The sequence below is a fragment of the Thamnophis sirtalis genome, unplaced genomic scaffold (genome assembly GCF_051295495.1).
Source record: "Thamnophis sirtalis isolate CommonGarterSnake01/CBP01778 unplaced genomic scaffold, rThaSir2_p1.2 scaffold_3, whole genome shotgun sequence".
NCBI classification, from domain to species: domain Eukaryota; kingdom Metazoa; phylum Chordata; class Lepidosauria; order Squamata; family Natricidae; genus Thamnophis; species Thamnophis sirtalis.
The window spans coordinates 70900228-71188585 of NW_028261383.1; the positions used below are offsets into that span (position 1 = coordinate 70900228).

The 288358-nt window shown below is 37.7% G+C and overlaps 2 protein-coding genes and 1 pseudogene across 4 annotated transcripts; 2 read left to right on the top strand and 1 right to left on the bottom strand.

The window, feature by feature from the left end:
• Window positions 1–25055: 25055 nt before the first annotated feature.
• Window positions 25056–25155, top strand: LOC148048001 (U6 spliceosomal RNA; annotated as a pseudogene).
• A 32982-nt stretch (window positions 25156–58137) lies between these two features.
• On the bottom strand, window positions 58138–181508 carry SYN2 (synapsin II). Of its 3 annotated transcripts, XM_087709110.1 has the most exons (13): window positions 180960–181497; window positions 120743–120800; window positions 117885–117976; window positions 116446–116602; window positions 112908–112997; window positions 90838–90900; window positions 89879–90021; window positions 87372–87446; window positions 85753–85855; window positions 81867–82016; window positions 71680–71740; window positions 66246–66486; window positions 58138–59020 (listed from the first exon to the last, which is right to left on the bottom strand). In XM_087709110.1, the coding sequence occupies exons 1-13, from the start codon at window positions 181337–181339 to the stop codon at window positions 58885–58887; spliced, it is 1749 nt and encodes a 582-aa protein (XP_087565236.1). In that variant the 5' UTR covers window positions 181340–181497; the 3' UTR covers window positions 58138–58884. The 3 variants fall into 3 exon arrangements, with proteins under 3 accessions (XP_087565236.1, XP_087565237.1, XP_087565238.1); XM_087709111.1 differs by lacking the exon at window positions 112908–112997 and having other exon boundaries at window positions 180960–181504; XM_087709112.1 differs by lacking the exons at window positions 112908–112997; window positions 116446–116602; window positions 117885–117976 and having other exon boundaries at window positions 180960–181508.
• TIMP4 (TIMP metallopeptidase inhibitor 4) lies at window positions 92085–104156 on the top strand. The gene is made up of 5 exons (XM_014063917.2): window positions 92085–92214; window positions 97599–97687; window positions 100953–101070; window positions 101556–101680; window positions 103677–104156. The coding sequence occupies exons 1-5, from the start codon at window positions 92085–92087 to the stop codon at window positions 103833–103835; spliced, it is 621 nt and encodes a 206-aa protein (XP_013919392.2). The 3' UTR covers window positions 103836–104156.
• Window positions 181509–288358: the final 106850 nt, after the last annotated feature.

The window sequence follows — 288358 nt, forward strand, 5'->3', positions numbered from 1 at the left end:
GTTCTGCCAATTCTTCAGTTGTTTTTAAATTTCCCTGTCCGTCAATTATGTTGCTGTATCTTAGCATTTTATTCATATCTATAAAATTTGGATGGATAGTCCTTTCTGTTGGTGATAACCAATTCAGGATTTTCACATAGTGGATTTTTTTTTATTTTGAGCCAGTTTTGCAATAACGCTCTTCTAATTAAATGTTTTTGAAAGTATTTGTGTGTTTATTTTTATTATCCCATAGGAATGTATGCCAACCTGCTTGCAAATCATGGCCTTCTAAGGTCAAAATTCTTTTATTCTTTAGCTCTATCCAATCTTTCATCCATGTTATTGTTACTACTAATGTGTATAATTCCCAATTTGGTAATGCTAAACCTCCCCTCTCTTGCTATCTGGCATTGACTTTAGTTTAATCCTCGCTTTTCGTCCTTGCCAAATGAAACTAGCAGTCATTTTGGTTAATTCTTGAAAGAAAGTTTTACCCAGATTAATAGGTGCGGCTTGCAATAAGAATAAGATTCTTGGTAAAATATTCATTTTGACTGTGGCTATACATCCCATTAGTGATAGCTGTATATTTTTCCAGCTTTCTAAATCTTTATTTATTTGTGTCACTCGTTTATTATAATCATCATCCTTAATTGTGGAACATTTTGCAGACACCCATCCCCAAGTATTTCACTTTCTTAGTTATTTGCATTCTAGTTGCTAATTCCAGTTCCTCTTCTTGCTTTTTTGTCATATTCTTGGTTATCATTTTGGTTTTGCTTTTATTGATTTTTAATCCTGCCACTTCACCATATTCTTCTATTTTTTTAATTAATTTCAGACTGGATTCTAATGGATCTTCTAGAACAAATACTAAGTCATCGGCATAAGCTTGGGCCTTATATTCTTCGTTTTTTTGTCTCAAACATTTTATTCCCTGGTCCTTCCTAATTTCATTTAATAAAATTTCCAGGGTTAATCTAAACAGCAAAGGAGAGAGAGGGCATCCCTGTCTGACTCCCTTTTTTATTTCGATCTTCTCTGTTAGTTCTCCGTTCATCAGAACTTGGCTGTCTGACTGTTATAAAGTTTTTCTATCATTTTTGTAAATTTTCCTCCGAATTTCATCCTGTCTAATAGTGTTATTATAAATTACGTTGTCGAATGCTTTTTGTGCATCAAGGAAAACCAGTACCATTTGTTTTTCTGGATGCGCCTGGTAATATTCTATTATGACTAGGATGACTCTCGTATTATTTTTAATATGTGTGTGAGGTCAAAATCCATTTTGGTCTGGGTGTATTCGTTCATTTAAAACCTGCTTAATTCTTCCTGCCATAATTGCTGCAAATATTTTATAATCGGACTCATACTCTTATCAGTCCAACCTACCACACAACCTATCTGTTATTGAGGAAACTAAGGGGAGTGGCCATTGTGCATTCTGCTTTGAGCAGTTGAATGAAAGATGAAATATAAAAATAATATGATCCAAATGAATGGAATATAGTACTTAAGGAATTTGCTTCCCAAGCATGATGAATAGTTTAAGCTCTCTTCACTAACTGGCAGGAATACAAGTAAAATAACTGTGCGAAGTTTGGAAATGTCTATGAGATGTCCTCTGACCTGGACGAAAAAGGTCCTTTATTTGAATATATTTTTCTTAATTAAACTTAAGAGATTGTTAAAATCCAAATGTTCTCATAAAGCTAAAATGGATGAATTGAGATTAGCTCTTTTCCTCTGAAACTTTAAGATTAGCAAATCGAATCTTGGTAAAATTGTAGTTGTTGTGTTGCAGTGGTAACTGACTCCATTGTTTTTACTTAGCTCATGCTTCCTTACGGTAGTTTAATGGCACTTGTTGCAAATTAATGAAAAAGATTGCACATTTATAGTGCAATCTTATAAATGTGGAAGTAAGCTTGTTTGAGTCATATGGCTAAGTATTGGCCATTGTTTCCTGGTTGACCGTCAGTATTTTTTTAAAAAAATCTCTCATTTATAAGCAAATTAAGAAAAAACTGATTTTTAAAAACTAAGTAATGGCTTTTAAAAAATAGTTTCAGTATTATAAATATATCTGAGCTAAATAAACATAGTAATATTTTAAGGCAAATGAATATGATCCACATAAAACAACCTTATATCAATAGGAAATAAATTTAATTTCTCATTTACTCTCATAATTATTGAGAGTAAATAAATATTAAACTATTCAAATAAATTATGATAAGCAGATAATTAATAATTTAAAGACCATAAAAGTAATAAGCAGGTAAATATGGACACCTTTGCAATCTTTCTTGCATTTACTAAAGATTTTCACTTGATGTAATAAATAAATGCACTTGGTGTATATATCTGATGGAATTGTAAGTAGCTCATGTGAAATCTGATGAAGAAAGACCCATTAATTTCAATGTTATTTTCTTCCGATGCTGTACCCATGTACCTTGGAATAAAGGTAAAGATTCCCCTCGCACATATGTGTGAGTCATTCCTGACTCTAGGGGGCAGTGCTCATCTCTGTTACAAAGGTGAAGAGCCAGCTGTCCAAAGACGTCTCCGTGGTCATGTGGCTGGCATGACTAAATGCCAAAGGTGCATGGAACGCTGTTACCTTCCCACCAAGGTGGTTCCTAGTTTTCTACTTGCATTTTTACATGCTTTCAAACTGCTAGATTGGCAGAAGCTGAGGCAAGTAACGGGAGCTCACTCCGTTACATGAGGCTAGAGATTTGAACCGCGAAACTGCCGACCTTTTCTGATCAACAAGCTCAGCATCTTAGCCACTGAGCCACTGTGTCCCCACGTATCTTGGAATAGGCAGTGTATACATTTGCCATGCATAGGGTTGCACAGAAATCCAGTTGCTCTTTAGAAATCAACTTTACATAGCATAATGTAACAAGGTTATGCTAAGCAGCAACTATCTTCCTTTATATGCAGTTACTTAGAACAGTAGTCCCCAACCTTTTGGGTACCAGGGACCGGTACGGTGGAGAAAGGTTTTTTCTGTGGACCAGAAGGACCATGGCTTTGCATGCTGCCTGCTTCCCTCAAATGTGGCTTTGCTTCTTTGCTTCATTCATGGACCAGGGATTGAGGACCACTGACATAGAAGGCATGTTTTTATCATTTACCTAGTTATTTAGTTGAATGAACAGAACATAGAGGAACATACAGTGGAACCTCCGGTCATGACTGTAATCCATTCCAGGACTTTGGTCGCAACACGATTTGGTTGTGACTGGAAGCGAGACTGTGCATGTGTGATGCCCCCAAAAATGGTGTGGAATTTAGCAATACCACTTAGCTTTATATACTGCTTCATAGTGCATTTACAGCCCTCTTTAAGTGGTTTACAGAGTCAGCTTATTGCCCCCAACAATCTGGGTCCTCATTTTACCTACCTCGGAAGGATGGAAGGCTGAGTCAACCTTGAGCCGGTGAGATTTGAAGTGCTGAACTGCAACTAGCAGTCAGCTGAAGTAGCCTGCAATACTGCACTCTAACCACTGCACCACCTTAGTAAAATTGCCATGGCAGGGAGAGTCGCAGCTGTGTTTGATCGTCACCTGAGAATGTGTTCATGACCAGAGTGAAACATTTAGCGGATTTTTTGGTTGGCACCCAATTTTGTTGTGGTTGGAAGTGTTTGTGACCCAAAGGTTTCACTGTACATTTTAAAAGTTATATTTAATTTGCTATTTTCAGCAACTCACACTTACATTGTTGCTGCTCCTTTACTCGTAGGTTGCAATGGATTTAATCTAAACTGGCAAATACTATATTTTATAGGTCTTGTTTTAGTCCTTTGCACTTTGATTTGTATTTCACATAGTTTCTATAACTAGTTTGCAGCTAAAAATTATGCTCCTCAGAATCAACTTACTTATGAAAGTGTGTTTCTTCTTTTAACTCTAATGCTTTATGAAAGTTTGTCTCAAGAATATTGAAAAAAAACCTTGATCAATTGATAATTTTTTTTGCCACCAATTTCAATATTCTCAAGATATTCTACATACACGTGTATCCAAGCTCAAAATCTCTAGAAGAATCAAAACATTTTCCCATCCCTTGTTTTTCTCTTGACAAAGATTACAAATTAGGATGGCTGCAGTAATCTCAGTATCAAATCCAGTTAAGAATTACATTGATATGAATTGAGATAATCATTCCATTCAGAAACTTGAAGTCTCTAGAAAGTTTATTTAAGGGATTTGTATTTTATAAACAATGACTTTATGACCTAAGATTAAAAATACAGAATAAAACAATGTTGCTTACTGATTGTTTCATTCAGCTTCTGCTTGAATTTGCAGGGGTGCTGAAAATTTTTTATAACCAATATCCACATTTAAGATCTTCCTATCATCTTACAGTCTACAGGTCCTGTGCCTGATCTGTTTTTCTCCCGTATATCTTGTAGAGAGGAGAGGAAAGAATTACAAGAGAGTAAGAAGGCAAATAATCGGGAATATACCAGATTGTTTGCATAATGTTCTTGCAGCTGTCAACACCAGCACATTTCTTTTATGTGATTTTCCCATTGTGTGCCTGCTTACTCTCTTGTAATCTCTTCCTCTCAATCTGCATTCTGTGAGGGGGAATATGTAGAAAATGGATTAGGCAGGAAAGATTGCCTATAGAAATTACATGGATTCTCCACCCCCAACCCCTCTGAGAGAACAGAAAGATTGGATGGGGAAGGATTACAAGAGAGTAAGTAGGCACACAATAGGGAATACACATTAAAAGCAATGCACTGATGCCAGCTGCCGCAAACATGCTTTGCAAACATTCCCCGTGCATTAGTTACTGTTTCGGTTACTGACATAGTTGCCAGTCCCTGTAACATGAAAAACACGCTATAATAAACTAAGACTAAATCATAATTGCATTTAAATTCTCAATATGATTTCAAGTCATATGCCAATGTCTTACCATACTGCTGAGAAAAGGTATCAACGTTTCAAGTCTTTACAGCAGGTCAACAGTGTCAGAGCCATCTAAATCTTGGACGTCATGCAGGGAATCCATCTAGCTAAAATTGTATCATAGAAAGGGCCCCAAGCATGCCCATTCTGTTGGATCTTATGAGAAGGGCAATTGGAGGTAAGCAGTCTGGCAAATATCCTTACCCTATGTCATGAAGGGCTTTACAGATCATAACCATTTCCTTGAACTGCACCCAAGGAACCTAATGTAGCTTGCAGATGGCACGAGTAGTTATGGACCCCCACCACAGTACATCCATGCAACATCAGTATTTTACGAACTCTACTGGCTCCCTACAGGCATGTAGTGCAATTCACAATGCTGGTTATCACTTTTAAAGTTCCACAAACGATGCATTTTTGATGCTCCTGTACATCCCCCCCCGCCATTTCTGTACATTTTGGAAACATACTACATGCACACACACACACCCTTTTTAAATTTGAGATTATTGATGCCCAACTGCATTCAGATAAACTTAGCCAATGTGGAAATCAGTACGTTGATTTTCATCAGCCCACAATATAATAGGTTACTAGAGAATTATAAGCAGGCAAATCAGGGAGTGGTAAGCATGAGATAACAGCAAAGACAACTGATTCTGCATGTTCAGGCTTTACAGCTCTAGCTCAAAGAAAGTCCATAGCCACAGGGCTGGGAGCCCCTCCTTTCTTTGCACAGTTAGCTTTCTTATCAAGAAAGCTAACTGTGTGCACTGCAACTGGTAATGCACTGTCCAAAATGGGAGTGCGCGGCAGAAATTGCCTGGTTAACTTACATCATATATTAAGCTATGAAACTATTTCTTTATAAAGGAATAAGTAATAATAATAAAAGAAAGGACTGGATCCAGTTTTGACATGCTGTGAAGAAACCATCTCACCCAAGCCAGATGGGCTCTGTTTTGCATGAATTACATCCTTGGACTAAGGCCAGCCTATCAAGCACCCTATATGAAAAGCTAAACTCTCCTAGATATGCTAGCATTCATAGCTAACGGAAATGGCCTTTTAAAAGAAATCCATAAATTGTCATAAAGTCATATTGGAGTTTTGGAAGACTATAATCCACTTCCACAGTAATGAAATAAAGAAACTAGAATTATGGAATTATTATACCTTGAATAAAAATAAATCTGATGGTGGCTTTTGGATGGACTAGAGTGCAATGCATACATTACATTTGAGTGTTTTAAAGAAACATGCAGCTATTTTACAAGACTTTTCCTAAATCTTTCAGAAAATCCTGGGGGCTGGGTACAGAACATTATCAGAAAATTAGAGAAGAGCAAATGTTCTTATATTACAAGAGAGAGAAAAGGACGACCTGGGTAATTAACGTAACCACTCTACACTGCCCTTGAATAGTTTATTAAGCAATCTGAATATTTAGAAAATAATATTGTTTGACACAAATCCACATACGTTTGTGCTATATTTATAAGTTTGGCACTGTATCATGCCAGATCAACCTGATCACTTTTTTTCCCTTTTGGATAGAGTGACCTCAACAAAATGGCAAGCCTTAATTTCAAGAAAGCATTTGACAAAATTTCCCATGAAGTTCTAGAAAAGAAGTTAATGAAATAGGGACTACACTATGCTACCATTTGATGTTTGAGAAAACTTGAGTATACCATAAACAGCCAAGAAAACAGGCAAATGGATCATTAAATAAATCAACTCAGACTTCTCACTTGAGGAACAATTGACCAAGCTCATGTTACCCTCTTTTTTAGACTTGTTATGTAAAGACTTACAGTAACTCTTTGGAGATGACGTGAATGCTGGGAAAGATACAAGGAAAGTGAAGATATGACCAGCAAGAAGGTTACAATTACAGTGACATGGGAGCACTGTTTGAAAACCCAAAGTTTAAGGGCAGATTGTCTTGAAGAAAATATATTTATGTGGTTATTGAGCGTTAACACAAACTTAATAGCACTTAAACATCAATCAATGTTATCATTAGATGAAAACAAAGCTATTATAACCAATGAATGATTGTCAATGGACGAGAAACTTATTTTCTGGGACCATTTGGAAAATAAATAAATAAACACTTTGAAATCTTGGCAAAGAGTAGACTAGGATCTAAATATATTAAACTAGGTTCCTTGATTCTAGTATTTAAAACTGCTAAGCATATTTGCTTATTAATATGTGATTATTTGATCCCAAATCACATAAGAAATTGATATAACTTAAATCTGAAATTGATGAAAGATGTTCTTTTGGAATGCTTTGCTAAACTTTAAATCTATGTTTTTAGTAAGTATTTTAAAGATTTGAGATATTTTATTCTAAGTTTCAAAATTTGATAAAAAACCTATTACTTCAGGCCTATTGCATCCCTCAAAGAATATTTAAAAAGGTATGGACATTAGGTTTTATATACATGTATATTAGTGATATATGATTTGGTCTTAAACTGACATAGCTTTATTTCAGTTTAAAGTTAACATTATTTTGATATAATTGAGATGAAAATTTATATTTAAGGATTTCAATGTGATATTGAATTATATTCCTAAATATAGTCATTCTTCTGATTTTAAGGAATAGACCCATAATATGTTTGTTATCTATTTTTGAAATGTATGCTGTGATAATGAGATGATGTCCATTATATTGTTTTATGTCCACTTTTAATTATAAGTTCAGTGACTGAATTAATTTCATGTAGATATCTATACTTGAATCTTTTTGTTTGTTTCTTTGTTTGTTTGTTTGAGAAAGTTGGAAATGTTAAATTCAATTTACCACTATAATACATTTAAGGTTTTTTAAAACTGTGTTTTCGTTAATCAATACAGGTTTTTTTCTTTTAAATTTTACTATTTTGTTATTATATTTGTAAAAGGCCTTAAATTGCATACTTTAAGGTTGTCTTCTAGATCTTGGCCTATTCAACAAACCAATGATTTGGATGAAGGGTTTTGTTTATTTATTTGTGTCAGATGAATCACAATTAAAATAAGGCATACTATATAAAATTTGAAATATAAAATACCAGATTAAAATATGTACAGACTAAACAGATCTTGCTCAGAAATTGCATTCTGTCACACTTCCTCAAGTGTACACCAATCAGGATACATGGATGAAGAGCTAAAAAAATAGAGCTATCAATTTTACAGATGACAGAAAGAACAAAACAATATACATCAAAAGGAAAGCAATGGTGCCATCAGCCACATCACATTATGCAAATTGCTTGGGGGTAATTTCCATTGTCTGCCAACTTATTTTCTTGTAATCCTTTCTTCTCCAATCTCTCTGCTTTGTGACTAGGAGCAAGAAAAAACTGGATGAGGCACAGGAGAGATTGCCTATATAGATTGCTTGTTTTTCTCCTTTTCCTTTCTCACAAAGGACAGAATTTGCTTAAGTTAACAAATGGTGGTGGTGGGGAACAAGCATAGGCAATCTCTTCTGTGCCTAGCCTGTTTTTTCTTCCTCCATCTGCAAAATGGAGAGATCGGAGAGGAAGGGATTACAAGAGAGAAAGCAAGCAAAAGGGAACACACCATTTTATAGCACACTCATGGCTCCCAGACCTGGGTACGCTTCTGGCTACTTGTGCCACTGTATCCTTTTCAGTGTGTATTTCACATTGTCTGCTTGCATACTCTCTTGTAATCCCTTCCTCTCCAAGAACGTAAATACAAATATTAATTCTCTTCTTACTAGTTATCCCAGTGCTGGAGATAGGCTTGCAAAATGGCAGGAGACTGGGGGGAAAGAAATCATAGTTGCTGTCTGTGATGACTCCCCCAGATGCTCCCCCATATGTCTCTTTGGATATCAGTTTGGAAGAGGATGAATCAGTCCCAGAGGCATCAGAGGGGGAGTTGGTCAATGGCTCTGAGGCAGAGGCTGCGAGTCCAAGTGAGGGAGAGTAGTTGATTGGAGAGAAATTGGACGAGCAGCTGGCTGAGAGTGATTTGGCTGAAGCACAGCTACAGCAGGAGAACCCTGAGGCTTCAGGTGGGGAAAGGGTCATTGGTGAGGAAGAAGAACTGCCTTCTGCACCCAATCTGAGAACACATAGGGCAGAGGAAAAGCAGGGGCAGCGAAGCTCAGCCTGACTACTTGTGAGGAGGCAGCCTCAGCCCTCTTGATGGGCTGCACCAGAAGCTTCCTATTTAGGACAGGAAACAGATGGAGAAGATACTGGGAAGAATATGTTCATTTCCTAGCTGCACGTTTTCTGGTTATTGTGATCCCTGCCTTGCTTTGGATTGACACTGTGCCTTGACTTTGGATTGTGCCTTGTGAACTCTGGACTTTTCTTGCTTCATAAACCCTCTTGTGTTGTGGATTTAATTTTGCCAAGATAAACAAAATTTATCTTGTTTGGGAAACTTTCAAGTGCCTTGTGGACACATTGGCCATTGCTCTGTAGACTGCTTTTGGCTAAACTTAATTGGGACAGTTCTGGGTTTTTGGTGAAGGGGATTGCTGAGGAATATTAATAAACTCTATAAACCACTATTATGTGTGTGAGTAAGTGGGACAGCACACTGTCACATGATTTACCATTTAGCAATCACTTTGCTTAATGATAGCTGCTGATTCCTGTTAAGGTTACTGAAAGAGAAATACCTGTAATGTAGATGCAAATAAAGCAAGCACTGTCTGAAACTATTAAAATTGTTTCAAGATAATTTATCACTGCTATTTATTCCACATTAGTCATTCCCTACTTAGGACTGTCTGTCCAGTCCTGGGCACTGTATTTTAGGTAGAACAGTGACAAACCAGGGCATGTTTAGAAGAGTGAACAACTAAAGCAATCTGAAGTCTGGAAGGAAAAATTATGAGAAACAATTGGAGGAAGAGAAAATATGTTTAACCTGGAATAAAAACCACGGTAAATCTATGATAGCACATGCCATAAGGGAGACAAGTGGCATTGTTTAAAGTTGTTCTCAAGGACAGAACAAGAATCAGTGAGTTTAAATACTGTAGATTTATGGAATCAATTTTCAGTTATAGATCGAGAAAATTTTCTGAATGATAAAAGATGTTCAAGCATGGAAGAGGAAGATAGTGGACTCTTTTTAACAAATGGATGGCAAACTAGTAATTGACTTCTGGACTTGGCAGGGTTTCGACTATATAATTTTATTACTCTAAATTGGTAAATCTGAATAGGACTGCTGAAGTTAGTTGCTGTGGGAAGATAAATTTAATGCACAACAACATTTCTACACTGTATTATATTCATCATAGTTGAACAAATAGTATCTTTTATAAGTAGATAGTTTACTGATATTGAGCAAAAGTTCATGATGATTCTGGGTATCTAAAAATATTTCTGAATTTGGATTAGTTTCATGTAGAAAATGAAAGTAAAAGACTGTCTTTTTCCTTCTTAAATACCCCACTTCCATTTTCTAATTAATCACTTTGATTTCCCACTGTGTCTTCCTATAAATTTTCTTCTTAGAGCCTGAAAATTTAATAGGCATAAATCACTGAGCATTCTCTGTGTTTTGGAAAGAATAGGAAATTATCTAGCCAAAATTCTAGCACCCAGAGAACAGTCTTACATTCTAGTAGGCGAACAGTAAATCAAATAAAATCATTCCGGCTGTGGAATACGTGCTGTTCTTAAAGGGAGGTGGTTTACTTTAGGCATTGAAAAGGGTTGTTGCTTTTATTCCCTGTATTGACACTGTGAGGGTATCTTCTCAATTTCTTTCTGTTCTTGGGAGTAGATTTGTTAGTGTACTTTTCACACATCAGAAATTGGCACAGGATAAAGACAGAGTCTATTTTGTTGCATATGAAAGGACATAAATGAGGCAGATAAACTCTTTATTTCTTGATAAAGCAATGTTTCAGAAAAGGAAATAAGTCACTTTGACATCTCATGCAACAGGTCTACCTTTGCCAAGCAGGCGATTTGAACAATCTGCTTCTTCCCTTTTTTCTGTTTTCTTTAAGGAGACAAAGGCATTATATGGACTGCCGTTCACAGCTGAATTGATGGCATATGAGCAACATTATTAGCAAATGATGTGAACTATTTTTTTCCAGAGAAAATATTGCAGTAATTTGCAGGAAGTAACCTTTTTGTTCCAAAACATCTGTTGTCACCGAACACCATTATACCTACAACAATTCTAATTATCTTTGGTAACTTTCATGCATTTGGCATAGCTCCATTATTGTTCATTTAATGGCTTTTAAAATGCATTAGGATATTGGTCCATGATGTGTTTGCACCCTCTGCCTTTGACCTTGGTGTTCAGATTAGTGATATTATATGCATTCTGTATTTATGGAGCTGTGGTTTATGAGTGTTATTGATAACAGAATAATATGAGTTTTGCTTTAATCCACCCATTATTTTTTTTACTTATGGATGCATTTACGGTACCTCTGAAAATTCCAATTTCTGTTACCAGAAACAATTACTTTTCTATAAAATGGGATGATGGTGTCGAGAATAGATTTGGCATAATCAACCAACATATCTGAGACATCATGCTCCCCAATGGATTTTTCAAAGAAATTTCTAATAACTCTGACTGCATTGAGAATGTTATATTATATTATGGAAGTAAAACACACATGAGAACAAATGTTTAATAAATAGTTCATCTCAGAGCAAGGAGTAAGACAAGGATATGAAATGTTTCCTAGGTTACTTAATGTATTTATGGATAGATTTATCAATAATGCTTTGGGGATGATAAAGCGGATGCTTGTATGAAGATAATACTGTATTGTTGACTGAGACTTCAAACGATCTGCAGTAAATGCTAGATAGATTGTATAATTCAATAAAAAGTATTTCCTGAAAATTCATGCCTTAAAACCCAAGATAATTGTTTTTCACAATGGAAATGGAGTGAATCATTACGAAGGTGCAAAACTAAAGCAAGTGTTGACTATCTTGGTAGATTTGTGTTTTTAAGCTTTACTTTATGGTAAAATAGATGGAGAAATGCTGGTGCATAGCTAGTACTGCATATGGTCTATATTTAGGAATGCGTTTTTATTAAAAGAAGCCAATACAGTTGTATATAAAAGCATGCTCCTACCCATTTTGCTATATGCAGTGATAGATACTTTTTTTGGGGGGGGGGAGTCTTAAATGAATGCATTGGGAATGGTATGGTAGGAAGAGTGTGTTATAAAATACAGTAAGAGGAGGTGAGAATTGATGGGTAATGAATTAATGTGTAATAAACAGTTTATTTTAATGTACTAAAATACATTTTATATGTTTATTACTAAATATCATTAAAAGCATAGAGTATGATCTGATTTATCCACTCATTTTTTTGTTTTTTTTGATATTGAAACAATGAGGTGTCTCAAGACGATCTATAAATATGCTGTGAAGTTTCCAGAAGATACCCTAATTAATTTCAGAGCCTCGAGACAAAGTTCAAAAGAAATCAAGTCATTTATTAGGACCAACATTTTGGCATTGCCTGCCGGAGAGCCAGATCTGATTTCCGTTTAATGGTGGCTGAACTTTACTCTGTGTCTCCCCTCCCCTCAGTCTGTGTCATAAATCACATCCACCAATGAAGTGCTGCAGCAGCTTGTAAAATTTCGCGCCTCACACGCCTGCTGTAGAAATCTGAGATCCGACCCTGGTCGAAGGTATGCATGGAATACCCCCCCCCCCTTTCTCTTCCAATGTCAACTTGATAATGGGCATGGAAATGCTTTACAAGTTGACATATGTATTAATTGTACAAATGATTTTTAAAAATTCAATACTATATCTCATTGCATCCTTGTTCATTAGACTTTTTCCTTTACAGCAGGGCTGTCAAATTCACAGCCTGCGGGCCAGATGTGTCATGTGCTGGCTATGCCACACCCGGTTTAGCGAAGGGGGAAAAGGTCCTGATACATCACATGACGCTGCTGTGATGACATGACTTTGACACCCCTGATCTAGAGAATCACACAGAATCTATGATATTGATATTTTTTTGAATTTCTCTGAATCACAAACAGTAAAGTAGGTGATTCAGGTGTGAAGAATCAGGTTCACATGTAAGTTCCAATTCAGAAGATTTATTGCTCAAGCCTAAATATAAGAAGCTGGTCAACAAAAGTTCAGTACTAAATTGGCAGTACTAAATTCAGTACTAAATTCAGGGTCAACTGAATTCAAGATGGGTCATTCAAGATGACACACTCTCCCCCCCCCCCCCATTGTGTTTGCTCTTCTCTTACAGTAGAACAGGCTTTTGTTCACCTGATCCCAGCACAGAAGCACATTAAAACTGAAATATGCCCAGGACTGGAGGAACAAAGTAAAAAAAAAAAGTTCTTCTGCAGTGCTATAATAAATGGTGAACTATGATATATAGCATGTTTAATACTGTACAGTATATAATATAGTATATAATGTTACATAATATATCAATATATCTGTATAAACAGTCACAGGTTGATGCTTCAGGCCCATTAGTGTTGAAAATAAAGTAACCAAGCTCAGTTCTTTTGAGGACTTCATGTCTCCCACTATTTCCTTGAAAAACACTTAAAGTCTTAAAGAATCATCCTTTCGTTCACAGAATGGATGCAAAGAGCCTGAGACCTCACCAACACTATTAGCACTAGAGATATCCAACACACTTTAATGTCTATGGACATTCTCAATTGTGAGGTAAAATTACAGTTTCTTCTTGAATGAGAAGCAAAATGTTTTCAAAAGGAAAAAACTAAGTCCACTTTCCTTTTGGAAAAGCACCTTTGGTTCATGCTTCAATGAAAATTGACAATGTGTAATTGTGTATTGTTAACAGAATTTTTAAAACTGAAAAAAAAATCAAAGGAAAATAACAAATATTTGAATGTTTAAGTATATGCTGATTATCTTGGCCCTGTACACAGATGGAGTCTTCCAAATATGTATTATAGACAAAATAACATTTGGTTTCTGCTCCTGGAGGCAAGCCTCTCTGATTAGATAACCATGAACACAGTCTTGCTAAAAATGTATAAACAAAGACGATTGAAATGAATAATGTGATCAGTATATCACTGTCACTGAGAAACAGGAATTCCAAATCCATTTAAGCATTTCCTATGAGAACAAGCCCAGTCTTCCCTACCATAAGAATGGTTTGAAGGGGTGTGTTTTTATGCTTAAAGGAGCCCTGGACTGGTATTGTTTCAGGACCCCTGGGAAAGAAATTTATAGAATCTCATCTCTGGAAAATGCTTTGCATGGAGTGATTAGTTCCTTCACAATCAAGAAAATCACTTCAAAATGTGAAATCCTGATGACTTACAAAATATATAAATAATGGAAATAATTATTTGTTATCCATACTTGATGCAAATGCAGTAAGATTGTGAGTACTGGCAGAATTCCAGTAGTATTAGCTAAACTTTAATTTGCTTGGGGAAAAAACAGTCTCATTTTGGTCAAGCTGAGCTCTGGAGTAGCTGATGAATGTAGCCATATAATTTCCTTAGTAGCAATAGGGAGACGGCTTTCCATTGTCTTCACTCAGCACTATGTTCTACAACATCCCCATCCAGTTTATGGCCCTTTGATTTAAGAACTGGCTAAATCTCACCTTGTTCAATTTGTAGAGAACAGCCAGGGTCAGCTGGATGATCTTTTGACTGAGCTATATGCTTCATAATAAACACAGTTCCCTAGCTAAATAAGCAGTGTTTCATATATATTTGTTTTCGTAGATTTTCACAGATAGGAGGTATGCAGGTTTTGGTCTATTCGGGTCTTTTCCCTACTCTCAATCTTACACGGGAAAAGACCCCAATACACCAAAACCTGCATAGATAGATGATAGATGATAGATAGATAGATAGATAGATAGATAGATAGATAGATAGATAGATAGAGAGAGAGAGAGAGAGAGAGAGAGAGAGAGAGAGAGAGAGAGAGAGAGAGAGAGAGAGAGAAGATAGATAGAGATATATAGATTAGAGATAGATAGATTGATGGATGGATGGATGGATGGATGGATGGATAGATAGAAGATAGATAGATAGATAGATAGATAGATAGATAGATAGATAGATAGATAGACATAGAGATAGATAGATAGATATAGATAGATATAGATAGATATAGATAGATATAGATAGATATAGATAGATATAGATATAGATATAGATATAGATATAGATATAGATATAGATATAGATATAGATATAGATATAGATATAGATATAGATATAGATATAGATATAGATATAGATATAGATATAGATATAGATAGATATATAAGTATTAAAACACCCTTGGATTCTATTCTATTCATGGCTAATTGTTTTAGCTTTAATGTTCTTTTCACTATTATAAACTATTATAACTTATTTCATTCTTTCATTTTTAATTTCCTATGTTGCCCTTCAGGCCAGGATTTCCCAGGTCACCTTACAATACTTTAATGCAATGTGATTAATTTATTTATTTAGTCCAGCTCTGAACTCAAATGGATTTCATGAAGTTTACAGGAAGTTTTGGCTTTTACCTGACACAGATCTGCTGAGCTTCAATTTGCTGACTACCACATGTGCATGTTTTGTGCTTTTCTAAGATAAACCTTAGGCATGCAATGGCTCAGTGGCTAAGAAGCTGAGTTTGTTGATTAGGCAGTTTTAATCCCTAGCGCCACGTAAGTGAGTGAGCTCCTGTTGCTTGTCCCAGCTTCTGCCACTGACTGACAGCACTGAATGTTCGGCTTTGAAACGGAGATGAGCACCTCCCCCCTAGAGTAGGAAATGACTAGCACATATGTGCGAGGGGAACCTTTACCTTTACCTAAGATAAACCTTAGAAAGGATTTCTACAGTTTATTTATCTCTACATGATGTGACACCAGTTTTCTGATCATAATACACATGTTTTTTTAAGTAGAATAGAAAACCCATTTCATTATATGAGACTTTTTGCTTGATGAACTGTCAAAAGGCAACTTGAAGACACAGCTCCCATTAGCCCAAATCTCAAATATTGCAACCAGTGGACAAAGCTTCTCTGGCAGTTCAGATAAAGGATGGTGTGTTTGCGTTTCAAAAGGAATATGCTTTGACGAAGTATTTCCAGATGGTACATTAGCTTGTTACACAATCTGGGTGGAACAAGCCACCCATTTCACAATATGGAAGAATAGAATTATCTACTTCAAACAAACACCCCAATCACTTGCTGAAACTTCTACAAGAAATATATTACATGGAGAAATATGGCCTTTTCGTGGACTGTTTGTCAATCGCTGAATTAAAAAAAGTATTATAATACTAAGTTAGCCCTTCATTCCATGAAAGGTTTACTTTCATTCCCAGTGTTATTTCAAGGTTTTAAACCATACTATGGGATAGCCAAAAGTTATAATGACGGCTGCTAGCTTTGATAGTATTTTCAAAATCTGCTAGATTTGGGAGATGTTCCCTTCCTGTTTTAAAAAATTGTTGCTAAAACAGTTACTCTACTTCTAATTTCTCTGTGGGCCTACAAGAGTTATCTAGATAGTCATTGTTTAATACCAAATTAGATGGACTTTTGGTCCAGTCGGGCAAACATAACTTTTTATGGTTTTTATCTCAAATGAATTATGATATGTGTATGAGTAGAGTGCTGACATTTTCTTGCATCATCCTTAATCTTAGCAATAATGATGAAACAGAGACACCCTTCCTTTCATTTCTTCATACAATATATCAAGTTTATGACACATGTCTCTTATATGTTTTAAAGGGTTTCTTTTATGATCACCTGGCAGAAAAAAGTGACGGATAGGATTTAACAGATTTGTTAAACATCATATTTTTTATTTTATTTCATTTATTTTTATTTACGTGATCATTGGTGTGCATATTCTCATTATGTGATGCAACAGAGTTTTGACTGAATAACACCACAGTTATCTAGGTAGTAAACTGAGTTCAATGAGTTTCATTATAGAATAATGAAAAGGCTGATACAGTTGCAAAGTATTGCAAATTCTCAATGCAGCTAAGATATTAGAATCTGTGGATTCCCTACCTCTCTCCTTCCCTCCTTCCCTCCCTCCTTCCCTTCCTTCTTTCCTGATGTTATTCTAAACAAGGCATAATGGACTGATCGTGCGAGAGAGGAGAGAAGATTGTCTAACAGTGAAAAGAGCAAATGCTGCTTTTTGGAATAATAGGAAGCTATGGCTGCAGTCCTGGATGATCCTTTTGACATGTTAGATGTTGCTTTATGAATTTTCTGAATCTCATTAAAAATATAGACTACTACTTTAAAGCAGTTTGTTCCTACCGCTTTCAAAAAGAGACAACTTTATTTGCAAGAAATAGTAATTTGAATTCTAGCCTCTTGATCTGCTGCTGGTAGGACATTTGGAGTACTCCAAAGTGTGTGGCAGGATTGCCCTTCTAAAAGTTTAAATTTGTAAAATGAGAGCAATTATGGGATTATTGCTTCACATGCTGGAATGGAAATACTGTAAGACATTTGAATCAAATCTTATGTTTCAAGAACATCTGATATTTGAAAAGAATACCACAAACTAATTAGAATGAACTGGCTTTTCTCAAAACTCTATGGTGCACATAAGCATAAAGTATTGGGACAGAATTAGCCAACAAAACTTCAAATCTGTAGGCAGAGAGTTCAAATTATATACCACAGTCAGAATAGTATAATAAAAATAACATGGATGAATAAAATATAATCAGCTATACACAAGTTCATGATTCTAGAGAAGTCTTGGGTAAATTTTTGTGGACTGCATTTCTTTAATTCAGGTGCTTGGTTGCTCTAAAATAAATCTTCCTTCAACCTTATGGCCAGCTGGGGCGTGGCCAGATCGATGTCACTCATGTTGGGGGCACCTATGGTGGCCTGAGCGTTCTGCCAGAGAAAACAGATTCCTGAGCTCCGGCTGTGTTGGCCTCCTGCAACTCTCTGCTGGCTAAACCAAGCTTCATTTTTGCTGGCAGAGCCACCATGGGCTGGTCTTTTGCTGTTTCCAGAGCAGTTCCATGGGCCAGATTTAAACAACCCATGGGCCAGATCCTGCCTCTGGGCTTTGACACCCCTGATCTAATGCTACTAGCGGAGACACAAAGGTTCCATTGACAGAATATTAGCTTCAGCTTATTATTTTATGTTCTATTTTTTGGGTGGTTGTCTTGTTTTTATGCTGTCAGCTGCCAAGAGTCAGTTTTAGTTGGGTGATGTCTAAGGCAAATATACTAGATTTTGGGACAGAGAGAAAAATTAGCTGCACAAAGCAGCAAGACTGCAAAGTGATCCATGTTGCCATTAATTGATTGCAAATCCACAAACATCCTACAATTGTCTTAGAAGTCACATTAAAAAAACAAAACCAAAAGCAGCTTCCATGTGACATTTCCCCTCTCATCTTGTAATTCCTTAATCTTGTTGAAGTCACTACTGAACTAGCCTGGGAATTGAATTGCTTATCCCATGACAAAGTCAAGAAAAGAACAAAACATGCTTTCCCCATATTAATTTCCCAAAGAAATACAGTATGTCCCTTGGCCTATATTTTTAAAGCAGAGTCACACTGGATAAATTCCAGCCCTTGAAAATCTATTACCATTAAATCCAAACCCTTTACTGCATTAATTTTCCTTCAGCCAAGCTATTTGGGGAAGTGAGGTAGTTATGTGTCTTCCTTCCCTTCCCCAGTTCCATCCCCCACCTTCCTTCCTAGAATTAGGGATATTATCTAAATAATAAAAATAATGAATATTATTTCATATTTGTGTCATAAAGTATTAATTACATTTTTAGCCTGCCCTTCCAAGGATTTCAAGCTTCCCTTTTTATTTCCCCAAACTGGGAGGCAGATTAAGCCGATAGGAAGTATGGTACAATCAAACGTCAACCTGGAAGGGATTGGAATCAATGGTTTTCTATCTGCTCAGGCCAAGTACAATATGCTATAGTAGGGTTTCTTGAAATGTGGGTTGAGGTTCCCAAGACTCCTAGAGGAGTCTGTGGAATCAAATGATTTGCCACACATTGAAGATATTTTCAAAAAAGTTTAAAATAGTGTCCCTCTTCTCATTATTAGTTTTTATGTATTAAAATATTTTTCTATGAAAAATATTCTACTTATGCTACTATCTAATGAATTTAGTATTGTAATTCATCATAATTGATATAAAATAAATAATACTCTGTATGCATGAATTTTAATCTTTTATATAGTAAATATTGATACATATAACTTATATAAACAAAAGCTCTTTTGGGGTCCCTTATATTTTTTAAAATAATTGGGCAGGGAACAAAAAGTTTAAGAAATACCATGCTACATAGCATATTACTTTCAGACTTTGAGCAGGTCTATAATTAGCTATTCAGGATCTGATGCTATCAAATGAAACAAACAAAATGTTAATGTTATGATATTTATGTAGCTACTTACCAAGCACATCTAAATTATATTAAAGTAATCACAATATCTCTACAATCCGTATGGCATGTCACACATTTTAGCACCCCTAATATTTGGAAATTGAAAGTTGAAAAATTTGGCACACCCCATAATCACAATAAAGGTTAGTTTTCTCCTTTTTCCTTTTAGAATAGTTTGCATTAATCCTGTTTTGATTTTTCTGTCTGAGGATTATAAATGTTGAAGTTGAGGATGTCCAAAATGTATTGAACTGAAGAAGAATAAAAAAAAAAATGATAAAAGTTGCCAGGTATTGGTAAAGTGACCAATAGGGCTATGAGGAATAAAACACAGTGCACACAGGATAAGATTTCCTGAAGAAATCATGCTTAGATTTTAAACTGCCTTGCTTAAGCTTGGCAAGACTAATATGAAGACCAGCAAATATGAAGGAAAAGGAACAGATATTAGTTTGAGTTGAAAAGCAATTGTAGGCAGAAGGGTGAAAGCACCTGGCCATCTCTCCATATAGAGGCCGAAACTGTAAATGCCTCAGTCTGATTTTAATATAACAAATGTATCCTGGGAGTTGAAATCTACACAGGATGCAAAACAATGTTCAACAGTGTGGTAGTGTATATTCCCTGACTAGCAGGTTGACAGGGATTGCTGTACAAATCCAGTTTGCTCAGGGTGTCTGAAGATGGCTAGATTCCCCAAAGGACGTCTCAATAAATAAGCCCACATTCCTCTACAGCACACAGCATTTATTGTGTTCAGTTTTAAACTGAGTTTATTTATTGACATTACCAACACGGTTTAATATGATTTAATAACAGGGTAGAACCCACATCACATTTTTATTGGAGGCAACATATTGTGAAATACACAAAATGTATTTCCTCAACAGTGGAGGTACATATGCAGGTGAGTAAAGTCAGGAACTTGAGACTTTTCCTTTTAGCTTTATTCCCAGAAAGATTTTACACAGGACACCTAGGCAGGAAATTATAAAAACAAAACAAAATAGCAACAACGCTTTTTAAAAAATCCTTTGGCTTCTCCAACAAATGCTTCCTGGAACATTTGGTGTCCTTGGTTCTTAAAGGAGGGACAGGAAAGAAAGCAAAACCATTAAAAATGCAGGGCAATTTACAAATTTAGTACAAGTATTCTTAGCTTCTTAGATAGGTATTTGCCTTCATTTGCTAAATGCTGGCATCCACCTCAGCCACCTGACCTGGCCAGACCATTCTTTCCTCTTCTTTTTTTGTGGAGGCCAAGAATACTTCCAGCCAGAACCTGAATTGCTCCCGTTGTAGCTTTTGGCTCTTGGATTCTCACTTCAGGGTCCTTCAAGGGCAGGACAATCAAGCCCCTTTTTTTCCCCAGCACAGCAGCCCATTTTGAATAGCAGTCCTTGTTTGCAATTTGATCCCCTGGCCTTATAGGTGGCAGAAATTCTCTCCAGCTCCTTACTCTGGGACTTCCCTCTATTCCTTGGATAAAAAGAAAACTCAGCATCTGATACACTTTTCTAACTACTGTAAGTCGGCTGGTTTTCTTTCCTGCTGTCATAAGCATGGTGAGTCAAAGGCAGGGACTGGATGAAGGAGCCAGACTATACCTGCAGTGATTGTGGACAGGACTAGCCCAAGTCAGCTACAAGGTTGTTTTAGGATTTGGGGAGTGTGGATATTGCCCTTGCTTTCCTGCCAATCTTAGAGTATTAACACATCCCCCCCCCCATTTCAAACATTTAAAAAAGTCTGACTGATATGTGCAATTACAAGTCCTCACACAGAGGAAGAATCTATAGCACAGGGGCATTTTATTGTTTTTGAAAAAAAGAGTGAAGATTGATTTGCACTTTCTAAAAATCGCCATGCTGCATATCTCCCATGACTCAAGAGTCCTCAGATATTAGATTTTATTATTGTGCTTAATTGTTTACACTTTCTTTAGAAAATTTCTGATCAATGTCTCTCATGTGGGATTATTACAGGTAGTCACCGATTTATGACCATAATTGAGCCCCAAATTAAGTGCCCCAGTTGTTAAGTGAATCACTGCAGTTGATAAGTCAGTAACCCTGTTGTTAAGTGAATCTGACTTCCCCATTGACTTTACTTGTCAGAAGGTTACAACGGGAAATCCCAGGATAACTGCAACCATCATAAATATAAACCAGTTGCCAAGCATATGAATTTTGATCATATGACCATGGGGATGGTGCAAAGGTTCGTAATTGTGAAAAATGGTCATAAGTCACTTTTTTCACTGCCGTTGTAACTTTGAACAGTCACTAAATGAACTGTTGTAAGTGGAGGACTACTTCTATTATTAAATGGAGATCAATCAAGAAAAAAAAGCCATTTTAGTGTAGTGGTCAAAGGTACCAAGCTAATAACTAAAAGACTGAGAGTTCTAGTCTCATCTTGGCATAAAGCCCACTGGGTGTCTTTGGATGAGTCACACCCTCTAAGCCCTAGGAAGGAAGGAAGGAAGGAAGGAAGGAAGGAAGGAAGGAAGGAAGGAAGGAAGGAAGGAAGGAAGGAAGGAAGGAAGGAAGGAAGGAAGGAAGGAAGGAAGGTCAAACCACTTCTGAAAATCTTACCAAGAAAATTTCAGGACCTTTCCAGGAAGTTGCCAGGAGTTAAGACTCATTTGAAGGCATTCACACATACATACAGTATATACACAAATATATAACTGTAGGTAAAGCTTTTCTAGATATCGAAACAATTGTTCTTGCATACTGAAAGAGTAGGCAAACTTTTAGTTACTCTAAGTTTCTCATTTGTGCAAATATATTAAGGCTGTCAAACTTGAGAATTTTAATAATATTTGATTTCTCTTCATGTAAATCTTTGGCCCCTTTACTAAAAAAAGCATGTGTTTTTAAAGCTTGCATTAATGTTCCTTTTAAGTCTTGTGCATATTTTTTTACCAATTTATTTACTGAACACTTTTATATAATTGCCCATCTCACAAAAAGCAACTGTGGGCAACATACAAGATTACTTCAGGTATACTTCAATGTAGATTAAAAAAAACATTGGCTAAATTATTTAGTTTTTATCAATATCTATTTTGCACATACATATGTTTTCCTGTTAGCTTTCTGAAAACTATTCACAATCTGCTTTACAAATGCTGGACAATCTTATATATTTAACTAGGTTTGATTTATATATTGATTCATATATGATGAATTAGATTGGTACTTAAAGGTGACCTACAGTAAATATATTTATTTCCCATGCCTATAAGTATACATGTACTTAGAACTACATTTCATTGAAAGTAACACATAAGGTCACATGGTTAGCCTTTTAAATATACATGACACCTTCACATACTACCTTATTGATGGACTAGATTTCGAAGGTCTGAATTTTGTGTACAGGTGTTGGGGTTGCAAATATTACTTATTGGCTGGAGAGATGGTCAGAAAGTCTTGTTTAAAAAAAAACAGTTTATTAAGAAGTTACACATGCAACTATAGATACAGATATATATATATATATATATCTATCTCTGGTTAGGAGGAGAATTATGCTGTGAAGCAGGGAAGACTCCAATTATTAGTTTGATTTCAAAGCTGCCAAAGGGGTTGATTTGCTTCATTTCACTGACTGCTTATAAATAGAGGGACAGCAAGATGCATTGCACATTCTGATTGACACCATCCCATTAAATTTAAGAAGCAAACTCACATACTTAAGGTATATGAACGTAGTTTTACATTGAAATAATATTTGGGAACACAGGAAATGTGACTTTCTTGTATTTCCTCCTCAATGACGTGTAAAGCCTCTCTTCTTACTTCCCCTTATGTTGGGAATAATTTCTGCAAGGTCACCAATCATTAGTATCTGGAATTGCCTCCCTGAGATTGAATGAGCTAATTATTCTAATTGTTCTGATTCCCCCACCACTCCCCAGCTTAAATATCTTTGGTTTTAGTTTATAGTTAGTTAATAAAGTGTTCTTTTTCTTTTTTACAGAATATGTTTTATCTAGAAGCTGAGAATTACTTGACTATAACCCAAAGGTGCTTTCCACCCCCAAAAGGCAATTGGATTTTTTCGGGGTTTTTTGTTTCGTTTGTTTGAAACTGTTTCCCTTCTCATCGAAGAAGCTTCTTCAGATAAACAACAGCAGCAAGAGAATCCAGTTGCTTTTTGGAAAAAGACGCCTTTAGAATAACCATGAGGTAAATATGATTGAGAATCACCATGGACATTCACCTGGTTATAACATCCAAGGATGAATGGGGCCAATGGTCACATCTAGGGATACTCAATGGGGTGTGTGTAGTAAAAATGGGGCTGTGACAGCCAAAAAAGGAATGGGGCTTCAATTGCTTTGGTGTGCCCACCATCTTGATTTCTTTGATTCCCTGGTCACATCCAGACTGGAGATGTGGTCTGAATCTTGGAGTCCATTTCTTGTCTCCAGGCACAAAATGTTCTATTTACAACTGCTCTCACAATAGCTTTTGGAGAATGTGCATTCTGAGATTACAACTGTGTACCCCTAGAAACGTTGCCAAATGTACAGAACTTGGCTTCCTTTATCGGCAGCAATCAGTTATAGGTAAGCCTGAACAAAAGTCACTTATCTCATTACGGAATGACAGAATACCTTGTTCCTAGTGTAGACAATAGAAGCCAGTTCTTTTTTTAAAAAAAATTGGCAGATTGGACATGCTGCATGTGGAAAAAAAATGAAGTCAGGTATTTCTTTGTTATGTGGAGAAATTACACAATAGTTTCTTAAGCTTCCATTGATTACAACATACCGGTAATTGGGATAAACATGTTATGAGTTATAGCAACATAAATTTATGTACTTGAGTTGTGAAGGATGCAGTGCCAAATTATACAAGATAAATAACCAATCTATTGAAATATAGATTTCTACCCCATATTTAGTAACATCATTATACTTGAGTAAATTGGGATTTAAATATTAAATAGTATGTTGATATCACCAACTCTTGGCAATACAATTCTGGGCATAGTAAGATCGAAATAGAGAAGTTTGCTTCACTCATATCTTCCTTAGTGTTTCAAAATATATTTTGAGCTAATACCTATTCTTGTTGATTATATTTTTCCTTTCCCAAATAGACTGGCCAATCTATGTTTTGATCATCAGTCACAACAAAAACTTCTGATAGAGGTTCTGTCCAGCCCTAATTGGATTCTTAGATCCTGAAAATACTACTACCTTGTTTGTTCCCTGAAAATAAGGCCTCCCCGGATAATTAGCCCAATCAGACTTTTGAGCGCATGTGCTAAAATAAGCCCTCCCTGAAAATAAGGCAACACAGCAGCAGTCATGAGGTGACCATGCTCGCCACCTCCTGCACCTCAAAAATAGTAAGGCCTCCCCCATATTGTATGTGAAGATGGGTCTCCCCCCCCTTTTTTTCTTTTTTTTCCATCTCCTCCCTTTCCCATTGTTGTTTGTGTAATGAAAAATAAAAAATAAAATTAAAAAAATAATAATAAGGCCTCCCTGAATATAAGGCAAAATGCTTATTTCGTAGGTCAAAAGAAAATAAGATCCTGTCTTATTTTTGGGAAAACATGGCACTATTAACACTACCAATAATAGGGACATTTCTGGTTGTTATCTTCTCAATGGGTCAGAAAATAAATCTACACTTCTTTCACGACTGCTTGCTTCGGCAGCACATATTCTAAAATTGGAATGATACAGAGAAGATTAGCATGGTCCCTGCATATATTTTTTTTAGAGTAAAATGGGAAAGCATTTATATGAAAATCCATAGTTATATCTATAGCTTAATGGATTCTTCCTTCCCCTACAACTTCATGATTTCTTAGGATTAGGAGACTAGGGATTTAAAGTTCATAGAAGATGATCTTGGGGAAGACTCGGAGGGCAAGACAGAAGATAAATGGACACCATTTCTGATTGCAGTAGATGACGGATGGCATAGAAAATGGCTGTGGGAAAAGATGAATGATGATATATTCAATGTGAGATCTCAGTCTTGCACATAAAAGGGCAGGGCTTTAAATACATAGTCACAGCAGCCATCTTTAAAATCCCTTTCAATATGCCTATCTGCAACTTCTTAAACCAAACCTCTATTTTTTTGAGATTTCAATAGTAGTAGTAGTAGTAGTAGCAGCAGCAGCAGCAGCTGTGTGATCCATACAGAAAAGGCAGCTGTTTTAAGACTAGCAGTCAAGAACATCAGGAAGCCTCCCACGTACTTGGAAATTCTTTCCTGCCTATGAATCCAAAGTGCTGCACAACCTCATGGAACATATGTCTTGAGAGTAGTCTTTATGTGCTTTTAACTAAAGTATGTATAAATATATGTGATGGCAGTGTATGTTTGCATGTATGTGCAGTTGAGAGACCGCCTGCTGCCAATTACCTCCAATAGACCGATCAGATCCCACAGATTAGGCCTCCTTCGAATTCCATCCGCCAGCCAATGCCGACTGGCGACTATCCGGAGGAGAGCCTTCTTTGTGGCTGCTCCGACCCTCTGGAACGAACTCCCCATGGTAATTCGAACCCTCACCACCCTCCAGGCCTTCCGCAAAGCCCTTAAAACATGGCTGTTCCGACAGGCCTGGGGCTAAAGAGTTTTTGCCCCCCTTCTTGAATGGTATGGTTGTTGTGTGTTTTTAAATTTTGTATTGTTATGTCTCGTCTTTTTATCCCCCTGTCTGTACCCCCTTCCCTGATTGAATTGTGAGCCGCCCTGAGTCCCCTTCGGGGAAAAGGGCGGCATATAAATGTAATAAATCCAATCCAATCCAGTTGTTCTGGCTCTATTACCAGTAGTTTTAAAAGTTTGTCTCCGATAGATCACTGGAAGATCAGATGTGATTTTCTGCCCAGAAAAAAATATATCCTGTCCATACTTGTTCTATAGCTGACCATCTGGTTCTCACACAATTAAGAACGGCAGCTGAGTAGTCCAATAATGTAAATATCAGGCAGTTACATGAAATTGAGCAAACTATTTATGGGAAATAATAGGTAACTTAATGGTGTTCTATTCAAATAATTTTTAACAGGATATTAAATATGTCCTTTTTAATCAACTAACCTAAAGGGATAACTTAACAAATACACAAAGTTCCAAATAACATTTACAAACAGCAACATTTAGGAGCCTTGTTTAATTGTTGCTTGTTCAGTCTGGCAACCCCATTTTTTTTGCAATATTTTTTAAATATTTTTTTATTTTTTTATTTTCAAAACAAACACAACACATTCTTCTTTACATACTGTAGAAAGCATATCAGTTGGTTACAAAAAGACTTTCGTGCACCTTTCCTTTTTGTCTCTTCCACAGTCAACACACATAATTCATATTAACTCAAGAATTTAGATATTTATACATGTTACCATCATCATACCTCCATTTTCATTTGACTATAATTGTTTAAATGTCCTTCATCATAAAATATACCAAGATTTAATACATGACCAAATACTGGCATTTCATTTACTAAAATATTTTTTGCAATATTTTGATCTTGGTTCTAAAAGACTTTAACATCAGACCACAAAATGTACCGATACTATGTGCAATACCAATGTTGGCATTTGTTTGATAAAAACAGTTGGATAAATGTTGCATTGCAATTGTGTTGCTGATTTAGTTTTCACATATGCCTATCTCAAACAGAAATTGCTCAAGAGATTTTTAACATAAGTTTTAAAATTATGTCTCTTAAATTACATTTTGGTTGGAATAAAACAAATGATGAAGGGTTGTTTCTAACTGCATCTCTGCTGAGCTTCAAAAGGCCCTTATTTCAAGAGGCATTTCTGAATGGAGGAGCAAGGGAGGCATTATTGTTTTGCAACCTTTCCTTCTTCCCTTAAGCCCCTTTGTACCAGTTCACTTCTAGTGACCGTGGAAAGCTGCAACCTTGCAGAGAGCAGCAGAAGCCAATCAGATGCTCCCTCCAGCCAATCAAAAGAAGACTGCAACACCATCAATCACTCAGTGAATGGCAGCTCCTACAATGACAAAAATCCCATGATATGCCCCCCTTCAAGTCTACACAAAAAGGAAAGGTACATTTCTACACCTCACATTATGTGGTTTTTGTGTGTGTATTTGTTTAGGAAAAACATCTGAACTTTTTGGTATAGGAAAGCTGCTTCACTGTTAAAATGCTATTTTCCTAGGTATATGTCTACTTCTTTAAAACATTAATATAGCTACCTATCTGACATCAAACTCTGGGAGGTTCCCAATCTTTACAATTCTCTCTCTCTCTCTTTCTGTCTCTCTCTCTCCTTAATAAATATTGGAATTTAACACCCTTAACCAAGAGTTAAGTCCACCTCTTGCTAATTCTTCATCACATCCTAGCCATACAATTGGGGGTAAAGTGAGGTCTGAAGTGCTTTTCTAGGAGGGTAGCAGTGGTGGGATATGACCGGTATGCCCCAGTACAGGCTTATTGGTGCCTGCTGGGAGCACCAGGTACCGTTCCAGTATGGTGTTCCACAGGGCCCACCTGCCCATCCCCCTGCCCATCCTTCTTACCTATATTTGAGCTGATTGGGGCTTTTGTGCAGGCTCACTGAGCATACGGCGCTTGCACGATGCTCCACTGAACAGCTGGACCATCACAGGTGGTAAGTACACATGTGTGTGCTGTGCGCGTGCAAGTGGTGGACGCCTGGCTCCGTTGCAGTGTACTGGTTGCAACGGGATCCACCACTGGAGGATAGAGGACTGCTGAACTTCATGGAGAAGGGTGTTCCACAAGGCAGGGGCTGCCATGGAAAGAACACACTTCCTATATCCCATTATACGGCACTGGCTGCGTAAGGGAAAGAGGAGCATATCCATTCTATTTGCTTTGGTAGCACGGGTAGATGTCATAAATCCCCACTGACAATGGCAGGACTTCATATATTTTCATGCAGGCACTTTTCCAAAGTGCAACTATGGAAGTTCTGTGCCTGAATAGGTTGGGGAGGCAAGGAAAAAAAGAATTGTCACAATTCTTCTGGACCAGCAGGGTCACATATAGCAAAGCAGAAGTTTTTATAATATTAGATGTATCATGAGTGTATTGAAAGAAAATCAGCCTGGTTGCATTGCTCTATGGTTAAGGTGCAGGCAGTAGGAATGATGTCAGAGAAGGCATACTTCCTGCATCTCATCAGATAATTCTGTTCAATCAATGGGACCAAGAACATCTCGAAATGTTCAGATCACATAGAATGGACAAAACAATGGCAGACAGTCCCTCAGATAACCAAGCTTTGTGCCATGAAGACTTTATAGCTCGAATTCTGCTGGAAGGGTACTGTATAAGCAGTGTAGTGTGTTTGGCAGAAGTGGTTGCATGGGCATCTCTCAGCACGCCCATCACTGCCAGGCTGCTGCATTCTGGACCGACTGCATTCCATTCCTGAATGCATTGCAATAGTTCAAACAACAGGTGATCAAAACATGAGCGATTGCCTTAAAGACTTCCCAGTCTAGGTATGGATGCAATTACCTACCAGATGGGATTGTATGTAGGCTTTGCTGGCCATAGCTGATACCTGCTACTCAAGGAAAAACTACAAGTCCAAGGAGCACAGCCTCATTCAGGTCAAAAGATGAAAGGATCTCCAAATCTGGATGGTCCAAATACCCTCAGCCACTCGGTTTTGTCAGTGTTACATTTGGTCCTGTTCTTCACTATCCAGAATGACAGAGCCTCCATGGACTGGGATAAGATCCTGGCTACATCATTTGGTTGCTCTGGGATGGTGATGTACTATCGTTCTATCCATAGAAGGATACAATGTTAATGAGAGCAGAATCAAATTACTATATGAGATGGTCTCTTTTTGGCAAGCAATTTACTGGACAATGAGCAACAATGGCCAAGCCCAACAGATTTGATTGACTATTTAAATTATATTTGATTCTTGTAAACATTGGAGGCTAGATTATAGGACACAGCAAGTGGCAGATCAGAGTCCAAGCAGGGTTGGATCTTGTGAAATTGGTACTTGGATGAGAGACCACTAGAAAGTGCTAAGAGTCTAGCTAAAGTAGGTACCTAAAAACATCAATGAAGAAGGCAGTGACAATCCATCACATTGTTGCTAACCTGGATGTAGCCATATGGTTATCAGGAGTGAAGGCAAACACATGTGAATCTTTGATAGATTACATTCTGAATTATACCACCCTGCAAGTATAATATTGATATACAGTTACCAATCTAGTTAGGACAATGAGAGAGTGCTGTTGTTGGTAAAATCTCTAGGATTGAATTGGTGACTCAAGGTGAAATCTCTGTCGATAAAAGACACCAGGTTTAAGACATTCGTTCTCTCTTACATGGTAGACTTGATAGGAAACAAAACACTATATTGACAAAGCTCCTGAAGAAAAGCCAGGATATATTGAATGAATAAATATTTTGCAGGACCCATGTGAATTCTAAGCAAAACGATGGTTCTTACTTTTCTTGACAAATGCTGGAAAGCCCTGGTTTTCATCCCACTTATAATTCCATGCTTTTTCTAGCCTTGGCTTCAGGTTTTAAGCATCTTATGCTAGTTTAGTCTGATTTTTGCAATGATATTGTAAGGTCAAAGTGACCTTAAATGTCAAGCTGAAATGAGATCAAATTGTGGTGCAAGAGGAGTTGATCTGAAGGGCAGGTATGCCCCAGATTGCTAGGTTGGCTAAGTTTTTGGCCTGTTGGGTAAGCCAGAAACAGTGGTATCTCTGGGGAAGGGGAGGATGAGAGAAGGCATGTGGGTCATGCAGTGGAATTCACTTTGGTTGGCTGACAGCTGAGCTCTCAGGAAAAATATGCTAACTTGTTTCTTGATTGCTGTTTTTTAAGAACAACAGTGGTTTCTTAACCCAGCATGTTTTGCTAGCATAGTGACAGTGACTTATAGTAGTGTTTCTCAATTGTAGCAACTGGAAGATGTGTGGATTTCAACTCCCAGAATTCCCCAGCAGCTTTTGGGGAGTTGAATACATCTCCAAATTGCTAAGGTTGAGAAACACTGACTCACAGATTTAACTACCGCAGAAATCCCAGGTTTTGTGGTCGCCTTAGAATAAACAGCCTACCTTTCAAAAATGTTAGGCCTGGAGGAGTCGCCTCTTTGGTGAAGTATGGAACCGAGCCCTCCTCAATTGCTGGATAGGGGGAAATAAAGCTCCCACTTGGTAGCTGTTTGGAAATTATAGAAGCTATAATGCAACATATCAGAAGGACACCATGTTTTGGAAGAAACATTCAATTAAGAGAACGATGTTGAAGCTGTTGCATAAGTACCAAAAAACTGAATGCAGTGGTCCCCAAACTTTCTGGCTCTGAGGACTGGCAGTGGTGGTAAGCAGGGGTGGGTTCCTGCCAGTTCTAACCTCTTCTATAGAAGAGGTTCCACAAATCTACAATGCCATTTAGAACCGGTTCCAGCTCCCCCCCGCCCGTCTGCACATCATCAAGATGAAGAGCAAGAGGAGGAATTCTGGGGATTGAAGTTCACAAGTCTTAAAGCTATCAAGTTTGAACACCCCTGGGGTTTTTTTCTAAAGGGTTAGGGGTGCAAGGGTCTTGTAACTGGAAAGCTTTAAGACTTGCATGCTTCAAATGCCAGAGTTTCTGAGCCAACATTTTGGTTGCTAAGCAAGAGCGTTGTTAAGTGAGTTTCACCACATTTTATAAGTTGGCCACATCCACCCAGTCACATGACTGCCAAGACACTCCCACTTGGTCACATGGCCAGCAAGCCATTCCCACAAAGCAGGCCACACTTACAGAAGAGATTCTAAAAAAATTTGAAACCCACCACTGGTGGTAAGGGAGGGGATGGTTTTTCACACATGCATGCTAAATAGAATAGAATAGAATAGAATAGAATAGAATAGTTCCAACAAAGGAGCTTTGCACTCTCATCCATCATTTACATGGTACCACAGACCAAAGATTGGGGACTCATGCCTTAATGGACACCAATTTTCTCTAACCAGAAGTCGTGAATGCTCCAACACTAGACATTTTTAAGAAGAGATTGGATAACCACCTGTCTGAAATGGTATAGGGTTTCCTGCCTGAGCAGAAAGTGGACTAGAAGATGTCCAAGGTCCCTTCCTGATTCTATTCCATTGTATTCTATTCTGTACTGTTCTGTTCTATTTACTAAGCTAATGTGTGTGCAGATTACAACTCCTAGAATCTCCAGTCTGGGTGGGCCATGCTGGTTGGAAATTCTGGAAACTAAAATTCTCACACAAAATGGGATGGAATCCAGTCAAGTAAACGAACCAGGATGTTTAGATCCTGTAGGTTGTTGATGAATCTTCACAGTATAAGATAAAGTAATTCTACATGAAATGTTTAAAAAGCTAAATCAAAGCTCCTTTTGGTGGACTACTGTTAAGATCTGGGGAGGCTCAATTTATTGCGTGTATAACCGATGTATGCTAATGAGAAACAATCAGATTCTTTTTTTCTTCCAACTAAAATTAAGTACATACATAACATGGTATATGGAACAGATTACCTAATTTTGAATGGGCCTGGTGCCCATAAGAATTTCCTTGGAAGGGTTCTGCAGTTGTAAAAACAAAACAAAAAACAGCTCTGGACTGCTGTGTCTCCATGAAGTCTGCATTATTGGAGACTATGATTGATTTATTTGAGGCTCAGCTGTGGATTAAGTTGAAACTGCTGCCAAACTAATTAAATTGGTTCATTTTTAGGTAATGTAACTTTCTTTTTCCTCTCCTTGTCCTGTCTCCAAAGCTTTGGGCCCCATAACGGCAAGACCTTAAAAGAGTGCAGTAGCTTTTTGGCTTTGCAGCTCTTTTTAGGAGCAAGTAGGAATGAAAGAAACTTTGTTGGTTTTCCTCTTCTCTAGATAGTGGATCAGCTGATATGGAAAGCATTGAGTACTGTGTTTTTCTTGTATTTCTTTCCATTCCGTAGAGAGTGGGGATGAGCAGATTTGTATTGCTTCAAGGCTTGCAATAGCTCAGGGTGGGGCCATGATTTTCGCTCTTTGCTCTCAGCTTTTCTGAGCTGGCATAAATGAATATAATCACGGTTGCCTTTAAACTGCTTCTAAGGGTTTGGTGAATCAAAGCAAAGGCAGTTTAGAAAGGCATAATTTTTTATTACCTACTGGTGTGTTTCTGCGCACGCACATACAAGCGTGTGCATACATGTACAACACATTTTCTTTATTGGAGATGTAAAAAAAGAAAAAGAGGGTTCATTGACCTATATGATATGGCCCTGTGAATATTTAACACTTTTTAGAGTGGTATTTTATATTAAAAGATGTTAATGTAAGGGAGATTTATATACCAAAGCTTTGGAGTTTAACTATCTATTAGGAATTAAAGCCTGAGGGATGACTAAAAAAAATGATATTGAGAAATTGGAAAAGTGATATTATTCTAGATGTTAAGGAATGGCTTTTGGAAATATATAACCCATTTTGGAAAAGGCAATATTTCCCACTAACGATGAAGCAATATCTTCTTCGTAGGCAAATATTTTGTGATATTTTAACAGTCATTGTTAATTGATGTTAACAGCAACTTCTAGGGTGAGAGCATAGGGGTTGTTGGTGTGAATGTAGGAGGGGATGTTTGGTATCCTTTGGCATCTCTGGGTGGGAATCAGGGTAGGGCAATTTCTCTTGCATCTCCACTCACCCCCTGCAGACTAGTCCTGAGGTGGGGTAGATTGGATGTGAAAAGGGATGGGGATGAGGAGAGCTCCTTCTGGTACTGTAGGAGCTTCTCACCTAACATTGCTCCCACGGGATGATTGAGTTGCAGTGGATAGTTGACAGATGGTTGAATGAATGATTGAAGGAAAGGCAGGACCTCTGCCTCAAAGGAGAGGGATGCCTTGAGCTCAGTCACTCAATTCCCTGGTTATCTCCTGCTTGGAGTATTGCAACATGGTCTACATGAAGCTACTCCTGAAGAATATTTGGAAGCTACAATTGGTCCAAAATGCAGCGGCATGGACAGTTTTGGAGGGTTGGCACATGTGCCAGCACTGTTACAAAAGCTTTTGTAAACCATACTTTTGTTAAATGATTATAGCAAACAATACACCATTAGCAATTGATAACACAGCAGAAACTATGGTATCATTTCCATTTTCCCCAGATACCTATTGAAACTTGCATATTCATTATGAATAATTGTTGATATGCACAGCTCTTTCAATGTTCCAGATAACACAGCAATACTTGGACCTTATCACCTTTCCTTTGACTTTTTCCATTTTAAAAAGATATTTTTTTTAACAACACGCACACATGCTACACTTCTTAGAAAGAAGCTTATTGCCAGGTAGGTGGCTATTGGGTTGCAGCCTAAATATAGTATAAATGATCACTTTAATGGAAGGACCTAAAACCTGGGAGACAAGGACAAATATTTTAAAATTATTCATTTGGAAGCAAGCCTTCATTCTCACCCACTCTGGATTTTTCCTTTCTAGTTCTTTACATGTACCATGTTCCCCTCTCAAACTGCACCAATAAAGAAGAAAGAATCTCTGGTTGCAATTTTTTCATTCATTTATCAAAATATAAAGTGCAGAAATACAAAGAAAAATTAAAGGGGGGAAAAGGGGAAGAGAAAGGAAAGATGAAAATGTAGGATAAAAGGGAAATGAAAGAGTAACATTGACTTCCAAAGTGTTGTCTTTGTCTATTTATCCCTCTTCCCTTGTCTATCGTGAGCTGCCCGGAGTCCTTTGGGAGTGGGCGGCATACAAGACAAATAAACTAAACTAAACTAAACTTTTTGTTATCTATCTATCTATCTATCTATCTATCTATCTATCTATCTATCTATCTATCTATCTATCTATTTTCTTTCTTTCTTTCTATCTATCTATCTATCTATATCATGATGTATGTATATATGTCTGTGTGTGTGTGTATATACACACACAATAAATATGAGATTTATTACCTGGTCGAGTAACCATGAACTTAGCTGTGGAGAACCAAGGACTCCAGTTTAACCTCAGCTACACATATTGATTAGTTTTATTTTAAAAGGTAAAAGTGTCCCCTTCAGTTGAATCCGATTCCTAGAGCTCTTCTCCGTTTCTTAGCCGGCATTCTCCAAAGACTTTCCCCTGGTCATTTGGCATGACTATGTGCATACAACACTGTTACCTTCCCACAGAAGTGGTACCTGTTTATCTACTCATATTTGCATGCTTTTAAACTGCTAGGTGGGGTGAGTTAATGGAAGGGTCACCTTGTCATGAGGAGCTCGGGTCTCAAACCCATGCTTTCAGTTTTCCATCTGACAAAGCTGAGTGTCTTTAATCGCTGAACCATTGTGCTCCTTAGTTTTATTTTAAGACCACATTATTCCATTTTATGTCAGATTGGCAAAGATATATTCAGAATGAAATTTTCTAGAATTCAGATTATTTCAACATCACATCAGAGAGAAATGACATTTGGAGGATGCATAGTGCGACCTCATTCATATGATTGCTGCTAAAATGTGGAGTGTCATCACTATTATAGTTGAAACATTTCCAGATCATAGGAATGAATCCAGAGAAAAGCCAGATTTGTCTTCCTCACTATGGTCTTATGTCTCCCACAAGTCCTACTTATACTCTGTGATGGGGATGCAGCACTGGGGCTTTAGCTGGTTGAGGGTTTTGCTCGAATTCCGAGCAGCTGCCTTCTGATTAGCCATTGGAGGAAGTAACCTCCTGACAATTAGCAACAAGGAAATTAGCCAATGACGATGGCCCATATTTGAAAGAATAAAGCCATTGCATTTCCTTCTCTTAAGTGAAAGAACCTAGGTATAGTGAATTTTAATTTTCTCACTGTCAACTACAAAAGACCAGGTAAAAGCAAAATTTACTATAAAGTGTAGCTTAAAGAAAAAGCATATGACTCCTTCCCCCAGTTTTAACACATCGAAATGAACAAAATGCACTGCTAGCATAATATCACCAGGTAAGGTATTTGGCAATTCCAGGCAAGTAGCACAAATAGAAAAGTTAAAGAGGATCTTCACCTTGTATGGCTGGTCTATAGTATTCAGTCTGGTATGTCAACAATTAGGCAGGTTGGACTTTAATAGCAATAGCAATAGCAGTAGACTTATATACCGCTTCATAGGCCTTTCAGGCCTCTCTAAGCGGTTTACAGAGAGTCAGCATATTGCCCCCAACAATCTGGGTCCTCATTTTACCCACCTCGGAAGGATGGAAGGCTGAGTCAACCCTGAGCCGGTGAGATTTGAACCGCTGACCTGCTGATCTAGCAGTAGCCTGCAGTGCTGCATTTAACCACTGCGCCACCTTGGCTCTTTAAGAAGCCATACCTGAATAATTATTATACATTGACATGTTTATTTAATCAAAACAACTTAAATACGAAACTTAATATCAAACCTGATATTGCACAGGTAGAAAGATGCAAGGATGCCAACATGCTGTGATAATTTATAGGCCTTGTCTCCCAAATTTTTGTCCAACATTCAGCTTTCTCAGTTAACATGTCTGGTAAGTGAACTTCGTTATCTGGTATGTATGCTACGGATATCCGGTTTACTGTTCTTGCAAAGCAACATTATTGGTAATAGGTAACTGTACCTGCCTTGCAGGATTTTTTGGTCAAGTAACTAACATATACTGGCAATAGCAGGTCGAAATATGTCCCAATCGCTCAGGCAACAGAGATTCTAGTGACAATGCTTGTTTTTCAGTTTCTATTTATATGCTGAAAGTCTTCAGCAGTGTCTCATGTGGCCAACGGCATTGATAACAATCTCTCTGGTATGAAGAAGAGAAAACTTGCTCAGCAGATAGAAAACTTGAAAAGGCCAACTTTACAAGATATCATAAAGTCAAGCCCAATCATATCCATAGGCCTTTTTGGATTGATGGGGTGGGCTAGCTTTTGCTGTGTGAGGGATCTTGGAGTCCTAGTGGACAATATGAGCTAGCAATGTGTCAAAAAAGCCAACACAACCCTAGGTTGCATTAACAGAGAGATAGACTCAAGATTCATGTGAAGTACCAGTTTATAAAGCCTTAGTAAGACCACACTTAGAATACTGCATCCAGTTTTGGTCACCATATTATATAGAGACTCTGGAAAGAGTGCAGAAAAGAGCATTATAGATGATTAGAGGGATGGAGGATAAAACATATGAAGAACGATTTCAGGAATTACATTTGTGTAGTCTAGTGTAACCCCTTTATGGATTATAGCCTTGTCATGGCGAAGGGGCTTGCGTAGCTCAATGAAGCTATGAGCTATGCCGTGCAGGGCCATCCAAGATGGACAGGTCATAGCAGAGAGCTCTGACAAAATGATCCACTGGAGAAGGAAATGGCAACCACTTCAGAATCTTTGCCATGAAAACCCCATGGACAGCATTGTCCACGGGGTCGCGATGGGTCAGACACGACTTCGCAACTAACAACAACAAAAGTCTAGTGAAAAGAAGGACTGGGCTGTCATGACAGGGGTTGCCACAAAGAAGAGGGGGTCAACCTATTTAGTAAAGCTCCAGAGAAGAAGACAAGAAGCAATGGGTGGAAACTAATCAAGGAGAGAAGCAACCTAGAACTAAAGAGACATTTCCTAACAGTGAGAGCAATTAACCATTACAAGTGGAATGGCTTGCCTTCAGAAGTTGTTGATGCTCTATCCCTGGAAGCTTTTAAGAAGAGACTGGGCAGCGACTTGTCTGGAATGGTATAGAGTCTCCTAGTTGAGCATTGGATTGAGCTAGAAGACTTCTAAGATCCCTTCCAACTTTGTTATTCTGTTGTGTTCTGTTCATGAAACTCCAGCCTTGCTCTCAGTCACAAGTGTGTACAAATGCACATGATGGATTTGAAACGTCTTTTGGTGTCAACTCATCTGAAAGGCTTTAAATTGGGAAACCTACAGATTATAAGGTAAAATTATACTATCTCTGCAATGGAAAATGTACAAATCTGTAAAACTAGCTTGCGTGTGTGAAGACCCTCTATCCTCACATTCGGCTGGAGGCTGTGTGGAATAGATATTTTATCTACATTCAAGATCTTATCAAGTTAATTGAATGCATTTCAGATCCCAAACTTATTTTTCCAGGAATGTTTCCTATGGCAGGAAGTTGTCATGATTTTCAGAGATCCTGATAGCTTTCTTTGCTACCAAATTTCGATTGGGCTCTTGCTCTTTGGACAATATAGCCAGAGTCAGACATTATCCTTGTTTCATTGGGAATGGAACCACCCTTCCCTGGTGGCTATACCCACCTTGCATAGTGCATGTATGACAATGTGGGAAGCCACTGGAATCCAGAATCCACTGGAGCTGGATGGCTAATTTAAACAGACAAACCAGGATGGAAATCCTTGCACCATTCTGGAGCATCTGGTTGATCTGGATAACTGGCTCTACTGGAAAAAGGGTGCTTCTAATTATATGCTCTTAACCATTTAGCCAGAGGGAAATAACATTTTCAGTGGTCAAGGTGCTAAAAACAGGTAATGTCATCACTGGTTATATCCTGTTTCTAGTGAGGGAAAGCTATGCTTGGCCTGATATGTCAAATACAAAACACACCTAAGAAACTAACTTTAGTTCAGGAGAGTAGCTGTAGTGCCTTGGTGTAATCTTTTATTAGTTGTCTGTGACAACAGTTTCATTAAATAACAAAGTCACAGGTTTTTCAAACAATCTCTCTGCATTTAAAGGAAAGGGAGAAAAAGAAAAGAAAGAAACACCATGAAACAAGAGGATGTACAATAGAAAGCCTGGATTTATTTTGATTTTGGTTTAGGCTGATGTCATGTTTCAAGGATGCTTGAATGTGATGGAAGCCATTTATAAATTAAATGTGATTTTCTCCATGTTCTGAAGTAGATTCTACTGAATTCACTCGACCTGTCCCAGGAAAAATGTATTTCTGGTTCACTTTTAAAATACATATGTGCTTTATATTTTTCATGTAGTGTACGATTGGACGCTTCTTTAATTTTTTAAAAATGATATTGCACAAACCCACAAGGAAACTAATAGAAAGATTATAGCAATGCAAATCATTCAGTGAGGTTTTCTTAATTCTGCTTTAGTTGTAGTAACTTCAACTAAAGGGCATCATGACTTCAGATCAAACGAATAGGCCTTCAAAAACTGGAAATGTATCCACAGAAATATTTTGCTCATAAGCAAAGCTTATCATCACATAATTTCCACAGCTTTAATAATTAGAGCTGCAGAATACTTTTCTTTTCTCCTGATAGTAAGTTTATCAGGAGAAAATCCTTGTATGCTAGTCAGAGTCACAGATAATGAGTTGGCGGCCATATAAATTATCTTTAAAAAATAAAAAAAACCTACAGGATCACCTAAAACCATTGACCAATTTTCATTAGAGTACTGATAAATAGAGCCTTTCTTACGCAATGTCCAATTATAGAATTATAGATGTGATAATGATTATTTAGTTAGATGTCTTTTTAAAAATAAGCAATTAATAGTGGGTCTCCGATAATATTTAGTTAAGATAACTGGATAGATTTACCTTGTTGCAAGGCATATTTGAACTTTTGGAGACTCTTAGCTGGGCTACAAAACACATATAATAATAATCTTCAAAAAGTGGCCATGTTGCCTTAGGATTCACTTCTGATTGCCTTGTATCATTGGAAAGCTATCAGAGATCTCTACAAACACTCTCTAGAATTTTTTGCACTGACATAAGGAGCGAGAGGAGGATGGGAGAAATTGCAATCTGAAAGTTAAATTGGCATTGCTTACTGCACTTTGCCTCCATCTGAGCTACCCATACACGAGAAGGGGAGATTTCACATCCTGATTGACCAAGAGAATGATCACGGTTAGGGGGAGTTGATTAAAAAAGAAATTTCCCTAAGTAACTAAAAGTATGCAAAGCAAAGAAGAAGCTGCTTAAATTATGGAAGCACAGAACATACTGTACTTCGGCATCTAAACATTTTCATAAATATGATACACTGTGCAAAGCATTGTGCTATCCATTAACTCACCTGTTGCCAGATATATTTATTCTTTTATGCTTAATAATTCTCAGAGCTGCACTGCATAATAGAATTCTTTATTGGCCATGTCTGATTGGACACACAAGGAATTGGCCTTTGCTGCATATGCATTTGTGACAAGATACATTTGTCATAAATCATAAGGTACAACTTAATGATAGTCATAGGGTTCAAGTAAGCAATCAAATCATACTATGAAACAATCAATATAAATGATAAGGATATAAGCAACAAAGGTGCAGTCATACAGTCATAAGTGGGAGGGTGATAGGAATGATGAGAAGTTTAATAGTAATAGTAATACAGACTTAGTAAATAGTTTGACAGTGTTGAGGGGATTATTTGTTTAGCAGAGTGATGGTGTTCAGGAAAAAAAGTTGGATCTTATTTTAGAGGTGAAAAAAGAATGATATCTTTACTTCTAGTTGTTTAATCATCTACCTTTCCCTGGTTGCACCATTTTGGGCTACAAGTTGAAGGGTGTTAATAATTCCAATTCCAATTTCCAAACATTTCAGGTATTGTGAAGCCAATTATGGAGCTTGTGTCAATTTCACCTGGTCCTAAGCGTAATCATTTTCTACTCTAAGAACCAGAGTTATGACACAGACATGGCTTTACCAAAGCTTAAGGTGGGTATTGTCAAGAGCCAGAAATCTGCCCAGCTGAGGAGATCAAAATTCCACCTAGGCTAACATAGAGACATCTACAGAAAGGAAAACAAATGGAGCAGAAGGCACATAGGAAGAGGGCAACTGCATGCTTTAGCAGTCATCTACAAATTATATTTGTAATTGTATGGAACAGAAATATCTATCAAGAAGGAAATGTACAAGTATGTTGTTTGCCCTATATCAATTTTATAATTCAGCATTTATTTTTTTTAGCTAAATACTTTTTACAAAATAAACGTCAGCGAAAGATAAGATTTTTAAGGCTGAATTTTCAAATCTGGGAAACAAGATTGAGGACCGTTTTAAAGCAGCTTTTAGGACTACAGTTTCCAGGTAGACAGATAAATCTGAATCTTACTGAGAATTGCGACTACAGTTCCCAGACCGGCAGATAATCCACAAAGGTTATTTTGAATATTCAAATGATCCACTGTGTGACAAATAATGATTGTTGTAAATGAAGTGAGATTTGCATATCATTATGAGGAATATAGTTGCATTCCGGTAACTTACATTCCTTAGAGAAAGCATAAAATATTAGTACTCACTAGTGCGTCTAATTTTTTGAAACAATGTCCAAGGAATCTCCATATACAAGGTTTATCTATCAATCAAAATGTCTAAGACTCCTTGTGTTTTTAGCACAGAATCATGTTGGGTTTGTCGGAGAGCTTCCTTTTGTATAGATCCAGTTTTGTTTATTTTTTTAATTTAAGCAAGATACCCTTTCAAAATGGCTTCTGGTAATTGCCTATTCTCAAAAAGCTGCTAGGGGGTACAACTAAACACTGCCTTCCCAGACTATCAACCCCTCACTCACCCATCCCCAGTATTTTACTCACTGTTATCCACTGGTGGAATTCAAAAATGTTTACTACCGGTTCTGTGGGCATAGCTTGGTGGGCGTGGTGTGGCTTGGTGGGCGTGGCTTGGTAGGCATGGCAGGGGAAGGATACTGCAAAATCCCCATTCCCTTCCCATTCCTGGGACAAGGATACTGCAAATCTCCATTTCCACCCCACTCCACGGGAAGGATACTGCAAAATTCCCATTCTCTCCCCACCCCACCAACTTGCTTTCCAGTTCTGTTTTCCAGTGCAGGGCAAAAATCCACCCAGTCAGCTGGGCCTCGGGAGGCTGCAAATAGATGGGGCGGGGCCACCCAGAGGTGGTATTTGTGCGTTCTCTGAACTACTCAAAATTTCCACTACTGGTTCTCCAGAACCAGTCAGAACTGGCTGAATATCACCTCTGCTGTTATCCCACTTCAACTTGGCCTTCTTACTGGATGGAAACCAGAGGCATCCTTGGAAGTGGTGATAATAGTACATTTGTGATAGGCTAAGTTTCATATTTTTGACAAATAAATTATGTTAAAATATATTAAATGTCAATGGTCGGATGGAGCAGGGAGCCTGCTGAGCACCAAAGGAAGTATGTGTGGGCAGGTGGGCTCCTTCAGTTGCTTCTTAGCTCTACTCAGGACTGTGTCATGATAATGCGTTTGATGATTTGACGCCTAGCTTTTCTTGTGGATGTCAAATAATAAAACCCTTAACAATATATTGTATTTTAATAATCTTCTATCTGTCAGCTGGGATTTTTAAATTTTTAAGTAACTACAGCCCTGGTGAATAAGTTGAACATTACCTTTAAAGCAGACCACATCCCAGATATGCCTCTGAAATGAAAAGAGGGCATTTTATTTTTCATTGCTAGCACAACCATGGAGGTTTTCTAAGATTCAGTGTGGTCATATCATGATTGAGAGATGCTGACTCCAATGGAATTGGTTGTGAAATAAATTCCCTCAGATTTAAGGTACTGAAGTCCAGCACAGAATTATCACCACATACCATTTCATGCAGAATGAATCAAACCTAGTAAAGTTTCATTTTAATCCTGCACTTTACTAACTGTACTAATATGAATCAGAATCATTCTATATTCTGACCTTCTAAAAATAACTACTCTTTCATGGTATGGGGAAATATTTAATCATTCTGTACTGGTAAAGTACAAGAAATGAAATTGATTTCAGAAATGCTGAATCATGCTGATGCCGTTAGCAAATAGATTATGCAATGCCTTCACTATCACAGGAATAGTTAATGGGAGTCGTACAGTAGACACACCTTTAGTTTCAATAAAGCACCATGACACCTCCAGCTGGTATGAGAACACCTCATTAGAACAGCATCAGAATTGAGAATTTTGAAAATTCTCCATGCCATACAAGGCATATACAAAAAGAGGAGAAAGTCAAAGAACATGAGGCAGACCAGAAGAAGATGGAGAGAATAGAATAGAATAACAGAATTGGAAGGGACCTTGGAGGTCTTCTAGTCCAAACTTGCTTAGGTAGGAAACCCTAGATCACTTCAGACAAATGGTTATCCAATCTCTTCTTAAAAACTTCCAGTATTGGAGCATTTACAACTTCTGGAAGCAAGTTGTTTCACTGCTTAATTGTTGTAACTGTCAGGAAATTTTTCCCAAGTTGCTTCTCTCCATGATTACTTTCCACCCGTTGCTTCTTGTCCTACCCTCAGGTGCTTTGGAGAATAGCTTGGCACCCTCTTCTTTGTTGCAGCCCGTGAGATATTGGACACAAAGACATATTACAACAGCATCAAATAACAATAATTCAGGCCACTTTTTATCTCCCTCAACATCTGAAGTGGTAAAAGAGTAAGTAAAGAAGAAGGCAATGAAGTGAAACCAGCTTGTTAGTGGTTTTATTTTTGTTATGGGGATGAAATTCATTTGTAGAAAGAAGTTTTCACTACTTTGAGATCTTATGTGAGCATCAAAATAATTTCTTCATAGCTGGAGGCAAAAGATATATCAGAACAATGGAATCTAATCCAATGAAGAATGTCAGGGAATTTATATTTAATTCCTACCTGGATCCAGAATTCAATGAGGGAGTGGAATTCTTGCCAGTTCTTTCAGACAGAGAATCTACTTTTTATTTTATTTTTCTTTCAGTCTGCTATTCTTTTATGTTTTTCAAAAATTTCTTTATAAGGGTTAAGTGGATGCTCCGGAATAATATAATTTACTTATTATTTATTTATTTTAAATGTTTCTGTTCCATAGTTTAGTGGGAAAGGTTTCTAAAGCTTTCTTCTTCTTTTTCTTCTTCTCACTTTCTCTTCCCACTCCTACCCCACTTCCTCCAACAAGAACAAATAAAATAATCCTCAGACATACAATTAAAAAAAACACAAGACAAAAAGGAAACAATTCAAGAAAGAAAACAAAAAGGGAAAAATTCAGAGAAGAAAAGTGCACATGACCAAGGCCTAGAAACTTCTAAGGAGAAACACAGGGAATAGTAGATACTTTTAGCTTTCAGAACAGTTGAGTCAAAAAGGATGTGATAAAAAAGAGCTATGTTTCATTTCAAATTGAGGGACATGGAATAATGGATGTAGGATCCAGGCAAGCAGATTTTGATGGAATGTAAATAAGAATATTTGGATAGTAAATGCATTTAGACTTATATACATTACTTTATTACAGCCCTAAGTGGTTTACAGAGTCAGCCTATTGCCCCCAACAATCTGGGTCCTCATTTGATTGAATTTGGAAAGATAGAAGGCTGAGTCAACCTTGAGTCACTCAGAATCGAACTCCTGGAGTGAGCAGTGACTTAGCCTGCAGTGCTGCATTCTAACCACTGTGCCACCATGGCTCTTATCTCTTTGGATGGTGGAAAATACTCAGGAAAGTAATAAAGTGTCATTCACTGGATGTGTTCAAGCAAAGGTCAAATTGCCATCTATTGGAGATATTTAAATTTGAATTCCTGCCCCGAATATGGAGTGGGACTCTATGGTTCCATGAACTTGTTTAAAATACTTTCATTCTGTTTTTCTATTTAAAAATTTATTAAGCTTTAATTTTTAATTTTCTACTGTTTATCTAAGAAAGCAGTATGTAGGACCAAATCAATTCCCTACAAACAGCAGAGCTGTGGCATTATTGTTCTTCGATATCAGAACAATGTGTTCTCAATGAGATCCATGGGGAAATAGGCTCAAGGGTGATAGGGTCATCTCTGAGAATTAATGGATGAAGAGCTGCAGAAGCAAGGAGATTCAGCAGCCAAGAACAAGGAAGTACCCATAGCAGTGAAGTCCCTTCTTCCAGAGGTGGGCTGCTATGGGTTTGCCTGGGTTCGGGAGAACCCATAGCTAACATTATGGCCAGTTCAAAGAACCTCCAAATCCCACCCCTGGCTGGCCATGCCCATCATGACCACTCCCACCCAACAACCAGGCAGAGAACCCGTTGCTGAATTTTTTAAGCCCCCCCCCGCAACTACTCTATAAGCATGCACTCATGGTTAATCACCATGAAAAATGGATCTTGTAGACTCTTCATAGTTTTATATGGAAATAAAACCTTGTCCCCATTTTCTAAAACACATCAAATAGAATTTTCTTTTGGTCTGTCTCTGCTGTATTGCATTGCATTTTGGCTAAATAAAGAACACCGTGATTTATTTTAAAAAAATCCTCTTGCTTATGGAAAACTCTTTACTCCTGCCTACCACTGCCACTATTGCTTGTTTTACTTCATGGTGGTTCTTTCTTTGTGCTGCTGTAAGTGGATGTGACACACTTTCAGAGAGGAGATTGATCATTTGCATAAAAACTGTAAGTTACCTCAGTACTTCTTTTCCTTGAGATATGTAAACAGGGCCACAGAGTTCAGCTCCATCAATATATAGTTGGACTCCCTAAAAGTATATCTTCATATGACAGACTTTATCAAGAAGCAGTCTGTGGTAGTGGTTAAGGCGCCAGACTAGAAACCAGCTGGGTAATCTTGGGCCAGTCACTCTGTCTTAGACCTAGAAAGGAGGCAATGGTGAATGACTTCCAAATCTTGCTAAGAAAGTGTCAGAACACACCAGTGGTGGGTTTCAAAAATTGTTCGAACCTACTCGGTGGGTGTGGCCTCCTTTGTGGAAGTTCCTTGCTGCCCATGTGACCGCATGGGAGTGGCTTGCCACCCCATGTGACCGGATATGAAGATGCCGACGACACTTGTCAGAACCACCTTAAATTACCTCACACACAGCCCTGGCATGCATAAGAATATAATGTAAACTTGTTTTTTAAAAGGCATCTTTGGTTTGCATTAAAACAACTTCAACACATGCAATGTTCTGATTGCACCACAAACGCAGTAGTCATCCTTACCTTTCACAGAGGCACTGAGCTTTATAAATATGAGCATGATAGTGTAGAATAATCATATCCAAGGACCAGTGGTGGGTTTCAAAAATTTTTGGAACCTCTTCTGTAGGTGTTTGCTTTCTGGGTCCACTGGTGGAACCTCTTCTAACCGGTTCGGTAGATTTGAACTGGTTCTACTGAATGGTTCCACCACAAAACCGTGCTCGACTAAACCGCGCCCGACTAAACCGCATCGCTGACATCATCAACAGGGCGACAACAGCACGGAGACAGAAGCACGCTGTAAACCCTAAACCTAAAATTAACCCCTAAACCTAAACCTAACCCCCCTAAACCTAATCCTAAACCTAACCCTAAACCTAACCCTAAACCTAACCCTAACTCTAAACCTAACCCTTAACCTAACCCTAAACCTAAACCTAATGCTAACCCTTAACCTAACCCTAACCCTTAACCTAACCCTAACCCTAACCCTTAACCTAACCCTAACCCTAACCCTAACCCTTACCTTAAGTTGAATCGGCTTGCTTTCAAAGCGCTATTTAAAGCGCCCTTCTTTCTCCACGCTGGCTGTTGTCGCCCTGTTGATGATGTCAGCGATGCAGTTTAATTGTGTGCGGCTTAGTCGAGCGCGGTTTTGACGGGTCACGCTACCGAATAGGTGCGAACTGGTAGGAACCCACCTCTGGAACAAACCCACCCACATCCCACCCACTCCTTTTTACCACTTCTTTCAGATGATTTATCTCTACTATTTTGGCTCGCGCAGAGGCAGTGCTGAAGAACTATATTTCCAAATGTGGTGTAGATGAAACCTAGAAAATATAATTAAAATACTTTGAAATGTCCTTCTTTAATATTTATCTAGCAATCAATTTGGTGAAATCTGGGCAGTACAGATCTCCAGCCAACAATTAGACTATAAATTGGTAAGTGATTTGTCAGTTCAGGAATAAGAATGGCCTCAGCTCTCTTGGGGTTTTTTTTGTAATGAGTTAGATGAGTCAATGTGTTTGTGACCTCAGGCATTACAGTTCTTCTTAAATTGCTTTAATTCCATCCACTTGTATATGCTGCCAGAGTCACTTTAATGAGATTGGCAATTATATATTTTTTTGAATAAATAAACAAACATTTTTCTCTTATTCCTGCCTTAAGTAAAATATATATATGCCAGTTGTCAAGCATCCAAATTTGGTTCATGTGACCAAGAGGATGCTGCAATGGTCATAAGCGTGAAAAATAATCATGTCACTTTTTTCAATGCTGTTGTAACTTTGAACAGTTATTAAACAAATGATTGTAAGTTTAGGACTACCTGTAGTTTAACTCCTCTCTGTAAAGTTACATCATGACCATCTATTCTGTCTCATCGTCAAAACCATAAATCATAATGGTTTTTTCTTTTTTAAGCAAAAAGTCCATAAGAGGTTTCCAATCATCAATAAATGAAGATATTGTCTTTTATCTAATCAAACATATCAACTGAGACATCTAAGCAAATTCCTTTATCTTCACCAAGCATTCCTCAGTTGTAGGCATTGCCAAATCTTTCCATCTGTAATATTTCTGCAGTTATCATATATAAAAAGAGTGTTGCAATGACTCTTTTCTGTTTATCTGTGAGTCCAAAGATGAAAAGTTCTAGTTTCAACTGAATGTTGATCTATGAAGCATTGTATGTATTTGAACCCAAAATATTCTAGCTTTCCACCAAGCATGATAAAATGATCCTCTTGTTCATGTTCCCAACATAAATTTGAAGTACCTTTATACATTCTACGTAATTTTTCTAGTGTCATGTATCAATGACATCCTTTTAACCAATTTCGTTGTATTTAAGTACAATGACAATAAAGATTATACTTACTTTTAAAATTGTAATATAATGTATAATGTGTAATATAAAAATTTCAATCCTTTGACTCACATATTTTCCTATTTTTAGCATGCATTCTTTGACCTATACTTCTTTCAAATTTCAATAAAAGTTTATACATTTTATGAACTATATATTAACAATTTCATTTCAAATTCTTTCTTACATTGTTGAATACCATGACTTTCTGGTTTACTTTAATTTTTTTCAATAACTGTAAATAAAGAAACTATTGAAAACTGTCTCTGTTATCTTGAGTTGTTTTCTTGATTTTATTTTATATTCCTATTGATAATATTCCAGTATCTCACAATATGTTAATCATTTATCTTTGTCTGTTATATCTCATATATAAAATGCTTCTTGTGCTGAGAGCCATAAAGATGGATTCATACATATTGCAAATTCTCAATTTGGAATATTTATCCATTTTATTGTACCATAAGAATCCTTGCCACCTAAATCTCAGGTCATGTTCTTTTAATTCTAAAGGTCTTACTTCACAGTAATAACCATTCTTTCAACTAAACCAAACAACGACTAGAACAATGTTTTTCAGCAAAGTAAAGGGTATTTCATGCGTTGAAGTAGTTGAGATTGACAAACACTGCTTAGACCAAAGTGCCTAAGGATTGATTTTGAAGGATAGCAATAGGTTGTCTATCCTTGATAGTAAGTTAGTTTGTAATATTTCATACTATATTGGACATTTCTCTAATTGAAAATCAGGACGATTCAAACTTGCTTGGATCCTCATTGGCTGGCTAGTCTCAAAATTGTAAACCTAAGATAACTGAAGGGAACGAGTGAAAATACACTAATCAGCAACAGGCACTAATAAAGGAATAGTTATTTAATATTAAGTCAATTTCTAAGGCACCAGTAGATGGCTAATAATTTGCTCATTTAAAATTTACCAGCCACATTTCAGCTGGTGTCAGTAATATGGCTGATTTTCTCTCCATTTTTCTTCCACTAATATGATGTGCTGATTTTGATTCAGGAGTTACAAGTTTTCCTTTATTTTCTCAGATTTCTTAGAGAACAAACTACCACGACTGTATTTTCATTGTAATGTGAGGAAGTGGCTGCAAAACACTTGGTAAATCAGGGTTACCTTTTCTGAGGGCTCCTGCATCAGCAGAAAGGAGCATAGATTATTGAAGCCATCCATTTGGCTCAATCATCCTCTCTCTGTTGTGGAGGCCCCTAATTTATTTGTTTAGCATTTTCCTCAGGATCTATGTTCCAAAAGGCAAGAAGCAAAAACCTTATTGTCATCACATAGCAAAAGAACAGAAGTTATGTAAGTGTGGGAAATTAAGTAAGTTATATAAGCCATCTCTTCTGTGCTACCCAAATATCATAGGCAAGTCAATCAGGCACAGAAGCAATTGAAAATGTGGCCAGGGGCCTTCTATGATCTCTCAGTTACCCATTTGCCAGTTTCAAAGCAGGCAAACACACTGGTATCTGGAGGCAGGCTGAAAGCCTCTGATGAGCAAATATCACGCCTCAGCCTTCTCTGTGGAAACAGACATGCATCGGCTTGTGTGCAACATATATGAACATCCAGCCAAGGGTTATAGACTTCTGGCACTCCCCCTTTGGTGTGGGAGGCTTTGTCACGCAGGATGGATTGCAACACTTCCACCACAAACACAAAACAAAGAGAGCAGTGAAGGCTTTCCCATCCCTCACCCCCAAGGAAGAGGGGGGAGGAGGGAATTTAATATTAATCAAGTGTGAAATTTTGCTGCAGGTCATGAGGTGTGCCTTGAACTCATCAACTACATCTAATGTAGGACTGTGCTGCCTGTTGCTGAAATCAGCTAGGTATTATGTTGCCAAAACTCAGAATACAATTATTCCTTTTTCTTCGTAACAATAATATATTGATTTCTTGAATGTTTTTTTTGCTATTAGCTTAATCAGTCTTGGGAAAGTGTGGTTCGGAGGAAGAGGCTGCAAAAAGCCAGAAGGAAATAATGGCAACAAAAGGAAATGAAAAACATTTATACTAAAGTATTGTAGCATGGTGAGTGATTGAATGAGCAAACAAATCTTTGACTCCTTGGGTTTCTGGAACAGGGTATTTCCCACATTGGTGGAGATTCACGTCCCCCATGCATGCTCCTTGCCCTCCTGCCCCTGTTTTTCAGGTTGATGCAGGAGGCTTTCCAGGCCCAAATTGGGGTGTGGGGGGCTTCGTGCGGTGCCCCCATGTCCCATTTTGACTTTCAGGTTGGTGCAGGAGGCTTTCCAGGTCCAAAAGGGGTGCGAGGAGGGATGCGCACATCCGTGTGAATCCCCAAAATGCAATGAGAGCGCCCCTTGCACATGCACCCTACCCCCCAAGCATGCATGCTTGTGTGCCCCACATGCGCACTCCCTGTGCATGTGCTGCAGAGACCCAAAGACCAGCTGGCTGATGGGAGGCGCGTGGCTGGGGCGACTCTACATGCTACCTGTGGCACGCGTGACATAGGTTTGCCATCAGGGAGCTATAATCATACATCCCAACTTTTCTAAGGCAGTTCTAGTTTTTGGGGAGATACTCAGGAAACCAAGAAATGTTCTAATGCCTTTTCAGTTATAAGTTTATATTTACACTCATATTAATAGTAGCTATCTAAGTGGTCTCCAACAGTTGTTTCTGCCTTAACTTGGGATATCTAAAATTGAACCTAGGATTTCTTGAATGCAGAGCATGTGATGTTCCCTCTTCTAACAATTGTGCTTTTGTCCCCATGTTTCACTATAAAGTACCGAATAACTGTTAGTAAAGTAATTATAACATTCTAACAACATACTTTGCCATATGGACCAATTCTATATGGAATCTTCAACAAGGTAAATATTATAACAGGAAGATAAGCTTTTATCACTAGGCTACTCAATGTGAGCAAACCAGCTTTCTGAACAGAACTAAACTAAAAATGGAAAAGTAGATAACTACAGGTTTCAGGACAAGAGTTGCAGGAGGCCAGTGCATAAATTCATTATACCTGCTATAAGCTCTCTTCATCCTTTCATAACAATGATCACTCAATCCTTATTTGACTTGACCATATCATGCAAAATGCTTGTTTGTTTGATATCTTGTTTGATATTTGGGAGAGATTGATCTCTCTCCCAAATTTAATTCCTCCAACAGCAATCCTGTGAGATCAAGAGTTGATAATTGGATCAAATCCACCTAACTAAGCATCTATAATTGAGAGTGGTCTTGAACGTTGGTTTCCCAAGTGATCTTAACTTTTACCCCCTTTCCTGCCTTCTTGTCCATTCATAACTATGCCAAAGCACCATCAAATGGATCCCATTCACAAGAAAGAGGAACAAAGGTTGTATGTTCCAATCATAGTGTACCTTCTTACATGCATTGCTGTATTTGGTTATTTATTACTTGTAGAGATCTTGCCTTTTAGAACACAAATTGTATCAAGTTATACTGTAATTAATAAGAAATAGTAATATTTAAAACATAGTTCTATCATTTGCAAAAATGAGCTATTGGGAAGAAGAAAAGGAAATTCCAGGAAAGTGAACTATGTGAGTTTGCAAAGCAATTTAGGAGTAGGAGTAGCAATGACAATTTGTTTGTGGGATTTTAAAGCTACCCCTCTGAAAGGTTCTTTTTCTGGGCAGCATGCAACAATAAAATAAATACTGTCCAAAACCAAAATAAGCAAACAACATATAATAAACTCCAAATTGCCTTTGGAAATAATAGCATGCACACTTATTTATCACAGAATAGATACATCTGTCATCATGGTTCTATGGAAATCCCATAAGCTTTGAGCCATCCAAACCTCAGGCAGGGTTGGAGATCTCTTTCTAAAGGGCAGACTCACCATGTGGGTTTTCCAGATGAATAATTCTCAACCATGACAACCTTAAGATGTGAGGGCTTCAATTTTCAGAATTCCCAAGCCAGATCTTAAAGTTGCCAAGCTTGAGAAGCCCAGCCCTGCGGCAGTTCTGCCATCATAATGTTTCTCCTTTGCATCTTCTTGGAGAACAGTTGGCTGGGCAATTCTGGGAGTTGAAGTCTAGGCATTTTAAAGTTGCTGATGTTATTAGTAGGTAATGTTGACGGAATCACCTTCTTTTCTCATTGATCAGCTGGAGGAAAGCACCCTGATCTATGCATTCTCTCCGTATTCTGAGCTCAGTGTTGATAAAGGCAATTAATGACTAATTTCTAAATGATCTGGAAAGGGATTGTGATTGGAAATGGAATGGGAACCCGAGAAGCTTTGCTTTCATGGCTCTGTTTCATCCTTCCTTCTACAGTGATTCTCCACTTAGAGCAATTGATGGCGTTAGTCCTGCTAGGGAAAGAAAAATGAGATTTATTTATAAATTATTTTTACAGATTAATGAAATCAAAGACCAATGCCCAGTGATTTGCAATGGAAACAAAAGACGTGCCATTGCAAAGAATAAAAAACAACAAATAGCTGTTGGTGGCAATAGTTATTTGTAAGATTCTCTTAACCTAGCTTTACAATAAAATAGGATTAACTCATCTGGTCATATTTCTTGTCTGATCTGCCTAGGGAGGCTGACAAAATGGTGCCCAAATGGTGTCATGAAGTTTCTGCTTGATGTTGGAAGCTTTGGGGTAGCAATAGCAATAGCAATAGCAGTAGACTTATATACCGCTTCATAGGCCTTTCAGGCCTCTCTAAGCGGTTTACAGAGAGTCAGCATATTGCCCCCAACAATCTGGATCCTCATTTTACCCACCTCGGAAGGATGGAAGGCTGAGTCAACCCTGAGCCGGTGAGATTTGAACCGCTGACCTGCTGATCTAGCAGTAGCCTGCAGTGCTGCATTTAACCACTGCGCCACCTTGGCTCCTGGGTAGGGAACAACAGGCTGCGACTGAACTCTATCAGGTTTGACCGGCTTTGGTTGTTAGGGTTCCTGATTCTGGGTATTTTCTATCTTTAGTTGTAGGGAGGGTTGCACTATCTCATACAGAACTAGTGTAAAATCTGGGATTGATCCTGGACTCGTGGTTCCTGTTCAAGAAGCAGTGACAGCCATGGGCAGGAGAACCTTTCTTGCACAACTTTGTGTTGGTACCAGTTTCACCCTTTTCTGGATTGTAAGGCTCTTTCCCCCCCCCCCCCAAAAGTGCCACTCACTTCAAAATGTATAAAATTCGTGTGGTCACATGGTCAGTTTAAGAAGTGCTGCAAAAGAGAAGTTGTGGAGAACTTTGTACAGTACTGCTGTATGAGGAGTTTTTACTATTCAGGAACATGCAAAAGCCCAGACTCACTTGTTCCTGTGAAAAGTAGTCCCTGCCTTCTCAATACATCAGTAGATGTGTACAAAGATCTGTTTTTAAAGTTAGCACATAAATATGATGAAAGAGAAATCTGTCATTCACACTGAGAAGCAACCTGCGTCAGATTTACATCAGAGTGTTCCGTAAGCTCTCATCATTACTTCCTAACTGTCCCTGTATTTCACCTATTTAGATTTTTGTGAAGAGTAATACTACTTTCATTCAATAAGAGATGTGCAAAATAGATTTAATAACTAATCTGTCCGTGTTAAGTAACTCGGCACTTTATGTCCTATAATTGATACAGATATTTGTTCAAAGGGAGGTATGCATGATGTAATATCACCGTAAAGCCACACCTTCTGATAGCCATTCTTCTTCTAATCTAAGATATGAGATTATTAACAACAACTATTTGCTTCTCTTTTTCTCCAGCCCTGTTCCTGCTTTTTAAATACCAGAGAAAATGAAGACACGTAGGAAGTATTTTTTTATAGTACTGAAGATGATGGGGAAAACTAAGGTTGGTCAGTGGCATCAGACTAGAGAATATTAGGAATAAAAGGTTTAGGAATAAAAATTAGATCTTTAACTCAGGACCATTTCATGCCTGAAACAGTTTCCTGATCACCTATAACAGTGTTGGCGAACCTTTTAGACACCGAGTGCTGAAACGAGAGCGCACACATGTGCACAGGGGAGCACCAGAAACAGGAAGAGCAGTTCCCTGGCATGCATGTGCACGCTGGGAAGCCGAGCTTTCAGTTTTGGTGTGCGCATGCAGTCACCTGGTCTTCTGGTTTCTGGCACACATGCATGTACAAAGACCACCTGGCTGGCATTCATGTCCGCACTGGAAACTAGAAGCTCAGCTTCCGCACCAGAGAGCTGGTTTTCCAGTTTCTGGTTCTCCCACATGTAAAAAATAGCTGGACAGTGTGCATTTGTGTTCCAGAACATGGAAGAGCAATGGGCGGCAGCTGGCATGCCCAGAGAGATGGCTTTGTGTGCCACTTCCGGCACGCTTGCCATAGGTTCACCATAACTTTCAGATCAAGAAGAACATTAAAATGTTTTAATTAATGTTATGAAAGTTTATAGATGTTCAAGGTCCATTGGATAATTGGGAAAATTCCATAAATAGAAAGCCATTCTAAAAAAAAATCCCGATATTTACAACTCAAGATACTTTTGGAAGTTGAGCAGCATCAGTGTGAGTATGTTGCATGAATACAACCTTAAAGTCCAATATGGCATGGGTCCAGATTACCTGAGGAACCATCTCACCCCAAAGGGAAGGACCCGCTCTACTCACCCCAGCAAAAGGAGCATGCTCAGGATCCTATTGGTCAAGGAATTGTAGCTGTTGGGGTCCAGGAGAAGATTTTTTTTTTCTTCCATGGGTCTCGCCCTTTGGAATATCATGTCCATCAAGGTGAGATCCACACCCACCTTTTGGCCTTCCAAAAGAGCTTGAAACCCTGGTTTTGCCAACTGTCTTGGTCCCTGATGGGGGAATCCCGTTTTGGAGGTGACTAGCAGACTAGGAGACTCTACACCATCTACACATTGTTTTTTAAAAATCCATTTTAATATTAATTCTTATTTTTTATTTTTTATTTCTGATGTTTAATTTTTTAACCCTTTAATTGTTTTATTCTATTATTTATGGAATTGTAAACTGCCCATTTGGTAGAAAGGGATGGGTAGAATACTTAGTTAATTAGTTAGTTAGTTAGTTAGTTAGTTAGTTAGTTAGTTAGTTAATTACTTACTTACTAAACAAACAAACAAACAAATATCTGGACTCATTTCAAGCCTGCTATGGATCAGGATATGAAGCCAAGATGATTTTGTCTCCAGAGCCATGGTGGTTAGAATGCAGTACTGCAGGCTAATTCTGCTGACTGCCGACTGCCAGCAGTTCTACAGTTCGAATCTCATTGACTCAAGGTTGACTCAGCCTTCCATCCTTCTGAGGTTGGTAAAATGAGGGCCCTTGTTGTTGGGGGCAATAAACTGAGGGATGTTAACCACTCTGAAGTGGTATAAAAGTCTAAGTGCTATTGCTACTGCTATTTTACTGACTGTGAATTGGATGTGGATAAGGTGGGCTGATCAAATCTTCTGTGGAAGTTGGCAAGTTTGGAACAAACACCTCAGACTGGACTGCACTGGACTAAACTTGTTAGTAATTAACTATTACTATTATTAGTAACTAAGTATTAAGTACTTAGTAAGTTGTAAGTAAGAACCAAGTAAAGCTAATCAACTAGAATGAGTGCTAGTATGAGAAGCCGAATGCAAGCAGTTCTTCTAGAAAAATGAGTAAACTTTGAGCCATGCTTGTGCATGCATGAATGCATGTTCATATACATACATACTCACTACTGGATCCTTAGCCTATTAGAAGTTGCTATTGTAATTAGCAATTAGAAGTTGCCATTGTAATTAGCAATTAAAAGTTGCTATTGTAATTAGCTTGTCTGTAGTTACAAGTATCATATCAATTCTTTATGAACCCTTAAATGCCATGAAAATGCAAATTCCAGGAAAGGAATACTGCAGTTCTCTAAGGAAATCTCAGACATCTACTGTATATCTACTATTAGACTCTCCACAGTGATCACAACTTTGAGGTTGTTTCCAGAAAAACGCACTGCAGAATTATTGTTCACTTTCCAGGGTCTTGTCCTACGATGTGCTGCAGGATTCCATGTTATCTTCTATGTTGTTTAATATCTTCATGAAAGTGCTGTTGAATCTTCCAGTATGCAAATGAAATCCATATCTACTGCTTCTGGTCATGCAGTATGAAAACAGCCATTAATCTCTTGATTGGTGCTTAAGATCAATGATGTGCCAAGCAAGATGCAGGTGTTACTAATCAGTAGAAAATCCTGCTTGGGAATTAAACTTAGTACCAGAGGGCGATCACACTCCATATAAAACTTCCAATCTTCTGTCTGAAATTAGATGTACTTAGTGGCAGGGAATGTGCATACAGTGTTCAGTGCACTAATTGCAAATGATTCTGGGATTGTGAAATCTGACTTTGGTCAGATATCTTTTGTCTCCATTATGAATAGATTACATTAAACCATGGACACGGTTTAAAATTAAATATTAAAGAATAATATTAAAGAAATATTAAAGAATATTTAGATGCATTGTCTGGTGGAAATATAACAAGCAGAGCTATTAAGCAGTACACCGTTTGTGTATATATTCCATTTGGCTTAGGAAGTCTGCAATGATCCCAAATATTTTATGTTTGCAACTAAAATATTAATTGTAACTTTTAAACTTTGAATAGTTTAAGTTCTAATTAAGCTATAAATGGCTTAAGTACCCTGCCTTAATATGGATTAGTCTATCTGCCAGAAACTCTTCTGAAAAGTGATTTTAATTTCAGCAGCCCAGTAATATCAAACATGGGAGATAATTTTCTTCTGCTTCACACCCATGTTAGAAAGCACATTCTCTTAGCAGTTCTATTTAGTTCCCATCACTAGTTTCACCATCTAAATTAATAGCATGTTCTCAGGCTGCCATGCCAGCTTCTGCAAGTCTACTTGAGCCAATCATTGCTCTCTTCAGTATTACCTCCAGCCAGCCAATGGATGAATGTTCAAATCATTCTTCATGACTTTTCATAGTGTTCACAATGGGAGTGTGTATAGAAAGGAAGCCAGTTTTATATACAGGGAGGAGCAAAACCAACCCTTAGTTTAGTAGGGAAGAATTTGGGAACAAGCCAACATGTTGGGATGCCTTGTCTCATACAGAGCAGGTAAGACTCAAAGAAATAGGATAAGACTTCCTATTTAAAGGAAATCATTCCACCCTAAAGCTCCAGAGCAAGAGTTGTGAAACATTTACTACATTGTTTGCTGTTAATTACAAAACTGATTAACTTGCAGAATAAATCTGTTTGGCTTTTTCTACATGATATTTTGGAGACATTTAAGGGCAGTGCCAGTCTCTGATTGGTAAAAATGGTCTAGACCTAACTTTTCAGTCAGGTTTGTTGTGATCTTATGTCTTCATCATATAGGCTTAAATTGATTTTTTTGCATTTTTATATTACTTTGCATTTTTATGCTAGTTGCCTTGAGTGCTGTGGAGATTATTATACATTTGGGCAATGGAATGTTGTGGAGTGATGGAATGTCCAGTGTCAAAGAGATTGTTTTATTTTTATATATCAGAAAGCACCAAAGATTTCACAGTTCAGCCCTGAATCACATGTTTCTTACGTTGTTATATGCTTACCTGAATAAATAAATGCTTCCACAAAGGGTGCATACTGGAATAGTAATGTCCAAATTAAATTACTGCAACACACTGTGTGAGGGGAACTGCCCTTGAAAATATTAGGGAGCCTGACCTGATGCAGAAATGGAACTGCTAGATTGATGTCAAGAATCTATTGAATATTTTAAAAAAACCCTGTATGAGTGTCAATAAATATCTAATGCAGCTGGCAGCTCAGTGATAATGTTCAAAGACCAAATGGTTGAGATTTTCAATATATGCCAACATTCAGATCTCCTGCATGCTTTCAGCTTTGCACTCAACTATTGGTTCAAAGGCAAGAAGAGAAGGAATTGTAGGGTGCTAGTGCTGAGGTCATTTGGCTGCCAAGTGAACTTTCAGCTATTCATTCAGTATTTGTGGACAGCAACTCATTCTGCATTCTTTGTCTTTTACATTGACTGTATAATATCTTAAGATCCAGGTCAGTTTGTAAATAAATAATGAACATATGAGTAATCATATGCAACTCCTTTTTACCTTGCAATGGAGAAAAAAGAACATGCTGGAGAATGAAGCCATCATTCCCCACCTTCTTCAACCCAGGCAGTGCTTTGGCCTTGGAATTTCAAGACCGTTCTTTGAGCTGATTGCAGACTAAGTGGCTGTGAAGAAAGGCAAGCACATCCTGAATCTAAGGCTAAATGTACTAGAGAAAAGGTTCCCTTCCAAGTTCAAATCCCTACTGTAGTTTGATAAAGCTACAGATGTACCCTTGTTTTAAAACTACTGCAAATTCTACATGGCCACAATACAGTAAATGAAGAATGGATCGTGTTTGGCTCAATGAGGCACAAACATTGTACAAACCACCCATATCTATCTATATGATCTATAACTATACCAATATCTATGTATGTGCATGTAATATCTATGTCTTCAACATCAGATAAAATGAAAATATTTTTTGTCCAGGATAGCAGAGCATAAAGACCAGACACGGTAATGTTCAGGATCAGGTTAACAGGAAAGGAAATGATCTCCCATGAGCAAAGATAAAATTAGGAAATTTGAATATAGCTCTTCAAAATACAGCTTGGCACTGAGTGGACCTGGCATTCTATAAATCATTCCATAAGATACCTCATTCTGTAGACAAGTCAAGATTTATAGGCAAATTTTATCAGAACTGTGTCAATGAAGGATTTAAAATTGTGTTTCTGAGATATTACTCTTCCTTGTTTATTGGTAATGCATTTTGACTGAAAGTTAAATAAATGAGAAAAAAATCTTCACATTTCCCTCTGCCATCATTATCACACTGCAGAGAAGTCAGGAGAAGCAGACTTCCTGTTCGGTAACGAGCTTTCCATTTATTGGGATGTAATATGGAACTATGGTGACATGAGGCCATGCATGACATTTTACAAAGCAAAAGGCACTATTAACAGGCTGCAAATAATTCCACAACAAATATATGAGAAGTAATAGAATAGAATCATATATAGACACACATAGGGCTCTAACATTGGTTCATTCTAGAATTTGCTTTTAAAGCATATTGGAAAACTACATTTAGCAGATGGAAAGCTTTCTAAAGTTTCTAACAAGGTGAAAGACAATTAACACAAATACAGTAATGAAACTATACTCTAAAGGCCTGAAGGCAAGAAACTAAGTCTCAAAAAAGGAGAAGAAAATATCTTGAAAAAACAAACATGCAGCTGAGTACTGGAGAAAACTAGGAAAGGGAAGACTTGCAACTTAACGGTGTGCTGCTTTAAAGACTTCACAACAGAGGGTCCAATGGGATGACTGAGTGCATTTAACGGTAAGGCCACAGAATCACAGTTAAGGACGACTGTAAGCATTCAGCTGTATAGCTTTTCCTCTTGGCTTTTTTTAAAGCGGCTTTTTAAAAAGATACCTGAAGTCTTATCGCATTATAGTCCCTCTTTTAAAAAAGAACATAACATATTGCTTAATACAACAGTTGAAACAGCAAAGAAGGATCATTCGTAAAGAAATAGTGATTGTGAAATGATATTCACAGGAGACTTTCAAACATTTGATGGATATGCAAAAGCAAACTAGCCACGGTTAATCTGAAAACAGGCTGGCAAAAGATTTTCTTAAGTTTCGGATGGTTTCAGCTTTTGTTTCATCCTCATTCACAGATGATCGGAAGAAGGATGACTCCGTGAAGTTGAAGGCATTTGTCAGAGATTGTGATTTGCTGCAAGACAGAGACAAAAACTCACACATGAATATTACATACATCTGAAGCTTTCATACAGATTTTCTTTTCTTATTTGTGACTGATGTAGCCCCTACCTTTCAAAATTCAATTTATATTACATATAATATGAATAGGAAATACAACCGGCAACATCCAGATGGCATTCTTTGAATAGATGAGCACAACTGTGAGAAATGGTTGTCTTTTTTTTTTTAAAGTTTTTATTTTTATTTTTAGAAACAGTTGTCTGATACACATCAAAACTCAGAGGTGTCTCCATTCCTGGTAGACAGCCTTTTCTGTAATATTTCCCACTGGAGATTATACTTTCCCAAAACCATTGTCTTTCTGTAAGGAACTAAAATCTGGTTCTGTTACAGAGCCTAAGATAAATGATTAAGCTTGTATTGTAGTTGCATTAATTGTGTTGTTTGGCTTCAACTTGGCTTTTGTAATTGTTATTTATTGTTTTCTTATGAAGTTTTGATATTGATGTTACTCCCTGTTAGCTTAACCTAGCTGGTTAAAATAGACAGCCATATCAATTTAATTGATAATAAATAAAGACAGGTAAGTTGGAGTGGGCTGAATGGAAGGAAGCAAATAGTTGAATGGTAGAAAATATTTTTTAAACCCTATACGTTTAAAGTATACTTTTTTAAAAAAAAGGAAAATTGTATCTGCTTGTGTTTTTATATTATGCTTTATGACAGATCAATCATTTCCTTTTCCAGAAAACATACCTTTTCCAGAAAACATTAAACTTTTTAAAGAAAAGTCTTGCCCCCTTTCCAGAAAAACAAAATCACCACCACCCGGGCTTTCCAGGGGGAAAAAAACTTACCTCCTTTCCAGAAAATCTTATACCTTTTCCAGAAAATAAACCCTTACTCCTTTTCTGGGGGGGGGGGGTTGGGGGGGAATCTTATACCTTTTCCAGAAAATCAGAGTGAGCAATATTGTAAGTGTGTACAGTCTTTCATTTTCACTGCATTTGGGTTTAATAGTCATTGAGCATGGAGGGGTGGAAAGATAAATGTTCTTTATTTGATTAGGAATTGAATGGCTTAATGATTAGGAATTGAATGGCTTAATGAAATATTTATGCATAGGCTACTAACCTGCATGCACATGTTAAGCCAGAGAAGATGTGGGTGAGAATGCAATCACTGAGTACAGTTAATCCCATTGGCAATTTGGTTATGCTTTTTTTTTCCTTTGTAAGATTTGGAAGTGGGGTGATTGAAATGTGGATTGGAACAAATCTGTAACTTGATATACGAGCCATCCAGGATGCTTTAAAACTAAGCGTATAGAGCTTTCAAATATTAAGGAATAGCCCTTAAGAAGTCCTGAACTTGAAAAAAAATTGTTTAGGACTGGAATAAGCAGTGAATTGGGGGGAAACATTTACATTTGAATAAAAGGAAAGGCAAAATCTCCCCCAAGTTGAGCTCAACTGCAGATGACTACATACGGAGCAATAGAGGATGGCGACAGCAGGGACAAGGACTGAGCCCCGAAAATACCAGCAATTTTCCTTCCATTTGCAAGAGCGGTGCAAGTTAGCCTCGAACTCTGGCCTCCTACATTGGGGCCCTTATATATCTTTGAGAAAGAGACTTTCGAATATACAGCCCGCTAACCTCCACCAGTGGGGCAAAACTATATGGGAGCCGTCTACGAACTCTGGAGCTTTATACTCAATCTTGTTTGCCTACAGCCACCTTATATACTACGTACTCTTGACTTGGTGGCTAAGGACATCTCCCCAGGACATAAGAAGGGAGAGGAGCAGACCATCGCTTCCTCCACTGTTTCCATATTATTATTATATATTATAACGGCGCAATTTTAAATAGAATGTTGAGTGTATGGGAGTTGCTTGGAATTGAGTGAATGGCCCACTTTTAGTAATTGTTACCTTTGTATTTTATATGTTTTAAATTCTTACGTGGGATTTGTTAGAGTGGATAAATGAGAATGCTTGACTCGGAGGACCTGCTGGGGAAGGCGGGAGGAACCGGGGTGGTTGGGGGGACCATGGACATGGGAGTGGGTCGGAGCATAGCGGTCGTGACAGGGAGAGGCAGATACGGCGGGGACCTTAGGGCTGGCCATTACCGGGGAAGGAGGGTTCGCTACATTACAGAGATCCCTCCTTCCGGCCCTAGGAGTCCCACTCCAAGACCAGATGGCGCGAGTAGTCAGGACCCTGGTCTCAGGCTGTTGTCGCTAAATGCCAGGTCTGTTGTTCACAAAGCTCCCCTCGTCCGGGACTTAATTGTTGACGAGAGGGCAGACCTGGCATGTATTACTGAAACCTGGCTGGGCACAGAAGGAGGAGTCCCCCTTGTAGAGATGTGCCCAGAGGGATTTCAGGTGCTTCATCAGCCGAGAGCCCAGGGAAGGGGTGGCGGTGTGGCTATTGTAATCCGGGAGTCTCTGTTACCTCGTAGGGTCCCTGCTCCGGAGCTTGTCGGGTGTGAGTCTCTGCTGATAAAGTTGGACCTCAAGGGTCAAGTGGGTTTGCTGCTAACGTACCTGCCTCCCAACTGCGTTGCAGCATCCCTCCCCTCGCTCCTCGAGTCAGTAGCCGAGCTGGCAGTTGAGTTCCCCAGGCTTATAGTTCTGGGGGATTTCAACTTGCCATCGCTCGGTGAACGCTCTGATGGGGCGCAGGAGTTCATGGCTTCCATGACAGCCATGGGCTTGACCCAAGTAATTCGGGGCCCAACCCATGCAGCGGGTCACATGCTCGACCTCGTATTTCTCTCGGAGCAGTGGATGTGTGATCTTGGTCTGAGGGGTAATGAGATCATACCCCTGTCGTGGTCAGACCATTGCCTACTGAGGCTTGACTTCCGGAGGCCAAACCCCCACCGTAGGGAGGAGGAACCGACCAGGTGGTTCCGCCCCAGGCGACTTATGGACCCTTTGAGGTTCCAGACGGAGCTTGGGGTTATTCCTGATACCCTCGCCCACAGTTCGGCGGAGACTCTGGCTGCCGCCTGGTACTCGGCGGCGTCGGAGTCTCTCGACCGGATTGCGCCACTACGGCCCCTCCGGGTCAGTGGATCCCGGAGAGTTCCCTGGTTTACCGAGGAACTCCGGGAGAAGAAACGCCGGAGGAGATGCCTAGAGCACCAGTGGAGGTCCGATAGGTCCGAGGCAAACCGAGCACTCTTAACTACCTGCACCAAGGACTATGTCCGAGCATTAAGAACTGCAAAAAGATCATATATTTCTTCCTTGGTTGCGTCCGCCGAGTCACGCCCAGCCGCCCTGTTCAGGATAACCCGCTCCCTCCTTAATAGGAGGGATGCGGGAGACCCCTTGCAGGGTAGGGCTGAGGATTATGCTCAATTCTTGGCGGACAAAGTAGCTCGGTTTCGATCGGACTTGGACTCCACCGCAGTAGATCCAGCTGAGACACAGGAGGATCATTTGCCACATCAGTTCTGGGTTGAGTTCCAGGAAGTTGCCTCTGGGGATGTGGACAAGGCCATCCGAGCTGTAAGTGCCTCCACTTGTATTCTGGACCCGTGTCCCTCCTGGCTGGTGGCTAACAGCAGGGAGGTGACACATGGCTGGATCCAGGCGGTTGTCACCGCCTCCCTTCGGGAGGGGCACTTCCCCGCCGCACTCAAAACGGCGGTGGTAAGACCCCTCCTAAAGAAACCATCGTTAGATCCAGCCATCTTAAACAACTTTCGTCCTGTCTCCAACCTTCCCTTTATCGGGAAGGTTGTTGAGAAGGTGGTGGCCTTTCAGCTTCGACGGGCCTTGGAGGAAGCTAGCTATCTTGACCCCTTCCAGTCCGGCTTCAGACCTGGTTACAGCACAGAAACCGCTTTGGTCGCATTGACCGATGATCTCTGGAGGGCCAGAGATGGAGGCTATGCGTCCATCCTGGTTCTCCTTGACCTCTCAGCGGCTTTCGATACCATCGACCATGGTATCCTTCTGCGACGACTGCGGGAGGTGGGAGTGGGAGGCACTGTTTTGCGGTGGTTCTCCTCCTACCTCTCGGACAGGTCGCAGTCGGTGTTAGTAGGGGGGCAGAGATCGTCCCTGAGGCCCCTAACATGTGGAGTACCTCAGGGTTCGGTCCTATCCCCCCTACTATTTAACATATACATGAAACCGCTGGGCGAGATCATTCGGAGGCACGGGATAAAATACCATCAATATGCGGACGATACGCAATTGTATCTGTCCGCCCCGTGCCAACTCAATGAAGCGGTGGACGTGATGAACCGGGGTCTGGAGGCCGTTAAGAACTGGATGAGTGCTAACAAACTGGTGCTCAACCCGGATAAGACCGAGTGGCTGTTGTGTTTCCCCCCCAATAATTTGGCTAATACACCAACGCTTAGGCTGGGGGGTCAAATTTTATACCCCTCAGATAGGGTCCGCAACTTAGGAGTCCTCCTGGATCCACAGCTGACTTTTGACCACCAGTTGTCAGCTGTGACCAGGGGGGCATTTGCCCAGGTTCGCCTGGTCCGCCAGTTGCGGCCCTACCTAGATCGGGGGGCCCTCACAACAGTCACTCGAGCCCTTGTGATCTCTAGACTGGAATACTGCAATGGGCTCTACATGGGGTTGCCCCTGAAGTGCATCCGGCGACTACAGCTAGTCCAAAATGCAGCCGCGCAAGTGATAGTGGGCGCACCTCGGTTCGCCCACGTTACACCTGTCCTCCGCGAGCTGCACTGGCTGCCTGTTGGTCTCCGGGTGCGCTTCAGGATAATGATGACCATCTTTAAAGCACTCCATGGTAGTGGATCTGGGTACTTGAGAGACCGCCTTCTGCCGATTACCTCCCTAAATCGACCAATCAGATCGCACAGACTAGGCCTCCTCCGAATTCCATCTGCCAGTCAATGTCGACTGGCGACCACACGGAGGAGAGCCTTTTCTGTTGCTGCCCCGACCCTATGGAACGAGCTCCCCATGGAGATCCGCACCCTCACCACGATCCAGACCTTCCGCGCAGCCCTCAAGATCTGGCTCTCCCAGCAGGCCTGGGGATAGGCTTCAATTACCCGCCCGAGTGTTTGATTGTTGAATGAAAGTTGTGTTTTATTATTTTTCTTTTGTTCACAAAGTGTTTGTTTTGACCTTGCACTTCCCCTCCCCTGTGGTTGTAAGCCGCCCTGAGTCCCCTCAGGGAAAAGGGCGGCATATAAATCCCAATAAACCTAAACCTAAACCTACGGATTTTTGTGTTGCTTTCTAACCAATGATATGGAAGTGATTCATCATTAAATTCTTCCAAAATATGTTTTTCAACATTCTGCTCTGGTCCATGAGCTTGAAATATTTTTTCTGGTCTCCTATCTAAATAGTAACTAGATTTACCCTTGCTAAGCTTTTTTTGAAATCAGCCAAGGCTTGCTTCTTATACTTCTGAATAAGAGCATCACAAAAGGAGTAAATAAAATATTAGGGCTGTTTGCATTGCACAAATGTATTGCCTTTGAAATTTAAGATATCTGAAACACTGTGATGGAGAAGATGGATTTATTGAAACACACTTATAATTATTGTAATCTTCCTGGTCAGTGTTATTTTTCAATAGACCTCCAAAACTGTGTATGGTGAGGTGTGAGCTGCTGAGTGGAAAAGAGCACAAGAAATGTGCACTTTTTACAAACCTCTAAAAATTAACATATTTAGGCATCTAAGCCATTTTGACTCCAGTCATTAGCAGGGGGAGAAACATTAACCGTGAAGATCTGCTGAATTTTTAAAATAAAAAAAAAACTAGAGATGGAAACCTACATCAGTACAGAAAATATCTCTTGATGTTGTCTTATCTATTTATCTATCTATTTATCTATTTATTTGATTAAATACCACCTGAACACAAATGAAAGGCGTCATACATTATGCTCCCTCTTTCAAATTCCCCTGTGAGGTTGGTTGGGTTGAGCAACAATGACTTGCCTAAAGTCAGCTGGTGAGCTGCTGTGGCTGAAGGTGGATTTGAACTCAAGTTTCCCCACTTCTAATCCAAAACCTTCACCACTACCCCACACTGATCCATTTAGTTTGTTTAAAATTAAATGAGTTTTACATTTCTATTTCTTCTGGGGAAGGTATATGGTGGAAATAATAAAAATGAGTAGTGAACTGAACTTTTCTTTTACATGCATATCTAAATATAATAGATTTAAGGCCATTTATTGATTTATCACATTTGTCTGCCCTGTGTGTGTGTTTTTTAAAAATCTTTACCTTCTTTCACCTTTACAGCAAAAACGAATTATGTAAGCCTTAAGATTAAGTCTGTAAACTATCAGACAAAATTTTGGCAAGTAGAGTATCCTGGCATTTTACCATCCTTTGTTACAGTCATGCATGTTGATAATGAAGGGAGTAGGAAATCTTTCTATCTCTAAATTGTTAAGCAGTATACCTTAGGTATTTGAATATTTGAATTTGAATATGTGAAACAGAAATGAAATGTGGTATATTAACCTTCACAGCAGTTTTCAGTACACCAAGAAGATATATAGAGTAAGTAAATGGCCATCTTCAGCCATACTTTAATATGATGAGTTTGACAAAAATTAAAATCAAAGATACAGTTAGAGTATGTTATATCTAATAAACCAAATACAGAGTATGAAAATGAGCTCCATCGCATAGAAGTGGCCCTAGAAGAAGCCTTAAGCATAAGATGTAATAGGTAGGTAATGATAGAACCAATGTTCTATCTATCTCTAGTTTTAATGGGAAACATCTTTTGACATTTTCTGGGTTTTCCAATCTTTCTTGTCTGAGTGGCTGCAAGGTTAAAAGTTTAAGGAGATAAGGTTTTTTCTCTCTCTCTCTCTCTCTCTCTCTCTCTCTCTCTCTCTCTCTCTCTCTCTCTCTCTCTCTCTCTCTCTCTCTCTCTCTCTCTCTCTCTCTCTCTCTCTCTCTTTCTCACTAGCTGTCTCATAAACAGCCCAACCAAAGATGAATCAACACCTTCTGAAATGTTGGAAAGAGAGGGATGACTCAAACTCAAATCTATAGATACTACATGGAATTTGCTTTTTTCAGCAGATTTGAGAATGTCTGTTGGAAATGTACCCACTCCAGGTGAAACAGAAACAAAACTGTTACAGAAATAAAGGAATCTTGTACTTCTTTATCTGTACTCCAACCTCTCTTGGTAAGAGAAGCATTTACAAAACAAGAGGAGAAAATGACAAGAATGCCTTACTTTAGCTGAGGATGTGACTGAGGCTTCTGGGACGAGTCTTGCGAGGGCTCGGTCTTCATGTCTACTGGAGGCCCAGTACTTGAAGGACCTGAGGCCTGGGCACGGGCACGGGATGGCTGAATCGCAGGGCCAGGTGGACGTGGAGGCAGAGAACTGGAGGGCTTTCCTGAATGCCCCGGAGGGAACCCTTGGGGTGGCTCCTGGCTTTGTGATTGCATTCCTTGGGGTTGCACTGGGCCCCCTAGGTTCAGCACAAGAAAAACTTCATAATGCATCAATAATTTTGTAATAACTCTTAACAACCAACACTTAATATCAGTCTGGTACTAGAAAAGTTCGGTGGGGTTAGAATGCTTTAGCTATCATGATCATGAATTACAACCCTACATAAATATAAATTGCAAATCTTCATAGCCACACTAAAACAGCCTTTGAAAATTCACTGCTTTAGTAATTGGACCTGTTTTTTTAAGGAAATCAACAAAATACAAATAGTCCTCCTTTAGCAACTGCAAGTGGGACCAGCACCTCAATCATCAAACAAAGCAATTCCTAAGTGAAACCACAAATGTACTTATGAACTTATTTCAGTTTTTCTTTTGCTTTATATACCTGGAAAAGCCATAAATGCAAAGATTGGTTTCAAAGTTACTTTTGAATCAGTCTTGTAACTGCAAATGGTCATTAAACAAGAAGTAGCTAAATGAGGATTACTTGCATTAAATATTGCTGGGAGAGGGGCAGCTTAAGGCTCCTTAATAGTGCTGTATGTGATAGCAGAAATCTTTATGGCTGATATCAAGAGTGGCTGGCAGGAAATGTACGCACTCTTAAGCTAATGCCAGACAGACATAGTGAACTATCATTCCCATCACCCCTGGGGAACCTATCACATTGAGAGGAATGATGGGACTTGAAGTCTAAAGCATCTGGAAGGTATCAGGTTGGATAAGGCTGGGCCAGATTAAGCTGCATTAATTATAGTACTTCTCCATTTCAGTTCTCAGGTTCCTGATAGGTAAAACATTTTCCCAGATTGCTCCATTACAGACTGAACACAATGGAAGTTAACAGCCAGAAGGAATCTGTTTGCTTTAAATGTATCACAGCACTGTTGTTTATTAATAATATTGATTCAAATTAGTTGCCTTTTTGTTTTGCCTTAAATGGGAGGGGAGGGTTGATATGTTTTTTTTAAATGTCTCATACATTTGCAGTTGCTTTTCAATAAGCCCTTCTGTGAAAAACAAAACAGGCATCTACTTGAGCCAACCAATAAGCAATTAACATACTCAGACCTTGCAACATCAACCCTAAAGCAGTTCCATATTTTGTAAGCAATAGCTAATCAAAACTGAGTTGTAGATTCAGCTGCAATTGGTGCAGTTTTTTTCCAGTGCAAACCCCACCCTCCTCTTTCTCCTTAGTGTATGGTTGTTCTGCTTCTATAAACAGTGAAGACAATGGATTTCAGTACTGTTAAATATGCATCCGATTTAAGGCAGTCAACTTGGATTGGACCTATGAAGCCTTAGTGGAGATTGAAGAGTCTTTGATGCCTGATCTTAAAATGTATCATTCCAACAAATGCTTTCTTTGGAGAACTTGCTTTCAGAATTGTACCAGAACACAATACTATACCAGCATAGCCATCACAGAGTTTTTTAGCCAAAATATTGTAGCCTTAATCTCTTGAAATGAATTATGTGAGTCCAAAGGGTTTAGAATTGTTTTTTCTTGAAGACTTCCCCCACCACATTAAAAAAATCAAATCTGAAAAGATTCTCCCAAGCATTACACAAAACTTCATAGAGATCTCTAAGTGGTCTCTTCTCCATTTAGTTCAGGGGATAGAGAGAGGTCTGGGCATCCAGAGAGATGTAAGCCAAGAACTTTAATGAAGTGATGGCTAGGCACATTCATGGAAAAAAAATCCATGCATGCTGAAGAACACACACAATACTCTGGATAGGAAAAGGTTATTATTTTTGCATATCACAGACATTAATATATATAACATGTTTTCCCACTTTGTACAAAATGGGCAAATGTCACACAATTTGTGAAATCAACTCAGCTGCTTTATCAGTCTGTTAGAATAATTTTGCATCATTGCTCAAGGATGATACTTTCAAGTTGAAAAATACAACCCCAAATCACTCCTTCAGAATTCTATGCCTTTGTTAATACTAGGGAAACTGTACATGTGTTCTTTTAACTAGGCCTAGGAAAAATTTGGAAGCCTTCAAATTCTTTTTCTTTATCATGTCAAACTGTCCAAAACCCCAATGTCTCTGAAAAAAAGCCATTAGGCCTATTTAGCTAATTAAGAGAATTAATGAGGCAGGAATATGCAGATGAAGCAGAATTGATACCATGCTTTCAACAACGACCATTTAAAAATACAAAGTACAGAAACTCAATTTTTAAAGTAAATTGTTGTGTGAGAATTTGTATTTTTTCTTTCAAATCCTGAATGCATAAATGGGCTTATTTCAGAAACGTTCCAATTATATTTACATTCTTCATAATAACAAAATAGGTTTTTAGATAATTATCCACATGTTAGAAATTTGGAACAATTCATTCTTGGTGCATTTCTTAAAACACCACAGTTAGTTATATAATCTTGTTCATTATTTGCAAAATGTGCAGCAGCAGAAGAATTACATCTATTCCTTCCCTAATTTATTTTCCCCATCCCAATAGACGTACATGTGACCGGAGAACTTGCAAAAAGTTATATGCATAAATGTCTGTTCATAACCTTCACTGGATTTCTGCAAGTCACAGGTAGATGCAGAAGTGATCCTAGCCCATCATGTTATTAACTGCACGTCCCTTGAACAGGATCATTGTGTTTACAGTATCTAAAGATGGTCAGAAGCCTTGCGATTTAATCATAGCCGACTGAGGGATTCTGAATTTCAATTGCATTTTTTTAATGCTAAAAAGCCCATACTTTTCTTGCTTATTCTTTGCTGTATATAAAAGGATTTTTCCCCCTTGGGAAAATCGTGTGCTAGAAACTACACTGAAGACAGATGTAACTTTTTTTTATTGGACATTAAGCTGTACAAAGTATTTCACAAAATATATACTGCAGTCACACTTCAGCATTTGCTCACTTTCTTGCATTAGTTTGGTACAAAAAGATAGCAATAATTATAATAATAATAGCAGCTTTGACAGAAAGAAATTAAAAAAAGGAAAAATAAAGCAAATCACCCCTCCCCCAGACATTGATCCTACATTTAAAAATACCATTTCCCAACTCTCCACAATATTGCACTTGAGCATGCTAGCATGCAGGTAAACATATTGGCTTGCTTCTTTACTGTTGAGCCAGTAAACTAGTGCATGTCCTTCTACGACCATCTGCATCAAATGCACTGACATTTTGCTAAGATGCAAATCTTTTATCTGTGGTCAGTACACATACACACACTTCATACACACAGAGAGAGCCTATAAACAATGCACAAAAGCATCTTTAATTACTCAAACTATCACATGCAGAAGAACATCCATGGCTTGATATTAATGGCATTCAGTTGGCAGGTTCATTTTTTCCCCACTCCAGAATGGAATGCTGTTTTTATTCTCTTGGATTAAGATCTGGAGGTGAGGAAGACAATGAACCTGATGTGAAGGGAATACACTCCCCTATAACCAATCCCTCAGTGTGGTTATCAAAAGATCATTATTAGAAACGAAGGTCACACAAACAGAATATACTTGTTTATAGACTAAAAATGAGTAGGGAACAAGAGCATGCGCAGTAAACATCAAAACTACCATTAAAAACAATGTGTAATTCTCACATCTTGAATTTTTTTTAAAAAATGTTTGCAATTCTAGAGTGTTTGCAAAGGAAAAAAAATCAGACTTCAGCATTATGTCATAAGAAAACATATTTGTTTGTATTAACCTAGGGATTACTATTGACCTTATTATTTGTCTTCAATTGACAACATAATTCATTCCCTCACTTCTACAGAATGCTTAAGAGGTGCATTTGAGTGACTACTATAACAGCTTAACTGCCTGCCTGGATATTGCTTGTAAGGTATGCACACAGCCCCTGGTGTCGTGACAGTCATAAGCAATTATGGCTATAAGAAAGTTTAGCAAAAGAACACCCCTCCCCATCTAGGTCAGGTACCCTTGTTTTATTATTTACATATACTTGAGTCCCATGTACTACATTCTATGGCTAAGCTTTTGACTCTTATGGGCATTCAAGATCCACTAACATTCTTTTCCTACTATACTTAGCTATTTAAGCTTAAAATGCTAGATTGGATCATAGTTGCATTTTAGTGTCTCCTATTCGCTTGGCCATAATCATAATAAATACAGAATGATATAGCAACACATTGAGTTCATGAATGACATTTAAAAAAAACCCTGAAAAGGGTGGATAGCATAATATTTAGAAAGAAAGGTGCTGATTAATTGCAGAAGGCTTTTCTTTTCTTTTTTTTGCTAACTATTTTAGCTAAAGAACCGTAGCTTACCTGAATTATGTAGATAAGGTAATTCTAGTAAACATTTTTTTTAGTTTGGTAGAAAACCAGATGGCTACTTCATAACCAACAAAGAAACTCCCCTTTTGAACTTAAATACATTCAATATCAAATTTGAATCAATATTGCACATATGTGGCCCATTTTTGTAGCACTGAAGCTAGTAGATACAGATTTTTCCCTAAAAACTCTGCACTGAAAATAGAAGATATTTATGCATTCCTGGAAATAATTATTTTATATTTTGTATGTAAACATTACAAATAAAAATACTAGTTTTTCAATTTATGTATATGTCTTAACTCAAAATTAAGCAATCTTTATAAAATTATAAAAAGAAAATGTCTCATTTAATATATTATTACTAAATGAGACTTTTCAAATATTATAATAACTTTTCAATAATCATGCACATAAAAAAATTCCAAATCAAATGTAGCATACATACTCACAGAGTTAAGCAAAAATATTATATCTCAGCCAGGGTTGGTTAGCCTTTTTTTTTAAACCCACAATATAGAATACTTCAAAAATACTGTCTAACCATCCATAATATACAGTCTCACTGACTTAGTAGAGGCACAATTCTTGTACACTGTACACTGTGGACAACAGCCCTGAATCACAAGTTATACAGAGAAACATAAGTAAGCATTACAACACAAACAGATAAACAACCAGACAATATATTTGACACTGCATAGAAAAAACACAATCCAGGTCAGCAATGAAACAATGAAAAAAAAAAAACCTGCACGAACAATTGGTACTGTTGATTTCTTTCTTTTTTCTTTTTTTCCTCTTTTGGCTTTAACCCCTGTTTTAAATTTCAAAAATTTAAGTCGCCTGGACTTGTTTTGGTCCTACTGCAATGCCATTACAGTCGAGAATGTATTGTAAACAACCTTGAGGAGGTGGTCGCTGGGATGGGACTTTATTTGATTCGGACTCCTTAGCCGATCCACTCTGCAAGATAAAAAAAAAGGGAAAAAAACCATAGAGATGAGAGTGCAAGAAGGCTAGAAGGTGATGAGGATAGACTGAGAAATATACCTTTGGTTGTTAGAACTGATCTCTTCTTACCACCTTAAAAAATTCCCTGAATGCCAGAATAGAAATGACTCTTGGTGCATCATTAGGAAGCCCAGTGAAGGGAGTGCAAAAAGACAGAGATTTCACTGGAACTGCAGGACATAGAAAGAGGGAAATTATGTTTTCCTCTCCTGTAGTGTTCATAAAATAAACTCATGTTACCCCCACCCCCACCACCAGAAAGCTGATATTGCCACAAAAAAGACCTTTTCTAGTGCAAGATAAATTTAAATACTGTATATATTTTTGGGTATGAACATCCAGCAAAAATGATTTTTAATGTCATTGTAAATGTCCCATTAAAAAGACATAGTAACAATAAATGTATTGACATTTATAGCTTATAGAATACGAAATGCAAGGTTGAAAATACAAAGGAGACATATTATTCTCACTTAACAGAAGCATTTTTACTGAAATTGGGTATTTTTTTTAATGATTGGGTACAGAGGATTGACGATGCAGGCCTCAGAACATTGAAAATCAATAAGGGTCTGCCATATTTGTAAAAGTACTCTACAAGTTAAGAGTAAGCAGCAGGGTCGAAACTTTATTACTTTTGTCTGGTGACTGTTGAGAGCAGCTTAGTTGCTGCATCATGGGTAATGATGGATTTGTCATTATCTTAGTTCAGTGGTTACCAAACTTGGCAACTTTAAGACTTGTGGACTTCAACTCTCAGAATTCTGCAGCCAGCAGAGCTGGCTGGAGAATTCTGAGAGTTGAAGTCCACAAGTCTTAAAGTTGCCAAGTTTGAGAACCACTGTCTTAGTTTAAGTGAACAGATTTTTTTTAATTAATGAAACTAGTCATTTGTTGGCTACGGAGGTTCTGACTTTGACCGTGATTGGTGACCTGTGGACCATGAACTGTGATTAAAAAGGTACTGGTGAAATCTGTACCAACCCAAGAGATCTATGGTCAATGCTTAATATAGTCCATCTCAAAGGAAATGCCTTTGCCTTAAATTAGGCTTCCCATTATGACCGCTCATATTTCCTGTTCACCTCGTTTCCTCAAATATATCTTTGTTTAAGCATTTTGTAATCTTAATAACCCTTGCACACTTTCCTACGGATGCACTTGTTGCTCATTGAACAGTAGAATTTGAAACTATAAATAAAACTATTTAATTCCCTCTATTCCATTTGGAAGAGTGTACTGTCTTAAAGAAAGTAACTCCCTAATGGCTTTCCCTAGCTACCATGAACATGTAAACATCTTTTTCTTTCTTAATTGTTTACCTGTTGTAGATAAACTGTAACATCTTTTTTCTAACTTTTACATTTGCATTTTTGAATATACTCTAGGTACTACTACTACTAAATAAGGACTAGGGGAGACATGATAGCAGTGTTTTAATATATCAGGGGTTGCCACAAAGAAGAGGGAGTCAAACTATTCTCCAAGGCACCTGAAGGTAGAACAAGAAGCAATGGGTGGAAACTAATAAAGGAGAGAAGCAACTTAGAAATGAGGAAAAATTTTCTGACAGAGAGAACAATTAATCAGTGGAACAGCTTGCCTCCAGAAGTTGTGAATGCCCCAACACTGGAAGTCTTTAAGAAGATGTTGGATAGCCATTTGTCTGAAACGGTATAGGGTTTCTTGCCTAAGTCTGGGGTTGGACTAGAAGACCTCCAAGGTCCCTTCCAACTCTGCTATTGTATTGTATTGTATTAAAGATCATTCTTGGTATTGTGTTAACACATACTCCTCAATTTTTAGTTCAGAAATTTAGAAAACTAATATGTTACTAACTTTTGAAATGTTCATTTACTGACAATTAAGTGGCATATTCATTGTACATTTTTTAATTATTCCCCTTAATTATTCATGGGTAATTTGTAGCGATATTAAAATATATTCATTTAATATATTGAACATGAACATGAACATGGAAAAGATGTAATATTAAAAGTACAAAATGGGAAAATGTTATTTACCGCTACTATACAAGATAAATCAACAATGATAAAAGCATATTATCATCAAATAACAGCAATGAATAAGTGAGGGCAGAACAAGAAGCAATTGGTGGAAACTAATCAAGGAGAGAAGCAACTTAGAACTGGGGAGAAATTTCCTGACAGAACAATCAAACAGTGGAACAGCTTGCGTCCAGAAGTTGTGAATATTCCAACACTGGAAGTCTTTAAGAAGATGTTGGATAGCCATTTGTCTGAAATGATATAGGGTTTCCTGCCTTGGCAGGGGGTTGGACTAGAAGACCCCCAAGGTCCCTTCCAACTCTGCTATTGTATTATTGTATTAAAGTATGTAGCTCTCTTCTAGTCATCTGTATTCCTTAGATATTTCTCCTTAGAAGTTTGCTTTGTTTTAAGGTAGAGGAAATTCAAAGGGAATTCTTTGATCCTTTCTTGCTTCTGATATGAGCATGTAGAGGTAATATTACAGTAGGAGGGGGCAAATCTGAAGCTTCAGAATTATAAGAAGCTCTCAAACATTATTTTAGTATTCTCCAATGCCTCTCTGAACATAAATTCTGAAAGTCTACAGCATGGCTTATTGCACTTTTGCGTCAGAAAACATAAAAAAAACTTCAAGAAGTTATATGTCTTAAAGTAAGCGTAACATATCGTACTTAAAAAACCCAAAACACCCCCTACAAAGTTTATCCAAAGAAAGTCATAGAAAAAACTCCCAAAGAGTTCTAAGCTTATCTACATAATTCATGAAAGCCTGTTCATTTCTTGTTATTTCATTAATTCATTTTACTTACTTTTATAGGTTTTATAGGTTTTATTAGCATTTGTAGGCCGCCCTTTTCCCTGAGGGGACTCAGGGCGGCTCACAGAAAACCAGGGAGAGGGGAATACAACATTAAGGCAACAACATATAATAAAATAGTAAGCAACATCCATTCATCATTCGGGCGGGGTAGCGATTCTTATCCCCAGGCCTGACGGGCGAGCCAGTTCTTCAAGGCAGTGCGGAAGGCCTGGACGGTGGGGAGGGTACGAATCTCCACGGGGAGCTCGTTCCAAAGGGTCGGGGCTACTGCTGAGAAGGCCCTCCTCCTTGTAGTTGCCAGCCGACACTGGCTGGCCGATGGAATGCGGAGGAGGCCTAATCTATGGGATCTTATAGGTCGTAGGGAGGTAATTGGCAGAAGGCGGTCTCTCAAGTATCCAGATCCACTGCCATGTAGGGCTTTATGGGTGATTAATAGCACCTTGAAGCGCATCCGGAGATCGACAGGTAGCCAGCGCAGCTCGCGGAGGATAGGTGTTATGCGGGTGAATCGGGGTGCACCCGCAATCACTCGCGCGGCTGCGTTCTGCACTAGCTGAAGTCGCCGGATGCTCCTCAAGGGCAGCCCCATGTAGAGCACATTGCAGTATTCCAGCCTAGAGATCACAAGGGCCCGAGTGACTGTTGTGAGGGCCTCCCGGTTCAGGTAGGGTCGCAACTGGCGCACCAGGCGTACCTGGGCGAATGCCCCCCTGGTCACAGCCGTTAAATGATGGTCGAATGACAGCTGTGGATCCAGGAGGACTCCCAAGTTGCGGACCCTCTCTGAGGGGTGTAGAATTTGACCCCCCAGCCTGAGTGTTGGAATATTGGCCAAATCTTTGGGAGGGAAACACAACAGCCACTCGGTCTTTTCTGGGTTGAGCACAAGCTTGTTAACCCTCATCCAGTCCATAACGGCCTCAAGACCCCGGCCCATCACGTCAACCGCTTCATTGATTTGGCACGGGGCGGACAGATACAGTTGAGTATCATCCGCATATTGATGGTATCTGATCCCGTGCCTGCGGATGATCTCTCCCAGCGGTTTCATGTAGATGTTGAATAGTAGGGGGGATAAGACCGAACCCTGCGGCACCCCATAATTTAGGGGCCTTGGGGACGATCTCTCCCCTCCCACTAACACCGACTGCGACCTGTCCGAGAGGTAGGAGGAGAACCACCGTAGCACGGTGCCTCCCACTCCCACCTCCCGCAGTCGTCGCAGAAGGATACCATGGTCGATGGTATCGAAAGCCGCTGAGAGGTCGAGGAGGACCAGGATGGAGGGGTGTCCTTCATCTCTGGCTCTCCAAAGATCATCCATCAATGCGACCAAAGCGGTTTCTGTGCTGTAACCGGGTCTGAAGCCTGACTGGAAGGGGTCTAGATAGTTTGCTTCCTCCAAGGACCGTTGGAGCTGGAAGGCCACCACCTTCTCGACAACCTTCCCCAGGAAGGGAAGGTTGGAGACCGGACGATAACTGTTGAGGACAGCTGGATCCAAGGATGGTTTCTTCAGGAGGGGTCTCACCACCGCCGCTTTCAGTGCGGCGGGGAAGTTCCCCTCCCGAAGGGAGGCGGTTGCAACCGCCTGGATCCAGCCTCGTGTCACCTCACTGCAGTTAACAACCAGCCATGAGGGACACGGATCCAGAACACAGGTGGAGGAACTTACAGCTCTCATGGCCTTGTCCACATCCCCGGTAATCCCCATTACTAAGTAATCCCCATTACTAAGATACAACAGCCGTCACTCTCCCGACAAAAATATTCAGTAATCTTAACCATCTCTGCATAAGAAAAGTACTGCCTTTAGACATTTCTCAGGTGTCCAAAGATCATACACAAATAATCAAGAATTGATTGAAATGCATACTATGAGATGACCATTGTTCTGTAACAACGAAAAGCTAAACATCTAGAAAAAGTGCTTTTATATAAAGTTCAGCAATAACAAAATATTGAACTATTACTAAATAACAACATCTCCATCTGCTGGTGCAGAAACCAACAAACACTAAGTTGGATAATTGCCACATGCTAAGTATTCAACAATAGTTTTTACTTCTATTCTTTGACGGTGTAATTCTTTCAATGTGTTTTGGCTTCTGATAATTTTTTTTAATCAAATACAAAAATCTCCAGCTTTGTAAGTAAGTATAAAGCTGGGATCCACAACATAAGCCTAAGGGCACCAGTGTGCCCAGAGAAGTTTCTCTTGTGCCCTCATGGTTCACTGCTCACCTGACATTTTGTTTTGGAACTGATCACACCAACTTAACAGCTATTTTTGAGTAGACAAACTTTCCTAGGGCAGCTTCCAGTGCTCATGACTTCCTGCTAAATTCCAAATTGGCACATACTCTTATATTACACATATGCTACTCCTTCTTGAAGGTCCTTTTCATTTCAGGTTTGGGGGACTCCTGCTATAAACACTGCCTAACTTTCTGACTTTTCCATCCAGCATTTTTTTTCTTTCTTTCTTTCTTTCTTTCTTTCTTTCTTTCTTTCTTTCTTTCTTTCTTTCTTTCTTTCTTTCTTTCTTTCTTTCTTCCCTCCTGCAAGCTTTGGAAGAATACTTTTTCCAATGTATTACCAGTTCAATTTATTACCAGTAATATGTGGCTTAAATAGCTTATTCTCTTTTTCTGGATATTCTATGAGAAGAGTCCTTAGAAATTCAAAACCTTACAAACTTCTGATAAACTTTCAGCTCACTTAACAAAAGTATTAATTTAATTTGAATTTTCTTTCTTTCTCATAGTCAGTACATTTTGATTTTCAGAGAAAGGAGGATAATTGTTTTTGCATAATCTGGTGTATCTGTGATCTTCACTTTTATTTTAGTGATGTTCTCTTTGTTGGGGAATTTGATAAAAATGTTTTAATGTTGTTATCATCTTTTCTAATCAAACAGTTTTCCATAAGGATGAGAACCCCACAAAGAAAAGGATTCTCCTCTTCCGCATCATTTTCCCACATGAATGCAAAAGGTAGCAGGCCTTAAAAAGTCCATATATTCCAGTATACTCGGAAAGGTAACCAACAAAAAAATGTGAGTGATGCTTGTAGCCCTTATACAATTTCTTTTTTTAGTTCTAACTGTATCAGTTTTTTATGCTGTCCAGTGTTTTCAATGCTTTGGGGTAGCGTGCAGGCCTTCTATGATCAAAAATAAAAGGATACTTTAATCCTTGAATCACATGTTTAGATAATAAATTTAGAATGTTAATATCATTAGTTCAAGGCTAAATAATAATAGTAATAATTATATCTATCATTTTACATTTTATACTTGGATAACATTAGATTAGGAACACAAGTTAAAATAGTGAAGAAAATGGTAACCTGTCTGCCCTAGACAAGTTCAAATCATCAGGATCAGATGGATTATATCCCAAGGTTCTGAAGGAACTAGCAGATGAGATCTCAGAACCACTGAGCTATATTTTCCAAAGGTCCTAGAGCACCAGGGAACTGGCAGAGGACTGGAAAACAGCTGATGTAGTTCCCATCTTCAAAAAAGGAAACAAAAAATAGATCCAGGAAACTATCTATCAGCCTAACCTCAATAGTAGGGAAGATGCTGGAAAAGATAATCAAGCAACAAATCAGCGAACACCTAGAAGCAAACAAAGTAATAACCAAAAGCCAACATGGGTTTGTCATGCCAAACTAATCTTATTGATTTCTTTGATAAAGTGACAAAATTAGTGAACCAGAGGAATGCTGTCTATATAATTTACTTGGACTTCAGTAATGCATTTGACGAAGTAGACCATAACTTACTACTAGATAAAATAGGAAAATGTGGGTTAGACAGCACCACCACCAGATGGATTCAAAACTGGCTGACCAACCACACTCAATATGTAATCCTCAATGGAACTGCATCTACATGGAGGGAAGTATGTAGGCTCTGTTTTAGGCCAGTACTCTTCAACATCTTCATCAATGATTTGGACAAGGGGATAGATGAGGACCTCATTAAATTTGCAGATGTTACCAAGCTGGCAGGAATAGCCAACACTCCAGAAGATAGGGTTAAGATACAGAAGGATCTTGACAGACTTGAACATTGGGTGCTATCTAACAAAATGAAATAGTGTAAAAAGTAATGTTCTACATTTAGTCAAGAAAAACAAAATGCACAGGTACAGTATATGTGGTACCTCGCTCAATATTAGTAACTGTGAGAGGGCTCTTGGAGTCCTAGTGGACAACCATTTAAATATGAGCCAGCTGCCAAAAAAGCCAACACAGTTCTAGGCTGCATAAACAGAGGGATAGAATCAAGATCATGTGAAGTGTTAATACCACATTATAATGCCTTGGTAAGACCACACTTGGAATATTGCATACAATTTTGGTTGCCATGATGTAAATAAGATGTGGAGACTCTAGAAAGAGTGCAGATAAGAGCAACAAAGATGATTAGGGGATTGGAGCTAAAACATATGAAGAACAGCTACAGGAACTGGGTATGTCTAGTTTAATGAAAAGAAGGACTAGGGGTGATATGATAGCAATACTTCGATATCTCAGGGGCTGCCACAAAGAAGAAGGAATCAAGCTATTCTCCAAAGCACCTGAGGGAAGGACAAGAAGCAGTGGGTGGAAACTAATCAAGGGCAGAAACAACCTATAACTATGGAGAAATTTCCTGACAGTTAGAACAATTAATCAATGTAACATCTTGCCTCCAGAAGTTGTGAATGCTCCAACATGGAAGTTTTTAAGAAGATATTGGATAACCGTTTGTCTGAAGTGGTGTAGGGTTTCCTGCCTAGACATGGGGTTGGACTAGAAGACCTCCAAGGTCCCTTCCAACTCTGTTATTCTGTTAACATAGCTCTAGCATACAAATGCTGAAGCAGCAAAAATACAGGAGAAATAGTTACTCACAGCAGAGCTACCAGAGATGGTGTTGTGGTGACTGAGGAGTAGATACTGAAGTCCTGCAGCCAGGCTGAGCTGAGTTACTCTTTACTTGTAACAAATACCTTGCCCAAACAACTGTCTAAATTCTTCATATATCAATTTTATAGTGCAAAGTTAGTGATGTTTTTTATATACCGGTACTTAAAGTCATATATTTCTAACTGCATTTTGGCTGCGTTATTAAAATTTATCTTAAAGTCTTTGCTCAATCTCATGAAAAATAGGAATGAACTTGCTTTCAATAGATATGAGCATTTCCCACAAGATGGTGCTACACTCTTAGAGGGGAGGGGTGTGTATGTGTGGGGGTGGTGGAAAATTAAGCTAACCTGATATATTTGGGGCAGCAAAACAGACTGAATAAAATAAAATAAAAGTCATAATACCATTTTGCTCTTCTATTTTTATACTGTGAAATCTCCTAAGGAGAGTATGTAAGCATAAACGTTATGTGTTTGTGTCTGTATAAGGGAGCGGATGTACGTATATAAGTATTTGCATTATATATTACTATTCCATGTTCATATTATTCAGATTGCTAATATTGCCTCCATCTTGCTGCATATGTGTAGCCTGAGCAAGAATTTTAGCATAGTCTTCTGGTCTTAATGTACTTTCCATAACTACCCTGAAACCAATAATTTGTGATACATAATGTAAGTGAGCATTTCAGCTTTTAGCTTGACGCTTGAAAAACAACTCTGAAAGTTTTTACCCATCAATGGTGTCTCCACCTAATTTTCAGATTCATTGTTTTGGCTGTTAGGGGAAGGTAACAGACTTGGTTGTTGGTAACGTTAATTGTTAATATCTTCTCATTGTAATAATTGTGATAGTTATAGTAATAGTGATCCCAATGCTCTTGTAAGACCCGCTGAGCTCAAGAGCAAAATTACTGCATCATTAGCATTCAGTAATACACTAATATTTTTTGAGGGATTGCTTCTCCTGATTATATCTATCCATCCATCTAACCTGGCAGAAGAGACATGCTGCAGGCTTTTTCTGCTGTGGTACTAGTCTTTTGGAACACCCCCCCAAAAAGTAAGTTTGACTCCATCCCTGTTGATTTTCTCAAAATCCTTCAAAATTTGTGTATGCTGTTGGCTTCAGGAACCCAGGAGACAGGTGAGGTACTTAGCTCTATTATTATTGATGACTGCTGATCTTTCTTATGTTTTAAATGTGATTTTTAAATTTTTTATGTTAGTTTTTGATATGTTAACTGTTTTATAATTTTATTGCATGCCATCCACACCATCTTTTCATGAGATGGGCAGCCATATACATTTGATGAATGGATGGGTGAATGGGTGGGCTCACTACTCAAGTAAGGTGTCAGGGAATTTACTTACCTAAAACCTACTAAGTATTTCTCCCTAAGGAAAATAATATCACCTACCAAGAAACCGAATTCGTATTCATGACCTAACACCTACTCACTGCAGTAAGTTAGACATATTTATTACTTACGGATAAGCAGTTCTTTCTTTTTGAACTTCATAATAAATGACTAGTCATCAACTTCAGAATAAATGACTAGTCACCATGGTCAGTTATGATCGTCTGGTCAGGTTTTGTGTCATGAATGAAAGTCATCAACAGATAGGAATGTTTAACTTTTTTGAAGAGTGACTTGAAGATACAAATGTACTGAGATATTATTGTATGTTTAATTACAATTTGATAATGTTTTTGTCAATTAAAACTATTTTGGGCCTGAGGAAGACAAAAAGCATAACCAGTAAATATTTATTTCAAATAAATAGAAAAATATATAGATACAAACATACAAACTGCTACAGCCACATAAAACAGGATGTACAGAGCTGTTTATGTCACACAGCCTTGAGAAGAAAATTAGCAGAAGCAAATAAAAGATGATTATATTGTCCCAGTTAACTAACAAACAACAGATACATAATGTATTCTGAAAGTTTACTTTTAAAGTTACTGCTTTACTTTCAATTGATCTCTGTTTGGATATTTTAAAAAAACCCATGTTTGAAATTTTATCCAAGGAATTATCCACATAATATCCAGTGGTGGGTTTCAATTTATTTTACTACCGGTTCGTGTGTGCATGTGTGTGCTTGCATGATGCTTTTGCGCATGCGTAGAAGCATCCAGGCAGGTAGGCAGAGCCTCCTGTTGCCACCACATCGGTTTGCCTGATCCGGGGTGAACCGGCAGAAACCCACCTCTGGTAATATTCCAGATCAAAATGCTGAGGTTGTTCCTGATATTTCCTACTAAAATTCTTTTTTTGTGTGCCTAGACATGAGTCAGCATTCCTTACCTGTGGTTGCTGAGTAGCAGTTGGTTTCTGAGGAGATGGTATAGGTGTTTTGGATAGAAGTTGGTTCATTCTGCTTACAACAAGCTCAGTTATAAGCTGTTTGTCTTCAGCCTGGTGCTCACCAATCAAAGGGGTTGCAGAACCCATAACCTAGAAGAGATAAAAACTAGTTAGCTAAAGAAAGGTAGTAACTTTTAATGCTGTGTCCTACACCACTATGATTATTATTTATTTTGAACTGCTGGAAAAGAGGGTTAAAAAATAAAGGACTGAAAAATATTTTAGATTTTTAAAAATTCTCCTTAGCATTTAGGGTTATTAGATGGGTTGAATGCTTTGTTGTTGTTTTTTAAATATATTTTTATTATACAATTTTCTTCATTTTACATCATAATTTCATCTTTGAAACAACTCTACACCTGTCTATATCCACAATTTTGTTATATATTCCATTATATATACATTATATAGTTATCATTCTAAATATATTTTTACATTTTTGTAATATCTTATTGTTATATACTATGCTATACAACAAATATTTTTCATCTTACATTATATTTACATTTATTTCCAATTTCTAATTCCTTAATCATCTTTCATTATTAGTTTTCTAATCTTTGTATCTATTGTCAAGCCAATTATACCATACACCTGAAACTAAATAGTATTCTGTTTCTCCTTTGTCTTTGATTTCCATAGTTAGCCTATTCATCTCAGAGCAGTCTAATATCTTCTTCATTACCATTTCATCAGAGAGTATATTTCCATTTTTCCAAGTTTGAGCATATAGTATTCTAGCCACCGTTATTACATGTAATATTAAATATTGGATTTTTTAATATATATTTACCTGATAATAGATCTAATAGGAATAGTTCCGGTTTAAACTCTATTTGCTGTTTTACCATTTCCTCTACCCATTTTTAAAATCCTCATCCAATATTATTTTGCTGAGGAACAGGTCCACCACATGTGGTAGTATGTTCCCTGTATCTTTTTGTATCCCCAGCATGATTGTTTTATTTTTTTTATGATAATAAACCTGAACTTGAATACATTAAAAGTGGATAATTCTAGTTTGGTAAATATACTTGTTAGATTGGAGTGCAGATATTGCAGTGGCTTGATTGCTGCATCAAGACTTGCAGAAAGTTTGCAGACCTGATTTGACAATGTTCCAACAACAGATGCTTTTTGAAATGCAAATAATATGCATTACCTATGCCTCCAACATATATAAGAGATAGATTTGCATAAATATAATATATGTATAATATATACATTGACCAATGGTTACCGCTGTGTGCTTGAGGAGTTCTGGGTTTTTTTCCTCACTAATCAAGTATGAAACAGCTTTATTTGCTCAAAAATATTTGACAGAGATAATCTGTTTTATTATATTTAATTGTATTTGTCATCTGAAACTATTCTGGTATTTTCAAGATTAATAATAGTTTACAAACATTTTTATTTAATAAACACTGCTTGTAAAAGACATATGTGTTAGGTATTAGATGGAAGATTCATACAAGCTGGAAACAAGCAATGATTAATGGGAAAGTTTATTAATTTCTATGAATCAAAGTTTCTCTTGCCAACCAAAATATCTCACTTTGTTCTGAATATATATATATATATATATATATATATATATATATATATATATATATATATATATATATATATATATATATATATATATATATATATATATATATATTCCTTCTGTGCAATTTGTAAAAATTAAAAACATGTTGGATAAATGATAATGACTGATGAAATCATCCTTCTGGAATGCACCTTTAATGTGGCAAAGACGTCTCATGGGAACTAGTACAAGATTCATCAATTCAGTGATTAATCATACTTGAATGATAGACCTAGAAAGTAGTAACTATCATTTCTAACCAGCAGATCAGGAATCTACTATATACTTTCTTGCCTCTACCACAAATGAAAAACAGATTGAAAATAAAACAGTTGCATTCCCACAAAGCAGAATGACATGAACCACATTTCATTTTCTTCTAAATGCACACACACAGAGAGGAGGGGAAGGCACATGTTTTATTAATGGACTATATTGGTTGATAAAAACCATATTACATAATATTGTAATGTAAATGTATCAGTGTACTAAACTATACATTTACTACGGTACATTGTTTTAAACAAAAACAATGGTAGTTTATTTATTTATTTTTTACTTTTTTCTCCTAATCAGAGCTGAAAAAACCAACAAAGCTCTTGACTAATATTTTTTAAATTTAGAAACCCAAATAATATAAATAATAACAATTATAATCTCTATCCATATGCTTGATAACTGTGGAATAATTTTTCAAATCTAGAGAAGCAGGACTGAACTTTGTAGCATTAATCATAATGCTCTCAATTTGCTTGGGACAAACTTAGGCCAACAGATTTGTCTGTTCCTCTCATCTAAAATCTTTTTTAACAAGTAAGTGATAAATGGTACTTTTCAAGTTTTACTAAGAAGCTTTTATTTTAAAAACCAATTTCATAATAATACATATGATGAGTGTTATGGATCTGATTAGCATTATAATTAAGAAAACATTCAATATTGCTTTTTTAGAAAATTATACATTATAAATTATGAAATAAATAGTTATAAAATGCATTGGATAAGAATGTTTTCAGGTTTGCAATTTATATTTTACATGCTAAGGATATATTTCATATGCATTTTTACAATTTTTTTTTAAGAGGGCCTTCCCTTTTAGTCCACTCAAAAGTTAAAAAAAAAGATTAAAAGACTTTTTAAAAATTTCTATGCATTTTGTCAGGAAATCCATGTCTGTGGCTTGGGTAGTGATCTCTGCCTAGAAAGGACAAAGTTTAAAGTTAGAAAAAGGATTTTCTCATTTGTTCAAAGTCAAGAGTCTGATCAAATTAAGTCGGATTCTGCCTTTGCTAAACAGGTGTCAGCATTTTAGGAAGGCCAGCTCAGGAAACAGACATCACAAGAAGTATTAGGATTTAGTTTTATTGTTGCAGGGTGTAATATCAGACATTTGACAGTCTGCAAGAATTTCCTTATCCATCCCTCCATCCCTCCATCCATCACATTTCTATACTGCCCATTTCACCTAACTGACTTGTCTGTCATACAGAATTTAGGTGAGGTATTTTGTGTCTCTTTCTCATGCTCCTTGTTTTCCCAGAAGATTAAAATGTTATTTATTATCTCTTTTATCTGCTAACAGCTTTTGGATACCTTTGTTAATTTTAACTTTATTTTCATTAGAAGACAGATTTATCAAGCTCACATGTATCCTAGTTTATTGGTTAAACAATCCTGAACGATTAATGTTTTCTATGAATTAAAGAATATTTATTCTATAAACCACATTTAACTGACCTGAGTAGCATACATCAATATATAGCACAGGAAAGTATATTTTATGTCTTTAAAAGGATATATAACTATATTCTCAATTTCCCTTTTCATGTAGTGTATAATTTTGGGGGGTTTCTTTTAGGAAAGGTAACCCATAAATCCTATGCCCAAAGAACTCAGGGAGAGTTTGCTAAGAAATATGGAAATATTTTGATATTTGGCCTAACTCATAGTATGATTGTGCTTTCCCACTATGTTACCACAATATGTAGCCTTATTTGAACGTTAGCATTCCACAGGCTTTGTTTCCAACTCTAGGTTGAAGTTGAACTATTTCCTGGATGTTATTTATGTAATTTTCTCCAAGTTACCATTTTTCTTTCTTTTTTAGAATGTTATATTATTTTAAAAATTGCAAGGCACCAAGGACCTTTTTGGAATCATGAGACCTCAAAATCCACAATATAAATACTTAATTAAAAATAACAGCAGTGACAGAGAAAAACACACTTATTGTACCTCAAAAATATAATCCTTTCCATCCTTCCCATGGACTGCTTTGACAGCACATATATCCAAGCCACCAAACATCTCAGAGCAGCTATCAATCCAGAGCTTGTATCTGGAATTTGAAGACAAGTTCCCATTAGCTTAAAAGCACAATACTGTCCTAATGGAGATTCAGCTAAATGGTTTTGGTTTAGACTACTTTCAGGATATTTTGTATCCCATTCTTTAAAAAAAAATCACATAGAGCAGTAATTGGAATATTGTATATCTAAGCTGTCATACTTTTATAATATACAAATGGTTCAGTGAAGCCGCTACAACATATCTATTTTAAGCATCAATATACATTACTTGGGAGTTTAAAAATGCCATAAAGTTCTGAGATTTCCCATTAGAATATTGAAGAAAGTTTAATATGAGTGAATCAGCTCTGGGGGAAATGTATATCATGCTGTGTTTCTTATTATTATACATTTTTCATTTTTAAACTATACATCTCTTAATATATGGCCGTTCTCTTAGAACAGGGCAGTGGGCTGAATAATTACAAGATGGTTGGAGATAAAGAGAAGTTTGGGAACAAACTGTACAAATGGAAGCAGTAGCATGCATCTTATCTGTGCAGATCTGTGTTCTCAACCATCAGTTTGCTGAAATTCAATGGAAATTTACCGCACAAATAAAAAGCTACATTTTTGCTCCAAATGAGCCTGATGTTTGCTGCTGCTGACCCCAGAGTTATACACCTGGTACTGCTTTGTGGTTCTCAATTTATCTGAATCTGTCTCCAGAGTAGAATTTATGAATAAGGGAAAGTGACACTATACTGAGAGTTGTTTTCGTTTTGGATTCATGCCTGTACATAAGAGCTTTTAAAAGGACTGTCTTCAAACATCTTGACTCTTCTGGTCATAGAGTTATTGTTTGACAAATAAAACCAATGAAATATTTGGGAAATATGTTCCAAGATATGCAGAAATAGATAGGCAGAAATAGTACACTACTGTATGTAATGAGCTGTTGCTTTTTTCATTGTCTTCTTTTTGGAGAATTGATTAGGTGAGATTTCTTTAACCTGGACTAGACATCTGCCTGAAAGACTAACTGGGGAAGAATTTTTGGGCTCATAATTCCTAAATGCTATTTTGGGTTAGAATTGTTACTCTTCCTTTGCAGAATTTATTGAGTTTTTATATTCACATGACATTCTGGTCCCATTAGGGTAACAGTGTCATGCAAATCCAGGCATAATTTTATGCTTCAGTAGAAAAAAATACCCAGGTGATTTTGTAGCATGCTTAGATTTTTTTTTTTTTAAAAAAAAACAATAAGACACCATAGTATTTATTCTGATATTATGAAACTTCCCCAGAAGAAGTGTTTCGGAACACGTGACCCCCAAAACACCTCTTTTTGAATTGCTAACGCTGCCGCAACTACTTCATATTCAAGCAGTTGTTTCTGAATCTCTGTGTGTACATGCTTCTGAAATGGCCCTACCATCTCTACAGTTTCCATAGGTTCTGATTTCAATAGAAACAGAAAATTATGAAAAGAAAAAAACTAAAAAACAGAGAAAGTAAAAATAAAAACTCTCGAGTAAACAATTTACAGAAAGATTTATTTACCTGTCTGTCATAGCAATTTGTTCTAACATTGCAGATCCTGTGTTTGTCTTCCAATTTCCAGATATAGAAGTTCTCCTGTGGAGAAATAGAAATGCTAAAGAAGCACATAAGTCTTTTCAATTTAATTTTGTTAATCACTGTGCATTTATTAGGAAAAAATGCTTTCCAATACAACTGTAAAATATAAAATAAAAAAATCCTGAATAAACAAAAGTATGTAATTTGATTTGATCAAGAAAGAAGATACTGAAAAATAGCTTTCTGCATTGAATAAACTTGTAGTCATTTTAACAATACAAAGGATCAACTTAAGAATTTAAGTTCAGGAAACCTATTTTAAAAGAGAAAGCATTCCTGTTCAACCTAAATAGATATCTTAATATGACAGATAGTTGGCATTGTGTCAATAATTATATAATTACATAAAAACTATATGATTAATCAATACACAATGATATCTGAATCTTTAACCAGTATTATAAATAAAACCTGTGTGCTTCTGCACTGTATTTTTAGGTAAAAATTATATTGTGAACATGTAGAGAGTTTCCTATAGCCAAGGTGGCGCAGTGGTTAAATGCAGCACTGCAGGCTACTGCTAGATCAGCAGGTCAGCGGTTCAAATCTCACCGGTTCAGGGTTGACTCAGCCTTCCATCCTTCCGAGGTGGGTAAAATGAGGACCCAGATTGTTGGGGGCAATATGCTGACTCTCTGTAAACCGCTTAGAGAGGCCTGAAAGGCCTATGAAGCGGTATATAAGTCTACTGCTATTGCTATTGCTACTGCTATTAATGTCTGCTTTTGTGGTGTTTGTTTTTTACACTGTGCCATTTCCTTTAAGTGCATAATGCAATGCCCACATGTATATATCTTTAAACATCACAAGCGCTCTGAAATTGGGAATTCCCAACTACCTGTAGTTTAGTCAACTGGATATTAATTAATTATCATGTACGTAAGCAGCAGAAGATTGCAGTACCAGAGATTTTGAAAACAGCATTGAAGCTGTCAAGGCAGCTTATATTTCCTTTGCCACTTCTTAAACTAGTAGGTCTTTGTGCTAAAATCTCAAGTATCCAAAACAGATTAAAATCTGTTATGGAACATAAAGCTCCTGACTAAACATATCAAAATAATGTTGATTTGTAGTATAACTATGATTCAAGTATTTTAATATTTAATATGATTTAACTGTAAAAGCTAAAGGATTTTGTCTCAAAGTTTCTAATGTCTCATCCTTTGAGAAGATGTACTAAAAATAAATTTTAAATTAAATTAAATGTATTCATATTTATGTTTGAAAAATGTAAGGTAAAGATTCTCCCGCACATACTGTATGTGCTAGTCGTTTCTGGCTCGAGGGAACAGTGCTCATCTCTGTTTCAAAGCTAAAGAGCTAGTGCTGTCTGAAGACGTCTCCACGGTCACGTGGCTGGCGAAGGTTCATTGGGCGCTGTTACCTTCCCACCAAAGTGGTTCCAATTTTTCTACTTGCATTTTTATGTGCTTTCAAACTGTTAGGTTGGCAGGGACAAGTAATGGGAGCTCACTGTTACACGGAACTAGGAATTCGAACCGCTGAACTGCCGACCTTCTGATTGACAAGCTCAGCATCTTTAGCCACTGAAAAATGTACCAAATATCAAATAACAATCCCAAGACTATATTATGTATAAATATGAAACAAAAAACCCCCTAGATAAATAGACTACTCAGACAGTACTGTCTCACAAAACCATTTTTCTATAGTATCCCTAACAGATGGCCATCTAGCCTTTGCTTAAACATCTCAACTGGCAAGCCTGCCATTTCTCGTGGTAGTCTGTTGCAGTTTCAATTAACACAACTCCCCTCCCCCCCGATAGCCAACAGAAATCTTTTTTTTTTGAATATATACTTACGGTTTCTTATCTTGCCTTCTGAAGTAACACTGAATAATTCTGTTCCATTTGCTACATGCCAACTTATCAGATAGTGAAAGAGAACTATCATGCCCACATATTGGAGAATATGACAATACCTTTGGATTTATATTATGTCTATACACTATTTATTTTATTGTTGATTGATTTTATGATGGGCAGCTATAAAAATCAAATAAATAAATTGTTCTTTTGCAATTGCTTTATGGTATATTATTTTCTCTGTTGAATACTACTGAAATTCATTTGGATTGTTTTAAATTAACTAATTAAATTTTAATTTTAATATAAATTTGAAAAATACAGAATACATAAATAAAATATTGGAAATTATATTAAATAATGTTTTCATGTTTGTTCAGAATGCCTCTTATTCTCACTCTATTTTAAAATATTTGTTTGAAAAAGGAAAGATTCAGTTCATATTTCTGAATAATTTAAATATATTATTAGAACTGATGATTGTCAGTTCTGCTAAAGAAAACAGATTACCTACTTTTCCTAAAACAGAGTAAATAATGTTCATTCAGTCTCAATATGGAAGAACAACAATATCATACAATCCCAGAATCTAATTGCTCACATGTAGGCTTTATAGTTGTTTCCAATCTTTTGGATCCTGATGTCATATTTGGAATCTATGTAGGGTTCAGTGGTAGCATAGGTTTGGGTAAGGGCTACCACACTGGCTATATCCTGAAAATCATAATGGTTGTCTACTTTGACCTGTTTTCAGCATCCAAAGGTATTTTGCATATGGAAAAAGAAGAAGAAAAAGGAATAAGCAACAATTAAATTTCTCAGCAAAATGGACACAGTATTTCTAAGCATAATAGATTTTTAAGAGAAATACATTACTAGTCATTCTTAACTACCAATAACAATTGAGGCTTGATAGGATATTTAATTATCTGTCTGCATCGGTCTCCTCCAAGTTCTACATTTATACTACAATCATCCATAGACAGGAATTGATTGTTTGAGGGGCAGATGTGGGCTATAATACAATGCAACCCATCTGGAAAGCAGCAAGTTGGAAAATCTTTTTACATATAATTTTTCAGACAGATTATATATTCTATGTAAAATGAAGACATTCCTGTTTATCCTGTCATATGTGATATTCCATGATATTCCATAAATAAAATTACCCTGAAAAACAATTTTTATAAGTTTGTCCCAAAGTAAAATCAATTGGCTGGGACCTGACAAATTATAGAACTAATATACAATATACAAAATTTTTCTACTTTTGAAACAAAGCATTTTCTTCAAAGAATTTTTACAATTGAAAGTGTCTTTCAGCTTATGATTTGAGTTTTATGAGTTTTTAAACTTGTGCTCAAGGGACTAACAGGCAGTATATACCTAAAATTAAGCAAATACTAAGGGACAGACACCATATCATAAAAATTTCCATAATAATTGCTTGAAGTTTTAATCTTTTTTGTTGGAGAGTTTGAATTGAGCAATATTTACATAACCATCTTCTAAAAATCATTTGTTATCTTTCCCCAAGATATATAAATAAAGCATGATCACCTTTCCCATGCCTGAATGAGCATGTCCAATTTTCACAACAACAGGAAATGTTGGCAATGTCAGCTGGGGAAACGAAAGAAAAGAAAAGTAAGGAAAAGAAAAGAAAGAATTAAAATAGTTACATAACCAATAGATAATTCATTATCAAGTTCATGTTTCTCTGTGGATAAAAAGGTTGCATTAGAAGCCTTTTGAAATGCCACGTATTCTCCAAAGCACATGAGGGCAGGACAAGAAATTATTCTTATTTTCCAGAAGTGTGTGAATGACTAACCTTTCTTTTAAAGTTCAACAAGCATTTTGCTGGCTGTACTACAATTTGGAAGGCTTAAGATATTTGAGCTACTAATCCATATTTATTTTCTCCATTTTATTTATTGTTAAATTTAATGAATGAAATGATAATAATTTGTAGAATATGATGTGTGTGTGGGTGTGGGTGTGTGTTATGTTTAGTACGGAGAAAATGTGATTTCTTTTCTTTTTTTTTGGCCCGTGTACGCAGACATAGACAAACAAACACAATCTTAAACTGGAACAAAACTACTGCTGCTTGCTGAATGAATTTACTGCATTTATGTAATTACTAATTATACAATCATAATAAATATGGCAGAAATCTTGCCATTCACAAATGATAGTCTGTATAATCAGCATAATGGTGTGATGAAAAATATATAGACAGCAAAAGATTACAAACTAGAACTGAACTCTATAAATTGTAAGCCGCCCTGAGTCCCCTCAGGGAAAAGGGCGGCCTATAAATAATAATAAACTAAACTAAAACTGAAAATAAGCCACACTGTTTACTCAGATAACGTATGAAATGGAAAATCTGATTTACAGTATACCCACACAGGTGCAATTTGCTAAATATCCCAGAATTGAATATTGTTCTAAAGTGCTTTCCCAACCATTGCTGACAATGACTTATAATAATTAAAGTACATTTCTTCTGATATAAGAAATCTCTCATGTTTCACCAATAATATGGCTTTTTGGCTTAAAGAAAGGAAAAACAGTTCCCATGTCAGGAACCTTAAAAGTTACTTAAGATAAATATATTTTCAGAATGGAGTGCCAGAGGATTTCTGTGCCCAATAGAAATTGGGCACAGAAATTAAATTGCTGCCTGCTCTAAGAGGAAATTGGATCGTCATTAGCAAATTTAGGAGGGGGATATATATTAAACAGCGAAAGAACATTTTCTTCAAGCTGGCCAGTCATCCAGGTGTGTTTCAAGCAGCATGACTCCTCTACTCAATTCCTTGCTATTTCCACCACTGCTCCTTCTAACCCTCAGTATTCAGGATCTGACTGAAGCTTGCAACTGTCGCCCAGCTCATCCACAGGAAGAAATATGTGGGTCTAATATTGGTGAGTCACGAATCATCTATGTTTTTTACTGGACAAACTAGCAGAACAGTTTAGAGACATGATTAGCTGTATGCTCACAACTCTGCAATGCACTAGGATCCATATCTCAGAATGAAAATCAGCACTGTAAAACACTACCACACAGGATTCCCAGGATAAAATGAATTTCAAAAGCATGTAAAAGTTTGGAATTCTCTGTTTATCATCTTTATCTCTAATAATTTATTGGACTTGCTATATTGAATTTATTTTCAGTAATCTATGGAATGATATGTACTAGAACTGTTTCTGCATATTGCTAACATTTAATATATAAGTAAACATGAATAGGGGTCATGTAATATGCATGCTGTACATATGATAACAGTAAAATAAAGTACACATTTACAATTATAATCTGCTTCTTAATTATCTTAAATCAAGGATTTATCAAGTTCCTTTCAGCTGATTTAAACTTCACAGTTGAATATTTTTACAACATATACTAGACATTCTATGAGTCTTTTTTTCCTCCCTATCTCTGTTTCGATATGGGACTTCGTTAATTCATGTTGCTATATGTTGCATACTAAATACAATATACAGTATGGTATATACTATACTATTTATAGACAATCTCTCTCTCTCTCTCTCTTTCTCCTTGCCAAATATATAATCCGCATAGTTTTCCATTATGAATATATTAAAAATTTACACTGTGATAATCCAGAATTATCCCAAATGCGACATTTTGTCATTTTATCAATTCAAGATATAGCTTCTATTCAGAATTAAAGAGCAAATGTAAAACATTAGTTTCTGAAATGTCACAAAATTACCATTTGTATGGAAGAGGCAGAACCTTCTGCCTACTGATTGCTTTTCTGTGTTGATAAAATCTTTGTAACCATGACAAGCTCTAACCTGAATAAATCCATCAAGAAAATTACCTAGACAAGCAGTATAAATTATAAGAGAAAAAATAACTTAGTTTAATGATAAAGCAATTCACAAAATGCAGGTGTTGTTTCTATGAATTCTTTTGTGTATTACTTTTCTGAAATATGTTATATATTTACACAGCATGTAATTGTGATCAGTTGAGATGAAATAATTATAGAAAGTTAACTTCTGATTTAAGTTAAGTTTATATTTATATTTCTTTATTTTAAAATCCATATCTCCATAGTTTGAGCTTAAAATAGTTTTTCGGCAGCTCAATTACAAATCACTACATAGAATTTTAGGTGGAAAACCAACATTAAAAATGCATTATTAAAGATTTGGTTATTCAGGGCTCTCTGTTTTTAATCTGTTGAGCACTTGTGAGAAGTAAAAGCTTATCAGTATTTGTCTATTCTACATACACAGATCATATTAAACAGTGCACATGTTATATTTGTAATCCTACAAAAAATATATAGCAGGTATTAACAGATCCATAGAAGAGCATCCTACAGCAATTTTAATGTTATGGTACATGCAAACATATTCATAATAAAATAGACAGGAATAAAATATTCTGGAACAAAACAGGTTGGCAGGAAGACTTGAATGTTTACAGTCAAGTCCCATCTAAATATTTTTATCTTTTTGTAGTAAACTACAAATAAAAAGAACTTCATTATTCATAAAAGTCAATTCTACTAAGTGTTTGATTATTTATTCATTGAATTGTGATTATTTTCTTTAATTTAACTTTTATTTACTCTGAATTCTGTGAGCACCAAGTATCCCTCATTTCAACCATGAGCTACAAATATTCTCTTTTACTGAGATTTATTTATTTAAATTTATTTGCTGCCCAACTCCATTGGAATAATAATTGGAGAAGAAGAAATTATATGCTATCTACTGAAGCTATTTACAAATGGATATTCTATAATTGTCATACAATAAGGTTGCTTTTATGTAGATGTTGGCTTAAGTAAACAAGAAAATCCCCCAGCTGTGCTCCATATGACTGCAATGTGGTGGTCTTCAGAGGACGGAAGGACTGGGAGCCAAGGAAAATTGCCCTGCTTCACCAGCAGCAAATGGAACTTTTCATAGGACACTAAATTCCCATTTCCCTTGGTAACCACTTTTGGAAAGAATTTAATTATGCACAATTCATTAATTCATTAATCATTCCTAATCCATTCATGATTCCTCTTCCTGTATCATAAAACTTTTGATCCAAGAATAAATATGTTTGATCCTCCAGTTTACAATGAATCATCTCTTTCATGGTTGTGCCAAAATCTTAAACTCAAAATATTTCAAAATGGAACGTTTCAAACTAAAATTCAAAATGTTCTCTTCAATTGGTTTTTTTCCCAGGAAGTAGGAAATACTAAGACTTCAAAAGTCTTCCAGCAACAACCAGAAGAGGTTGTTTTATACTTAGGGCAACATTTTTAAAATGAAAATTGGCCATTAAAAAAAAAGAAAGAATTGAAACAGTCCAAATTTCAAATGCTTCCTGCAAAAAGATTTTGTTGGTGTTATAATGCTAGGATGTGTCTATCCATCAATGAATGGGCTTAGGCTAAGGTAACAAAGGTTGGCAGGGACTACTTGAACAGACTCTTATTTTTTAAAAAAAGATGTTTCATCATTTACACATCAGGTAGCAAGGACTTGCATCATTGCAATAGAAACAATAGATACAACAGAAAGGACATTGGAAATCAACAGACTAAGGAAACTACAGAAATGATAACAGAGTAGAGGCAAGCATTGTATCACCCGCTGGAGGACTATAAAGATGATATATTTTCCTGTCTTGGCAACTGAATGAGTTAATAAAGAAACTTTCAAGTTGTAATAATTCTTGTGAAAGATTAACTTCTCACTTCCTTCCTTACTGTACATCAAGTTAGTAATTTAATGGTGATACATCTCAAGGCATTAGCAACCAAAATCGTGATATAGAAAATTGTTCCAGTTGAAAGGGCTTGCCTGAATTCTGAAGAATCATGTGACATGGGATCATGTTTAATATAAGTAATATGACTAATGGTACAGTGTTTAATATAAGTAATATGACTAATGGTACAACATAACAAGCTTGTACTCAATCCGGATAAGACCGAGTGGCTGGTGTGTTTCCCTCCTACAAATTGGCCAGGTTTTCCATCTCTCAGGCTGGGGGGTCAAACAGTATGCCCCTCAGACAGGGTTCGCAATTTGGGAGTCCTCCTGGACTCACAGCTGACTTTCGAACACCACCTGTCGGCTGTGACCAGGGGGGCATTTGCCCAGGTTCGCCTGGTGCACCAGTTGCGTCCCTACCTGAACCGGGAGGCCCTCACAACAGTCACTCGTGCCCTTGTCACCTCTAGACTGGACTACTGCAACATGCTCTACATGGGGCAGCCCTTGAAGAGCATTCGGAGATTTCAGCTTGTCCAGAATGCAGCTGCGCGAGCAATCGTGGATGCACCTCGGTTCACCCACGTATCACCTATCCTCCGCGAGCTGCACTGGCTGCCTATTGGTCTTCGGATATGCTTCAAGGCGCTAGTCGTCACTTATAAATACCCTTCATGGTATTGGACCTGGATACTTAAGAGACCACCTGCTGCCAATTACCTCCAATAGATCGATCAGATCCCACAGATTAGGCCTCCTCCAAATTCCATCCGCCGGCCAATGCCGACTGGCGACTACCCGGAGGAGAGCCTTCTCTGTGGTTGCTCCGACCCTCTGGAACGAACTCCCTGTGGAGATTCGAACCCTCACCACCCTCCAGGCCTTCCGCAAAGCCCTTAAAACCTGGCTGTTCCGACAGGCCTGGGGCTAAAGAGCTTTTGCCCCCCTCCTCGAATGGTATGGTTGTTGTGTGTTTTAATTGTGTATTGTTATGTTCGTCTTTTTATCCCCTGTCTGTACCCCCTTCCCTGACTGAATTGTGAGCCGCCCTGAGTGCCCTTCGGGGAAAAGGGCGGCATATAAATGTAATAAATCCAATCCAATCCAATCCAGTGTGGTATGATATGGCACAGGTAACCCTCAATTTACGACTGTGATTGAGCCCAAAATTTATGTTGAAACATGTTAAGTGAGTTTTGCCCCATTTTACAACCTTTCTTTCTACAGTTGTTGAATTAGTGAATCTGGTTTCCCCATTGGCTTTGCTTGTCAGAAGGTCACAAAAAAGGATCACATGGCCCCAGGACACTGTAACTATCATAAATATGAGCCAGTTGCCAGTTGCCAAGTGGCTGAATTTTGATCACATGACCATGGGGATGCTGTAAGTGTGAAAAATGGTCATAAATCACTTTTTGCAGTGCTGTTATAAGTTTGAACAGTCACTAAATGAATCATTGTAAGTCAAGGACTACTTGTATGACTAATATAACTATAACTAGGAATATAGCATTTGTGAAAGAATGCACATTTATGTTTCAAAAGCTGACATTAAGGAAAGTTAAATGGTTATTACTGCAGGTAATGCTTACAGGTAGCCCTCAATTTACAACCATTTCTTTAGTGAACATTCAAAGTTACAACTTCCTGTATCATAAAACTTTTGATCCAAGAATAAATATGCTTGATCCTCTAATTTACAGTGAATCATCTCTCTCATGGTTGTGCCAAAATCTCAAACTCAAAATATTTCAAAAGGGAATGTTTCAATATTATGACCAGTTCTTGCACATACTAGCACTGCAGCTAGTAATGGTCAAAAGTGATAAAAATTCAGGAGCTTGGAAACTAGCATGTATTTATGATGGTTGCAGCATGTTGGGGTCAGGTGATTGCCACTTGTAATTTTCCCACTTGTGATTGCCACTTGTAATTTGGCTTGGCTTCTGACAAGCAAAATCAATGGGAGAAGCTGGACTCCGTTAACAACTGTGTGATTCATTTAACAAACATGACAGATACAGTTCAGGAAATCAGGCATGACTCACTTGACAACTACCTTCCTTAGCCACAAAAAGTCTGGTCACAATTGTGTTCATAAGTCAAGGACTCCTTGTACCTGCATATTATATCATTTTTCTTAATTTATCTTTGAGGATAGTTGGTACTGTGTTTTTCAATATTGGAAACTTTAAGAGTTGTGGACTTCAACTCCCAGAATTCTTCAGCCAACAATTCCTAAAGTTGCCAAGGTTGGAAACCTCTGTGCTATAGCATTTCTTTCCTCCCCTTTTTCAGAGAGCCAATGCTACCAATGTCAATGCTGTGACAAGGAACAAAGTTCTTTTTAGTTTTTGAAAACTATTCTTGATTTGTGTCTGTTTATTACCATAGCACGTAAGCTAATTTGGTAAAATTTGTATCCTGAAAGACAGGATGTAAATCATTTAAATAAAATAAATAATTGCTTTCACATTACTGATGTTTAGGGGGAAAGACAGTTTTTTTTTCCACCCAATATTTTCCAATAATGTTTCATTTTATTTCAGTGATTGTTGCAAACATACTGAGTAAAACAGTGGTTAAAGATTCACCTTCTTCTGAAGAAATGATCCGGTATGAAATCAAGCAAACAAAGGTATCTAAAACTTTTTGTCTCTTCTGAGGTTTAAATGGCAGGAAAAAAGACATCCATTTAGGAGACTAAAATTTGTTTTGTTCCATTCTATTGACATTACAACCAATGCTTCAATAGGAAGTAAAGACACCTGTAAGATAGATAGTGCTCATGCAAGTCTTCCATTTCAGAACTGAAACAAAGCAGGAAGTAAACAGGCTCTTCTCACTATTTTACTATTTAATTAAATAGTATTGGTGTTCTTGTAATCCACATCTGCAGCTCTCAATGGCCACCATTGAAAGGTGCCTTTCCTGGTCTGTGAGCAGAATTGCCTCACTTATTAGCTAATAATGGCAATAATGGCTCTCCCCATTCTCTTTAGCTTTTCATTAAAAATTACATCTCTTTCCAAAGACCCAAAACAACAAAGACTTTGAAAGCATCTCATCTGCTCACTATAGTGGCTATCCTCTTACATGATTTATACTTTCATCCTTTACGCTAACCTGCAACTCTGCAATAATGCTGGCAGATCAAGGATTGGGAATTAGATTCTCCTGTACAGACTGACCTTTAGAAATTATTGGAACAAAACGATCCTGTGCAGCTGCAAACAAATGTTACCCATGTGCAAAAGATGTTTAACTCTAGCAAAAGCCAAGAGAGATCCAACAAGACTGTTAATTAATCAGTGGGAAACTCAGTTTCCTCTTCAACTGTAACCCATTTCTGAGTCAAACCTTTAGTTACATAGTAGCTAAGGGAGAAAAATAGCATCTCATTCATAGTCAGGATAAATAACGGTGAATTTGAAAACAATGTAAACGTAATTACAAATATGTGTGTCAGAAACAAAACTTGGATAATTCCAAACATTATTCCAAACATTTTCAAATAAGATTCCATTTTATTATGAACAGATTTTGTGTTGTATGGAAAAATAGCAGCATTACAGAAATATGAAGAATCCTTAAGAGACAAGAGGAACAAAAGCATAGTATACTTGAAGAGATATAATATCTAACAATAAAGTTAAGAGATAAAAAAGTAATAATTCTTTTCTGAACATAATATCAACTTTAATTTCATGTCATATTGCCAGATTTTCTACCAGGATGATCTGTAAGGTAATTAAAATATATTAATAACCTTAAAACACATTGGTAAGATATGACATCATCAACAGCTGTAGTGGCACAGTGGTTAGAATGCAGTATTGCAAGTTATTTCTGCCAACTGCCAGTAGTTCAATTCTCACCGGCTCAGGGTTGATTTAGCCTTCCATTGTTCCAAGGTTGGTAAAACGGGGGCCTAGATTGATGAAGGCAATATGCTGACTCTGTAAACTTCTTAGAGAGCACAATAAAGCACAATAAAGTGCTATCACTATTGCTATCTGTTCTGTACGTTTGCTAAAGAAAGGATCCTGTTTCTTTCACATTTAGTAACTACTGTTGATTCTCCGAGTCTTGACTATATTGGCTGTTAATTTTTTTTGACTGCTTTCTTGGAATTGGGTATAGTATAGTGAGTAGGTTTTTTTGTAAAGAGGAAGTTATATAAGGCACAATCTTTCCCAACATTCTAGAAATCTTAAAATAAATTAAATAATTGTCAGTGTTATTTCAAGTAGGAACTAAGAGATTATTACATCAACAAATATACTAAATTTTTACACTAGAGGCCATCTTCTCCTAATGGCATGAATACATTCTTAAATGACATTTTTTCCTTTCAAAGAAACAGGAATAACACTTCACATTTTCTTCTGTTTATATCACTGTTTACTGCCACCCTTAGTGACCTTTTTTTTTCTTACTCCAAGTGCAGTTCTGATTTGCAACAATCAAAAAGCCAAACTGGTTATTCCTGCTTGTATAGTTTCCCCTTACTGGAAGGATTATTTTCTCCAACACGGCTACCCAAGTTGTATTCCTAAGTGATAGTAACTGGAGTTCATACTCCACCCTACCCCCTAGTTTGGAAGAATGAGGCCTATGTTTGCCTCTGGAAGATGAAAACAAAGCCAACTCTATTCATGGTTTGCTATTTCCAGATTAAATAAATATAATGAAGGTACCTAATGTACTATAGAAAACAGCAGCTTTCTAAAATGGATTTGTATGTACTAATCTGTTTTGATTTAAAATACCTGCCCTTTCATTTCTGATCCCAGTTCAAAGTGCTGACTTCTCTTCAGAAAGGATTTTGTCCCTGTGTTTTTTTAAAAAAAAAACATTTTTGTTTGATGTTTTTCCATACAATTTTATTTATATATTTATTTATAACATTTGCGTAACTGCCCTTATTAAAACCAATTCTGGGTAGCTTACAACCAATGAAAGAGTTATAGAATCATAAACCAACTATGATAAAACTAAAAAGCAGGAAAACCTGGAGCCACAATGATATTGAGGCCAACTCTCATCTTAGCTTCACCTTACCTTAGCTTGGAGCTTGGGGGAAGAGCAGCGTTTTGAATGCCCTCTGAAAGGATAAAATGATAGGGGCCTCTTGGATCTCTAGGGAGAAGGCGTTTCATAGGGCAGGGAGTATAATGGAAAATGTATATTTCCAAGGACCCACAAGATGGCAGGGTTTAATGGATCTGGAACATGCCTACCCACTTTAGATTTTAACTTTAGAAATAAACATGAAAGTCATATATTCATATTTTAAAAGAATCCTATCAGCAAGATTCTAGTGAGAAAACATTTAGTATTATGATTTACCATGCCAGGTTAGGAAGTACTATTTTGAATGATAAATAACTTTAAATCAAGACATTGACTATTATTTATTTTAAAAAATTTCTCTACTTTTCTATTGATCATCCCCTTGTCTTTCCTTCCATCTTTCCCAGCAATAGAGCCTTATCCAGGGGACCGGATTTTCACATAATGTGTCCATAGTAGGGTAACTTCAGCTTCATTATTTGTGCTTTGATTGAGATCTTGCAGAGGCTTGTTCAATTATCCATTTTCTATTTTTTTGGCTGTCCATGGTATTATAATTAATGTGATAATCTAATTCATTCATGGGTGTTCACAGTATTTGTTGCTTATAAAAACTAAAAAAACCCACTATATAAAGAGTAAAAACAATAACCCCACCCCCTGGCAACAACAATCAAACAAGCCACTTTCCCCATGCTCTCTTGTACAGAGATACACCAAGCGCAATAGAGAAGGTGGGAAGCTAAGTAGTGCAAATGTTAATATTCCACAGCATAATGTTGAACCGTTTCATGCAGGCTTATTTAGAATTTTCTTTTTCCTAATAGATGTTTAAAGGTTTTGAAATGGTGAAAGACGTCAAGTATGTTTTTACAGCTATTTCATCAGCAGTCTGCGGGGTAGATTTAGAAGTCGGAATGAAGCAGGAACAGTATCTTATTTCAGGTATAGTATATTAAAGTCAATTGTCAAAGTCAGACAATATCAACATTTGAGCCTTATAGCTATTAGTGACATTTCTGTTAAAAAATGTAAACATTTCTAGAAAATAATTATTCACTCTCTCTTCCTCTCCCACCTCCCTCCCTTCCTCTCTCTGTATGTAGCATGTAGAAGTAAATTATAAGAGCAAATGAGCATCACTCCTATTACAAGATATGTGGACCCACCTCCTTGAATAAATTAAAATAAAACAATACTTTTTATTTCCCTTCCCCTCCAATAATTTAAAAATAAAGGAGGGGGAGAGAGAAAACTGGACAAGGTTTGTAGGTGTTGGTGATACATAAATTTAAATCATCATAATTTTTTCTGAACCTATAACAGGTTATATATTCTACTAGACAATGTGATTGATTTAGTGCCTGTGGATTATGTCTTTGGCCATGAGAGTGTTTGAGTCCCTCATTTCAATATTTTCTTTACTTCAGGTAATTTGTCAAATAATGGAATGCTTATACTTTATTTATGCGATTTTATTAAAAAATGGCATGAAGTTACCGATTCTCAAAAGATAAATCTAAAAAACAACTATCAAAAGGGCTGTGACTGTACAGTAAGTATAACAATTAGATTGGAATATAATCTACTATTATTATATCAGTTGTGCAGCAACACATATATAAGCAATAAATATAATAATATACCTATAATGTAAATGTATGTATGTATGTATGTATGTATGTATGTATGTATGTATTTATGTATGCATGTATGTATGCATGTATGTATGCATGTACGTATATGTAAGGAATGTAAATAGAATAAAGCAGATTTGTTAAAATGCATAAGCTTTAACCTACCTTATCTAAATGGTACATCCAAATACTAAAGCAATCTGTCTTGGGTTGGTAGTCCTTCTAGCTATGTTGTAATATCTGCAACTGTTTTCTATACCTATTTCACTGAGCTTTGGAACAATTTTCTCAACTGTGTCATATGTCCCTTTAGTAGTTATTTACTATTAGAAAACCAATGTAAGATCTCCCTGCAAACTTTGCTAACTGCAGAGATCTAGCAAAAGTGATTCAAAAGGTTACTTTGCCTTAAAATAAAGGTTGGGAGAGCATATTATTTGAAGGTACCAATTACAAAACTACCAGGAAAAGAAGTTCTAATGATAAAATAGGGTAGTCTGAAGTCAAAACTTTTTAACCTCTAAACATTTTGCAAATGACTAGTTGTAAGTGAGAGTTCCTTGGTGCTCTCCGAGCTTGCTTGTTTTCTTGCAGAAGTTTCATTACCCTAACTAGGTAACATCATCAGTGCTAATAAGGAGTTCTGTTTGCTGTCAGTTCATATTCTGGTGTCTTGCTTGTCTGTGTGTGTGGGAGTGGTCTCAGAGATTCTTTCGTTGGGCTGTTTTCTGATGGGTCTTTAGCAGTTAGGATATACTAATTATGTGTATAAAAATAATACCTTATAATTATCATGTTGAAAACTTATTACTGTTAATATTACTACTTAACTTTTCAAATGGATTTACTGGATCATGTGGTCATTAATACATATTTTAAGATCCTTGTCTTCCTTGACCACCAACCTAATTTTTATGATCTAGATATACCTGTGGTAAGATTTAATGAACTATGTCTCCAATTGTGTATGCTTGAATTCAATGTCTCTTGAAACTTCCCTAATCAATGCAGAATGGATAAATACATCTTTAACCTGTAGCACTGAATATATTTAATTTTTTACAGAAAGTGTAATTAATAATATCTATTAAGATGACAAGCACATAATTTTTTATGCTAGTCATACAATAAGTAATCTTACCCTTATTTTATTTAGCCCTTATGCTACTAAATTATTTCTGTTTTTTTTTTAAAACAATCCTTTCACTAGACAACTGTACCTGTGAAGTACAGAGTGGGTCTATGAGCTTGATTGATTTTTTTTTGCAGATGTTTCATTATTGAACTAAGAAATCTCTTCAGGGTGCCCTCTGTTCTCTGTTTAAATACAGTGACTTGCTCTATCAGTTTTGGTGAGAGCGTTTTTTTCTTTCTTGATAGTTCCTTGATTAGGCTGTTGTTCACTGTCTGAGTTGGGTAATTAAATGTCTGCAGGAAAATAACCAGGCTCAGAAACCACTCTTCTATTGGCACTCTAAAACTGTATCATCAAGACCATCACTTCTCTTAACATTAAGATATGAAAGACTAACAGCAAAATATCTATGCTGCATAATTCCAAGATGGTTTTCTGCACTTAATGTATACATTGTAGATATCAAGGTGATGCATAACAGTCTTTTAGATGCATAAAAGTCATGTTGGTACAAAATATAGTCTGTATGTTCAGAAAAAAGTATCGAAATAATATTTTGTATTTATATAAATTTCTATGTTGAAATAATTCATAATGTTGGAATATGTGTATTTATAATTGCCCAAAGTTCCATCCTTGTCTCATTTCAAGGCATATGTGGATTTTGGAAACAATTTACACATTGTCAGAATTTTTACACTGATAAATGATAAATAAGTGTTTATACATTATAAAATATGATTTTATAATGGGATACTCGTGTAATTTTCTGCTCCTAGATTACTCACTGCCATACAAAACCTTGTTCCACCACAAAACCCCATGAATGCCAATGGACGGATTGGCTGAAAGAGAAGAACTATGGACATCAAGCACATAATTCTGCCTGTTTCAAGGGCAGTGAAGGAACTTGCAGTTGGCACAATGCTCTTCCTTAGTGAAATACTTAGCTGATATCAGTGAACCATAAATAATATAAATTTTGGGAGAAACAGGAGGTGTTATGTTTATTCCATGTTGCCTGCTTAATGATCTTTTGAACTTCCAATAATTGTCTCTTCCTTAGAATCAAAAGCAAATTGTGCAGTATAATTAAAACGCAGAATACATAGAATTGGCATCCAGATTAATATAAAAATGACATTCCTGGCAGTCTTTGCTTTCAACAGTTATTTCAGTAAATTTGTATGGAAACATCCCTGTTTTCTAAGAAAGAATCCTTTTTTAAAAAGTGAGGTTTATTAAAATTGTAATTTCAACTCCTGTTAATACATTGCAAAATTTGAAATGATTAAAATAATACTGTTTTAAACCAAAACACTACCTCTGAATGAAAAAAGATTGCTTATTTCTATAGTCATTTTCTTTTTAAAAGTATTCTAAGGGAAATAATTAAAAAATAAGATATAATAGGGGGAAAGGCGCCATATGTGAGTGTGGGCTATGCCTGTAAACGCTGCCTCTAAAGTTAAAAAAAACAAGGTGAAGAGAGAAAAAAAGGTGATCCATCAGGGCAAGGCAAGCAGCTGCTGCTCTGGGAGCATGTGATCTGTTTGTGTAGCTTTCACTTCCCCTCTGTTAAAGCCTGCATCTCAGGAAAGAGGAGAGGGGAAAGTCTCAAGCCCCCAGGGCAAGGGAAATGGCAACCTTGGGGGGGTGGGGTGGAAGAAGAAGAGAGTGTGAGTGCAACAAGAGTGGGGGAGAGGAAGGGACAGTTGTGATGTTGGTGCTCGGGGCCACAACGTGGTCTCAAAGCCCTTCCTGTGCCAGGGAAGTGGATGGCTATGTCCTCTATCAGGCTTGCGCCTGTGCATACACACACATGAAAGAGAGAGGGAGAGAGAAATAAGAAACAGAGAGAGACAGATGGAGAAAGAGAGAATGAGAGAGGGGGAGAAAGAGAGAAATGAGAAACAGAGAGAGATGGAGAAAGAGAGAATGAGAGAGAGAAAGAGAGAGAGACCTGTTTAAGTGAACCTTGTGGTCGATGAGTGAACTTGTGGTCATTAAGTGAACACTGTGGTTGTTAAACAAGTCCATTTCCCCCATTTTTAACCAGAAGGAATTGTTGGAAACTGGAAAAAAAAAACAGAGAACCTCAGTCACATGACTGTGTGGGATGTTGTAACTGGCCGTGTGTGTATGTGTGTGTGTGAGTGTGTGTGTGTGTGTGTGTGTGTGTGTATGTGTACATACACATACAATATATATGGTAGATAATGTATCTATGGATGTGCCTATACACATTCTATACTACATAATGTATGTACACATACATTATATAGTATAGAATGTATACATTATACATTCTAATGGCACTATTATAATAAAGTTGAGGGGTCAATCCTGAACTACAAATATTTTCTTTATTAGTACTAAAGTTTGAATTAAAAGGTTGTTGTTTAATGCAATCAGACACCAATTTTTTATGAAGATCAGAACAAGACAATATATGCTGCTTCCAGACATTTCCTATACCAGCTAATTTTGACAGTATTCTATATTTTAAAATACCTTGAAGAAATGGAATCTTATTTCATGTGCTATTAGTAATGGTTTCTAGTCAGAACTTTATGTCCTAACTGTTAATGTTGAAAATGTACTCCTAAAAGAATGTTAATCTTATGATATAATTTGTTTTTGATATAATCTTTTCCATTGTAATCTTTAATTCATGCATCACTGCAAGTAGAAATATTGCTGAATGGCAAGGATTTAAGCTTGCATACACATGTATCAAATCTCTTTGTCACAAATATACAGAAGTCAGGCTGCCATGGCTGGGCCTGGACAGCTATCCGATGGGATTCCTACGGTTATGGGATTACTGTCTTTTGATAAGTAATGGCTTAGTCACCATGAACCAGCCCAGGCATCTACCATAGGGTGACCAGACATCCCGCTTTTGGCGTGATAGCCCCGCCTTTTCATAAATTTTCCTGCATCCCGCACGCTTCTTAAAAACACACGCTTTTTTGGGCGCTCGCAGCTACCTCGCTCCCCCGCCCATCAGCTGCTAGCTCGCTGGGCTGGCTCATCATTCCGTTCTATCCTACAAATTTAAGCCAGCCCAGCCTGCCGCCCACTGATTGGATTGGCCTGGACTACAGCCAATCAGTGAGCTGGCTGGGATGGAAAATTTTCAGCACGCCATATGCTGAAAATTTTCCATCCCAACCAGCTCACTGATTGGCTGGACTCCGCTTTGCTGAGCAAGCCTGCGTGAGTCTCCATTTCATTTCATCTTTTGGGGTTGCAGCTGCGGTTACTCACTGGTGAGTAATCATGTTATGAATTGGTACCGGTGGGAATCGGGAGGCACTGGGGGGAGGAGACAGCCCTCCTCTCCTCCTTCTCCCCCTTTGCGGAGTTCATTTCACCTCCTCGCGTCACAGCCAGCCCCTGTGCTGCGCCGCCACGGGCGGCAGAAGCTCCGGAACCTGAGTGGAGTTTCTCTGCACGAGTGAAACAGCCCCCGCCGGACTCACGGAGCTTCTGCCGATGTGGCGGCGCCTGTGCTGCGCGGTTCCCAGCGACCACACCGCGAGTCCGCGAGGCGTGGTAGCATCCCGCCACCCTCCCCTGCGGCTCTCCTGCGGCGGCGGAACGACTGGAAGTTCTCTGCGCGAGGTGAAACGGCCGGCAGCCGCCTCGCTCTCCTGCCTCTCCGTTCCCAAGCAGCCCCGTCCTCTCCTCCTCCCTCGGTCCTTCCCGCGGCCGCCTCGCCAAAATCTAGCTCTCCTTCCCCCTGCTTCGGCCACTGCTGGCTATCGCCCAGCCGCCGCAGCCACCTCCCCTTCCTCCCTCCCTCCTCCCCGGACTCCTCTTCCCGCCCCCGCCGCCTCGGCTTGGAAGAGCCGGGAGAGCGAGCGAGCGAGCTAGAGAGAGAGAGAGAGAGAACGGGGGAATCTCTTGGGGCTCACCAGAACGCTGCTCCTTTCCCAGAGCAGAGAGAGAGAAGGAAAGAAGGGGGGAGAGAAAACTGGGTGCCCGAGCTCTTTTCCCACATCCCTATGCAGCGGGGAAAGAGGGGTCACTCCCAGTGAAGTGTTGCCCCCACGCTCACTGCTTCTGCTGCAGCCACCCGAGGCTGAGATGGGATTCGGGGTTTTGACAGATGCCCGTTTCCCCCTCCCCGAGCCCTTCCCCCACATCCCTATGCAGTGGGGAAAGCTCGCTGCTTCTGCCGCAGCCACCCGAAGCCGAGACGGGATTCCCCTCTGCCAGCGCTGGGCAGCAAAGCCTGAAATGTTAAGCTCACTCCCTCTTCCTGCAGCACGCCCCGATGCCGAGATCCCGCGCACTTGGGGCTGCTGCGATGTCCAGGGAGGCTCAGCTGGTCTGAGTAGGCAGGGCAGGGGTAACGCGGTGCCCAGCTCAGGTGCTCTGAGTAGGGGGGGACCCTCTCTGTCAGCGCTGGGCAGCAAAGCTGAGATGTTAAGCTCACTCCCTCTTCTTGCAACACGCCCCGATGCGAAAAACGCTGAAATCCCACACACTTGTGGCTGCTGCGATGTCCAGGGAGCTCCAGGATGACTGAGAATCCCCCGTGTTATTCCAGATAGGATAGAATATTGCCTTTTCCACTTTTTCCATTCCCCCCAATGGCGGTTAAGAATCAGCAAAAATTTGGGGCGTGTGTCTGCGGGAGAAAGAAAAGTAAGGAAAAGGAAAGAAAGGAAAAAAAGAGAAGAAAAGGAGGGGAGAAGAGGGGAGAAAAAGGGGTTTGTTGTAGAGTTGATAAAGCTTTTAAGAGTTTGGCAGCGAGAGGATTCTGAATGGATCCCGAATGATCGGGACTCGAAACAGCTCTATTACGTCCTGCTTTTTGTGGGGGGGAAAGAGAGAGAAAGAGAGAGACTGGGAGAGGGGAAAAATTTTGGGAACGGCCGTAGCCTACCTCATCTGGATCCTGGAGCGAAGCGCAAAAAAGCACAAAAAACCGTTGGGTTGGGGGTTTTTTTGATACTCTGATTTTTGTCACTCTCGTTACTGTTTTCAATTCAATTCTTTTTTCCCCCAGTCTTTTTTTAAAAACTGAACGCTTCTACCTCCACCCCTCCTTCTGCCCCGAGGAGTTTTGGAGTGGAGGGGAGGAACAGGGTTTGAGGCACGGGGATGGAGGTGGGGGTGGGGATCGGCTGGCCAAGACGGCATAATCCCCCGCTTTCCAAGCTCACAAACAGCACGGATCTCTCCAACTCTTTCTCTCCAGCTCTAAGTATTTTACACTGAGGTTTTTAGCTCCAGCATCCCTGTTTTTAAAATGCTGAAGACCCATCCTGATCCCTCCAATGACGTTCCAGATAATGAAATATGCAGGGCACGTTGTAGTAAAAAAAAATTGCCAATTATCATGATTGAAACAGGATCTGAATGGAAGAACTCCAATTTGCTTGGCATAATGTTTAAAGGACTTTGATTTGAAGAGAAGAGATTTCAGAGGAAGAAATGGCTATGGCTTCAGAGGAACAAGTGGCAGCCTCAAGTTACATGAGCTCACCATATGTCATACCTACATGCTTGCAAATTCTTTTACTTATTGGACCAAAGACCCAGCTAGGAAAAATGATAACACATGGAATCCTTTAGTGAATGCTATGCAGCAGTATGTGTATCAAAAGCATAGATTTACAGGAGCTTAGTAGAAATATGCTGTAGTAATGCAAATCAAAAGCAGAAGAATTTATCCTTGAGGATCTTTACTATTTTCAAGCCCCCTTCCCTCTTCAGGCTTCAGAATTTAAGGAAAGAGAGAGGGAGAGGGAGGGAGGGACAGAGAGAGAGAGAGAGAAAGGGGGACTGTGTGCACAGGAGTAGGGATTTTCTAAAAATCCCATTGAATCCAGAGGAGGAGAGAGAGAGAGAAAGAGGAGTGTGTGTACAGGAGTGTGGATTTTCTAAAAATCCCATTGAATCCAGAGGAGGGAAGAGAGAAAGAAAGAGGGAGTCTTTGAGGTGGGGGGATTTCCTAAACCCCATTGAATCCAGAGGAGGAGTGTGTGTGTATTTGTGTGTGTGTGTGTGTGTGTGTGTGTGTGTGTGTGTGTGTGAGAGAGAGAGAGAGAGAGAGAGAGAGAGAGAGAGAGAGAGAGAGAGAGAGAGAGAGAGAGAGAGAGAGAGAGAGAGAGAGAGAGAGAGAGAGAGACTATCACTGTGTTGTAGCTTATGATTCTTGATGAATGTATTGTATTTTATTTTATTTATGTACACCGAAGACAAATTCCTTGTGTGTCCAATCACACTTGGGTAATAAACTATTGTACTCTACTCTACTCTACTCTACTCTACTCTACTCTACTCTACTCTACTCTACTCTACTCATTTCTATTTCAATTCTAATAAGGAGTTTAGCTTCTCTCTCTTGAAAATGTAAGCTAGCATAATGCAAGCTAGCTTTAGCTTTCAAACAGTTCATTTAGTGACCAAAGTTACAACAGCCATGACCATTTTTCACACAGTGACCATTTTTCACACTTAGCGACCGTTGAAGCATCCTCATGGTCACATGATCCAAATGTTGATGTTTGGCAACAGATTCATATTTATGATGCTTTCAGTGTCCTGGGGTCATATAATCGCCTTGTGTGACCTTTTGACAAAATATAAAATTTTTAATCAAGGCCCCCCCCCCCCCCGTCAATGGTGTCCCTCTTTACCAATCTGAAAATCTGGTCACCTTAATCTACCATCACTAATGATGAGAAGAAACCAACGAAATTCCACACCGGAGTTTGTCATTGTCCAGGTCAACAAGCTATGTCTCCTGGACATCTGTCAAAAAAGGGGCTACAGGACTCAGTTGTTACTGCTAGGGAACCAGGGCATGCAACTGCAAAGCGACTAGAACAAAAGTGCTAAACTGGAACAACTGAAGAAAATTGTGAAACCATCAAATAACACTACCAGGCAGAACCAATAGCCAGGAGATTTCAAAAAAGAATGATGCAACCATGGAAGGAAAAACACCCAGAAAGTGACATAACTGAACAAAGACTAATGGATCAAATATGTTTTATCATCCATAATAAAGTTTTCACAGATGTGAAAATGCAACATCTAGAAATATTGGCTAAAAAGAAAACAACAAGTAATGATGAATAAGCTGAAGAAACTGTTCCAACACCGGAACAAGCTGACCAGCCAGTGGAAGAAACCAACATACAGGATGAAGATCCTCCTGTGCAACAACTCGAAAGTGTAGAGCTAAGTGATCTAGCAAACATGCTGAAAGAAAAAAAATTGAAAACCACATCAAAGAAAACATAGAAAGAAAAAGGCTACCTACCATTTGGCAGTGCATAGCAAACAAGTGAAAAATCTGTTAGCTGCCATGAACAACATTTTAACTTCCATCCCATCCAGCACACTATATGAAACCAACCAACTAATGCAGTGATGGAGAATCTTTTTGGCACTGAGTGTCAAAAAGGTCACAAGGAAATGTTGCATACACTCATCGCGGCCACGCTCCAGGTTCTAGCTGATGATCAGCTGTACAGCCCGCAATGCACAGGCTGGTTTTCAGCACTGCTGCGCCGCAAAAGGATCACACCGGAAGAACTTCCAGGTCTGGTCCACATGCGCACACAACAATGGGCTGGCCAGCGTGCATACGCAGGTTGGTTTTTGGCACTGCTGCGCATCAAAGGACAGCTGATTGTCACACGTGCATGTGCACCAGAAACTTGGAAGACAAACAGGCAAGGCCAACAAACTGGGTGACATGGCTTCGCATGCCACTTTGGGCACACATGCCATAGCTTTTCCATCATGGAACTAATGTATAGCACAGCCGCCATTATAACTGCAGAATTGGGTTATAAAATGCCAGAAAAGAAACCCACTGGAACACCAAAGTGGAATATTCGACTTGAAAATAAAATAAAAAAACTACGAGGGGGTGTCAGCAATTTACAGTACTTGAAAGAAGAAAAACTAAAGAACGAAAAGCTGAAAAATAGTTTACACAAAAAATACAACCTGAAGGAAAAAAACAATAATGGAAATCATGGAACAATGTGTAATAGCAACAGCAAAGAAAATTGAAAGATACAAAGGACGAATAAAACAATATTGTGAAAATGTCCATAAGATCTTCAAGAAACCAACACCTCTTCTAACAGTCCCTTGATGAAAATTGAGTCCAAACTAATGTTCACCCATGAAAAAAAAAACTTTGAAATTTTGGAAAGAATTGTGAGAAAACCCAGTGGAGTACACCAAAACTGCCTCCTGGATCAAAGATATTTAACAACAAACAACATGAAAGAAAATGGAAAATAGCATAATAATAACAGACATGGTTGCAAAACAAGCAAAGAAGGTCAAGAACTGGAGTGCACCTGGCCTGGACGAACTGCATGAATACTGGCTAAAACACCTGACCAGTCTCCATCATGGCCACTCAATTTGATGAAATGCTTCAAAATGCAACAAGCGAAGAATGGTTAACAACTATCCGAACATACTTGACAATGAAAGATCCAAAAAAGGACACAGAACCAAGCAACTATTGCCCAATTACTTGTCTGCCAACAACGTTCAAACCTTTTACAAGAATACTGGCAAATTCAGTATTCAATGATCTGATAGAAAACAGCTTGTATCTAGTAGAACAAAAAGAAAATTATAAAAAATAGAGAGGAACAAAAAGTCAGCTGCTCATTGACAACATGTTACTAAAAATGCAAGTTGAAGAAAAATGGATTTGAATGTGGCATGGATCAATTAGAAGAAGGCATTTGACTCTCTACCCCAGAGCTGGGTTAACGCCTGTCTGGAAAACTTGGAATCAGCAAAAATATTTGTACATTTTTGAAATCAAACATGCAAAAATGCAAATGGGTAGAACATAGGTGAAATCAACATCATAAGAGGAATCTTCCAAGGGGACTCACTTTTGCCACTACTGTTCAACATTGCATTAATTCATCTGACAATTATCCTATGATATCATATGAAACACAAAACTGGGATACTAAATCTCAAGCCAAAATGGCAAGATAAACCATCTACTATACATGAATGACTTAAAACTGTATGCAAAAAATCCCACAGAACTTGAATCAATACTCAACACAGTCCAACTGTTCAGTAGTCATATCAGAATGAACTTTGGACTTGAAAAATGTGCTATATTTTCCATGCAGTGAGGAAAAATGAAAAAAAAAAGAAGGAATAGAACTGGGAAATGGAAGCATTGTGAAAGCATTAGCAAAGGATGATGGTTACAAATGCATAGGCATATTGGAAGCAGATAAGGCTTGAATGGAAAAATGAAAGAGCAAAAGGAATACATCAGGAGGGTCCGCAAAATACTAAAATCAAAACCAAATGCTGGAAACATAATTAAAGCCATTAATACATGGGCAGTTCCAGTGATATGCTATCCAGCTGGAATCATCAATTGGAATGTAAAATTTAGACTGGAAAACATGTAAACCTTTGAATATGTACCATGGTTTACAGTCACGAAGTGATGTCAACAGGTTATACCTGCCAAGAAGAATAGGTAGCAGAGGGCTATTGCAAGGCATCAAACTGTAGAAGAAGAAAAGCAAAGTTTGAAGGACTAAGTGAACCAAAGTACCGAAAAATTGCTGCAGACTGTGAAAATGGAGAACATTATTAAAACAACAAAAACAAAGGCAGAATATAAGGAAAACCAACTAGATGACAGATTAGATATATGGAAAACCAAAGCTTTGCATGAACATGAAAATTTACAATTTGAGTATAAATCTGAGCAGCCTAAAACAAATGTATTTCAGAAAAAAGAATATCTCTCATTTCAATTTCTGTAACTTTAAAAACACCGGGAATGTTTTCCCCATTGTAGAGGGAGTCAAATATTTTATATAAGTAGACATCTTTGTCCTCATAAAACCAGTGACACTACAGATAAAACAAGAGGATGGTACACAGATAAAATGGACCCATGGATTATTATAGCGGTCTCATCTACAATGCAAAAGGAATAGAAATTTATGTTTATTGTTTGCTCTTACCATTTCCTTGTGATTTGGATAAAAGGTTTGCTCAATCAGAGGAAATTTCTCTGCTCCCAAGGATCTATAGATGGACACCAATTGGGCAAACTACAAACAAACAAACAAACCCCAAAACATTAAATTCCAAAGACAGTATAAAAATTATCTTAGCACTCCTCTGCAATCATCTAATCATTATCAATCAAAATATCAAGATCTAAATTCCAAAATGCCTTAGTGCTTGCCAGATTATTATCTAAGGAAAAAGAAAGGAAAAAGGTACACAAACAGCTTTACATCAATAAACCTATTTATAAATATTATCTGGATATTCCTCTATGGCAATACTTGAATAGAGCTCATCTACAATGTATTGCTAAGCAGGCATATTTAGAAATAAATAGATTTCAGTGCCTCTCTGCTTGGTACTAAACAGTTTATATAAATTGTTTCTTAATAGAGTTATCATTAAGGTTTAGTGCCAACTCTCATGCCATATTTAAGATGAGTTCATTTATTCCATACTTCCTTCTTTTTATTCAATCTTGTAACTGCAATAGACTTCTTAGTTACTACTAATAACCATGGGTGGGCTGCTGGGGGTTCACAGTGGTTGGGGAGAACCTCTACCTAAGATTCTGTGCAATTTGGAAAAACCCCAAATACTACTCCTGGCTGGCCCTGCCTCTCCCCTCCCAGAAGTCCCCACGTGGATTGTTTTGGATGCAGGTAAGTGCAGAATGCATGTGGAGGCTCAGGGAGGATGAAAAATGGGCCTACTGGAAGTTCGGGAAGGCCAAAAACAGGCCTATTTCCGGCCTCCAGAGGATCTCTGGAGCCTGGGGGGTCTGGAGCCTGGGGAGGTCATTTTCGTCCTCCTGGAGGCTTGAGGAATGCCTCCAGAGCCCGAGGAGAGCAAAATCACCCCCCCGCTATGGTGCAGAAGGCCAACTAGGCCATGTCCACCATGTCCACGCCCACCCAGCAACTGGGCAGAGAACTCCTTGCTAATAATTTTTGAAGCCCCCCCCCTGCTAAAAGCTGAATGAGATATATATAGTCACAGTATTTCCTCCCAAGTTTACATAGCTACAGCAAATGTATAGCACAGAGGTTGCAATAAGTTCTAATTATACATTTATGGTCAAATGAGACAAGGTATCATTCATTTAAAAGAACGAAACACTTTTAAAAGGTAAATTGCAAGCATGTGGTGGGGGAGAAGCAACAGATCCCCTCAAGGGAAAAGAGGCCAAAAGGACAAAATGGAGTTGTTTTTTTAAAACCACACCTGGAAGAGCAATTTTCCTATTCATGCTTGGGCATTGGATTTTCCTGGCCTTTGTCTCAGCCCATTACCTAGTTTATCAGATTAGTATAGGGCTGGGGAGATTTAACTCTTTGCAGCATCTGGTATTTGCATTTGGAAAGAGCTAATTACTTCCAGTATCTTTGTTCCATTGGGAACCATCAGATTATTGAAGCAAATTTAGGAATTGGTTTTGCAATGTTAATGAAAATAAATTAATTTCTTTATTGACAATCTCATGTACTCTGCTCTTCAAAAAGAAGGGAGAAAGAGAGACTGAGAAAGAGAAGTGTGTTTTATTTATTAAACAATATTTATTTATCTTGCTTCCTTTTCTACTTTTCTTCTTTAACTTTATAAAAAAATTGTTTAATATAATTAGATATAGATATAAATACAGATAACAGCCTCATGGGATGAACAAGAGAAAACTCCAGGCGTAATCTCTAGACTGTCTGGCTGTATAAACATTTTGATACGTTTTAATAATCTCTCTCTTGTCACTGGAAAGTAAATAATCACAGGCCACAGAAACCACAATGTCAGATTAGTACCCATTGCCACATTCTGTTCATATATAAATAAAGACAAGGTTTTGTCCCAAAGAAAGAGATAATATGTAGCCAGACAAACCATGGGCATCTCAACAATATATTTTTCATGATGCAGTGTCTAACTTTTGTTTCTACTGGCCTTCTGGTACTGGTTACCCTGTTTACTTGAAAATAAGACCTCCCCACATAATAAGCTTTTGAGCGCATGTGCTAAAATAAGCCCTCCCCGAAAATTTTGCAACACAGCAGTAGCCCTGAGGTGACCATGCTTGCTGCCTCCTGCACTTCAAAAATAATAAGACCTCCCCAAAAATAAGGCCAAGTGCTTATTTTGGGGATCAAAAGAAAACAAGACCCTGTCTTATTTTTGGGGAAACATGGTAGTAATAGGGCTTTTGGCTAAATCAGGGGGGTGGGTTGCAGTTGTTAAAGTGCAGTAGACATGCATTGCACTGGATAAAGGTTTCTGAAATATTTGGGGCAGCACAGAACAAGGCTCGGATAAGAAGCCATTCTGGGTCAAACTGGGAACATAGGAATTTTTCTCAACTTTGGCTCTTGCCCTAAGTAATACTTCTAGGTTGAGAGCAATTGGAGAAAATCCTTAAACGGTCCCAAACTCTGGTATCTGTAATGAACTTGCTTAATAGACTTTTTGGGTGAATGCTATGAGAAAACTATCCAGCAGTGAAATAAAAAAAATGGGGATAGAATGAACATTTAGATGTAACTGCCATTTAGGCTTAACAAGGATTGTATCTCTTGCTAATTTTACATTTTTAAAATCATAATTTTAATCATGTCATGTTAGAGTATTTTAGAACTGTAGGGTTTTTTACTCTAAAAATCTGGAAAACTGGTTCTTTATGCAAAGGATTGGGTAAAAGATAAAAGTATTTTGATTTTAAAAGATAAAATGTTCAGTTATTGCAAATGCCTGCAGCCTTTTTAACAATAGCAAGAATAACACATTAAACCTCTTAAGGTAGAGAACTGGCAGGTTTTGTCTTGAATGCCAGCAGGAAAAAAATTATAACCTCACATTAACTTTCTACATGCAGAAGTGATTTTATTTGCATTGGAACAAAGAGAGACTGCAAGGAGAAGCAATGGAGAGATTAGTCACACTTACTGTACATACAGTTTTTCATACAGATTCTCCTATTTGTGTTTATAGTATTATCATCCAGAAAAATAAAAAAATTGAAACCTGGGAGGTGCAATCTAGCTAAGCTGTAGTACCCTTTTTAAGGTACGTTTGTTCAGCTCCCTTACCCACTGTTTATTATTTCATCATGTTCTCTGAACAGGCACTTTTCATTAATAATAGCTACTTCACTAATTTTGTACAAGACCGATTACAGTTCTTTTATCTGCAAATTTTTGAGAAACTTGGTAGTAAAAAAAAGCTGCAAGAAAATGAAGCAAAGATTATGAATATTAATCGTTAAGATATTAAGCATTAAACATGCATAGTAATTAAAAAGCATCAAGGAATATATCTATATTATATAAGACTTTGAGATGCAATCCAAATGTAAATCTTTTAATAAACATTTGCATGTGCACAGGGGCAAACGTTGGACTAAATAGTACTCATTTTCCTTTCCTTCTCCCAATTTGACATTCAAATGTGTTATTCTTCAATTATACAATGAAATGTATGATTATTGAATTATGATTTGTTACTTACTACCCAGGGCTTGTCACAGAAGTTGAAGATTGACTCTAGAGAGTTAACACTTGGGATGCTTGCATAATGCATTCCAATAATTAAATTACGAAAATCTTCATTTTCGGCCATGCTGAACGAATGTTGCCGGACAAGAACAAAGTCAGGCTTGAATGACCTAAAGAGAATTGAGTTTAATAGCAAGCAAACAAATATATTAGAAATTTACTAGAGCTATGGGGGTTACAAATAGGGCACTCTTACAATTTCTCTTGTGGTGAATAGTGTCTTTTTATATGTTTTTATTTTGCTGAGGTGATAATTTTTCATCAGTACAATGAAAAATTCCTCTCAAATAAAAGAATAAAGGCTGGGAGAAAGTATACAATTATTTAACTTCATTTGTAGTTATTGGTTGTGTTGGTAAAGAAAGAAGGTTCACTAACTAGCAGTCATGAAAAAAAAATGTTAGAAGGTGGTTGAAAAAAAAAGGAATTCAGGCAATTTCTTTTGAAGGCTACCATTTTATAGGTGGTTAGAGGGTGAGGCTCCTGTTATCTAAGCCAGAATGTTTGTTTTGATATACTAGTGTATGCTGACACTTCTGAAGGGACATGACCAAAACCAGTAACTGATAAATTTTATCCTGAGCTGAGGGTAAAATGAAAATGATAAAGAGTGATGTTAAAGTCATAATTTAAAGGTCTGTTTGTTGTAAAGCTTATTCTCTTCCCTAATTTTCTCTCCTAGGACAAAAAAATATTAATATTCAATTTGTTGCTATCTGTGAGATCTGGAAAAAATTTAACACTGGATACTAATTTAGAACTTCTGCTTTATCACTCCTTGTTTCACATATAACATCTACTTCTGTTCAAATAGGCCTTCAATGCCCTATTAGTGCTCACCAAAGAGAAAAACCAATAACTCTTTAACTGTTTCATTCAGAGTCTCTCTAGAGCAATTATACGCATTCTAAGATTTTGCAAGTTTGTAATCAGGAATATTGAAAGATGTTTTTCTATTTTTTAAATCATACTTGCATACATGAAACTGAGGAAGAGAAATTTAGCAGCACAAAATAGCATAGTTTTCTTGAAAAAGACATGGACAAAAACTCCTAGTTAACATAACAGATTGGTTTGGTGCCATCAAGCTATGCCAGTTCTTGATGATCATATACTGTCCAGTAGATAAACCTGTTAGCCTAAATCTCACATGAATTAGAACAAAGTGAGATGCTATTTGGATATTTTGGCTGTTTTCTACTTATGAATTTATCAAGAAGATGAATAAACACCTTAATTACATCATCCATGGACCTGGATGTACCTTGGCTTTAAAACATGGACAAACCCTCAACAGATTCTATTTCTATTAAAAATGTTATTCATGATCATGTTTTGTATTTATTTATGTTAACCTTAATTCTGAAAGTCAAAAGAAGTAAAATAACTTACTTGACAACTTTAATGCCATTTCGAAAAGCTTGCACATTTACAGAATAATTCCCATCAGCCTGAGCTATCAAACTGACCTCTGAAAATTGTGCCTGAAAGATTAAAAAATACATAAATGAACCAACTAGTTTTAAGGTGCTAGTCCACATGTAACATCTTTGGACATATGAAATTTGAACAAGGAAATAGCATCTAGCAAAGTTCTAAAATATTATTTTATGCATGTTTTCTTACAGGCATTGTTACATATTTAGAGAACAGAATAATGTTGGACCTGTTTTTTTCATATGAAAAGTAGAAGGAATGTATAAGTGGAAATGTCTTCAATAAGTAATAAATATTTATGGGATGTTGTCATGTACGAAAGAAAATTTTACACGTTTATATTATGAACAAAGGTGTCATAAAATGTATTGTAAAATTACTATCATCACTAACTTTAAACTTTAACTAACTTTAAAAAAGTCAAATCTCTTGGTAGATCTACCCATACGTTCATGATCAAGTTGAGGATGAGAAGCAGATTTGCTACAGGCAGAACTGCTATTCAAAAGGAGCAATTAGAGCCTGAAATGCCCCAAAGCAGTTGGGCCCCATCCTTCCATCCATTGTCTATAATGATCTGTTTAATGTCACTTGTCCCATGCTGGCAAAGGTACACCCTGAAGCTATCCTTTCCCTTGCCCATTTTTCACCCTGCAACTTCCTTGTTTCAATCCTTTTGGTCCAGGGAGAATAATTCTGCAGCCAAACTCCAACTCTCACCCAGAAAAGAATGAATGAAGGAATTCATTCATTTGTTCGTTTGCTCATCCATTCATTCATTCACTCATTCATTCATTCATTCATTCATTCATTCATTCATTCATTCATTCATTCATTCTGGAAGCTGCATGACTCTAATGAACCTACCCTTCCAACATATTTCCCTAATTGTATGGCAGTGGCACACAATTTAGCCAATATTTATAGCTCTAAAACTACCTTCCAAAAGTTCATCCACACTCCTCATAATTTGCATGGAATCTTCTACCAGGAATAGGTGGAAATTTTCTATATCACTTTTAAAAGAGGCACTCTTAAAGAAATATTTTTACACTCATCTATCTTCAGTAGAACATTTCCACCCATTCCTGGTGGAAGATTCCATGCATGATTTGACTGGCTTCACAACAGCTAATCCTAAGGCTTGTGTTTGTTTACATAGAGGGAGTGCCAATAATGGAAACTACCTTCTTGTTTCCTCTCTCTGTAGCTACCAGCCTAGCAACAGCTTCCATAAATATGCCTGGCCACAGAAGTTACAGATGTCAGGAATTCCAACAGGGGTAGATTGCTGCCAGTTTTACTACTGGTTTGCAACCCCTGCATGAATGGTAGATGCATATTGCGCATGTGTGCATTGGTTAATGTAAATTTACAGTGACTAAAAACCAAAATGGCAGCAGCCCAGCAGTGGTGAGGGAACTGGTTCAGGGGCATGGCAGACCTGGGTCGCTGCCGGTTCTGTGACCCAGGCCTGAATTCCACTATAGGTGTGGCTGAACCGAGCCAAACTTGGAGCAACCCACCTCTGAACGCCAAGGATTTTTCCTAAGGGTCCTGGCACTGGTTCACTGGTTAACTGGTATATGGTAGTTCCAGTTATTCCTTTTGTTGTTCCTACATTTGGAGGTTTCCACATTCACTGTTTCCCCAGCAATCTGCTAGTTTTGTGAGCATTCAGCCAGCATGATAGTCCCTGATCTTCAGCTTTAGCTCTTCTCTCCATGAATCCATTCTTGGATTCATTCATTCCCCTATCTTATATTTCTTTTTTACACCTCTTAAACCATCTATTCCATTCATTTCTCTTGCAAATCAATATTAATTAAATCAGCAAAAACTGAAAGCAATATACCATGTCATTACAATTATCTTCATCCCCCCCCAAAGCAAATATGATGATTATATTAAACCCCTAAGTAAATAGGCATAAGTAGGCATATTCTTTTAATTAAAATGTATTTGTGCAACAAAAATAATCAAATGAAAAAAGGTAATTATAGGCACAATAAAAAAAATATTATGTTGCTCTTCTAATATTTGGGAGTGGTTGACTACAATTTTATCTGCTGCATTAAAAGCTGTTAGATGTTGGAACAGAAATATGGTTTTGATCCTATTTACATGAAAAACAAATTGTGGAAGTAAAGAAAGAGCAAGATTTAAAAAAGAATTTAAAATGTATCTTTCTTTCTCTTCTCCTACAAGTAAATCTACCTGAACAAATTATATGAAAACAAGGAAGGAGCAACTTGCATTTGATCTCATAGGAAGAGTGAGCAAAAGTGATAAAAAGTCACTGGCCAACTAATAATGTTCATTTCTAAGATCCATTCCATCACTTACACCCCAACAGTTTTGTCCATATGTAATGCAATTATGTTTGAGAAAAACCATTTTCTTGAAAAGTAAAAAAAAAATCCCATCAAGTTTATGAATATTTTCTGAAATATCTATATTAGAAGTGACAGTAAGGCATATGAATTTATTAAAAGTTTCACTGCCTTAATAAACGCCAATATCTTTAATAGAAGAATATAATATTGCATTTACAAATGACCAGAAAACAGACTTAAAGCTATTGTTTAAAACAATTATGTTAAAGAAAATCCTTGTCAAGTGTTCTTAAAAACATTTTATTACTGCCTCAATAAATTCATATTTTATTCACTGTATTATATAATTTCATTATTTACACTGGGTCAAAAATAGTTTTATAAGGTGCCAACTTATTCCATTCTTAATACTCTGAAATAATACTTAACGCTAAGAAAAATTGTATGAGTAATAAGACAGTAATCTTTTTTTAATACCTGCTCGACTTTGATGTCATATTCTCCATGGACTTTTTTCCCACGAAAACTTTTGGTCCTGAAATAGAAGAATTCTCATTAAAATAAGTTGTAAGTAAATGAGCAAAATCACATTGGTATTTTAAAAGCGGACTTTTATCAAGTTCCTGACTTACTACCATATTAGGCCAGAATTTTCATCCTTAAGTCATGATGGTCATAAATCAAAGCACCCATGGGCCTGCCTTTATTTTATAACTCTTTTTATGGCAGTCATTGAATGAGTCATTCTTATCAGCACTTTTTGCCACAAATAAGCCAAAAAAGGCCAGCAAAAAACATTGCTATGTGACTGTAGAATGCTGCAACCAACCATAAAAATGAACCATAAAAATGAACCATAAAAATGAAGTTGCCAAGCATTGAAAATACTATTGGAACTGCGGAATCAAGTTGTGATTAGCTTTTGGAAGAGTCTGTTGTAACTTTGAATAGTCAGTAAGCAAACAACCAACTGTTAAGTGGTGAGTTTCTTTACATATTTAATTGAATCATTGAATTTATTGAATGAGGTTAAGCTATTTCTAACCATCTGTCTATTGTGAAAATTTGACTGTTAGTATTACTAAGAATCTATTATAGTTTGGATTATGGACTTATAGTCAAACAATGGAGCCCTTTTCCAGAAGCCCTTTGTACTGTGGTTCTGTCTGCTGCCTTGGCATAGCATATTGCTTCCTACTTTTATCTGTACAGGAATATCTATGATATATGAGACAGCCCTTACAAAAACATCATTTCACTCAGAGAGACAGGAAGAAATGGAGAAAGTCCACACTGCCCTGACTTGGCTTTCCTGTGTTTAAGAGGAGCAGAAGGAGAAACTCTATTCTTATAGCCTAAATTAATAAAGTAGATGTTCTACTGTTTCCTGGCCCAGCCTACCTCAAATGGTTGACACTATCTTTTAAAGGAAATCTAATTTGATGATTAATGATTCTAAATTTAAATGCAAAAAAGTGACATAATTTCAAAAGTGAAATCTTACATCTATGTAGCAATAACACTTAGACTTATAAACCACTTAACAGTGCTTTCCAGCCCTCTCTAAGCGGTTTACAGAGTCAGCATATTGCCCCCAACAATCTGGGTCCTCATTTTACCCACCTCGGAAGGATGGAAGGCTGAGTCAACCTTGAGCCTGGTGAGATTCAATCTACCAAATTGCTGGCAGCTGGCAGTCAGCATAACTGGCCTGTAGCACTGCATTCTAACCACTGCGCTACCATGGCTCTCCTATGTAACACATATACATATGATTAAGGATTCATGCTTTCCCTCTTTCATTGGGAAACAGACCAATCCCATCAGAGATAACAAAACCAAACTTTATTTTAAAAAAGAGGACCAATGTAAGCACACTATTCAACTTTACTTTAAAAAGAAAGATACATATAGTTACTACCACACTGGGAATGTGGGAAAGAAAGAAAAAACAAACAAATGCATTTTTATTCAGTCCCATTTTATAGACATCATCCATTATTCTGTTCTAGTATTTTTTTAAAAAAATCAATTGTATGGCAGATTTAAGTATCAGAGATTCTGGCTATATGACAAAAAGCATCTTTCCCTCATAGGGATATGAATTCCATTTTTGGCCAGCAGTGTGCAGCATTCTAAATATGATAGTTACAAAGCAAATAAATTGGGATTAAATAATATTCTTAGAGTAATATTATTTCTGAATGAATGAATTAAGCAACTGATCTCTGGCATCTTGTTTCACGTGATTTCATTTTTTAATTAAACATTAACACAGAAAATCAAATTATTTAATTTGGGTTTTAACTAACAAAATGGAATCCCAACTGCTAATTATACCCAGATTAATTAAATGCTAAAATGAAAAATATATTTTTCATCCTTTAGAATTAACACTCAGAAGATAGGCTTAAGATACAGAAGGATCTTGACAAACCTGAACATTGGGCACTATCTAATAAAATGAAATTCAATGGTGAAAAGAGTAAGGTTCAACATTTAGGCAAGAAAAACAAAATGCAAAATGTACTGTACAAAATGTACAGTATAGGTGGTACCTTGCTCAATAGTAGTAACTGTGAGAGGGATCTTGGAGTCCTAGTGGACACCATTTAAATATGAGGCAGCAGTGTGCAGCAGCTGCTAAAAAAGCCAACACAGTTCTAGGCTACATAAAAAGAGGGATAGAATCAAGATCACATGAAGTGTTAATAACACTTTATAATGCCTTGCTAAGGCCACACTTGGAACACTGCATTCAGTTTTGGTCGCCACGATGTAGAAAAGATGTGGAGACTCTAGAAAGAGTGCAGAGAAGAACAAAAAAGATTCTTAGGGGACTGGAGACTAAAATATATGAAGAACAATTGCAGGAACTAGATATGTCTAGTTTAATGAAAAGAAGTGTTGTGTATTGAAGAAAGTCCTCGCTGTTACGATTGACAACTCGGAAGCAGCCAGGCGCGTCTTAGCCAATCAGACGCGCCTGTCAGTTGCCGAGCTGTCATCCGCGCGAGCTGTAACACGAGCCTGCTGCCTGCTGTATAAAAGGCAAGCCGTTTTAACAGTTAACTGACTTGTTAGAGCAATCACCTTGCTGATTGCTACATTGTTTCAGCTGCTTCTGCTGCCGCCTAGCCGGCTTTCAATTGTTACATTGTTGCGAGTTTTGTTACAAATCCTTCAGCTACTGAATAAACGGTTACAGTGTTTTAAAGAACCTGCCTGGTTTTTTCAGTTATAATACTGGCGACGAAGACTGGGGACCTGTAACCTGAAGAAAATCAACTGCAATTTTGTTCTCTCAGTTGTTTAGAGTTCTCCTCACCGTCATGGCTGGTATGCCTACTTTTGCACCTTTTGGAGTCGGAGGTGAGACTTGGGAAGCATTCCTGGAAAGGTTTGAGTGCTTTCTGATCGCAAATAACCTCCAGGGTTATTCTCAAGCGCGAAAGTGCGGATTTTTCCTTACAGCTTGCGGTCCGGAAATGTTTGCCACCGCAAGGTCTTTTGCCGCCCCAAGAGCGGTTTATGACCTCTCCTGGCAAGAGCTCACAGATGGGCTTCAGGCTTACTATGCCCCTACCCCCTCACAAATAGCCAGATGTTTTGCTTACCGCAGGCGCGTCCAAAAGCCTGCAGAGAATGTCAACCAGTTTTTGCAAGCTTTAAGAGTTGCTGCAGCACAGTGCGATTTTCCTGACTTAGAGGCTAACCTTGCAGAACAATTTGTCTGTGGATTAAAAGACATTTTCCTCAGACGCCGGCTTTTGGGCAAGCCTAAAGTCACGTTAGTTTATGCCATAGATGAGGCTCGCGCTGCGGAGTTGGCAGATTCGTCATCCAGCGAGATAGAACGTTACCTCGCGCAGATGACAGTTGCTGGCAGTTTACCAACGGGTCAAGCTTCAACTGCCTTGGTCCCTCCTCCACTACAACAGCCAACGTACATCACCAATTTAATTGATGAGCTTGCCCCTCTTCCAGACTATTTACTTAATTTACAGGTGGACAGGATTGGGGCACAGCCCCGCAGACAGCAACTGCATCAGCAGCAGTCTATCAGCCGTCCACTTTCCAATTCAAATGCCTGTTTTAGCTGCGGTGGTCCGCATGCCAGGGCTTCCTGCCCCTTTAAGGCTGCAGAGTGCCGCCGTTGCGGGGAAAAAGGACATTTGGCCAAAGTTTGTAGAGCTGCTCAGCCTGTTACAGCTGCATCGTCTGCTCCTCCACCTCCTTATGGGACAGCTGCTTCAAACAGGAGTCCTCAGCCCCGCGCGTCTGCTCAGCGACAGGATGATTGCTTCAATGTCAAGCAAGCTGGCCTGCCGCTTCCTGATGTCTCCATCAATTCTTCCTCAGAGGGTACGAACAAGATAATTGTCACTCCATTGATCGAAGGTCAACCTTGCAACATGGAAGTAGACTCTGGAGCTTCCAAATCTTTGTTATCTTGGGACAAATTTTCTCTTTTGTGCCCCCATGTTAAACGCTGTCACCTTTCTCCTCCTGACTCTATCCTAAAGGACTATCAGGGGTCTAGCATTTCTATTGTTGGTTCCTATAATGTCAGAGTTTCTTATGGGCAGCATTGTACAACTTTGCCTGTTTTAATTGTTCTTAAGCCCTTGCCATCCATTCTAGGTTTGGAATGGTTCAGTCCACTGGGTCTCTCAATACATGGAATTCATTCCATGACAGACACTTCTGCTGATGTGGCATTAGTTTTGTCAGATTACGCTGACATTTTTGATGGCCAGCTGGGCCGGTACAAGGGTAACCCTATCTCTCTCAACTTGGATACCCAGGTTGCTCCCATCAGACTGAAGGCCCGCAGGGTGCCTTTTGCTTTAAGGCCCAAGGTTGAAGCCGAGCTCGACAAGCTCGTGGCACAGGGCATACTGGAGCCTGTCGACCATTCACCGTGGGAGACCCCAATTGTGAAGAACAAAAAAGATTCTTAGGGGACTGGAGACTAAAATATATGAAGAACAATTGCAGGAACTAGATATGTCTAGTTTAATGAAAAGAAGGACTAAGAGAGACATGATAGCAGTGTTCCAATATCTCAAGGGTTGCCACAAAGAAGAGGGAGTCAAACCATTCTCCAAGGCACCTAAAGGTAGAACAAGAAGCAATGGGTGGAAACTAATCAAGGAGAGTAGCAACTTAGAACTGAGGAGAAATTTCCTGACAGACAGAACAATTAATCAGTGGAACAGCTTGCCTCCAGAGGTTGTGAATGCCCCAACACTGGAAGTCTTTAAGAAGATGTTGGATAGCCATTTGTCTGAAATGGTATAGGGTTTCTTGCCTAAGTAGGGGGTTGGACTAGAAGACCTCCAAGGTCCCTTCCAACTCTGCTATTGTATTGTATTGTATTAAAGATCATTTTTGGTATTGTGTTAACACATACTCCTCAATTTTTAGTTCAGAAATTTAGAAAACTAATATGTTACTAACTTTTGAAATGTTCATTTACTGACAATTAAGTGGCATATTCATTGTACATTTTTTAATTATTCCCCTTAATTATTCTTGGGTAATTTGTATCTATATTAAAATATATTCATTTAATATATTGAACATGAACATGAACATGGAAAAGATGGAATATTAAAAATAAAAGACGATACAAAGGTTAAGGAAGCTATTAACATATTAAAATCTCAATTTGACATGTTGATCTCTGACCAGGTAGCTACTAATTTATTATATGCAAAACACAATACTTTTTGTAATGCAAACAAACCTGGCAGATGGTTAGCTTATCAGATTAGGAAAAAAAGGAAAACTCGAAATATATCTAAACTGATTTACAGAGGGAAGGAGGTGTTTCAACAGGAAGAGATTCAAAAGGCTTTCTGGGAATTTTTTACAGAACTGTATAAAGGGGATAAAATTAATGGTTTAGACATAGACAAATATTTAGACAAAGAGAAAATACCTTCAGTTAGAGAAGAACACAGGCAAAAATTGAATCAACCAATAACCTCGGGGGAAATCCTGCAGGTAATTAAGCAATTAAAGTCAGGGAAAGCACCAGGTACAGATGGCTTGACAGCGGTTTACTATAAAAACTTACAGTTAGAAATGGTAGAACCTCTTAGAGAATTATTTAATATGATTCAAACGGAAGGTAAAGTCCCTCCATCTTGGAAGACAGCGTTTATATCTTTGATACCCAAAGAAGATCAAGATACTACTCAACCCAAAAATTATAGACCTATTTCATTACTGAATGTAGATTATAAAATTTTTACTAAAATATTAGCAAATAGGTTAATGTTGGTCATTCAACAATTGATACATACGGACCAAACAGGTTTTATACAAGGGAGACAGATGAAAAGTAATGTTAGATTAATTATTAATGCATTAGAATATTTGGGAAAGAACAACCAGATCCCTGCTGCGTTTATATTTTTGGATGCTGAGAAGGCCTTTGATCGAGTTAACTGGCAATTTCTGCTGAAGATACTGCAAAAAATGCAGATAGGAGATAATTTTTTACAGTCAATTAAAGCAATATACCAACAGCAAACAGCACAAATCATAGTCAATGGAAGTTTAACAGACTCTTTTCAAATTGGAAAAGGTACAAGACAGGGCCCATTATTGTCCCCATTATTGTTTATTATAACTTTGGAAGTATTGTTGAATAAAATACGGGGCTTGGATGGTTTAAAAGGGATCAAAATTAGGCAGCAAGAATATAGAGTCCGCGCTTTTGCGGATGATTTGGTCATAATATTGGAACAACCGCAGGAATCCAGTATGGTTTTAATGAATACGATTAATCAATATGGTCAAGTGTCGGGCTTTAAAATAAACTTAGGAAAAACCAAAATATTAGCTATAAATATGAATATTAAACAAAAGGAAGAATTAGGAGTGATGCTAGGATGTGAGGTAGTTAAAAAAGTCAAATATCTTGGAGTTAACATTTTAACTTCAAATGGGAAATTATATAAGCATAATTATGAACCACTTTGGCATAGCATACAGACAGAGATGAAAAAATGGGAGAAATTGCACTTATCTTTGCTGGGTAGGATAGCGGCAGTGAAAATGAACATTTTACCAAAATTTTTATTTCTTTTCCAAATGTTACCTATACTTAAAAAAGATGCGAACCTTTTAGAATGGCAGAAGGGTATCAACAAATTTGTGTGGGCAGGAAAGAAGCCGAGGGTAAAGATGAAAATAATGCAAGATGTACGTGAGAGAGGAGGATTGAAACTACCTAATTTAAAACTATATTATGATGCAGTGGCATTATCTGTAATTAGTGATTGGACTCATTTAACCAATGATAGAATATTGAATATTGAGGGACACGATCTGGTATTTGGCTGGCATGCTTACCTGTTATTCAACAAAAAATTGGATAAGAATTTTAAAAGTCATATTTTAAGAAATGCTTTATTGCGGGTTTGGAAGAAATACCAATATAAATTAAATGACAAGATACCCATGTGGGCAATTCCTAGACACGCAATTGAAAATATGAATACAGCACAAAAACAGGACAGAATTACTTACAGACAGCTTCTTACCTCGGAAAGGGGGGTATTACAATTAAAATCTTTAGAGGTATTAAAAGAGGAGAAGGTAGTTCAAACATGGTTCCAGTATGGGCAATTACAGGCTAGGTGGAAAATAGATCAAAAAATTGGTTTTATCCAAGTTGAGGATAATCTGTTTAAACAAATAAGAGATCAAAGCTTAATGCATATAAAGAGGATATATAATGTATTAATACAGATGGATTCGGAAACAGAATTAGTTAAAGATTGTATGATAAAATGGGCTCAAAATATTGAGGAACCAATAATGTTGGATACATGGGAAAGAATCTGGGTAAGAAATGTGAAATTTACACAAGCTCAAAATCTGAGAGAAAATTTTTACAAGATGTTCTATAGATGGCATTTAGATCCTAAAAAGTTGGCTTCTATGTATCCGAATGTACAGCCTAAATGTTGGAGGTGTGGTTCTCTCGATGCTACATATTATCATATATGGTGGACCTGCCAAAAGGTTAAGGCATTTTGGATAAAAATATGGTGGGTCATGCAAAATGTTTTTAAAAGAAGGATAAAGTTTATTCCTCAGTTATTTTTACTAGGTATATGTACTGACTTTACAGTGGTAGAGACCAATTTGATTCTGCACCTGATAACTGCAGCAAGACTGTTGGTGGCGCAATATTGGAAGAAGGAAGACTTGCCTACAATCCAAGAATGGACATTGAAAGTAACAAACTTAGCCGAGATGTCTAAAATATCGGCATATCTCAAAGATCATTCAAATGAGATATATAAACGAGACTGGAAAAAATGGATTGACTATATACAAAATAAATACGGGACTAAGAAATTCCAGTTAGCCTATGCTTAAGATCAGAAATGATTTAAACTGTTAAAAGTCAGTTCAGTAAGAAGAAGCTAAGGTCAATCTAGAATGTCATTAATTTCTTTATTTCTTTTTTCTCAATAGATTTTAGACTGTGTTAGTTAAAAATCCATACCGTGTACGGGTTCTGGGAAGTCGGGGGGGGGGAAGGAGGAGGGGGGGTGGGGGGTGGAGGGAGGGAGGGGCACACACAACAACAAAAAAATTGTACTTCAATGTCTTAATGATTGACAAATGATGACATATTTGTGTTTTTTTTTTAAAGAAAAATAAAAAAGTTCTGTTTAAAAAAAAAAATGGGAAAATGTTATTTACCGCTACTATACAAGATAAATCAACAATGGTAAAAGCATATTATCATCAAATAACAGCAATGAATAATTAATTTTAAATTGTTTAACAGAATGAAGGACCTGTGGTAGAATAAATATTGATTTATGAATAGCTTGACTTTATTTCACCAATAAATTAGAAATGCCTTTTTCCCAGCAAGTCACATCACATCACATCGCCCATGTATGGCAGTGATGAATGCATTCGGAGGGAAAAAAAACAGCTGAAAATCAGCTGGGCAGCATGTGCATGCGCGCTGGAGCTAACAGGGCAACACCTCACGTGCCCTCAGAAATGATTTGCATGCCACCACAGGTGCTGTAGGTTCGCCATCATGGATCTATGGTATTGCTCCATCCTATCATCCGCCTACCTACTTATTCAGAATTAAATACCAAATAGCAATGTTGCTTTTCAATGAAGTATTCAGAAGTATATAATCAAATAATATCATATATAATTAAATATAACAATATTATAATATATAAAATGAATATAATAAAAAGCAAGTATGTAACCAAACTAATATCAAGTGCAAGAAATCAGAAACCAGGACACAGTTCAAAAGTATTATGTTTATTTAATTCTACCTGTATGCAAGAATCTGAACTACTAATAGTCAAGGCAAAGTGGTGCCAGATAAGTAAATGGAATTCAATTGGCGGAGGGGGTGGTGTAGATTTGGGCCTGTTATTGGAGCACAGACTCCAAACTGATGATGCATTTGACCCTGCATCCTAGGTTCAGCCTGTTCATCAATATGTAGAAATACAAAATGTTATTTTTTCTCACTTTAATCCTCTACATTTTGCTATATGGACTCAAGATTCAATTATTTTCTGAAAAATATATTTATTAATTGAAATGAATACTGTTTTTACACCTAACTTATAGTTTATAATATGAATAGTTAAATACTTCCAAATCCTGTTTTGGTGGAAGATATTTAAGATTTATTTAAGAATATTTAATTACAAATCTCAAATATGTTTTAAGGGTTACATTAATTTTAATGAAGGGATTCCTTGGAGCAATGGGAGTTTGAAAATAGCTAGACTGTTTTAATGAATAACAGAAAAAGCTATGTTCAAAGTCTCAAGCATTTCTTTTGAACAATTTTCAAAGCATGCAAAGCCTAATCTATTGAAAAGATGAAATATATCAGAAAATATCAGACATGGCTAGATTTCTGATGCATTATTTGTATTTCAGAAACAGATATATGATAGATACACACTGATAATCTGTATGTGTGTGCAAATATCAATTTTAATATAGATTTTAAAACCTCATGGATATTTGTCATTCTTCTATACAACCTAAGTAAAAGTTGTAAAGAAAAACCTGCACAAAATTTAGTAGTAGGGTTTTCTTCAAGCTTGCAGCTACAGGAATTACAAATGGAATTATGAGAGTTTTTCAACAATGATATATTTTATTTGAGTGCATTTATTTCCTACAAATAACTGGACTCCCTTATTATTACCATTGCTATACATTTTCTGGCAGAAATATATACACAATTTCTTGTGTAACAGTCTAAAGGCAATGTTACGACATGATAAAATGTAATAATGATCTTATAAGGAACAGAATTATCTGCTACATGCCTTGGTTTTTGGTAATTTGACAGTACAGGGCGGGGCATAACCTTTTCCTAGGGGGTCACAGCAAGATCGACAGCAGTTTACAACTTCCGCGACACCTCATTTTAAAGCCCATAAAAAACTGAATTGAATGAGCTATTAAATGTTAAATTTGCTTTAAGAATGGCTGGAAAATTCGATTCGGAAGAACAAAGGATCATTGACAGAATAAAATGCATTGCCTTTCGAGAGGCTCGCGATGCTGGAGCGACGTTTATCAATCGAAAATGGATTGCAAACAAATTGAAACGTCATCCGGATTGGGTTACTGATAATTGGAACAAAACAGCCCAAGAATGTTTCACAAAATTTGGAGAAGGGCGTCCTCTGCAACTGTCCCAAGAAAGCAAAGCCATCATTGCAACTGGCAGTCGCAAACAACGAAAAGGAAACCGAAAAGTGGCCCAAGAAATCCTTCAAATTCGTGGAAAACGAGTTGATCAAAGGACAATCGGCTGATATCGAGAACGAGAAGGTTTGAAGCCATTCCACGTCATTTGCAAACCATTGAAAACTCAAACACACGTTCAAGATCGGCTTTGGTTGTGCGATTGGTTGTCTGAATGGACCGAGGAAGATTTTCTTCATTTGGCGCCATCTGACGAATTCTTCGTTTATGCCATTCGAAAACCGAATTTCCAGAACGATCGAATTTGGGCTAAAGACGTCGACGACATCGCCAAACATGAACGATATCGACAAATCGTTCGCAATCCGACTTGCATCGGGATTTTCGTCATTTTCACAGCCAAGAAACTGCATTGGGTTTTGAAGGATAAAGGGGAATCCTGGGATGGCAGTTATTTCCGTGAGAAAATTTTATTGGAAAATGTCATTCCATTTCTCAGTGATCCAGACAATGTCTTGGTGGTTGGTGAGGCTGTCTTTCTTCATGACAAAGCTCCTTGCATGCGTGCAAATGCGACTCAGCAATTGTTAAAGGAAAACAATGTCGAATTTTGGGGCAATGACGTCTGGCCGGGAAATTCGCCAGATCTCAATCCGGCAGAGAACATTGGGGCCATAATTAAGGATTAAGGATGAAGTGGAAGCTCTGATGATTCAGGAGCAAGGTCAAAATCGATATTCGGTTGAAACTTTGAGAATGAATTTGGAAACTGTGTTGAAAAATCTGGAAAATCAAACGGAACTGTTTGAAGATTTGTTGTGTTCTTATCCACCTCGTTTGAATGCTGTTCGAAGGGCTAATGGTGGTCATACTGACTATTAAATCGTGTCAATAAACTCAGTTTTTGATGGGCTTTCGAATGGTGTATGAATTATTTGTGTTGTTATTACAAGTGTTGCTGTGACCCCCTAGGAAAAGGTTATGCCCCGCCCTGTACTACGAGATTTTATTAATAATTACAACAAAGGACTTATTAAACTTAATGTTGAAAGTAAGCCACTTGTGTACGAAACTATATTTAAAAGTGATTATAATAACTAAGCATTTAACCAATGGATTCCTAAACAACAAAGGAATTATGGAGCCCAATCTACTGTTTTTTTAAATTGCTTTCTTCAGAGAAAGTATAAATCCTACAAGGAAATATATTTTTAAATACTGTATGTTCTGTTCACTAAATATTACTCATCAAATTATCAGTGATAATTCTTTTTTAATAAGTGTTTTATTAAACACACAATAAAACATTGGATACGCTAAGTGTGAAAAATGGTCATCAGTCACTTTTTTCATTGCCATTTTAACTTTGGTCACTATACCACCTTTCTTGCCACAGTTCTTAAGTGAATAACTGCAGCTGATAAGTTAGTAGCATAAGTGAATCTGGTTTCCCTATTTGACTTTGTCAAAAGGTGATTATATGACCCCAGGACACTGAAACCATCATAAATACGAATCTGTTGCCAAACATCAAAATTTTGATCATGTGACCATGAGGATGCTGCAACGGTCGCTAAGTGTGAAAATGGTCGCTAAGTGTGAAAAATGGTTATCAGTCACTTTTTTCAATGCCATTGTAACTTTGGTCACTATACCACCTTTCTTGTCACATTTCTTAAGTGAATAACTACAGCTGGTATTTTGTATTTTGGATAGAATCTTTTTTTAAATAGTCTAAGACAATTTTAAAAAAGAATCCACACAGAATAAAAGTATTTTAAAAAATCCTATGCACAATAAATAAAATATTATTTTAAAATACATTAAAAAAATAAAAGAAAAAAACCCAGCTCACTTACCAGCAGGCAAGCACATATAATGATCACTGTAAAACTCCTAGGAATATTTTTTTAACCTGAAATATTGCTTCACACACACCTACCAGTATTATCCAATTACCTAATTCTGGCAGGTTGACCAAAAGATCTTATCTATAATCAGTAGATTAGAATTAATGTTAATAATTACAATAAGGATATAGTAAGCAACAGAAAAAATGCCCCCCCCCCGCTGCTGATTTCCCCTTCTGCACCATTTTTTTTTGTAAACGCCAAATTTTCAAAATTAGGTTTGATTCATGACCAAATCAGTTTGCGACCAACGAATTATGGTTGTGACCAGAGGTTCTACTGTATTCATGCCTTTATATACTCTATACCACCTCAAAATGTTGCACAGCCTTCATATGTTTCTAATACAGATAAAATTAAATACAACATCAAAACCATAAAAAAGTAAAATTAACCTGGCTGGAAAATCCTATGCCTGTTTTGCTATTATTACTGACACACTTGCTGCAGTATTTGATGGCTAAAAGAAAAAAATATTGTTAAAGTGTGTATTATGTTCACTCCCATGTCTTGTCTCCTGTTTTGATTTTGAATTCATTAAAAGAGCTTATTTTACATCAAATCCCTCTCATATTATTCTCCTATGTTCAATAAACCCTAAGAGACAGCATACTATACATGAAATTCCTGTAACTGTATATTTAGTAAATTGTGGAGCTGCGTTTATCCAATTAACTCAGTTTTTGGACTTGAGTAATCACATACAATAAAGGAAATAAAACTATTTAGAATAAAGTGTAGTTGGCTATTTGTGATTAAGGGTGTCATGCAGAAACAATTATAGTTTTGATCAGGAAAATACCCTAAAAAAACCTTTTGTTCTTTCAGGGTTTTTTTAAATGATTTTTCCATGGCACATCATAGTGTTACACATATTGTTTTGAATAAAAAAACAGCAGCTGCACATTTTTAAAAACCTACATTATTTTAAAATGCATTAAAAAAATAAAAGAAAAAAACCCAGCTCACTTACCAGCAGGCAGAAACTCCAAGTCAATCCAAAATGATATAGATGTTAATACAAAGAACTGAGCAAATTAAAATGGTGAAATAGTCCCAGGGAAATATTTTTCAAAGAAAAATGAGAGCCACCATTTTTCCCCACACGAGCCAACCACCTCCAACCTCCGTGCCCCTCCCATCTGGGTAATCCAGGAAGGAACAGTTGCTACTAACTACTCTAGGCAAAGTGTTTCCTTCAGCTCTATGGTACTTGTTCATTTTTTCTTATAAAAGTGAGTAAAAGGGGCAGGGGGGGGTCCGTTTTGTTGCTTTAATGTTTCAATATCTTCAATGAAAGTACTGAGATAGAGAGAGAGGTTAGACAGGGTGTCTTTTGTCTTGCCCCGGTTAGGATTTCTTAAGCAAATCCACTGGGCTTTCAACATGAAGCCAGAAAATCAGGACTTTAAAACGGCCTGGGACACGGGACAAATTGTTACAAAGCGTGACTGTCCCGCTGAAATCGGGATGCCTTAATCTATCCATTTCAGTGCATGTCAGAATTTTCCTAATCACTTCCTCTTCTTGTGGAATTTCTTTGTTTTTCCAGTTTTGGGAAAAGACCATTGTTGCTGCCATTATAATATGTATCATTAAATAGGTTACCCCCTTGTTATATTTGTCATTTATAATTCGCAAAAGGAATAGTTCTGATTTAAATTCCATTTCCTCTTCGGTTAACTCTGCCAACCACATTTGAATTTTCCGCTAATATTCTTTTGCTTTTTTACACAACTGCCACCAAATGGTAGTACGTGCCTGATTCATTATCGCATTTCCAACAATTTGGTGATAAATTTCTAAACATTTTTGCTACTCTCATTGATGGAAGGTGCCACCTATAAAACATTTTATATAAATTTTCTTTATATGGTATTGCCAATATTATTTTTCTATTTCTTAACCATAATTCTTGCCATTTTTCCAGTTATATTATTGGTATATTATATCCAATATTATATTGTTTCCTTAACCTGCTCTTCTTCCATTTTATAATCCAATAAAAAATTATAAATCTTCTTTATCGATTTATCATTTGTCCCTAAAAAGATCTTATCTATTGTCATTAACTCCCTATTCATGCCCCACTCTTTCATATCTTTCAAGTAGTGTGATTGGATTTGTAAATAGGACCACCATTCCAATTCTACCCCTTGTTCTTTTAGTTCTTGCCTCAATTTCAATCTCCCTTCTTTGTTCATTATATAATCTGTTTTCCCTGATTGATAAAAGTTGGGTGCACTAACGCTTCTAATGTGGATAATCAAATTGGAACCTTGCTATAATTTTGCTGCTTAAATTTATTCAATATCTCCAATAACACCTATCTTATAAAATGTCTTTGAAAGTATTGATGTGCTAATTGTTTCCCCTACCACAGAAATACGTGCCATCCTAGATGTAAATCATAGCCCTCTAATGTTAACAATCTTTTATTTTTTAACTCTATCCATTCTTTTACCCAGGTGAGCGTTGTTGCTTGGTGATATAACTCCCACTCTGGCACATAAAATCCTCCTCTTTCTTTTACATCTTGCAAAAGTTTAAATTTAATACTTGCATCTTCCCTTGCCAGATGTATTCAGATTTCCAAAATACTTTTAGTGATAATTCTTCTTGTCTTAGAATACTATTCTTCTGTATCTATTATATAGGTTCCAAGTATCCTAGATACCACAATTTCTTGCTCCTTTCTGTTTTTTTCCCCTCAAACAGAGATTCAGAGTTGAACTTGTTGTTATTGTATCTTTTCAATGAATGGTGAAAGGTTCTAAAAGAAAGAATATATAAAAGTGGTGATAGTTTAAATAAGATGGAAACATTATCCCTACTCTATTAGAATTTCATAAAAATAGAATTCATACTTTGTTAAGAATTAAGATATATGTTTCTGTAGTGTACTGATTAGTAAATATTATAAAGCTTTGCTTCTTGCTTGGGATATTCCATTTCCTAATGAAAATTCAGAAGAAAACTATTCGTTTTATTAGAGTTGTTCTTATGGTATTTGTAGAGCAAAACCTGAAGTTCTGAGATGGTTTCTGCTGCCCTCTTGTGTAAAAATAAATGGACACCAAGCCATTTTTGCTATTACATATAATAAATGACTGAGAATTCGGATGCAAGATTTTATCTGTTTCTGGATACACTAGACACTAATTTTTTTTACATTCAAAATCTGTACTTTATTATTGAGACAACCATCCTTGTTCTCTTTTTTCCCTATGTGCCAGAAATAAAATAAATTTCCATGGTCATATTATTAAAACATAAAATTAATTCATAACTTGCAGAGAGTAAATTAACATCAATTAGTATTCATCCACTTTGGGAAAGAACAAGACACTGCTGTTCAGTATTGCATTCCTTGAGTTTTTCCAGAACACTGGAGTTGAGAAATCCTGAATCATAAGTATGATTATAAATGTAATAATGACAATAACTGGAAAGGGTAGCTATGTGCCTGCCATACAGGAACCAAATTAGATTAGTATATTTTCTTTTTTAAAAGTAATTTGCTCATTTATTTTAAATATTCCATCTTGCTTTCTTTTGTAGACACATTCATTTAGCTTACAGATAGCATAATATAATTAAACAATAAATATGAAACAAAAAGTGATGGATTTAAATGAGAGCAAATAAAAATATTTGTAAGTTAGATGACATAACTTCTGGTAACTACATTGATAGATGCTTGGCTATTGACCAGTCTTTTGCTGTTTCAAGTAAATCTCAGTAATTGCTTCTTTCCCCCAATTCCCCCAATTCATCCAACATATTCATTGTCCATCTTCTAAGATTTTATTGAGATTTAATATTGTATTATTTGCACCATTTTTAAAAACCTTATTTTTATTAATTAACTAAAAAGGTAATTTTGGTGATAAATATATTTTGGTGTTTAAAATGCTGCAAATATTCCAGTATATGTGGATACAATAGTGCCAACTAAATTTGCTCCAGTTAGTACACTGACAATAGGTTCTTATGTTATTGTCCTGCACAGAATGATTTAGTAATTTTAAATAATACATTGTAGAAGAGTTGAAACATATAAAACTAAGTATAGATTTATAGATCCATTAAAAATAGGGGGCATTTTGGTCATTCCTGCCTCTATTTGTTCACATGCCTATATATAGGTACAGTAGGCCAAACATTATTTGGAAAGTAGAACATTTCCTGCTTAGTAAGCAATAGACAGAAATGGTTAATTGCAAAATAGCAGAACTTATTCCAAATTTGTTTAAAGGATCTATCACCCTAAGGTAGCATTTAGAAGCAATGCTTGTTATTTAATATGCAAAATTACCAAAGAAATGTTTTAATGCAGGAAGCCAAGTAACTACAACAGACTACAATCAGACATTTCCATTTCAAACATTTCAAAATCAATCTGCTTTGCATACATCATTGTATATTTTCTTCTCTTTTTAATTATAATAAATTGCATCTCAGAATAACCAGTGCATAGATTATACCTATGAAAGCAAGATTGATTAGTATCCTAGCTTAGGAACTTTCTCCAATCCTATTTTAAATAGGAAAATTAATTATAAATGAGAAAATGATTGAAGTTTACTTTAGTATAATGTGACACGAGTCCTTACATGGGAGTTTAAATCTTCTACCCACGTACTTTAAAAGTTTTTTTGAAGGAGGCACCAACGTTGCGACAATACGGACGTGTGGTCTGGATGCTCCGAGACCTCAGCTGATACTTTTGCCACTAGGTGGTCCAATCGGACCTAAATCATCCTGCAGAGACGGTGAATAGAAAGAATTCGTCTTGCTGATCTCAGGGACATCGCAAAGTCCCTGATAGATCCAAGAGAAGTTCTTCAAGCCGGTGACAAAAAATCCAGCCATTAGGCTGATGAAGTCGGGGATACTCCAAAATGGAAGGATACGGAAAGATAAAGTGTTTCCAGCTGGTGAGGAATCTTTACCGTTTTAAAAGAGACTACCTATAAAAAACTTAAAGTTAATTTAAATTTGAGAACAGAAGAAATAAGTGGCGGAATTAAGCTTTGAATGGTTTTGGACAGTGGGTTATCTTACTTTTTAAATGCTATGTTCATGGATGGAATTTATGCAAGCCTTTTAAAACAAATGGATTAAGTTTTCTTCTATTTTTTTCTTTTATTATTATTCTTTGTAACCTATGGACTAAAATTCTCCTTCTTCATTACTGTGGGTGTTTTCCCCCTTCTCTTCTCTAATTCATTCAAGAATTTGACTTTTTTAAAGCTTGGAATATTAAAAGATACAAAAGGAAACAAAGAAAATTGTAACAACAGAGGGAAAGAAAAACACTGCTACTTGGAGGCTGGAGGTTTGTGTATTGGAAACAAAACACTCTTACTTTCCTCATTGATTATTCTGATTTGGCACTTCAACGTCTCACTGTTTGTTTATAGAGAGTGATAAGAAGAAAAGCATACAGATGTTCCTTTGAAGTATATCTTTAACCAGAGAAAAGTGAAAATAAGACCTTATTGTGAATTTATGCTTAATCTTGTAAAAACCTTCCAAGCCAGAGCAGCAGTGTTTGTCAGCTGGAGATAATGGCACAATTTCAACAGCAGAAAGAAACTTTAAGCCTGCAAAAGATATTGTTAGAAATTCAGAAATTATCAAACACATTTGAGAGGATGGAGAAGAAGTTGGAAAAAGTTGGAGTCCTAAAAACCGAAGAGGAAAATGACCATAAAGAAATTAAATCCGCTGATTTAATCCGCTGGTGATTGGTTTGTGTCTGGAAATGGAAAGAGTGGAACACTGAAAGGGGCATTAAATGGAGGGGAACTCTACTCCAGATACAGAAGAAGAAAAAACAAAAGAATTTATGGATTTAAAGAGAGAATTTTTATTAGCAACATCATTGATAACACTACTGACAATTAAAGATAAGCTGATTAAGAAAACAGAAGAAGGGCATCACAATTACACGAGAGACTTAATAAGCAATGAGTTGCTAAGAGGAGACCATACAAATTTGATTAAGGAGATGATTAGAGGCCTGATACCACAAATGGCAGAAGACATGAGACGGTTTTGCTACTGGAAAGATACAGTTTGATAGATGGAAGTGTATAATTTAAAGCTAGTTAAATTTAGTGAAATTTAGTGACAATAGATATAGTCAATAAATAATTGAAAATGATAATAATGTATACATATGTATTGTTATGATAAGTAATAATTGGATATGAATATTGAATGGTACCTATGAAAGGAAGATTAGACATCTTTTTGGTTACATATAGAGGCTAATAAAAAAGAACTAAGTTAAATTTAGTTAAGTTTTGATTATTAGTGGGAAAATGTTATGATACAGGATACAGTCAAATAAAGGAGGGATAATGATAACGTGTTTGTGTGTGTATGTATGTATGTGTATGTATGTGTGTGTGTGTGTGTGTATACACACACACACAAACGTACATACACACGTACGTAGGTACACACACACACACACACACACACACACACAACATAAGGAAACTGGATGTAAATTGTAAACAGTGGTTTGGAAAGGAGGATTAGAAATTTTTGTTACTAAATATTATGGATGTTTAGCTAGAATAGGCCATAAGGATTCAGTGTTATTGGAGGATTTTAGAAATAGCAAATGAAACGCCAGTATGTGGTTATGTTTTAAATTTTGGTACATTTTATGATGAAGGATGTTTAAACAATTATAGTCAAATGAAAATGGACGTATGATGATGGTAATATGTACAAATATCTGAGTTAAAATACTTGAGTTAATATGAATTATGGTTAATGACTGTGGAAGAGATGCACGAAAGTCTTTTGTAACCAACTGAAACACTTTCTACAGTATATAAAGAAGGAGGATTCTTTGTGTTGTGCTTGTTTTGAAAATTAAAAATAAAAAAATATTTAAAAGTGTAGGTTTTTTCAGTTTAATGTTTTAAAAATAACTTTACTTTGAAATAAATGTTTAGAATTGTATTTTGTAAACTGAAAATCAATTAGAGAATGAAAAGCAATATAAATAAATCAAACTGCTAGTAATGCTAATTACTACTGTAAATGTGTTACATTTTGACTCAGAAATTTCCCAGAAGTAACTTCCCAGAGAATACAATAATTATTTTTCTGAAGTAGATTTGGAAGGCAGGAAGGGAAATTTAGATTTAATCTTCTACCCTAGTATTTAGGAGTTCAGGTTCAGTTCTGGAATTCTGAATATTGTAACATTAACTTTGTTACACCTATCCTCCAAACAGCACGTGAAAGAGTACAATATATAAACTCCTGCTTCAAAATAACTGATAATTAAAGCAGGATTGGAATGAAAGTTAAAATGAATAATAAATTGAGAACTGATCATTTGGGAATGCAAGGGGAACAGGCAATCCTTATAAGAATATTAAGAATGAGATTAAAAATTGGGGAAAGTCACATATATCTAATAGTAATTTTAAAAACTTTTGACATCCTTGTCTGGAATAAAATGTTTATAAGGGCAGGCAGCAATAGTTTTAGTTTGGAAGCAAATTTTATATATAATTTTTTTTAAAAAAATTAGAGAATGAGATGCTTTTAGCTTGAGTTCATGAAAGTTTATGCCATAATAAATATTTATGGTTCTGTTGATTTTCCTTTCCTCTTTGGAAATTAAAAAAGAACATCAGTGTGCAGACAAATGCTATAATACACAGTACAAGATTTAGACATGGAGAGAGAACAAGAGCTTGAATGCCCAGAATCTGTTGGCAAACTTCTCTAAATCAGAGCCATTTCCATCCATCTCTACTGAGCAGAAAGATCTAAGAGCAAATAGCAGCCTCCACCACCGTCTTCTAAAAACCAAAATAAGCCCAGTAAAGTAAGGAAATGCATGCATACGTACAATACCTGTATTCAAAATAAGTCTTTTGGATTTTGTACAGGTAGTCCTTGATTTGCGACCACAATTGAGCCCAATATTTTCACTGATGAGCAAGGCAGTAAGTCATGCCCCATTTTATGACATTTTATTGTTCTTAACCCAATTACTATAGATGTTAATAGCAGTAGCAATAGCAGTTAGACTTATATACCGCTTCATAGGGCTTTCAGCCCTCTCTAAGCGGTTTACAGAGTCAGCATATTGCCCCCAACAACAATCCGGGTTCTCATTTTACCCACCTCGGAAGGATGGAAGGCTGAGTCAACCCTGAGCCGGTGAGATTTGAACAGCCGAACTGCAGAACTGCTGCCAGCTGAAGTAGCCTGCAGTGCTGCATTTAACCACTGCACCACCTCGGCTCTTACGTTAAGTGAATCATCTGATTGTTAAGAAATCTGGCTCCCCCAGATTATCGACTTTGCTTGTCAGAAGCACCTAGTAAGATTGCAAATTACAGGTTACAGCTTTCCATGACCCTGGAAAGCTTTAACCATTGTAAATACATACAAGCATCTGACCATGTGACTATAGAGATGCTGTCACAGTCTTAAGTGTGAGAACTGGTCATAAGTCATTTTTTTCCAATGCCATTGTAACTTTGAAGAGGGACTACCTGTATCCCACCAATGCATTTTTTTTTCAACACCCTGACCAAACTGCAAGAATGTTTTAAGAATAGCTATTGTGGGATTTTATTTAACTACCAGGTAAATATACTCCAGGAGTGAAAAGGAAGGCAGCTTCCTCAAGTTACTATCTGTATTTATTATTTCTTTTCTTAAGATTACAGTCTATTAGTATTTTGTATTAATATCTATAAAATAAAGCCCAGCCTGTGGAGCTCATATGGCTTAACTAAAATCTGTATTCCACCATGCTCCTCTATATTCCACATTTCTCCTCTGTATAACAGTTACTCCTAACACCATATCTCCCTTTAAGTGATTTGACTCACTTCTCATGTTCTTCATCTTCTGTACAGTTATTGAAGTTCAGGGCGTGTGTCACTGTGAAGAGCTCCTTTTGAATTATTTCTTATTATCGTATTACACTTTTTCTGTTAGAATTTCTCTTCTTTGTTTTCCCTGACCTGGGCTGTAAAAACCAAGCCAACAGCTAGAGGGCAGGAAAGACATTCAGAAAACAAACTCTCTGACTGAGTTTAGCCTATCTTGCAAACACATGTAATTATGGCTGAACTTCAGAATAAAATGTGTGAGCCCAATCAAGGCCAGTGAGATATAGACTATGTAAACAAATACTTATGAAACATATTCATTTTGAAATGGCTCTAGATATTTACAAAGTGACACAGATGCACTCTGTAAAATAACTGACTGATTCTATATTAGGAAGAAAGATTTAGAAAATCAAATGACTCAGTTACATCTGTGAAAATGCGCTAGCTGCAAAAAAAATATTATTTTTGCAGCTAGCGCATTATTTTATATATATTATATATATATATATATATATATATATATATATATATATATATATATATATATATATATATATATATATATATACATACATACATACATACATACATACATACATACATACATACATACATACATACATACATATATATATATATATATATATATATATATATATATACTTAAAGTCACAACCCCTGGTATGCCCAAGTATGGGAGGAAGGTCACACTTCCACTCTCTGTCATTAGGCTCGTCACAAGAGACCATCCAGACAGAAACCCAATATTTTTTACTGTTGCCTTTTTTGTTACATTTGTACAGTAAAAAATATTGGGTTTCTGTCTGGATGGTCTCTTGTGACGAGCCTAATGACAGAGAGTGGAAGTGTGACCTTCCTCCCATACTTGGGCATACCAGGGGTTGTGACTTTAAGTATATACCTCCCACCCTGGCTGGCTGATAAGGAGTTGTTCTCTGTAGCTCAAATGGTTAACTCCCTGCCTGGGAGGCAATGGAGCACAGGTTCGATTCCCAAACTTGGGTATGGCTAGCTGATGAGAGCTAAATAGCTTGAAATAGATCTATACTAGTCTCCCTTTATTTATTTATCAGCATAAATATAACATACATACATACATACATACATACATACATACATACATACATACATACATACATACATATATATATATATATATATATATATATATATGAATAATACTGTGTAAAATCAGATAGGAAGAAATAATATTCAGAATTACTGACATTCAAACTAAAGGCTTAAATACCCAATTCTAATCCAAATCCTTCTATTTTGCTATTGTGAACTTTCTTTCTATAACATTAGTCATTGATTTAAAAGAATAACAGATTATCTAGCTGCACGCTTAACAGAAATATTTCAGCATAAAATGTATTTATGAAAATTTATCCAATTCAGAGGATAGCTGAACATTCTGCGGCTCAATACTTAAGTGTAATGACCTTAGGAGAATGAAGCGAGGACTGAAGATGGGACAACCAGCATGTAAAATATGTCAGGAAGAGGCAGCATAGAAAATGTTTCAGAAGAGACCATCACTAGCTTTTTTGAGAGTAAAAGGAAAGAAATGGAGAAATAATTTAAGTCTTGCATGATTTGGTTACTATGACGTTACAACAAATAAAGTGCTAGTACTCTGGTTGTGCTTCTTGAGTAGAATATCTCAGGGGCAACAATTCTGTGGTACAATGTAATATATAACAGGGTGCTCTTAATCAAGATTCCAGGTACCTCATCACATGTTACTCAGGCTCAGAACAGTGGTGGGTTAAGATTACATTCCTATCCTCTTGATGGAAACAATATCTATCTCACCCACAAAATTAAGAATTATCATGTCTGGGATGACAAAATAAGAAGATATTTCTGCCTTTTGGATCTATCGCTATAATTATGAATAGGAGATAAGACAGAGTTTTGTTCTGGCTATAGTTAGGTAAGTGACATGTATGGTGCTACAGATTTAGTGTTTTTGCTGTTTTCAGCTAAATGATTCTATCTATAGGTTAAATAATTATAAAACTGCATAGAAACATATCAAACAGTGCTTCTGCATGTAGAATATTGTTTAGAGTTGAAGCCAAGCTAAGGAATAATTATGAACTAATGAAACATACAGCCCTTATGTAATTTACCCACCTAGTCTTGGCAGGAATACATGCCCTGTAATTTGCAGATCTGAATATTAAAAAGTCTCTAATTGAATCCCTAGCATTTCTTTTTAATCTGCATAGTGCCTCAGTTTTGTTGCACAACACTTTGAAAATGTCTTTTTCCTCAAATATCAGACCAAATGAACTGATCCTCAAATAGTTGCCTATTAAAAATTATTCTTAAGTCTTCAGTATTTATTCCTGTTGTAAAGTCCTTTTCTGAATCACACATTTCTCTATGTAATTACTGTAAGTTTCAGAGAACTAGAAGATTCAAGCTACTTCAGGTTAGGTTGAACTTGCCAAGAAAAGGAAATCTTTGGAATAAATTACACATCCTGGGTGTAGAATTCTATCCATGGTTGTCTGTAAAAGCATGTGGGTGGATCTATCTCTACTACATGGCATATCCGTTTCCCACAATAATCATTACGTATAAACAAAACACAGCCTGGTTGTTTCCAGTCTTCAATAACATGCTAGCAATTAAAATGCAAATAATGGGTTATAGTTATAACATACAAGTTGGTTTGTATTAACATTTAAATCCTTTCACTTTTTAAAAAAAAATGCTTGTGTTTTCAATCTTTTTCTTCATTCTGAACCTAAGTATTTCAACACTGGGCAAAAAGGTACAATATAACTGAAAAAGAAAAGTGCAATAGAACAGCAACAATAACAAAAAGAATAGAGCTAATGATAAACCAAAAGATAATAAATATTTCTTTGTATTAAAGCAATGATTAAAATACTAAAAAGAAATTGTTACCATTTGTGTCCAAGGGGACTGGTGTTTTAAAACAATTATTTCTAGATTTCTCAGATTTCTTTATTGTTGTTATGAATAACTTGTGATTGACTTCTAAATCCAATTACATTTAGAATGGGAAAAGGCTCTCTCTGTAAATCTTTATGACTGAAAAGTGATGGAAAATTGTGAACTAGCAATATACTTGTCTGGTATTCTTAGGCTTAATGGACATTTTACAAATGAAGCTTGATTAGTGTTTTTAGTCTTTTACTCGAGGGCAAAGCAATCAAAAGCATCTGTAGTTCTTATAGAGCAAAATATTTCCATTATACATATATTTATTTATATTTATAATTTGTGTTCTTAGACTGCCCATCTCACTTGAGGAAGGACTTTATATCAGCATATATAACATTATACATCAATATATAAAAGTATATATCAATATATAAAAAAATCCCAGTGGTATGGCTAGCTGATGAGAGCTAAATAGCTTGAAATAGATCTATACTAGTCTCCCTTTATTTATGTATCAGCACAAATACAACACAATATATAAAAGTATATATCAATATATAAAATTAAAATATTAAAGTTGATTTAATATTTAAAAATATACCAATAGCAGCTAGACTTATATATCACTTCATAGGGCTTTCAGCCCTCTCTAAGGTTTACAGAGTCAGCATATTGCCCCCACAGTCTGGGTCCTCATTTCACCCACCTCGGAAGGATGGAAGGCTGAGTCAACCTTGAGCTGGTGAGATTAGAACCGCTGAACTGCAGATAACAGTCAGCTGAAGTGGCCTGCAGTACTGCACGCTAACCACTGCGCCAAATTATAAAATTGTAACAATTTCAAAGAGACAAAAAATCCAAGAAAACAATTAACCATATTAAAATTGGTTAATCAAGGTTAATAAAGGCAAAGAGAATCCTCTCATGGCAACAACCAGTCCCACAATTTTATGATCATTTGTGCCACTCCCCCACAAGGCTGCAGAGCCAGGTTTTGATCCCCTTATGGAAGGCCAGAAGAATGGGGTCACATCTCATCTCTGGAGGAAGGATATTTCATAATGCAGAGGCAATGAAGGGTCTCTTTGTCAGTCGGAATTCTTTGACTGACATTGTCTGCAACACACCTTTTCTGCCAGATTCAGTGAGATGAGCTGAGATGATGTGACAAAGCCCCATGCCATGTATGGCTTCTAGGTGGTGACCAACACCTTGCATTTTTAAATAATCATGACTAGTTAACCAGCATTTAACGTTCAGTCGTATGATTTTCAAGTCAATTTTTAAATATAATTTAATATAATTTAATAAAAAAACTTTAAACAATTCTGATAAAATTTTCATTGCTGAAATTTCAGATAGTAAATTATTTTTTGTACAAACAATTAGCAATATATATTATTAAAAAGAGTTATATAAACTGTGAGGTTGAATTTTATTATTTTTTTCCAACTGCTTCAAATGAGACTGATAAAGTGCCATAGCATTTCATCAAAAAGCTTTCTAGGTCATGCTGGAATGTGTCCTAACTCATGTTATTTTTATAACAAAGTGACCTTAAAAATGTTCTAGGAATTTTTAAAAGGCTTTTTCTAGACTGTACAATCTCAGAGGTAGTGAGCTTTACAGTAAAATCCAAGAATCCAATTATTATCTGCACGATAACCCAGCAAGACAGAGCATCAGATTCCTAAGTGTTCCCAAATGATTCTACTCCTAGATGGAGCAGTGGACATTTATTCAATTTTCCTCCTCAGAGACACATACACTTTTCTTGAAAAACAAGCTGTGAATTGGGCCCTGTGGTGGAATTCTACATCTGGATCTGATTCTTCAGTAGTTCTTTGTCAGTGGGCCTTTTAATCTGGCTAATACCCCTCATTAAGGTCAGAGTGACTGTCTGAGGTAGCTATTATAACCTGATCTCTTTAGGAATTTTGACTGAAAGTGTTCCATGCTAATATAGTGTGCTAGGAATAAGTCAATTGCGTAGCACTGAGAGAGAGAGAAAGAAAGAAAAAAGCTATGGCAGAATTTTATAAGTTTCAGAAGTTTAATAGGAAAGTACATAAAAACATGTAGCCGATCCTTTTAATGCGTATGCATTAGGTGGCTAATAGTAGGTAAGTATCAAACTTAAAACACCAATATAAATAAAATGCAGTCAAGGTGGGGACACTATATATAAACACAATCTTCAAAAAATACCTTATTAAGAAAGATATATATTTTGTGCCCAAAACAACACTGTTGTGGTACTGTGAAGATAGTAATTTTCAATACCAAAAGCTGAAGTCTCAAAGGTAAAAGATGGCTTCTAGGTCTGACACTGGGGGTGGGAAAATTGGAAAGAGTAGATTGATGATTTTGGATGATTTTCCAAAAATCATCAGCAGTTGCACAAGGTTGCGACCTATCAGTAACATGTTGTACAAGCCTACTCTGTTGTGTGGGACTACATTTGACCATGCCTTCATCACACACAAAAACCTCACAGAAAATGACTCCTCTTTTTGCTGTTCATGTGTCTCTTCATTATAGAAACATGAAGCTCTTAAACTCTATATAATCATAATCAAATTAAAGATTATAGTGTGAGTGCGTTGATTCACATCAACTGATGATGGAAACAGGCATTCTATGTTTCATATGCATCTTGAAGAAGGAAGTGGAAACATTCACATTTGAAAAAAGAAATGCAGAAAGTTGTTGCAACAATTACAGTTAGCAGTACAGTTAATTAGATGGAAATATAGAACATATTCTCATCCATGGTTTTCTCTTTCATTCATAAAAAGTAAATTCTCCTTTAGAAATATACTGTATATATTTAAATATATTTAAGATTCTTCTGCTTGACTGCTCTTTATAACTAGTGACAATTTCTGAAGGAGTGGTCTGATTGAATACCTCCCAAACCATTCAGCCAAATTTAGCATTCCTATTATGGTTAAAATGATCATTACATCATATTTTAACTTAGAGAAAGCATTCTTTTAAGATTGCTTTGATTTCTGCCCAGATGGTATATCATTTCAAGAATAATTTCAGTAAATAGTTGATGTGCATGCTATGCTCAGAGAAACAAGAAAGTGGAAAAGTTTCTTAAGTTCCCATTTATTTAGGATTTTATTTTTTTTTAGGATTTTATTGAAAAATTTATATGCCCATCACCCCAAAAGAAGCCTGCCTGTCCCAAAAGAAGGAATCTGCAGGGAGAAGCCAAACCAGGAGAAGCAGAAGCTGCAGTGGGCAGCAACTTTGCACCCAGACAGTGAATGGATCCAGGGTAGATTCATGGTGGGTTGGCACAAAGCCCTCCCTGAGGGATGGACGTGTTACCTAGTTGATGCCAGGCTGAGACTACTGAAGTAAGGCAGACCCGTCAGGAGCCCAGAAGGATGGGTAGGCAGCAGCAGAGGCAAACCCTAGTGGAGGAGAGGCAAGCTAAAGACAACAGGCAGAATACATAAGCCTCTTCAATTTGACCATACTGTGCAGAGAAACCAAATAGTATAGAGACATTGGGGTGGAAGGATAGGAGATAGTTTCTGTGGGATAGGAAGATGTTGCAGCAGTCATAAATGTGTGTCAGTCACCAAGTGCCAAAGTTTTGATCATGTCAGCACAGGGCGCTGCAAGGGCCAGAACTTTGAGGACCCTTGTAAGTTCATTTCTTCAGTGTTGTCCAAACTTTAAACAGTTGCTGAATGGATGGATATATGCCTTGAACTACCTATAGAGAAAGTCCTTGACTTACAATAATTCATTTAGTGACCAAAGATACAACAGCATTGAAAAAAGTAACTTATGACCACCTTTAACACCTATGACCATTGCAGAATCCCCATGGTCACATGATCAAAATTCAGACACTTGGCTATTGACTCATATTTATGAGAGCTGCAGTATCCTGGAGTCATGTGATTATATTTTGTGATTTTCTGACAAGCGAAATCAATGGGGAAGCCAAATTCACTTAACAATCATGTTACTGATTTAAGAACTGCAATGTTTCACTTAACAGCCGTGGCAAGAAAGGTTGTAAAATGTGGCAAAGCTCACTTAAAACATATCTTGCTCAAACAAAAATTTGAGGCTCAAGGACTACCTATATACAAAATTGACATGTAATTAGATAATTTGATCCTTTGACAACCCTCCCCACTCCTTTATCACTATTCTAAAAAATAGTGGCTTCAGCTGAACTAAAATAGTATTTGTTTGGGCATACTTGAATTCATTTAGAGAATAAATAATAAAAATTATTTGGGGCAATATTACCTAATTATTGAGACACAATATTTCTACAATCCTATGCTATTCCAATGCAAATGTTGCAGTTCTGCCATTCCATGGATTAAAAAGACCTATGGCTGCCAAAATATCTCTTTGGTGATAAGACAACCATACACCTGATATATTTTGTGTTAATACCATAGCTTGCTTAAATTCATTCACAGCATCTGGATAGCATGCTTATTAGCATAGCTTATCTTTGTTAGCAGCATCTTCCTAAAGACATGTATTTAGCTGACTCACAAACTATATTTAGATCCAATCCCATATCACAGTATGTTATATCACAGTATGCAGTTTTTAAAAAGTTGTACTGGAAAGTTGTTAAATGTCACAATTCTAGTGACTGATGACCAAATATATATTTAGAACTAGAATAGAATCAATGGTGGATTCAGCCAGTTCACACCTATTTGGGAGAACCAGTTGTTAATTTTCCAAGCAGTTCAGAGAACTGGTTGTTGGAAGAAATCTCATTTTGGTTTTTTTCCATTTTACATGGCTAATTCTATAAGAAAACATTCTGGTGTTGCATCTAGCCTAATCTTCATTGCCATGCTTACAGAAACTGCCTCTCCGGTTAACACCGTATTACATTGTAACAGTGAAGGCAAAGCGCTCATTGACCTGAGTGACATTGAGTTGGCCATGCCCACATGCCTACCCAACTGGTCATTAGGGCAAAGAACCGGTTGTTAAATTATTTGAATCCCAGCACTGAATAGAATAGGCTATAAATTAATTTGGTCAAATTAGTTCCTATTACAACATTAAAATAGTGATCAATTTCCACAAATACCTTGTCATAGCAAAACTTGCTAAATCATAGGTAAATTAATTTCAGAAATAACAAATAATGGAGGTTTTACAATTTACAATACAAAGGTAGTATTTTAAAATTTTGAACAACAGTAATTCTTAAAAGGTGAAACAATTGGATACTTCTTCTTTAATGCCTATAGAAGAGAAGAGGCTGCCCTGGGTGTAATCTATTAGCAAATGGCATCTGATGGGGCCTAGGAAGAAAGCCTTATCTGCTATGGCAGTTGCCCTATGGAACATCACCCTCCCTCCCCATCCTGTTATTGAAAACAAAAGTTCACCTACTTTTGCCAAACACAAAGTTGTTTTGAACCATTTTTGTTAATGAATCAATGCACCAGTATAATGCTTTTGATTCCTTTGTTTAACTGGATTCTCTTTCATTTTAGGACTTGTATGGTGAATAGAATAGAAGAGAACAGAACAGAATTCTTTATTGGCCAAATGTGATTGGCCACATAAGGAATTTGTCTTTGGTGCATATGCTCTCAGTTGAACAAATCAAGTTGAACAAATCAATTTAGGGACAGTTGTTGGCGGAAGCTGTGTGATTGGTCTTCAGTAGCTGCACCTATCTAGAAAACCTAGATAGAAATTGGGGGGGGGGTGGCTTATGTGTTTCAACAGACTGTGAGTTTGAGTCATCATAAGCTAAACCTGGGAGCATGTATAACATCACTTTCTCTTGTCCCTTGACATCAGGCTTAGGGGATAACCAGTTGTTCAGTTTCTGTCACAGCCAATGAATCAACAGGAAAAAACTCTAGAAAGAAGAGTATATTAACTGAATAAGCATGCCTTCAAACCACTGAAAATATTAAAGAAAACAACTGAAGCGTGAGTTATGCAGTACAGCAAAAAAATAGCTGTTTATATTCCATGAAATGCTAAAGGCCAAATTGCATGTTTTAATGAAATGTTTTCCTGCAGTCCCTTTATTTTCAATAGCAATAAAAAGTAACTATAAAAATAACATTTGAAAATGATAAATTTTGGGGGTCTTTCAAAGGGGTAGTGAAATTAAACTATTATCTACTAGCCATTTCCCCATTGAGTTTCTACTGCTAAAAGCCAAACTGCCCTTGTAACTTTCCTGGTTAAAATAGCACTAATTCCAAGTCTGATTTTTGGGCTTCATTGTATTTCAGGACTTCAAAATACAGTCAACTATCTGTAAACCTGACAACTTTCGTCCAAGAATAATTGCTGACTGCCAAAGAGAACATTTGTAGTCTGGTGCATCTTGAGCGTATGATTATTACATTATTTTAAAATACAGAAGGATCTTGGCAGACTTGGACATTGGGTCCTATCTAACAAAATGAAATTCAATGGTGAAAAAAATTGGGTTCTACATTTAGGCAAGAAAAACCAAATGCATAGCTATAGTATAAGTGGTATACTCAATAATAGTAATTGTGAAAGAGATCTTGGAGTCCTGATGGACATCACTTAAATATGAGCCAGCAGTGTTCTGCAGCTGCCAAAAAAGCCAACACAGTTCTAGGCTACAGTACATTAAGAGAGGGGTAAAATCAAGATTATATACAGTATATAAATACCACTTTATAGTGCTTTGGTAAGGACACATTTGGAATTCCACATTCAGTTTTGGTTGCCACACTATAAAAAGATGTTAAGACTCTAGAAAGAATGTAGAGAAGAGCAACAAGGATGATTAGAGGACTGAGGCTAAAACATAAAGAACGGTTTCTGGAATTGGGTACATCTAATTTAATGAAAAGAAGGACTAGGAGACATGATAGCAATGTTCCGTTATCTCAGGGGTTGCCACAAAGAAGAGGGAGTCAAACTATTATCCAAAGCACCTGAGGGTAGAGCAAGAAGCAATGGATGGAAACTAATCAAGGAGAGAGCCAACCTAGAACTAAGGAGAAAGTTCCTGACAGTTAGAACAATTAACCAATGGAACAACTTGCCTCCAGAAGTTGTGAATTCTCCAACACTGGAAGTTTTTAGGAAGAAATTGGGCAATGATTTGTCTGAAATGGTATAGAGTTTCCTGCCTGAGCAGTGGGTTGCACTAGAAGAGCTCTAAAGTTCCTTCCAACCCTGTCATTCTGTTATCTATTTTGGTTTAACAGGACCAACGGCCTGGAGAATTATCAATATTCTTCCTCTGCAGTATTCATAGTTGTATAAATTTGTTTATCACGCCCTTCTGCAAATGCTCAGGCATTAAAGTTATTTCCACCACTACACCCTGGAGTCGCTTCCATATCCACTGAAAAAGCATGACTAAGTATACTTATAGACTAAGTCTTTCAAAAAGCTTTCAGAGTATTAACGTTCTAGAATTTTTCTTTTCTACGTTTGCCTCTCTCACATATCCTGGTATAAAATTGCCTCCTATCACATCCTGACATGGGATTGGCTCCAACAGATCAATCAATGTATAATTAACATTTTCAAGTGGCTACAATCTCATAACCTTTTCCTTATGTATCACAACCAATTCATGTACCACCAATGTACAATTTCAACTAGGATTTCTTTTGTTTCAGTTGGTTTCATTTTACACTTGCTACATTGAAAAAAATTACCTTGTTTCCATTACTCATGTGGTTTGAAGATATATATCTGGAAATCTTTATAGACTGCTCTGAACTCTCACCATTTTAAGTAATTTATTATCAGCTGCATAGATTTTTTCCACTATTCACTTGACTCTAAATCATTGTTCCCCTAAGAAATAATAAAATCTTCACTGTTACATTATTCCATTGTAAGTACTGCCAATATACTTATATCTTCTGATGTCAAGTTACTATTCTCTTATTGCAGAACTCACAGATATGCTGGAAAACTTTATCAAGGGACGCCTTACACAGCTAATTCTATTAAAGTATATGAATGTTTTACATGTGTCATATATCACTCTTAATGTATTTGCCAGTTCACTTTCAACTTCATAGTCACACACAGTTCCATAGTTTGGATCTATTCATTTTATCATGTACTTTCTCTACATCAGTAATGTAGTTTTTGGCTTACAAGAATTTATTTAATGACTGTTTGAAGTTAAATGGCACTGAAAAAAATATATTATATTTTTCACACTTCTAACTGTTGCAGCATCCCCATAATCAAAATTCAGATGCTTGACAATGGATTCATTTTTATGATGATTGCAGTATCCTAGGGTCATGGAATCCCTTTTGTGAACTTCTGATAATTGGGAAGTCAGTTTCATTTACTAACTTAACAAGTGTGGCAAGAAAGGTTGTAAAATGGGGCAAAAGTCATTAACAACTGTCTCGCTTAGTAACAGAATTTTCAGCCTCAATTTTGGTCATAAGTTGAGGACTACCTATACTGTGGAAACATTCATTCATTTTCAAGGGATCTGCTAAATACAAAAAATTGGACTGTACCTCATTTGCACTGCAAATGCACTGCATTTCCCACATTTTTCTAAATACCACCTTTTGAATCTTTTCGATCAAAATTCTTCTACATGCAAAAATCCACTGTAGAAAGTAATCCTCCAGTGGTTTCCATTCACTCTTGTTATCATTCCTGTTATAAAGTAGAACAATAAAAACATTCTTCCAGAGGCAGGTAGAGATGCATTCACACAAATAATAAGCATGTGACACACCAGTAAGCAAAGACCATTTATATTTTAACATTTATCCAATTATATCTTTATCATTTATAACTTTCTTCTCAGCACATTTATTTAGTAATATTGCTTTAGAATCAGAATAGAGCTGGGAGGGGCCTCAGCGGTCTTCTAGTCCAGCCCCATGCTCAAGCAGGACATCCTATACCATTTCAGACAAGTGAACATCCTTTAATATTTCAGACAAGTGACGGTCCAGTCTCTTCTTTAAAACCTCCAGTGATGAAACACCCACATCTAAAGGCAAGATGTTCCACTGGTTAATTGTCCTCACTTTACTTCAGTTTCATCCTAAATCATTTTCATTTTGAATCCCATTTTCTCCACTTGACTTGGCTTTCCATTTTCTAAAGCAATTTTTATTTCCATCAAAATAAATGTGCATTTTCTCTATTTTTTTAATCTTATCTTTTACTTCTCTCTTTGACCACATTCTTATCAAATATTTTGACTATAATTTATAAACTATATATTTCATTCAATTTTTCTTTTTCCCCCTAAGCATTATCTTATAGGAACAGTTCCTCACCCACAGCCTCTTTCACTTTATAATTCTACCAAGCATTTTTTTTTCATGATTCCTATTAGTGTAACTCTATACAAATCTGTGTCACAATTCAATTCTTTTCATTCTGTTTGAAGCCGCTTCCATATCATAATTCCCTACGGCAATTCATTCTACTGGGAGATTAATCTGTTTCATTTCATTTCATACAAGCTGCTATCACAGGTTTTCATCCTGCTGGCCTGGAAAGTTGTAAAAAAATCTAGAAAAATTTGGACTCAATTATATATAATAATCCACTATAATCCACCAAATTAATCCAGACTTGAAATGTTGGTCTTAGATCACTTATAACGCCGCTGCCTTTGATCTGACCTAAGCGTAGTACATAAAATTATCTGCTACAATGTCCTACCTGTCAAAGACTACTTCAGCTTCAACCACAATAATACACTACAAACTTAAGGTAAACCGCTCCAAACTTGATTGCAGAAAATACACTTCAATTGCGTGTCTAGGAATTGCCCACATGGGTATCTTGTCATTTAATTTATATTGGTATTTCTTCCAGACCCGCAATAAAGCATTTCTTAAAATATGACTTTTAAAGTTCTTATCCAATTTTTTGTTGAATAACAGGTAAGCATGCCAACCAAATAGCAGATCGTGTCCCTCAATGTTCAATATTCTATCATTGGTTAAGTGAATCCAATCACTAATTACAGATAATGCCACTGCATCATAATATAGTTTTAAATTAGGTAGTTTCAATCCTCCTCTCTCACGTACATCTTGCATTATTTTCATCTTTACCCTCGGCTTCTTTCCTGCCCACACAAATTTGTTGATACCCTTCTGCCATTCTAAAAGGTTCGCATCTTTTTTTAATATAGGTAACATTTGGAAGAGAAATAAAAATTTTGGTAGAATGTTCATTTTCACTGCCGCTATCCTACCCAGCAAAGATAGGTGCAATTTCTCCCATTTTTTCATCTTTGTCTGTATACTATGCCAAAGTGGTTCATAATTATGCTTATATAATTTCCCATTTGAAGTTAAAATGTTAACTCCAAGATATTTGACTTTTTTAACTACCTCACATCCTAGCATCACTCCTAATTCTTCCTTTTGTTTAATATTCATATTTATAGCTAATATTTTGGTTTTTCCTAAGTTTATTTTAAAGCCCGACACTTGACCATATTGATTAATCATATTCATTAAAACCATACTAGATTCCTGCGGTTGTTCCAATATTATGACCAAATCATCCGCAAAAGCGCGGACTCTATATTCTTGCTGCCTAATCTTGATCCCTTTTAAACCATCCAAGCCCCGTATTTTATTCAACAATACTTCCAAAGTTATAATAAACAATAATGGGGACAAAGGACAGCCCTGTCTTGTACCTTTTCCAATTTGAAAAGAGTCTGTTAGACTTCCATTGACTATGATTTGTGCTGTTTGCTGTTGGTATATTGCTTTAATTGACTGTAAAAAATTATCTCCTATCTGCATTTTTTGCAGTATCTTCAACAGAAATTGCCAGTTAACTCGATCAAAGGCCTTCTCAGCATCCAAAAATATAAACGCAGCTGGAATCTGGTTGTTCTTTCCCAAATATTCTAATGCATTAATAATTAATCTAACATTACTTTTCATCTGTCTCCCTTGTATAAAACCTGTTTGGTCCGTATGTATCAATTGTTGAATGACCAACATTAACCTATTTGCTAATATTTTGGTAAAAATTTTATAATCTACATTCAGTAATGAAATAGGTCTATAATTTTTGGGTTGAGTAGTATCTTGATCTTCTTTGGGTATCAAAGATATAAACGCTGTCTTCCAAGATGGAGGAACTTTACCTTCCATTTGAATCATATTAAATAATTCTCTAAGAGGTTCTACCATTTCTAACTGTAAGTTTTTATAGTAAACCGCTGTCAAGCCATCTGTACCTGGTGCTTTCCCTGACTTTAATTGCTTAATTACCTGCAGGATTTCCCCCGAGGTTATTGGTTGATTCAATTTTTGCCTGTGTTCTTCTCTAACTGAAGGTATTTTCTCTTTGTCTAAATATTTGTCTATGTCTAAACCATTAATTTTATCCCCTTTATACAGTTCTGTAAAAAATTCCCAGAAAGCCTTTTGAATCTCTTCCTGTTGAAACACCTCCTTCCCTCTGTAAATCAGTTTAGATATATTTCGAGTTTTCCTTTTTTTCCTAATCTGATAAGCTAACCATCTGCCAGGTTTGTTTGCATTACAAAAAGTATTGTGTTTTGCATATAATAGATTAGTAGCCACCTGGTCAGAGATCAACATGTCAAATTGAGATTTTAATATGTTAATAGCTTCCTTAACCTTTGTATCGTCTGGGTTCATTGTTAACTCCAGCTCTTTTCTCTTAATTTCCTCTTCCAGTTCTGTTCGTTTTAACCCTTGCTTATTTCTATGTGTTTTATTTATATTCATCAAAACTCCTCTCATATACGCTTTGCTTGCGTCCCATACAAATTCCATAGATGTACCCTTATTCATATTCAAAACAAAATATTCAGATAGTAATTTTTTACAATCATTAATATACTTTTCATATCTAAATAAGTTTTCATTCAATCTCCAAGACCTTCTTGCCTGCACTACCCTTCCCAACTCCATCCAAACTGGGTTATGGTCCGAAAGGATCCTAGCTGCAATCTTTGTTTTCTTGACCCTAGAAAGCAAATCATTAGTGGTTAGAATAAAATCAATCCTTGAGAGGGATTGATGCCTATCCGAGAAGAAAGTGAAGTCACATTCCTCTGCATTTCTTTCTCGCCAAATATCTCTCAATTCAAAATCATCCATAATGTCAAAGAAAGATTTGGGTAACTTTGCTCGCATCTTGGTATTTAGGCGGGAAATCTTCTTATCTTTCTTAGTGTCTATCACTCCATTCCAGTCACCCAATAGTATACAGGAACTATAGTCCCATTGTACTAATTTAGCATGAAGATTTCTATAGAATCTATCTTGCTGTTGATTGGGAGCATAAATTCCCAAAAGTAATGTCTTTTTCCCTTCTAAGATTAAGTCTAAAGCAATATATCTTCTGAAGGGATCTGCTTCTATTAATTCAGCTTTCATGTCTTTTCTTAAGTATACAACTATACCATTCTTCTTTTCCATAGCAGAAGCTACAAAATGTTGACCAAGTTTTGAGTTAATCAAATATTTTTGATCAGTTGACTTGATATGAGTTTCTTGCAAACAAATTACATCGTTCTTAAACTGTTTGAGATAATGAAATATTTTCTTCCTCTTCTGTGGAGAGTTCAGTCCGTTAACATTCCATGTTAAAATCTTAGTTGTCATCTTTGGTTGGTTGAAGCATTTTTAGAGCTTCCTGCACGGCCTGTTTAACCTTAGGTCTAGCTCCTCCCATTGCTTCCAGATTTGTTGTTGTAGATCCTTGATCGATGGCCGATGATTGTTGATGCTGTTGCTTTTTCGCTTGTTTCTCCATACGTCTAGTAGTCATGCGGCTAGGTCTTGGTTCCATAGCACCTTGCACTTCTAGAGAAGAGAGATGCTCCATCTTGTCTGGTGGTTGTGTAGTTTGCTGTCTATCCTGTCCTTCTTGTGGTCTTTCTCTAGGTCCAGATGGTGCAGGGTGTCCGGCCTTCAATATATTATAATAAAAATCTCGGGCTTTCCATACAGCGTTGAGGCGGTATCTTTGCTTATCAAATGTAAATATGATGCCAAATGGTGCATCCCATCTATACTGTATCTGACGATTTCTGAGTTCTTCGACCAAAAAAGCGTAGTCTCTCCTGGCTCTTAACATTTGAGGTGGTATCTCTTTCAAAACAGCCAGGTCTTGACCGCCAATTTGAAGCTTAGTGTTATAAGATGCTTGCAGTACCATATTTCTAAACTCTCTTGTAGTAAAATATATAACGATGTCTCGAGGAAGCTGCTTCTGCTTTGCCAGCCAGGAGTTAACGCGGTAAGCTTTGTCAATTCGCCAATCTTGATTGGTCCCTGGTCTTCCCATCAGGCGGTCAAAAGCTTCCGATAGGATCTGTTTCAGGTTCTCCTGTTTCTCCTCACGCAGCCCCCTTACTCTTAATGCGAACTCCATTTGTCGGTACTGTATCATAATAATTTCTTTTTCAGCATTTTCCACTTTTTGTTCCACCACCTCTGTTTTCAATGTCAAGTTAGCATTGGCATCATTAAGAACCTCTAGAGTATCTTCCACTCCAGAAATATGTTCTGTTAATACAGTTACAAGACTCAGCATGTCGTCTCTAATTTTATCAACCTTAGCCTCAAATTTCTCATACAGCTCCTGTTTAAGTCCTTTTATTTCACTTTTAATTTCTTCTTTCATTTCTTTTATTTCCTCTTTTCTCTCCTCTCTATTATCTCTAAATTTATCTTCCATTTTAATTGTCTGTGCATTAAGAGCCTCGCTTAGATTACTCAGGAAAAATTCTTTCGTTAACACATCCCCAGCAGGGGGCGTAGGAAGTGGAGGCTGCAGCTTTGTGCCAGGCACTGAGGATGTGCCCCTGGAAGTAGAGGGTGATGACTTCAAGTTAATATTTGGTTTTGAGGCCATTTCAAAATTTATCTGCCTGCAGTTAATAAAACTCTATTGCCTAAATATGCAGCTTTAAATAAAGAGGCTTTTATTTTGAAGTTTAAGGCTTGGCAAAACTTTCAGTGAGTAAACATTGTAACAAGACCATTCAGCAGATTCATCACCATTTAACTTCCAAATAAGCAAGGTTAATGAAGGAGTAAAATTCTTCTATTGTGAAACCAAAACAAGTGATAAGCAATCTCTTTTGTTTTGAATTCTTGTGAGGATTAGCAGAAAGTGTTCGTTATTACCGGAGAAACCAGCCTGCTCGGCGCCATTTTAGAAGCCTCTGAGTAAATAATTTTTCGGAGGAGAAAAAGAAAAGAAGCTAAAATGTTGATAAGCAATTATTGTCCACAGTAAACGGATCCAGCTCGTGATAAGAATAAATCAAACAAAACTTAGAGCAGAGTGGGAGAGACCTACTTTGTCCTGCACAAGGCAGTTTGAAGTTCCCAGCACGGACAGCCGTTCTGCCTTGGGCTAGCCCCCCTTTCCTTGCAAGCACAAAAGCTGCAAAAATCGAAGAGCATTTGCCAGCAAAACAGTTTCTTCTTTCCTTCTTGCCTGAAGGATAAGAAAACCTGATAAGACGTCAGATGGAAGATCCTCTAAACAGGTACGTAGCCAGGAATTCGGAGGCAGCTGATTTTTTGCTGCCCCCACCAGTAGGCTCCTCCCAGGAAGTCCCCATTTTTATGATGATTGCAGTATCCTAGGGTCATGGAATCCCTTTTGTGAACTTCTGATAATTGGGAAGTCAGTTTCATTTACTAACTTAACAAGTGTGGCAAGAAAGGTTGTAAAATGGGGCAAAAGTCATTAACAACTGTCTCGCTTAGTAACAGAATTTTCAGCCTCAATTTTGGTCATAAGTTGAGGACTACCTATACTGTGGAAACATTCATTCATTTTCAAGGGATCTGCTAAATACAAAAAATTGGACTGTACCTCATTTGCACTGCAAATGCACTGCATTTCCCACATTTTTCTAAATACCACCTTTTGAATCTTTTCGATCAAAATTCTTCTACTGTAGAAAGTAATCCTCCAGTGGTTTCCATTCACTCTTGTTATCATTCCTGTTATAAAGTAGAACAATAAAAACATTCTTCCAGAGGCAGGTAGAGATGCATTCACACAAATAATAAGCATGTGACACACCAGTAAGCAAAGACCATTTATATTTTAACATTTATCCAATTATATCTTTATCATTTATAACTTTCTTCTCAGCACATTTATTTAGTAATATTGCTTTAGAATCAGAATAGAGCTGGGAGGGGCCTCAGCGGTCTTCTAGTCCAGCCCCATGCTCAAGCAGGACATCCTATACCATTTCAGACAAGTGAACATCCTTTAATATTTCAGACAAGTGACGGTCCAGTCTCTTCTTTAAAACCTCCAGTGATGAAACACCCACATCTAAAGGCAAGATGTTCCACTGGTTAATTGTCCTCACTTTACTTCAGTTTCATCCTAAATCATTTTCATTTTGAATCCCATTTTCTCCACTTGACTTGGCTTTCCATTTTCTAAAGCAATTTTTATTTCCATCAAAATAAATGTGCATTTTCTCTATTTTTTTAATCTTATCTTTTACTTCTCTCTTTGACCACATTCTTATCAAATATTTTGACTATAATTTATAAACTATATATTTCATTCAATTTTTCTTTTTCCCCCTAAGCATTATCTTATAGGAACAGTTCCTCACCCACAGCCTCTTTCACTTTATAATTCTACCAAGCATTTTTTTTTCATGATTCCTATTAGTGTAACTCTATACAAATCTGTGTCACAATTCAATTCTTTTCATTCTGTTTGAAGCCGCTTCCATATCATAATTCCCTACGGCAATTCATTCTACTGGGAGATTAATCTGTTTCATTTCATTTCATACAAGCTGCTATCACAGGTTTTCATCCTGCTGGCCTGGAAAGTTGTAAAAAAATCTAGAAAAATTTGGACTCAATTATATATAATAATCCAGGAAATTTTAAAGATTAATATACAATTTAAACTAGAGACTTTCCTTTGGGGACTTATGGATAATAATTTGGAAAAAGCTTTGTTTTTGTATATGACAACTGCAGAAAGATTATTATATGCCCAAAGGTGAATATTCAACTTTACTCACAATGGAGGAATGGATGGTGAAGATGATGGAACTTGCTAACCTGTAAAACCTGACAATTTTAATTAGATACAGAACATTGTTTAAATTTAATGCTGATTGGAAACCTTTAATTGACTTTTTGGGTGAAATATAAAAAATGAATTTCTGATGCATGGTTGTGATTAGGAAAAAATGGTTTATAAAAATGTAAACAATGTGTAACCATAGACTATGAGATCATATATTTTGATTTATACTTATAATTGCTGGAAAAGAAAATTTAAAGTAACTTTATATTCTTTTTTCCCCTTCTTTTTGATTTCTGCACTTTTATCTTTAGTCTTTTCTTACTTTTCTTATTTTCTTTTTTTATGCTAAATATTAGTTTTATTGTTAGACTTTTCATTTTAAAATTCTAACAAAGTTATATTTTAAAAATATGTAGAAGATGCAAACATTATAATAAATTGTATGTGTGTCTCTGTGTGTCTGTGTGATCCCAACAGAATGAAAACTTCTGGGGTTCTGGACAAAATCTGACCTGAGAAAGATTACTGTGGGAAGGCAGTCTTGTTGTTTCTCCTTCTTTCTCCTTTGTGACATAGAAACCATCAAGTGGTGGCTGCTGTAACTGGAAAAGGGAGTGCCAAAAAGCAGCTGTGTGAAATCTCTAAGGCTGGATCCACACAGAAGGGAGACTTTAGGGGCTGTTAGGACAAAGCCAAGGATTGGAGAAGAATGACTGCTATGTTTCTATTGTGAGAAGCAGCCAGGGACCCAAGCATTTGGAGGAAGAAGATAGAAGAATCAAAATGGGGGACTCGGAAAAAGGAGAGGGGAGAAGAGATAGAAAAGTAAACATTGGAGACTTATGCTGTGAAATAATAAAAGATATAAGAAATATTAACAGAAATAAGTGAAAAGATACAAGAGAATAGGAAAGCTGAATTGAACTGAAGTAAGAAGTGAATGTCTCTTTCCAAAAGCAAGCTGCAGATCTTTCAGAGACACGCAAATGAATGGGTAGAGAGACAAATTATTTTATTCATGGTCCTTTCAGGAGGTTGAGGAATGCAGAAGGTGATTAGCTGCACTGTTCTTGCACAAATAGGGAATCATATAATCAATAATAATCATGTAACACTGGAATTACATATTTTGAGAAGATATAAAGCTGAATGCATTCAAATGTTTATCTTGGCTGTAAAAAATCATTTTAATACAGCAATAAGTAGAATTCCATATTAGGGAAAGTTAATGGGAATAGGAGCTCTAGTTGGTGGTATTTCCTAATACTGGAGGTATCATTCTTTCTGTTACTGGAGATTCTGTTATTCCGCTACTAAATATACACAGGTGGAACGCAAAGCCATATTTGCTAGCACGGCAGCCCTCAACTCCAGTGTGCATGTGTTTGCCGACCAGCTGATTTCAGCCTTCCGGAGGACCGGGAGAGGCCATTTTTGCCCTTCCCAGGCTTCAGGAAAGCCTCCGGAGCTTTCATCCGGGAGGGTGAAAACTCCCCCTGTGCAGGGGGGATGTCACACGTGCATGCACATGTGGGTGGGAACACCTTTAGAAAAAGGTTAGCAATCACTGCAGTAGACTATAGCAATAAATTAATTTAATGGATCATTTGTGTGTGTGGACCTGGACTGATATTAGTATAATATGCATTCAGTAAAGAAAAGCTAGTATGCAAATTAATGGAACAGAAATTTGTTATTACTATGGAGACAAATACCCCATTTAAGCAACCATAAAGTGAACAGCTTTGACAAATATAAAAAGTAAATGAACACTGATAGCATATTATTTTTTCATAACAAAACATAACTATTTAAGTATAAAAAAACAGAAATACAAATGATCCATCTACACAGCATTTTTAAAGCTAAACATGGGGAAAGCATTACAGCAATAGCAATGACGCAGAATTATATACCATTCCACAGTGCTTTACAAAACTCTCTGGGCAGTTTATAATGTCAGCATATTGCACCAACAATCTGGGTCCTCATTTTATCGACTTCGGAAGAATGGAAAGCTGAGTCAATTTCCCATCAGGATCAAACTCCAGACTGTGGACAGTTTGCCTGCAATACTGCATTCCAACCATTGTTCCCCCAGGGCACCAGAATGACAAACAATACATACTGTATGTATTTCTGAAGGAGCAATATTTTTAGATGAATCTAGCAGGATAAATCACTTACTACTCAAGCCAGAAAAATGGTGGTTATAGTTCAGCAATATCTCTGGTCCTCAATGCCTCCAATTATATTTCTTACACCCACCTTTGCTTTAGTTTCCCACACAGAAAATTATAGATACCTTTTTGACATTGGAGTGTAACAAAATGGTTCCTTTTGTGTTTAGGTATGCACAATTCATACAACTCTAAGTATTTAAAATTCTAAGCAAGTGCAAAATAGTATTTTCTTTTTAAAATATCTTCTAAATGCAAATCTGTTTGTTCTATATCTGTACAGCTCAAGGATTTATAATAATTTAACAAAAGCAGTCTGGCAAATAGTAAAACTGGGTTTAAAATTGTCATTGAACAGACAGTGTTTAGTTTTTTTAGAGTAAGATGTAAGATTTTTTTTTTTAAGATACTCAAGTTTTATGTGATGCACTTAAAATAATAAGTTAAATACTACATCAAGGCAAAATGATAGAACTGGCAATGTAGCAGTGCAATCAAAATTCCTTTATTACTATGCAGGGGTACCTTGGAATTCAACTGTTTTGAAGCTCATCGAATTTGGTATTCAACGCACTTTGATGTGAAAATTTTTCCCGATACTCATCATTTGTTTAGTACTCAATACATAAGCTTTAACTTGTCAGTATTGGTTTCCTTGTGACTCACTACATTATTTCTTATGGGAAAAATCTGTTTGTTACTCATCATTTTTGGTACTCAATGTGCTTCCCAGAACCAAATAAGGATGAATACCAAGGTACCACTCTAGTTTTATTAAGTTTTTCTCTAAGGCTTCTGAGAGTATCAAACCAAAGGTGCATTCCTACTGGTTCTCACTGGTTCAGGTGAAACAGTAGTGGATTTTGTGACTGGGTCACTGAACTGATATGGACGGCAGGCTGGCCACATCCCCAAACCAGTTCCCTGGTCACCCATGCCATTGACAGCATGTTTTTTATTTCTTTTTAATGTTCTGCACATGTGCAAAACAATTTTTTGGCAACTGCGTATGCTTGTGTAGCGAACCAGCAGTAATGCCGGCAGCAATCCATCTCTGCCTCAAACACAGTTCTCATCCTATACTGACTGGGTTCAAATACCACACTGTCATAAAAAGCAAAAACAAATTAGTCCACTCTAAATTATTTTGCTACACAGCAACAGGTGCCTGGCCCAACATCACTTTTGAAATTTCATGACTGGTTGGAGTTTGACCCAAGCTCCTAGTCGAAACCCTAAATACAGGTAGAGAGAAACATTATGGTATTTTGTTAGTTGTGGTAAAAAGAAGCCTGAAGAAGATAAAATTGTGCATGTTCCAGAGTGATGGTGAACAGAAGTTTTTCAGAAGATCAAGAGAAATCCTAATATCCACCTCTTTATCCTCCAAGGAGTAGAATGGGAATCAAAGCGAATTTGCTGCCTTCCTTGCTCAATATGCACTCACATAGTATCTCCTGAGACCTGATTATTTTCCCAGTAGTAAAACTCATGTAAAATGTATAACTAGCTTAGTGATTGAGGTAACAATAAAATTGGCAACTCTCCTTTATTCAGTGTGGACTTAAAAAAAACAATAGATTTTATAGCACACAGCAAACGAAATTTGTGATTGGTCTAAGGATTGCGAACTATGGCTTATGACCAATTTTCAAGCCTGAGATCTTTTATTTTATATGCTGTAAATCGTCCAACAGAAGGCAAGACAAATTAAGAGCCAGTAATTTAGAGAAATAGTTGGGAAATTTAGTGAGTTTGTCTCATAAATTATGCCAGTGCAGCAAACTGCTACTTTGAAGATTTCAGATAGAGGATTGATGGGGAAAAAAAAATTCAAGATAGGAGGTTGAACAACAAAAAATTCCATTGAAGCCAAGATTATTGTTTCCAATAAGGAGAGTAAGTCTGGAGCGCTTTGTGATATTGGCAGAGAGTTTCTGTCTATGCTTACTTTAAGGAGTTATTGGTCCTTCTTTGGAGTCTCTACTTCTAAGCTTTCTTTGGTTGCAGCATGATTTAGAATCTGTGGCTTCCATAACTGCACATTCAATCTTAGCCCTTCACTATCCAATGTCAAATACAGAGCTAGCTTGCCTAAAGGAATTTTTTGAAAATAATTTCTTGATAAGATTTCAAAGACTAACTTCATATGTTCTTATTTTCTTCCTCGTGAACAATACTCCCACCTTTGTCAAAGAGGATGGCTCTGTCTACAGAATGTGCAGTTCACAATTATTTACTCCTGAACTCTCTAGTAGCTAGAGATCGCTACCTTTGATTCTTACTGTGAAAAATTTGAATATATAGTAATACCCTAAAATTGGTATCTTTCATGATTTTCTGCTTGAGTTCTTAATTGTTCATTTAAATGATTCGTTGATTTATTCTGAAGATCCTATCCTCCATACTTTATGTTCAAGTTCAGACAGTTCTTTAATAACTTTATGACATCGGTCTCTACAATGAATTAAAGAAATGCATCTTCAACTTTTCCAGTGTCAAATTACCACATTTCCATCAAAAGTATTCAGCTAGGATAGAATTCATTTTGGTGTGGGATCTCCTCCTACATATATCAAGTATATTCAGCATTTGGGAAGTTTTGCCAGTTTTTACCCTAGGTTTATGCTTCATTATTTATTCGACTCAGGTTCCATTTAAGTGAAATACTGAAGGCAACTCAATCTGGCATTTACTTTTCAGCCCATTTTCTATCATCCAGATCTCACCTACTTTTTTTTCTCTACAAATTGGTACTTCTGATTTTGTCTTGGAAATTGTGCATCTACAGTCAGTTTCAAAGTCTAATAGTAACTTAATTATTTTTGCATTTCTTTCCTGACAAGTTCTGCTTTTCAAAAGGAGCTATGATGTTTTTAATAAAACTGAGAAAACTTTGCAGCATTCGCTGTTTTCTTGAAATACTGAATACCTTACAGAGATTCAAACAGCCACAAGAATTTAGAACATTTATAAATATTTCACAATCTTATTCAGTGCTGTGTCACAAGGTCATGATTTTCTTCTTTACTTTCAAATGCCTTACATGTCTACCTTGCACAATGAGAAACTTGGGGCTTTATAATGTAAGTATAAATATTTTTACCATGTAATTTTCTTCCAACCTCAATTTTATGAGCTGTAAAACTTTAGCTTCTCTCTTCTAAAACTTGGCCAGCCTATCTTGTGAAAATTTTGGGGCCAAATGGGAGAGTCCTTCTTTAACTGACTGAATCCAGTTCTAGTAATGTAATTGGGCTAAACCATAACCTTTACTTGTGGTTGAACCAGTGGTGGGTTTCCAATTTCGTGTGCAGACGCATCCGAGTGGGTGGGCGGAGCCTCCCACCACCGCTACTACCAGTTAGCCCAATGTGGGCCGGACCGGGAACAATCTACCTCTGGGTTGAACTCACATACTGTATAAGAAGTTATTTTTTTGGCTGTTTTCTTATTAAGTCAAATAATATTTAATGAAGCAAGATGTCTAAAAGCACAGATGCCTATCTCTTGGAAATTGTTTTCCAAAAATATACTTTGGAGCAAAAAGATAAAGCATCATCTTTTCCATCTACTTTTGTGGAATCAAAAAGGAATAAATAATGGGGGAAGATGCACATTATGTACAACTGATTAAGGTTACTTCACATAACACAGATAAATGAATGGATGGATGGATCGATAAATGATAAAGAGGGAGGGAAGGCAGGGAGGCAGGCAAGGAGGTAGACAATATGCCATCAAATTGGTTTCAACTCTTAGTGATCACATAAATAAACATTTTCCAGGATAATTTGTTCCTATCTGGGTCCTTCAGATCCTTCACCCTCCTTTCAATAGTGTGTTCATTGTTGTTGTAATTGAATCCATCACTTTGCTGCTGCCTCTCCTATTCTTTCCTTTCCTTCCACTTTCTCCAGGATTTAAACTTCCTTCAAAAGCTAGTTTTTGCATGTGTTCAAATATGATAATTTTAGGCTGATCATTTTTGCTTGAATGAGAATTGGATTAATTGAATTAATTGGTTCTGTTATCCACTGGTCTGTTTTCCATGATATTCTCAGGAGTCTTCTTCAATCTCAAAGTTTAGAAGTCTAACTTTGCATCCATAGTATCACAGGAAAAACTACTGCCTACACAATTCTGATCTTTTAGATATAGAGGCATCCCCCCCTTCTAAATATCTGTTTCAAAACCATGATAACTATTCTACAAAGTGCTATGCTAAGGTGTATGTTTTCATCTTGGTTCCTTTACTGTTGATGATCAATCCTAAAAGGCAGAAACTATCCACCACTATAGTACAAATAATCCTTGAATTACAACCATTCATTTAGTGACCATTCAAAGTTACAACATAACTGAAAAAGTGACTTATGACTGTTTTTCACACTTATGACCATTGCAGCATCCCCATGGTCACCTGATCAAAATTTGGATGTTTGGCAACTGATTCAACTTTTGCCAAAAGCACCAAAACTGGTCCAATGACTGTGGGATTACCGTGCTTGGCCCCTCCATTCTTCCTCCATACTCTGGGTCCTTGGTTTCCAAATGAGATGCAAAAGTTGCTCTCATCAGACTTTGGACCACTGAGCAACCGGACTTTGGACCACTGTGCTTCATTAAGACCAGGGTCAATGCAGCAGTCTACCAGGAGATTTTGGAGCACTTCATGCTTCCTTCTGCAGATGAGATTTATGGGGATGCTGACTTCATTTTCCAGCTGCCCACATTGCCAAAAGCACCAAAACCTGGTTCAATTACTGTTGGATTACTGTGCTTGATTGGCCAGCAAACTCACCTGACCTGAACCCCATAAAGAATCTATGGGGCATTGCCAAGAGAAAGATGAGAGACATGAAACTGAACAATGCAGAAGAGCTGAAGGCCACTATTGAAGCATCCTGGTCTTCCATAACACCTCAGCAGTGCCACAGACTGATAGTTTCCATGCCACGCCGCATTGAGGCAGTAATTGCTGCAAAAGGGGCCCAAACCAAGTACTGAGTACATATGCACGCTTATACTTTTCAGAGGTCCGATATTGTTCTATGTACAGTCCTTGTTTTATTGATTGCATGTAATATTCAAATTTGCTGAGATGGTGGATTTGGGGTTTTTTATGAGCTGTATGCCCTAATGATCACAATTATGACAAATCACGGCATGAACTATCTTGCTTTGCATGTAATGAGTCTATCTCATATATTAGTTTCACCTTTTAAGTTGCATTACTGAAATAAATGAACTTTTGCACGATAATTTAATTTTTCAAGTTTCACCTGTATACTGTATTTGCTTTTACAGTCACCCTTTTCATTTTTTTAGGTAAGGCATATTACTAGGTTTGAGGATATTATTAGAGATAGGATTGCAAAGTCTTGCATAGATTTTCATTAATACAAAGTAAAATAAATCTATTTAGAGTCATTACTTTCATTTGGGAAATTTAAGATTATACAATTTTAAGACATAAAATTGGGACATAAATTTATCATAGGAACATAAATTTGTCATGAAATGTAGAGTGCTTTGTCTAAAACTCTATCCAAAAAAATGCTGCATGTATAATTTGTCTCTTTCTTTTGCAGCTTCAAATAACTCAAAACATTAATCCTGATTAGGAAAGGCTAACTGAGAATTATACAGGATGTGAGCCCAATGCTGAATCATGGAAATACTTGTTTAATGTACCCCAGCCAAATTTCCCTAGTTCTTTCTTTTCATTGAAATCCTGTGTCGCATTTTACATTATTCAAGAGAGGTGCAAAAGCTATGAACAGAAAAAAAAGCAATAAATGAAATCTCTGCCCAGAGTAAATCTTAGGAAGATGCTCAAAACCCATGATACTGCATAATGTAAGAAAGGACAGAAGGAAACTGTGCCAGGTTTTGAAGATTCTGTTCTTTTAACCTACAACAACAAAGTAGAGTTCCAACAGTGTTTGCAGTGTTTGTTTCTTGATCTAGCCCAAGTTGAAGGGATGACATCACCAGTGGTGGGTTTCCAATTTTTTTTACTACTGGTTCACTCGTGTGTGCACGTGCTTCTGCGCAGAAGTATCTGGGCAGGTGGGCGGAGCCTCCCACCACTGTTACTACTGGTTCGGCCAATCTGGACCGAACCAGGAGCAACCCACCCTTGGACATTACTCAATCTTTCAGAGCAACCTTTTGGGTCACAGGATATTTTCAGCCTTAACAGGCAGCTAGCCTCAGAAATAAATGTAGTCCCTAGTTAGTATTTGGCTGGGAGCTTCCTAGGAATTCCAGGGCTTTTAATCCAGAATGGGAAGTCAAATTAACAACCCCAAAAGCAATTATCAAGAATACTGCATTGATGTAGTCACCAGAAGTTAATGATAACCAGTCAGCAGGCTTTAGCATTTCATTATTTGCGACTGAGATGTTATTTATTGAATTTGAGTCTACAAATATTGAAGTGTCTTGGGCAAAATAAATGCTATTTCTGATGATACAATATTGTTCCTTTAAAGTATTGCAACCTGAATATGTACAGACTATAGAAAAGTTGGGTGTTAAATTAAGTAAAGCTATTTCTTGAAATTGCAATAGCAATTATTTTTCTAAAAATACAAAAGAAAGACAGCCTTTTCTGTCATAGCACCTGTCCTCTGGAATATCATATCATGAGGTGAGATTGGGTGCAACCTGCTCACCTTCCAGAAGGTCCTCAAAATTTCAGGTTTGGGGATACCAAGCAAACATTGGTTATATTGTTAGAATGTATTCTCCTCTCATTTGATTAATGTATTTTAATGTATTTATAATTTTTAAAATTGTTTAATGATAGAAAACTATGTTTTTACTTGGATTTTAACTTGTGTACCCTACCCAGGAATGCAAGTGAGATGGATGGCCATATATATTGAATAAATAAATAAATAAATAAATAAATAAATAAATAGAGTTTCTTGTAATGAAACCTTATTTTTTATAATAACTAAAATATATGTATTATTTGAAAATAAAAAGCAAAAATGGACAGATAATAAAAATAGGTATATTAATGAATTATATCACACATTTCTATGCCAGATTAATTAACTCTACCTGACACATGGATTTTGATATAATTTAACTGAATTGCTATATATATTGGATTCCACATTCCACATTTTCTCATCAGTCTACATTCACTGTTAACATCATGCTATCTTATTCCTAAACGTTTCCAAAAGCTTTGTATGTATGTATTTTATAGTGTGTTATATAAACACATAACAAGTTCTACTAATACAAACACTACAGTGCAGCATATTTGTGATTCGCACATCTTTATACTGACAACCTGGCAAAATAAAAATAACAGCAGAAATACTTTTGTTTCTCTCCATCCTTCCTGGACACTCTGTGTGTATGTACGTTTCACTTCCATTTCAAAGAATGACTGAGACTAAATTTAGACATGCAAAATGACTGGTAAAAACCAGAACTACCAACACATCCAACCACTTCCAATTTGTAGATATAACGGAAGGGTTTAAATAAAGACGTATTCCCACCATCCCCTCTGCCCAAGGCCTATCTTATCTCCTCTAGGAGCTTTACAATGTTGCATTCTTTTCTTGGTGCTGCAAAGATGCAGGCAAGGAGGCAGAAAGCAACGCTTCAGTTCATCCTTCTTGGATGAATTCCTCTCTCCAACAGAAAGATCTGCTAAGGAATCATGTTAGATCTAGGGCAGCTTTCAAGGGACCTCGGGATTACAGTTCAATTGTTAAGAGACTTTGGAATCCCAGAATGTATAAGGCAAAATAAACTCTCAATAACTAAAAGCTTTTCTATTCAATCTATGTTCTAAATAAGATACCTTCAGTTATAGAACCTGCAGTGCATATCGAATATTAATACAATCGAAGACTGAGATATTTCATGAGAAAAGTCCTCCGCTCCTCTGCTCACAACAGAATACCTTATACCACCAGACTTGAAATGTTGGTCTTAGATCACTTATAACGCCGCTGCCTTTGATCTGACCTAAGCGTAGTACATAAAATTATCTGCTACAATGTCCTACCTGTCAAAGACTACTTCAGCTTCAACCACAATAATACACTACAAACTTAAGGTAAACCGCTCCAAACTTGATTGCAGAAAATACAACTTCAGCAACAGAGTGGTCAATGCCTGGAATGCTCTACCTGATTCAGTGGTTGCTTCCCCAAACTTTAATCTTAGACTGTCTACTGTCGACCTCACCCCATTCCTAAGAGGTCTGTAAGGGGTGTGCATAAGTGCACCAATGTGCTTACCGTCCCTGTCCTAATGCTTGTTTTTATTCGTATCCATTTCATGTATCCAAAATCATGTTTATACTTATATATGTTATCCAATACATGCTTGACAAAATAAAATAAAATAAAATGCAGTGTGTACCTACAAAAATGAATTATAAATTTACAAAGAAGCGCCACTAAATGTTAACAAATATTTTTAAATATTTTGTATAATCTGGCTTTAAAAAATAGCTACTACTATTCATCATCTGTATCGATACTAAAATGCCTTGATGAAAATGTATTCAATTACTATGCATTAATGGAGGTGACCTGGTTCCCTAAGTTTCTAGGCTTCCTCCCATGGTACTATAAGAGCAAATTTCAACAAATGGCTGTATGATCATGATAGGTTACTTCTAACCTTTCCCGCAATATCCAAGTTTCTCCTCCTTCAATTGAAAGGAAAATTGTCAAGAGTGTTCCACCTTTGTATTAGTCCAATAGCAGATGGAGCAGTAGTGTCATGGAAGCATTACATGAAATTTGAAGCTGATCCTGCTTAAAGCAGCCTCAGAATGTTTCAGCTGCCCAGGAATACCATTCCAGTTTTTCCCAGTATATCATATGGTGCATACAAATTCAAATAATAATAATAATCAGAAGAAAAGTAGGTGAAGCAGCAGGTGACAACCTCATTAGCTGTTGCAGGATCGCACAGACTAACTACAAACAAGGACATGACAAAGCAACAAAAATGCATTGGAGTATATGGAAGAAATGCTGGTGGGACCAAAAAACAGGCAAAGTAAACAAAAATAAAGAAGTTAAAAGGCTCTGGGATTTTAGAATTCAAATAGATAAGCACCTGCCACGTAACACCCAGGCTTAACAACTGTTTATAGGAAAGACATGGCAATACCTGGAGCAGCAGAACTGAAGAGAAATAACTGGAGAAGATCACAAAATACAAAGACTTGCAAGTTGTAGTAGAAAAACTGTGATAAAAGGAAGCAAAGATAATACAAATAGCAATCCCAAAACAATTGGAGCATCACTTGTACATCATCAGCATGAACAAAATCACCATCGGTCAATAACAAAATGCATCTTTACTTGGAATAACTTACATTCTACAATACTTTTATCACCATCAAACAACATTTACATCTACCAAGTTCTTAGGAAAGGCTTGATAGGTGGATTAAAAAAAGCCAAATCCAGTCTAAATATCTACTTGATTGTGACCAATTATAATAATTAGTCAGCACCATCAGTCAAATGCTAAGGGCAGTTTTACTCCGAATGTCTTCCATTTAGCAACAACATCAACATCAATAATTGCAGGCCTTTTGGAAGGACTCAGTACCTTGATAAAAATGCCAAATCTAAATATCTGGCTGACTGTGCAACCAATCACAATAATCCTCAAGACTTTCCCCAGATCAGTCAAGGGGTTTTGAGTAGGAAACTAAAGTATACCAATATTTTTCCAGTCTATCACCCTGTCCCAACATTTGGTAAAGGTTTCTGGTGGTGAGCAAGATGAAATTCTAAGAATTCGATGGCTCTCAACCTATCAGTCAGGTTTGATATTCTTAAATAATAGATATGTTCTATAACTACATTTACATATTGGGATATTTCAGAACAATTATAAGATATTAGTAAAATTTCTAGTAAATTGTAAAACCCCGTACTTTGAATTAAAAACAACATGCACAGATTGCCTATCCAAATACCTGTAGTTTTGTTTACTTTTTCTGTTTATTTCTGCTGTCAAAATTCCAATAGAAAGTAAGAACTCCAGCTGCTCTAGATGTGTGCATTTAATATTAAAAACAAGAAAATGGATAACCTTGCTGATAGATCTTCTTTTTAAAAGAATGTAATAAAAGTACTGGCGAATTGTTGAAGAATAGTAAAATGGTATACAATTATACATGACCAAATGTTACTCTCCTTGGTAGTCCATGTAAAAAAAACAACACCTCTTCTATTTGTCTTGATTATTGTCATTAACAGGCAATTTTATTTTAATCTCTGAAGTAATCCTGCATGGGATGCTTCTATACTTAAAATAATTGTCTCATCTTATTTAACCCTGAAATCCTTCTTTGCTAAACTCTCAAGCTAACAAACTATGAAGATTCTCAGTCATCCAGGTCATGATTGTCCCAATGGTACTTTTTCAGGAGACAACTGGACTTTGTTTTTTCTTTGAAAACAATAAAGTCCAGTTGCCTCCTGAAAAAGCATCTTTGGGACAACCATGACCTGGATGTCTGAGAATCTCCATAGTCTTTTAGCTATTCACTTTGGGATGAACATGTGTCAAACGGTGTGAGAATATGAACAGATTTTCAGAAAAATTTCAGACTACAGAAACCATTTGCACTTCAGTTTGAAATGCAGACAACACAGGCTCATCCTCAACAGCCTGTGCCTGTCTTCAACAGTGAAGGAACATGGGACAGAACATATCCTGCAACCAAGAAGGCTCCACACACATTTGCATTACTCAGGTAACCCTGAGGACAAAGATAAACCAATGGCTCTCTAAAAGAATGCAAATGACTACCTGTCTGAAAGGAGGTAAAAATCCTCCCATTCCCCACCATCCAGTCAGAGCTGAAGAAGCTTCTTGGATGAGAAGCTAAATGTCTTCAAAGAAAAAAAACACAAGAAAGTACAGTTGCCTTCTGAAAAAGCACCTTTGGGGACTCTCAAGCTAACATAGCTCAGGAGGAAGCTGAATTCACCAGAGGAGGTGGCAACAAGACAAACTAGCGGCATATTAATCCTGTGGATTTATGGACCAAGTTTATGTATGGTATGTATATACTGTATGTGTTTGTGCCTGTCTCCCTCTCTCTCCCCCCACCTCTCTCTCTCTCTCTCCCTCCCTCCCTTTTTCCTCTCCCCCTCCCTCCCTCTCTTCTCCACCCTCATCTATCAATCAAATTTTACATATACACACACAACTACAGAATATTAAGCGTAAAATATTTTTTAGAAAACAGTAAAAAATAAAAATGTTACAAATTACTTTCCTGCCTTTTTTGTTACTGTTTTTCAGAGAAATTGCTTTAGCAGTTTAAGTTTTATGGGTAATTTGGCTTAATTTGTTTTTTTTTTTAAAAAATAAGACTTCTGCAGCCTAAATGCCAAAAACAAATCAATTGATTGTGATCTATGGAGGATAAATCTGGCCCACGGGTCTTGAGTTTTACACCTACATGATTAATTTTACCAAGTGTTTATTATCATATAGCTGTGATAAGATTTTATTATTTGTTTGTTTGTTTTAACTTGTATGCTGCACATCTCATCAGAGGTGACTCTAGGTGGCTTACATATGTAATTTAATTATTAAATTAACAATTATTAAATTAAATATAGTGATATTTAATTATCCCTATTGGAGTGTCAGGCTAGTTGGTACAGCTTGTCTTCAAGGCCTTTTGGAAGGTCAAAGAGTGTGGGGGAGGCAGATCTTACCTCAGGGGGGAAGATGTTCCAGAAAGTGGGAGTCATGTCATAAAAGGCTCTTTTTTTGATCCCCATTGGCTGAAATTCCCAGGCTGGTGGAGATTTATAGCATGTCCTTTCTGCCAGTACGGATGGGATGAGTTAATCCCATTGAGGTGAGCTGGTTTCTCAGATATCCTAGATCAGGGGTCCCCAACTTCCAGTCTGTGGGCCAGTACAGAAACAAGGTCCTGCAAACAAGTGAAGCCCCATCCATGGGATGCAGGTAGCATGCCAAACCATGTGCCTTCTGGTGCCCAAAAGTTGGGGCTGGCCAGATCGTCATGTTATAAAACAGGAAAATTGAAGGGCAGAGTCTTGTCAAGATCTCATAGCTGAATGGCCTTGGCTCCTGAACTAGAATCCCATTTCTGAGATATGTTGATGAATCTCTTCTGTAGAACTGGTTAACAAGTTATATTTCAGGTAATGTATAGGTTTCAGACCTAAGCTAATCAGTCTTTTTAAAAAGGTTCTGTTATGAAAGGTGTACAGTCAAATACCATCTATAGCAGTGATGACAAACCTTTTTGGCACCAAGTGCTAAAAAGGTAGTGCAGAAATGTTTCATGTGTCTGCATGCTCATTGGGGCCGCACTATGGAAAAGCCAAACCTCTGAGTTTTAGCACGCATGTGCACCCAACAAACAGCTGACTAATACACATGCGCAGGCTGGTTTTTAGCACTGCTGTACATGCAAAGGGATTGCATTCCGGAAAAGCCAAATTTCCGGGTTCTGGTGTACACATGCACCTGACAATCGGCTTGCTGGCACACAAGCACACACCAGTTTCTGGCACTGCCATGTACGTGAAGGACAGCTGATTGTTGCATGCACATGTGTGCCAGAAACCCAGAAGACAAACAGGCAAGGCCGTGTCAGGAGACATGGCTTCGCATGTCACTTTGGGCATGCATGGTATAGGTTCACCATCACGGATCTTTAGCATCACTAGCATATGTAATTTGACATCTAATCTTAACAGCTTTATATGCAGTATTCTTTCCAACTCAGATTATTTGATTCCTCAGACATGCATATGACATTTTTCCATTTCAAAAATGCTTTTAAGACCTGCATATATGGAATACACAGCAATAAAAATGAACAATCACCCATGTATGACTTATAAGATGGTCAAAATTTGCCCAATGTTGTCACAGTGGCCACAGATAAAGGCAACATACTGTAATTTTTCATGCTGCGAATGAGGCCAGGAGTGGGGTAGAAACTGGGCAATACCAAATGGCTTCGTCAATTTTCAGTTTAATTAAAGGGCAGTTAACCTATTTTAACCCCTTTCACTGATTCAGCATGGTTCTTCCTTATTTATTTATTTTTAATTAACATGAAATTTATAAATAATTTTCAACACAGCTTGGAGATCAGACTTGCTGTTTGGGCTTGGACTGGATCCCTAATAAGAGAAGTTTGGCAGAAAAGAATATGGTATTGGAACAGAGCTCTCTGATAAGGAGCCAAGGTCACAGATAACCTCATGGACCAATCTGGTTTGGATTAATTGTCATTCTTCTATCAGATGATGGTAGATAAACTTACAATTTGTTTACATAGAACCATGCTCACTTCCTATTTCTAGTGGCTCCCAGCTGCCAGCTGGGATTGGTCTTTGCAGGCAAAAACATAGCAGGGAAAGCAGACAATTTGAGTCTAAGCCCAATGCTGCACCAAAAGGAGTTAGCTAGAACCAATAAACTTGTGACAAATTTCCAAAATATATTTGATGTATCTTATTGACACTCATTTACCTGATTTGGCACTGCCAGTGAGAGAATGAATTTGAGCCCACATATACCGTTATGAACATTTGTTCAATAAATAGACAGGGGTTAAAAGCCACCACTGAAATATTCAGAATAACTTATGATGTACCAAAAGACATAATTCTCTATCGATAGCATTCCATGGTAGTAGTGGAATAGCAACTACAAAGCATATAGAAAAGCACACCCCTCTTTTTTCTGCATCTATTCAGTCTATCAATTAAGCAGATACTATTATAGTAGTGGTTCCCAACATTTCTCAATATAGACTAGCAGTTACATTGTACATTATAAAATGCAAACTACAAAGATAAAAAGACTGCTATTCCCAAAGTACTATATCCAGACTTAAAATAATAAGCACATACATCTGTCAGATGTCATGTGTTAGTTATAATAATGCAAGTAGTCATGGGAACAGACATAGAATTCTTTGTCTGTTTTTATGTGGTGCTTTCACAAATACATTTAACATGAATGATCATTGAATTTTCTTATTGCTTTTGTAGTTTGTTAGGCAATCGATTTGGGAATGGAGGTGTTCTTTTTGAAGAATTGATGTTGGCTATTGTTCAGACCCCTGACTTTTTATTTTTCCTCTTCAGGTGCTCTCAGAAAGAGCTCCACTTGCACATATCCAAGGAACATTATATAAATACATGGTGGATTGCTTTCCATAATGCAAGGTATGGTATTGAAACCATTCCTGTAGAAGTGCTGCAGCAAATGCAGAAGATTTTTCCTTTTCCATAAAATCAGCTGGGTAGCATGCACATGCACGCCAGAGCTGAGGGCTGACATGCCAGCAAATATGGCTCCGTGTGCCACCTGTGGCATACATGCTATAGGCTCGCCATCACGGGTATATACAGTGTTTGTTTGATTCCTCCATCCCTCATACGAAAGTTCTTTGAAGGAAGTTGCTAAGACATATATGATTTATAAAAAGAGAGGACAGCATTTTCCAAATTCTAACATATTATTTGGGAGATTATTTTTTTTGGAAAATATTTTAAGCTTCATTAATTTTTGAACTCTTGGAAACTGAATATGGTATTGCATTAAATTGATTATTTTAATGCCTTATAATTGCCACTGATATTTGATTTTTCCCACTTTCATTTTCTTAAACTGCAGCAAGTACTGTACAGCATTTAAGGAAAACACAATACAGTAACCACAGGTAGAAAGAGATTAAAGGCAGACTAGACCATGGAATCTGATTTAGGTAAGAAAGAGGATGGCAACTAGGATGCAATCCAGTTACTAAAGAAGAGAAGCATCATCTTACTTTCCTGTCATAGAAGTGCTGCAGAAGATGAATGGAACAATCTATCCCCCTCTATCAAAGTCTACCAGATTGGTCAAATTTGTTGTAAGCTAGGGGTTTTTATGTTGATTTCTAAACAAGGAAATCTAAGTTTACAGGTATATTGCATACAGCTTGTTTACATGGGAAATAGTTGGAAATTTGACTAAACACAGAAAGTTATAACTAAGTATTAAGAAACATTTTAAAAAGTGCAGTTCTATATTGGAACTCAAATAAAAAGAACATTAAAATACTTTGTAAAAAATACATTATTTGTTGTTTATGTCATACCACAGAATCTGCTAAATGTTCTGCAATCTTCTATAGTCACCTTACCATGTTTGTACACATGTACTAAATTAATTTATACGTTCAAAGAAATTAATATAATTATTATGCTAAACATAAATGTGTATTTCCTGTAGAAGTAAATATATCCCCTAAAAGGTAACTTCAATTCTCTATTAATGATCCAGTTTTACAAATCTTCTGCAGACTTATTTTCTCTTATGATTTTATACAAGAGCTTTCAGACCAAAAAACAGCTGTTTTCCATATTAACTTTGTTACTTTATCAGTTAATAAACAGAGACATTTTACAAATTTCACCTTGCCTGCACTTTTTGAAACCAAATTTACCATATTTGGAAAACTAACAAATGATGCATTAAATTGTATGATGCATAAATGGATAGATAATCTATTGTAACAAATAGAGGACAATTCCCAAGGGTTCATTGGTATTGTTAGATTAATAGGAAGAAAAAACTTTTATATTATGTATGCAGCTCCAAGAAGCCAAATAAATATGGAATCTGAGGAAATATTTGGCAGTTGCCATATTGGTTTAGACTGTAGTACATGCTATTGTATCAAGCTCTTCCAAGTTACTTTGTTTTCATATCAGGTACCAAATATCTTTGAAAATTCTTAAGCAAAAGGTGAATATATGTCAACTTGTTACTATGACTATTATCAAGTTCACATTGGAGGAAGGATTCCATACATACCTTCGGCCAGAGTCGGCTCTCATATTACTACAACCTCGTTGGTGGATATGATTTATGACACAGACTGAGGGAGGGGAGAGTTAGAGGTAAAGTGCAAAGACCATTAACCGGGAATCAGTTTCGGCTACACAGAAGAACATGCCAAAATGTTGATCCTAATAAATGACTGGATTTCTTTTGAACTTTGTCTCGAGGCTCATAAATGAATTAGGTCATCTTTTGGAAACTTATCATCTCAAATTATTTGTCCCTGTAATATGATATCCAACATTCAAATCCTTTGAACATCCAGGTACTCATAACTAATCATCATAAACTACAGTGTAGATATGTTATGACTACAACATGAAAATTTCCAGCTATGGGATACCATTACATCTGAAAGACTCTAGGTTTGAAAAACTATCATAAAGCAATCTATGCTTAAATATATCATAAGTTATCAAATATTGCAACTTACAATTCTTGTTCTTTTTATTGCTATTTTGAGTTAGATATTACATAGTTAAAATACCTCTCTGTACTAGTTTATTTGTTTGCTGTCCTTACCACCTAATACTAAGGGGAAAAAACACCAGAGTAATCAAATGATACAGTGAATTATTAAGAATTTTTCATTAAAATTCAATATACATACACGTATGTGTGTTTGTTTAAAAAGATTACTAAAAATAAAAAATGATAATATGTAACACTAGTATCACATCTGTTAAAACCTAATTAATTTTCATGCTCTGACACAAAAACATCTAGATGGACAGCTCCGATAACTTGTTGCAGCAAACACAATATGGCCATTTTGTTCTTGTCTAATGCCATACTGCTACTGCATGAGACTGAATGTATTTACTCCCAACAAATACTTCCATGCAAGCATATACCAAACACACCAGGCTTTATGTCCGAGGATCATGTACAAGGCTGCATTGTTAGAATCCTATTGTGACACCTTTAACATCAACAAAACCTTTGTAAAAAATGGTACTATTGACCCTAAAAGGATAAACATGACTGATAAACTGTAAAAACATGAGATTTAAAGTGTTATGCAAAATATGCCCCTTCAAAAATAATTCATAAATAATTCTGTACAGTATAGCATCTTCTTAAAATATATGCAAATATATTTTGACTTGCATAGAGGAACCTAAGCTGTTTATCTTCCAGACAAACACAATCTGGCCCAAGAGGACACAGTTTTCACATTTGGTGCTTATTTGGTGGGTATGTATTTGTTTTACAAATTTTATTATTGTATATATTGAATGTATTCTTAAAATAATTTCAAGCTAATTCATAATTTGGACTTCCTAGACCAAATATGTAAAATTGTCTGGTTCTTAATATGACAGATAACACCCCACCCCCATTAAATAGCTTTCTGCTAATCAAGTAAAAATAAATGTTAAATATTCAAGATATACAGGCAAAGTTCATAATATAATGAAGATAGTTTTTACTTGCATGTGAGAACACATGCATACCTAAAGTATGACTTCACATGCTTTGTCATATCTTTGATGGGATCAAAATCATTGCCGAATTCCAGCATTTACTAAATGTTCCTCTCCCTGCTTAAGAAAAGTGTGACATCTGCAAGCAAGGTCTTGGATGCCATGAAACATTCCTCAAGTGTACCAAACCTGGAAACAACAACTTCCTAGTGCACATACTGCTTGGCACAAACATGCACATGTGCAACAATGAACATGTGACCGTCCTGAGGCAGGTTCAACTCCTCTTTCTGCCTCCCTCCGATGGCAGTCCTTTGCAGGAAGGAGATGAGTTGCAAGTGACCCCAAGCTCCAGCAGGCCACAAGCAGACTCCACCCTTACCCTACATTACTGCTGCCCTTCCACCTCGACAAGCCAGCCTCAGGTGGCCATGCCCTCTGGCTTCACTGCAGCCCAATGAGGGTAATGCCACAGGTAGGGGTCCTTTCCAGCCCCTGGGTGGACACACTGACTCCCGGTTTTCTTCCAACTGCCATGGCTAGGTCCCCCCTGGAGGTCAGGACAGAGGTTCCCCGCCTCTGTATCGCTCCCAGCAGAAAGAGGGACTTGGGTGGGGGCGCCTTACCAGTCCGTCTGAGGCTCGTCGATGACCAGGAGCAGCTTGAACTTTTTGGCTGCCGCTGAGGAAGACGGGGAGGCATCCACCAAGCCGGCCGAGGCTGCCGTCTGCTTCACGGCGTTGGAAAGGGAGCTGAAGAAGCTGCTGCCCACCGACTGTTGCTGCTGCTGTGGTGGCGGCGTCTGAGACGGCTGAGGCACCGCCGGCTGCGACTGCTTGCGCTCCAAGGCCGGGGAAGAGGACGAAGGAGCTGCCGAAGAGGCAGGCGGAACCGCCGGAGGTGGAGGTTGTTGGGGCTCCGGCCGCTGCAGGTCGGTCATGTACCCATTGGGAAGGTTGGCGATGAAGCTGCTGTCCGAGAGCCTGCGCCGCAGAAAGTTCATCATTTGGCCGCCGAGCCGAGGGAGAAGTGGCCGACGACGAGAGGTGAAAGGAGCGAAAAGGAAGGCTGGCTGGCGGCTTTTCCGCTTTGCCCGTCGCCTCGCTGGGTGCCGGAGAAGGAGGGAGCAGGAGCGCTGCCGCTGCTACGTGCGGGAGCCGCCGCGGCTGCTGCTAATGCCGCCGTTTCCCCGCTTGTCCCGCCCTCCCGTCTCTAGGTGGCAGCCGCCCAAGCCGTCGCCGCCTTGCTTTGCCTTCCTTGCTTTGCTCTGAAGGCGGGCGGAGGGAAGCGGCGCCAAACCGCGCCCTTATCGCCAACCCCGAAATCAACGGGGGTCCTCTTGAGAAGCCCGCGTTCAGCCGCCGACTCTCATCTCTCGGCGGGAAAGGTCCCGCACTTCTGGCATCCTCCCGGCGCGCAAAACCCCTCGCAAAAAACCCCTCAGCCCTGCTCCTGTTTTTCCACCCTGCGCGGGAGGGAGTTTAGTTTGGAGATGCCGCGGGCGTCAAGGTCTCTGCGGGCCAGGGTCAACCGTGCCCTGAAAAACTCCTGGCTCCGACCATTTTGAAAGGCGAGGTTCCGCTTCACCCGTGCAAAAAGAGGGTAGCTGTCAAGGGAACGCGAGGTCGTCATGGCATCTGTGGTCCCGGCAGAGTCACGCAAAAGGCAGCTTCACACAAGTCCTCAGAGATCCAAGTTTTTCTTTCAGGTTTGAAGGGCAGGATCTACACGATGGATTACCCTGAACTTGTTTTAAGCCTATCATCTGGAAGTGGCCTGCACCCTATAAAAACAACAGCCCCAAAATGTTTAACAGCCAAATTAGTGTCTGGGAATCTCAGCATGAAATATATTTTAACAGAAGACAAACATTTACACTGTAGGTACCACTGTATGCCCTTAAAGTGCAAAGTCACATTAGCAATTAATTAACTACATTAGTAGTCCCTACCAGCTGTATCTTGGCCACCCTGAGGAAGGAGAATTTCCTCTTTCCAAATGTTAATTTTTACTTGACATAATTTCTCAGACTGTACCCTAAAGGTTCAAACGGAACATTTGGTATGGAGATCTTGTTTTTGGTGTGGAGATCTTGTTTTCAGAAATAAAAACATTTCTGAATAACAAGAGGGAAAATCTTAAATTCAGGTATGAGGGAACATTCTCACTTCAATACTATACAGCTCCTAGCCGATATATTCAGAAAGACTACAAATAAAAGAGACTGCAAATAAAAGGGAAAAGAGTGCTTATTCACTGAATCTCTCTTCTACACCTGCACAACACAGTATCTCTGATATTAATCCTTGTCTATTGCTTATTTCCAGCACCCACAATTACCAGTAAAAGGTCATTGAAGGTGTCGGAAATAATAAACCTTCATCTTGAGTGGCTGAAGACTATCAATAAAAGCCACCACAACAAAAACACCTTTTCTGGGTTGGTAGATAAAATAGACAGACTTTATCATGTCATTTTGACATGATATATGTATTCTTAAGGTAGGCACAAATGAGAGCAGAATATGGAGGATATGCTAAGCACAGTTAGAAGTAATTTATCCTTAGGTAAAGAGCCCTGACAACCTCCAGTTCCACTTGTGCAGATGAGCCAAATGATGATTACACAAAAATAATCACATATTTGAACAAACCTTTACTTGCTAAAAGTCTGCATTATAAATGTGAAGAAAACATCATACGAATAACTGACTTTCCTTAAATACAACATAAACTTCCTGTTCACTATAAGATATTCTCTAGGACCAACACAATATATTACATTTTGCAATATATTTATGTTTAATTTGGGGAGGGCATTTAATGCAAAAGTATTAGCCTTTTGAATAAGAAAGTTAGCTCTGCAAGATTCAGATTCACTTATCTCTTAAAAATGAAATGCCAAGAGCTTTTAGAACATCTCCTGTTAGAAAAGAATATAAAGGACAGTTCAATGCACTGTGCTTCTTTTGGGTATTTTTCTATTACCTGTTATTACATTCTTGGCTTAGACTTCCAGAATTCCATTATCACCTGAATACATTTCTGGTTGAAATTGAACTTGGCAAAAGAAGAACTCCATGGGTCAAGACTAAAGTTGGAATATACAATTTGCAACCAAGCATCAATGGGGGGTGGGGTACAGAATATTTATGTATGGCAAATTTACCTGTCACTTTGACCCAGCTAGTCAAGATAACCAAGCATTTTGTTGCTTAAACAAATCTGTTTAAAAAAGGATGCTGAGTTTTTAAGCACTGTTTTATACAATACAGTGTTTTCAAATGTTCTTGTCCTTATTACCTTATTCCCCCTTCTGTGAAGAGGAGAGCTGCAGGAAAGCTGATTTCTATCTGGAATTTATTTGAGATCTACAGCATTACCAAATATTACCATGGTTTATTTTGCTTATTACTGCACCTGTGATTGTTATATGCTTATATTAATTTTTGTATGGCATGGTTATAAGCTTATTTATAATCATACTATTGTAAATCACCTTCATAGCCATAAGGGGATGTTTATAAATACTATTAATTAAGATAAATATAAACAGCAGTGATATTTTAAATACCATTATATAATGTTCATAGATTAAACATTCTTCATAACCCCCATGCAGTTTACTGGCCTTTTGCTGTGAATGCTAAACACTGTTAATATGCTTCTCCTAGAGAGGTATGTTAGTCATCAAAATCAGTTGATCTTGGTCATGATGCAGTAGCTGCCAACTCTATAAACATCTAGCTCTGTGTGTGATTAAAACAGCTAAAGGAGGAATTTTTAAGTAGGCACCATATGCTAAATATGTTTGTAAATCCATCCAGACAGCCGGTTGGGATCAAGCAATCTCAGGTTTTGTATGAGGATCTATATTTGCTGCAATTTAACCCAAGTTGGTAACTTATTAACACCAGATCCAATGAATAAATCTGAATCTGTCGATGGAGGAAGTATTCCAACCTGGCTCAATTGCCTGCAGCCTTTTACAGTGCAAGCCTTCTTTAAACATCCCCATGACTAAACTACCCTGAGCTGAATGCTATCACCCTAAGGTAATTTGATTAATTGAATCATGCAGCCAAGTGAAATGAGAGAGAGAGTTTTACTATGCATCACAGTCATTAATATTGTACAGCTCAAAGCATGGTCTAAAATAGTTGTCCCTAGTCTCATGTTTGATTCTTTAAATAAATCTTGGTGCATCAGTTCTTCTGCAGCAATCTCCTGTTTTCTTCAACAGAAGAGTTCAGAGGAGAAAAATGGAGTGGAATCAAAGACTGAAGATGACTAAGGAAATCCATTTCCTCAGGCCTGACAGTCTATTTACACAAAGAAGGCTTGCAATGGGACCTTTGTGTATATACTGAATGCAACAAAATATTTTCAATCAGAAATATAGCTCGTCTCACCCTTCTACCATTCTACCACTATTGTAACAGTTGCTACTAGTTTTAGTTCACTTTTTTAATTAAAGAAAAAACAGAAATAAATATTTTATTTTATCAATTGTGATATGAGGTCGGAGAAAATGGAAAATAATGATAGGCTCAAGTAAGCTACATAGTTGAATGATTATTTAATTGTAACATAGTTTAATTACTAGGCTACAACAGCTGCCAGTGTTCATTAAATACTTGATTCTGACAGTACTTGGAACTTGCTTTCTTATTCCACATTGTAACTAAAAACAAAAACTCTCCTATTAAATTATTACTTTAACTTTGGAAGGTATTTTCAGTTAGGATTATTGTTACTGCCATCCCATCCTGAAATATTTGTTTTGAAACCACCTCTTTCAAAAAGTAAGGATTAAATGTTTCGCTGGATCCTAACAATTTATAAATAGAAAAACACTAATATAATTAAGAATGTGTTTTTTAGTAAATTTTGCACTAGGTTTTCTGCACCTGTAATTACAATAGTATTTTCTTTCCAATTCATTCTGTTTTAATAGAGTATTATCATAATCATTTCTTGGATGGCTAAACAAATTCATACTTTATTATAACAGTATGCTGTCCATGGTGCTGCACTGTAGAAACTTGATAAATCTATTGTAGTACAACATTATCCATATAATGAGAAGACTGGAATAGAATTGGTTGTCCATATAGCTTTGTCTCCCCAAAAGAATGGGGGGAGGAGATATTTTAAACACAGGTAAATTCAATAATTTTTGAAAAGTTAATATATATCACTTATCTCAATGAATATATTTTTATACTTATTAAAACAACTTGGATTGCCAGTTTCAGTTTGGAAATTAACATTTTGCTAATGGGAGAATAACAGAACATAGCCACAGACCAAAGTTCTATGGAATATGTACAATATGCAGAACATATCCTAATTTTTGTTCATGAAAACAATTCCCTTTAGTTACAAAGGTGAAGGTTGACCTTGTATCTCTCTGTATGTAGATAAATGCATACATAACCTTGTAGAAAGAATATAGGAACCGTTTAGGCAAAATAAGAGATACCTCTATCATAGGAAATAAGTTTGAGAAAGAGGCTCAAAATTACCCCGAATTGAGTCTGTTTGGTATAAAAAAGGGCAGAAGGAAATTCTGGCAGACTTTTAAGATTCTGTTATTATGCCCTAAAACAGTAAAATTGTATTCCTGTAAAGGACAAAAATCTAGAGAAAGGAAAGAATTAGTTATTATAAGATAACTCTTATAAGGCATTCTCAAATATTATAGGAAGGGGACTGGAGGGTGCATTGGAGAGACAATTCTTGCTATTTACTACAAAAATGGGAAACCTATAAAAATTGAGACTTTGAAAAAAGATTTAAAAAAAAATCAAGAAAGCTACTTTTGTAGTGCCTGGAGGTTACGGAAAACAATAATTGAGGTTCATCTAGAATATCTTCCACAATGTGAGAAAGGTCAGACAAATTCAGAAATAGGTGAGCATGGTTTTCAAGCAGTCTAGAAAGCCATAAAAGTTAACCCATAACCACAGACTGCAACAGTTTTCCAAAATATTTGGAACACCCCTATTTTTAGAAATGGACCAATCCGGTTGTGAATAACTTGCTTTCCCACCAATACGAGTGTATACAGCATCACACTTGTACCAGATATTTGATGTTTTCTGTAGCAGCATTTGAATTTGAGTTTCAATCATTTTGACCACAGATTTTTATTAATAATTTTTTAATAATGTCGGGGCCAGGTTTTCCATCAAAATGAGTGCAATTTGATGAGCCAAACTTCGAATAAACTGTTGTAAAATGGTATGGAGGAGCAGAGAGTGATCTGAGTGAAGTGGAATCAGATTGCGACAAAATTTTGTAATGGATGATAAGGAATCTGTCGCTGATTCTTACATCAGCAATGATGAAGCTCCTAATGAAATTGATGACCAGGTAAGATCTACGTACATTGTGCAATAATTTATATGGCAAGAACAAATTCAAATGGTCTCTGCACCTTTTGGAAGAATAAGATCCAGAACCGGTAGTCACAATATTGTTATGCAATTACCTGGACTATGGCCAGCAGCTTAGAAATCTCAGAAATTCACCTACTTCCGTAGAGATTTGGAAATTATTATTTTCTAAAGAAATTATTGGTGCCATCATTCGGTGAACCAATGTAAAAATTAGAGAAGAAAGATTGTAGTTCAAGGATGAAGAAACAAAAAGTGACCTGCATGATGTGGATTTGATATATTTTGGTTTACTGCTCTATACATCAATATTTAGATCCAACCATAAAAACATCAAATGTCTTTTTGCTACTGAGGTCATTATGACCTCATGTCTGTACTTGAGTTGCCAAATAGTATGTCTGTGGTTAAGGGTTGAAGAAGGAAATGGAATGCTTCTCCTAATGAGCAAGATAAAAAGTGCAAGCTGTAAGGAATGTAAAGAACACAGAAGACTCTGCAGTGCAAATGGAAAATGTGAGAGCTGAGGTAGCAGCTGGAGTTTCTCAGAGTTGGCAGTGATGAAACATACAACAGCTGCTCATTTTCAAGGCCATCAAGCTCCATAACAAGAATCCAGGAATTCAAGGGAAGGTCTAGAGAAAACATCAATGGGTATAGAAGTCATTGACACTTTCATGGACAATGGGGATTAACTACTATGTTTGGCTTTATTCTTGTGTGAAATAAATATTCTCTCATTGAGTCAATCTGACAGAACTAATCAAGTTAAGTGCTCAGAAGATTTGCCATCCACTGCAAAAGATTCTGATAACAAAAACATGAAAGGGAACAGCCTAACCTATATTCAAAGCAGAAAACCAGCCAGGTAAGTAGATGAGCAGTAAGACAACAAATGAACGAAAGGGATGTTCAAAGATGATATGAAAAGTGCAAAATAACTGAATTTTTTCCATTGTTCTTTTCTATTAAAGATTCAGCAACTACCTAAGCCAATGCTGGCAATAATATAAGGTCAATAATATAAAATGGTGGTCAGCACAAGGGATCAAATCCTTTTTGCATATGATGCCTGCTATGCCTAGTAAAAAGCGATGGGCATTCAATTACTTGATTGCACCTACCATTTTGATATTGTTAAATACCGCTGTGGATACCTTGCAGAGGGAAATTGGAACAAATCATGAAAATTGAGGTATCCCTAATCACTATTAGGGATCATCAGATCCTGATTTCTTAACAAATGTAAATAATGTCAATGTACGTAGAATTAAATAATGCCTATTTACATCAGTAATAACTTATTATACATCAGTTTAGAACCCCTTTTGAATCAAAATAGCCACATCCTCAGTTATAAAATGTCTCTGAGGTAAATCTCTCTCACCCATTCCTCCATTAATAGAGATGTATCCTGTTCCTTTAAATGAGTCTAATTCTGTAGAGAAGCAATATCTGTCCTTAATGTTTTTAAATATAAAACCACATTTTGTGTTTTAGGTTCTCATAGCCTTTTTACATTGATACTAATTTCATCAGTTATTTTATTTTGGCCCCCTTATCAATGTTTTCCCAAATAAAACAGAAACTACTCTAAAAGAAGTCTGCACTTCTCTATAAAATTTAAACAGTTATTTAATGCTGATCAAATCTTTCATAACACAAATGTACCAAATATGAAGTAATCGTGGGTGAAATTTATTCTAGTTTTTCTGTGAAATGATTTTACGGTTTTGTTGAAATAAAAGATTCATGGTAACCACTTGACAACAAAACAAGGCCAATCCAATTAATTAAATTGTTGCTCTAATTTGTACAAAGTAATCATGGATGTCATGTACTATAAAATGTTATGCCACATATGGATGCAAGTAAACAAGTAATTTGAGAAGACAGTAGTAGATGAAGCATAACACTTAATTAGGGATACTCATTTAATTTATATTTTCCAATATATTTAAATAAGAAAAGAGGATATAATCTGTAACATACAAAACTGCACTACATGAAAAACCAGGCTGCCTATCCTTCTGATCTTGTTGTTTTAAGAAAACCACTGTAATCTAATGTTTTGGAGTTGGACAGGGGAGAGCTAAGTAAAAAGTCCTATTCAAGTTTGGCCACCCATGAATTTAGGTTATTGACCATTGTAATAGAAAGCTTTATTTTCTTTAAATGTAGTTAACTTAGTGATTCATGAGATGATTTTGGGAGTTACAAAAATGTATGCGTGTATAAAAGGCCTTTTAAAAATATGTCCTTTGAAACAAAGTTGGTTTGATGGTGATTATTTGTCATTAGTATTTCATATTCCATGTTACTATCATAATGGTTGACCAGCAGATGAGTCCATTCCTTGACTTAGTCCTTGAGCCATCATTATAGCCCTCCTTAGTCTGAGGCAGAGAAAACTATCTTGATCAAGTACATGAGCCGAGGTGGCACAGTGGTTAAATGCAGCACTGCAGGCTACTTCAGCTGACTGCAGTTCAGCAGTTCGGCTGTTCAAATCTCACCGGCTCAGGGTTGACTCAGCCTTCCATCCTTCTGAGGTGGGTAAAATGAGGCCCCGGATTGTTGGGGGCGATATGCTGACTCTGTAAACCACTTAGAGAGGGCTGAAAGCCCTATGAAGTGGTATATAAGTCTAACTGCTATTGCTATTGCTATTGCTACATATGACACACATCACCACTTTGCTGCCTGCCTTCCAGTTTACTTGTAGCTTATGAGGAGAAGATTTGTTTCATCCGAAAAAATTATATCTTCTTCATTTAGTCTGGATTTTTTTAAATATTGCTTTCCTGTAAAAGCCTGTCTGCCAGAGTCATATCACTTCTAACAGCCTTTGGCTGATATTACTTAAAAAGAGAACTATCTTGAGGCAGTGAGTCTGATGCCAGTCCATTTACAACCCAAGTTATAATATCACTGGAGGCTTTTTCTGAAACCTCTTAAAAAGAAAACTGAACTACTGATTCTTTTAAAGCCTAGTATTGAGATATCCAGTAGTTGAATGAGAGAGAACAGGAACAATTCTGGGATCAAATAGTGAAATAATTGTTTATGAGCACAATGGCTGAATCTTTAATACAATATTCTGTCTCTAAAGAGATGATAATTCTAGCAAGCTTTAGAATACTGTGAGAATTATTGAAAAATATATATGAGCACTATCTAAATATTAAATAAAGAGTTATTGTTTTTGAAAATTAAAAAAAACCACATTATTTTTCAGCTGTCCAGACTAACAAAATAATATGCCCACAATTTAAGAGTGTGAATCATATCTGGGCAAATTCTTTCTCAGGCACTGAATTTACAATAGGGCAGAGATCTCAAATGCAAAATGCTTGCATATCTGTATGGCTGCACTTGAAATAATAATCCAATTTCCTGTTATTGATGTGCATAGTAATATTCTCCAGCCCTTCCTGGAAGAAGTAAGAATTATTTCACTGGATTAAATCAAGGTTTCCATCCATCTTCAGCTCCAAAATATATTTCTCTCCATTGCCAGACAACTTTCAGAAAAGTTTCTTCTTAACACATGATAATATTTCCAATACAATGGAATCAAAGATCAGTTTTTAAATTTTGTTTTTGGCCTGTGTGTGTGCGCGCACACACACACATATACACCCACACCAACACACATATGGAAAAGAATGAATTTACACTCTTTTTTAAAAAAACCGCTTGCTTTTTTCTACTTATGATAATGTGAACGTCAAGAGTTAATAGGTGCACTTACAGTAATTATTGATGCAACTGTACCCTGAATAAAAAATTGTATTTTTATTCTTAGCCATCTGTTAATGAGCTTGTCATGAGGCCTTTTAAACATTATTTTTTATTTCATTGGTTTCTTTTCTTTTTTCTTCTGCTTACTTTCATAACTAAACCTCCTACAATGTAATCATGTGCAATTCTTTTTTGATTATTTAGATACAACTGATACACTTTTGTGTAATTACTTGCTTTTATAATCAACAACAGTTTGGCAACAGGCTCAGATTTATATTTTTTTCTTTCAAGAGAAGTTCATTGCTAAAACCAAAGCAATTTGGCTAAGACAAGGAGCCAAGCAACATTCTGGATGTATTATTGGAAAAATTTGGGGTGCAGCCATATGACAAGACAAGGGAAGACATGTGTAACAAATATAATCAATCTTTGTGCTTGTATCTTGACAGAAGTGTCAATATATTATATGTCACATATAGTTTACTCCCCAACTATTACAGCTACCAGAGTGATACATCATTTAAAAAAAAATGTTGTGCTTCCAAAGAGAATTATTTTGCAAAAAAGCAAAACAAAACAAAAGGTTCATCAGTGCATTCATCAGTGACTTTTTAGATCAAAACTTTTACTTCTAGGATGAAATCCTAAATGGTTTTTTTTTACAGATATAAGTCCTTATCAAGTCAGTGGTACATATCTTTGACTAAGATATATATATATATATATATATATATATATATATATATATATATATATATATATATATATATATATATATATATATATATATATATATATATATATATATATATATATATATATATATATATATATATATATATATATATATATATAGACTCCCACTGTTGGCTGAAAACCAAAGGACATTTACTGAGGAATATATTGCTTTGAATTTGATGGAAATAACTTATAAGTCACCTGTACAATCAGCAGTGAGATTCACTTACCTTCCTACCAGTTCGTAAAAGGTCACACATTATGTTGGGGGTGGGTGGAGCCTCCCGCAGCCACCAATACCGGTTCACCCGAACTGGAAAGAACTGGCTGAATACTACCTCTGTGTACAGTATAGTAGTACTGTAAAGTTATTCTGTTACAGCACTGATATTACATATCTATGCTATTTCATTTACGTATATCTATTTTAATAAAAGTAATATTCAGTAATGCTGCAAAATGTTCACATATCCAAAGCAATATTAACTCTTTCATCACTTTTGAACAGTTACTTGACTTAATTAAGTTTTAATTTGAGTTTTAAAATAAAGTATGCAATAGACAGATTTTAATAAAAGAGCAGCAGTCTTGTTAATTATGTTGTACTTAAGCCATTAAGTTATCATCAAAACCCCTTCAGACTGAAAGAATATAGGAACATTTCTACTCCAGAAACACAACTAAGGTACTGTAAAATATTTGATACATTTTGTAATTCTTTAATTATATGTTACTATAATATATAGTACAAGTAATCGTCCACTTACAACCACAATTGAGCCCAGAATTTATGTTGCTAAGTGAGAAATTTGTTAAGTGAGTTTTGACCCATTTTACGACCCATTTCATTTTGTTAAGCGAATCACTGCAGTTGTTAAATTAGTCACACAGTTGTTAAGTGAATCTGGCTTTCCCATTGACTTGGCTTGTCAAAAGGTCACAAAAGATGGTCCCATGACCCCAGGACACTAGAACTGTCAGAAATATGAGTCAGTTGTGAAGCATCCAAATGTAAATCATGTGACCATGGGGATGCTGCAACGGTCAGTTACTGTTGTAACTTTGAATTGTCACTAAATGAACTCTTGTAAGTTGAAGACTATCTGTATATGAATACCATTTTCATTAACTCCAGTCCATCTTCCTTCGATGTACATTCTGAATATAATTTGAATAAATAATGGTAGAACATAGAGCCTTCTTTCACTACTTTGACAAAGCAGAGCTAGTCTGTTTCTCTCAATTCAACTTCATGATAACTGACTCAAGAAACAGATTCTGCAAGAAGACTAGAGCTGTTCTTTATTGAAATAGGCTACATTAACAGAATCCTACATTACCTGTGTCTTTTCCTCCCTCCCTCCCTCCCTCTTATACCCAGAGAGTTAAGTGAGGTCTAGTTTGAATCAACCAATAGGAAAATACTACATAAATACAAAGCATAGAATACCCCAAGGCTAAGCAGCCAAAGCAGGTAGAGAGCAGTTTCTTGAGGATGGGGTCTAGCGTGAGTCTGAAAGCTTGGGAGACTAAACTTCTGGTGACCAACCCAGACTGGATCTTGCAACATTATCCTGGGACATGTATATTTGCCTTCATTATTTATCTATTTGAGTATGCATTTGACTTCCATTTGAGTGCTGGTCATTGACTGTAACAAAGAACTGATTGGCTGATCTCAATATGCCTAAAGGTCCACTGAATATTTTCTTTAAAAAAAATGTTTTATTCATAATTATGAAAGTATAATGAATTTATTGATGGACCTTAACATGTTCCTGTTTGAAATCTCCTTAAAGCTGCTTTTTGTTTAAAGATCTCAGAGCAGAATCCTTCTCTACTTGGCCAAAGATTGAAATAGAAACAGGGCTTTCAGTGGCATTGTAGGTGCAGTTGGAAAATGTCTAATTTTAGAAGCTGTAAATACAGATATAAAATAAAAATACTTTCTAACAACTATTGTTTCAACCTCCATTTGACTCATGCAAGGAATACATGCATGAGTGTTCCTGAGCTTTTAAATGTCAATTTTACTACACAGAAAGTAAATAGAAATGCAACCTGCATTATTTATTAACATAATTTCTGTACCTCCCCAAAGTCATGACTCATTTATAACATGGTATATTTTCTTCCCAACTTAGTTGTGTTGCAGTATAGACAAGCTACATTCACAAAAGCTCATCCTTAAAAGATTAATTTTCAGTTTCAAACAATTTATATTCTGAAATGAAAATTGGGCTAGAAAGAGGAGTATGTCATGTTCTGAATTATATAGTATGATTAAAACCACTCATTTCTTTCATAAGATTGCACTTATAATGTACACAGTATTTTCCTAATTGCCAGTGTGAAGTTACCTTGCAAACCAATAATATTTTTTTAATGCATGGTTCCTGTGAATGATCGTAAGGACAGTAGTTTGACCTCTGGGTACATCAACTTTGGCACTGTTATTTGGCACTGTACAGCTCAGACTCGATTATGACTTACTGTTTATTCTCAAATGACTGCATTTGACTTAGAAGTCTCATGGATATTAACTACAAGCTTTCAAATTACATCTTTGGAGTACAGATACACTAAGTCAGGACAGGTTGAAGAAATCATGTTGGTATTATGGTTAATTAATTTGGCACCTTAACATGCATCTTAACTACATTGTAGTTACATTGTGATATCCTTCAGTATTGTTAAAACCTTGACTTGAATTTTCAGAATTTCTTGGAAAGGCTCTGGCAATCCATGCCCTCATTGTTTCCCCATTAGACTACTTCAGTGTGCTGTATTTGGACCTGCCCCTTAAGACCAGTGCAGTTACTGCTGAATGCAGCTGCCAACATGCTGACTGGTGGATGCTGCAACTTACACACTGGACTTTGAAGTACAATTAAAGATTCTGACTTGAATGTACAAAGTTTTAAAGGGTGTAGAGATTTATAAACACCAATGGAATTATTTCCTACAAGATAACTCTGGTTGGCCTGATAACTTTGCTCATAAGAGTCAGTTTATACAGTGATTAACGCACCAGCCTACAAACTAGGAGACTATTTGTTCTTGCCGTGCCTTAGGCATGAACGCCAACTGGGTGACCTTTGGCCAGTCACTCAACCTCCCAGCTCAACCTACCTCACAGAGTTGCTGTTGTGGGGAAAATAGGAGGACAAATAAGGATGTTTGTCACCTTGACTTATTTTTTAAAAACAATTAATAAGGGATAAAAATAAATTAAAAAATAAGGGAAAAGTGACTCCATAGAACATTTCAGTCTAATTTTCTAATATGAGCTCCTTGCCAATTTGCCAAGACCCAAGAAACCGATAAACTTCTGTTTTAATTTTCTTGTCAAAAGCAGTTATAATATGGCTATTCTAAAAAGCCTCTGGAGATTAAAATTGACATTTTGTCACCATCAACTTGCTGATGTGCTATTTTAATATACGTCTATGTCAAACTCATGAAATACCTACATTCAAATTATATGTCCTTGAGAACAATATATATTTTACAGATGATGTATATCTGGCACTTTTAACAAAGCCATTCCCCCCTTCCTGCATTTTCAGAGAACCAAAATCATAGGATTTAGATTAGATAGGAAATTTGAAAAAAACCTCCCAGAAATAAAAGGAAATGGCATGCCAATAACACTACCTGGACATGTTTATGAAGTCAATATAATTTATGTTTGATTCAAAGATTAATTTTCCTAAAACTAATTCTGGGTTAATTTTTTTGTACTTTTTTGGTTTTTTTTTTTTAAGTCTTCCTTAATTGGATAAAAGTGAAACAAAATATTTGTAAGATCTTTAAAATGAAACTTTATAGTATATGCAGTATGTGTGTGGTCCAGTGGGAGATTGAGGTATGTATGTGTATAAAGTATAGTTTTCTATTCGATAACTACAGAGGCAGTATCACTGAGTTTAGTAACGTTATACTAATGTAGTATTGTAATTCCCCCCTTTAGATTAACTAACTCTGAAGCATTACTCTATTTAAAAAGTTGACAGTTCAGTTAATATTATTGTTTCTTTAAGAATCCACTGTTTGGACTTTAACAGAAGGATTTGGGCTTTTTTTTTTTTTTTTTTTGCATAAACAGAGATAGTCCAAAATATATGTAGCTTTAGAGTATTTAGATGTCAATGTTAAGAATCTTGGCATAGTAATTTATATAATTATTTCATGTATTCAATATTACAAATTGTTACATTACTATTACTTGTTTAGATGAATTTGAGCAGTATATTCTAAAGGAATCAGTTACTGTATTTGGAGGTTTAGAATAAATTAACACTTAATAACATGAAGGACAGTGTGGAAGTATGGAACAGCATCTGCTGAAGCAATTCATCCTGTACTAGGCAATGATCTGTCCATGGTACTATATAAGAATCTCCTTCAAGGGGGAAAACCTCTTTCTGAGATATGAGTTCCTTTCTGGATAATGTTTGAGATCTGGCTGGAATTTATGAACTGCTCTTGCTATGGTAGTTTCAGTGTAAATACTGAAACCTTCAACATACAGTATCTGGCTCATCTTAACCTGCATCAACTCAATCTGGTGGCCTGTTAAATGATGGGATGGCCAATGTGTCAACTGTCCAGATCACAAAACAGGCACCAAAGACACCCAGGTCCCAGGAAGCACCTGGAAAAGATTGTAGTAATCTCATCATTATGGTTGTCCCCACAGAGAGTACTCAGTCAGCAGCAAGTGAAAAATTCCACAATAAATACCAGCTGTATCTGTCCGCCCCGTGCCAACTCAGTGAAGCGGTGGAAGTGATGTGCCAGTGCCTGGAAGCTGTTAGGGTCTGGATGGGAGTGAACAAACTCGCACTCAATCCTGACAAGATCGAATGGCTGTGGATGTTGCCCCCTAAGGACAGTCCATCTAGTCTGTCCTTAATCCTGGGGGGAGAAAATTTGCCCCCCTCAGAGAGGGTTCGCAATTTGGGGGTCCTCCTGGAGCTGCAGCTGACCTTGGAACACCATCTGTTGGCTGTGACCAGGGGGGCCTTTGGCCAGGTTCGCCTGGTGCACCAATTGGGGCCCTATTTGGACCAGGAGGCACTTCAGACAGTCACTCATGCCCTCGTCATCTCAAGACTGGATTACTGTAATGCGCTCTACTTGGGCTGCCCCTGAAAAGTGTTCGGAGACTGCAACTAGTCCAGAATGCAGCCATGCGAGTGATACTGGGTATGCCAAGGTACACCCACATCACACCTATCCTCCGCAAGCTGCACTGGCTGCCCATTGGCCTCTGAACACGATTCAAGGTGCTGGTTATTACCTTTAAAGCCCTACATGGCCTAGGACCTGGGTACCTATGAGACCGTCTCCTGCCACATACCTCCCTTAGACCAATAAGATCGCACAAGATGGACCTTCTCCGGGTGCCTTCAGCAGGACAATGCTGGCTGGCGGCGCCTAGGAGTAGGGCCTTCTCTATTGCTGCTCTGGTCATATGGAATGAGCTGCCCCCAGAGATCCGGGCCCTCCCCACTCTAATGGCCTTTCGCAAAGCCATTAAAACCTGGCTTTTCCGGCAGGCCTTCTGATTGGGTGTTTGTTGTGTTCCTTTTTTAACTTCATGTGTCCTATTGTTTTTAAGCTCTTTTTAATTTTTTTATTCTGTAAGCCGCCCAGAGTCCTTCGGGATTGGGCGGCATAGAAATCAAATAAATTCAATTCAATTCAATTCAATGTAAACTTTACATTCCATTTTTCCAATAATTACAGTGCTAGGGGCATTCTGGGTAAATAAAATAACACCCACCAGGTGAAAGCTGTGGAAAAGACTTCTGTTGCTTCCATGTGATAATTAGACCCCAGTTTTAAACAAAATAAATGTGCTTGTAAAAAATGAATAATAAAAAAATGTTCTCATGAATAATGAAAAGTGTATTTTCTCTAAAAATGAAAATTGATGGGGCAATGGTATATTTAAAATTACTTAATACTTCCATTATGTTCTCCAAGGAACCGTGTTTAGCAATTTCAACTTGTAGGAATTGATGTGATTTTGGATGTGAAAGTAAATTTTATTAACCTGGATTTTCATTATCACTGTAAAAATGCCCATTTTAATTATTAAATACCACAGAGAATTTTTAAAGCAAAAAGTATTTTGTTTTTACTGTATTACAAAGAAATAAGGTGGAATAAAAATTTGATATAGTACTGTGTTTCCCCAAAAATGAGACCCATATTTTCTTTTGGACCCCAAAATAAGCAGCTGGTCTTATATTTGGAAGATGTCTTACCTTAGGACCACCACAACCAGGCCTCCCATTCCCTGACACCTGTTGTGCCACTGCCTGACTTCTTCTGTGGCCACTTGCAGTCAGACGCCACATGACACATTGCTGTTGCCGGCACTTGCGTCAGGAAGCTGTGTGGCGTATCATGCTGTTGCGCATGGAAGCAGTGGCTATGTGGCCTCCTGCCATGAGTGGCAGCAACAGCACAATGTGCCATGTGGCCTGCCGTGAGTGGCAGCACTGATGTGATGTGCCATGTAGCGTATGGCCGCAATGAGCCTCAGAAGAAGTCAGGTAGCAGCACAAGCAGTGGTGGGTTTCTAGCGGTTCGGACCGGTTCGGCCAAACCAGTAGTAGTTTGGCGGCCTTGGTCGCTGAAACTGGCAGTGCCCCAGGCCTGCCACACCCCCGAACTAGTTCTCCGATTCTGCCTATGGCACTACTAGTTCTACCAGTTGTGTCTATGGCAGCGTGCACATAAGGGAACTGGCAGTCGGAACCCAGTCCTGGGCTATATGACTTTGGGCCACTTGCTTTCACTTTGTGGCATCTCAGTAAAATGGGAGCATCATTTGAGCTATACATAATGAAGGTAGGATATAAATCAATTAATACAACGATATGTTGAACTTTCTCACAACTGATATTAGGAAGGAAGGAAGGAGGGAAGGAAGGATAAAACCATGATGTTAATTTTTAAACGTTCCAAAATGTCAGTGTATCTTAGTAATAACTTTTGGATATAACAACATTGCTTTATTGTTGTTGTTGTTGTTGTTGTTGTTGTTGTTATTATTATTATTATTATTATTATTATTATTATTATTATACAATTGTATCACAGCGGCCAGTTGTTTTGCCGGATTTGGCATTGGTTACTAGTTGGGCCCCACCCAGGGGCCTAGGACGTTGAAACATATTTTCGTAATATGCGTGCAGATCCAAGCAGTGCGGCTTTTTGCATTTGACTGATGGACTGATTATTATTGTTGTTGTTGTTGTTGTTGTTGGTTTGTAATTGAAAGTAATTTGCTATATTTGTAAGTAGTCAGCTCCAATTTAATCTGCATTTCTATCTTACTTCAAATTATTGATAAGCCATTTTTGGAGATGAAACTTAGAAAACATTATTTATTTATTGATGTGTTTATTTATTTATAACATTTAAACATATAACATGCTCCAGTTAAGAAAGAGTCTGGGAAAAGTACAACAATGTCATAAACAAAAAAAGATTAAAAAAAACCCTTCCAAGGTACCTCAAACTCTCTTAATGGTCATGCACCTGCTGAAACAAAACTGCTTTGGCTAGTTTACAAACCCCTCCGTGCATAGGAGTATCTTTAATTCAGGGCAGGAGAATTTTCCATGGAATGGAGGCTGTCACAAGAATGTATGTTACCTGCCCAGACCCAACATGTTACTTTAGGAAATGGGGCCTGCAAAAGCCAGCCAGTTTCTCACATTGAACAAAGCCACAATGTAATCTGGGTTTAGATAATTTAGCACTAAAGAAATCCAACTCTTGTGGCTGAGCATGATTTATGAGCCAGGGCACTATGCAGCTCTGCCTCCTTAATGGGCATCTGTTGTACATTGTTAGATGTATATTGTAGTTGTAACCCCCAGCACCCCTCCAAGCATACAAATATCAGCGCTCACAATCTCAGGATTCAATTGACAAGAACGAAATCTGGAGCTTTTAGTTCAGCCATAAACAACATCTCACAAGTCTCTGGAAGCAGATTTTTGCCTGCATATATATGTCCATGAATAGAACAAACACTTTTCAAAATAACTTGACGAAATAATATGTACAGATAGTCCTTGACTTATGACTGACTTGGAAAAGAGGATTCAGAATCTGAGTTCGAAGTTTTGATGGTTGGGTCTCCACACTCATGATCAAATTTTGGGCATTTGGAAATAAGGCCACATTTAGTGCCATCTGCAGCATCCTGCAGTCATGTGACAATTTTGCCAAAAGCTGATACAGTTTTCAGCAAAACCATATCCATAGCAGACAAGTGATTTGCTTAATAACTGCTGTATTTACTTCATGACTACCACATTTGCTTAATGACTGCCACATTTGTTTAACCACATTGTGTTTGCTTAATAACCACTGCAAAAAGGTTATAAAATTGGACCAACCTGTTTTATGACTACCATGACCATAATGAGCAGGCTCCATTACAGTTATATGGTTAAACTTCACGGACAACCCTTTTATATAACAACCGTTATATAACAATCATTCAAATTTATCCTCTAACCGCAGATGTAGGAGAAGAGAAAGTAGATGAAATTTATAATCAAGTTCAATTTGAAACTGACAGAACATGCAAGTAAGGTGTGCTGCTTGTGACTGGAGACTGGGATAATAACTTTGCAAATATAAAAGAGAAAAATATAATTGGATTGTATGGATTAGGAAATCAAAATGAAACATGAAAAGAACTTATCAATTTCTGCCATTCCAATTATTTCTTCAGCGCGATTACTACTACTATGATAGTAGGTAGCTGCTGCCAGCCACTATGGCTTAATCCTTCTACTTTCTGCATAATCAGAGACAGATGGCAAATAAGCAGCACTGAGAAAGCACAAGCGCAGCAAAGCCAGAAGGCTTTGAAAGTCAGTCATGGCCTGCTCTCATCTGGAACTTGGCAGGTGCCCAAGGGTGATTGTTGGAAAGCCAGGACATTTAAACAGATCTGTGTGATAAGTAAAATAAGGCTTTAGAAGGGCAGCATTTATTTCTCTCTTGTTACTCAATCTTATTTGTTTTAAACTGATTCAGCTTTACAAGAATGCATGCTTTAAAAGTTTTACCCCTTTAAATTATATGAGCCGCGGTGGCACAGCGGTTAGAGTGCAGTACTGCAGGCTACTTCTGCTGACTGCCAGCTGCCTGCAATTTGGCAGTTCAATTCCCATTGGCTCAAGGTTGGCTCAGCTTTCCATCCTTCTGAGGTGAGTAAAATGAGGACCCAGATTGTTGGGGGAAATATGTTGACTCTGTAAACTGCTTAGAGAGGGCTGGTAAAGCACTGTAAAGTGGTATATAAATTTAAGTGCCAGTGCTATTGCTATATGCCATCTCTTTGCCATCTGCAATTTTAGTTTTTTTCCCCTTTTTGGACAATATATTAATTAATTAATTATTAATATTATAAATGTTATTAGTAATTATTATTTTTGCAACAGATGTATGTGGATACTGTATTTGTGAGGGTTTTTCTTAGGATAGTTAGTTCATGGTTGTGGAACTTGCTCATTTTCACCTGGTTTGTTTCTTTATGAATTTTCTTCTTTTTAAATCTCCTTTATTTTTCCAAAGTCAAACAAGTGTTGTTGGTTGGAAAAATTATTAGTTCAATACCCTTTGTTGTTTGTCGGCTCTTCTTTGAACTGACTTAGCACTAGGCTCCAGTACTCTACCAATAAATGCATGTGATAATGTTACCTTGTTTGAGTAATGAAATGTCTGCAAGAAAACAACCAAGTTCAGACAGCGCCAAAGACCCCTCAAGTACTGTATAGCATCAACGAGCTTGTTGCCATCATTGGGTCCTAATGAGATATGCAGCAAAAAATCTCAGAAGGTATAACTTTATTGGGTATATAGACCCGATAAAACTGTCTTTAGTCCTTCTAAAAGAAAAATGAATTTGGAACATACCAGTTTGTGACTACCTTGGGAAAACTCAGAAAACAGACTGTTAATGAAAGAGCAACCTGACAAATGTTTCCCACAAGTCAATAGATAATTGTGAGGAATGGCTGTAAAGTGAGAGAGAGAAATGATCATAAAACTTCCAATAGTATGTTGCAACAACATTACTTTTGAGTTAACACAACCGATAATTCCAGGTTTGGAAGTATAAACAAATTTCAAGGTATCTCCAACTCCCCAACAGGATGTGGCTTCTGCTTTACTGCAACCTGCATCAGTCAAGAATTGTGTGTTTCAGCCATGATGGACTGGAATTTGTAGAAGGATGAATGGCCTGAAACAGAAAAATGTTACATAAGAGTGTCAAGGTCAGGGTTTTTTTCTCTGCAGTTGTCTGATTGTCAACTGTCTGATTCAGGCACTCAGGCACTTGCCGAGAAATGAGAAGGAAAGTTTTAAACTCCTTAGATTCATCTGCAAGCTGAGCTATGGATTTCAAAAGAAAGAGCTACAAAATAAAGCCCCACAGGTAGACAGGAGGAGGAAAGTTTTCTTATAGCTGGCAGAAAATGTTTTTGGAATGAAAGGTGACTGGATGAAGCCTGGTGCAGAGGAGGCAACAGCTGGGAGAGGCAGTAACCATAGGATCTGCAGCCAGGAAGTAGAACTGCCCAGGGTCACCTTTGGAAACTGGGAAAGAACTTGTGGAACTTACAGCCAAGAAATAACCTGTAGGAAAGAGGCAGCAGAAAGAAGACATTGGAGCTACAGCCTTGGACTGTAGATGGGGGCATAATAAAGGCTACATTACACTCATTGCACATCAGGAAACATATGTTTCTGTCATTCACAGACCATTGCATAGCTGTTGAATCTATATTTCTGTGAATATTAATGTTCTGACTAGGAGGTGCTCAAACAACAAAGTGCAAACAGGAAATCAGATCAACCAATAAGCATGTAAGACATGAATATCTGAACAAAGCATTTTTGAGATTTGGGAGGTGTGCACATCAGCCTGTCTGCAACCATCTGCAACCTACACTCACCCATACATCTCTTCATAGTGTCGGTATGCAGCAATGCTTACACACAGTTGTGGACAAGTCTAAATCAAGTCCACTTGATTAGGACCTGAGCAATGGGGAAAAATGTTTAAGCAGAGATTCTGTTAGCATTCCTAAGCTTGCAGGCAGTGTGGGAGGGGGAGGGGACTAGAAGCAAATCATTTGCATATTATAAGTAAATTAATAAAAAGTTATTTAAGTATTAATTTAAACTAGATGTGAGAGTGCATATTTATGCTTAGTCACTATAAGTAGATATACAACTTATATAGAAATATATGTTAAGTTTTCTAAATACACTTCACATGACATTTGTAAATTAATACATAGCACTATTTTCAATTGTTAGCTTCATTGTGTGTGTTTATTGATTTATTGTTGGTATAAATTGAGTTTATTCCAATTCATTTTCATCCTCCACTAGAACTATGGGAATTCTTCCCCATATTTGGCTTGTGGTGAACTATTTAGAATAGAATGCAGAAATAAGAACAAAAATGTCTTACCTGCAGGCTATTGAAGAGAGTTCAAAAAAATTAATATATTTACATTAGAAATGCTGTGTAGGACTTCTTAACTCTCTCTTACAAAATGAATATAAAATTTATGAAGTACTTGCTCAGATGTCTTAGAGTATGCCTTATGTTTAGAGTAAATATACTTGAGGTCTTATAAAGCATGAAAGCAAACATTTCGATTGCTATATGGAGAGAATATTCTCTTTCTCAGCAAGCTCTCCATCTAGGTTGTCTTAGTTTTTCAGAGTCAGAGGTTGGATTTTTGCTCTTTGTATTGTTGCCAAGCTTTTGTTACCGTATCTCAACAGATCTTAACTTTAGGGAATGCTTGTTCTCAGCAGTTGGTTGGTTTCATTTTAGAATCTTGGTTTTCAAAGCAAAATAAAAAATAAAGATGGAGGTGTTTTTAGATTTTCAGAAAGCCTAATTAAATCTTTATTACAGCCTGTAGCCCAGGCAGCACAACCATAAAAATATAAACCTGTAAAGACTAGCATTGATGATATTACTTAACTTGGGTAATTAAATGTCTGAAAGAAAATAACCAAGCTCAGAGAGTCCCAAGGGCTCCTCCAACTTGTAATTATTATTAATAAAACTTTTAAAAGATATATAGTATATGAAATACATTATTATGTTGACAGCATTACTGTTGGAAAAAGAATGGCAGAGTTAAAAGAGGAATCAGCCTAGAATCCTTATGTAGCAAAAAGGTAAATAAGTCCACCTCCCTTGAATTCCGCTGACCCTTTTCTAATTCCAAGCAGGTACTAACCATTAGTTGAAAAGATTCCTGTTTATAGGATTTTAAACAATAAATCTGTTTAAATGGACCTACACATGTGGACCTGGTCTTTCACACCAAATAATTATAGGCAGCAGTGGCAATCAAAAAAAACTGTGCTAAACTTAAGCCATAGATAGGAAGTAGACAACAACTGGGAGCACAAAACTGGGCAACCTGGAAAGATATATCAGGGTCCTGGTCAGTTAGAAAGAATGAAATATAGACATAGTGTTCTTACCAGTTGCTAGAGGAGTTTGATTTAAAATGGTGACATGGCTACAATTCAGGGGTGAAATTCAGCATGTTCTGACAGGTTCTGGAGAACTGGTAGCGGAAATTTTGAGTAGTTCGGAGAACCAGCAATTGCCACCTCTGGCTAGCCTCAGAGTGGTGTGGGAATGGAGATTTTGTAATATCTTTTCCCCCAGGAGTGGGGAGGGAATGAGGATTTTGCAGTATCCTTCCCCTGGAGTTGGGTGGGAATGGAAATTTTGCAGCATCCTTCCCCTGCCATGCCCACCAAGCCACGCCCACAGAACTGGTAGTAAAAAAAAATTGAATTTCACCACTGGTACAATTCTTATAATGAGCTCCTCTTACACACCTTTAATTTTAATTCATCACTTATTTTTAGATTACTTGATTGCTTGTAATAATCACTTTTTATTATGTTATCATTTATCACTAGCAAGCAGGCTTCTTCAGTAAGTAATGTCATCCCGCTTCAGCTAGCCAGCAGACATAAATCCTTAGAACATGTGTCTTAGAGATTCAACATGGAAATAAATGCAGTTGAAGAGAAATGTCTTCATTTTTCTCTCTACATGGGGCTGCCCTTGAAAAGTGTTTGGACACTACAATTGGTCCAGAATGCAGCCGCACGAGCGATACTGGGTGTATCTAGATACACCCATGTTACACCTATCCTCCGTGAGCTGCACTGGCTCCCTATTGGTCTCCGAACATGCTTCAAGGTGCTGGTTATTATCTTTAAAGCCCTACATGGCCTAGAACCTGGATATCTCCATGACTGCCTCCTGCAACATACCTCCCAGCACCCAATAAGATCGCACAGGGTGGGCCTTCTCCGGGTGCCGTTGACTACACAATGTCGTATGGCGGCTCCTAGGGGGAGAGCCTTCTCTGTAGCTGCCCCGGCCCTATGGAACGATCTACCCCCTGAGATCCGGACCCTCCCCATTATCTCGGCCTTTCGAAAGTCTGTTAAGATCTGGATGTTCCGGCAGGCCTGGGGCTGCTGATCTCGGATTGAGCTTCAGCCCCATTAAGATCGAGTGCATGGTGTGTCTCTTTTAATCCCTTTGTTTTGTATTTTTAAAATTCTTTTAATATTTTTTAATTGTTTTTATGTAAGCCGCCCAGAGTCCTTCGGGATTGGGCGGCATACAAATCCATTAAAATTGAAATTGAAAATATCGTCTCCACAGAGGCATATATATGCAGAGGGTAGTACATCCAACCTCATCAAAGTGAAAGCCCAATTCAGAATTAGAATTGAAAAAAGGTAAGTTGAAGGCATATGTCCATTTGAGAAGAATTCATAAACTGTAGAATTGACTACTAGGCTTAAACTAATTTGAAAATCAATATTCTATGTTATTTAAGTTAATTCCAGGAATTTTCAAATCCTAAAGTGCTTTTTCAAGAGGCAACTGGGCTTTCTGTTTTTTCTTTGAAGAGGTTTATTTCTCATCCAAGAAGCTTCTTCAGCTCTGACCAAATGGTGGAGAATGAAAGGGTTTATACTCCTTGCAGACAGCTGATCATTTGCATGAGTTTTTGAGGTCACCTGAAGGTTTATCTGTTTCATCACGGTCACCTGAGTAGTTCAAATGGGTGTAGAGCCTTCTTGCAACTGTTGAAAGGCTGGAGATAGATGATGTCAAATCCCTAGTCCTCTGTTGAGAGAAGGCCATTAAATTTTGACGTAGATGGCTTCTATGACCCCTCTTTCAAACCAGTGGTTCTCTCTGTTCAAAATGTGGACTTGCTGTCTTCAAAAGAGTAGCCTTTGTCTTTTAAATGCAGATGGACTGCTAATTGTTTGTTTTCCATAGACATTTACGTAATGGACAGAGGCTTTCTGAAGTCAGTCCCAAGAAGTGGAGTTTGCTATTATTTTTTGTTAGCCACATTGATTTACAATGGTCTCTGAGAAGCAGTGGAGCCAGATCCACAGGAGAAAAAAATCAATTTTAACTAGAAATTAAGGAAACAGATCCAAGCTTTGGCACTCATAAAAATCATACCTGTCTCTAATCGTGAAGCCACAATCTTGATGCAGCTTGGAAGTGCAAAAATTGCTCTTATAAATTTATACTGGACAGCTTCCAAGATATTAAACTTTTAAAAATGCAGACTGGAATATCATAAAGAAATTGAGAGATGACCTTAGCAAAAAAAACCAAAACAACAGCTTGCAAGTTGCACGTATAAAATGTTTCCCATTCAATAGAAGAAATTATTGAACTATATTGTGGAACTATAAGAAGAACTATATTGGGCCACAATGCCTGATTGGAGAAATATGCATTCAAGATAAGGAAGTCTGGAACTTATAAATATCTGCCGTATTGGAATAATATTAATTTGCAATTTATGTAACCTCTTGTTTCATGCCAACACTAGCACTTTAATTTTTGTCAATTTATTAGAGGTTGGGCAAAAGGAATCTAATTCATCAGTGTCCTTTTTGTTCCCACCTGGAATACCAACACATTATTACATCATCTATATATATACAGCAAGGCTGGAATTGCACAATCTGTTAATATTGGAGATTAGATTATTAGAAGATGAGAGTCTGAATTATTGAACTGATAGAGAAATTAAAAAGTAAGGGGCCTAGAATACATCCTTCTCTTATTACTCTTTTAGTGGGAAAAGACAAGTGCTTCCAAGGAGAACATCTTACACACAGTGAGGTATTAGAGTAAGAAATCTGATTAAGAATGAACTATCTTTTATCCATTGAGGATTACTGCAGTTTTCCCCATAGACTTTCCATTGGAATCAGATCAAGAGTTGAATTGAAATCCACAAGGGCTGCAAAAAAGAGCCTTTACATGGCAAAATGTATTTTTCAGTAAATGGTGCAAGACTGGACAGTAATGTAAGGTTGAATAGTCCCATCTACAGCCAACATGTTCTTCAACAATAACATTTTCATTTTGGATCCAATCCAACAATTTCAAATAAAGATATTTTGCAGTGTTTGCTTATTGTATTAAACAAGCTAATTGGCCTATAGCTGGTAAGGTTAAGACTATTTCCTATATTATTATAGAGAGGGATAACTATTGCCTCAATCCATTCAGAAATAAAATGTGCTATACTATTAATATAATCAAAAAGAACAGGCAACATACCTGCCAATCTTTATGCTTTTCTAAGTGATTCTGAAGAAAGGAAACCAGCTCCAGGAGCTTTCTTGGCAATTATATAATAAGAGTCTTAACCTTGGCTATAGACACAGGAGGCCATTCAAGATAAAATTCCTCTGAGATGGGAGAGACCACAACTGGATTATGTAATAGTTCTGGATTTAAACTGTTCTGAAAGTAACTCTTCCAAATATCTGCAGGTATTTGCTTGCCAGAATCAAAAAGGTTTTTTTTTTTAGCTTAACTGCTGAAATTAATTTCCTTCAATCTTCTCTCAGTGCTTCTTCTTTCTCAGAGTCTAAAAGCTCTTTATAAAAATTCTTATGCTCTCAGAGTGATTGAAAAAAACCAAATGACTTTTCAGATAAAAACTATAAATGGTAGGAAGGGCCTTTTCAGCTTTATAAACTATTTGTGTCAAACAAAGGTTTGGGTCCCATACGAAGATGGCTAGAACTAATTGATGAAACTCTAGATCATGGGTGTCAAACCCATGGCCCCAGGCTGGATGCATCACACACTGGCCACCCCCACCCCCGTTTTAGTGAAAGGGAAAAAATTCACGGATATATCGCATGACAACAATGTGACGACATGATTTTGACACCCCAGCTCTAGATATTGGGACCTGAAGAAATTGTGGTAGAACCTATTCAGATAACTCTACTAAACAAGTTTGGGAACAGACTTGAAGGAGGGATTCTTAATTTAACAGAGAGACCGCTTTTTTGGCCACTCTGAAAGTTCATTTATTCTGAATGAGTCTGTGTTGCAGCCTCAAGGGACAGTGAGCTACAGCTATGAATTTAATAGTTACTTCAGGTTCCAAACTACAGATTAATGGGAAATGGTCACTATCCAGGAAATTTACTGCATAGAAATAAGTTGTTAAATGACTGTAAGTATATGGAACCATAAAATAATCAACTGTACATGTTCTGTTGGAGCTCCAGAAGGTTATTTCTGCCATTTAAACCCCTTCTAGCTGAGCCATTTATATTACATATATTACAGTGTTTATCTTTAGACTATTGAGCCTGTAGCAGGCAGAATATTTCACTTGAGTAGAGAGACCAATTAAAATGAGCTTGCAGAAAGGCATTTGACTCTCAAATATGAGCATTGAAATCACCAGCAATAATTACTAATGTGTCTGGGTACTAGCACAGCATACTTTATAGATGCCAAATACTATTAACTTCATTAGGTCTGTGTGATGGGGAAAGATATATATTTTCAAAAAGGAGAGATTCCATTTAGGAAAAGAGGAAAAATGAATGAGGAAGAGAAAACGGACTTTCATAAAAGAACTGGGATAATAGCAATAGCAGTTAGACTTATATACCGCTTCATAGGGCTTTCAGCCCTCTCTAAGCAGTTTACAGAGTCAGCATATTGCCCCCAACAACAATCCGGGTCCTCATTTTACCCACCTCGGAAGGATGGAAGGCTGAGTCAACCCTGAGCCGGTGAGATTTGAGCAGCCAAACTGCAGAACTGCAGTCAGCTGAAGTAGCCTGCAGTGCTGCATTTAACCACTGTGCCACCTCGGCTCTTAAACAAGGATGCTGCCTAGTTCATTTTTGTCTCCCTGGTTTAAATTAAGCTTGATTTTCCTAAAATATTCATTTAATGTATTTTTTCAGATGTCATTGAAAAAGTATGTGAAAAAACATTTCTATGACAAAGTCACTGGTTTTATTTTCAGTTTGCTTCCCTCTTTGTCCAGCATTGATCAGTATAGTGAAATGGTGTTTGTCATCACTACAGTGTTCAAATCATGTGGTTTCAGAAGTTGTGAGAATATTTTAAAGGATACTGAAAAGTGTACTGTAGACCTCCCAATGATCCATAATGGCATATTTTATAACAGTGATTCTCAACTTTAGGACTGGAATAATTATCAATTATAAACAGGCTAAAAATATTTGATGAGGCCATTATGACACAGAGAAAATATTTTTCCTGAACATATTCAAGGTTTTTAAAAAGTGTTTAATTGAAAAATAGTCTCCAAAGAAATATAGCTTCCTGTCAGTTAAGAAAAGTGACAAGAGGCAATTCTGCTATTAGAGAATGCCCTGTTATTAATACTACTCAGTGAATTATATTTTTACATTAATTCTTGCTGTAAAAAAATCTTTGGGAAAATACAACTAGAAGGAATAAGAAAATCACTGCAACTCTTTCAAAAACTGCAACTGCAGAGGTGAAATTCAGTCAGTAATTCTATTTATGTTCAGTAAGCCACATAACAACTTTTTTTTTGCTTACAAACAAACAAACACTAAATGAACTAATATTTCATTTATGACAATTCCATGTTTTGACTTCTAATTTGCTTATTTTCTTCCAAATGTCTGTGAATATTCTGTCATCCAGGTCATAGTTGTCTCAGAATGATATTTTCTTCAACAGGCAACTTTTTTTTCCCTTTAGGAAGAAGAAAACATTTTGCTTCTTATCCAAGAAGTGAAATGTTTTCTTTATTTTCTTCCAGTTTGTCCAGTTCCAGTTTTTTCCGGTCTGTCCACTGAATGCTACTACTTTTACTATTTCCTCCTTCCTTATTTTCAAATCTAAATTAATTTCTCTCCATTAAGTCTAACATTTCTTCTCCTTTCAAACTCACATACAGATCATCAGGCCCTACTTTTGCTGATTTGCAGAGTCATTTATGCCAAGGAAGCCCTAGTAATGAGAGATAGCTAAATGCTTCTTCCTATGAAACACTATTTCAGGCAGTTGTTTAGATTAGCACTGGTCTGGATTGTAAATCCCAAGGCTGCAGCATATGCATATATTCTAAAATGCTATTAAGTCTGTTGTATAATGTTCACAAATGCTTTCAAATGTTTGTATAAATAGATTTTAATGGCAGTTTAAAATCTTCCATAAAGGTAAATATAATTCCTTTCTACTATACTATTGTGCTGTGGTTCTGTCTGTGTCATCCTTGGAACTCTTGAACAATTGCATTTGCAATTGCTGATAACATTTCTTGCCTTCAGAATAACACCCTCAGAAATCCAGATATTGTTCTTTAAGCTATTGACCTGACTCCATCTCATCTCTCTCTTCTGTGATGGCAAGACACTACCTCCTGGTTATATAAACTATGCCGCTCCCTTGCTTTCTCTACATACTCTGATCACATGGGGTTTTCTTTCAAGGACTCAGACAGGGGTTTCCATTTCTGTAGCCCATATTGACCAGCCTTTTTCATTATGTTCATAGTGAATGGGCAGATTCAACCTTGCCAAGGCCGTGCCTGATGAATGCCGATATTCCATATTGATTTTGTAGGTGATAAGAACTATTCTGAATTTGTTCCAGATATTCATTGGAGACACTCTGGCTATATGCTAGACTTTGATTAGGCATGGAATACAATATGTCCTCTAGAGACCCTGGAGTCCATCTGGCCTATTGCCCATGCAGAGTCCAAAGTGTCTGCAAGATGCAGTTTAAGAAGGAAGGGATCTGACGATGACCAAGTCAATGTCATCTCATATATGTTGGAACCATGGTCACCATTGATTTCATGAACTTGTGTGCTACCTCAAAACTCTCCCCCAGATTAATGAAATTGTAATTTCCCAGGACTAAACCTTGTGAACATCAAGACCACCATCCAGAAACTCACTGACAGCCACTACTAAGCATACAAGAATCCAATACACTAACAATAGCCATAGCATCATTACAGCCCAATTCTGCCTTAAAGCATCCCACACCAGTTCAAAAGCCATGGTGGTGCAGTGGTTAGAGTGCAGTACTGCATGTTACTTCTGCCTTTGCACATAATTTGGCAGTTTGAATCGCACAAGGCTCAAGGTTAACTCAGCCTTTTACTTTCTGAGGTGGGTAAAATGAGGACCTAGATTGTTGGGGAAAATATGATGACTCTATAAACCTCTTAGAGAGGGCTGTAAAGCACTGTGAACTGGTATATAAGTCTAAGTGCCATTCCTATATCTAGAGGAGTACTGTTAATCACTATGAAGGTCTTTTGTTACAGCACTTATCCCACTCACCCCAAAAATCACAGTTGCTGCAGATCTTGAAATCTGACTGGCCTTATTTCTAATAATACTACACTGCCTGAGCAGATTTTAACAATACACAACAGGTAAATGTGTCTATCAACAATAAAGCCACCATAACCATCTCATGGCCACTTTCCACATCAATTCCTGGCCCTGCTGTCTTCTAAATGTTGCCACTCAACACTGATTCTTCACTTTTTCTTTGCTTGTGGCCTGATTCCAGCTGCTGAGCCAGTATAATTATTGCCCTTACTTAACTCTAAATAGGGACCCTAGAGATAGCAATGCATTCATGTAGTTATAATATAGGCTACACGCTTTTACAGTAGAGAAATAATTAAATTGAAAATCAGCCCTTTATCTAACCACCACTTATTGAAAAGGTTGCATGTGTGCGAATGGAGAAAATAATTCTGCTTTGTTTAACTGCTTCAACAAATCACTGCCTAAATTGCTCTTAAAGATTTAAAGGTTTCCCCTGTCCTGTTGTGACTGACTCAAGGGGGCTCATCTCCAAATCTCAGGAGAGGGAACTTGTGTTGTCTGACAGATGTTTCCATCACCATGTGGCCAGCATGAAAATACAGAATGCAGTAACCTTTCCTGCCAAAATGGTAATTATTTATCTACTTGCATTTGCATGCTTTCGAACTGCTAGGTTGGCAGGCTAGGGTGGAAACTCATCCAATCACATGAAAATAAAACTATTAATTTGTCTTACGAGAGAGAGAGAGAGGGGGGGGGGAGGGGGGGAGGGAGGGGGATCACAAAGTATTTCTGTAAGCTACATTTTGAAGCTAAAAACTTTGTGACAAGCATGATCTTCTGAAAAATCCCAGGGATAGAATGCTAGAATCTGCAACAACAACAAAAGGCTTTCCCCATCTGATACTCTTTAGTTATGTTGGATTAGGAATCCTATCATCTCATAGCCTCGATACACATTGATGGGAATTGTAATCTAACACAGGGTAAAATGTGTGCAATTGATATATTATCCTAATTATAATTAAAACCACAGAAGCTGAAGCACAGGAGAATTAAGCAAAGGGACATAAGCTAAGCTGAAGGACATAAACTAAGCTAATCAAATAAGGGCCTTTCATGAAGCAAGGGAAAAAGAAATGATGCTTTGTAGTGGATATTTTTACATTCCCAATTAGAAAATGACAGAAGTTTACAGTGTAGTGTAGAACCACTAAAATCCTGTTATCTCTCAATGCCTCTTGGGTATTTATTTTATTTTATTTTACATTTATTTTTAGTTAATTAGCAAGCTTTACATTGTCCTTATTGGATACTATTTCTGAATGCATATGATAAAAGCACATGCTTTTTGAACAATTTTTGAGAGAAATAAACCCAGTTTCAGCATTTCAAAAGATAAATAACAACTAACAGAGACCCGAAGGTTTACAAATGAGGTATGGTAATAAGTCATCTGGCACAAACTCATTAAAACTGCATTCTAGAACAAAACTTTTTTTTAAAGGTTAAGGATGTAGCTGTATGATTAATTCCAGAGCTTCTGAATAAGTCATGGAGGCAGCCATCTCTTTCAGCATTACAAAATTTCAGCAGGACCTTCTCAAATATTTGTACTTCAAATTCGGATTCCAACCAGCAATGATATTTCTAAGTATCAAGTGGTCTCTCTCATTTCTCTAGGCACTAAAACTTTATTTGCTACAGCTCACAGAATGATAGCCATATTTTTATTAATATCACTCATACAGATCTCAATTTGTTTCATTTCTGAGTCGGAATTTGTATAGCCCTGCAGCCGATTTCTCTCATTATTTCACTACATAAGTCTTTCACAGCTGGATTTAAATGAATGCCAATTATAAGGGACATTAGTTCCTGAATGTCTGTTAGGTGATCATACCACTGAAGTCTATGTTAGTAATGGAATAGTGGAACTGCATAAAATGTATAAAATTATTTTCATACATGAAGTATTTCTGGGAAAAAGATGTCCAACAGAACCTGATGGGGAAATTTCAACTTTAGTTGAACTGGAACATCAATCACTGCTGTGCCTTTTCTAAAATTTAATATATTTGTTTGATTGGGAACGCTTTTGATCACTGTGGTAAGTTACCCATACTTTTTGGAGTACAACTGTACAAGATGCACCTCCCCACCCTAAAAGTCGGTGAAAATTTAGGTGTGTCTTATAGACCAAATAAGGATTTTGGCCTTCTGAACCCTCCATGCCAGAGGTGGTATTCAGCAGGTTCTGACCAGTTTTGGAGAACTGGTAGTGGAAATTTTGAGTGATTCGGAGAACCGGTAAAACCACCCCTGACTGGCCCTTCCCTCTTCTATTCTCTGTCTCCTGATTCCCAGCTGATCTGGAGGAAATTGGGATTTTACAGTAACCTTCCTCTGGAGTGTGGAGGGAATGAAGATTTTACAGTATTCTTCCCCAGTCACACCCACCAAGCCATGCCATGCCCACCAAGTTATGCCCACAGAATTGAAAGTAATTTTTTTTGAATCCCATCACTGCTCCACGCATCATGTTTTCACCCTCCTTAGCCCCCAGAAGCACCCTGCAATGCTCCGCCTGGCCCATTTTTGCCAAAATGGGCCCATTTTTGGGCTCACAAGCTCTCTGTGCATCACGCTTTTGCCCTTCCTGGCTCCCAGAAACATTCTGCAGGCCAAAAATGGATGGTTTTTTTTTGGCAAAAACAGAATGTGCAGAGCACTGTAGAGTGCTTCTGGGGGCCTGGGAGTACAGGCAAATTTAGGTGCATCTTATAGTCAGGTATGTCTTATAGTACGAAAAATATGGTATATATTCACTATGCAACCGGGATTTAAGTATCAGTCATAGTATGTTCATAGTGGCTCCATAAAGTTCTTTGGAGGAATGGTCATCTATCAACCAATGGACCGCATGTGTCAGATTTTACCTCCAGGATTGGCAGTATATTACTCGTTTCTAGACAATCCTTCGTTGAGCGCTTGATGATGCCTCAAACATAACAATTAATTGCCTACCAGTGCGCAAAGACTTATGTAGCTATGCTCTGCATCTCTAGGAACAGTTGCTGTGAAATTATAGCAGAGCTGTTTTGTGATTTTGATCCCTTCTGTAGGTGTGACATATAAGGTTAAAATAATATTTCACATAATGACCACGGAATGATAGATGATATATACTAGTACCAATGCTCTTGCTTTTGAATGCAGAGAGGCAATATGATTTAATACTAAGCTTTTTTTGTGTTATATATCATTATAACTTTGCTTGTATTATATATGTTATTTAAAATTTATATTAGGATTAAGATTATACAAATTCATTTCTGTACTTGTTTTTAATTACAGTGGACAACACTGTTATCTTTTCCTCTCCTATCACACAAACACAACTTGATGCTATTTTCTTTTATAATGCTTTCTGTTCCTAAGTGGTGCTCCATTAGGTAGTACCGATCTGTTCTTGAATTCCTATTGGGTAAGTATTTATTGAAAATAGATACATAACCATGAAGACTGTTATCTATTTATAGATCCCTGTTTGCTGTTTTTTTTTAAAATTCACAGACATTGGCTGAGTTGATTTTCCATGTGAAGTTTGTGCTTCAATTTCAAATCCATCCCAAGCTAAGATCTTGTTTTGTGAAACTCTTAATTATTCTCTGTTACTTTTCTTCTCTTCAATCATGTCCAATTCTCAAAGACTGCCTGGACAAGTTTCTGCAGTTTTCTTGGCAAGGTTTTTCAGAAGTAGTTTGCCATTGCCTTGGCAGGTGGCAATGCCATTGTCATTTTCTTCTATAGCTGAATCGAAATAAAGGCCACTAACCTGGGGCTTCAGGAGAGTTGATTTGATTCTTAGATCATTTTGATTTCATTTTAAATTTGTGAACCATGATCTAGAAAATTGCCCCTTTTCTTTCATTTGCTGGTAGTTAAGGAAGCATTGAGACTGGCTTGTGTGACCCATATGTGCCCTGTACTGGAACCTATGGCAGAAATTTAATGAAAGCCATTCTGTTTCCTTACATTCCTGATGCTTTTTGTGGCTAATCTTAGGAGAGCAGCAGGCATCAGATACAATGAAGACCTGAGAAAGGTTGCACATTAGCTATTAATTCTGTGCTCTTGCTTTGAAAGGAAGTGAAACACAGCTACAAATAATTACAAAGATGTGCCAAGGGGATAACTGATGAATTATCTGCAATAAAATCAGCTGTTAGGAGCTCCATGGGTCATCTGAAATACCATTACTCCATTTTCAATCACATTTGCTCCAGTGACTGGAATAATATCATCATCTGTGTAAAAAAAAGGGAGAATACAAAGATTGCAGATAGTCAAATTATATAACATCACCTTTGTTGAACTTGGAATAAGAAGGTCAGGGTTTAAATTTTTGGATCAGTTGCTCTTAGCCAATTTATTTCTATGGTCATAGAATTAAAATTAAGGAAGACCTCAGAGTAACAGAACAACAGAGTTGGAAGGGACTTTTCAGGTTATCTAGTCCAGGGATGGATTCCTACGCGAACCGGTACTTACTTTATTCATGCACACACCCAGCCATGCATTGCTTACGCACGTGCAGGGTGCTGAAAATGCCAACAGAGACCAGGGAACCAGTTCAGGGTCATGGCCAGCCTGGGTCGCTGATGGTTCTGCGACCCAGGCCACTACCGGTTCGCCCGAACCAGGCTGAACCAGGAGCAAACCACCTCTGATCTAGTCCAACCTCCTGCCCAAGAAGGAGAACCTACACCATTTCTGACAGATGGCAGTCCAATCTCTTCTTGAAAGCTTCCAGTGATGAAGTTCCCACAACTTCTGAAGGCAAATTGTCCCATTGGTTGATTGTTCTCACTGTCAGAAAAATTATCCTTATTTCTAAGTTGAATCTCTCCTTGATCATTTTCCATCCATTATTCCTTGTCTGGCCTCCAGGTGCTTTGGAAATTAGGTTGACCCCCTACTTTCTATGGCAGCCCCTCAAATATTGGAACATGTCTCCTTTGGTCCTTCTTTTTACTAGACTAGCCATGTCCGGTGAACAAGTAATTATTTAAAAAGGCTTACATATACAGTAAATACATCCAGTAAATAAATAGTACACTACGATGTTCTTATTGGTCAGATCATTATAGCAGAATTTTGCTACTGAATAAATACCTGGGCAGTGATTTATCGACCCAGCTCTATGGCTTGTTGGGTTCATTTAGAGTACGCTTGGCTAGCACTCAAGAGTCCAAATGAGTCCCAGAGAGCAATAAGCTGGATATAATTGGATGCTTCTTTTATAATTTTTCCTTCAAAATATATTGTTCTTTTCTGCAGTGAGGTGACAATTACTGCTAAGTTAAACTTAGACACTCTAAACCAATGTTTCTCCAATTTGGCAGCTTGAAGATGTGTGGGACTTCAATTTTCAGGATTCCCCACCCAGTGTTGCTTGCAGGGGAATTCTGTCCATAACATTTTCAAGTTGCCTTGGTTGAAGAAAACTACTTCAAAAACTAGAATCCTATGCCTCATTTTGATATGGTATTGGAGTATCTGCATCTTACTACCTGGTCCCTAACTCCTTGGTATCACTGGCAGTTAATAGTGGGAGTTGAACTACATGATGATGCTTTAATTGAAAAGGTGTTCAGCTCTCTTCTTTCCTAATGTTTCAAATGGGTTAGAAGTGGAGATGGGAGATCAGAGATTTTCTGTCACTTTATACGTATATTCCTCCTAACTCAGGGATTTATCAATGTCTTCATATAAATATGTCTCTAGTTTTTATGTAGATCATTAGTAATAGAAAACATTTTTTTTTACATTTGTGCCAAAAAACCAGTGTAATAATATAATGGAATGTTTTTTCAGTGTAACTGTTGGTTTATATTATTAGAGCCATATGAATATATTTCAATGGTAATAATTAAATCTATAATTCACAATTAAGCACAGGCATAACCTATAAGAATATAAAGGCAGGCACCAAGGAGCTCTTAAGCCATCATGAATAATCATCTTTAATATTCTACTCAATACATAATGAAGTTATAGAACAACAAAATTTGCCAACAATATTTATACATTCCCAGACAACTAAGTATTTCTGCGGCAAATTCCTACTCCAGGATTATAGGGTATTTCTAATAATTTTTTTTCATGAATTTTGGAATGATGAAATCTCCCTGTCAGACCTGGGAGCCATCTTTTACCTTTTGGACATCAGGATTGCCACATTTTCTACTGTGGGAAAATGGGAGGGGGATTTTACAGAGTGTGGGTGATATGTAGACATAATAACATTCTTCCTCAGAAAGTCAAGGTCAACTGGCCCTGCAGGTGTGATGAGGTAACTGGGAGGCATCTCCAGTTTGGACTACATTGATTGGACCATGTGGGTGCAGGGGAAAGGATTTGAACTTTCTTTCAGGTGGGGAAAACCTGGAAGCTTTCAGATTTGGGTTTTCGCAGATGTGTCAATCTGACATTTCTAATAAAATGGAACTTTGAGGAAACTCAAGCCTTGAAGTCTTATTCCATTGGGGATGTTACTTGGAACCCTGACACATTCATGATGTCATTAATAATTGGATGCCCATCACAGGAGACCCTTCCTTTAGCTCCTACCACATTCCAGGTCCCATGCATTTTAAAAATTACTTTTAGGTGGAAAGTTCACCTGCTGCAGTGCAGAAGGCCAGCTTCAATTATTGCCTTTATTTTGAAGAATATTTTGGGTCCCAATGTATATGTCAAAGAATCATTTAGAAAATTAAAAAAAGTTTTTATTTTATCTGAACGTATGCTCATCTGTTCAGAAAAACTGACAGAAGCAATCCATCATGCTGTAAGATGATGTATTTGCTCAGGGAAAAAGCACCGTCACGAGCTAAATCTAATTCATTACATTGAATGATATCAGTCAAGATTGTAACATGGTGACAAGGACACAAATCTGGTTATTTCTATAGTTTTTTACCTAATCTCAACAGGAGTGATGGATCTCAAGCCCATAAACTTGAGAGGGAGAAAGATGTTATTGATACTTAGGAGGATATATAGCAGCTTGGTGGGTAAGTGCACAAATGGCTTGATCTGTGGTTAGGATGTGAGTCAGCCTTCCTGGCTCCATGGCAAATCTTTTCTGTGCTGTTGTGAGACACAGCTTGAATACCAGATATCTCTGGGTTTACTTCCTGAGGCAGCATTCTTTGCCTATTCTGGGTGCTTATCATGGCTGGGAATACTTAAACCCCCATCCCCAGATAAAGATAAGAGGGCTGAAGAATTGAAGTCAATTTTTTTGGGGTGGGCTCCCACTTTGTAAGTCTGACTGTACCTCCTTCCTCCAGTGAATTAGGGAGGAATTTGCCTGAGCTACTTCCAGATGTTATCTCATTGTACCAGGGGTGGGTTCCTGAACTGGTTAGTACCAGTTCACTCTGCCCGCAAAGTGCCTGTAGTTCTCCTATCCCTTTTAGTGTCTTTATACAAAGGGAAGCTGGTAGTAATGGTTCCTGCTCCTGGGATATGTGGCCATTTAGCTGCACCACCACAATCCAGGATCATCCTCTGTGCCATTAAATTCTGTCCCTGATACATCCATATCAGCTATTATAGCTTTAATAAGATAGCAGTGTGTTCATTCAGCCATTAGTCATTTCAGGTGCAAAATTATGTCAGTGCCTGTGAATACCAAGGAAAGGAGGTACAGCTGAAGTGGAAATTGGCCTAGAAGGACAGGGGATGAAGGTGAAATAAATTCTGTCTGTAAGAAAAGAGATTAAGGCAGTATAAATCACCGCAAGAGAGACTCCACTGAGGTTTTGCAAAACACTTTTCCACAAATGGAAAAGAGAGAAAATCGGAATCACTGTGTTGGGCTCTAGAACTGAGTCACAACTGAAGAGCTGATAGAGGAAAACAATCAATGCTGCTGCAGAACACTGCAGTCATTGTAATGCTAAACCTGGACTGCATTTTGTAACCAGCACCATTGTCAGGGGTTTTAAAACTCAACAAACAACAGCTATACCCTATTACTTATCATCTACACCCACCAACCCTCCATGTTAAATAGAGCATTATGCAGTGAAAGAAACATTGACAGGTAAAAAATACTAACCAATCATAAATGTAATGTATTATTAAAAATCAGCCATCCCTTTCGTCTGTAAATGATAAGGATAGATTTATTAAATATTTGTTATAGCATCCTCTCTTCAAAAAGATTAGGATTTTAATTTTTTTTTACCATAATGTTGTAAAGTAGGTTAGACAAGCTATAATCCTGAGCAAGCTATTAACCTTCTAGTCAAACGTGCTTGCTTCTTTCAAATTCGGAAAAACCCCAGTGCAAATGAACAAGCAGTACCACAAGCTTAAACCAATCATTTTATCACATAGACAAAGCTATTCATTCCAAATTGCCTGGCAGCATATGGTTTGCATAGAAACATATCACAATAGATCATACGCTAAAGATATAAAGATGCAATAACTTCCATCTCTGAGTACCAGACCCACAAAAGTCCAGTTGGGTGATTTTGGCAAATGCTGTGGCAGTCTCCACAGGGTAACCCAAGAATGCCTAGCCTGAAGTCCCGCAGTACACCCAAAGCCTTTCAGGATGGATGGTTTTGGTATATGCTGAATCCAACAGTTTTGTGATGAACCGGGGAAAGGCACAGAAGCAACACAGCCAGAGAAAACTTCTAACTCTCCTTTATTCTTCCAACTTTCCCCCAAATGTCCCCACGTTTACTGCAAGTCCTGGAGCAAAGCTGTCACATGCACCTCCGACAGCTTCTGGCTGTGAGTAATCCAGCAAGCAAAGTTAGCAAGGCAATAATTAAGGCAATAGGTTCCAGCAAGCAAAGTTAACAAGGCAGCAAACAAGGCAAGAACACACAAGAAAAAGCACAGCAAAATCCAGACGTCTGCAACTGCATGCGAGGCTCTACAGTTTCAACAAATGCCCCTCCCCCAAAATCTGTAAATCTCACTCCCCAGGTGAGCCTTGTGAAGAGGGGTGGGGTGCCCTCCTCCTTAGTCGTCAGGTTGCCTTCTCTCCATTCTTTGTGCTCAGGAATCAAGGGGAAGGTAATTGCTCATTGACGGAGCTACAGAGCTCCACTGCCTGCCCTGTCCTCCCCCTTGCCTGGTCCTCCTGTGCCTCTTCTCCCTTGCGGGTGACCCTTCCCAGGCCCAAGGACCTGGGACTGTTTCATTCTGTTCCTCCAGTCGTTCCCACATTGGCCCTAGCTCAGTCTCATCCTCCTCCTCAGACTCAGGCTCCAGCAGGGCCATGACAAAGCTACCCAGAATGGGAAAACTAGATTAGTATCCATTTACTGCCAATTCATTTGTGGATATCTTTGATGGGGTTCCTATGGCAATGTGCAAGAGGGTCTAAGGGCAACATCAAGAAGAGAACAAAGCATGATTAGAGGGATTATTGGAAAAATCTGGAGAAAATCTCAGTAAAGATAAGATCAATGTAGGAATCAAATTCAGAATTCTTAATTTATATGATAGAAAAACTGAGGAGCTGTGGGAACATATCATATCACAAAAATTTAAAAAAATCCCAAATTTCAAAGATGAAAACATTGGTGCCTTTTAGACCAAGTTAAAGAAAGACTGAATAATAAAGACGTTCAAGAACAGACTGCAGTCTTCCATCGTTAGGCAGGAGAAAGGCACTGGAGACAAAATGGAGGCTGGAGGCTGATTGGAAAGAGGGCCCATTTATTGATGAAGCAGAACCACCAACCACATGTGATTCTGGGCAGCTTAAACACATGGAGTTGAGAGTGGGGAAATATTTATACCTTCTCTTGTGTTTTGCACTTGAGCTTCCTGTTCCTGTGCAAGAACATGTATACTATTGGCTGTTATCAGATTCCCATGGTGCCATGTACAAATCCTAAGAGTTTGCCTGAGCTAAGCTTGGTTGAAGTTTGGCTGATGCAGTGAAGGGGCTTGTTGGGCAATTCCTATTGTGGCTGACCTTACCTTTGTTGGATCTTGGGTGAGGGTATTTGCCTATGAATAGAAACAGTTATCTCTTTATCTCTTAAGTGCTGACATCTGCTGAAGGCTATTAAGGAAGGTGGGGGCTGATTTCCAAGAGCAAGTTTGTCCATTTATCATCCAGAGAAATATAATATTCTGTCTTTTTAATATTTCTCAAAATATTTCATTTTTTCTAGGAGAGTGGGGGGTGCTAACTGTCTACAAAAGGAAAATGGAAATATATAACAATATCCTTTATAGAATGCAGACTGACTGAAATGTTTGTAGAGATAGAGTATATTCAGAAGCTTACCTCATTAGAAGTAACAGAGGCCACCTGGGTGGCGAGTAGGGATATACAGGCAGGCTGACTGATTACCAAGTTTCATAAGACACATCCCCACAAACTGGGACGGGATTTGGGAGGTCGAATGTGATAATTTGTCACCATAGGTACTCGCTGTCTCTGCTTACCATCTTCCAGGTGTAGCCCTGGTAGAGGGGAGCCGCCTGTCAAATCCTGAAGGCCAGGGTTGGACATACTGGGGCGGGACAGAATATTGGTGATTGGTATATGACCAGCTGGTTGGTGGAGGGAAAGCCAGGGATCAGCTGGGCAGCGGGGAAGCATAGTGACATGACGCAAGGAGCCTGCCGGGATTCAGAGTTCCAGCTACCGGGCGACAACCAGTTGTTCTGGCCCAACAATCAGCTGTTTCGGGTCAAGGCTGGGCAGAGCCCCACTGGGCAGGCCAATACATGGCTAACAATGGGGCAATGCCAGTGCCAGAGGAAGAGTGTGGCTCGCCTAAATAAAATGTGTTGGGAGGCGGAAGCTCCCAGCATTGATTTTGCATTTTGCTGTTTTGCTGCTGCTCTGGCATTCATTGTGTGCCAGAGTCTGGCCAAATAAAGTCAGTTAGCCTCCAAGTGAGTGGCATCTTAATACTGGTTTGATTTCGGAGCTCGGACCTTTGAGAGACAATACACTAATAATCAAATAGGATGACTCCAGTGGTACAAAATATGCACAGATGAAATACCCATTCCATTCCTTAAAACTACAGGAAAGTAGATTATTAAAACTACTAATTATATGGGCAAGTCCATATAATTAATCCAAGACTGGTTAAGTCTGGGTAAGGCAGTCTTTTCATTATACAAAATAGTTTTCTCTGCTAGATACAAAGTTATCTCCAGTAAATTCAAAGTTTTATACATTGATCAATTTCAGCTTGCTGATATATAATTCAAATTCACGGTAATAAATCCCATTTGTCTTTGCAATACCACCATACTAACAACAAACCTATTAATATTAAACTGACCAGGAGCACGTGGGATGAATCAATTGTATAAATGTATAATTCTAGAAAAAAGTGCTAAAAGAAGATGGCTCTTTGAAGTTATGAATCTGGAGAAAGTCCTTAGGATAATATGCACTATTAGAAGAACCACTAAATCAGTTGTGATCTAGATAAATACAGATGTTCCACAGAAGCAAAACTCAGCAAACTTAAATTCACAGAATTTAAATAAGTGATGTGAGCAGAGAGGAGGCTAAGAAGATCTGTACTTGGCAAGATTGAGGGAAATAGAAGAGGAAGTTAATAGATATGCTGGAAGGAAGACATCAAAGAACTGGATATTATTATTATTATTATTATTATTATTATTATTATTATTATTATTCAAAAATGGATATCATTATTCAATATAGGTTAAGACAGTATACTCTAGTCTATAAAGTCAACAGGTGTCAAGTTTAATTAGTTGGCACTTAACTGGCTAAAAGCCTTTTTTTTCATGTAAGTGGATATGGAACTTCATACCAAACAACACACAAACTCAAATAATATTTCTTTGGGCTCCATGGGAGCACACCAGATAAATAAAAGGCTAAATAAATATATGCATTATAAAACATTCCAGCAATTCAATCTGTGGCAGTAGTTCAGAATCATGACTTGAGCCCCTGGCACAAGTGTTACATGGCATGAATGCATTATAAAGCTGCAGCTGCAATGAAAACTCAGAGTCAAAACTACACACAATGCTAAATTCTACTTGATTTCCCTTCATGCATTTTAAAATCAGAGTTATCTTTGGTTGATAATTGATCTGCAATTAAACAAAATGTATTCCCCTCTGAATGAAAAAAGCAAATAAAACACATGATTCTAAGCCAGAAAACGACTGGAGAATCTGGTACCAAAACAGTTTGGAACCCAGAAAGTGCACATAATTTTTTAAATAAGTATCTCCAGTCCAAAGGTTGTGACTTTCAACTTGAAGTTATAGAATATCCATTGCAGTATTACAAAAAATATTTTGTACTTTAAGAAAAACCATCTGACTCAATAATTGCCTACATATTTTTTCAGTATCTTTTGGACTGAAAGTTTTCATTTGTATTTTCAGCTTAAAGGTTTCTGATTCAATTTAGGCTATAATGTAGATGCCTTGAAAAGATCTCCATAATGAAATTTTGTTTACAAAAATGATTCCTAATCCTTTGATTCTTCGACATGAATACATTTAATTCAGAAGGGAAAGGAAAATGTCATTTTCCCAAGGCTTAGATCTTTTCAGAAAAAGCTGTATTAAATGTTTTTTGGTATCTCTCTGTGTTATTACTAACAAGAGCTTCTTTATACTGAGCTGCTTCGTATTGATGCCATAAAATCTTTCTATAATAACAGAAGGAGTTATTGAGCATCCAGGGAAAATAAGCCCAGTTCATTAAATAAATAAATGTATGGCATTTATCTAAGACCTAAAATATGTCTATAGAGATTCTCAGTCATCGCAGGTCATGGTTGTCCCAAAGGTGCTTTTTCAAGAGGCAACTGGACTTCCTGTTTTTTCTTTGAAGACATTTCACTTCCCATCCAAGAAGCTTCTTCAACTCTGACTGGATAGTTGGGAATGGAAGGATTTATACTCCTTGCAGACAGCTGGTCATTTGCATTCTTTTACAGAGTCGTTAATGCCACCTGGAGGTTAATCTTTGTCCTCAGGGTCACCTGAGTGGTGCAAATGGATGTGGAGCCTCTTTATAATTATATAAAAAACACCTTGTGGGACCTAAAGTATGATTTAAAAAAAACAACAATGACGTACCATTCTCCTGTCCTAAATGCCCAAAACAATTTGCACTTTAATCATCCCCCAAATCAGAAAAAGTTAAAAGTTTTTTAAAAAGTGGTGAAAGAGTGGGAGTGAAATGGCCAAGCTTTTTCAGATGTTCATAAATCACAAGCAGCCAGAACCAAAGAAACTCCAGGGGTAGTGTACTGTATATCAGGGATGTCCATAGGCTATGGTTTAAATAGGTCAAGAATGTGGCTGCAATGGACTGATCAAAGCACCACTAGTTTTTAAAGTGTATCACATGCACTATGTATATAAGAACAGGTGGAAGTTTGAAAATCATGGCTCTTACCCTGACTTTTTTGACCATATGATGTGGACATCTTGTTATGCGGCCTTATATGGGAGAGACTCGGGTGATTTACAAAATCTTGAACAGATTAAGGAGAGCAAAGATTTAACTCCAATGGGGACAGATTGAAGAATGTAAGCATGCTTTATCTTGGGAAAAGAAGATAAAACGGGGATTTGGTAGAACTTTTCAAACATCTGAAAGGTTGTCACATCAAAGGCCAGGATTGTGGAATAAAGGATGTAAATTGCAGATTGAAGAAAGATTCTGAAAATGTTTCCTAACAATAAGAGCAGTCTGTTATGAGATCAATAACTGGAGAGGTAGTGGGTCTGCTTCGTTGGCGGAGGCTAACAAGTTAAGACTGTTTAAGATGGATTCTTGCACTGAGCAGGGGAGAGGCTTGATGGCTTCAGTATCTTGCTCCAAATCTACAAATCTAAGGCCTTCCCCAACAGGCCCATAAAAGAAGGATCATTTATAGAATATCAGCTATTCAGATCTGCCATTTATTTGCCCATCAAAATTGAGCAACTACATAAACAAGTCATAGAGAACTACTTCACCATATCTGTTTTTGTATATATTTGTCTTACTCATCTGATAAAGCAAATACATACAATACATCAAATAATAAATTTATTTGTTTATTTATTTATTTGTTTGTTTGTTTAGCACATGTTGATGGCACATTATCCAGGAAACTACAGTGTTAGTACAGAGTAGTTGTTTGGCTGCCTAAGATTGCTCACTCTCATGCACTTCCAGGGTACACTATAGAGGGCAAACTAGCTCCACATTCAGAATGGTTAACTGCATTCTGCATTGTCATTTGGGGCCTTTTCCTCCAATGATGCTACCTCATGTTCAGGTGTGGCATTCAACCCAGGTTGGGATCGTACTTCTGCATGAAGTGCCATTATTTTGGCACCTTCTCCAGCTTCTTTAAGTTACTGAGCCACTGTGCCTCTTTGCAAAATAAATATTTACAGAGGTTACAATTATGAATTGAATTGATATGCTAATTACAAAATAGGGTGCAAACCAGGAATGGGTTCTGGCAGGCACTGCTGCCAGTTCACTCATGTGTGCGTTGCACGCTCTTGATGAGCACTGCAAGCACATGCACAGTGCAATAAAAATTGTTCTTCATGGTATTGGACCTGGGTACTTGAGAGACTGCCTGCTGCCAATTACCTCCACTAGACCGATTAGATCCCACAGATTAGGCCTCCTCCGAATTCCATCCACCGGCCAGTGTCGACTGGCGACTACCTGGAGGAGAGCCTTCTCTGTGGCTGCTCCGACCCTCTGGAACGAACTCCCCGTGGAGATTCGAACCCTCACAACCCTCCAGGCCTTCCGCAAAGCCCTTAAAACCTGGCTGTTCCGACAGGCCTGGGGCTAAAGAACTGTTGCCCCCGTCTCGAATTGGTATGACTGTTGTGTTTTAATTATGCATTGTTTTTTGTGTCGTTTTTAAATTTTTTGTTTGTATCCCTCTTCCCTGGTTGAGTTGTGAGCCGCCCTGAGTCCCCTTCGGGGGAAAAGGGCAGCATATAAATAAAATCAACATTCAACATTCAACGTTCTGTGATGCGCAGAATTGAAAAACAAGATGGCAGCACCTATGTCGGTGCCAGGAGAACTGGTTCAGGGGCCTGCCAGCCCTAGGTTGCTGCCGGATCCAGAATCCCATGCCACCAAACCACTACTGGCTTGGCTGAGTACAAACCAGTAGGAACCCACCACTATTCCAAACCCACACAACACTTGAATAAGAAACCATTAAGACATAGTTTGAATATGGAGGTTAAAATTGCTAACCGTACCAGGAATCACAATATGTGCAATAACATCTGATATCTAATCATTACAGTTAAGTCTGAACTTTTTCTGGACTTAACAAGGTTATTATGGTGTAATAGGATTGAATTAGGGATTTTAGACACAGTAGGAAAGATGTGTGGCCTGTTATCTCTAGAGTTCACACTGCCATCACATTCATTTAAACTACCTGATGGTAAAGTATTGGTAACCTGTTCTAGGAATAGGATTGGTATCTGAGGATAACCTAACAAGATGCATAGTCATGTGTACAAATGAGAACTGGGATCTTATGAATGTCTCTATTCAGGCTTTTACAAAACATGAGCTTGGTTTAAAAAGCTTTCAGTTAAACTTTCATTTTCCTTGTGATAGTGATAGGATCTTGGAAATTTCCGTGACAGCACTACAGCTTGCCTTGTTACTTTAAATACAGTAGTCATCAACTTTAAATCCTCCTCCAAGATATCTTTTTCACAGCAGTTGAAAGTGCTAATTTAGACATGAAAGGAACATTATCACGAGTAATAGCTTTTTATCAGAAGGAATGTCCTGCTAGAAGGATGAAAAAATGTACACTTTTTCTGACTGAAGATTATGCTATTCTTTTCTTAATGGAATGCTAACAAAATGTTCTAATATTCTTTTTACTCTCCAAGTAATATCTTTATTTCTTTAAAAAAACTGGTGGAAGCTTCTGGTTTTGAAGTTCCAAAGGTGCTTTTTCAAGAGGCAGTTTCTGATTTTTCTGAATTAAGGTCACCTGGAAGTGATCCATGACACTGATAAAAACCCCAGGTACCTCAATGACCCACTAAAAGAATAAAAATGACCAGATGTCTGCAAGGAGTATAAATCCTTCCATTCCCCACCATCCAGTCAGAACTGAAGAAGCTTCTTGGATGAGAAGGGAAACACCTTCAAAGAAAAAACAGTTCCCAGAAAGCCCAGTTGCCTCTTGAAAAAGCAAGACAACCATGGGGCAACTATGACCTGAATGACTGGAAATCTCCATAGACATTCTGGTGTTGATATTACAAAAAACAGGTCTTGGAGGCTGCATTCCTGAAGTGGGCAGGGCCCAGATGATTTGGGGTGAGTGGTTCAGGGATTTAAGGTGGTCAAATTGCTGTCACTGGAGGTTTTAAAGAAGATGCTGGAGAGCCACTTGCCTGAAATGGTACAGGATCTCCTGTTTGAGCAGGAGTTGGACTAGAAGGCCCCCAAGGTCCCTTCCAGTTCTGTTCTGATACTGATTCTGAAATGAATATATGAAACATCTGCAAAGCTCAAGACACATCTTTATTCAAATGCAAAAAAAAAGAGAAAGAAACCAGATCTTGGTTTCCCCCATTCTGCTCCACTCATTTTGGAACCCCCCACAAATGTTTTGGAAGGTCTGTCCTTGAGACACTCAAATCAATTCCTATGAAACTATCCACATTGCAGCCCATAGGATCCTTTCACCAGCTGCAAACAGAAAAATGGTGGTTGGTTTTCATGAATGTTTCCTATGATCAAAACGTATTAAACAGAATGAATCAACTGCTGTTAAAAGTGCCTCATGGTACTTTTGAAGGCAAATTCCTCATGCCACTGCATTGTGCTGAGACTATTTTGGAAAGACCACATAAGGGTGATAAAACTCATCACTATGCCGTCCCTAAAGAGACAAAAATATTTTGGCCTATCAGGAACTGTTAACCTATATAAGAACCAACTTTCCTGGTGATGAATTGCTATGCACGTAACAAAAAAGTACATTGTAAGAAAGCTGTTAAAAATCTCTCAGCTCTTGGTGGAATGTTCTATTATAAATGCATTCTTTTGAGAAAAGACTTATTAGTGTGTATTGCATGGAATCTTAATGCTTTGAAATTGTTCAATAGGCATCCTTGTACAGAGGCATTTAATACACTATGACAAGAAGAGAATTTCCACCTCAGTTTAAAGATATTCAGGCATGGTAATAATGAAAAATAGATCCCCAGGAGACATCTTCTTATAGCTATTATATGTGTAACTAACTTCTTCTTTTTTTTTTTTATTTAAACTGAGATAGTCAACAAAGTTGTCATGCTTGCTGAATCTCTGGTGGGTAGCAAAAATATTGGATTATGTCTGGGAAAATATCATCTTTAAAAGAAAACACATTTTCTACAAGTACAAATCTTTTTCACCACTCTCTGCCAACACAAATATTGATCTTGACTAAGGAAAAAAATATTAAAGTAAAAGTAGCAGCAATCCCCCCCACCCGTGTGTGTGTGTGTGTGTGTAATTTCAATGAAATGTTGAATCCAGCTCAAACCATGAGAAAGCTTTCTGTTATGAAATTACAGAGACCGAAGACCAAATTCTATGAATGTAATTTCCCTACTAAAAAGCAAATGAATATCCAACTGTTAAAGCTATTCAGGATGAAATCCAAGCCACCAGCTTGGATGTCACAGGTGGATGGATATATTTAAACTTTGCTTCAGTTCAACTATGGAAAGAGTCCTTTCACTGCAGGAGAAAGAAGGAAGACACCATTTTGGGAGCAGGGAGATGGGAAAAAAACATTTTAACCAAATTTTGCAGTGGTCTGTATGCAAATGTGGCCATTTCCCGCTGCAGTTTGCTCTGTTACTACAAAGTAACTACATTGGGGTAAAATGTGTAAAATAGTGTAATATAATAGTTCTTTTGGATTTTGGATGGTTACAGTTCTGCAGTTCGGCTGTTCAAATCTCACCAGCTCAAGGTTGAGTCAGCCTTCCATCCTTCTGAGGTGGGTAAAATGAGGACCCGGATTGTTGGGGGCAATATGCTGACTCTGTAAACCGCTTAGAGAGGGCTGAAAGCCCTATGAAGCGGTATATAAGTCTAACTGCTATTGCTATTGCTACATTGAAAATAAAGATATGTGAGTGTATGAAAATGAAAAAATGGAAAATAAAAAAACATTATCTCCAAAAAAATAAAAAATAAAAATAAAGAGTGGCATAAATTTTAAACATACATACCTGGCTCTGCATGTAAAATAGGTTGCAAATGTAACAGAAATACTGAGTACAATTCAATTTCTTTCTGTTATTGACTAAATACAGAAAATAAAGAAAAAGAATAATCAACATTATAAAAGAAGAAAAAGACAAGCTAGCTTTTAAAAAGAAACAAAAACACACTGGGCACATATTAAATTGCTTTCTTCCTGACAAATATATTTCAATGTGCAAATACTGTTTCTTAAACTTAGACTGAGACGTGTGAGAACCATTGCATTGAATATCACACTACCACAAAATCACAGGTACTCTTATTTTTATCTCTGTCAACAACCTCAATTGTGACCAGTTAGCTAGAGCCAATCAGGTGATAATGGGGGAATGTGCCTCCCTGGATATCTCTAATCAAAAATGCTCTAATGTGAAATTTCTAGCATTGCACAGCTGATTGTCCTAGAAAATCACCTTTGGTTCTGCAATTCATATTCCAATCCATTTTAGAGTTTCTTCCTAAAATTACCTCTTTCATAAAACAATGGATGCCAGTTTTAAAGATAAATGAGAGCTGACAATATATTTCTATCCAGCAAAGACTATAATCTACTGATTCTATCCATCCCAATAGGTTTTTGCTATTACCTGACACCCCCCATCTGCCAAATTTCATGGTTTTTTAATCTAACAAAATAACAGTCCAGCTCTGTTATTTTGCAATGCAGACTTTACTTTCTGTTAGCACAAAAACACAGATGCTTTTGAGATGTTCTCCTGGAATCAGGATTTGCTTATAGGTCTCGTCTGTATCACTGTTTATTTATCCGTTTACTGTTTATATTAATATTTTAAAAGAAAGGACTGTTTAACCTTCTTAAATTTACAAGAAAAATTAACTTCAAATACATGCTTTCTATTACGTTGCAAAATGGGTTATATAATTGCAAACTGACAATGTTTAAAAAATGCGTATTTTGAATATGTTGATCATTATTGGTCAAGAAGATGAACACCTTAATTACTTCAAGCTTTAATCTTTTGGTACACTATTGTTTACCTAAAATGTCCCTACAATCACAGATAATTGCAACTTCAGGAAGAGGCAATTCCAACTTACTACAAACCATATTTATTAAAACCATATATTTTTTTAAAATCTCAGCTAGCAGTGGGAAAACAACAGAGCAAAGCAAAGATGCCAGATTTGTTCCCTAGTGCCTTGGCTCTGATTCAACACTCACCTTTCTTCTTGGCAGTTGTATTTACCTTTTTTAATGCATATGTTAATTTAGTGCTCTCTATTTGTTATCTTTCAATACTGAAAATTCTGTGCCTTTTGTAGGTAAATCATGATGTCACCCACATATAGAAAAAGGTGTGGAGCTTGATTGATTATATACCATCAAGTCATTTTCAACTCCTAGCAACCAAACATATTTTTTTTCCTCCTGATGATGTGTCCCTAATCTGTTTTTTTCCCCCAAATCTCCCAGTGGTGCATTCATTGTCACTGTAACTGAAACCATCCGCCTTGCTGCTGATTGTCATATTCTCACTACTTTATTTCCACCCTTCCCAGCATTAGGCTTCAGAATACTAGGTCTTTGCATAATGTGTCCATAGTAGGATAATTTGTCACTCAATGTCATTTGTGCCTTGAATGAGATTTCTGGGTTGATTTGTTCAATAATCCATGAGGTTGTTTTTTTTTTTTGACTGTCCATGGTCTTCTCAGAGGTTTCCTCTAACACCAAAGTTCAAATATATTAATGACCTTTATATCCTGATTCTTTAAACTCCTATTTTCACTTCCATAGAGCGTCACAGGGAATCCCATGGCCTGCCTGAATCTGATCTTTATAGACAGAGGGGCATTGCAGCATTTTGATTATCTTTCCCAAGGCCTTCATGGCTGTTATTCCAAGTGCTGGTCTGCAGCATATTATATAACATTATTATTATTATATTGTTAACGTGACTGCATGTTCCCTTTTCTGTTGATTAATTCTGAAAAGGCAGAAGCTCTCCACCGCTTTTGTCATTTTGATGCAAACAGCACATCCTGCAAATGCCTCTGATGCCAAGTATCTTATCCATAACTCTATTCTGAAAATGACATTAACAAAAAGGCAACAGTAAAAATATTGGGTTTCTGCCTGGATGTTCTCTTGTGACGAGCCGAAGGACAGAGAATGTAAGTAGTGATCTTCCTCCCATATTTGGGCATACCGGGGGTTGTAAAAGAAATCTAATAGATACCTTTCACCCTGGCTTCGCTGATAACGGATAAGAGCCTGTGGCCTAATGGCTAAGAAGTCTGCCTAGTATGTAATATAGCCCAGGTTCAAATCCCAGTAAGGGTATGGCTAGCTGATGAGAGCTAAATAGCTTGAAATAGATCTATACTAGTCTCCCTTTATTTATTTATCAGCACAAATACAACAAAATGTAACAAAAAGGCAACAGTAGAAATATTGGGTTTCTGCCTGGATGGTCTCTTGTGACGAGCCGAAGGACAGAGAATGGAAGTAGTGATCTTCCTCCCATATTTGGGCATACCGGGGGTTGTAAAAGAAATCTAATAGATACCTTTCACCCTGGCTTCGTTGATAATGGATAAGAGCCTGTGGCCTAATGGCTAAGAAGTCTGCCTAGTATGTAATATAGCCCAGGTTCAAATCCCAGTAAGGGTATGGCTAGCTGATGAGAGCTAAATAGCTTGAAATAGATCTATACTAGTCTCCCTTTATTTATTTATCAGCACAAATACAACAAAATGTAACAAAAAGGTAACAGTAAAAAGATTGGGTTTCTGCCTTTGGTGTCTCTTGTGACGAGCCGAAGGACAGAGAATGGAAGTAGTGATCTTCTTCACCATCTTAAATAAGAGGTTTTTTTTCCTGAGAAAAACCCTGGTCCTATTTTCCAGTTAGGCATAGGATGGCAGTCCACTGTGAATAGTATCTTTTTGATTTATCACATGTCTGTTTTTGTAACCATACATAATTACATTTGTCTGCCAACGAGCCCTCTGACTGCTAATGGTTTTTGCTCCAATGCTTCATGGAGGAAATTAATCAAGTTAGGTGCTACCAGACCTTCCTTGTTTATTAAAAGGTAGGCAGCAGAATACATTTGCAGTATTATAATCCAATTTAACAATCTTCCATGTAATCAGAGCATTGAAAAAAGCCATTAACTTCGTTTCATACACAAGTAAAGAGAACAGCTTGTAAATTTAATAATGCCCAGCTTCAAATATCATTAGAATGCCACCACAGTTTAATTTTTGAGTAACCTCCAATGGGTTTGTTTTTAGGGTTGCTTTCTCTTTATAATCAATTTCCCCAAAACAATATAAATAATGTCTTAAAATTGTCTTCATAATGTCATGAACTGAGACACTGAAATTCTTTTTGGCTGCGTTCTTATTTGGCACTGAGTTATGTCAAAAGAGCTCAGGGAAACCTCAGCCCTTTGAGGTAGACTAGATCAGGAAATTGACTCGTTTGGAAGACTAGAATTGTGTGTTATTGAGATCCACTATAATGGCAGAATCTTGCCAATCTGATTGTGCTTTTCTTATGTCCCAGTGAATTCGGGAGGAATATATGATATCCCCTTAGTCTCTTCTGAATGCTAAGTTGCTTCCCAGGATGTAAGGAATGTTTCCACCCTCTTAGACTCTACACCTCAATTTCTTTTCTCATTTACAGCCTTTCACTTCTTTATTCCATTTTTGAAACTTATATTTCTTCATGCTGACCAATAACACCAAACCTTTCTGTGGCAGGTTGCATTTTTTCAGTCCGTCCAAAGTTTGTTTTTGAGGTAGAACAACAATAATTTGATATGCCCGGCTGTGGCTTAGCCAAGCAAGGAATCTAGATAGTTTATAAGCTATGGATTTGAATTGCCAACTGTGATTTATTCAGTAATCTATTGTTCAGTAAATAATTGTTTAGCACATTGCAGGAACACAATTAGTATGACAATATCAGAAAAATGTGATGAAAATATGTCAACATTCTTTTTACTGCTAAAGGCTGTGATTTCTGGATTCTTTATTTAAAGAGAGGAAAGGACAAATGAAACTCTATGACTGCAATCTTCCAAAAGAAAGGGAACTTTATTTGGTACAATAATTTGTGTTATATGGAAGGCTATGGAGCAAGTAAATGCATACTGGATATACATGTGGATAACCCAAGCATTTTAGCTTCCAAAATACACCTAAACATCTGGTTTAACGTATCCAACAATGGGCTTTTACAGAAATATATACAGTACTTTAAAAAGTACCCATATTTCCCATATATTCACATACGTCCATCAATGAATAAACCAACTTTTTGAATTTTTCATCAAAACACCATGAAAAGTGCAGATCATCTTATCTATCGGAGGCTATTTTTTAAAATGGTATTTTAGTTTAAAAAAATCAAGAGTGATTTACTGCAGCTGGGTTTATACTCAAGTGTATTCAGTATGTATAGCAGTGTATACAATATGTCTCTATATAATAGGTGGAGATTTATAGATACAATCATAGTAGTATTTAATAGCTGTAATAAATCAGGCTAGGTTCAAACAGGTGACTTACCCAGATTCCCCCAATGTCCAAAGGTTATATTATGGGGATATACAGAAATCTAATTTCATGGCTATTCATACCTATTATAATTTTAATAAACTAGTATAATTTGATGGAGGAACTATGCCAGATCAGAACTACAACTGATCCTGATAAGCAGATCAGCATAAATTACAATGGAAACACTTTTTTTATAGCAAGCTTATTTTTGTAATTTTTTTTCAAACTATTTTGCAAATTTGTAAGCAACTATTTTAGAATGGCCTGTCTCAAAGATGAATTCTTTATAATTCTTTTTTTTAAAAAACCAGTGTTCTGTTAGGAAGAAAATTACATTGCTCAAATTTTTGCTAACCTAAATACTTTTTTATTTGAAAGATAAAATCACTCCATTTAATAATAACTAATACATTTTCTAAGCGGGGAAAAGCCTGCAATGTAGCAAATTTCAGTGAAATACTGTGTAGTAAAATACATTTCTATATTCTAGCAAAGGAAAGTAATAAAGAGTATACTCTTTAATCATTGTCAACAAATGCTATTAAATGTCACTGTGCAAAGGAATGAGGCTTGATAAAAGGGTATGTGAGGACCTGAACAGACTACCTCTGTGTTCCCTAAACGAAAATATTTCTCTCTACTGTTTTCTGCATGTTCCAAACTGCAAAAAAGGTACCAGCTGAGTTGAAAAGGACCAGCTTCATTTCTCACCAAACTTTATTGAATAAGGTATTAGGCTGGAGCTAAATATCTTCTTGCATAGTTCTACTTAAACCGCAACTGAGTTTAGTGCATGGCATACCATGACTCCTGGTGGAACAGTGGTTAGAATACAGTATTGCAGGCAAGCTCTCCCCCACTGCCTGAAGTTCAATCCTAACCAGCTCAAGGTTGACTCAGCCTTCCATCCATTCGAGGTCAGTAAAATGAGGCCTCAGATTGTTGGGGGCAATATGCTGACATTGTAAACCCCCCAGAAAGTGCTGTAAAGCATTATGGGTTGGTGTACAAGTCTATCACTATACCCTCAGATACCCTTTCTTTCAGTGGTGAAATTCATTTTTTTTTTAACTAACGGTTCTGTGGGCATGGTAGGGGAAGGATACTGCAAAATCTCCATTCCATCACCTCTCTGGGGCCAGTCGGAGGTGGTATTTGCCAGTTCTCCAAACTACTCAAAATTTCTGCTACTGGTCAGAACCTACTGAATTTCACCCCTGCTTTCTTTGCAATCAGGCATATTCTGATATAGATTTGTCAGCTCTTGACCCCGAGAAAGCTGATATAATTTTCAAAATGAAATAACCAACCTCTGATCTGGAATCATGGACTGGAATTTCTTTCTTTTTTTTGGCATGGATTCCAGAACTAGTTATATTTCTGAACTTTGGGGACATGGTTCCCCATTGAATTTGTTTTATGTTGTTTATTAAATTTATTTGCTGCCCATCTGACCAATGAAGCAACTCTGGGCAGCTTACAAACAATAAAAAGATAAATATAAAAACAATCATTTTTTAAGAAAACTGTTTTTAGATTTAAATGGAAAGCCTAATTAAACATTTTACTTAAGTTTTGGAGCCAGGCTAGTGCATTTTTAAATACAGACTGTTTCTTGGACACATCACAGGTGAAATATTTGTATTTTCCAAAAATACATCCAACTTCAATATACCACTTAAATTATACAGTAAACACTGATCTGAATTCCTGTACAATGGTCCTAGGCTCCCCCCACCATATAATTTTATGGGGATCCACTCCAGCTAACATTAGCTTCTCTTGTAACCCTGTGCTACATTTTTGGTGCTTCTTTTGAGTTTTTATTAAACGGGTCCATTAAGAGAGAAGGCTACATTTTTTGTCATTGGATTGGGAAGTGAGGGAAGCGGCTTGCTTTGAAGCATTTACACAAAGAGAGTGATTTGATCTCCTTTTCTTAATATTGTACTCTTTCATCTCTTCCACAAAGCCTACTTGTTATCATAGACAGTGCCATTCTGGGAGGAAGTAGCCTAGAAGGACAATCTTTTCTAAAATATAATAATTAAGTCCATCAGGAGTGCACTTGGTTAAGGACAGAGCAGTACAAACTTTTTCATCTCAGATGAACTTTAAAACTTCATTTAAGCAAGCAAAAGCGATGCATATTACTACAACTATCAGCTTTGCCTGTTGTACATTTGAAGTGGGAAATAGCATCAATACATTATCTTGCTTATGGTCCCTTAGCAGTGGCTGATGGACAACACCAAATAAATGTGGCAAGAGTTGGCATTAAACACATAAGAAAAGGTTGATTAAAGTTGTCCGACTCCTATTTCAAACCAATCTCTTTGCAATAGCCTTCATCCCCGATTCTTTATGGGACCTGACAATGAAAATGAGATACTGGTTACATTTACGTAACCCATTTATCAGTAGTGGGCCCAAGGGCTGTGTTTGCACAGTACACTGAACCATCAATCAGCCAACTATAGTTTACTAATGAAAACCTAACCTGAGTGATCAGTGTATGGGTTCCATATGTCATACAAACACTGGGTAACTATGGTGTGCAAGCTCAGTCGCTTCTGAGTCAATGAGGGCCCAAGATGAGTTGTTGGTTTACTCTCCTTATACTAATCAAGCAGTGTCATCCAAGCCCAAGGTAGCAGTAGCAATAGCAATAGCAGTTAGACATATACCGCTTCATAGGGCTTTCAGCCCTCTCTAAGCAGTTTACAGAGTCAGCATATTGCCCCCAACAACAATCTGGGTCCTCATTTTACCCACCACAGAAGGATGGAAGGCTGAGTCAACCCTGAGCCAGTGAGATTTGAACAGCTGAACTGCAGAACTGCAGTCAGCTGAAGAAGCCTGCAGTGCTGCATTTAACCACTGTGTCACCTCGGCCTTAAGGTAAATTAACAGTTCTTCCTCTTTGCATCTTTTTTCACTCCCCTCCCCATTTACCATTGGACCAGATTACTGGTCCAATAATCTTCAGAAAAGATAAGTAAGGACTATCACTATGGAAGCTCTGACTCCACTTGAGTCATCACAGTTTCCTCCCACTCAGTTGTAAAAAAAAAAGACAGAGAAAGAGGGGGGAGGGAGGGAGAGAGACACACAGAGAAATAATCACAAAGCTGGCTGAAGTATCATCCAAGATAGTGTGATGTATTGTACCTACAAAAGGAGAGGTGATGTGATAGACTAGAGTGAAGCAGCAGTTTCCCAGAAAGGAAGGAGCACATTCCAGAAAAAAATGGGAGGGCACAAGAGACAATATAGCCTGGACCTGGATTTGAGACAGTGGACAAAATTTAGGATAGCTACTCCCTAGAATCTCGCAAGGTTTATCCATTACGGTGACAATATTACATGTTTCGACCGGCAAAATTTTGACTGTAACATGTGCAAATAAAGAATTGAATTTTGGCTGGATTGTTCTATGTCAATCATGGGCTGGACCTGACAGGTTCAGAAGTTCCTTTCCAGGATAGTTGCAAGTCTTGTCATTTGTTACTGAATCAATACCACTTCACTAGCAGTAGTGGCAAACTTACTTATGCAAACACAGCCAGAGATTTGTGAACCTAACAAATGGTTTACTACTTGCGTTCTCCCCTATCAACATTCCTAAACACACCACTTTCCTAACCCTAAAAGCAGATACTGAATCACTTGTCCCATGACAAAACTTCAAGGTTCTTTAAGATCTCTTGATTTCCACATTACAATATTACAGTAGTTTAAGTCTGCAATTTCTTTTATTAAAATTTCTTACAAGAAGTGTGTAATCTTGCTTGTTTTACCATGAATTTAGAACTTGCTAGCCATTACATATTCTTTTGTGGATGCTAATCTGACTGGTATTCTTGGTATAATATGGATGGATTTCTTCTTAAATTTTTTTCCTTTGGAGAAGAATGTTGTTTAAACTTTGACTAAAGAGCCTTGGTAGAGCAGTGGTTAAAATGCAGTATTGCAGGTAAACTCTGCCTGTAACCTGGAGTTTGATCCTGATCAGGTCGAGGTTGACTCATTCCTCCATCCTTCTAAGATCAGTAAAATGAGGACTCAGATATGTAGACTCTGTAAACCACTTAGAGAGTAGTGTAAAGCACTATGAGGAAGTATGTAAGTCTAAGTGCTATTATTATTGCTAAATTCTCTCTACTTTTGTGATATCTACCTTGAATTGGGTTACTTTATTTCATAGGATTCAAAAATCTGCAGTATAGTTTATCATATATGTTTAAGAAATTCTTAAGACTTAAGTGATTTTTCCCCCTATAAAATTCACAAAGCTGCTGTATATGTAACACAACCCCTCTGTATATTTTCCTATGGTGATGCAACAGAAACATGATATAAATGATATAAATCCAAGAACTTTCAAATTAAAAATGAATTTGTAAATTAAACTGGGATATGCTGAAATAAATTGGATGTTTAAAACATGACAGGTCAAGTTGGTGTTCAACTTGACTCCTGCAAAAATAAGCCACAATTGTATGCCTGCCTTGAAAGTGGAATATAAGCTCCATAATTCATAGATTTTAAATCACTTGTTTAATGATTCAATTTGAAAGAATATTGATCATTTAAAATACTGTAAAAAAAATTCTTTGAATACAATTATATGAAATTGATAAAAATATGCTTTGGATTTGCTCTTTTTTTCAAACTTTCTTCTATAATTTAAACATCTAGCAAACAAAGGTATAAGCTACAAAAACATGTAATTGTTCATTGGAAATCCTCTGTAAGAAATATGAAGCAAATATGTAATTGTAGAAAAATATAAGCAATGGTAAAAATGAGTTAAGGATAAAAGCACATAGAAAGACTGCTGTGACTCTATTGTTATTTTTCAAAAATTCTCTTTAAAGGTTAACTAATGGGGAGTTTAGATTAAAAATAATCTTCCTTTTAAAATGTTTTTCATGCAGATCCAGGAATAATTTCCCCACTTGACATATATTAGAGGAATTACCCCAAAAGAATCTGAGACAGAAAGGGTTGCTCATAATAGATATTTATTTCACAAGTAAAAGCAGACTGCAATTGCATAAAAACACATATTTCCATACCTTTAGTTGAAAGCCTTTATTCTTGTGTTAAAATTTAGTGGAGTGGAAAATATTCAATCACAAAATCTTCCAAATATAAGACTGCAACATTTCATGTGTTCTGGAAATGGCCCGCCTAAGAAATGAGTCATGCTGACATAGAATGGAACTGGTGTGCTCTGTGATAGATTATTTTTAGTACCCTATAAAATATAACCTTTAAACTATAATCAGAAATGAGCATTCCACTTCATGCCATCCTCTGAACAGGTCCTTCCCCAAGTGAGACAATCCTATGTTTAAGGCCTATGCCTAAATAGGAAAAAAAACAAGATTGCCCTATTTGGAAGATAAGAATCATAGAAAAACTGACAAGATTTGACATGTGTGACTGCTTGATCGATGATGTGCCATCGGGTCATTTTTTACTCCTATCAATGAGATAATTTTTTTCTGGATACTTGACCAGAATACTAATTTAATGTTGAATATTATTCCAACACTGGAGGATTTATTTATTTATTTATTTATTTATTTATTTATTTATTTATTTATTTATTTATTTATTTATTTATTTATTTATTTGTCTTGTATGCCGCCCACTCCCAGAGGACTCCGGGCGGCTCACAAAAGACAAGGGAAAGGGGGGAACGAGACAAAGACAACATATTAAAAACAAAACCAACATTCACAATTTCCGTGGAGGTAGATGCTTCTCAGTTCCCCCCAGCCTGCTGGAACAGTCAGGACTTGGTGGCTTTGAGGAAGGCCGGGAGGATAGTAAGGGTCTGGATCTCAACAGGCAGCTCGTTCCAGAGGGCCGGAGCTGCAACAGAGAAGGCCCTCCCCCGGGGAGTCGCCAGCCAACATTGGCTGGCAGATGGAATCCGGAGGAGACCCAACCTGTGCGATCTAATTCGTCTGAGAGAGGTAATCGGCAGGAGGCGGTCTCTCAGGTACCCAGGTCCTGTAGCCAACCTGTTTTCACTTGTATTTGAAAAAAAAATGCAGATACTTTGCGGGGGGGGGGGGCGGGGAAGCCTAGCTACCAGGAATTGGCTTCAGAATTTGTTCTGCAGCATAAATGGGTAGATACACAGTGCAGCTGCACAATTAATATTATGCCGTTACAGCATAATAAGAAAGAAGCTCACTTCTTTGCCCTGGATCTGGTGTGTGTCTCCCAGATTGGTACAATTTCATGACTGGGTCTGTTACAGTTTAGGAAGAAAATGTGTAACTCACAAACCGATTTAATAGCTTATTGGGTGACAAAACTTTTTTAGATCCCAATGTACTTCATTTATTAGCACCAAATGGAGAAACATTGCCTATCGGAACCTAGACAGAACCAAAATGAGCTTCACTACTACATAAAGGGACAAAGAGGGTTTCCCGACATAGCTGTGAAGAGATCGGGGAAGAACTATCTGCTTTGTATCACTTTGTGCTGCCAAGATAAAGGTCAGAATGGTTAGCTAGCCTAATTTAGAATACTGAGTCATTTAAGTTCATTTTCTTTATGCTTTTAATTGCGTATGTAGCGGAAGGAATATTTATGTTCTCAGCAAAGTACACAAGCATATATTTTCTTGAAGTCTAATTTAATCATCCTGCAAAGCATTACCCTCCTGTAAACAGTTTAAAACTCAAGGGCATGGTTCCTTCTGACCATCTTCATTTACCATTCACAATTTGGCCCTTTGTTATTATTCACAGCATAGAGAACCACAGGGAAAACTTCTGTTGGCTTCTCTAGGCTGTGGACTGAAACAGAAATGTGTTATCCTCAGAAATCTATGCACCTCGCATTACAGCCATGCTGTGTTTCCAGATGCTAGTGATAAAAACAATTCTAATGATAGCAGTGTCTGTAATTGCACACTAGGCAGAATTTGTGCACTTTCTTACCAATTCAATAAATATAAGATGGCAACAGAAAATATTCCTGTAGTCACCAATTCAGATTTACCTACAAAATAAGAAAAGAATAGCAGATAATATAGCAAAAGGATTGAGGGGCTGCGACTTTAATTCCTGTTCTTATATGCTTTGCTCAAGATCATTTACTTTTTTATAGAATTAGAGATAGCATTTTCTATGAGCAAACAGTTTTTTCTGTGAACAAGTCCTTTATTCTGTGACTATGTTCCATGTTTTTTTTAAAGATCTTTTAACTCCTATCTGTTATCAGACCAGAATATTCAGGTCATCAATCATTTTTTCAAGACCAGCTTAATGGTCATGAATATTTTCAAATAAACTACTTCAAATGCTGTCAACGTATCACTACTAAATTCTTTGGTTCTCTTGTTCAAGATTTAGGTTGGCTGATCATTGACTGAACTAAACATGTACTTAACTTTGTAGAATTTGGAACACTTAGAAATTTCATGGCTCAGTCATTTCAAAGTACTGGGAAATTCTGCTGCTTTTCAGTTTACAAATTGTGCTAAGGTCGAAAGTGTTGTGTATGAAGATTCTCAATGATCCAAGTCATGATGATCAATGATCACCTTTTGGTTGAAAGTGTTGTTCTTCAATTACAAACTAAACTGATGAACTTAATAGGTCCTGGATTGTAATTGTGCTGTCTCTTAATATATATATATATATTTAAAAATCGTTGGCTATTTATTTACTGGGTTTTCAAATGTTTGAAATAAAAACATATTTTTACAACTCACAATGAAATGGGATATTGTTTTAGGATGCTGTGATAAATGTCCATGTGGTCTTGGCTAGGGCTGTCAAACTTGCATCCCTTAGGCCGGATGCATCACACGCTGGCCACGCCCATGCCCGGTTTAGCGAAGAGGGGAAAAGTCACAATATATCATGTGACAATGCTGTGACTCCCCTGCTCTATGCCATCCTTTTGCAAATTAGAATTAAAGCACCAGGCAGTGATTTGATACTTATTCTAATTTTGAATACATAAAGACAATCAACTACCTCTCTCTCCGCACCCCAATGACGTGCAGGCAGGCGAGGCACGGCCTCACCACTGTCATCATGAAAAGGAAAAAAAGATAAAAGGAAAAAGGCTGAGGTAGTTGCTGCCAGAGTCACAGTGGATGACTCTGACTGTTTTAAAAAGGCTCTTAAAAAGTGCCCTCTATCGGAGGAGGTGGGAGAACCACGTGCCTCATTTAGTCTATCTTTATGATCACTCAAGCAGAGTTAAGCAAGGGTTAAAAGCCAAAAAATTCCTTCTGTAGATGAGGCATGTGGTTCTCTCGCCTCCTCCTGTAGAGGGCACTTTTTTTAGAGGCTTTTTTAAACAGTTAAGCAGAGTCATCCATTGGGGACCCTGGCAGCAGCTAATCAAGCCTGACCTCAGCAGCTCTTGCCTTTTTCCTTTTACATTTTTACATTTTCATCATGGCAGACAAGAGCAGAGTTGAAATCCTCTGTAAAACAGCTGTGGGTGGGAGGGAGTGGGAGGAATTAAAAATTAATGTAATTTGTAAGTAATTGAATTATTGTAAGTAATTTGTGTGTGTGTGTGTGTGTGTGTGTGTGTGTGTGTGTTTTACCTGCCTCTGCTGGTGCGCGGGCTGGCACTTTTTTTATGTTGGACATAGCAGAAGGGCTTTTGGACATAACAGCAGGCAGGGCTTTTGGACATAGCGGCAGGGCGGCTTTTGCCTCTAGTGCTGGGGAGGCAGGGCGGCTTTGGTTACATCCAGCATTGATTCTTTGAAGCTTTTCATAGGTCCTCCATTGGTTCCAATAAGCATTGATTCTTTGAAGCTTTCCATAGGTCCTCTCTGCTTTTAAAGTCTTCCATTGGTCTAAGGAAGTTTTTCCTCTATGTCGGACACAGCGCCGGAGCATCCAAAAGCCTCTATAGCGGACACAGCGCTGGGGCTTTTGGACGTCCAAAAGCCCTGTCGCTGTGTCCGCCATAGAGGCAGGATGCGTCCTGCCTCTATGTCGAACATAGCGCCGAGCAGCCCAAAGCCGCTTTCTTTCTTTTTGCCTCACCAGCCATAAACCTCACCGCACATCAATGCCGTACCCCAAGGTTTTCTATCATATACTTTGATGATGTGAATTCCAGAAATCACAGAAAGGCTTGCTTGGATGGAAGTCTAATTGCAATAAGGCCTGAGAGTTTTGTCAAACACATTAATGGCATTTTTGCTTATTATCTTTTTATTCCACAATCTACCCACTGGAATTAGATCTCATTTTTAATTTGTATACGAGGTCAGAGAAGTCTTTCAAGCAGCTGTGAGATCCTTTGTAAGACGAACTTTACAAAACATCATGTTCCAATTCAGTGCAGCTGGGAGCAGCTTATAAAGCAGCCTGGAAAAAGATGTGCTGTTCTAATGATTCAAAAAACTTGGTCCCCTAATTGGCACTATCTCCCTTTGTATCCTTAGTTATATATATTTAGTGAATGAGGTTTGCCCAAGCGTAAGATTGTGAGAAAGTGGGGGAAGAGGCATTTTGAAGAGGCATTCATTTCCAAAGATGCAACTCCAGATGCAAGAGAAATAAGGATTTCAAAGAGACTCTCATAATTTATTCACTAAATTAAGGTTGGGAAATTACCTTTATGGTCTTCAAGATACCGTATTTCCACCAGATTAATTTTAAAATTCCATCCTTAAATCCTTCCATCCTTGGTATTGGCAGGTATCGTGGCCTTGTTTGTATCAGCTTGCATTGAAAACTCTTGTTATGATTTCATCTTTCACCTAACAACTCATCTAAACAGCAATTACATATCTGTTGATACCCACTTATCGCCTGCCTTCTTCTGTATATTCTCTTTGGCCCTACTAATCCAGAGTGATTTTTTAAATTCATTTTTTATAACCTTTCCCATTGGGATGGAACTCATCGCCTTGCAGGCAATGAAAACATAATGAAATGATAACTTCTACAAAAATCTATAGTGTGCTAGAAGCAGATGAGGCTCAAAAAGGAAGAACTTAGTGTTGTTTTTTTAATCTGAGATTTCTGTGAAATGAAATTCATAAACAACTGTGAACTGCACACATTGTTAACTCCTTCCATAAACCTTTTCATCTGCACAGCAGTCATCACTGCTTATTTTATCTGTGTTCAATGCACTTTAGGATTTACATTTTTGTGACAATATTTGCCACTATAGACAGGTGATGTGTGTAAGCATGTGTTCACACTAGACAGGAAAACAGAGAAATTTGGAGTATTCTTTCTTGCATTTAGAACCTCAAACACCAATCAGAACTCTAGTTGCAGTGACTGTTCAGATGTATAAGTACTCACTGGACTTAAACCACAAAAGAACATTGCCAGGATGACATTAGATCTTAATGGCCTTAAAGTAATGCTTCCCAATTTAGCACTTCATAATAAATGCATGCAACTTTAATGTTGTTCAGTTTAGAAATATGTTCTAGGAAAATCAGTGTAAGCTGTTTCAGAGAGAAAGGGATTATTATTAATAGTAGTTAGTAGTATTAACTACTACTAAATAACTACTGAACTTCCATTATTGTTTATATCAGGAGTCTCCAATCTTGGTAACTTTACAACTTGTGGACTTCGACTCCCACAATTCCCCAGCCAGCATGGCTTAGGAATTCTGGGAGCTAAAAGTTAGAGACTCCTGGTCTATATTATTTTTTGATATTATGACAGGTATTGAGACTGAAGTTGGCTTGCTTTTCACTGTTGCCCAAGCCAGGAGGATCAGGGTGGGTGGCTTCAATAACTGCCCCAGGATTGCCTGTACAGGTAGTCCTTGATTTACAACAGTTCATTTAGTCACTGTTTGAAGCACTGAAAAAAGTGACTTCTGACCATTTTTCACACTTATGATCATTGCAGCATCCTCCTGGTCTGTGATTTACATCCGGGTGCTTGACAACTGACAACAATGACAGTTGTTGTATCCCCGGGGTTATGCGATCAACTTTTGCGACCTTCTGACAAGCAAAGTCAATGGGGAAGCCAGATTCACTTAAGAAGGGTCTTACCAATTTAACAACTTCAGTATTCACTTAAATAAATGTGGCAAGAAAAGGCGTAAAATGGGGCAAAACTAATTTAATAAATTTCTCACTTCGCAATATACATAAATCTAGGTCTCAATTGTGGTTGTAAGTCAAAGAACTACCTGTAGTTCTTTAATATCAAACAACATGACAAAGGTCTTTTAGCTTGAGAACTTTGGAGTTTCCTGAAATATTGTCCATAAAGTATTCTGGAGCTGTTGAGCCTGAAACAAAAACTGCTTTTGGCAAATAGGTCTGCAGGAGAGGAACATCTTGTGATGAAGTATTAATGAAATGATCAAGGGATCATGTTATTTGTAAGGTGTTACAGTGTAATTTCAGCAAGCAATGTAAGGTTAACTGCAATGCTGAAAAAGTATCATAATAAAAAGTTTAATATAGCATCTCGGGTTATCAAGACATTACCATTCATTGTGCTTTGTTCTTCAGAATTTATTGGCATCCATCAGTCTCAAAAGATTATGGTATCATGCTCTGGAAAGAGGTAAAGCTGGAGTGTCCTCTCCAGAGCACGAGGCTTGGGTAGATTAATGTGGAGGATAGACTGTTACCCAAGCAGCAGGTCTTCCCTCTCCATGTAACTGAAATAGTCCAATGGAATGGCAGAGCCGATATGATTGGTTCCAGCTGCATCACAGGAGTTACCAGAATGTGGTTGTACACAGACACAAACTGCTTTCAGGACTCTGGCTCTGGATTGTGCCTCGAGGTTAATTCCTGAAGCCTTTTCCATAGTGGATATAGCCACAAGGCAATGGAGGTTTGTAATCAGAGTTTCACTTCTCCTAGAAGATGGTTCTGCTGCTTTATTTGCTGTTGGGGCATAAAGCCCTCTTCCGCCTTCAAAGCCGCTACTATCTTCTCCTGTAACCCTGAAAAGGAGCCCTTATGAGGTGCTACCAGCTTCCATCACTTACCCTTTGTCCTGGCTTGTGACAGGCAGAGCCTGGCTTCCCAAATGTTGATCCTAGGATGGTGGTTTTTTTCTTAAGAATAGCCTCATAAAATAGGCAGTATCTATATTGTGACAAAGAGGGAAAGTTAATCTAATTCATCTGATGGAAGAAATGTGTTTGAACTGGGGGTTTATAGCTTACTCGTAGACACTAAATAAACTTTCTTAGTTTCTTTAGTTGAAGAACCAATTTTCATTATATTCTTCAATTTCTTTGCTTGTTTCACTTCATTTCTATTATTTATTTTAAGTAAACATTGCTGGGACTGCAGCCAAGAAATTAAAAGATGCTTGCTCCTGGAGAGGAAAACAATGATTTTATTGAGATTTGTAGGCCGCCCTTTTCCCTGAGGGGACTCAGGGCGGCTCACACAAAATCGGGGAAGGGGAGATACAGACAATAACAAAGACACATATAATAAAAACAGTAACCAACATGCATTCATCATTCGGGAGGGGCAACTATCTTCATCCCCAGGCCTGACGGGCTAGCCAGTTCTTCAAGGCTGCGTGGAAGGCCTGGACGGTGGTGAGGGTACGAATCTCCACGGGGAGTTCGTTCCAAAGGGTCGGGGCGACTACTGAGAAGGCCCTCCTCCTTGTAGTTGCCAGCCGACACTGGCTGGCCGATGGAATACGGAGGAGGCCCAATCTGTGTGATCTTATTGGTCGCAGGGAGGTAATTGGCAGAAGGCGGTCTCTCAAGTATCCAGATCCACTACCATGTAGGGCTTTATGGGTGATTAACAGCACCTTGAAGCGCACCCGGAAGTCGACAGGCAGCCAGCGCAGCTCGCGGAGGATAGGTGTAATGTGGGTGAACCGCGGTGCACCCACTATCGCTCGCGCGGCTGCGTTCTGCACTAGCTGAAGACGCCGGATGCTCTTCAAGGGCCGCCCCATGTAGAGCACATTGCAGTATTCCAGCCTAGAGGTCACGAGGGCCCGAGTGACTGTTGTGAGTGCCTCCCGATTCAGGTAGGGTCGCAACTGGCGCACCAGGCGTACCTGGGCGAATGCCCCCCTAGCCACAGCCGTCAAATGGTGGTCGAATGATAGCTGTGGATCTAGGAGGACTCCCAAGTTGTGGACCCTCTCTGAGGGGTATAAAGTTTGACCCCCCAGCCTGAGAGATGGAATATTGGTGGAATCCTTGGGAGGGAAACACAACAGCCACTCGGTCTTTTCTGGGTTGAGCACAAGCTTGTTAGCCCTCATCCAGTCCATAACCGCCTCCAGACCCCGGCTCATCACGTCTGCCGCTTCATTGAGTTGGCACGGGGCGGACAGATACAGTTGAGTATCGTCCGCATATTGATGGTATCTAATCCCGTGCCTGCGGATGATCTCTCCCAGCGGTTTCATGTAGATGTTGAATAGTAGGGGGGATAAGACCGAGCCCTGAGGCACCCCATATGTTAGGGGCCTAGGGGACGATCTCTGCCCCCCCACTAACACCGACTGCGACCTGTCCGAGAGGTAGGAAGAGAACCACCGCAACACGGTGCCTCCCACCCCCACCTCCCGCAGTCGTCGCAGAAGGATACCATGGTCGATGGTATCGAAAGCCGCTGAGAGGTCAAGGAGAACCAGGATGGAGGAATGTCCTCCATCTCTGGCTCTCCATAGATCATCAGTCAATGCGACCAAAGCGGTTTCAGTGCTGTAACCGGGTCTGAAGCCTGACTGGAAGGGGTCGAGATAGTTTGCTTCCTCCAAGGACCGCTGGAGCTGAAAGGCCACCAACTTCTCAACAACCTTCCCAAGAAAGGGAAGGTTGGAGACTGGACGATAGTTATTAAGGACAGCTGGATCCAAAGATGGCTTCTTTAGGAGGGGTCTCACCACCGCCGCTTTCAGTGCGGCGGGGAAGTTCCCCTCCCGAAGAGAGGCGGTCACGACCGCCTGGATCCAGCCTCGTGTCACCTCACTGCTGCTGGTAACCAGCCATGAGGGACACGGGTCCAGTACACAGGTGGAGGCACTCACAGCCCTCATGGCCTTGTCCACATCCCCGGGGGTAACATCCTGAAACTCAACCCAGGGGTGTTCCATCTGATCCTCTTGTGCCTCGGCTGGAACTGCAGGGGTGGAGTCCAAGTCCGACCGAAACCGAGCAATTTTGTCCGCTAAGAATTGGGCATAATCCTCAGCTCTGCCCTGTAAGGGTTCCCCCGCCTCCCTTTTATTTAATAGGGAGCGGGTTATCTTAAACAGGGCGGCTGGGCGGGACTCAGCGGGCGCAACCAAGGTGGCTATATGGGATCTTTTCGCTGCCCTAAGCGCTCTGGTGTATTCCTTGGTGCAGGTGGTTACCATTGCTCGGTTCGATTCGGACTTATTGGACCTCCATCGGTGCTCTAGGCATCTCCTCCGGCGCTTCATCTCCCGGAGTTCCTCGGTGAACCAAGGAGGTCTCCGGGATCCGCCGCCTCGGAGGGGCCGTAGTGGCGCAATCCGGTCGAGGGCCTCTGATGCTGCCGAATGCCAGGCAGCAGCCAAAGTCTCTACCGGATTGTGGGCGAAAGAATCAGGAATGACCCCAAGTTCCGTCTGGAACCTTAATGGTTCCATGAGTCGCCTGGGGCGGAACCACCTGGTCGGTTCCTCCTCCCTACAGTGGGGGTTTGGCCTCCGGAAGTCGAGCCTCAGTAGGCAGTGGTCTGTCCACGACAGGGGTATGATGTCATTACCCCTCAGACCAAGATCACAAATCCACTGCTCCGAGAGGAATACGAGGTCGAGCGTGTGCCCCGCCGAATGGGTCGGGCCCCGAATTACTTGGGTCAAGCCCATGGCCGTCATGGAAGCCATGAACTCCTGCGCCCCGTCAGAGTTTTCACCGAGCGACGGCAAATTAAAGTCCCCCAGGACCATCAACCTAGGGAACTCAATTGCCAGCTCGGCTACCGACTCGAGGAGCGAGGGGAGGGCTGCTGCAACGCTGTTGGGAGGCAGGTACGTTAACAGCAGACCCACTTGACCCTTGAGGTCCAACTTTATCAGCAGAGACTCACACCCGACAAGCTCCGGAGCAGGGACCCTACGAGGAACTAACGACTCCCGGATAACAACGGCCACACCCCCACCCCTTCCCTGGGCTCTCGGCTGGTGCAGCACCTGAAATCCTTCTGGGCACAGCTCTACAAGGGGGACTCCTCCCTCTGGGCCCAGCCAGGTTTCAGTAATACATGCCAGGTCTGCCCTCTCGTCTAAAATTAAGTCCCGGACGAGAGGAGCTTTGTGTACTACAGACCTGGCATTTAGCGACAGCAGCCTGAGTCCAGGGTCCTGATCACTTGCGCCATCTGGTCTCGGAGTGGGACTCATAGGGCCGGAAGGAGGGATCTCTGTAATGTAGCGAACCCTCCTTCCCCGGTAATGGCCTGCCCTAAAGTCCCCGCCGTATCTGCCCCTCCCTGTTACGACCGTAATACCCCGACCCTCTCCCGTGTCTCTGGTCCCCTCAACCATCCCCATGGTCCCCGCGTCTCCCGGCATAAAATCAAAAATCAAATCAATGGCAAATCTAGACACCATACTAAAAAGCTGAGACATCACCCTGCCAACAAAAGTGTGTTTAGTCAAAGCTATGGTTTTCCCAGTTGCAACATATGGCTGTGAAAGTTGGACCACAAGAAAGGCTGAGTGCCAAAGAATTGAAGCCTTTGAACTATGGTGCTGGAGAAGACTCCTGCGAGTCCCTTGGACTACAAGGTGATCAAACTGGTCAGTCCTAGAGGAGATCAACCCTGATTGATCTTTAGAAAGCCAGATCTTGAAGATGAAACCCAAATACTTTGGCCACTTAATTAGAAGGAAGGACTCACTGGAGAAGAGCTTAATGCTGGGGAAGATTGAGGGCAAAAGAAGAAGGGAATGAGAGAGAATGAGGTGGCTGGATGAAGTCACCGAAGCAGTTGGCTTACATGGACTCCAGAGGAGGTAGAAGATAGGAAGGCCTGGAGAAATGTTGTCCATGGGGTCACGATGGATCAGACATGACTTTGCAACTAACAACAACAAATATCGCTGAGATTTTCAGTATTAATGTGTCATTACCACAGCCTGAACCCCCCCTTTCCCTGGCTTCATATTCTTTAATGAAGCCTCCCCAAGGCACAATGATGTTTCTTTGGTAAAAAAGTGAAGTACAAATTGAACTAATCATCACTAACTCCCTGCTTTGCAGCCACTTGGGTCCAAAATAGCTCTAGGAAAAACTGTTTTAGGTAAAGACATCTGCTACTTTCTAAAAGGAGTTATGTTTTTGCTCCAGCATTTAAATTCAGAACCTTCATAATTCATGAGTAAGAATGGCAATTGTAAGCCATAGAGAAAATAGTTTTATTCAGTGCTGTCAATTTTACTAAGTGTCATTGACCCTCTGAACTGACAGTATATGCTCTGCATAAATCTATCAGCTCTGACAATAATCAAAGCTGTATGGCTCTTTTTAAAAAAAAAATAATGCACGTGAAAAAGAAACATGAATTATGCTTGATGACTCTGGAAGAGATGCATGAAAACCTTTTGTAACCAACTGATACACTTTCTACAGTATGTAAAGAAGAAGATTTTATGTGTTGTGTTTGTTTTGAAAATAAAAATAAAGAAAGAAACAAAAAATCCCCCAAACATTCCCTTGTCATCTATTGAATAAGCTAGTCTTACAAAGATAGGCACTTCTTTTGTTATACAGCTTAATTACTAATATTTAAGTCATTTTACAGGAGAAATGATATGGGAAATTAAATATATAAATGAGTATACATGGCCTACATTTCCTCCACATTTTGGAGGCGTATTTAAAGCAACAGGTCTTGAGGTTTATGACTCAGTTTGTGTGGGTAGAAATAACCAGCTGAAAAGAAAATGTTCAACATGCTCCATCATTGTACCATCCGTGAAAGATGTCTAGTAGCAGATGGGAAGCAAAACAATGAAAACCATTGCCTTTCCCACATTTTCCTAAAGGTAAAGCTCCTGCCAGATCAGTCATATGCTAGCACTTTTGTCATCTTACCTCTCTTACAGTTTTATGCTTCTCAGAGCAAGTATGTATATGCAGATATATGTAAGGTGACCAGATTTTCAGATTGCTAAAGAGGGACACCTTTGACCGGGGGTGGGGGGTGGGGGCTTGATTAAAAAATTTATACAGAGCAACAAAAATTTTCATACAATGCAAAAATAGTATTGTAATTTTTTTTTATTTCAACATAACTACAATTTACAAATATAAATTGTAACTGTTGGCAAACATCAAAATTTTGATCACGTGACCATGAGAATGCTTCAACAATCGCTAAGTGTGAAAAATGGTCATCAGTTACTTTTTTCAATGCCATTGTAACTTTGGTCACTAAGCCCATTATACCACCTTTCTTGCCACAGTCCTTAAGTGAATAACTGCAGCTGATAAGTTAGTAACATAAGTGAATCTGGTTTCCCCATTTGACTTTGTCAAAAGAACACAAAAAGCAATTACATGACCCCAGGACACTGAAACCATCATAAATACGAATCTGTTGCCAAACATCAAAATTTTGATCGCGTGACCATGAGGATGCTGCAACAGTCGCTAAGTGTGAAAATGGTCGCTAAGTGTGAAAAATGGTCATCAGTCACTTTTTTCAATGCCATTGTAACTTTGGTCACTAAACAGCCATGTTCCTGACTTAACAACCACCATGATTCACTTAACGTGGCAATAAAAGGTCGCAAAATGAGGCAAAATCATTTAACAAACATCTCCCTTAGCAACAGAAATTGGGGGATCAATCCTGGTCGTAAGTCGAGGATTACCGGTAGCCAATTGCAAAAGGCAACTTTACTTGGAACAGGTGAGATTGTGCCCGGATCCCTTTCATGCCAACATCCCATCCTGTCCATGGGGAGAACTCCACAGGCGGACAAAAGCCCCCAATCCCCTCTCAACCTCCAGCTGACTCTGCCATCCGCCATAACCACACATGCCCCTCAAAGGCAAAACTCAGGGGGCTGAATTCTACAGGGGGAGGAGTAAAGGGGGGATTTGAGGGGCAGCCCAAAGCACCATCTGTCTAAATTTGCATCAGGCAGGCAGTAACATTTTCATAGACCATGATCAGAGGAGCAGCTGATCCTATGGAGAGACTCCTCCTGCATTCAGTCCCAGGCCTACAAGTGGAAGTACCCCTTCCTTCCTTCCTTCCTCCTTTCACCTTCCTTCCTTCCTTCCTTCCCGCCCTCCCTCTTTCTTCCTTCTAGCCTTCCTTCCTTTCCATTCTTTCTCCTTCCTTCCTTCCTCTTGCCTATCTGCCTTCTGTCTTTCTGCTCTTTAGATCTCTCTTCCTCCTTCCTTCCTCTTTCCATCCTTTCACCAAAATCAGGATGTTTTGTTAGCATTAGCATCAGCATCATTCTGCTGAAAATGCCAGATTCTGTGGTACCCACCTCTTAGAAGTCCAGCCAGCTGCCCGCCAAGCTCTCCGCGGAGATTCACCCAGAGTTTTCACCATGATTTGCCTGGTGAGGGAAGGCGGCAGGTTGATGCAGACCAAATCCACAGTATAATAAATACAAGTATAATAAATACCTTCCTCCTCTTCCTCCTCGCTGCAATCTGGATGCCCGATGCGTCTTCCTTTCCTCCGTGTTTGGCCCTTTCACGTGGAGCCTCAAGATTACGAGCAATGCAGGGTTGCTACGTTAAGGGCGCCCGGTCCCAACTGGGAATTGCTGCTGCTGCGGCACCCGATCCCTGCAGCAGTGGCTGGCTCTGCTCCCGCCCGCGGGCCCCTGCCCTGCCACGTCCAGCGCGTCTTCAACAGCATGACCCGGCATCCCAAGTGGAGCTCCCCCCGCCTAGCTGCATTGCGCATACGTGCGGGGATTCAAGGAATCCACCCGGATTCCTTGAATGCCCGGGCGTGTGTGCAACGCAGCTAGGCGGGCTCCACTTGGGATGACCCGGCTATGGAGGGCATAGCCGGGTCATCCCAAGCGGAGCTCCCCTGCCTAGCTGCATTGCGCACACGCACGAGGATTCAAGGAATCCGACCGGATTCCTTGAATTCCCGCACGTATGCGCAACACAGCTAGGCGGGCTCCGATTGGGATGACCCGGTATGGAGGTGGTGGGCAGGAAGGCTTCTGGCGACTCCCAGGCGGCGATCCCACTGCCATCCGCCCGCTCACTTGCTACACTACCCCGTCCATGACAGCGGCAGCGGATGGGCGGGGGAGCGAGCAATCGAAGAAGGCGCCAAAATTAAGCGGGATCTTTTGGGAACGGCCCGGGACGCGGGAAAAATTATGAGAAAGGGTGTCTGTCCCGCCAAATGCGGGATGTCTGGTCACCTTAGATATATGTGCAAAAAGACCAAGGTGTCAGGCCTATAGTTATATTCCTTTTAGGATCTTTGGCCTGCCACACTCCCTATTATTTCATTATGCTGTTTCATTAGCATAGTAGTTAGCAATAGCAATAGCAGTTAGACTTATATACCGCTTCATAGGGCTTTCAGCCCTCTCTAAGCGGTTTACAGAGTTAGCATATTGCCCCCAACAATCCGGGTCCTCATTTTACCAACCTCGGAAGGATGAAAGGCTGAGTCAACCCTGAGTCGGTGAGATTTGAACAGCCAAACTGAAGAACTGCAGTCAGCTGAAGTAGCCTGCAGTGCTGCATTTAACCACTGTGCCACCTCGGGAGTTGGGGGGGGAATAGAAAGGAGTAGAATTGTGGAATGTGTTGTTGTCATTCTTTTCTAGGAGCCCAAGGTCATCTTTTGTCTCCACACTTCTGCACCTGACCAGAAGCAGCTGGTTGGAGATGCCAGTGTGGGCGAAGAAGATTGGACCATGTGATGGATTTATGGGTGTGGGGATAAGACCATGAACTTTCAACTGGGTGGAATCCCAGGAAGTTCAGATTTAGGATTCCACAGCCGTTGCCAACATGTCTGTCTTATTAAATTGGAACTTTAAGGATAGCTCTGCCTTGGACTCTGATTTAATTCTGCATGATATTTGGAACGTTGACACGAGGTGCAGAGAGGCCTCATAAGCAGTCCAACACTTAGTAGAAGGGTGTAAAATGCAAGCAGAAGCAGCATATATTGAATAGCACACCCAAATAGATGGCATTGTGTACTGGAACATCTGCATAGTGTATAGACTAGACCAGGGGTGTTAAACTGGATTTCTTTTAGGCCCAGATCAGCATTGTAGTTCTCCTCCATGGGCCAGCTGGGGGGAGGAGATGGGATGGATGCCTCCTACAACACTTTCCTGGCCAAAACAGGATGTCGAGGGACTGCGTGAGGACTCCCCCCATGCCCCATTATGGCTGCCAAAGGCACAATGGGCCAGTCCACAGGCCATATTTAAGTACTCCACAGGCCGAATTCGGCCCACGGGCCTTGAGTTTGACACCACTGGGCTAGACTCTCCTAAGTGCAGATGGGGGATTTCACAGGATATTTTGAAGAAAAATAGGGCGAAGATCGTGTAGGATTTCCAGGTTACAATCAACCAGACGGTGTGGACCCAAAGACAGGGTGGTAATAGATGTAGCTGTACCAAGTGGCAGAAAATCTGGAAGAAATATGAGAAGCTGGAGAAGTACCAGGGCCTGAAAAAGGAACTGGAAAAGTTGTGGAAAGTAAAGGTTCCAGTGGTGATAAGAGCATTCAGAGCTCTGACTCCTAAGCTGGGAGAGTAGCTCCAGGAACAATATCAGAGCACTCTATCCAGACAAATGGAAGGCTAGGATCTGGTCAGAACCCTCAAACATCCAGACCAACATACATACATACATACATACCTACGTACGTACATACATCAACGTAAAGATTTCTCTGTCCAGTTTTGTTGACTCTGGGAAACAGTGCTCATCTCTGTTTCTTGGTCGATGCGGCCAGCATTGTCCGAAGACATTTTCTGTGGTCACATGGTCAGCAGGTATATGCCAAAGGTACACTGAGCACTGTTCCCTTCCCACTCAAATGGTACCTATTTATCTACTTGTATTTGCATGCTTTCAAACTGCTATGTAGGCAGGAGCTGGGGCAACTAACAGGAGCACAGCCCATTGCAAAGCACTTGGGTCTCAAACCAGGCTTTCAGTTTTCCAACCGAAAAGCTCAATGTCTTTAAGCACTGACTTATCACACCCCTTGCATAGTGTGTGTGTGTGTGTGTGTGTGTGTGTGTGTGTGTGTGTGTGTGTGTGTGAAAAATGTAACTGATGTTGTAAAAACTGCAAGCTAACTAAAAGTAATGACACTAACTGTGGAAGACTTCAGGCATTATGTTATTAAACTTAGACAGACTAACTTTATTGTCACTCTGAATGTACACTTATCAGCATACATTAAGTAAAATAAAAGAAGGAGACTAAATTGTTAGACTTATATACCGCTTCATAGGGCTTTCAGCCCTCTCTAAGCGGTTTACAGAGTCAGCATATTGCCCCCAACAACAATCTGGATCCTCATTTTACCCACCTCGGAAGGATGGAAGGCTGAGTCAACCTTGAGCCTGGTGGGATTTGAACAGCTGAACTGCTGAACTGCCTGAAGTAGCCTGCAGTGCTGCATTTAACCACTGCGCCACCCTAAAGTAGGAAAGAAAGGTATGATATCAAATTCATAAACATATTAGAATTATAATATCTTTTATAATTGTCTGTAATTGTCTATCTATCTATATATAAAAACGTGTGTGTGTATGTTCTCTGGAACACCTCAAGCAATTTCAGCCGAACTTGGCGCACAGATGACTTACCATCTAAAGAAAAATATTGTGGGGGTAAGACACCCCGAAAACCCTTCAGGTTGTGTGTGTTCTGCTAAAATACAGCCTGTTGTGTCTTAAAATGGATTCTACTGTATTGCCATAAAATGGTTTCTGCTGTGCAGCACAGTGGTGTTGCCATGGTAATGGCTTTACAGTACTCCACAAGGGGGCTTCCTCTGGTAAGGGGGAAAATCCAACATTAAAAATTACATTTGGTCTGGATATTTCCCCCCTATGAATAAATACCCAGGCAATGCCAGGTTATTAACTAGTACAATATAAAATAGATATATTAGAATTTGCAGATCTAAACTCTAATCAGTAGATTAGATTGGTAATGTAAGTTGATTGGTGAGGCAGCGGTGGGTCTTGAGGCGGCAGGGCAGGCAAGGTAGGCGAGGCAGGTGAGGCAGGCAAATTAACAGAAATGGCCATTTGAGCCAAATAACGGTCGATCTCAGTTGATGATAGGTCAGCTAGCTCAGCGGCTCGAGCCTCATCAATGGCGTAGACCAAGGTGACTTTTGGCTTGCCTAGTAAACGGCGCCTCAGGAAAATGTCCTTGAGGCCGCAAACAAATTGCTCTGCGAGGTTATCCTCAAGATCGGGAAAGTCACATTGAGACGCGGCGACTCGCAGAGCCTGAAGAAATTGGTTGACAGTTTCAGAAGGCTTCTGCACTCGCCTGCGGTATGCGAAGCGGTGAGCAATTTGTGAAGGCGTAGGGGCGTAATAGGCTTGTAGCCCGTCGGTTAATTCTTGCCAGGACAGGTCGTAAACGGCCCTAGGGGCAGCGAAAGATCTGGCAGTAGCAAACATTTCTGAGCCGCAGGCGGTTAGAAAAAACCCGCATTTTCTAGCTTGCGAGTAGCCCTGCCTGTTGTTGGCTATGAGAAAGCACTCAAACCTTTCTAAGAAGGCTTCCCATGATTCTCTGCCAACTCCGAAAGGAGCGAAAGCTGGCATGCCGGCCATTAGTAATCGTCTGAGGCGATTCGTCCAAGACAGCTGAGGAGAATGAGGCGCGGTGAAGTCCGGTCTAAGCGCCTATTAATCATTGCTTGCTCTCGGTTGCAGGTTGTGCTCAGAGCCGGGAGTCCACACTCCTCGTCGCCAGTGTTAGATCGGTCGAAGTAATTAACAGAGGCGTCTGAGGTAACTGTAACCTTTTATTCAAGCAAGAACGTTCGGAACATCAACAGTAAGTAGACCGGCAAGTCTCCGTCGTTTGACAGCCTTTTATATCCGTCTGTCAAACGGTTTAACCAATTGCCTCGCGTATGACAGTCTGGCAACCTGCAGGAGCGTCTGATTGGCTAAGACGCGCCTGGCTGCTGCCGAGCTGTCATTCGTAAGTCTGAGGACTTACGAGAGGCTGCAACAGATTAAGCTAGGAAATAGCTTTCATTTCTCCAAAAAGCCAAATCCAAGACCGTAGCATTATAATCACCTTACTGATTATGTAATATAAATGGAGATCAGGCAAATGACAATCAGAACAACTAAGATGCCTTTAAGACAGAGAATGTGTTTAGCAGAATACAGTCAAATGGGCCAAGGATTTCTTCTATATTTGGCCAACGAAAATGTCACCAATATATTTCTTGGTGTCAATCACATTTTCTTGCTTTCCAATGACATATTAAAGGATTAAAACTTGCCTAAATGACATCTATGAGCCTTCTCAGACAAAAGGATGGGTCACACTAAGTTTGATTTGTACAAACAGTAACATAGAATGAGAAGCACATGGAATGCAAAAGCCAGGAACAGGTGTGTTTTTGGTTGAAGAAAATTCAGAACACAAACATCCTGATTCCTAGTTTAAAATAGAGTAGCACACCTGATCTGCAAAAATTAAAATGTTTACTAAATTACTAGATAGGCAGCAAATAGTTTTTATGCCTCTTTCCTGTCATCTGGCAGTCTGGGTTTTAGAAGTGCAGATACAGTACCCTATGCTAAGTAAATATCACAATTCCAATTGATTTGTAATGGCTGAGGTTAACTTCTAATGCCTCTTTAATGCATTCAGTGATCATCTTATGCAGAGTGGCAGAATATTTACAAAACCATCAGTATGGTTTTGAATTTTGCAGTGTAACATCTCATTATCAAGAACACCATTACTCTATTTTGAACAATTCCATTTAGTAAGAAAAAAGTGAAGAATCTAAGAAAATACAATAAGTCGTAATTAATTACATCTGAAAAACTTTAGCATACATTTGTGATCATTAAGGTTATGTTTCCTATAATTCTGCCAACAAAAACAAATTTGTCTTTATAATTTCTAGAAGAACAACGTTGATGTACTGTGTTTAATTGGACTATAAATTTGCATCAAAAGCCTACATAATTGGCACGGTGATGCATTCATTGGCATCCATGCCATTTTTTTCATGGAATCGGCACAAGTACTCATCCAAATGTTGAGTCATAATTATAGAAAATAGAATATTGATTGATCTTTTTACTGTAAAGTGCTATTTGATCTGAGAAACTATATAAAATATATTGGGCAGATGGTTTTTTTTTTATTCTGCATCACCATAAGTGAGAGAAAAGATTATTGCTGACTCATTCTATGTACAAGAAGGATTAATAAGCATAGTTATAAGCAATGGTGGGATTCAAATAATTTAACAACTGGTTCTATGCCCTAATGATTTCTTCCAACAACCAGTTCACCAAACTGCACAGAAACTTACCAACCGGTTCTCCCAAAGTGGTGCGAACTGGTTGAATCCCACCACTGGCTATAATAACCTTAATTCAGAATATGCAAAACTGGCAATTCCCAGTGATGTCATGCCAATAGCCTCTCCACTGACAATAGATGTTGAGCTCCTAGAAGTGCATTTAAATTCCTCTGAGAAAATTGCTGTTTGGAAATACAGCAGACACATTTTCAAATAAAATATCAAAATGGAACAGAAGATTTCCTGGTGCCCATTGCCAGGGGGTGTCAGCTCACTTACATGCAACTTTTAGAAACAGTAAGGCAGAGGTGGGTTCCTACCAGTTCGCACCTATTCGGTAGAACCGGTTCATCAAATCTACCGAACCGGTTAGAAGAGGTTCTACCAGTGGACCCGGAAAGCAGGCCACACCTACAGAGGCCACACCTACAAGAGGTTCCAAACATTTTTTGAAACCCACCACTGGTCCTTGGATATGATTATTCTACACTATCATCCTCATATTTATAAAACTCAGTGTCTCTGTGAAAGGTAAGGATGACTACTGCGTTTGTGGTGCAATCAGTGTGTTGAAGTTGTTTTAACGCAAACCAAAGATGCCTTTTAAAAAACAAGTTTACATCATATTCTTATGCATGCCAGTGCTGTGTGTGAGGTAATTTAAGGTGGTTCTGACAAGTGTCGTCGGCATCTTCATATCCGGTCACATGGGCAGCAAGCCACTCCCATCCGGTCACATGGGTGGCAGGCCATTCCCACAAAGGAGGCCACACCCACAGAGTAGGTTCGAACAATTTTTGAAACCCACCACTGCAATAAGGCAAGTAAGAATAGGGACAGATCATAGCTTTGTCATGTTAATGTGTGGTTTGTACTTTCCTCTGTCTTTCATCAGGGCTTGGTACATATGGTAAAGAAGGAACGATGAGGGCTACAGAGGAATTTGTCTATATTTTTTAGTATCATCCATCTGTTAACAAGTTTAAGCAAAAGGAAAAGCATGTGGGTTTTCAGATTTTTCAACATCTAAATCTATTTTTCTGGGCCTGAGATAAAACTAAGCATGAAATTGCCACTGAAATGTCCAGCATTATTTGTTCCTCAGATCCAGGAAAATTTTTATCATGGAGAGAAGCAACCTAGAACTAAGGAGATACGTTAAGTTAAGTTTAAGAGCAATTAACCTGTGGAATAGCTTGCGTCCAGAAGTTGTGGGTACTCCATCAGGAAGAGGTTTTAAAGAAGAGATTAAAAATGGAAGGTTTTAAAGAAGAGACTAGACAACCGTTTGTAAAGAATTGTATAAGGTCTCCTGCTTGATGGGTTAACTATTTTATATACACACACACGCAGTATATGTATGTATGTATGTATGTATGTATGTGCTGGTCTTGTTGTATTTGGGTCTTTTCCTGTGTAAGATTGAGATTGTTTTGGCAACAAGACCAGCATACATACATACATACATACATACATACATACATACATACATGTGTGTGTGTGTGTAAAAACAGTATGCTTTTATTTCTAAAATAAAAAAAGTTATTTCTTTTATTAGAAATAACTAGAGATTAAAAGAATCCTGTTTCCCAGCCCTCAATACTAGCTTAATTAGTGATTTGCCAATTTGCAAGATCAGTGTAATGGCTCTTTAGTTTTTCACAATTTGGTCCCTTGAGAAGTATTGGGGCCTCGGTGTTCATAATTCTTAGCATGCAGGAGCAGGATTTCTACACATGGCAGCCCCAGCACAGCTGAAGAGCACTCAACTGAGAAAAGCTAAATCATTCTGAAAGGTGGGAGTTGCACACATGTTAGAAATTTGAGCGTGGAGGAATAAAAGGTTTGCTCCAAAGTCAACACATTGCTAGATACTAGGAGCAAGAGAAGCAATCTGAGCTTTCTGTAAGAGGATTTATAGTAGCAGCCCAGCACAAAAGTCAATGGACAGAATTACTATGTCCATTGACTTGTATTCTTCAATATCTTCATAAATGACTTAGATGAGGGAATAGAATAGGAACTCATCAAATTTGCAGATGTCACTAAGCTGGCAGGAATACCCAACACCCCAGAAGACAAGCTCAGGATCCAAAAAGATCTTAACACACTCCACACAATTGGAGTTTAATGTGGAGGTTCCTAGACAGGAAAAATCAAAGGTACAAATACAGATTAGGTGAAACCTGGTTCAAAAACAGTAACTCTGAGAGGGACCTTGGAATTCTAGTGGCCGAACACCTAAACATGAGTCTTAGTAAGTCCAAACCTAGAATGCGGCATCCAGTTTTGATCACCACATTACAAAAAATATGTTGAGATTTTGGAAAAAGTGCAAAGAACAACTAAGATGATTAGGGGTCTGGAGACAAAACATATGAAGAAAGGTTGCAGGAATTGGGAATGGCCAGTCTAGAGGAAAGAAGGACTGGGGCAACATGATAGCAGTATTCCACTATTTGAAGGGCCATCACAAATAAGATAGGATCAACTTATTTTCCAAAGCACCAGAAGGCAAGACAAGAAACAATGGATGGAAACTGATCAAGGAGAGAAGCAACCTGGATTTAAGGAGAAACTTCCTAACAGTGAGGACAACTCACCAGTGGAACAGCTTGCCTTCAGAAGTTGTAGATGCTTCACAGTGGTGGCTTCCGGATCCCGTTCCAACTGGTACGGTTGGAACGGGGCCGGCATCACCCACATGGATGTGCACGGCACGCACATGGTATGCACATTCGTCATACTTGCCTGCAACGCTTCCGCAAGCCTCTGTGATGCTCCAGCTGCTCAGCGGAGTGTCACACAGGTGCCATACGTGCCATACACCATGCACATGCATAGAAGCGCCAAAGGCTTGAAAGACAGGTAAGAAGCACGGGTGGGTGGGTTGGCCCTCCGGGGCACCGTACCGATATGGTACCCAGTGCTCCAGGCAGGTTCCGGTATGTCCATACCGGGGCGTATCGCCTGCAACCCACCACTGGTATTTCATCACTGGAGGTTTTTAAGAAAAGACTGGACAGCCACCTATCCGAAATGGTATAGGGTCTCCTGCTTGAGCAATAAGTTGGACTAGAAGACTTCCAAGGCCCCTTCTAGCTCTATTCTGATTGATTGAATTAAAAACTGAGGTTTGAAGCAAGGAGAAAGTTCTCAAAATGGTGCAATATGGATTTGTCATCAGAATCTACCTTATGAATTGATTTGTTCAATGATCCATTGATTTGTTTTCTTAGTTATACATGGCATACTCGGGAATTTTCTCCAACACCAAAATTTAAAGCTATCAATAGTCTTTTTATCCTATCAAGGTATACTAAGTTCACACTTTCCTTGCTAAGCACTTTCAGAAATTGCCCATTAACTGCCTTAATGACACCTTCAAGGTTGGAAAATCCTGGAAACACCTCCTTAATATAAGAAAATGATAAAGCTCTTTATAAGCTTTAAGCATTTAGAATAAAAAGCTAAAAGAAATACAAAGTTTTCACTGCAGGAAGTTTTAAGCTTCTATAAGGGATTAAGGACTCAGAAAACATTAGAATATTAGCTTTGCAATTAATCTTAAATACATTTTGTGGGAAAGAAAAAAGGTTTTGATAGTGAAGACATAACAAGACTTATAGTGGCATTGAGAGATATTTTTGAGAAAGTGCACTGGGACTTTGAATCAATAATGTCAGCTATGTTTTGTCTTCTTAGGAACAGTCTGTTTCCAGAAGAGGCTACAAAACAAGATATGTAGCAAAGTCCACCCAAGATCAATATGAATGACAATGAGGCTTTAAAAATTAAGATAGAAATAAAAATGACAATTCCAGAGAGCAATTGGAACAATTTTTTTTTGCTGGACCTTTAAAGGAGGCTTTTTCAAATACTGAAGAAATTTTAAATAAGGATCAATAATCACCTGAATGGATTAAAAAACAAGATTGTTGTGCCTACATAGTTTGTTTATTCAACCAGGATTAAAATGGGACATGTGGGTAGTTCTTTTGGAATTGCTGATATCTGTACAGGAAAAAATCTTGCGTATTGAATTTGCTTATAGTTAACATAAGGTTTTAGCCTTTTTCCCCACTGTTACTTTATGTATTCTAATCTGATAGCATTTAAATTTACTTTTTACCTTATTGCCTTTTCACATAAAGTCAGGTATATTTGTATGCTTGTTCATGTTAAAGGAGAAACTGTTTCTTTTTGTCATGTTAAATTTTATTCTTTGGCTAGTTTGCAATTCTCAGGTTGATTATTCAAAAGTAAATCCAAGTTATTGCTAAAACTCTATAACGCTGCATCCCAATAGGGATTTTTTCTGATATAAGTTTATCACTGAAATGGCTCGTATTTCTAATGCTCTTTCTTGACTTGACTTGCTTCATTATGAGGTAAGAGAGCAGCAAAATATACAGTAATGTAAGGAAGGAATTATTACAGTGAAGGTTAGAATCGCTGGATGATTTTCTTTCCTCATAAACCTGTTGGCTCTTATGGGAAGAATGAAGAGTGAGATGGTTTCTAGGATTGGAAAAATCAACATAATTATTCAGTTTCTCCCCTTGCCTGAATCCTGTTGACCATAACAGAAAATAAGAGAAAGCCGGACGAATGAATTTAAGTATTTTTCTTCAAAAAATAAATTACAGATTTTGTAATTTGGTTCTTATATAGATACCCAGCAATTTTCAGCACTTGTTTCTGCTCAATTAAATAATGTGACAGTGGAGTAGACAATTGCTACAGTAGAAAGTGAAGGAAGACAGCTGCTCTTTCGTTTTTTTACCCATTGCTAAGTAAGTTCTAATAGGCAAACTTTAACATCAAGGCTTTCTAATCCTCCAGCTTTTCTATTTCCCAAATAATTTAGAATAAATTCAATAATTCTCCATTTTTTTAGACCTATGCTAATATTCATAGAGTTATGATGGTTCCCATCAAAATCAATATATGCATTCTTTATAAAGGAACGATGTGGCTAATAATAAAAATTTGACAGTGACCTTGAAGTATTTACGCTCTAAGTAGAAACATTTAAATTCTCCTCTAAAATCTCTGATTTATTTGTTCTTCATCTTCAGAACCTCAGGAATAAGTTCAGCCTGTAATAAACCACAAGATATCCATCCACTATTCAAAGCCAGCATTGCCACAATAAAGAAAATAACAACAAACCTCAATAAGTAAATATTATCTTTGTAAGTCACAGCTGTATTAACTGTTTTGAGTTTTCTAGTTGCTCTTGCTTTTATAGCAACAAAACATAGCACAAATGCCTAGATCAGAAGACGCACAGAACATCAACAAAACAACAATCTAAAGGAAATATATTGCCACATAAAGCAGGTGAAAAACTTCAGAGGTGATGTTCAGCTGATTTAAAAGGCACATAAATCGGAAAACTCAACACAGCTCCTGATTTTTCCTGGGTAGATAGTAGCCACATTTTGTACTGCAGAATCAGAATCCAAAGTACTAATAATATCAAGTATGGTGACAGTATGCTCATGTCAATTCATATATGGGACAAAGGAATCCCTTTCCATTATTCAGAACCACAGATTATGTGCACTAACGTGATCAGAAGGTCCTGTTAGGATTATTTTAATCAAAAGTGGACCTAATTATAAACAATCAATTAATATAGAGACCCACAATAGTTTTTCAGTTAACCAGATACCTTTTCTCCATTCACACATCTTTCACATATTTTCAGATACAGACTTAAATGAGTATGTGATGCAGTTGTTCATGGACTGCTGAAGGCAAAAATAGGCAAGTAAATTACTCTCCAAGCACACTTTCCCAGGGATGCTAAACTGTTAGCTCAGGCACGAAACATTTCAAACGCCAAGGAATGAAGTCATGGCTCTGTTATCTCAAAACTACCACTGTTTTTATAGTACTACTCCAGGGCTGTCAAACTCATGGCCCATGAGCTGGATGCCTCATGCCCCACCCCACCCCACCCCACCCCCAATTTAGCAAAGGGGGAAAAGTCATGATACATCATGTGATGACAACGTGGCACCATGAGTTTGACACCAGTTAAATTACTACTGTTACCAGTAGCTCTACCCTAACTACTTCACTGACATCACTAAAGACAGGATGTGCTGTAGCCAATCAAATACTTTGCTGCTGTATCAAATCACATGTATATTTTCATGTCTATATAGGGTTTTGTGTTTCAGTGAGATTGCATGTTGATTTCCAACCCAAACGAGCTAAAAATTCTCCTTCACTGTCCTTTCAATTAAAAATCCACTCCCTGAAAGCTGTTGAATTGCTATGGTGGAATTTGTCCTCAAACACAAGTAGAGAGCATTTGTCTATGAGATTCAACAGTTACTTTTTGGGCTGCCCAGAAGCATTCAGAATGCTTTTTTTTTCTTTTAAAGCTTGTATAGAAAAATCTTATGATGCTGAGATAATGATATTGGAATCAACACAATGAGAATAATAATATACAGAAAGAAAAATACTTTCTGAATAAGACACAACATCCACTAAAAAATCTAAAGGTCTGAATTTCTTCCCCTAAAGATTTAGGGTTTTGAAAGCTTGATTTATTTTTATATACTAAACATTAAAAACAGAATGGATTGTGTGCTCTGAATATCAATTTCTCTCTTTTATTTTCAATTTGACATATCCATTAAAACCAAATCTTGCCACTGGGGGGAAAAACATGAAAAGTAAATAACTTTGCACTTTGCTCAAAGCAAGTCAGTACATGAAGCTTTATTTGAACAACATACAACATCTATGCTAAGTTGAACTGTAAATTCTGGAGAACTATTTATCTATTATACTGAAATTCTTCAGTTCAGTAGTTGGGATCACAGAAGTCTAGGTTCTTCCACTGGCTTTTAAAAACCCAAACAGATTTAAATCAGCTGGGATCAGTTTATCTTATGTGATCCTGCTTGAATTTTTTTCACTTTAAAGTTCCCTTCACTGCTGCTTGGGGGGGAAAAGAGACCTCTGTAATCAATAGTCTGCTAAATAAAATCAGTAAATGAAAAAGTACAGTTAAGTAGGAAATTTAATAGTAAAAGAGAATAAACCTCTCAGTTTATTCATTTTTTTCTTACTATTAAAGAGTCTGTTAATACTGTATCAAAGTTCATTTTATGTGTCTCTTACATAAATTTTTAATATTTTTTTCACTAATGATTGTCAGGATTCATTTTTTAATTTTTAAAGTTTGCCATATTTTACTTTGTAAGCCAACTTCAAAAGTTGACATTAAAAGGCAAAGTAGTAATCAATAAAAATGTGGATTTCCCTCCCCCGAAGTAGTGCAGTTGAATAGTTTTATGATTAATTTTTCATAAAGTAGAAAAGACACTATCCTTAGGATTTGTCAATACACTGCATATACCTCTGAATCGGCAAGATTCAGGCAACAATAGGATAAAACTGGACTTTGATTATGATTGTGGTACTCCGCCCACAATATGAAAAAAATGACAGTTACCATTTTATTGTTAGTGACAATATGATTAAGGCTGGTGATCTAGTTTACACATTTTTCATCTTTTCTTTCACATCTTACTTTATGTGGGAGGCTTAATAGACAAAAATCATGATGGATAACAAAGGTCAATATCACTCCCATTCAATCATTGTCAGATAACTGTAAAGCTTTTTTCCCCCAGATAATTTGAGGAAAAGATCAAGTTCTTTTTGAGAGTTCTCTAAAAATTTCAGAAATTTGCTAGTACCAATCTCAGAATTTGCTTCAAAATGAGCAATCAGGCCATATCAAAAGCCTTTACACATTTTTTCTGATTATATATGAAATATCAAAACTAATATTATTGTAAAAGGATAGTCATAAATATTTTTTATATTAGTCTATAAACTAAGTTGGCTTTTCAAATTTTGTCATTAAATGGACTAGCCCAGAGCTTACATAATAAAAAGAATATGTATCCATTATATCACCTATATAAAATCAGTTTTTAAAAACTTATTAAAAAGTTGAAAAAAATAGTTAATATTGGAGCAAGAAAATGTGTATTTTTTATGTGAAGAGGGTATACTTAAATAACTATATGTGACATAAACTATAAACTATTTCACCTATAGCTTTCAGAAGAACAATAATGTATTTAAAATTATTAATGTCTTTCTCTGTAACTTTTGATTAAATGTTATAAAGGTGAGAATATTTTTTTACAAGTATCCTTACTAGTAGAAATAATACTGTTTTGTTATAGCAATGTCATTTAAGAAACTATGCATAATTCATATTGCTTCTTTCTTTGCTTGGAATATTGCTTTATGAATTCAAAAGTATTCTGCATGAATTATAAAAAAAGAATGATGTTGTTACTTAGAAGATCTAAATGCCTTATTATCATTTGTTTGTTTTGTTTTGTTTTTGAAATATATATTTTATTATTTTTACATTTAAAACAATGCAGTACCGCGAAGTCGAAGTGACCATACATTCACATTTTATACAACTAGTCTCAATCATTAACTATTAGCCTACTTAATACATTGTCTATCCTTCTGTCCAATCACAATATATACAGTTTGTTCCGGTCTCGTCACCTTGTCTTATACCAATCATAAAATCTGTTCCAGACTTCAAAATATTCTGATCCCCCTTTATTTTTAAGTTCAAGAGTGAGCCTATCTGCTTCCACACAGGCCAACACTTTTCTGATTATATCTAGCTCTGATAGGCTCTGATAGTATATTTTATTTTTTCCAATATTGTGCATAAGTTATGCGCACCACAGTTAGTACATGTATAATTAGATAAAGTGTATCTTTCTTAAACCCCTCCAGTATTATACCTAGAAGAAAAAATTCTGGTTTAAACAAGATTTGGTCTCCCACCATTTGTTCTAACCATGATTGAATCATTTTCCAATATTTTTTTGCCTCATTGCATGTCCACCACATATGATAAAAAGTGCCTGGTGTTTTTTTTACACTTCCAACAATTTGGGGCCAGATTTTTAAACATTTTGGAGAGCCGTGCTGGGGGGAGATGCCATCTGTAGAACATCTTATAAAGATTTTCTTTATACGCTGTAGCCATTGTTAGTTTCTGATTAAGTATCCAAAGTTTTTCCCACTTAGCCAATTCCACATTATAACCGAAATTTTTCGCTCAGGCGACCATAGTTTCTTTGACATGTTCCTCCTCTAGCTTATGTTCCAACAAAAATCTATACAACACTTTGATCAACCTGTTTTCTGTCTGTATCAAAAGTTTATCTAATATTGTGTAATCTTTGGTAATACCTTCCTTCTTCCTATCCTGTGCAAACCTTGATTGTATCTGTAAGTAGGACCACCATTCTACTTGTACTCCTTGTGATGCCAATTCTAATATATTTTTAATCTCCCCCTGTCCGTTCAATAACTCTTTATATGTAACTATATTTTCCATATTAATTAAGTTTGGGTGTATGTATGCTGCCATCATAGTTAGCCAAATGGGTGTTTTGGTATAGTGGTCGTGTTTAATTTTGTTCTATATTAATAACAAGGACTGTCTGATGTAATGTCTATTGAAATATTTGTGTGCAGATCCTTTTGCATACCAAAGGAAGGCCTGCCATCTTGCTTGGAGGTCATGACCTTCCAATTTGAGTAATCTTTTATTTATCAACATTATCCATCTGGTACGTCAAATCCTCCTTTTTCCTTAGTGTTAGATTGGGTAATGGAAATGCACACACAGGCTAACAGTAACAACAGCTCTTTATTAACTCAGTAGCAACTATATACAATCCAGTGAAGGTTGAGTCTGACAGCAGCCCTTTTAGAGGGAGCTGTCAGACCCTTCGACCAATGAGATTAAACCTCTGTTCCCGCCGGAACAGAGGACCTTGGTGGAAACCATTATAGCTGATGCTAGTATCTAACACCCCTCCCCTCTTAGATGGAGTAATCCGACTTGTTACATAGTCACGCAGGTAGGCAGGCTTTTTGGTGGCTCTGCATGACCTGCGCAGTTTAGTCGGAGGGCGTTCTTTGGATAGGTGTGACGGACCTTTTTGTTCCGCAGCTCTGTTTTCTTAGTTTTCTTCCCTGCCAAATAAATTTTGAAACCAATTGATTCAAATCCTTAAAAAACCTTTTTCTAATTTAATGGGAATATCCTAAAATAGGAAAATAAATTTTGGTAGGACATTCATTCTTATGTGTGATCCTACCCATCAGGGACAATTGTAGGTTTTTCCACCTTTCTAAGTCTTTCTTAGTTTTATTGATCAAATTGGTATAGTTCTCTTCTTTGATGGACACACACCTCACGGATAAATGTATACCTAGATATATGACTCTAAAAGCCTTATTATAATGTCAATGTAGAATGTCTTTCATATAATCCCAGAATTTCCTAATTTTATTTTCCAATTTTGTGTCTGTTTAATTTGTACCTCCTTAGAAAGAGTTTTTAAAGTGGTAAGCAACTCCATATAACTTTTTCTGTTACTTTCCCGCTTGGCTCTGGAGCTTTTTCAGCCATTCAAGATGTTGGTTTCCTTTGACGAAGATAGAGAAATCCTGCTTTCTCTGGCTTCTTGATTAAAAATATATAATTTATTAAGTGATAAATACTACAACAGAGCAATTTAAACAAAGAGAGACAAAATAAGTTTTTTGCTTACCAATTAAAGTTGGGTTGCTAACTGGTTTACTACTGGTTTGCTCATGCTCACGCACGGGCAACACTTCTGCACATGCGCAGAAGCATCCGGGCGGGTGGGCAGAACCTCCCACAGCACCACTACTGGTTCGGCCGAACCCGGCCAAACCAGCAGCAACCCACTTCTGCTACATTTGTTATCTTGTACATGTTTGACAAACAAACAAACAAATAATCACACACTGTGTTCTTCTAAAGAAAGCATGAAATAAGGTGAATAAGTGTAAATAAGTGTAAATTATAGAATACTTTGCATCAATAACAAAGTTGAACTCTGGAATGAAATGAGTGGTTTATGGTACGAGTAAACATGCAAGAGAATAAATGTTTGAATGAAATGCTTCGGCATTATAAAGGGAATAAGATAAAGTTATGTAGTATACTCTTTATTCTTTAATATAATTATAGATTTGATTGTTTAATGTATGAATAGGAAATGTTTGTGATGACATTAGAGGTGCATAGACTGGGGTTATGAATGTCTATACACTTTTGTATGCAAATGATGCCTAAACCAAAATATTTTCCAATGAATTCTAAATGAACAATATGTTGAAGCAAGGAATATAAATAGAAAAATTAATGAATCAATAATTAAGGTACTTGGGTCTGGCAGAAGAAAAGGGAGTGAATCACTGCAAATTAGATGTGAAGAGAGGGAAAGGGGATTTAGTTATAGCCCCCCTTTTTCTTTAGTTCAATCTTTTTTATCATTATTCTTTTTTATTTTATTATTTTGCATTCTGTATAACTTTGGTTATCCCAAAAGAAAATAGATGATTCTCAGAAGATATACAGGGGAAATTAAGTTGTTTTTTTTTTTTTCTTGCCCTTTTTATTTGTAGTGTACTGAATGTCAGAATAGACATACTGCAATGTACCTTAAGAGAGGCAGGATTGGAAAAATACAATAATGACTTTTCACAGAAAACCATTACAAGAAAAGGACCAGTAAAAGGAGTGCTTAATGGAATGTATTTTCATCTTTTTTTTTTACTTCTATCAAGACTGACACAGGGAGAGTAACACCAAATGGACACTGATTTCAGTTAATTACACAGCAACAAGGCATATGATACCACATATGTCTGTTTTGATGTGCTACATATAATTTTAGAGGGATGGTTCCAATTACTTCAATTCCTTTTTGCCTAGTAAGCGTCCTTTGAAATATAACCTTGCCAGAGACATGTTGTTTGTTTTTAACATCATAATGACTCATCGTGTTTATTTATTTTAAAATGTCACCCTTGACTTCATTCAGTAATTGTCTGAATTGTCAGTACAGATCGTGTCAACATTTGAATGAATTCATTAAACAATAGATCCTTCCATTTATTCATGCTGCTCAACTGACATGGCCAAGATGACCTGCCAGAGAGGTCCTGATTATTAACTAGCAAATCCAAAACCATTTGTATGTATTTTGCTTCCCTTCCTTTTCTCACTGTGGTTATATAACTGAATCCAAAGCAGGAATATAATATTCTTTCCTCCAACTTTAGGATGGAATGTCTGAAGTAATGCTGTGACAGTCTCAGACAAATTGCCAGTATCCCTGAGTAATTGATTGCTATGGTGAAGCAGCGGTTGACAATCTACAGAATCCAAAATTGCATACATTAAAACAAGATGGCCCATTTTTTGTATGAATCTGAACTTATTTATTGAACTGGTTTTTTTTAAAAAGAAAAAATATATTAACCATTTCTTTAAAAAAATCCACATTGCCTTTTGGGTCAAAGGACCTACAGTTGAACCGTAGGAAAACATGTTCTTGCCTATATCTTCCTGCTTGACAGGTGCAGGCAACCAAAACGTTATTGCAAGCAACCAGAATATTTTATTGTTGATCACCTATATTACAAGAATCTTGCCAGACTGTCTGCTTTCCTTTGGGAAATAGCAGATATAGGACTAAGATATATAGCAGTAGACTTATATACCGCTTCATAGGCCTTTCAGGCCTCTCTAAGCGGTTTACAGAGAGTCAGCATATTGCCCCCAACAATCTGGGTCCTCATTTTACCCACCTCGGAAGGATGGAAGGCTGAGTCAACCCTGAGCCGGTGAGATTTGAACCGCTGACCTGCTGATCTAGCAGTAGCCTGCAGTGCTGCATTTAACCACTGCACCACCTTGGCTCATATAGGACATTTCCTCCCCAAAATGAATTCCAAACAGTGATGTCTGCTTTCCCCCCTATAGCACGGGTGTCAAATTCGCCACATCACATAGCTGTCATGTGACGTTTTGTAACATTTTCCCCATTCATAGAGCTCAGGTGGACATGGTTTGCACATGGCACATCTGGACTGTGGGCCACCAGTTTGACACCCCTGTGTAGAGGTGCCTCCTCTCCTTCAATCATACTGCCACATCTAGCTTCCCCCTTTTTATCCAGATTAAGCAGCAAGAATATATATATATATATATATTCAAATCAGGCAGTTCTAATCTTTCTCATTCCTTTTCATCTTGAAGTATTTTATGATTAACTAGGTAGATATTTACAGAGATTTTGAAGATATTGCAATGAGCAGGGTTTGGAATTAAAAAGGCCTGGTTTTCTGAAGGCTGAGCACAGGAGGGGAAGAATTTCAATGAACTGAATCCAGTCTGCCCGATTTGTAGCAGTCCCCTTTTTCATGCAAATATTTGGAAGAGATGGGTAAAGGTGCAGAGAAATACATGAATTTTAAAATACCATCCTGTAACCATTTTAGTGGTGATTTTCTGCATCTAATATAGTGGAATTTAAGAAGTCTTAAACAGATTTCAGAAATTCATAATTGGATTACACTGATATCTTGTGTGTATGTCACATTATTTTATGCTAATGCATGACTTTGCCAAGATCTCAAACCAATGAATCATTATTTTGCATGCTCAAAGGAATGCCTCCATATTTTTGCAGTTATTTTTATTACATTCCTCTTACCACTGGAACTAGTTATACACTTAATTTTATTATGAACTGGTGACATCAGTATATTAATCATTGGTTATTTTCTTTGGTTTAATTTCATACCGTATGTGCTTATTAAATGGTTCTTTGTTTATTCTACAAGGTTTATGTTTGTTGTAATCTTCTCAAACATAAATAACAATAGACCTTTTTTTCTGAAAACTTTATTTCTATTATCCAGAAAACTGTTTAATATTTACAAACTAAATAATTGCTGGGCAAGCGAGTTAATCTCATGTACATGTCACAGTCATTTTCTTCTTCTTTTTTAATTACTGTTTTCTTTTCAATTTACTCAAACCTATTTGCATGCTACTGAAAGAATTTGAACACCTTGATCACCTTTATTATTATTTTTTATTATACAGTATCTGTAACCAGCTATTCCTACAATATAATTTGCTTAATGTATTATGCAAAACATGCATGTTTTTAAAGCTAATTTTTACATTTTTAGGAGATGGACTACAACGATATATTGCTTCATACATAGGTAAGAGACAGTGGAGCTAATTAATATGTTTAAAGAGATGCAATGGAGCAAATTCAAGGTGTGACTTGTAAATATTAATGAATAACGCTTGAAACTATTTAGAAGGTCAATGCAAATTCTGATACTATCTCACATTTTTACAGATTACAAGAGGGCTGAAGAATCCTATTCATAACAATAGACTTAGGGACAAAAGTGCATATTCTAAATACCATGATGTCTCAGCTAGTATTAGGTTGGTTCTAAAACTGCTAATATTATTGTAAAAGGATAGTCATAAATAATTTTTATATTAGTCTATAAACTAAGTTGGCTTTTCAAATTTTGTCATTAAATGGACTGGCCCAGAGCTTACATAATAAAAAGAATATGTATCCATTATATCACCTATATAAAATCAATTTTAAAAAACTTATTAAAAAGTTGGAAAAAATAGTTAATATTGGAGCAAAAAAATGTATATTTTTTATGTGAAGAGGGTATACTTAAATAACTATATGTGACAAAACTATAAACTATTTCACCTATAGCTTTCAGAAGAACAATAATGTATTTAAAATTATTAATGTCTTTCTCTGTAACTCCCTGATCTCCTGGGCCGCCTTCTCCCGCCTGTGTCCCCATGTCTCCTGTGCCCAGCTACAACCTGTGGACACTTCCCTTAGGGACTACCAGGGGACTCTCATTCCCACCCTGAGTTCTTTCCCTATCCTTGTTGACTATGGGACATTTCATGGGCGTCTGCCCATTCTAACTGTAAAAAATTCCCGGCCTGCGTTGCTTGGCCTTGATTGGTTTTCTGCCTTGGGTCTCTCTATCGGGGGTGTGTGTGAATAGGGTGGTTCCCTCCTCCCTGGAGGACGTCCTCTTAGAGTTCTCAGATGTCTTTGATGGCCAGCTGGGTTCGTACAGGGGCACCCCTATTTCCCTCAACCTTGATCCCCAGGTTGCTCCAATTTGGCTTAAGGCTCGCAGGGTGCCTTTTGCCTTGAGGGCTAAGTTTGACGCTGAGCTTGACAAGCTTCTGGCGCAGGGCGTACTCAAACCCATCGACCATTCGCATTGGGAGACCCCAATAGTGGTCCCCGTCAAACCAGATGGATTGGTGCAGATCTGCGCCGACTACAAGTCAACGATCAACCTTGCCCTCCAGGCAAACCCCTATCCAGTCCCTGTGGTGCAGCACCTGCTCCATTCCCTGGGGCAGGGCTGCACATTTGCAAAACTGGATATGGTGCAGGCCTACCAACAGCTCCCGGTGGTTAACAATGCGGTGGCTGCCCAGACCATTGTCACCCATCGTGGGGCTTTTCGCTGCCGCCGCCTCCAAGTTGGCATTTCCGTGGCCCCGGGGATCTTCCAGAACCTCATGGAATGGCTGCTCCATGGGCTCCCTGGCGTGGTTCCTTATTTCAATGACGTACTGATCGCTGCTTCCAGCTGCTCAAAACTCATCAAAATCCTTCAGAAGGTCCTCCTGCGTTTTAGGGGTGCGGGCTTAAAATTAAAATGCAGCAAATGTTCATTTGCTGTTCCAAGGGTGGAGTTCTTGGGTTTCTTAATTGACATCCAAGGAATCCACCCTACGCCTTCAAAGGTGTCAGCCATCAGGAACGCCCCCACTCCCTCCTCCAAGGTGGAGCTGCAGTGTTCCTGGGGCTTTTGAATTTCTATGCGCCATTCGTGCCGCACAAGGCATCACTAGTCGAGCTGCTGCATCGGTTGCTTGACCGATCCGCGGCCTGGCACTGGGGCAGCCGCGAAGCGCATGCGTTCGTGGCTGTCAAAGACATGCTTACGTCAGCATCTGTCTGCTGCCAATTACATCCCACAGACCCATTAGATCTCACAGGGTTGGCCTCCTCTGGGTGCCATCTACTAGCCAATGCCATCTGGCTATTACCCGGGGGAGGGCCTTCTCTGTGGCAGCTCTGGCCCTCTGGAATGAACTCCCCGCAGGGATTCGGACCCTCACCTCTCTCCAGGCCTTCCGAAAAGCCATCAAAACCTGGCTTTGCCAGCAGGCCTGGAAGTGATGAGTTCCCTCCCCTCTCGACATGTATGGTTGTGCGACTGTTGCCTATTTTTATTATGTGTATTTCGTTTTATATGTTCCCCTTTTTCCCCTTTTGAATTGTTCACCGCCCTGAGTCCTCCCGGAGAAGGGTGGCATACAAATAATAAAATTCTATTCTATTCTGTCTTAGTACAATACAGTGACAAGCTGCCGCTGACGTTAGCGTGTGGCGCCGCCCCCTATGGTCTGGGGGCTGTTCTGAGCCATGTCCTCCCAAATGGCTCAGTGGCCCCCGTGGCTTTTTACTCCTGGACACTTTCATCAGCAGAGCACAACTACAGTCAGATAGACAAGGAGGCTCTGGCTGCAGTGTCCGGGGTTAAAAAGTTCCATGACTATCTGTATGGTCGGAACTTTACTCTTGTCACTGACCATAAGCCGCTCCTTGGGTGACCCCCCCATTCTATCTCCCAGGGTGACGCGCTGGACGGAGTTACTCGCAGCGTATTCCTATACGCTGCTCTACCGTCCAAGCAAGTAGCTAGGGCACGCTGATGCCCTTAGCCGCTGCCCCCTGCCAGAGACTGACCCCACCCCCGTGCCCTCCCTGTCAGTCCTCTCGATCGCATCCTACGGCCTGCGCCTTTCGGCCGCGGATGTCGCGGCCCACACTAAGGCTGATCCAGTCCTTGCCCAGGTCTACACCCATCTCTCCACAGATGATTCTGGGAGGCTTACAACATTAAAAGCAATAAAATCATTAAAATAGAACATTCTAATAACAAATTCCAGTTTGAACATCTGGCTGACTGGGCATCAAACTGATAACAATAATAAAATAGATTATAATTAAAGATGGGCAAGGATTCTTTTTCATAAATAGATGCCTGCAGGATTTCCCTGACTAGTAGACATTTGAACATCCTGAGAAACAGATATTTAAGTATGACGAAGAAGACATTCCTTCTAATAACCTGGCCACATAATACTAAATTCACCAAATAATGCCACCATTTTCACCCTGCAACTACAGTAAAAGTAAATCAAGAAATTTGGCATACCGGTAATATGGCTTTATTGATCATATATGTATATATCTCAAAATGATGTGGCTTGAATGTTTTGAAAAATGTGAAAGTAAAGATATTAGTTTAGTTTCTTTGCAAAAATCTAGGCCCTGGATGTTTCCTCAATTCAAAACATTTTCTTTCTTATAACAGTTACCTATTAGCACCTCAGCTACATTGCTTTTGCTTTCAGATCATTAATTACCATTTGAATTGGCACAATCTTCATCCCACAAAATATAGCAAAGAAAAGGCCAAACAAAAATCTTCTCCCAGATCTTTCAAATTTGCCAACAAAGAGCAGAAAATCTGTGTTTAATTAACTCAGATCATTTGAATGATTTTTCTTGTCAAAATAACTACATGAGATTTTTATTTTTTTCCCTTCATGTTAGAGAGATGTTGCTATACAGCATTTTTAGTCTCTTTTATCATAATTGTGTTTCTCTCTGTTTTCCTACAATTTTATTTTCCATGGGAGAGTGTATGGATATAGTATATGAATAATGATTTCTTACCTAATGACTAATGTTATATATCAAGATTATCAAGACATGTTCCCATATGGGAAAAGGGTGTTGTTGCTTAATTCAGTGGTGCTTCTAAAAAAATTAGAGATGTCCAAATGAGGGAAATTAGATGCTGTGGGTACAGATTAAAACAAAAGGAATGGTTTCACTCTTAGGGATTTTGTTTTCTAGGCTCAGAGGAGTAAGAAATATGCCAGATATAGAATAGGGGATTTGTGTAGCCATACTGTTTTTATTATCTTGTAAGTGGAGACTGGGCACAGTGTACTTACTCCATTCAGACTTCATCGCTATCCGTAGATTACTTCTGGGTGCCCCCATTCACGAGAGCAGAATGGGACTCATTACCAACATTGTTATTTGTTTGTTCCACTATTTGAAGACTGTATTTTGGTTGTATAGGGCCAGACTAGACAAAAATCCATTTTTGTCTGGTTTGGTCATTTTTAATATAAATCAATGGATGAATAAAAGAATGGGAAGGAAGACAAGAAAGAGGAGAAGGGGAAAGTAGAAAGGAAATTCCTGTCAAATGACAAGATGTCTTACAAAATATAGCATGCTTGTTGTTCATATTAAAACTGCAACAAGTAGAATAATAAAGATTTCTACCTGATTATGAGAATTTGAATTTATTTATTTTCTGAAATCCATCTGTGTATCTTGTCTAGTTTGTAATGCTTCAGTCTGGGCAATAAAAGCCATCTTTTCTGGACTGTGTTCAATATGGACACAATTGTATTATGTTTTCTCTAGCTGAGACAGTTGGGATTTTTATCTTGCGCGAGCTTAGTACTATCTATCTATCTATCTATCTATCTATCTATCTATCTATCTATCATCTGTCATCTATACCTATCATCTATCATCTATCATCTATCATCTATCATCCTATCATCCTATCATCTATCATCTATCATCTATCATCTATCATCTATCATCTATCATCTATCATCTATCATCTATCATCTATCATCTATCATCTATCATCTATCATCTATCATCCTATCATCCTATCATCCTATCATCCTATCATCCTATCATCCTATCATCTATCATCTATCATCTATCATCTATCATCTATCATCTATCATCCATCATCTATCATCTATCAATCTATCCACATATATGTTAATGAAAAGGTTAAAGGCTACTGTAAAGACAAGAAAAAAATGTAGGGACTCAGTAGGGCCAGATCTTCAGAATTAAAATGATTTTCAGTTTCTGTTGTTTGTTCAAAAATACAGCCATTTGCTTTGGACTAATGAAGCTGTTACTCAGTAATAATGGTACCCAGAGGTCTCCAGACTATTCATTTGTTAGTAACTAAGTCATTTATCAGCTGGATAAGGCTTATTTCTATGAGACTGCTTTGCAAACTGCAGTGAATTCCAGCTACAGAACACAGCTTCAGCAATTATAGCTTGAACTCGATATAGCTGCTTCAATTTTATTCATACGTTCCCATTCTTTAGAGTGAAAAACATTGCTCCACACTGTTGGAAATCAAGAATATTGCAGCAATACCATTCAAGGAAGACATAATAGTCAGCAAAGAGACAATGGAGCATGGAGTCATAGCAACGATCTTTTGTAGTAAGCGCTATTTTTTCCTTTGGTTATTTGGGAAGGATGATCTTTCTAGAATCTCCTGTCCTTGGAATCAGTGAGTGTTGTAGGTTGATTTATAAAGCTCCAAGAGAAGAAGTTTAACATTTTACTTAAGTTATCCTACCTTGGAAGCTGTTGGATGGCCCTACTAATAGAAAATATGGTTGTCACCAAGTGCAAATTATCCAAGGACAGAATACCAACAAGATGCTGGAGGACCGAACTCTTTAGGCCCTATAGTCAATCTTGTAATCCAAATCTTGCCCCTTTCTGAATGCATACCTAAGGTTCACATGAATATGATTACACAGAGAATAGAGGGATAGTTCTTTTTTTCTGACAAAAATAAAGTAATTATATTTTTAAAAAATGCACAGGTAAGGTTTTCATATAAACTTCCTTTCTTAGTATTTTCTGCTCGTGATTTCTGGCTATAAGCCACTTTAAGCAAGAAATGACACTATTAACGTTGAATTGGGATTAGCTATTGAATTAACTCATTGGGATGGCCAATCATTAAGAAAACAGATATCACTTTGATATATTTCATCCTATTATACTCAGAATAAAATTTTATCCTCAAAAGGGTCATGACTCTAACCTGGAAAAACACTGCTATAAATCTGTTCCTTCTCTGTACTGTTCCCATCCTGTGCACAGTTCTGCATGTTTTAGCTTCTCTGCCTATGTATCTTTCCTGGTGGACTAAGTTATGATGGTGAAGGTCTCTACAACTGCAGGCACCACCAGTGATGTGGCTTATCTTACAATTCACTAAATCAGAGGTGTCGATTTCATTTAGGGCCACATTGGGATTGTATTTCACCTTGGGGGGGAGGTGGAGAGGTTGGCCAGGTAGGTGTGGCCAGGGTGGGTGTGTCGAGGCTCCATTTTTGGCCATGACAGCCTTGTGCAACCTTTTGCCAGAGAAAATGGAGCTGGGGAAGACTGGATCTGGCCCACAGGACTTGAGTTTGACACTCATGCACTAAAGAATAATCTGCTGTGTCCTATTGGCCTGAGAAAACAAACTATTCTGTTAAGCTATCTAATCAAAATCTGTTGATTGTTAGATTTCTGCATAAATTTAAGACCTCCTAAAACACCTTCATCAGCTACACTCCGCAGAGCAAACTCCCCCCCCCCATGATTATTGCTATAGAACCATATATAATTACAGAACTTCCCTAGGCACTGATTAAACTCATGGCGAGTGTTTACGTATATATCTTCTGTGCAGGTTAATAATGTCATATCTGCTTTCACAAGCAAATGAATAATGCTTCTAATTTATCTTTTTGTTCTAGGTGCAATGATTCCATTTTCTTCCCATCAATTAAGTAGCTTTTCTGACAAGGTATTTTATAGCACAAATGAGTATGTTTATTTATGATAGGCCAAACTGTATAAACTCCCTGAAACACCTCAGCGAAAAAGGAAGTGGGAGGAAGCAGAAGGGGAGGGCTGAATCCTGGTATTCCAAAGTACATTTACTTTTCTTAAAATAGCCACTCTTCTGAGAGCTGGACAAGTTTGCTACCAGAAACAATGACTTTGCAAAGAGAAAGAGAGATGAAAGAGCCTTTGTCTTTCAGTTGAGATCAGAGGTGGTATTCAGCAGGTTCTGACCTGTTCTGGAGAACTGGTAGCAGAAATTTTGAGTAGTAAATACCACCTCTGACTGTCCCTGGCCCGTCTATTCTGCCTCATGAGTCCCAGTTACAGTATCCTTCCCCTGCCATGCCCATCAAGCCACGGCCACCAAGTCATGCCACACCCACCAAGCCACGGCCACAGAACCAGTATTAAAATTTTTGAATCCCACCACTGGTTAAGATTATAGTTCCTACTCCACTTTCTCTTTCCCTTCCATCTGACCCACTGTAGGTATCTTCTTTCCTGCATGTAGGAAGGGTACTGCTATCCCATTTCTACAGGTTAGGGTCATTTTACAAGCAGGTCATAAACCCAGTAAGCAAGCAATGGCATAATTTTAATACAGCCTAACTACAAAGGGAATGGTGATCCTATAAGTAGCTAAAGTTTATATAGCAAAGCATTCTTTGTCATCAAAGTCAAACAAAGGTCTACAGTTTCAAGAGAGTTTCATGGTAAGGAGTAGGTATAGCAAGAGCTAATCACAGCAAAGAACAACATAGTCAAAGTTGTTCAGTTCCAAGATATGTTTACATAAGATCTAGGATACAGGAAGTTCCAGTCTTCTCCATAAGCAGTTAACATTGGTTGATCTTGATTTTTGTTCTCAGTCTGATCCTGAGTAGATCTCCTTCATGGCCTCCTTCCTTTTCACACAGAAGTGATATTGTTGTGTATTCATAAAACCTAGGGTCAGGAATGGTGGGTATAATAATCCCTTGTTGGTGTTTTCCATCTAAATAATAACAAGGTATTAAATTTACATGTGACTCCCAGCAAGTCTGGTTGGTTAATTGACTCTTCAGCTATAGGAACAGCTAACCAAGATTTTCTAAATCAGGGGTCCCCAACCCCCAGGCCACGGACCATTAGTGGGCCACAGCCTGTTCAGAACCAGGCTGTGTGAACAGTGAGTGGCCGTATGTGCAGATCCACTTGCTTGAAGGTCCATTTGGGTGAGCAATGGGTGTGTGCACCCATCTCTCATGCAAATGGAGCTCCTTTATTGTGTGTACATATGCCTACTGCTCATACAGAACCATCCCCTCCCAGCTGGACTGCCAAGCCAGAAAGGTTGGGGGAAGCACTGTTTTAAATCTTCCCTAGGTTCCCTATAGCATGTTGTTTTCTTCCTCTGATCTCAGAGAAGCTCTGATGGCAGAGCTTCCTGTGTGGGCTAGGATCTGAAATTGGATCGTCCTTTGGAAGGTAGGCACCTTTGTTTTTGAGCAGGATTGAAGTTTAATTCCATACCAGTTTAAATAGCCTATTCATGATTTACTATATTTGCTCATTTTAGATAAATGATTCCCAAGATATGCAGTCTCACGTATAGACATGATGCTTTAAAAAATGGTCCTGACTCAGTTTTCATGGAAAGAAAGGTTTAGGCTTTCAAAGGGGAATGTCTATGGAGATTGTCAGTCATCCAGATCATGGTTGCCCCAGAGGTGGTTTTACAAAAGGTGTCTGGACTACTTTTGTTTTTCTTTGAAGATGTTTCACTTCTCATCAAAGAAGCTTCTTCAGTTCCCCTTTTCAAAGGGAAGCAAGTAGTGAAACAAGATCCTTTGAGCTGACACATAGTTTTTTTTTTTTAAGTGTATTTGTTTAGTTCAATATCTCTCCAGCTGTGGTTAAACACATCTTAAAAATCACTACTGTCAAAAGTACAGAGTGATGGATAATAATCACTGTTGCATGGCAAGAAAAAACATCCCTTGTTTAATGAACATCCAAAGTTAACAATGTACTTTGTGTGGATGGAAATGAGTTGCTGTGTTATCCTTTTCAGAATTCATCAAGTCATCTTCATCTAAGGTATGCTTTTCAAGCTTGGCAATTTTAAGAAGTGTGGATTTCAACTCTCCACCAGTGCTGGCTGGGGAATTCTGGGAGTTAAAGTTTAGATAACTTAAAATTGCCAAGTTCAAAAAGCATTGCTCTAAGGGGAAATCTTGGTGACAAGGAAGCACAGGATATATTCCCATTTCTAATAGATGATACTTTTCTCTGGAATTTTCTTCAATCTCAACCCTATTATATGAAGAAAATATCTGTTTGCTTGTTAGAATTACGATAGCTGCTGAATAGCTACTTTGTCATGAAGGTAATGGAATGGAATTTCTGTGAGGAAATATTTGATTTGTAATTATGAAACACTGTCATCTCTCTATTCTTCACCTGGCTTGTTGTCATTCTACAGTGAGCAATTCCAGTAAAAGCCTCAAATGTGCCTTTCTAGCTGTAAACAACAGAAAATGTACACGGCTAATAATCTTTACTTTTATTCTATTTACTGTAGAAGTTCCTAAATGCTTTTAAATTTCCCTTCACTTCATGTAATTTGTCTTAGAGCAATTTTCAGCCCAAAATGTTCTCAGGAGAATAGCAACCAAATAGAAATGAATTGTAATGCAGCACATTTTGTAGAATGGAAGATTTAAATATACTTATAGAAATTCAGCAAAGCCCCAAAACAGAAGCAAGTACAGGAATCAGAAACATATCTTTTTTGAGGAAGGTTTTTTTTTATTATCCTTCAGGCATAAAATGCATTATTATCTGAAACCACCAAGCATCTCCTCAGTGCTGGTAGTTTCCTGTCAAAAGGAAACAAAAGAGTGGCATCTTTAAATGGCAGAAGTAATTCTACTTTACCAAATCCATCTTTATTGAAGGAAGAGGCAATCATAAATTATATGTGTAAGTTAGAAATGAGTTCCTGAGTGTTATTAAAATCTAAACCTTAGCTGAACTTTTCAAAGAAATCAATTTTTTTGCCTGGTGCTAATGCAGTGATTTTGTTATTGAAGCATTGTTATGTAGCTATAAATGTCGAAGAACCCTATTAGAACCATAGAAAATATGTATAAGGCTTAATCGTGAGCAATTTTCAGAAGTGGACAGGAAAAATGATAAAGTTGTTCAAGTTTTGGATTTATTTTTTTCCTTTTTTCTTTAATCTGTAGTTTAAAAGCAATAAAACTAACCAAAAGAATACACATCCACATATCCAAAGCCATCTAATCAATCTTCAGAGAAAAGGGGTACATTTGAGTAGTGGATTCTAGGAGTATTACCAGTTTTGGGTTTGGTGAACATTCTGAGGAATAACTTTACATTTGAGAAAACAGTTTTCCTTCCTTCCTCCCTCCTTCTTTCCCTCTCTCCCTCCTTTCCTTCTTCTCTAATTCCCAGTTGCAATGGTGTGTGACTAATCTTAAATTAAAATCAAAAGTACAGGACAGCCAGATAAAAATAATATAAAAAGCACATAGCATGACTGAGGACATCTCACAACCATTCAGTTTTCCATTAGGCTCATCCTGCACAACATCCATAAGAAAAGCCATTCTTCAATATCGTAGAGAATGCCAGTGGGATAAGGGCTATCTAGTCTCAAGGTCCATGCTGTTCCAAACAGCAGATGTGGCAATAGACCAGGCACACTTACTGGGTCCCACCAGATGACATTGTTTTTATAAAAGGGATCCAGAGAACACAGCTACATCTCCTGGAATGGGCAGAGCTTATTGGAGACAAGTGGTCCCACAAATGTGCCATGCAGGACTTTATAGGTTGTAACAGAAACTTGAATTGGAAGCCTATTGGAAGTCAGTGAGGTTCACAGTGCTGTTGTGTTACATGGCCATATGAAGGTTTATTTTAAACTGATTGCAGCTTCTGGATGGTCTTCAAAGGCAGCTCTGTGGAGCACAACACAATAGTCCAACAAGAAGTGACCAAAACTATGAGTTAGGTCTTCCTGATCCAGTAATATATGCAACTGAAACACAGGCTGGATTTGTGCAAAGGGCCCCTTGGCTTTAACTTGAGCTGCAGGAGCCAAGAGGAGTGCAGGAGCCAAGAGGGAGTGCTACTCCATCCGGAACTAAAGATGAAAATTTCCCAAATCCAGAAAGCCCTAAAACACACATCTACTAGGATAAGTTGAAGCTTATCCTTTCCCATCCAGACCCCTCACATCTCCAGCCTGGGGAACTCTACTGCTAACAACCACAGCATCAATTACCTCAGGTAGGAAAGTTGGAGTGCTTGAGGACATAGGTACAGTAACAGCCCTCCCATATGACCCCTCTGTGCCAAGTTAATCATCTCATCCACTAATAAGTCACAGAAGAAGAAGACCTTATTACAAGCTGACCTGACATGAAGTGATTTGACAAGCTCCTTTGCTTTTTATTACTTGATTCCTTTCTCCCTTCCCATGAGCCATGGCAAATGTGCTAACAACTAATCTGTGCACTCCAATTGTTTCCATTTGCCAATAATTCTCTTCGAAGATGTCTCTATTTTGCCTTTGGGCAGGATGCTAGGAGCACTTTTTAAAACCTGTTGTCATGGCAAGATTACATGTCCTTCAAATGCCATTGAGCTTGCCAGATCTTCATAAATTAAATCTTAGGTTGGGAAGTGGTGCAGGATGTTTTAGATTCCAGAACTTTAAATGCATATAAAGCTGTGATTGTTCGATAGTGCTAGAATATTAAGTACCAGAAAGGAAAAAATGAAACACATGGAATAGAGGAGATAACGGACTGGTTGACTGTTTGCAATTCACAGCAGGACCAGACAAGAATATACTTGGGGAAGAGTACATATCAGCACATTGGGGTAGTCCCTATTTGCCTTACATTATCAAAGGGGCTATGTGAAAAATATGCATGGCAAAAGACTGGGGTAAGATTTCTGAGTATTTTATGATGCTTTAAAAATATCCCTCAAAACAGAGGGTTTTTTAAAAATTATCTTCCATATGTCCAAAAAAATGCTTTTTAGTCATGCTGAAAATATTGCCTCTCATTCTACAGAATCCTGAAATGGCTTATTCTACAGACTGTGGAAAGCAATTTTTTTCCAGATTAAACAGAGTGCATATTTCAAAGTTTAAAGCTAATAATAGTGAACATACACATTGAACTATGACGTTACACATGGGAAATGCCAAAGGAGATTTAGCTCCACAGATCCAGTAACTCAATCAATGTAGTATAACTATATGGAGTTGCATGCCAAAAAAGTCAATCCTCTGAATATCTGAGTACAGTTGGGAAAGACTCTATGTCTAAAATTCTGGGAAGTTATTGTTACTTACTTCTGACCACCTTTCCCCAGCTCCTTGTTGTCCTGGTGTACTGGATTATGATTCCCATATCCCCTCAGCCAGTATGGCTACTGGTCTTCAATCAAATCACATGCTTCAAGATGTCCAGATTGGAGGGCAACCAGTTGGGCAAGTGAAACAGGTGGGTTTTTCCTTAATGCATTTTAGGACCCAGAAAGTGGGTTTGTTAATCATGGTTTAAAATTTAAAGTATTGTGTGAACACAGCAAAAGTAGTTTAATGATAAGCCATTTTTAAGTACGTTCCTATGAGTCCCTTGAACTGCAAGGTGATCAAACCGGTCAGTCCTAGAGGAGATCAACCCTGACTGCTCTTTAGAAGGCCAGATCCTAAAGATATAACTCAAATACTTTGGCCACCTAATGAAAAGTAAGGACTCACTGGAGAAGAGCCTCAGGCTGGGAAAAATTGAGGGGAAAAGAAGAAGGGGGCGATAGGGTATGATGTGGCTGGATGGAGTCACAGAAGCAGTGGGCGTGAGCTTAAATGGATTCCAGAGGATGGTGGAAGACAGGAAGGCCTGGAGGAATCATGGGATTGTGATGGGTCAGACATGACTTTGCAACTAACAAGAAGAAGAAGAAGAAGAAGAAGAAGAAGAAGAAGAAGAAGAAGAAGAAGAAGAAGAAGAAGAAGAAGAAGAAGAAGAAGAAGAAGAAGAAGAAGAACAAGAACAAGAACAACAACAACAACAACAACAACAACAAGTAGTAGTAGTAGTAGTAGTAGTAGTAGTAGTAGTAGTAGTAGTATACAATGACAGTATTATTTGTGAACCTAGGGAATCAAAGGGTGATGGTTTATCATGAAATTTTTTAAAAAATAATGAATTCCATGCTGAGAAAACCATTGGATCATTGTCATTTCTCTCATTTTATTTCTACCAAAGCCTAATACTCTGAGTATAACAAATTCAACTGATAATGACACCTGGCAGAGGAATACACACTTGGAGGAACACAATATTGGAGTGAAATGGTCACTTTGGATAAGCCCTTTACAGTGGTTATATTTTGAAATGTGCAGTATGAAAGAAGATGTAGAAATTGTGTTACACCAATGAATTAGTATGTTTTAGTCCGTAAATGAAGGTTTTACAAAGCAGCCTGAAGAGAAGAGACAACTGTCTCCTCAGATGAGCCATGGCTGTGTCCCAACATCCAGGAACCAATCTGTCCATGTTTGCATTGCAAAACTACTTTGCTCCTTGCGTTTTAATTAGACACCCCAGTTAGAGTGCAACCTGTCATTCTAAATGCCTGACAGGAAGCCGAATACTCGAGTTTGTTGGTGCAAGCTCAGCCGAGTTTAATCAAGTACCTATTATTCTTCTACTGGGGGGGCGGGGGAAGCAGGAATAAATAGAAGCTTCTCAACCATTGGACTACTGAGCATAAATCATCTAGGGCTGTAGAAGTGTGTGCTCTACAAACAACCCCCCAAAAAGCAACAGCCATTCCCTAATAGCTGTGCAAGTATCCTCAATCCAGTTCACAGAGCCATCTACAATGATTGTTCCAATGACAAAACTACGATAGTGTCCTAATTACACCAAATAAAAAAGCCAGCTGGAATTAGCAGCTTTGATTTGTTTTTTGGGAAGATTTAAAAACTGCTTTGTAAAAAGGCTGAGAAGAAAAAAAATCTATTTGGATAAAATGCTTTTGTTTCACAGATGCTGGTTTGATTTTAAGCAAAATTAATTTCTGGAGCCTGGTTTCCTTTGAGCACATGCCGAGGAGTGTTTCTTTTATTTTGCAAAACAATTGCTTCAGTATCTCTGCAGAGAGTCATTGAGCTCATAATGGAGTTGGATTCCTCCCAGCTTCCCGAAATTGGTAGTGCCCTTGAGAAACTGGTTCAAGAGAACAGGTCTGGAAGGATACTTGAAGGCAGATGGAGGATTGAAGGTTGCATTAAAGGAGGAACACTTGGGGAAGGGGGAAGGGAGGATAAATTAAAAAAAAAGTCAAGATGGCTATAACTGCAACTTTGTCTGTTTTTTATATGTGTTGCACGTGGCGAGTTTCAGTTGCATAGTCTTAGCCAATCATTGTGATCTCTTTTTTTTTACCCTTTCATACAGACGAAAAAGAAAAATAACAGCTCTCAAAAGAAACCAGCATGGCTGCACAAAGAACTCTCTGATAAATTGAAAGACAAAAAGACAAGTATAAAAAGTGGAAAGAGTGCCACATAGCTAAGGCGGAATATCAACAAATAGCTCAATCCTGCAAAGATAAAGTGAGGGAAGCTAAGGCTCAAAATGAACTAAGGCTTGAGACAAAAGTAAAAAATAACACACAAAAAAAAGCTTCTTTCAACATGTAAGAAACAAGAAAAAAGTCAAGGAAATCATTGGTCCATTACTGGGAAGAGGTGGCAAGAAGGTGACAAGCAACAGGGAGAAAGCAGGATTACTTAACTCATTTTTTTGCATCCGTCTTTACACAAAGGGAAAAAACAGTCCAACTTATAAAAAAGAGTACAGTAAAAAAACAGATTAGGAACACAAGTTCAAATAGGCAAGAAAATGGTAAGTCAGCACAAGTCCACCCTAGATGAATTCAAATCATTAGGACCAGATGGATTACACCCCAAGGTTCTGAAGGAATTGGCAGATGTTATCTCTGAACCATTGAACTATATCTTTCAGAGATCCTGGAGCGTCGGGGAACTATCAGAGGACTGGAAAAAAGCTAATGTATTTCCTATCTTCAAAAAAGGAAAAAATAATAGATCCAGAAAACTACAGACCTAGTCAAGGAGAGAAGCAACTTAGAACTAAGAAGAAATTTCCTGACAAAACAATCAATCAGTGGAACAACTTGCCTCCAGAAGTTGTGAATGCTCCAACACTGGTAGTTTTTAAGAAGAGTTTAGACAACCATTTGTCTGAAATGGCATAGGGTTTCCTGCTTGAATAGGGGGTTGGACTAGAAGACCTCTAAGCTCTTCTCTCTGTTTTTGATGTTTTTCACAATATCTCTTGTCCAAAGTTTCTGAACTACTGTATGGTGATGCCTGGAAAAATAAAATATAATCATTTTTTAAATACCAGTGATCTGTAGATTTGTTGAGTTTATTATAATTGCTTGTAACTGGTATCTGTCTTTTATTGGTAGGTTTATTGATAACTTTCCTGCTTGTTATTGTTGTTTAGTGTGTGCTTGTTGCTCTTTTATTTCATTATATTGTATTGCTAGCTACTTTGAACACCATGTGGTAGAATAGCAGGACACAAATTTATTAAAGATAAACACCTTTGAAGAATGATGCTCTTAATTCATTGTGATGTGCAACACACACAATAGATATCCACTATAGGCCTGTGTTACAATGTTATGTGTATTAATTTCTTTCACAGTATGCATGTGTGTCCAAATGCTTGTATGCAAGTCAGATACGTCTATGTATGCATGTATAGTAAAAAAAAATACATAGGGGTCATAATATAGTTGGAAAGCTCATTGATTTTTTTATTCTTTATAAATGTTTCACTGTTTTGACACCAAACCTGTTTATTCACAACAGTTGAATAATTCAATTTGGCTGTATGTGCAACTTGCTGGATAGAGTTGTTCGTTTATGAGCAAAGGAAGATTAAATTAAGGGCAAAAGCTTGAGGCCTGTTTATTCTCCAAAAGTGAGCAAAGTATAACACTACAGATTAAGCAGCTTTTCCTTTATCTTAACATCTGTCAGTTTCCAGCTACAATAAGAGATGAGAAACTCCAGAATTGCTTTGCAATGATTGTGCAAGTCCTCTGTAATCTTATGAAGTCCCCTGAGACCACCAGGATGG

Bases quoted from the DNA above. Each gene is read 5' to 3' on its own strand.
- TIMP4 (XM_014063917.2), top strand. From the start codon at position 92,085: ATGACTCCTCTACTCAATTCCTTGCTATTTCCACCACTGCTCCTTCTA. The intron at 97,688-100,952 runs GTATCTAAAACT...TTTTCCTAATAG, and splicing joins ATGAAATCAAGCAAACAAAG to ATGTTTAAAGGTTTTGAAAT. The intron at 101,071-101,555 runs GTATAGTATATT...TCTTTACTTCAG, and splicing joins GGAACAGTATCTTATTTCAG to GTAATTTGTCAAATAATGGA.
- SYN2 (XM_087709110.1), bottom strand. From the start codon at position 181,339: ATGATGAACTTTCTGCGGCGCAGGCTCTCGGACAGCAGCTTCATCGCC. The intron at 120,801-180,959 runs GTAAGGCGCCCC...CTTCTATTTCAG, and splicing joins GACGAGCCTCAGACGGACTG to GACCAAAAGTTTTCGTGGGA. The intron at 90,022-90,837 runs GTGATCATGCTT...TGCTGAAAACAG, and splicing joins CTCATTCAGGCATGGGAAAG to GTCAAAGTAGACAACCATTA.